This window comes from Thamnophis elegans, chromosome 11 (assembly GCF_009769535.1).
Source record: "Thamnophis elegans isolate rThaEle1 chromosome 11, rThaEle1.pri, whole genome shotgun sequence".
NCBI classification, from domain to species: Eukaryota; Metazoa; Chordata; class Lepidosauria; order Squamata; family Colubridae; genus Thamnophis; species Thamnophis elegans.
The window spans coordinates 24683882-24972239 of NC_045551.1; the positions used below are offsets into that span (position 1 = coordinate 24683882).

A 288358-nucleotide genomic window follows, 5' to 3' on the forward strand; every position below is an offset into this window, starting at 1 on the left:
TTCTAACTGAGTCAATAATTAATTTGTCATGATTCCATGTACCTCCCTTGGCAGGATGAGGACTATTAGATAGATTTAGTTGATATAAATGAGATAATAATGAAGCTGATGAATGAATCAGACTTAATGTCATCCAGAAATCATCCAGAAAGAATAAGTTTAGGAATCAAATTATGCCAGAGAGTAAAAGCAAAGGTGCTATACTTAACAGATATAGGGAAAGGGAAAGTCAAACTCTAGAGTAATGAGCTGAAAAGGAGATCTTGGGAAAGCTGATGGAAGATTAGTTTAAAAATCAAATTAGAAGAACATTGATAAATATGAATTAATTACCCGAGACGTTGGGAAAAACTAATGTATGATATAAAAATGCATAATTATTATGTTGGGCATACCTCAGGTTTTTTAGAATTTTAATTTTGTAAATAGCACTAAACAATCTATAGCTATAATGTATATACAAGGTGCAACTTTTAAGTTTTTTAAAAAATCCCTCAAATTTGAAGAATTAAATAAAACTTTATAGTTATTTCCTCAAATAAATTTGTAATATGCAATCAACTAGGTTTTGATTTTTTAGCAATGACATAGATACCATATTCTCCATGACAACCTACCCCAAAATCAAATAAATATCTAAATCATTCCATCTCTCAGCTTTCTTCCCTTCAGTATAGTAGTACAAAATAGTCAGGAGGGCACTTTTTTTTGTTCTACTATTAAGCAATTGAAGCTTAAAAATTATGGTGATTGACTTTAAAGAACCTACAGCAGATTTTGCAGTAGATGAGGAACATTTCTATCCACTCCTGCCTTTCTTGTTCTTTGAATGTACAGACCTCTGGCTGTTAACATGTCAGTAACACTGAAAATCATAACTGGGATACAGTAACCCAGTCTCAGCACTAAGCATTAATAAGGCAAACAAAACAAAACAAAATGGTCCTATACTTTTATGTATGGTGTGATGTGTGTGTATGTATACATACATATATTATATACACTATATGTGTGTATGCATACAGCTATGGATATGCAGATATAGATATAGAAATCTGAGAGCCAATTTGATCTAGTGGTTAAGGTACCAGGCTACAAAATGGGAGACTGTGTGTTCTAATCCTGCCATAGATAGGTATGGGTGACCTTGGGCGAGTCATTCTCCCTCAGCCCAATCCATCTCACAGGGTTTTGTTGTGGAGTTTTAGAGATGTTTAGGGAAGTGGGAGGTCAAAAAGTGTCAAGATCAGGTGGGCAACTGTGTAATCAAAACTCCTTCCCCTTTTAACATGTGTTATGAATTTCACAAGTAAAAAAAGTGGAATTGTAATCACATAGTTGTACCCACTGTCTTGACTTTATCAACTCCCATTGATGTTCCTGTCATCATCTCTTTTTACAGAATTTTTTATCCACACACATTGTTGTTCAAAATTTGTGGTTTGGAACAAAACTGCATTTTCTGGCATGGGAAGCCATGTATTTTGATGACACCAATATTGGAATAAAGTGCTTCATATTCTATCAGGAAGAATCTCAATAGAACTCACTATTGAACGTCCCATAAGATATATCAGTGGTAATTAGGGATAATTGTGATTATATGGAGATCTCTTGCTTACCTCTTTTCCTCTTGTTTATATCATTCTGCTTCATCTTTTGAGTAGATAAATGACATAAAACAATTATAGTTGAAAGCTTTTAATGACCAGACTGAGGGCTAAATTACTGCATACAGTGTATAATAGGCTTTCCCCACTTCCTAAACAGTAAATCCTAAGAAAATATAATCTACCAGACGAAATATGGTCTAATTGCTCTTTCTATTTCTATTGCTATGTAATAGCACAGCTTGATATAATACTAAGAAGTAAAAAAATTCATTCATTTTATAACTGTAGTTATAATAGTGCTCTAACTAAAAACATATTATTTAATAATTTTTTCTGTGCTTCTATCACTTTGAAGGGATTTTAACAAAATAATTATGCCTGTAGTCATACTAATATTTATTATCCTTGAAAGGAAAACAAGTAATGTTGATAGAAAATTGTTTTAATTTTTCTTTGAAAATTACAAATAATTATAAAGCATTCTGTCTTGTTTTTATCCATAACTTTTACATCCATAAAAGCTGGTCATCAAATATCATAAATGAGGGTCTTCTGTTCTACCTGGAAATGCAACCAAATATCAGTGGAAGCTCCTTGAAAAATATCAGAACTGCGGCACTGATCACATGGATTATAATGGTATGGGCTTTTCTAGCACGTTGGTTACAGGGAAACAGCCAGCATATTTAAGTACATTAATATGTACATATGGATATTTGCAAATAATAAATCAGAAGAATGACTTGGATAACTTTTTAAATCTTTTCTTACAAAGAAATGTATTACACTCATGAAAGATTGCGGGAGAAAAGAAAGAAAAAATGGAAAGATATCAGCATTTTGGATACTATTTAAAGGGAACAAATACAGAGATTTATAAAAACAAATGAAATACAAAGTTGACTTATTTGATCAAGGTTAAAATATATATGTTTTTTCTAGTAATTCTTAATTGGTTTTCTCAACTAGAACTGAATGACAAGGCTTTAAAATAGATAAGCTATGAGAAGAAGCATTTTTGTTGCATTTTCAGAAAAAGTGATAAACTGGTGTTAGAAAGAAAAAAATTAAGAAGTTTTATCTGATTAAGAGTAAAATATAGACATAGTATGTGTTAAATTTGTGAAGGAGTTTCTGAGAGAGAGAAACAGAAAATGAAAACAAATCAACTTGTGAGTTATTTACTTAGAGGGATGTTTCTGATAGCTATTAATGTATTTTCTTGATTAGATCCAAATTATGAGGCATTACAAATTTATTTATAAATTAAAAATATGGGAAGATTTTTTTTTGTATTTTTAGAGAAAAATTTAAGTGTGTTAAAAGTAAAGAAATATAAAATTGGTTAAGGTTAAAAAATGCAAGTTGTTCATTTTTGGTAACTTTTAATGAACTTTTGCTGATTAGGATTGAATGACAATTAGGATTTAATGTCAAAAATGTTATAATTTATTTATCAATGTTAAAAAGATCCTAAAGAGAGAACAATAAAATTGTTACCAGAGGTAGTTCTTGATTTACAACCACAATCCCAAAATTCCTGTTGCTTATCAAGACGGTTGTGAGTTTTGCTCCATTTTACAATCTTTCTTGCCACAATTGTTAAGTGAATCACTGCAGTGGTTAAGTTAGTAACATGGTTATTAAGTGAATCTGGAGAGATACTTCTTATGATGGCATCAATGAGATATGAAACTGAAGATACTGCCACACCAGATCAATTTGTCCAAAATATTTAACTTACGCCACCACACAAAAAATTTTGGAGACACCCTGAAAGATATATATCTACTTTATGTAAATAGCAGGAACATAAAGAAAACAGAATTACTTAAGATACATTTTATTTTTGAATTTTGTTGTCTGCTTTTTTTTAATAGAGGTTGACTGTGTGATTTGAGGTCTGATTCTTAGTCTGAAATAGGAGACAATAATAGCACAGAAAGCTGGGCTACTTTACTGTTTTAAATCCTCACTAAAAGTATGATAATCTGCACTTTGGCCCTCAAATCCCTTCCTCTGTTCTTTCCTTCTAGGGAGTGCTGAACCCCATGCAAGGCTTTCTTTTCACATTGGCTTTTTATGGCTGGACTGGTTGGAATCTGGACTTGCCGTGGCAAAAAAGCCCAATTCCATGGGATTCTCTGTCCACCTCAACTGCTGCTGGAAATGGCTATGCTTTGCCAAGCGGAAACTCGGTGAATTTCCATGACTCAAAGAAAACATCAACAGTGCCCATCCATCAGACAGATGAAACTTTAAGCATACTGTCTGAAGGAAACCTGGGCACCAGTGAGGGATTAATTAAGAATTCCCCTGTCTACCAAGGCTGGTAAACTTCAGAATTCACTCACACGTTCACTGGCAAGATTTGACCTGCCTAAAATACTGTTAGCTTATTTATTCAATTACTAGATCAGTCCTGAGGAACAAATGGATACATGATCCACACCTTGAAAAAATGTTCCACTTAATGTTTACACAAGGTGACTCATCAGTTTTTTAAATGGGACTTTCTAATCATTTATTTAAAAAAGCAAAACAAAAAATAAATGGTTGTTGAGGCAAATATGATACTAATAAATTCTGAGCATGTCAGAAGTATCAGTAAATTCTTTAATGTACTTTTATGTCTTCTGCAGCTTGCATTGCCAGCAAGAAAATTTTAGTTAATAAAAGATATTAGGGAATCTTATAGTTCTAATGATTTACCTTAAAATTGAAAACTAAAAACATTCCACTGTAACCTAGTATATAATTTACAAAGCATTACGGTACATGGCTTACTATTATTGCCCCCTCTTGTTTGTTTGCTTTTCCTCAGTTGAAAGCATCCCACAATCTTACTCATAGCTGCTTCTCTCTATTCTTCTTTCCTTCCTTAACAAGCAGAGATGTGATTGTGCTAGAAGAGGGATAGGGAACAGTGGCCCTTTTATGACTTGTGGACTTCAACTCCCAGAATTCCTGCCAGCCAGCCAGCCATGCTCAGGAATTCTGGGAGTTGAAGTCCACAAGTCACAAAAGGGCGATCGTTCCCCACCCCTGTGCTAGAAGTTCCATCACTCCTCTGATGATGTTGACTCTTACACTGTTGTGAAAGTTAACTTTTGGAGTGGGGGGTGGAGTGCTTTGTATTTAGTAATCATTCCTGTGTCTTTCTAGATACATATTACCATCTTACTTACTGTGACTTTTGAATGATTTTTGTTAAAAGTAATGCATAAAAAAGGCATGTTAATGCAAGATGCAGTGATACAAATTATGCAGATTCATGAAAGATAACTAGTGGTATGCAAATTAGCAATCTCCAGTATCTAGATTTAGCATATGCCTTAAAGATTAATGCATTATTGTTAGCCATACGTTCCTTTGATCTGCTACATGAAACCAACCATAGATTTTGTTCAACAAATAAGTTAAAGGAAATTATAGTTTAGGAAGTTTGTAAACTAACAATTTAGTTTTTGACCTTTATTGTTATTTCTTACATAATACACTTTTTTAAAATAAAGAATCATCTAATTAGCATTTGTCTACACCTTCTGTCAATCTAAATTAGCCTTATATAGTAATGGTGTATTATCAGCTATATAGATAATATAAAATCCTTTTCATTGTTATGATAGGCATCAGTGCCTGTTGTCATAATGCATGCTTTATAACGCCCAGAAAGCATATGCATACTTTAAAATTTCACTCTGTGTTATGACATATTATAGTAGAACAAACAATTCATCTTTACTTTTACAGAAAGGAAAGAATAGGAGTGTCTCGTATTAAGCAAAGGGATACTGAATATCCACTTAAGTGTTAAGATGGTTATACACAAACACAGCAATGTGCCATAACAATTATAGATCTCATTTAGGCCCAAAATTCCATTTATGACTTAGTTAAATTGATCTGATATACTAGGAATATAACAATTAAAAAGGTAGAATCTTGCCCGGGGAGACATATTAGCTATATTCTCCTTCATGTATCATGTATTTTGCTAATTATATTCTTATTGAAAATTTGTTATTTATTATTAACATTTATATCCCTCTATATGTTCAAAGCACTAGGAATCTATTTTGTTACGTCTCCCCAGGATAGCATCCAACTGTTGTTGTTTTTTTACCTCATTGCAGAAATCAATTAAGAACATAGTTATGGAGATAGGAGACAGCCAGTCTGGGGTAGTGGTTAAAGCATCAACCTAGGAACTGCCAGACCATGAGTTCAACCCCAGTTGGGTGACCTTAGGCCAGATACTTTCCCTCAACCCTAGGAAGGAGGCAATGGCAAATCACTTCTGAAAAACCTTGCCAATAAGGTTTTTTTTTTTTGGCATTTGTCTTTAAGAATCTGACATGATTGGAAGAAATGGAGTTAAGAGTCTGGCTTGTAGATGGTGAGGCTAGCTAGGTGAAGAAAAACCTGAGAAAGAACTGTTAGACCCTTCAGCTATTTGGCAACCAACCAAAAAATGAAAGATGTAACATTTAAATAACAAGGGAAACCAACAGTGCCTAGATGGTACATACAGTGAAAACTAATTATCAACTGTTTTCTAGACTTGACATGGGCATAATAGCTGGAATTGATGAAACAGTTAAAGTTGTAACCTTTTGATTCCAATTTTGTTACGTTAAATCTGATCATGCATGCAATATTATAGTGATTTTAAATAAAAAAAGCAACAGCAGAATTTTAGAAATTATGCGTTACCACTATTTAAGCAGTAAAGTTTAATATAGCAACCTTTCCTGACCTTATGGTACTTTCAACCTCTTGGAAAAGTCCAAATCTTAAGAAAGTTACTATCAGACTGGCAAATCTGGTCAAAGAGCTGGAACTTCTAAGCAAAACAAGTACCAAAAATATTTGAAAGCTAGTTTGAAATTTATCAAGGTTGGTTTTTGGAGAATTAGGAAGCAGTAGTGGATAACAGATACAATACACAAGAAAACATTACAGCCCTAGATATATAAAACGTATCTTTATAGTTAAACATCCAGGATTTCATTAGAGTTAAGTTGGAATTTTCAGATTTATCAAGGGCTTCTGCATTATGAACAAAGCAAGCATCAGCTGTGGATATTAATATTGTATTCAAGACCTTTCTCCCACCCCAGAAAATCAATTGAAGTGATATTGTAATATTTGCTTGTTAAACCAAAGCAAATTTCTATCTGTTGTATTATATCTGGATTTAAGATAACCAATAATCACTCTGGGATCAAGAATTGAAAGTTTGTTTCACTGACTTTTTGTCAGAATTTGAAAAAATCATTAAAAAGCTACATGATATAATCTTATCCCATTTCTACTATAAAAGCGGGTCCAATTCAATAGTCATCAACGGGGGCATTCAAAAAGATTGAGAAAATGTGTAGAAGTCAACTTATTAGAATGGCGATAGAAATAACACCTTCACATCTATGTTTGTGATAATTTGTTTCTTTTTAATTAAGGAATATTTTCAGGCCACATTTTTACAAAAATAAAAGAAGCCTGGACTTTCACACAAACTGAAAGCCCAGTTACCTTTCATACCTGGGTAAATTACCAACATTGGGCAAAAGTGGTTTTTCTTTGGTAACTCATTACCCAATTACAACAAGAACATTTAAATAAGGACTTCCTGATCAGCAGTTTTGGGTAATGAAGGAGAAAGTTTGGGAAACACTGCTGAAATCTCATTTATTTGTTGGTGCATTAGAGAGGTTCAAAGAAGGAGGGAAAGAAAAAATAATGCAACATTAACTTTGATGGCTGAAAGTCACATTTCCAATCCCAAATAACATTGTAACAGCATTCAGCTGTTTTCCTGTCAATAGTAGGAAACTTACTTTTTCCACTGTGGTTTTTCCATCTATGCTAGGAGATGGAAAATGAGGCAAAACATCAAAGTTTGGGTTTTCAACATTTCAACTCTTATTGGGACTTTGTAAATTTGTATAATAAAAGTCTTGCTGTTAAGACTTTAAAGTGCATTCTACAATTTTCTCCTTTATAAAAATAACAGTTGTTGGTATTCTATATTTATCTGAACTTAATAAAAGTTCTCTCTCCTTTATTATGCTAGATACTGTTTCTAGTACAACTAAACTCTGCATTTCAAGTATAACCCATTAATTTGTTTTACACTAAATAATGTGCACAAAACATTTAAATTAAGCTGTGGATTATAGGTTTGTTATGGTTCCTCCATAACAACCTATTGCTTATGATTCTTCCTTCAACTTTGAGACAGAAAATATAGATGATGCACACTTTGAAAGTAATAACATTTTGCATTTCATGGAAACACAACATTACTTGGATAATTATTTAAGGCATCCTGACTTTTCTCAGGCTTCTGCACAAACCTGAAACAGAGATGCCACATCGTTAAGGAATCCACTTTTAATGGATTTTTTATAGGCTGAAAAAATGATGTATCTTTTTTTCAGCCTATAAAAAGTCAGGGTGCTTCAATGAACAACAGAGATATTGAAGTAAAACAAAGACTGAAGCATTTTTTCAAATAATTTTCAAAACATATCCAGGACTGGAAACACCTCCCTTACTTTACTCATTTGAATGCATTGATTACCATTTGCTCTTCTTTGCTTTATTTTAATGAGGGATAAACCACCACTACTCCAACTTCACAGAATGTTTCTTTTGGGTTGATGTGCATTCCTTTCTTCCTTTCTTTTTTCCACACTTCCTTGCCGAATAAGGTGCTTAAAAAATTCTAAACACTCCAGCTAAGATCTAATAAAAATAAATAAATAATGCCCAGAAACATAATCCTGTCACATACCAATGTTTTACTTTTTTAGTTTACTTTGTTTATGGGATACTCGAAATATCCCATTTACCTGTTATTTGGAGACTACAAGTACATAACATTTGAAGACTAAAACATTAAAAAAAAATAACCTATCTATATTGGCAGCTATTTCTGAGGAAATTCCACAGGAGCTTTCTTTTTATCATAAACACTACTATTAAAAATTGTAAATTCCATTAAGGAACTTTGAATAATCCAACTGTAATTTTAACTTTAATTTAACTTTAATTTTAAAATTTACCCCCCTTTTTTCCATCTGGGATGAGTTTTTCCTTTGGTCTAATTTTGGCTTTAATTACTAAGAGGGTTGATACAGTAAATAGACTTTTGTACATTAGACTCTTTCTACCATGACTGGCTTTCCGGCTTTTGTTGCTGTTATTGACATTTGGACCTATTCTGCCTTTAACCACCCTCCCCTTCGGACTGTATTGAACTTATTAGAGGGGGTGATCGATATGACGGGTCGCCTGATGAGACCTGGCAGCTTGCTTGCTGCCACTACGACCCGCCTGGATCCCCCCCTCCTTCTGCTCCACCTAACTCGACCCTCCTTAAGGTGTGACCCCCCCCCTCTGTTGGGTAGATTTGGAACTTAGAGGAAAAAGGAGAGGAACGGAACACCCCTCTTGGACTTCATATTTTCTCTTTTTACCATTTGCTATACTGGACTCTCTACTGGTCTTGGCAGAAGATATAGCCTTGTACGGACTTCGCTGCGCAATTTTTTAAATTGGTATGGTGAGTGCATGGGATTGTATGTGATTGAGTGAATGATCCCACTTTTACCATTTTATTACCATTGTATTTTATATGTTTTAACTTCTATGTGGGGACTGCTTGGGTGAGTGAATGAGTATGTCTGATTCGGAGGACCTGCCGGGGAAAGTGGGGGCCATTGGGGTGGTTGGGGGGACTACGCCCACGGGAGAGGGTCGGAGCATTGCGGTCATAACAGGGAGAGACAGATACGGCGGGGACTTTAGGGCTGGCCATTACCGGGGAAGGAGGGCTCGCTACATCACAGAGATCCCTCCTTCCGGCCCTATGAGTCCCACTCCAAGGTCAGATGGCGCGAGTAATCAGGACCCTGGTCTCAGGCTGCTGTCGCTAAATGCCAGGTCTGTTGTTCACAAGGCTCCTCTCGTCCGGGACTTAATTTTAGATGAGAGGGCAGACCTGGCATGTATTACTGAGACATGGCTGGGCACGGAGGGAGGAGTCCCCCTCGTAGAGATGTGCCCAGACGGATTTCAGGTGCTTCATCAGCCGAGAGCCCAGGGAAGGGTGGCGGTGTGGCTATTGTTGTCCGGGAGTCTTTAGCACCTCGTAGGATCCCTGCTCCGGAGCTTGTCGGGTGTGAGTCCCTACTGGTGAAGCTGGACCTCAAGGGTCAAGTGGGTCTGCTGCTAACGTACCTGCCTCCCAACTGCGTTGCAGCAGCCCTCCCCTCGCTCCTCGAGTCGGTAGCCGAGCTAGCAATTGAGTTCCCTAGGCTTATGGTTCTGGGGGACTTCAATTTGCCTTCGCTCGGTGAACACTCTGATGGAGCGCAGGAGTTCATGGCCTCCATGACAGCCATGGGCTTGACCCAGGTAATTTGAGGCCCAACCCACTCAGCGGGTCACACGCTCGACCTCGTATTCCTCTCGGAGCAGTGGATTTGTGATCTTGGTCTGAGGGGTAATGAGATCATACCCCTGTCGTGGTCAGACCACTGCCTACTGAGGCTAGACTTCCGGAGGCCAAACCCCCACCGTAGGGAGGAGGAACCGACCAGATGGTTCCGCCCCAGGCGACTTATGGACCCCCTAAGGTTCCAGACGGAGCTTGGGGATATTCCTGATACTCTCGCCCACAGTTCGGCGGAGACTCTTGTTGCTGCCTGGCACTCGGCAGCATCAGAGTCTCTTGACCGGATTGCGCCACTACGGCCCCTCCGGGTCGGCGGATCCCGGAGGCCTCCTTGGTTCACCGAGGAGCTCCGGGAGATGAAGCGCTGGAGGAGACGCCTAGAGCACGTGTGGAGGTCCGATAGGTCCGAATCGAACCGAGCACTTCTGACAGCATGCACCAAGGAATACATCCAGGCACTAAGGGCAACTAAAAGAACACACATCGCCACCTTGGTTGCGTCCGCCGAGTCCCGCCCAGCCGCCCTGTTTAAGATAACCCGCTCCCTCCTAAATAGGAGGGAGGCAGGGGACCCCTTACAGGGTAAGGCTGAGGATTATGTCCAGTTCTTGGCGGACAAAGTTGCTCGGTTTCGGTCGGACTTGGACTCCACCCCTGCAGATCCAGCCGAGACACAGGGGAATAACTTGGCAGAACATCTCTGGGTTGAGTTTCAGGATGTTGCCTCCGGGGATGTGGACAAGGCTAGGCGAGCTGTGAGCTGGTTGCCAACAGCAGTGAGGTGACACGAGGCTGGATCCAGGCGGTTGTTACCACTTCCCTTCAGGAGGGGCACTTCCCCGCCGCACTTAAAGCGGCGGTGGTGAGACCCCTCCTGAAGAAACCATCCTTGGATCCAGCCGTTCTTAATAACTATCGTCCAGTCTCCAACCTTCCCTTTGTTGGGAAGGTTGTTGAGAAGGTGGTGGCCTTCCAGCTTCAGCGTACCTTGGAGGAAGCTAGCTATCTTGACCCCTTCCAGTCCGGCTTCAGGCCCGGTTACAGCACAGAAACCGCTTTGGTCGCATTGACCGATGATCTCTGGAGAGCCAGAGATGGAGGCCATGCGTCCATCCTAGTTCTCCTTGACCTCTCAGCGGCTTTCGATACCATCGACCATGGTATCCTTCTGCGACGACTGCGGGAGGTGGGAGTGGGAGGCACTGTCTTGCAGTGGTTCTCCTCCTACCTCTCGGACAGGTCGCAGTCGGTGTTGGTGGGGGGGCAGAGATCGTCCCCGAGGCCCCTAACTTATGGGGTGCCGCAGGGCTCGGTCTTATCCCCCCTACTATTCAACATATACATGAAACCGCTGGGCGAGATCATTCGGAGGCACGGGATAAAATACCATCAATATGCGGACGATACACAGTTGTATCTGTCCGCCCCGTGCCAACTCAATGAAGCGGTGGACGTGATGAACCGGGGTCTTGAGGCCGTTAAGGACTGGATGAGAGCTAACAAACTGGTACTCAACCCGGACAAGACCGAGTGGCTGTTGTGCTTCCCTCCCAACAATTTGGCTAATGTTCCATCACTCAGGCTGAGGGGTCAAAATTTATACCCCTCAGACAGGGTCCGCAACTTGGGAGTCCTCCTGGACCCACAGCTGACTTTTGACCACCATTTGTCAGCTGTGACCAGGGGGGCATTTGCCCAGGTTCGCCTGGTACGCCAGTTGCGGCCCTACCTGATTTGGGAGGCCCTCACAACAGTCACTCAAGCCCTTGTGATCTCTAGGCTGGAATACTGCAATGTGCTCTACATGGGGCTGCCCTTGAAGAGCATCCGGCGACTTCAGCTAGTCCAGAATGCGGCCGCGCGAGTGATCGTGGGCGCACCACGGTTCGCCCACATAACACCGATCCTCCGTGAGCTGCGCTGGCTACCTGTTGATCTCCGGGTGCGCTTCAAGGTGCTACTCACCATTCACAAAGCCCTCCATGGTAGTGGATCTGACTATCTGAGAGACCGCCTTCTGCCAATTACCTCCCTTCGTCCCATCAGATCGCATAGAGTAGGCCTCCTCCGAATTCCATCCGCCAGTCAGTGCCGACTGGCGACTACGCGGAGGAGAGCCTTCTCAGTTGCAGCTCCGATGCTTTGGAACGATCTCCCCGTGGAGATTCGTACCCTCACCACCGTCCAGACCTTCCGCACAGCCCTCAAGATCTGGCTATCCCGTCAGGCCTGGGGATAAGACCCGAACCTCGCCCCACCCGAATGCTGAATGAATGTTGTGTTTTATCGGTTTATTTTTTTTTATTCACATTTTTTTTTCTTTCTTGTGTTTTGTCTTACACTCCCTTCCCATTAATTATAAGCCGCCCTGAGTCCCCTCAGGGAAAAGGGCGGCCTATAAATGTCAAATAAATGACTAAAAAAAAATGACTAACTATGCAAAATCTATTCTGTACATTTCTAGTCTTTAATTCTGAAAAGATGAGAAGGTTGATAGTGCCTCATAAAATGTCAGAAGTATTACTGTATATATGTAATGTATACTGTACTTAAAGAATTTGTGACTAAAACATACGTTTCCATATGTAGCACAAACAAAATTATACAATTCTGCAACATGAGTCCTTAGTAATATAAAAGTTTTAAAAACTGAAGACAAAAAGAAAATGCTGATAGTATATAAGGAATAACTCACACAAGATTGTTCTAATATCAAAATATAGCAATTTATTCAAGACACTGAATATGATCTCTTGATTTTCTTCTTGGAACAAATGAATTACAACATACAAGGTGATTTGTTGCAAGAAATTGAGTGTGGTTTTTAGGTATGTGTATGTGTGTGCGTGCATGTAAGAGGGGATGGGTATAGAGAGAAAATGGGCAAGGGGAGGTGTTTCAACTGAATTTATGAAACGCTGAAATGACAAGCAAGCCTGGCTTCAAGTCTGACACAGACAATAAAACTTCAGAAGCCAGAATTTAGACTATCAGTGAATGGCTGAAAATATAATTTGGAAAGGAAGGAAGGAAGGAAGAAAAGAAAAAATAGGGAAACAAGCTATAAAAATGAAAAAAAAAGTGCACATCACCTGGGACCAAGATTATAGTTTTGTTTTAAAATAAAAAATAAAAATGCAATCTCTTATATTAAGAAAAAATCTTTGTGGAATCCTAGGAATATTAGGCATTTTGATTCCCCATACAGGAACCCTTTTTACCATATTAAAGATGTAGTATCCCATTAGTTCACATGTATCTCAATTAAGTCTAAATTCAAATAGAATATCCAGAATTTTATTCCAGAATTGGTTATGGAATAATATTTTATCATTTTAATATTACAATACAGGTAGTCCTCTACTTACAACCATTCATTCAGCAACCATTCAAAGTTACAACAGCACTGAAAAAAGTAACTTACAACCAGTCCGTGCACTTACAACTATCATAGCACCCCCACTTCGGCAACTGGCATGTAGGGTTGCAGTATCCTGGGGTCATGTGATTACCATTTGCAACCTTCTCAGCTGTCTCCTAACAAGCAAAGTCAATGGGGAAAGATAGATGCTTTTAATGGCCATGTGATTCACTTAACAACTACAATATTTCACTTAACTGTGGCAAAATGTTATATTATTGGGCGCAACCTACTTAATCATCTTGCTTCACAATGGAGATTCTAGTCCCAACTGTGATTGTAATTCGAGGACTATCTGTAGTTTATTTATTCTATTAATATGCCTCACTACCCAGTTATTGTTGATTTGAAGCCAGATTTAAAGTATTGTCTTAAGCAGTAATATTATGCATGTCTACTTAGAAGTGAATTTCTTTGAGTGCACTCAAGTCTAATATCTTGGGGTGAAATACTATTTGAAAAATAAAAATGATGAAATCGGTTCTGTCTATCAAACATCTCTACATAATTTGTAAATAGTATTTCATATAGAGTGAAATGTTAAGATTAATTCTTTCATAACTTCAAGTATGTCTATATTTGAAAGCAGAATCATGGTACACCAATGGTAATATTTTTTCCTTTAAAAAGTCATGATTTTTAAGAAAAAATTAATTCAAAGTAAGTTTTGAAGTTTATAATTCTGAAATTATGTTTTAATATTCTGTCAAGTAGCAACATCGGATAATGAATTTATGCCATGGAATATTTTACTATTTGCATGATTAATTTAAACAATCTTTTTAAAAGAAGTATAGGCAAAACTGCCTTTCATGAAGATTAAAAAGATACTGCATCTTTAAATAGGGATTCATTTGAATTGTTCTTTTAAATGATGGAATACAATACAATCCACATATGTTAGATATTTTAAGTTTCTAAAATTGTGTTTTAACATAAAAATACTACGATCTTTATTTCTTATTCAAAAAATACATGGGGCTCTTTCTTTTTTTAAAAAGTAATCTTTCTTCTGTAAAAAGCTTTTCCAGCACCTAAAGCACTTAATACACAATTTTTTGAAAGTGCCCTTCAGATTTCAAGATCTGAAGCATGGAAACATTAAAGAAGTAGCAGAATCAAAGGATAAAGAAAAGAGAAAAGATGGGGGGAGGAGTGAAGAGAAGAAATGGAAAACAGAAGCCGTCACTAATGATGCCCATCTGCCCTTTGCATTAACTAGGCACAAATGGAAAGAACAGAGCAAAAAGTTGGTGAAGAGAAGATAGAAAGAAAAAAAGGGAGAGAGAAAGAAAGAAAGAAAGAAAGAGAAAGAAAGAAAGAAAGAAAGAAAGAAAGAAAACATTCAGTTTGAACCTATGCCTGTTATTGTCAAGGCTGTAACATTCCAGCTGATAAGAAAAAAATCACTGAACAAATAACAGTAGTCTAGAAAATACAAAGTGTTGGGATTACAAATTTGAGTGTATCATCAATACAAACTGGTTTTTGAATGTCCTTTGGGAGAGCAATTATAGTGTCCAAACTAGAAAGAAAAACAATGCAATACCACATGGAGGAGAACTTTTTCCCATTTTGGTTTATCAAAGCATTTTGCTTCGTAGATTTTGTTTTCCTTTTAATTGTTATTGTTTTTGGCACAGCTTTTTGTCTTCTTTTTAGCAGCTGTCAAAATGAGGTCTCAGAGATCTGACCCCAGCAAACAGCAGGTTTAGCTGTTGATGGTCATCTTCTTGCTGCCTCCAAAGGCTGAAAGTTCATAGTGGAAAAATCCCCCCTCCCTAAGTGATTCTGTTTTAAAACCTTGGTGAAGGCTGGTGGACAAAACATTGCAAGCTCCTTTTGCCTGGGAGAAATGCATTATTTGTTTAGTTCTGCTTCTGTTTATTTCCCCCAGTTTTTGCCATTCCAGAGATGTTAAAAGTATGTTTGAAGAGTGCTTCCACCTCCACATTCAATGCTGGTCCATTTGCAGTTTCTTCTAAAATATTTATTTTCGCAGGTCTAGAACACACACCTGGAACACAGAAAAATTGGGCACCAGATAAACTCTTTAAAAAAAACTTTTATTGTTAAAAAAGAAAATGTTGGACATGGTGAAACTGTCTTGGCGGTTTCTCCGCCATACAGCAAATAACACAAATCTTTTCAATACATACAAGCAATGAGAATTCAATACACATTTCTACTTACTGATTACATATGCATACTTAATCTCTTCTACAAGAATGCAATAACAATTATAATTATAATTACATAATATACTACCTGTATTGTCTTATGTCTCAATCTATGCATCTTTGTGCTTATTTGTTCGACTTCCCTTCCTTAAATCCAACCACTGATAAAATCTATCCCAAATCTCATAGTATTCTGTCTCTCCTTTATTTTTCAATTCTAGTGTCGGTCTATCATATTCTGCACAATCAAGTATTTTATTTATTATTTCCCTTTCTTTAGTTTATGTCTCCATTTTTCCATTGTTGGGCATAAACTATTCTCGCAGCTGTTATGATAGGTAATGTTAAATATGTTAACCCTTTGCTTAAATCCTCTTTAATAATTCCTAATAGGAATATTTCTGGTTTGGGTTCCATTCTCTGTCCAGTCATTTCTTCCAACTACCTTCTAATCTTTTGCAAATATTCTTTGGTTTTCTACATGACCACCAAATGTGGTAGTAGGTGCCCGGTGTTTGGTCACATTTCCTCAAATAACCTCATAATAACTTTTGATAATTCAATTGTATACATTTCTATCAGGATAATAAACAAGAGCATACTTGCATTTTCATAAAATGTTCAGACTCACTCAGTTTTAAATCTTGAGTATTCCAAAGATTCAGATGAAAGAAAGACTAGCTAAAGAATAAGGATTGCCTAAAATCAAATTCTTACTCAAATTTTTCAAGTGTGCAAAAACATACACTGAAAGCAAGAAATAGCTTCATTTGAACCTGGCCATTATAGATAGTTTTTGACTTATGACTGGTACCTTAACAACTGTTCAAAATTAAGATGCCCTTGGAACAGTGCTTTACTATCTGTAAAACACTTCCGTTCATCACAAAACACTGCTCACCACAGATTGCCAAGCATCCCACAGGCATGTGCTTGTCATTTGCAATCTTCCCTGACAGTTCCCCCCCCCCCCCAAAAAAAAATGCTTTCCCCTTGGATGTTAGCAGTGAGAATTTTCAGCACTAGAAGTGAGAGATTCGTGCATGGCCTACACTGGGCTTTCCAAGCCTTGGCCAGAGCCACAAGGCATCCATGCCTTATTTTAGTGCTGCCTCCCTGCTATGACACTGAAAAATCCTTCCTGTTAAAATCCAAGCATACTAGGCCTCTAACATTTAACTGCTTAGCAATGATGGGAATTTGCTGGAATAAAGTTCCAAAGGAGCCTCATCTCCCAGCAAAGAAACAGTTTGGGGTAAGTTGCTTTTTCCAAAAGTCAGGCACTGATGCTGCATTGTGCAAAGACACCCCCCCCCCCAATGTGCTCTAGCCTGGTCAGCAGGAAATGCATGGCAGAATAGGAGGGAACCCAAGAGGAAAAGACTCACTCTCACTTTCTATTGGCAAATACCCTCCAGCTGCACACTTCCCAGAAAAGAAAAAAATTATCTGGCCAAAAGAACCCATTTCCCCCTCCCTACCCAGCTAGCCACTCCTGAGAGCAAAGTTTAATGCAAACTTTTCAAAAAGCCTACACAGCCAGGAGCCAAATCTCCAGGATTTAAACCTCAGGCCTTCCCCCCGCCCCCCGTCTTTTCAAGGCAAAGAACTCTTGGCCATCTTGTAATTGTTGGGGGCACCTGTTCCACATTTAACGATTCTATTTAGGCTGAGATTTGTGGTTTTTTGTCTCCTCAGCTTTAGAACTAGATTTTTTTGCCGGATTTTACTCCATCATATCTGAATAAATTTGTCTGAATTATGCCTTTTGGCAGAGAGACCACTAGTGCATCACAAGAAGAAATACTTGCAGTGTTGAAATGCACTCATTTATGTATAACTAAAAACAAAATAAAACCCAAACTGAAGAAACCATACCGATCCATCTGAAGCACTGGCTCCGACTTTGTCTCCTCTAGCATTCCAGCAGACTTCAAATATTCCACCGGTGCCTCTGTAGCTATGTACTAGAGTCCCACTCTATGAATAAATAGAACATCTTTATTCAGGGGACAAATCTATACCATTATGTTTGCAATTTCAATACTGATATCATAACACATACATTTCTATAAATAATACTTGCATTAGTTTTGCCTATAGCTTATGGAGTAAATAACTTGATCATTTGCATTTGCATATCCATGTTCCAAATGGATAACTATATGTTTATATCATTAATCTTTTGAAGAAGATTGGACTGTTTTTTTCCCTTTTTTGTAAAGACAGATGCAAAAAGCAAGTTAAGCAGTTCAGCTTTCTCCCTGTTACTCATCACCTTCTTACCATTTTCTCCCATCAATCATTTCATTGATTTTTTTTCTCATTTTTTACATACTGAAAGAAACAGGGGTTTTTTTTGTCATTTTTTACTTTTGTTGCAAGCCTTAGTTTGTTTTGAGCCTTAGCTTTCCTACTTTCATCTTTGCAAGCTTGGGCTATTTGCTGATATTTTGCCTTAGTTTTGTACCCCTCTTTCCACTTTTTATACTTGTCCTTTTTGTCTTTTAGTTTATCGGAAAGTTCTTTATGCAGCCATGCTGGTTCCTTTTGAGAGCTGTTAGTTTTCTTCTTCACTGAAATTGTGCTAGACTGGGCTGTTATAATCTGACTTTTCAAAATTCCCCAAGCTTCTTGGGTTGTTTTCCCTTTGAGTATTCTCATCCATGGAATCCTTCCCAAGCTCTCTAAATTTATTGAAATTAGCTCTCTTAAAGTCCAAGACTCAAATTTAACTTTGTTCTATTGTTTGCACTTGCATAATGTTGAATTCCAATATTGCATGATCACTCCCCACACAAGATTTCCATAACTTCAACACCTTCTATCATTTCATCTCTGTTAATTAAGTCCAATATGACTGACCTCATAGTTCCCTTCTCTACTTTTTTGGGAGACAAATTTGTCTGCTAGGTTTGTCAGGAAACTGTTTGATCTTCCACTTGGTGTAAAGTTGGTTTCCCATTTGATGTCTGGATAATTTAAGTTCCCCATTACTATTGTGATGTACTTCCTACATACCTTAGTTAACAGACTATAAAAACCATCTATTTCTTCTATTTGGTTGGTTGGCCTATAGTATACATCTATGGTAATGTCATCCCCTCTTTTTATATTGATCCAAATGCATTCAAGATGGTTTTCATCATTATCTTGATAACACAGATATTTGTTAACTATTAACTTACTATACAAAGTATTTGGCCTTTAACTAGGGATACATATTGGGTGAGTAACAAGTAAGGAGTCTACATAAAACTGAAAACTGAATTTAAAAAATAACTAAGAATGAAACTGCGCTTAAAATGTAATTTTGCTTCTAATTTATAAGAATTTGACCCTATAGCAAGTGATCCAAATTATAACTGATAACACTTTCAGCCAGTATAAAAATGTTGAGGCTTGCCAAAAATTTAGCAACATTGGGAGTCACTCCTGTAACAGAATACATTGGTATTTGAGCAATATTTCTGGACTGATATAATTTCTTAATTAAGTTCACTTATCTTGAGTGCAGACTGCTATTCCTAGAAAGGAATACAGCTAATCTCATTAGCCTCAAGGTTGCCTTTGAGAATTTGACTGAGAATCAACGTAAGAACAGACCTTCTGACAGATAAAAAATGCAACAATATTAAATTAGGTTAGTTTTAGGACTAAATTCAAAACCTGAAGTCTACATGGCGAAAAACATACACATTAAACATGAACATTTAAGTGTCTCCATTAAACTTGCTTTAAATTTATTTTCAAACAATCAATCTTGCTACATGTTGCTGGACATTCTGTTATTATACAGTGTATCTAAAGGCAGTTGGAGTCTAAAGTACCTGGAAAGTACTGGGTTATCTACTTTTAATTAAGCTATTTAAAAAACACTGTTGATAACCTCTTTCAATTAATGAAAAGATAAAGCTGAGGAAAAGACTTATTGTTTTTAACGAGTATGATTTAATCAAATTTTATATAGTTTTATTGCTGAAAATCATTTTAGAATAGGAATCCTGGTCATACTTTTACTATTCAACATAAGTAAGATATGTCTACAGTGTACTATATACACACCTGCTCCTAGACACAAAGCTACTAGTGACAGGACTATCCTTTTGTTAAGTCTATTAGATTCATAGGCCTTTGCCACATTTATTTAAGTATATGTATCAATAAATTTATATTATGTAGTAAAAACAAGTTATAAACATATTTACTACAATTTAAAGAGCATGTTTAAACTTATATTAGTGCCATGATTTACCATACCTGGGTGTTCCATATATGAACACATTTGTCGAAAGATCCACTTGCTAAATATTTTCCATCAGGACTAAAAGCTACACTGTAGACAGGTTCTTGATGTTTTGTTAACGTGTGAGTGCAGATACCTCTTTCTACATCCCACAACCGAACAGTAGAATCAAATGAAGCACTGAAGCAAAGAGATAAAAACATTTTTTTCATTGAGAATATTGCTAATGTAAGTGGTTAAAACATTACTATTGAAGTTAAAGAATCTATTGATCTTATGCAATGTTCTCTGCCTTCCTATGAAAATACGTGCTTGGGCTTATCTCCTCATTCCATTGCTGATACTGAGAAGTTCCTTGAATGACTATATCATAAGTCCCAGCCCTATACTAGCTCAGTAGTCATAAATAACCATAAATAGCATGTAGGTGGCCATGAAGCTTAACAGAGATAAATAAGTAGGCTTGGAGGAAAAGGATGAAGTAAGAACTGCATCAAAGGAATTACACAGGCTGTTAGAGGTTTTTGCTCAGCACAAAAATGTAGTACAACCTGTTCCTCCTCTGCCAGTGCTGACAATGCAAGGCAACCTTTCCAAGACATGCTTATGCTTCTAATATTCTATGAAGAATATCAATAACTTTGTAAAAATGTAAACAATTAACTATCTGAGAATACAGGATGCTAAGGGACTGGGAAGAGAAGCTGTGTTTCAAGATCCTTGGTATAAGAATAGAAGACATTGCATTGTTTTGTTTTTACCTTGCCAACATAATGTTGCAGTTTGGGTTGCTGGTACCTGGCCCTGTTGGACTCCATTTGATAGTATAAATCTCTTTGTTATGTGCTTGAAGGTCATGTACACAAGTGTCTTGCTTCATACTCCAAATCTATATAAAGAATCAATTGAATGGAGATAAATAAAATCTGCCTTTAGAAATATTTTGTCCATCTATGATGCAGGGTCACTAGGCGAAAAAAGACTAGTAAGTTCTGTTTTCAGATGGTTTTAAAGGCATTGCAAATCCTTTGAAAACTTTACAAATAATATTTTATAAACTTTAATTCAAGTTCTTGAAAATACTATGCTTGGACCTGAGAGCATACCTTTAACGTCATATCATCTGAGCAGGATGCTAGAAGCATACCAGAAGGATCCCATTTAATTGCATTGACCTCATTCTGAAACAAAGGAGTTATTTTAAAATTAGTCTATATATTCTTTTTACAAACAAGCAAGCTGCTTAAGCTGAATTTATTGGCACATCAAGTAAAAATACTCCATTTTTTAAATATGGAAATTTTTTAGAAGTTTCTCAAACAAGGAAATAGACGGAATGTTACTGAACCATTTTTCAAGCAAAAGTTTATTATTTTGCATTGGAAGATTTATTAAGATATTTTGCATTTGAAGATAATTATTGATTTTGCTGTTATAAGCAGATAAACAATACATTTCTTGTTTCTTTTTTATTACAATTACTCCAGAGTTCATAATTTTGGGTGAGATGCTTATAGAGGTTAAATGTCAATAAATTAACATCTTAAGGCATTATTATTGTTATTATTGTTATTGTTATTATTACTATTATTATTATCGCAACAACAGAATTGTATCACAGCGGCCAGTTGTTTCGCCGGATTTGGCATTGGTTACTAGTCGGGCCCTACCCAGGGGCCTAGGACATCGTAACGTATTTTCGTAATATGCGTACAGATCAAAAGCAGTGCGGCTTTTTGCATTTGACTGATGATGATTTTGTCAATTTTTAACCGTTTTAAATGTAATTCCAGTGCTTTTGGAATAGCACCCAGTGTGCCAATTTCCACTGGAATTACCACTGCTGGTTTGTGCCATAATCGTTGAATTTCGATTTTTAAGTCCTGGTATTTTGCAATTTTTTCATGTTCCTTCTCGGCGACCCTGCTATCACCTGGTATTGCGATGCCTATGATTGTAACCTTATTTTTCTCAACCAGAGTGATGTCTGGTGTATTATGCGCCAGTATTTTGTCCGTTTGTATACGGAAATCCCACAAGATATTATTATTATTATTATTATTATTATTATTATTATTATTATACAATTGTATCACAGCGGCCAGTTGTTTCGCCGGATTTGGAATTGGTTACTAGTCGGGCCCCACCCAGGGGCCTAGGACGTCGTAACGTATTTTCGTAATATGCGTGCAGATCCAAGCAGTGTGGGTTTTTGCATTTGACTGATGGTGATTTTGTCAATTTTTAACTGTTTTAAATGTAATTCCAGTGCTTTTGGTATAGCACCCAGTGTGCCAATTACCACTGGAATTATCACTGCTGGTTTGTGCCATAGTCGTTGAATTTCGATTTTTAAGTCCTGGTATCTTGCGATTTTTTCATGTTCCTTCTCGGCGACCCTGCTATCACCTGGTATTGCGATGTCTATGATTGTGACCTTATTTTTCTCAACCAGTGTGATGTCTGGTGTATTATGCGCCAGTATTTTGTGTGTTTGTATGTGAAAATCCCACAAGATCTTGACCATCTGATTTTCGGTGACTTTTTCAGGCTGATGTTCCCACCAGTTTGTTGCTGTTTTAACATTATAATTTTTGCACAAATTCCAATGGATCATTTGTGCTACTGAATTGTGCCGCAATTTATAATCAGTCTGCGCGATTGTTTTATAGCAGCTGAGTATGTGATCAACAGTTTCATCAGCTTCTTTGCAAAGTCTGCATTTGGCATCATCAGAGGATTTTTCGATTTTGGCCTTAATGGCATTTGTGCGGATAGCTTGTTCTTGCGCAGCCAGGATTAGTGACTCTGTTTCTTTCTTTAATGTACCTGTTGTTAACCATAACCAAGTTTGTTCACTGTCCACTTTATCTTTTATTTTTTTCCAGAAATTGACCATGCAGTGCTTTGTTCTGCCAACTCTCCATTCTTGATTTTATCACATCTTTTCTGTATTCTTGTTTCGTCTGTTGGCCCTTCAGTAGATTTTTGTTCTTTACTTCGATTAATAGATGTTCTTGACTTTCTTTTAAATAATCAGCCAGTGCATGTTTCTCTTCTTCAACTGTTTGCTTCACTTGTAATAATCCTCTGCCACCTGATTTTTGGGGCAGGTATAGTCTATCAGTATCACCACGTGGATGTAAACTGTAGTGCATTGTCATTAGTTTCCTGGTTTTTCGGTCCAAAATGTCCAAATCAGCTTGTGTCCAGTTAACTATACCATTTTCATGATAGGGGCCAAAATTTTCTTAGGCACAGTTTTTAGTGATGGTAAACGTTGCCTTTCCTCATTAAGCAGAAAATGCTCCATGATATTATCCTGCAATTCTTTTTGTTTTTGAGTTAGTTTATCAGTTGGTTCAGTGATAACTGGTTCTAGTGGTGGTGGTGTTATTTCCTACCCGAGAGCTTCTTCTGGGAGTTCTACTATAATGTCTTTAGTTGTGTCTTGAATATCAGTTATTTCTGCTTGTGATATTGTTTTTTTGGTTTTGCAATTTGCCTGAATTTCCTCAAGTTCAACTTCACTAAACACTTTATTCCGTATAATAAATCGCCTTTGATCTGCTAGTCATTGTTCACTAACATTTGAATCTGGATATTGTTCTTTCCATAATTCATACATTCGCTTTAAATAACCTCTTTTTTCTGGCTCTGAGTTGTAGTAACAGGCCATTATGGCACGGTTTTCATCTGCACTATATTTTTGTCGTTTTGTTAGCTGGTCCACTTGTAGTCCACTTGTCGACGGATGTCCAGGGACCCCAACATCCGCCACGGCCCTTGTTAACCCGCGCGGCGACTGATGCGGTATAAAATTTTTATTCGTTTCTTTCACCATATTGTATGGGTTGGCGGGGTTTTTCTTATGGGGCCAGTTGCCAACCTGACCCCAACCCTCCTCCTTTCTCATCCGGGCTTGGGACCAGCAACGGCGGAGTTATGTTGTTGTTGTTATTGTTGTTGTTATTATTATTATTATTGTTGTTGTTATTATTATTGTTGTTATTATTATTGTTGTTGTTATTATTATTATTATACAATTGTATCACAGCGGCCAGTTGTTTCGCCGGATTTGGCATTGGTTACTAGTCGGGCCCCACCCAGGGGCCTAGGACGTTGTAACGTATTTTCGTAATATGCGTGCAGATCCAAACAGTGCAGCTTTTTGCATTTGACTGATGGTGATTTTGTCAATTTTTAACTGTTTTAAATGTAATTCCAGTGCTTTTGGAATAGCACCCAGTGTGCCAATTACCACTGGAATTACCACTGCTGGTTTGTGCCATAGTCGTTGAATTTCGATTTTTAAGTCCTGGTATTTTGCGATTTTTTCATGTTCCTTCTCGGCAACCCTGCTATCACCTGGTATTGCGATGATTATGATTATGATTATGATTATTATTATGTGGTTAATCTTTGGTGAGATTCACCACCTTTGGGGCTGGTTGATAGCTCAACAGCTCGAGTCCTAACCAAGGACCTAGGAACTGTTAAGGTAACGTCGGAGGATATAAGCTGTTCCAAGTAGGGTGGTTTTTTGTAGAATCAGAATGTTCAAGTGTGATAAGTTTAAAATTTCCAGATAGCAAGGTAGCCCTTTAGGTATTGCTCCAAGGGCTCCAATTACAATTGGGACAACACACGATTTATTTTACCACAGTCGCTCAACTTCAATTTCCAAGTACCGGTACTTTGTTATTTTTTCTTCCTGTTTATCTTCAATTCGTGCATCTCCAGGTATTGCAATGTCAATGAACCATATTTTTTCTTTTCAACTATTGTTATGTCAGGTGTTGTGGGCCAAGTGCCTGTCAGTCTGAATTCTGAAGTCCCATAAGATCTTGACTTTCTCATTCTCTAAAACCTTCTGGACCTGATGTTCCCAGTGGTTTTTGCTGTACTTAAATCCAAACTTTTGGCACAATTTCCAGTGAATGATCTTAGCACCATGGTCATGGCGTTGTAGGTAGTCAGTTTGTGAAACTTTGCTGCACACACTGATCAAGTGGTCGACTGTCTCGTCTTTCTCATTACAGAGGCGACATTTGCTGTTGTTGATAACATGTTGAATTTTTGCCTTCATGCAGTTTGTGGCTAAGGCTTGTTCTTGAGCTGCCAAAATAAAGCCTCTGTTTCCTTTTTCAGTGCTCCTGATCTTAACCAGTTCCAAATTAGTTTTTGGTCAGCTTTGCCTTCAGTACTTTTCAAGTATTGGCTATGCGTAGCTTTGTTTTTCCAATTTTCAGCTCGCTTCTCAATTACTTTTTTCTTATATTCAGCTTTTGACTTAGTTGTCTTTATTTACTTCCTTAATCATTGGTTCTTCACTTTTCTGGATGTAATCATTCAAGCTTTGTTTTTCTTCTTCCACAGTATGTTTTACTTGTAGGAATCCTTGACCACCCTCTGCTCTTGGTAGATATAATCGGTCAACATCACTTTTAGGGTGCAAAGCATGATTCATTGTCATAAGCTTCCTTGTTTTTCTGTCCAAATTGTCCAACTCCATCTGGGTCCAGTCAATTATTCCTGCAGAGTATTGAATCACAGATATAGCCCAGGTATTTATGGCTTTTATGATGTTTCCTTCATTCAATTTGGAGTTTAATATCTTGCGAATTTGTTGAATGTACTTGGCTGAAGTTAATTCCTTGACTTTATTATGCATTAAGTCAGAAGCCTCTAAAATCCCCAAGTACTTGTAGCCTTCTTCTGGTTTTACTGCCTTTATCATTTCTTCATTCTCAAGTTCTATTCGATCATCTTCTATGACCTTGCCTGCTTTGGTTGCCATTGTTGCACATTTGTCAATTCCAAACTGCATACCAATGTCTTGACTAAATTCTTTTGTGCTTTCAATTAATAAATTCAGTTCAGCTTTTGTTTTACCAAACAGCTTCAAATCATCCATGTACACCAGGTGCGAAATTTTCAGTCCTTTCTTTGCAAGTTCGTATCCATAGTTCATCTTCTTCAAAATGATTGTCAGTGGTAGAATTGAGAGTATAAAAAGTAGGGGTGAAAGGAAATTGCCCAGGAAAATGCCTCGTTTAATTTCAACTTCACCCAGTACTTCTTCATTAGCTATAAACTTCGTTTTCCAGAGGTTCATTGAAGTTTCCATGAATTTTTGTATGTTGCTGCTGATGCCAAAGGTTTTCAGGCATTTCTTGATCCAGCTATGGGGAACTGAATCAAATGCTTTCTTATAGTCTATCCAAGCCATGAACAGGTTGGTTCGTCTTTTCTTTGAATTCTTTAGGATTAGTTTGTCAATCAGCAGTTGGTCCTTTGTTTCTCTTGAATTTTTGCAGCATCCTTTCTGTTCTACCGGAAGCAAGTTATTTCTTTCCAAGTATCCATAAATTTGGTTTGCAATGATACCAGTAAGGAGCTTGTATGTTGTTGGCAAGCAGGTGATTAGCCTATAGCTTTCTTTATCTTTTTAAATCAAAAATGTCCTTCCAGTTTTTATCCATTCATCATTTCCAGGTGTTTTTAAGATCTGGTTCATTTGGGCTGCCAATCTTTTGTGCATACTTGTAAAGTGCCTTTAACCAGAAGTCATGTAACTCATCTGGTCCAGGTGCAATCCAGTTCTTCAACTTTTCTTGACTGTCTTTGCACCATTTCTTTTGTTATTTTCACATCTTCCATTTTATGCACTTTAATAGAATCCTCAATCTGTTTGATCCATTTTGCATTTCTGTTGTGCTTCTTGTTGTTTTCCCACAAATTCTTCCAGAATTTCAGAGCTTTCCCTTTATCAGGCTTTTCATTTGTTGTTACTCCTTCTCCACTTTCTAAGCTCTTATAAAACTGGTGCTGATTTGCTCTGAACTGCGAGTTTTCCTTGAATTGAGTTACTCGGTTTTCATATCTTTTAATCTTTTCAGCAATGGCAACAACCCTCTGCTCCAGCTCCTCAATTAGTATCACAATCTCTTTATTCTCCAAATCGTATCTTGCTTCAAGGCTGCTTTTGACCACTTGTTCTTTAGCTGACCTTGCCTTAGATTCTTCAAGTTGTTCAAGTCTCCACGAAATTTTTTGATCTTCAATTCCAAACAAATTTTCCATTTAGGCTTCCTCTTCTTGCCTCTTTGGTTCTTTTGCATTTTCAAACCCAATTCTTTGGTGGTTATGAAGGCTACTGCATACATCAGCTGGTTTGTTTCAGCTAATGTAGTGGTTTGAATGGTTTGCACAGCCTCATTGACCTTTTTTAGTACCTTTCTCAATTCTTTCCGGTTCACTTGGTTAAGCTTTGGTAAATGTGTTCTTTCAGCATCTTCCATTTGATGCTTTATTTTGTCAGCTAATTGAGCAATATCTGTTGGTGTTTGTTCTTTATCTTCATCCATTTCAGCATCCTCTTCCTCCCTTTCTTCCTCAGTTTGCTTTTGAGTCTGCAAATCATTCTTGATGTTACTCTTCTTTGTTGGTATATTCAGAGCATTAGTTGCTTTCTCTTCAATTCCTATTAATTCTGCGGTAGTGAAAAATTTGTGGCTTAGAAATACACGTCGTTGGTCCATTAGCCTTTGTTCACTGATATCACAGTCTGTGTGGTTCACCTTCGAAATCTGATACATTCGTTTCTGAAATCCACGTTTTGCTGGCTCAGAGTGATAATAAGCTTTCATAATAGAGATATTTTCTTCCCTAGTCCAGATTTTTCATCATCATCATCGTCATCATCATCATCATTACTACTACTACTACTACCACCACCACTACTACTACTACTACTATTATTATTATTACTACTACTACTACTACTACAACAACAACATCATCATCATTTCAGGGGTGTTTTGCCTGTTTTATACATAAATAGCCATCAGGGATGCATGGAAAATTAGAAATTGGAATTAGATGTTGCCTCATGTAAGAATGCAAAAGCTGTTATATCTGTTGTTGTGTGTAGTGTAATGTAGAGAGACTTTATAATAATTACAATAATGAGCCTAAATATTTTTTAAAAACTCAAAATTATACATGTAATTCATATTATATTATAAAGTACAATGTAAAATTATATTTTTATGGATTTCCTATTTAATTGATAAATTATCTTGCATTCTCCCAATATTACAATTAGCTATCTTTTTTGCAGATCTCTTCATAGGTTAAAAAAATACCCATGGGTTTTAAATAATCTCTGGGGAAAGTGTTGCATACTAATTCAGACCAGTGGTTCACTACCATGAATTCTATTTAATGTTCTAATTAAAATAGCATTTCTATTTTTCTAAAGCAAATCTATAAAAACAAATAAAAATGATTTTACCACTTTCTTATTAACATCAATGAATTTACTGCCAAGAATACAAAGATTAAATTTAAGACTAAAATCCCTAATGTATTATCTAATTTTGAAGCATGGATACTACCTAAAAAGAAGGCAAGATAATAATGGAACTTTCCTTCTTGGCTTCCTGTTACTAGACATGACCACTTTGCCAGCTAATGAGGAGACTCCCATCCCAGAGTAACATGCTTGCAATTTTGCATGAACACCTAAATGTATATTCTCAAAATTCAATATATGCCTGCCAGCTAAATGAATTAGACAGCTATTGATTTAAGAATATAGTATTCCTGAAATATTGATGAAGTCTGTTTTAATTGCAATGTGTTAAGATTATTGCTTAATTTTACCGTGTGGCCTTGAAAGGTTTTGACTGGACGATCACAGCCAAGTCTGCATACATGTATGCACATATCAGTGCTACACGATGCAAAGGTAGTATTGTTCTGCCAATCTACATCCAGGGCTGGGGCTGTGGAAGGAGGACAGAAAAGGATCATTAGGAAATTTAGCCAGGAAGCAAATTTAATTTAATTACATGTATTATCCTAACACTAGACTATTATACTGAAAGAATGACCAACATTATTCTGCTAATATGAGCACTATTTACAATAGAATAAAACCATTATGTACCAGACTTTGATGCCACAGCATGCAGTGGGTCTAATTTCCACTCTAATGACATTATCATACAAATAACATACATTAACGTGTTTTATGACAGTTTTGAGGACAACCAGCATTTACTTCTGGTTTTCAGCAAAACCAACTGCTAGTGAATCATTGATCCATTTAACAACTGCAGTGTTCACTTAGTGACTGTGATATTCATTAACATTGCAAAAATATGTAAAATCGGGACAGTTATGTGGGTGATCCAATTTATGACCATCACAGTCATAGTTAAAGGACTACCTATAGAAAAAAAACACCAAACAAATAAAAAAACACAGCATACTTTCTGAAACCTGTAAAAGCTATCAAAATAAATTAGATAATAATGTAGTTTTTACATACATGCTAGAACAAAGTTTTTGGGAAACCAGAGGATAGACTTTTAGAACACTATCAGTCTGAACTAAAACATGGCCCAGACTCTTTACTGAAATAATACAAGATGAATTCTTGACATAACTTTGCATTTTAAATTTCTGTGATACCAAATATCCAATGCAATTTATATTGCTTGAATAATGTAAGATGAAAATGGAATAATTTATGCAATTTACATTATAATATTGTTGGATACCATTTATATAAATTTATGTCATTGGTATAATAAGTATGTGATTGGGCTAAATCACTACAAAAATACTATCTCTTATGTAAAAGATAACTGAGAATAATGAATGTTTCTCAGTGATTTGGTCTATCAATGCTTTATGATATGGCAACACCCAAAATTTTACTCTCAAATTTGTCTAGCAAAAATTATTTCACTTCTGTTCTTTTTCTCAGACAAATATAATCAAGCAAACTAGGATGCAATAGCCTAAATCTGTTTAATAGTCACTTGTGATACATAATTAATTATGACAGAGTAAACTTTTTTGTCATTTGTTAAATATAGAAAGCATAAATAACAGTTGAACTTTAATTACCTGAGTGGAAAGGAAACTGTTGTTTAGCTTCACCTGTATGAGCATCCCAAATTATTGTTGTCTAGGTAGAGAAGGAAGAGCAATTAGAAGGGAAAAAAACATATGTCAAACAGCATTATTAGTTGTAAAGTCAAAACAATCCACACAAAATAGATAATATGGGGTCTTCAACAGATAACAAATGTGGCCATCAATAAACTGGACAAGAGCTGATCATAACAATATTGTGCATATAGAGAAATGAAGATTATGATGGCACCACCATCTGGTAAATACAAAAATAGCAGCTGTTTCAAGAATTATCTTAAAAAGATAATTAGAATGAGGACCCAGATTGTGGGGGCGATATGCTGACTCTGTAAACCGCTTAGAGAGGGCTGAAAGCCCTATGAAGTGGTATATAAGTCTAACTGCTATTGCTATAGATAATTGATACTTGCAAACTATAGAATTCAACACTTACCTTATCAACGCCAGCACTTAAAATGTAATTTCCCTTTTTATTCCACTTCAGAGCAAAGATGGGCCCTTTATGTTGCCCTAAGGTGCTTGCAAGATTTCCTGTAAATAAAAACAATGTTTTAAATAATTTGAATAGTGAAACAAATTTAGGATCCCCCCCAAAATCTAATTATCTGTAAAAATTATTTCTTCAGTCTTACCATCTTCCGTCCATATTCTTGCAAATCCATCATATGATCCAGTAGCCAGGAGTGTTCCATCACTCTGTAAAATAAGCAAAAAGGAGAGAATTTTTTTAATATGAGGCCAAAATCAGTTATGATTCAACTGTGATCTTCAAGTATAAAAAAGCAAATATTTTCATGACAAGGAGTAAATATCAATACCAGTTTATATCAAAAATTAATGGCTAGTTTGACAACTAGAAACAAGCCTGCTAATGCAGTATATTGTTCTCATAATAGGATAAAGAGCCCTGGATAAACCACCCAGAGAGTGCTGAAAAGTACTATGGAGTAGTATGTAAGTCTATTTGCTATCCTACTGCTAGTGTTATCACAATAATTTAGCTAATATATAATTAGTTTAATGAGGCATTTTAGCTGATCTGAAAGGATTTACATTTTAGCTGATCTGAAAGGATTTACTTTATCTCAACATATTCAGGTTTCCCCTCTCTCTTTCTCCCAATAATATATTCCTAATATGAGTCAGCAGTGTGCAGCAGCTGCCAAAAAGGCCAACACAGTTCTAGGCTGCATAAACAGAAGGACAGAATCAAGATCACGTGTAGTGTTAATACTATTTTATAATGCCTCCGTAAGGCCACACTTGAAATACTGCATCCAATTTTGGTTGCCACAATGTAAAAATGATGTGGAGACTCTAGAAAGAGTGCAAAGAAGAGCCAGAAAGATGATTTGAGGACTGGACGCTAAAGCATATGAAGAATGGTTGTAGGAACTGGGTATGTCTAGTTTAATGAAAAAAAGGACTAGGGGTGACATGGTAGCAGTGTTCCAATATCTCAGGGGCTGCCACAAAGAAGAGGAAGTCAAGCTATTCTCCAAAGCACCTGAGGGCAAAACAAGAAGCAATGGGTGGGAACTAATCAAGGAGAGAAGCAATCTAGAACTAAGGAGAAATTTCCTGACAGTTAGAACAAGTAATCAATGGAACAATTTGCCTCCAGCAGTTGTGAATGCTGCAACACTTTTTAAAGAAGATATTGGATAACCATTTGTTTAAAGTACTGTAGGGTTTCCTGCCTAGGCAGCGGGTTGGACTAGAAGACCTCCAAGGTCCCTTCCAACTCTGTTATTCTGTATTTTGTATAAGAGCTTCATGAATTCCCTTTTCTCAACAAAAGTTGCTAGATAAAAATGCATACAACTATAGGTAATGTGATAATATCCTAAGTAAAAACCAATAATCTGGGGGAAAATCATTTCTACCAATAAAAAGAACCCAATTCATTTGGTGTATACTAGTTGACAAAATAATGCTATTGCCCTGAAAATCTCTGAATACTGGTATACTGCCTATACATATTAAGAGGATAACTGCTAAATTTTCTGCAAGAGCATAAAAACTATGCCCTGATATTTCATACCTATTAGATATGCTATTTTTTTGTATCTTAGTATAATGTAAGCTTTAATACAATGGTACCTCAGTACCCATCCTTAACTGGTTCTGGGAGGCGCAATAAGTACTAAAAACAATGAGTATCAAATAATTCCCCCCCCCCCAAAGGAATAATATTGTGAGTCACGAGGCAGCTGACACCAACAAGTTTTAGCTTGTGAGTTGATACCAAACAAATGATGAGCATCGGGACAAAAAAATCAAAATGTGTTGAGTACCAAATTTGATGAGTTTCATAGAATACCAGGGTACCACTCTACATGATAATAACTGAATCTATGCTTTATCTTTTTATAACTTATAATAGAAGTTATAATCTTTTTATAGATTAATAGGAGTTTCACAAATTTTATGGATGTAATGTACATAATCTTGGGTTACATTTTATTCACTTTAATAACATTCATATGGATGGGTTTTTTTGATATATTTTATTTTTCCATTTGTTACTCATTGACCAAAATGAAAGTATCTCTTTTTTAATGCATTTTCTGATTCATTTTCTAAACTACAAATTCCAATCCTTGTAACTTTGAAAAATACAAAACAAAAGGATAGATTCTCTCTGGATCATTAGAAATATTATTTTATTTAAATATTACATATGTATTTTTTTTAATATATAAGTAAATGGTTTCCATCTACAATATTCTCAAAATAAACTGTTACTGCAGTGTGACATTTTCAGTTTGTTCCATAAGCATACTAGTTCGATTCTGGTATAAGGAGACTATTAGCATACATGTCAGGCCTGCAGTTTTCTTTTGGATCTTTGGCCCGTCACACTTTCTATTATTCTACTACGACTTTTTCTATTGTGGGAAAATGGGAGTGGGGATGTATGGAGTTATTTACTATGTAGCCAAAACCAAATTCTTTCTAGACAGCCAGGGTCATCCTTTGTCTCTGCACCTGACAGGAACTGGATGGGTGGAATTGCCAGCATAGCAGTGGGAGATTGGACCATGTGATGGAATTGTGGGTGTGGGGCAAGATCTTGAACTTTCCACTATTGGGAAAAACCTGGAAGCTTTCAGATTTGAGTTTTCCCAAATGTGCCAACATGGCTCTCTTAATAAATTGGAACTTTGAGCAATACATTGCCTTGGACTCGGATTTATTTTTGGATGCTATTTGGAACTCTGACAATACATTTAAAATAACTGTTGGAGCTGCTGAACTATTATCCAAAACATCTAGAAGGCATCAAATTGCTTACACCTAAATTACTATTATACCTGCAAGGAAAAATTGGAAGAAATATTTATATCTATACTGTATCTATAACTTCCTAAGTGCAGGTTCCACTTTTTCTTTTTGGATCAACCGAGTGTTGATCCTTTGCTAGAAACATGAATTGACCTATTGGCTTGTCACCTGAGCATGACGTTGTGGGTTAAGAGAAACTGGCCGAAGTCACTCTGCCAGCTTTCATACTAGGACTCATGGTCTTCTGGTTTCTAGTCTGGTGCCTTAATCATTACAGTAAGCTGGCTTTCATTCATTCATTCACTCACTTACTCACTGACCAACTTGCGCTTTCTCTCTCTCTCTTCCCCTCCTCTCTCTCACACACATACGGATAATTATATTTTATACACAAGCTGTATTCTATAGACAAGAGTTTATTCGTCAACTTACATTCCAGTCTAGTGATGTTACATCTTTATTGCTGGGAACATCATGCCCTCCTTCTCTTATACAGTGCCTCAAAACTAGTTGCGTGGAACTACCATTGTTGCCTTCATTAAGATTCCATATTCTGGCAGTGGAATCACCAGATCTAAAAAGAATGAATACACATATTACGCAGAAAGAAAAACTTGGGGTTCTGTTTGCTCAAAATTGTTTTGAAATGGTATTATTATATATTAGTAGGAAATCCATTTCTTATGTGCACATGTCTTCCTTCCAAAAATGAACATTATCTGCCAAATTCTATTTACTGTTGTTGCTAGAATTGATACTGCTGGGCAATAATGAAAAATATTAAAAAGTTCACATTTGTTTTAATCCATAATTTACCCTGATGCTAGTAGATCACTGACAGGATTCCAGGCACAGATGAACACCTCTGATTCATGACCCCGAAGAACTGTTGCTTTATTAGAAGGAATTTCAACATCCCCATCGATTTCCATTGATTTTGAGTGATTATCTGCAAAACATACATAAATCTATGTAAACTGATTCAAGGCATAGTGAAAACAGAAACAATGAAAATAAAACAATAGTAACAAAACTAATAGGAAAATTGGAATATGCATAACTATTGATTGGAAATGTTAATTTTTTCCCAAGAGGACAAGATCATTATTGACTGACATCAAGACAGTTTAAGCCTGCTTTCTATTCCCAGCAGATGAAGACTGACGAGAACTTATGGTGCTCAATACAATTTAGAATTTCCGATGCTTATTTGGTAATCGCTTCGTAGTAACCTGAACACAAAAGACAATAGTAAAAAGACATCAACTAATATGTAAGGCTAAAATGAGAGCAATATGTCTGTGGCTTTTGGTCTTTTGAGCATAAAAATCTTATAATGTCTAGAGTTCAAAGATGTCTATACATATATCTAGCTTTGCCACATAAATTTGCATTTAATGTAAACATATCCATTAGAAAACATAGTTTAACTTACTTATTGCATGCGCCCCATTCTCCTCTCCATTCACAGTGGCTTCTCCAGTCTTTGGTGTATTTTGCTGTGGGACAGCAATAGTTGTTGTTGTGACTGTTGTAGTAGTTGTGTCTGCTGTTGCTGTTGTAGCTACAGCTGCTGCTGCACTAGCTTGCTGCTGTGCTAATTTCTCCCTGAAAGCCTGCTGCCGAGTTTGCACTACATCAGGCATTACTGCATCTATCAAAGATAATGACTCTATAGGTCTGCCATCAAACACTGTACCATCCTAGGAATGGAAAGAAAAAAAGAAAGAAAAAGGATTAAACTATGTTTTTCCTGATAAATAAATGAAATATTAGCTAGGCAGAGTACAATTACCACATAATCAAAAATTATAGTCTTCAATTGAATCTATAGTATTTTTACTACTAATTTGCTAGATTACAGGTAATCCTCAATTTGCAACAGTTCATTTAGTGACTGTTCAAAGTTACAATGGCACTGAAAAAAGTGACTTATGACCATTTTTCACACTTATGATCATTGTGTGATTCCCATGGTCACCTGATCAAAATTCAGATGCTTGGCAACTGACTCACATTTATGACGATTGCAGTGTCCTGGAGTCATGTGATCTACTTTTGCAAACTTCTGACAAGCAAAGTCAACGGGGAAACAAGATTCATTTAACAACCGTTTTACTAACTTAACAACTGCACTGATTCACTTAACAAATGTGGCAAGAAAGATTGTAAAATGGGGCAAAACTCACTTAGCAATTTCTCATTTAGCAAAATAAATTTCAGACTCCATTGTGGATGTAATTTGAGGACTACCTGTACTATATGCAACGATGAAAATAATGTGAATGATTAATCAGAAAATAAATTATGGACGTCACATACTGACAATGAAATTGAGAGTCACATACTTAAGAACAAGAAAAAATATTTTGACATCCTCAGAAGACATTGATCAGAGTATAACATAAAATTATACGTAAGGCTTCATTTGAAACCTTTTGATCTGGTTGGATTTTAGGAGATTCAGAAAATTCATTCTATTATTTCTTTTTTTTCCTCCTGAAGATTAAGTAATACCATAATAAAATTTCTTTTTAGATCAACAAAAGTTTTTCTAGTCCAACATTGGATGAATCATATAGCTATACAGTCTATCATAGTATAATGCACCCCTCTTCTACTTTTTCTACTATGCTGATGTGTTCAGCAAGCAAGAAGCGGAGCAACTCCCTCCACACCACTTGTACAACTAGCCACCGACCTTGTTCTGAATGGCAAGCTTCTGGTGAGGGTCAGATTTACACTGCTTCCTAGCCCATTCTCAGTGGAATTGGTCATCAACCCAGTCGTCTGACTCTGCCCACTTAATTGTGCATCCACCCAGTATTCCACTTGTCCTTGCTCATGATGGTGTTAGTGCAGGGACAACTGAAATATGAGATGGTACTCATTGTGGGTTCCCATGTTTGCTGGGAATGTCTACAATATTTAGTGGACTGGAAGGGCTATGGCCCCGAGGACATGTTCTGGGAAGATGCCAATGCTGTGCATGCCCCTCGGCTGATCCTTTGGTTCCACTGCTGGATCTGCAGAAACCTGGCCTGCGAGGCTCTGGGAGAACAGGTCATGCCAGTGGGATAGTGTGATGACTCCCCAAGATGCTTCCCCAGATCTCTCTCTAGATGTCATTTTCCAGGAAGATGAACCAATTCCAGGCACATCTGGAAGCGAGTTGGTTAATGGTTCCAAGCAGCCATCTGAGAGTGATTTGGTTCAAGCACAGCTACAGCAGGACCTGAGGCTTCAGGTGGAGAAAGCATGCAGGTGAAGCCAGTCAGTGATGAGGAAAAGGAACTGCCTTCTGCCTCTGATCCAAGAACACATAGGACAGAGAAAATGCAGGCGCAGAAAAGGTCAGGCAGATTACTCGCGAGGAGAAATCTTGCCTCCTTGATGGGTTGCACCAGAAGCTGGCTATTAGCACAGCAGAGAGATGAAAGTGAGGCTGGGAACAACGTATTCATTTCCTAGCTGTGTGTGTTTTTAGTCATTGTAATTCTTACCTTGCTTTGGATTGACAACGTGCCTTGACTTGGATTGTGTCTTGTGAACCCTCTTGTATTGTGGACTTAATTTTGCCAGATGGGTTTATTTTGATTGGAAAACTTTCAATGCCTTGTGGACTCACGACCATGCTCTGTGGACTAGCATTGGTCTGCTTGTGGTTGGACTTAATTGGGACTGCTCTGGGTTTTTGGTGAAGGGAATTGTGGGAGAATATTAATAAACACACTAAACCACAATTATGAGTTTGTGCTCACACACACACTGTGGTGTGTGTGTATGTGTATGATTGTTTTTATATACAGTCTATATTGTTTTATTGGATTAATGTAGATGAGTTAGATCACATTAGGTGAGATGGATGGTCATATAAACAAGTTAAATAAATTAATAAAATTAAGAACACCAATAGGATCTTAAGGACTGGAAAATTAGGAACAATCAGAATTTATCAAAGAAAAACTTTGAATACTTTGAAGTTCTACCCTACTTCCAACTTTGACCTGACATTATTTTTAATTATCTTATCACATATGATTACGATTAGCAAAGCTAGCAGCATATGCCATACCTAAAATAATGAGATATTTTAATATGTATAAATAAATTGCTGTTTAAATAATTTTTCTATTGACAATTTGCTTATAGTAATTTATGTAACATAGTGCAAGTAAAACCAAGGCAAACAGACATCTACAGAAAATGAATTATCTTCTAAGTGGCATAAAAATAATGGCCTCAAATAAAAGAACCTTAGCAAGAAACATTTCTTAATAATGATTTCTGTTTAGCACAGTTAACATCTGAAGTCAAATGATATCAGAAGTTCATTGTGAGTAATCAGATTATTACATGCAAATATTTGTTTGCAATCTAAATATATATTTGGTAACAAAATTTAATGCTAAATATAGAATCTATGCATTACAAACTTAATTATCTACAAGAAGTGAGTTCTGGGAGGCATAAATCTATTTATAATATTCAATCTATTCAATCGCTATAACTGTAAATCTATAGACTGAACAGAAAAGAAGTAGCATGTCTGTGGCAAAAAAAAAAATCAAAAATAATACCAACTGTGGTCGGTTCCTTGGGTGCCATCCCAAAATATCTAAAGCATCACTTGAACACCAACAGCATTGATAAAATATGCATCAATCAATTGCAAATGGCAGCTTTACTTGAAACAAGTTACATCCAGCAATGATATCTTTAACACCATCAAATAATAATAGCTGCCCATTTCAGCTCCATGGGAAGGACTTGAAAGGTGAATAAAAATGGCAAACTCACTCTAAACATCTGGTGACTATGTGACCAATCATAATTTATTAAATATATATGTCACCCAAATACCATCAACTCTATGGTTAAGTCTGATTTTTTTTAATGTGGCAACAGAATAAGGAAGCAAAAGTTTTTCCGTACATTGACATGGAATGCAATGGCATGTGAATCAGCCAAGATCAGATTTGAATTCAATGTGCAAGGCGATGTTTGTTCAATTCTATTAAAATAAAATTGAAACATTATATTTTAATTAATGTGAAATTCAATCTGATAAAATTTAATGTAGATTAAGTACTAAAATGCACAGTTCTGATTCATTTTTAGGGAGAATGGAATGAAATGAAAAGAAAAGAAATGTTGTATATTTTTCAGCAAAGGTTTCCTATCCCCCCCCCAACGGCAACTTGCTTATTAAAAAATGCTCAGAACCTCTTATAAAAGCTTCCAAATGACCACTGACAAATCCTACCCTACTCACTATACTTCAGTCACTTCTGTGCAAGGTATTAAGGAAGAAAAACAACCTGAGAGAGAGGGGGGGGGGGAGGGAGGGAGGGAAAGAGATCGAGAGAGATCTTTTTCTTATTTGTTTGATGGAATCCATACAAGTCCTGCAGAATCTAGTTTGAAAAATCCTATTTTAGAAGATATTAATTCTGCAAAGTTCTGCTTGAAAGTATCAAGATTTCATTCAGTAGATGTTCAAAATAACACTTATAAGGGAGAGTTAGAGTGAAGAAAGTCTAAGCATTTTTAAAAACTTTTTTAAATTATAGAAACTTTTAACTCCAATTAGATAGTACTAAGTAAAATACAGTCTTCAAAAATTATTTAAAATTGAACAAACAGCCATGCTCTGACAACTTACTTTTCAGGTTTGTTACCAAGTTTTTTCCCAAGATGGTAGCATGAATTGTTTTTTAAACAATTGTATTTAAGAAATCTTAGCAATGTATATTATTGCTACTTCATATGTCAGTATAGTATAAAGAAACATACTTATTCAATACTAGACCAGAGAGAGAGAGACAGATGAGTAACAAAAAGAACAGATTTTGTTCTGTTTGATTATTTTAGGAAGAACATGAAAGGGACCAATGAGGACTATTAATCAGGCAAGTAACTAAGAGATAAGGGAGGATAACAATAAAAAAATTAAACATGGAAAAAATTGGGGGAAAGTTAAAGTACAAAGTAAAAAGTAAACTTAAAAAGAAGTGGTTCTATTGGCTAAGGTATCAGGCTTAGCAGAATAAACAAAGAGACTGTAGAGCTTTCACCAAGGAAAGAAAACAGGCCCATCCGTTTTAATTAAAACCAACATTAACAAATAAATCAGGCCTGGTTTGTGTTCTTGTATCCTTCAAAATTGGCATCAATTCAAGCAAACTGCCAGGTTGATCAAGCACTAATCATTAAGCATTTTCTAGCTAAGGAAGAGGTGATACTTGCCTCATTGATGCTTATCTCTGCTTCAACATATTGTAGGCCTTTCTGAAGTATAGAGATAAGGGCAGCAGGTGGCACTAGTGTTCCATTGATGTTGGATTGGCTAATATGACTCTCTATTCCAAATGTAAAGGCGGAATGGGAGAAACCTGAGAAAAAGGAAGACATGATATGAAATCTAAGCTCTCGGCAATGTGACACATATACTAAATACAACACAGCTGAATCTTGTGCCTTTCCCAACAAGGGAGAAAAATGTCCACTTTAGGTCTGATAGAAAAAACCTATAATGGTCCCCTTCAATTACATTTGCACACTTAATTAGTACCAAGCAAGACAAAAGAAAATGGTATAAACCAGGGGTGTTAACTCTGGGCCCCGGGGGGGGGGGCGGATCCAGCCTGCAGGGTGCTTAGATCTGGCCTGAGGGACTGCCCTGGAAACAATGAAAGACCAGCCCACAGTGCCTCTGCCAGCAAAAACGGACCTCGGGGGAGCCACACACATCTCCCCGAGTTCTGTTTTTGCTGGAAGTGGGTGGCCAAAAATGGAGCTGGGCACGGCGCATGTGGCTCCCTGAGCTCTATTTTCACTGGCAGAGTGCTCGGCCAAGAACCCCTGGCCACGTCTCCACTGGCGATGCCCTCCCAGCCCCCTGAGGTCAAACACAAACCTGATGCTGCCTTAAATGAAACTGAGTTTGATACCTCTGGTACAAATTATTTGAATTATTGTAGGAAATGAAATACTAAAGAAAAAGTCACAGTGGCAGGAATTATACAGGAGGGTGCTGCCCACATATAGAAAAGGAATGTGCATGTTTGGCTCTTGAACACAGTAATCACCAGCTAATCTGACATGCAAGTACATGCAAGTGGTGGCCTCTCAGCTTCGGCGGTCCTTGGATGAAACCGATTATCTGGATTCCTTCCAGTCTGGATTCAGGCCTGGCTACAGCACGGATGGGGGTCATGCCTCCGTCCTGGTGCTCCTTGACCACTCAGCGGCCTTCGATACCATCGACCATGGTATCCTTCTGCGGCGGTTGCGGGAGGTGGGAGTGGGAGGCACCGTTTTTCGGTGGTTCTCCTCTTACCTCTTGGACAGGTCGCAGTCGGTGTTGGTTGGAGGGCAGAGGTCGACCCCTAGGCCCCTTAAGTATGGGGTGCCACAGGGTTCGGTCCTGTCCCCCCTCCTGTTTAACATCTACATGAAGCCACTGGGTGAGATCATTCGGCGGCACAGGATAAAATACCACCAATATGCGGACGATACAGTTGTATCTGTCCGCCCCATGCCAACTCAGTGAAGCGGTTGACATGATGTGTCAGTGCCTGGAGGCTGTCAGGGTCTGGATGGGGGTTAACAAGCTTGCACTCAATCCCGACAAGACCGAGTGGCTTGTGTTTTTCCCTCCCAAAGATTGGACTTGTATTCCATCTCTCAGGCTGGGGGGTGAAATTATACGCCCCTCAGACAGGGTTCGCAATTTGGGAGTCCTCCTGGACCCACAGCTGACTTTAGAACATCATCTGTCGGCTGTGACCAGGGGGCCATTTGCCCAGGTTCGCCTGGTGCACCAATTGCGTCCCTACCTGAACCGGGAGGCCCTTAGAACAGTCACTCACACCCTTGTGACCTCAAGACTGGACTACTGTAATGCACTCTACATGGGGCAGCCCTTGAAGAGCATTCGGGGACTGCAGCTTGTCCAGAATGCAGCCGCGCGAGCGATTGTGGGTGCACCTCGGTACACCCATGTTACACCTATCCTCCGCGAGCTGCACTGGCTGCTTATTGGACTGCAGACACGTTTCAAGGTGCTAGTCGTTACTTTTAAAGCCCTACATGGTATCAGACCTGGGTACTTGAGAGACCGCCTCCTGCCAATTACCTCCCTTCGACCAATCAGATCCCATGGATTAGGCCTCCTCCAGATACCATCAGCTAGCCAATGTCGACTGTTGACGCCCCGGGGGAGGGCCTTTTCTGTGGCTGCTCCGGCCCTCTGGAACGATCTCCCCGTGGAGATTCGGACCCTCACCACCCTTCAGGCTTTCCACGAAGCCGTTAAGATCTGGCTATTCCGGCAGGCCTGGGGCTGATGAGTTCCCAGCCCCACTTGAATTTCTGATTGTTGTGCAGTTTTTAATTTGTCTCTGTATTCTGTTTTGTCTCGTTCGTTTTTGTATTGCCCCCTTCCCCATGTGTTTGTTCGCCACCCTGAGTCCCTCCGGGAATAGGGCGGCATACAAGTATAATAAATACAATACAAATACAAATAATTAATAAAGCAGAACAAAAAATGAAACAAGAAAAATAATATACTGTAATGGGGCATATATTTCCACACATCTGTCACCTTGATGAAGATTTCTACTCTATATTTTTGGTGATTAAAGCACAAAGGTTAAGTGGCACAAATAATAATGAGCTGAGTGTTTCTAGTATCAGAGGGAACATAAAATGAATATTGTTCAACCAATTCTGAAAGAGATTACATGTCACAGAAAGATCTGGTATGCAATCTGAGTTGTTTATTGATTCAGTATCATTACTAAGTCTTAATAGATCTTTCTCTGTGAAGTATCTTATATCCATATTGGGCTGCTTTGCCAACAGTGACCATAACTGAAGACAGTTGAACCAAGTTATCTATGCTCTTGTAAGCTCTATCTAGGCTGTTTCAGTGCATAAATATGTTTTGTTGCAACTATTTTCAATTTTTTTTTACTCTCGTGAACCATATATTACTAGGCTGCTTATAACAGTATAATTGGTTAATAGAGGTGTGCAGCACTTCAGATTTGTTTTTAAAATATTCCAAAATTATTTTATTGGATTCTGAGCAGAATCCAATAAAACAAAATGAGATTTTAAAAATAAAAGAATACAGCTAAAAAGAAAACAAGTGGAGAATTTGGTCAAAGGCACCCACACGTACAACACAGAGCATCTCTCCAAGCTCAGTTCAAGGCCTGGGAAATCAGGCAAGGTTTTTTAAACCTTCTGAAATTCAAGCAGCATGGAAGCCATACAGATCTATCTCCAAGGGAAACTCTTTCCCAAGGACAGGCACAAAAAGACTAGAACAGCCCTCTACATAATGGAACTTGGGCATCCCTATCCTAGTTAAATACAGAGAGAGGGTAATAATATATATAAGGATTTTTCTGGAATGGCAAAGCAGTATCACTAATAGTTTTTGTAAAATACAGAAGCAAATAAGGGTAACAGATAAGTGAAAGAATTAGTGTTTTTTTTCTCATATGATTTCAGTGCTGCCTACAGCCAGATGCCACATGGCGCATTGCACTGGCACCATTCCTTGCAGCAGGATGCCACGTGGCTCGTGCCAGTTCCACCGCTCGTGTACAATGGCTAACGTGCCATGCAGCTTCCTGCCGTGAGCAGAAGCATGGGCATGATGAGTCCCGTGGCAACACTGGTCAATGAGCCATGTGCCATCTGGCCGTGAGTGGCTGTGAAAGAAGTTGGGCAGCAGTGCAACAGGTGTCATGGCATGGGAGGTGTGGCTGCAGTGGGCCTAAGGTAAGCGGGTAAGACATCCTTCAAAAATAAGACCTGGTGCTTATTTGGGGGCCCAAAAGAAAATAAGACTGGGTCTTATTTTGGGGAAAATATGGTACCTTGGTACTCAACTGCTTTGAAACTCATTGAATTTGGTACTCAATGCATTTTGAGGTGAACATTTTGTCCTGGTACTCATTGTTTATTTTGTACTCAATGCACAAACTAGAACTTGTTGATGTTGGCTGCCTCTTGACGCACTACATTATTTGAAAGAAAATATGTTTGGTATTCATTTTTGGTAATTCATTTTGCCCCACCCCAAACCAATTAACAATAAGTACTGAGGGATCACTATTCTACTATTTGATTCTTTGTGATGACAGAAAACTCTACAAAATGTACTATATCAAAATTTCAAAACAAAAGTACTGTAAACTGTTTATTTTAATTAAAAGCTTCCCAGATTGATTTAGTGTGTGGTCATTTCTAATTTAAATTATCATCACCATAATCTTTAATCTATAAAATACAAAATATTTTTGTAATACTTATTTAATATAAGAAATAAGATTCTAAACCTTCATTTTTAAAAGTCATCCTAAGAATTACCTTTGAAAATAATTACAATCACTATAATATTGTTACCAGACAAATTTTAATGTACATAAATCATCATATATATAATAAAAACATACATTTTAATATATAATTTGTATATAATTTCTTTATATTATCTAGAAAAATTCTCTTTTTTTAAGAAATGGTAGGTAGGAGAATCTTTTTTCACATGAAATGAACAATTTCAGTTTATCAGAAGGAGCATAACATCAAAGGGCTCATACCTGCTATAATATTGAAATAACTGTTATATATTACTGGCAACCTCATCTTCATCACATACTTATGAAGCTAATCCCTTTAATTGCAATCAGTGTCATGTGAGGTTCAGAAAAGGAATGACCTAGATTGCACCATGATCCTCAGATGGATACATGGAGATTGACCTCCACCTTCCCTAAATCAAGGCTTTTACATAATACTGTTTAAATACACTAAGAAAATGTATACCAAATTATACCAAGCTTAATTTAGTGCTTCCTGTAGCGGTAAACACATTAATAACTAGTTTTTACGCAGTTGTTTCCCTTCTCAGTTAGCATTCTTTATATTTTGTGACTTTTTTGTACATGTTACTTGCATGGAAATTGATTATCAGTTTCAGAATTTAAAACTATTTTATGAGAACAGATCTGGAGACCCAGGAAGATAATTTTGATCAAGTTCAATGACTGATTTCTATTATATTTGCAACCATCAATTGTTAATAGCAATCACGTTTTCTTGCATTTAATTATGTCTTGATAAAAACAAGAATTTATAGGCTTTTAAAAAGCCTATAAAGCATAAAGAATGCAGCACCAATTTCTATGACGTGGCTTGTTTTCTACACTTAAAATGTTCCCATCTGTCATGCAGATTTCCTCCTGTTCACATTAAAAAAATATTATAGCTATGCATTTTCCCACATGTTAGATAGTGTTAGGATGGCACAATACTTTATTTTTATTTGTTTCAGGTCATTGAGCTCCAGAGTGAAGGAAAGCTAGTTGGTCTGTTTCCAGAGTTGAGGATCTGGCTGCGAATCCTGACTGGTCATCCTTTAACCTGGCATACCAAATAATTCACTTCTGAATGGAATGGCTGCCATTCAGAAGGCACTTCAACCATGCTCTTCATTATGATTGCATCCTGACAACAGTGGTGGGTTGCAAATCCTGTTGCAACCGGTATGGCTGGAACGGGACCAGCGGTGTCCTCATGGATGCGCGCAGCCTGCTCATGCGTCTTAGCGTCTCCGGAATGCTCCCGCTGCTCCACGGAGTGTCGCGCAGGCGCTGTACGTGCCATGTGACTGCGTGGAAGCGCAGAAGCCTTTAAACATTGATAAGGAGCTCGGGCGGGCCCTCCGGAGCACTGTACTGGAACGGTATCCAGTGCTCTGGGCTGGCTCCAGTACATCTGTACCCGGGTGTACCGCCTGCAACCCACCACTGCCTGACAACTTTATATTTATTTTTACTTGGGAAGCACGTTTTGAAACAGTTCAGTTTTAAAAAATATTTGCAAGGCTAAAAATATTCTGGTGTTCTATATATTTTAATATATTAGAATATAATATGCAGGTGTGAAATTAATACATTAGATTTTTTCCCTCTCTTTAAATTTTGTAATTGTGTATATTCTGTTTTGATAATATTGGAGCCAATTTGGTCTAGTGTTGGACTAGGAACAGAAAAACTAAGTTGTACTGTAGATCTGCCTAAGTCATGAAAGTCAGCAATAACTCTTTCTCAACTGTAGTAAGGGAGCAATGTCGATTTGTTGCAGTTTTCTTAATGGCATAATTAAGATGTACATGATAATTTTACAAAAATAGCCATGATAATATAAAGCAAAATATAATTTAAAAAGTAAAATATAAGCGAAATCCAAATAAGGAGAGCATGATTTCACTCTCCAGGCACTGGGAGAGCTGTTTTCAATAATATAAAGGGAGACAGCAGAATGCAGGAAAGTCAGAACTTCAAGGGAAAGCTATTCAAGAGGATGGATACTACTCTGTTCTGACCCCCCTCGTCCCACACCAACACACTCCGAGCCAAAGATAAGTTACGGCATTTAATTAACAGACAGACAGGTCCTTGGCAGCAAACCGGCACAGATAAGCCATGGCAGCAATCCAGCCTACCAAGCTCACAATAATGTTCTCCGACATTAGTTCCTGCGTTGACTTCTGCAAAAGGGCGTGTGCACAAGCATTCTTTTTATAGTCTGGAGAGGAGCCTAATTACCACAGCTGAGTGCAATTACCGCCTGTACTTCCGCAACTGTTCCTGACGCCTATTAGCTCTTCGGTGCCGGGCATCCAGGAACAACTCACTGCTGACGTCAGGAACACACTCCCTTGTCTCCTCCTCACTGGTCCAAGGCTCAGGCGCCTCCTGGTGGCCAACCAGCCTCTTTGCGCCCTGCTTGGAGTCGGAACCCTGTCCCCATCCTCCAGAGCCAACTCATAGGGCCCCTTGCTGTCGGAGTCTGGTGGCAGCCCCAACGGCTCCTGCTGGGCCACAACACTACTCCTAATGAAAAACAGCATTTCCAAGCTTCAGCCCCTTGTACTATGAATTACTAGGAAGCTAACAACAGTTTATTTAGGAAGTTGAATAAATCATATGGCTATTTCTGGTTGGAAGAGGTGATCCTGAAGGTACTTATCAGTTGGCTTAGCTGACAGTTTTGGTTTGTGCCACAATTGCTATATAAGATAATTCCACATACTCCAGGGCAAAGGGAATGTTGATATTCCATATTGTTTGTAATTTCTGTGAGAGGTTTATCCAATGCTGTCTCTGCAATAAACTGCAATGAGCCCCAGCTAGTCATAATGGTTTGGAACTTGGGAGTTGGCAATTGCAGCAGTGCTACTGGAAGAGGACAAGAGGTAAGAGGCATCATCAGTGATCTAGGGCACAATGGGGAAATTGCTTAATCTGCTAAACACAGATTACAGAAGTTTAATTAACTATGCAAAACTATGCAAAATGAATGTTGGAAAACAAAATAAAAATTATCTAATTTCATAGTTGTGCATTTTGAACAAACTTGATTCAAGATAAAAATAAAAACCATCATTTATACTTATGTGTCTCTCTCTGTGTGTATATATATATGTTCTGAAAAATGTTAAGGGACATACTTACATATTCATTCACACATTCATTCAATTTTAGCAGTTACATTCAATTGATTTTGTCAAGTATAACTAATAGTTTGCAACATTAGAAACCTATCAGATAAATTCCAGAATCAAGTTCACACAGAGAACTGGTTGAAGAAATTTCGGAGAGATAAAACCTATTTAATCATTGTTTCAATTACACTTTTTATTCTGTGCATGTGAACAATGTAAAAATCTCATCGGCATCATAATCTTATCTGTAGCCCTGCTATCTTGTCAAGCAGAAAATATCTTCATTTTTAGCTGATTTTACAGACCATAGTATACAGACCAAAAGAGAAAAATCACAAGGTATAAAAAGATTTTATAGGGAATAAAAAGATTTTCACAAAAGCCAAATAAGTTTAATAGTAACAAAATTGTTATATAATTAAGTTAAAATAATTTCATCAAAGTTGGCAATATTTCTGAAGTTTTCTGGGGTTCTGACAGCAAGGGGAACACCTTGATTTTAAAACTGTCTTTGGGGGAAGTGGGGAAGATAGCATAATGAGATCCTTTGAAATAATTTTTTCAAACTTGCATTTCAGCCACTACTCCCCCTCCCCCAGATCTACTGTAACTAGAAATAAATCCTTCTTCATATTACTAGATAAAGGTTCCCCTTGCACATATGTGCTAGTCATTCCCAACTCTAGGGAGCGGGTGTCATCTCCATTTCAAAGCCAAAGAGCTAGTGCTGTCCGAAGATACCTCCGTGCATGTGACCGGCATAACTAAATGCTGAAGGCGCACAGAAGCTGTTACCTTCCCACCAAAAGTGGTCCCTATTTTTCTACTTCATTTTTACATGCTTTCGAACTGCTAGGTTGGCAGAAGCTGGGACAAGTAACGGGAGCTCACTCTGTTATGCGGAGCTAGGGATTTGAACTGCCAAACTGCTGACCTTTCTGATCAACAAGCTCATCGTCTTAGCCACTGAGCCACTACATCCCTTTCACATTACAAGCTAATGTTTTATGAACCAAATTAGGACAGCCACACTTTTTATCTTAAAAAATTATGTTTGTTTTCAAAATATGAGTTAAATAGAAGAGCACATTCATATAAAAAGGCCACTCAGCAAGCCTATTTGTGCAGTTGCTATTTGAAATCAGACACAAAAGAGTGTGTGCATTCCTATTGCCAGTCAAATGTGTACAAAATTTAAGAGAAACACCAGAGTTCAAATCATCACTCAGTACATCATTATTTTGGAGTAATGCCGATTATACTGTATGTTCAACATTATAATGAAACAATGCCCATTACATTTGAACAATCATGTCTAATTGTCTATACCTGCCCCCACCAGATCTGGCGGAAAGGGCATGCTTATTGATTAAAGGGTATCACCTTTTAAGTCCTATGAAGGATATCTACAGTTACAGTACCTGCCCTCTAGAACATGATTCCTTCCAAGACTAGATAGACTTCCACAAAACACTCAGACTTGCCTTCTCATCCAGATATGAGGTCGATCCATGAATTGAATGAATTTGTTGGTTTATTCTTGGTGACCATTTTTCTTTTTAGTATATAATATGCTTTACTTATTGTATTTTATTTTTTGTATTGATGTTTATTGTATTGGTCTCCCAACATCATTTTATGAGAGGAGCAATCATATAAATTGAGTTAAATAAACGAATGTATTTACATTTTTGCTTATAATTACATAATTAAAAAGGAGTACTAATTCAACAGTATTAATAAGCATACACTATGTTACACTATGTTACACTATGTTAATAAAAATATTAATTTTAGAATCGTATGTAAAATACTAATAGAGTAATCTATTATTCATCTACTCCAAAGGAAGTTCCACTGAGATCACAAGGTTCATTCTCAATCATGTAAGCATCAGATTATAGTCTAGTACAAATTTAAGCCCTACTGGGAATTACAAACATTTTCTTTGGACGATTGTTGGATCAATAGGGCTTAATCCTTTCCTCCTTCACTAAATATTTGCTCTTATATATTAATTCTTGGAACTGAGCATCATCAGAAGATTCTGGAGGATCAAGATAACTGCTGAAATTATAATAAGTGTATAATAACACTATATAAATAGTGCTTTCTGCTTGAGCAGGGGGTTGGACTAGAAGACCTCCAAGGTCTCTTTCAACTCTGTTATCTTTTTATTTTGGTTTTGAGTCTATTTGTGGATTGTAATAAGATTTCAAAAAAGGTACTGGAAGGTATTATCAGAAATATGAAAATACCTTTAAATTTACATACTGGAAATAAAGTGAAAATGAATTTTGTATCAAGACTTTTACATTTTAAAGTGACATTTCATAAAGTATGGTCACCCCTCGGGGAGCTGCAAAATCAAAATTATTTGCCAAATATTTGATATACATGCAAACATTTCAAATAATGTCCCTTTTCTCATTATAATAAGAGTAACATACCAGTATATTGATATTTACTTCATTTGTGCTACAACAAAGTACTGAACCTTTTTATTTATATTTTATTTATTATATCTCAAAAAAAACCCTCTCCTTCATAAAATAAAATTATTTGTAGCAAAACCACTACATGTTTTATGGGTCAGCTATGTATGCTGAGTTTCTTGCATTGTCATAACAACAAACCTTTTTTCTTTAAAGCTGTCTCTCTGTGGTGCAAGTAAAGTTACCATAAAAGTTTCCAGAATAGATCATTTCAGGAAATTATCTGCCATTTGACTGCTTTTGTTTTGGACTGTAGATTGAAGGATGGGTTTGGTTGGTCTGAGATAAACTGTAAAGGTATATTTTATAAGCCTAGTCAGTTATTTCTACTTTCTTTGCTCAAAAGAATACTTTTCAATGTTAATTTATACAAGTTATGCGAAGGACAAACATGTTGAAATAACAAAAAGGTTATAAAAATAAAATGATAGGAGCTAAACTTTATTTTTCAGTTTGGATTAACACTATTACTCATTATTTCAGTGATACCTTGGCTTAATGAATATCAGATACAATGAATATTATTATACAGACTTCACCCACTTTCTATGGACTATGATTTGTCTTCTGTATCAAGGTTTTTACTGTATTATGATGATGGTTCTAATATGCAATAGTGGCTAAGGTATTGATTCAAATATGTTCAGAAGTTTAGACAATTTAGAATTATAAAAATTTATGATTACTACACGGTACTTGTGCTGCTTTAAAAAAAAGCTGAGAAATGGAAGAAATAGAAACCACCAATGACAGTTTCAAATGAGATTGATAGAATATATTATTCTTTTATTACTCGAATAAAATTGGCTTTTAAATTATTTCCGAAGCCAGTTCAACATGATAATTGCTTTTACATTGTTGAACAGTATAAACTCATAGTATGTTTCAAAAGATTATTTCATCTCAAGTTCTCTGGAAAGATGCTGCATATCATTTAATCATCAAACAACATATATGGAAAACAGTTATTTGTTCTTATAAACTGTCTAGATTTCAACTCCCAGAATCCTCCAACCAGTATGTTTAGCTGCTAATTTTGGAAGTTGAAGTCCATATATCTTAAAGTTGCCAAGGTTGAGAAAGACTGCAATAGAGCCTTTCCAATCATAGAACCTTCTGATATTATGACTCATAATGATATTGTATTCTTTTACTGTGTAAAATTTTTACTCTGTTCTTATGATTTTGTTACATTTCATTATGAGGTTCCTATAAATCCTATTAGCAGTTTTGCAAATTTCTTTATGCCTATTGGAAGTATAGTGTCTGTATCTTAACAAAGTATGAAAATTAGTTAAGTTATACTGGGGATAAATAATACTGTGAAACAAACCAATTAACATAATATTTATTTTAATCCACTTTATATGATTTTGTGACCTCCAATAACTTTGTGTTTGAGAAATACATTATATTGTTAAAAGAACAGTAATTACCTGACTCCTGGAGGTAACGATAAACCAAGAAATTCACTTCATCGCTGGTTATGCTCATCTTAGCCCCACCTCAATACAATGAGGCTTGCAAGAAGTGTGATCCACGCTCTGTTCAAAGAGGAATAATCAGAAATATATCTTTTGATTGCAATTATTTAATTTTGACTATAATTTAGACTTTTACATTTCTTAATAGTAAATAGGTAGGTATGCTGTTATTCTGAGTTGCAGCTGCATTTAAATGAAATAAACATGAGTTCAAATAATTATTTAATTTATTGAAAGATTTAATTGTTGGGTAAAATAAGTGTAGCAACAGTAAGTTGACAGTTTTGAATGAGATTTTTATCATTTATTTTGAAGCTATTTACAATTTACATGGTTGTCCTTGTAAAAAGAATCTATGTACCAGAAAAGAACCAAATATTGCAACATAACAGCCAATTTAAAATAAGTCATCTAGAAAACATGGCTGGTGATTCCACACCTTATTATTTGTTAAAAAAATTACATTACAAATAAAATATACAGTAATTTTTAACTATGACTATGAATCAAAAGAATATCAAATGGCCTTTAAAATAAAGTACATATTCCAACTGTTCCAATGTCTATGTTGCACTTTGACCACTCTCATCATAAGTTACACAATAATGTTAGAACTGATTCTTTACAAATTCTATACATACATACATACATACATACATACATACATACATACATATGACATGCGGTGAGGTTTATGGCTGGTGGGGCACTGACACAGTGGTGGGTTTCAAATTTTTTTAGACTTGTGGACTTCAACTGCCAGAATTCCACAGCCAGGCATGCTCAGTTCTGATTTAAAGCAACAGCATTTGTTTTTCTCCTTTGCAAAAGAAGTTTCCTTCTTTCTTTTTCTTCTCCCTTCCTCTCCTTCCTCCCTCTCTCCCTCCCTCCCCCCTCTCAAACACACACACACACACACACACACACACAGAAGTTGGATTGGACTATCTCTCCTACCCCCTTCCTTCTCTCACTCAAACTCTCTCTCTCTCAAACACACACACAAACACACACACACACACACAGGTTGGATTGGAGGGAGTCAGGGAGACCACAGGAGGAGGCAGGAAGCCAGTCAAAGAGCCATACTGGAGCACAAACACTTTCCCCCAACCCCGGAAGGATCCAGCCCAACTTCACTGATTACAGGTTTGAAAAGAGAACGTGGCTCTGCCTGCAATCAAACTACACTTGGGGAGGACAAGCCAGCCAGGGTCCTTCCCTCGAGCCTCTGCCGAAAGCCCCGCACCAGGAGGATGAAGTTTGAATTCCTCCCCCTCCCTCCGACCCACACATACCTTTTCCAGCTGTTTCAGAGAGGATTTCAACTCTGCTCTTGCCTGGGTCCTCTGAAGAAGCCCTGCCCAAATGAGCACCCTCTACTATGAGGCAGAAGAACTGCGTGCCTCTCCTACATCAGGAATTTTTAGGCTTTTAACCCTTGCTTAACTCTGCTCGAGTGATCATAAAGCCTAAAGTCAGACTAGATAAGGCATGCAGTTCTCCTGCCTCATAGTAGAAGGCACTTTTTAAAGGCTTTTTTAAACAGTTAAGCAGAGTCATCCATGGTGCGGCAGGTTCAGGCAGCAATTAGCTCAGCCTGACCTCAGCTCTCGCCTTTTTCCTTTTTACATTTTTTTTTCTTTTCATGATTGGAATTGGAATTTATTCAATTTGTAGGCCGCCCTATTCCCCGAGGGGACTCAGGGCAGCTGAACAAAAGCCAAAGGAGGGGAAATTATAAAAAGTAAGACAAAAACAATCAGACAATGCAAATGATTTAAAAGCACAACAGACACAGCAAATTCGAGTGGGGGGGGGAACTCACCCCCAGGCTTGCTGGGACAGCCAGGTCTTCATGGCCGTCCGGAAGGCCCAAAGGGTGGCGAGGGTCCGAATCTCCACGAGGAGCTTGTTCCAAAGGGCCGGAGCAGCCACAGAGAAGGCCCTCCTCCGAGTGGTCGCCAGCCGACATTGGCCGGTAGATGGAATATGGAGGCGGCCTAATCTGTGGGATCGAATGGGTCTGTGGGAGGTATTCGGTAGAAGGCGGTCTCTCAAGCACCCAAGTCCAATACCATGTAGGGCTTTATAAGTAATAACTAGCACTCTGAAGCGTATCCGGAGACCAATAGGTAGCCAGTGCAGCTTGCGGAGGATAGGTACTGTGGGTGTACCGAGGTGCACCCACGATCGCTCGCGCAGCTGTGTTCTGGACCAGCTGGAGTCTCTGAACACTCTTCAAGGGCTGCCCCATGTAGAGCGCATTGCAGTAGTCCAGTCTTGAGGTCACGAGGGCATGAGTGACTGTTGTAAGATCCTCCCGGTTCAGGTAGGGACGCAATTGGTGCACCAGGCGAACCTGGGCAAATGCCCCCCTGGTCACAGCCGACAAATGATGGTCTAAAGTCAGCTGTGTGTCCAGGAGGACTCCCAAATTGCGAACCCTGTCTGAAGGGCGTATAATTTCACCCCCCAGCCTGAGAGATGGAATACTAAGCCAATTTGTGGGAGGAAAAAACACAAGCCACTCGGTCTTGTCAGGATTGAGAGCCAGCCTGTTCACCCCCATCCAGACCCTCACATCCTCCAGGCACTGGAACATCATGTCAACTGCTTCACTGAGCTGGCACGGGGCGGACAGATACAATTGAGTATCGTCCGCGTATTGGTGGTATCCTATCCCGTGCCATTGGATGATCTCTCCCAGCGGCTTCATGTAAATGTTGAACAGGAGGGGGGACAGAACCGACCCCTGCGGCACCCCATACTTAAGGGGCCTAGGGGTCGACCTCTGTCCTCCAACCAACATCGACTGCGACCTGCCCGAGAGGTAGGAGGAGAACCACCGAAGAACGGTGCCTCCCACCCCCACCTCTCGCAACCGCCGCAGCAGGATACCATGATCGATGGTATCAAAGGCCGCTGAGAGGTCCAGGAGAACCAGAACGGAGGCACGGCCCCCATCTCTGGCTCTCCAGAGATCATCGGTCAGTGTGACTAAAGCAGTTTCCGTGCTGTAGCCAGGCCTGAAACCAGATTGGAAGGCGTCTAGATAATTGGTTTCCTCCAAGGACCGACGGAGCTGAGAGGCCACCACTTTCTCAACAACCTTCCCAACAAAGGGGAGGTTGGAGACTGGATGATAGTTATTTAAAACGGCTGGATCCAAGGACAGCCTCTTCAGTAGGGGTCTCATCACTGCCTACTTTAAAGGGGGGGGGGAAAGGACCCTTCCCGAAGAGACGCGGTCACTATTGCCTGGATCCAGCCCCATGTCACCTCCCTGCTGTTCGCGACCAGCCAGGAGGGACACGGGTCCAGTACACAAGTGGAGGCACTCACTGCTCTGATGGCCTTGTCCACTTCCTCAGGGGTAACCGACTGAAAATCAATCCAACGATGTCGCTCAAGACCCTCTCCCAGTACCTCGGCTGGCTCTGCGCAATTGGAGTCCAGGTTTGCCCGAAGCCGAGCCACTTTATCCGCGAGAAATAGACCGAACTCCTCAGCCTTACCTTGCAAGGGAGTGCCCGTATCCCTCCCTTTAAGGAGGGAACGGGCTATCCTAAATAAGGCAGCTGGGCGTGACTCAGCGGAAGCTATCAGAGCGGCAATATGAGTTCTTTTTGATGTCCGGATTGCCCGGAGGTAGGCTCTGATGCAAGATTTTAATGAGGTTCGGTCTGACACGGACTTACTGGCTCTCCAGCGGCGCTCTAGGCATCTCTTTTGGCGCTTCATCTCCTGGAGTTCCCCAGTAAACCAAGGAGCCCTCCTGGATCCACTGCTGCGGATCGGCCGTAAAGGCGCAATCCGGTTAAGGGCCCCTGCCGCTGATGACAGTGGTGAGGCTGTGCCTCCCCGGCCTGCACATCACTGATACATACATACATACATACATACACACAGACACAGACACACATAAATACAACATATCTCCTTTTTTGTACTTAGGAAAACATTTATTCATTCAAACTGTTCAGCAATTCCTTCTGCTTAAAGTGACATCTGCTATTTTAAGTCAGCTATACTAATCTACAGGTTTCCTTGAAGCTGAAGGTCAGACATTAGTCTAGCAGATGTCTGCATTATTTATGTGAGCTTTTCTTTGGAACTATTTGGTGCTTTTATTGTTCTCATATAATCTATCATCCAAACATATTGATTTCTCTCTGCAGTTTTACAATCATGGTAAATTAGAACTCTTCTTCCTAGGTATTAATTATACTTACTGCAGTAATTTGTACTTTACACAATAGAAATAGTAATTTGCTTTTATTTATTTCTATCGTATTTCCTAACATCATCTTATCTGGAGATGATAAAATGATGTAAGATGATAATATGGAAATATATAACTACATTCAGTGGCAAGACTGCTACATTATCTATTTTAAGTGTTCTCAAAATTTAGTCCACAACCATAGGTTTGTTTGTTCTGAATAAACTCTATCAGAATAATATAAAAACATGACTTTTTAGGTATGACAGCAGACATATCAATGACACTAGGAATAATAATTATAACTGTTACAATATAAATATCACACAACTATATCACACCAAAACAGACATTTCATTGGAAAATACTCTCATTACAATAAACCATTTGAAAGTCTAACAAACAATGCCAATTAACATAGCAATTATATCTTCATATTTATTATCTCCATGTCCAAAATTCCCATTTGCTGCTGCTGCTGTTCAACTATTACATACTACTATTACTACTGATGCCAACCAATACAATTGAAGGTAGCAGAAGAAACTCTTAAGATTGACGTTGGTCTATCTTTGGAACAACATTCAGGATCAATGTATGGGAGAGTGAGGCACAAATAGGAACACACAAAATATATACTAGGTCTTGGAAAAATAATTTAGACACAGCTACCTTTCAATGAACGATTTAAACTCTAACTTATCTCAAGATTTTCAGGATTCCTAAAACATCTTTGTTTTTTCTGTGATAGTTTTCTTTCTCTGATTGATTTTCTGAACCATCACCACAGAATCTGTCTGCATTATCCACTGCTCTGTCTATTGCTTTATAATGGTCGCATCAATGTTGCATTGTCACTCCTTGATGCCCCTAATAAGTTCCCAATATCTATCAGTAATCTCTTTCTCTTTAAGATCATTTTTATGATTCTCAAAAAAATAGGGATGAAGAAAGACAGTTGTTTTAAAATTTTACAGAATGTATGTAATCTGTATTGGTTGAAATGGCATAAAATATCTGAAAACTCCATAATCATGTCAGTTCAGACTTCTTAAAACTCTCAAGCAACTCTTGAAGCCGACTTCATTCTCAGTCATCACCGTCCCTCACACATTTTGTCAACCATACCGAATTAAGAGCTTATAGGGTCGTAAAAAGGGAGTTCCTAAAAACTGTATACTGAACTTTAAAACAAGTTTTATAAAATCAAAGTGTTCTTTTATGTGATGTTCTTCAAAGCCAATAAATAGGCTTTAAAAAAAAATCTAAAAATGATTTAAAACACAAGCAACAGATGTCTAACTTATAAAGCATAAGATTCAATCGTGCCAGTAAAATTATTGGCATTTCAAGTCACTGTTTTACAAGTAAATAAGGTAAGCACCAAATACTGTGCAAAGACATTGCTAAAGTCCACAACATTCCTGAGTGCGGCTGAAACCAGATTAAAATGCAGTTGTGTAATAATTAAGAAAATAAAATTAAAATACAACAAAACATAAGATGTTATATATTAAAACTAAATAATAAATTTAGTGACCAGTAACCCAAACTCCAGCTTTGTGATTCTCAAGAACCCCTCTACATGTTCACTTGAAGTAGTAAAACTTTCCTTCCTCCAAAAGAAGTTGCATTCATTTCTCTTCTCCCTCGAAGAGGTTCAAAAAAGTTAAATTCCAGGCTGCAGAAGATCCATGATCATTGTTAACTTTCTAAAAATTTCAGATTTAAAATAATAATTTAAGCTTAAGTAAGTTCAGAATACAATGCATCCAAAGAAGAAAGGAAGGAGGGAGGGAGGAAGGGAGGAATCTAAAGGGTCTTTTGTATAATGCTTCCTTTTTCCTTTTGTTTTTTTTCTTTCATCACATCAAATTCCCATCCTCCCCAAAAAGAAATTAAAAAAAGAAATTAAATTAAATATATTGATTTCATTTATCGATGACTAGTTATAATCTCTAAATATGTATGCATAGAAGCAGCCTGGTGTAATGCCTAAAGTGGCAAACCAGAAATCAAGAGATCATGAATTCTAATTCTGCCTTGAACATAAAGCAAGCTGCGTGACTTCGAATAGTATTTTTTCTTATTCCTTGGAAGAAAGAATTGCCAAGTGACTTCTGAAAATTCTGAAAAAGAGAAGTGTAAAGGACAGTTGCCAGGAATCCAAAATTACTTGAAGAAACAAGTTTCAAGTGAATGTGTGACATATTATTATACTTTCTTATTTCTATAATTAAACTAGGAAATATGTAAATATTTTAACGTTACTAGTATACATATTTGCTAGTATTCATATTCATAAACGTATTCAGAAAAAAACTTTTTGCAAAACTTTTTATTTTATTACACATTTTTACACCAGTGCTTTACAGTCGTGAAATACTGTATGTAACTTTGGATCTTAAATAAAAGCATAAAAAGTATGTTTTTGTCTCATTTGTTTAAGTGGGTTCTTTTTACTTAATTTTCAGACTTGTGTGGAGAACTGATCTTGTTACAGTCATATTTATGCAAAGGGTTAAGAAACTTGAAACTTTAATATATATGAGAGTGGTACAAATAGACTTTGGAGAATGATTAGATTCTCAGAAATATATTTAAAAATATTTCACAAAGAACAAAACCATATAAAAATATTCTAAAATGAAAACTAATCATATCAAGTAGTGTAAAACATTCTCAAATTGTTTTCCATACCACTGTTTCTATGACTAATAGAAAATGAAACATTCTCCAATAAAGTAGAATCTTGAATAAAATAAATACTGTATACAACACAGCCGTGTTGTATAGCCTTCGTTTGGAGTCCTAAGTACTTCTTTGAATGTCAGCTCATTTCTTTTTCATAAAGTATTGCAGAGATCATGAGATTAAAAGTAGACAATTTGAAATTTATTGCTTTCTAAAAACCAGTACTTTCAGATAAGAGATACCAGCAGATGATTTACAGATATGGTTGAAATCAATGGGAAATAAAACTAGGAAGAAAAAAAGTCCAAGAGAAAAAGTAGAAGCTTTATGTAGAGGGTTTACTTCATCCGGTGACCATGTTCTTCACATAGTAGAAAAAATGTAGAAAAATGAAAAATGTTTAAATGGGTTTAGAAGCTAATATGCCAGAAAGCTTAAAAGCAGACAACTGATTCAGAGATGGTTTTTTTTTAATGTCAGCAGCCTCTAGCATTTAAAATCTGAAAGTAGAAATGGATCTTTTCCAATTCCCTCTTGTCCGCAGTGAAAAGGGCTTTTACTTTATTGATCTTTTGTTCTAAGCACAGTAAAAACTCTTAATTAGTGAGATTGTTTTAGATTCTATTTCATCACCTACTTCTGAGATGTAAGAATTTTGTTTAGTCTTTTTGAAAATGAATACTTTGATATTAATATATTAGCCTATGCAATCAAGGAAAGGTGTGAAAAAACCCGGATCACATTATTGAAGTTAAAAGAAGTTAGAAAAGATAGAACAATATATAGTAATATATTTGGTTTTAATTATATTCCAACATTGGAAAAAATAAATAGTCAACTATCCACTTTATGTGACAAACTGTCAAAGTTTTGATATCAGTATTAACGGCTTCCATTAATTTGGCTATGATAATATATAGCAAACAATGGCAGAAACAAAATTATGTTTTGTTGAAGATTAAATCTTCAGGTAGTATTCATCTAAATAGGTAAATATCATTCAATTGAACATTTTTTAAAAAGATACATCTAACTGAAAGCAGTTGACAAAATTTCATTTGGTTGCTCTGAACATCGTTTACTTTTAGGCTAGCATCGATGTTTTCCAGTGCTTCATTGAAAAGTGACTCAGGGTAGATATTAAACAATAATGGAGACAGGATACAGCCCTGTCTGACCCCTCTTCATATTTCTGCATCATTTGAGTATTTTTGACCTAGTCTCACATTTGCTACCTGTTGCTAATGTAGTATCTCAGCTCCTTAGCATTTTGTTTAGTTTTGCTATAGTGGCAGACATCTATTTATTTAATGATAGTGTTTGCTATTCTGATAATTTTTGATTCTAGGAAGAGAAAGTCTATCTCAGTTCAATTTCTTCTGCACTTCTTTGGTTTCTCATTATTGGCTGATATAACTCTTTAAAAAAATCTTATTTCACCTTCAACAAGATTTCTCTCACTTCCTGCAAGTCTGTATTTACTACGCATTTATTTATGTATGTCACATATCAAATTGATTATGCACCTTCAGTTCAGTGTCAACTTTTAGCAACCACAAAGGTAGATTTTCTTCAGGATGATCTGTCTCAATCTCCAACAGTGCACCCATCACAGCTGTAATCAAATCCATCTAGCTTGCTGGTCGTAGTGATTCAACTCTGTTTGTATTATACATAGCTGGATCTTTTTGTAAATATATTCAAAATACAGTAATTTGAACCTGGTTGTTGTGCCTTCAATAAAAATTCTGGATTGATTTGTTCTAGGATTTATTGTTTGTTTTCTTGGCTCAGGGTATTTTTAGAAGACTTCTCCAAGCATGAATGTCTTTTCTATCCTGCTTCTTCAAAGTCCAGGGAAAAACACTACCAGTACAATTCTGATCTTTTTAAATATGTACATGATGTAGCATCTGAATACATTTTCCAAGGCCTTCTTAGTTAGGCTACTAAGTACTACTCCATGCTATACATCCTGATTGCTCATTCTTTACTCTTCTTAGTTGACCCTAAAAGGCAGATATTATGCAATGTATCTTCTTTATCAATTCTAAGGCTAGTTTTCATTAGTTTGGTGTTCACTTTTTCACTGTGTTCCTTGATTTTCATTACTAGAGCTTCTAGATAATTTATAGTTTTAGTTCATTAGTAGTGTTATCAGCATAGCATAGCTTATTGACGTTTCTTCCTTCAGTTTTTAAAGTCATTTTTATTTCCTACTCCAGTGTGCCTCAAATATATATATTCAGCATATAAGTTATCTGTATTAATTTCCCCTTGTCTGTTTTCCCCCTTTTACTAATTTCTTTTGGTAAAATGTATTACAATGAATAAATAAATCACAAGATAAAAGCATATGGGTTGAATAAATAAGGAGAGATATAAAGCTTTGTCTCTCTCTTTTGTGGAATGGGAGCCTGTCGGTTCTATCACATTCTGACCAGATTGTGGTTTCTTGTCTTGTGTATAGGTTTCATTTAGGACAATAAGGTGTTCTGGGATTCACATTTTCCTAAGCACATTCTGCAGCTTAGCATGAATGACACAAACAAAGATCTTTCTATAATAATCAATGAAGCCCATGCTGACTCCTTTTTAGCATTCTTTCCTTTTACAGCAATAATATACTAGATGTTCTTGTAAATAGGGTTGTGTCTTCTAAGGTATTTTAGATTCTGATCACTGATAATGATAATGTATAGAATTTCAGTTCTATCTTTTTTATCTGCTTTGAATCAGTTACTAGTCTATTAGTATCCTTTAGCATAACAATTTGAAGTTGGAACCTTCTTCTCATCACAGAAATGTTTGAAAACTTCTCTTGTTTTTGGTATCTGTTTCCATATTTAATGTTTAGTCTTCAGTTAACAGTAATTGGAACTGGAATTTCTGTTGCTAAGCAATGCAATTATACAGCACAATGTCACATAATCATGCTCATTAGCGATGGCAGTTTTGGAAATCCTCAATTACCATCATTAAGGAAGGAATACATGTGATTGTGACTTCCAATTTCTGCCAGCTTCCCCATTGATTTTGCTGGTGGGATGCTGGCAGAGAAGGTAGCAAATTGTGATCACATAGAAGATAATGTGACAATTAGGATTGGTTGTTTGGCACCTGAATCACAGTCACATGACCATGGGGGCACTGCGCTGGCTGGAACTACTGCGTGTTCAGTGCTGGTCACCGGTTTAACATCACACATTCACAAATAAGTAGACAGATTTGCAAACTTCATTATGAGTTTTTAAGCAAATAAAAAAGGAAATGTATGTGCAAACACACCTATGCACACAGGCAAACACACATAAACCCATACATAAGAAATCAAGTCCCTAAAAGTCCATCAAGCTTGCCTTGAAAAAAAGTCCAAATCCAAAGCAGCAGGCACAAGAGTGATCAGATGAAATCCAAGGTTCAAACATCATAGCAGGGTAAGTCAGCTGATCCAAGCCCAGAAATATACTTACATAATTTCTAGTTGATAGGCAACATACACAGTCTAGGGCACGGATGTCAAACTCGCATCATCACGGCAGCATCATGTGACATATTAGGACTCCCCCTCCTCACTAAACCGGGCACGGGCATGGCATCCGGCCCGGAGGCCTGGAGTTTGACAGTCCTGGTTTAGAGACTCTAGGCCAACAAGCAGTTGTCTCCAACAGAGGAGTCTGAGCGCACTACTCTTCTTAAATAGAAGCAACCCTAACTGTTCTCCAAACTTCATTTAAAAGGGCAAAGTTTGCTTTGCTCTCCTCTTCACATGGTAAGCCCTTGCACTAGGGGAAGGAGGAGGTCAGATCCAGACGGTGCAGCTTCCTGAGACAGCAGTTCGCCCGGCATCTTGGGAATTGGCTATTCATTGTTGGTTCCTTATCAGTTTGAGTTGTCCATGACAGTCACAAGTTCAAATACTCATTGAGCAAGTAATAAATGAGGATCACCTGTACAGGTGTTATTATAATACTGTTCTTTGTCTCTTCTAGTAGTTCTCTGAAATTCTTTATCATATTATTTTTTGATTGATTGTATCATACCTTTATTATTTTTACAAATAACTCAAGGTGATAAACATATCCAACACACCTTCATCCCCCTATTCCCCCACATAATAACTACTTTGTGAAAAGGGTTGGGATGAGAAAGAGTGACTCACCCAAAGTTATCCATCTGGATTTCATGGCTGCTAAGGGAGGACTATAGCTCCTTCTTGAGGTCTTTTTCTCTCCTGGCTTCAGCTTCTCTTTGTGTAAATTTCTATTATTTTTCTGACACCCAGTTTACTTTCTTGGTGATGCAGTGGTCAGAATGTAGAACTGCAGGACTAACTCACTGCTTACTTCAGGAGTTCAACCCAGATTGTTGAGGCAACATGCTGACTCTGTAAACCGCTTACAGAGGGCTGTAAAAGTGCTATTCTGTTTCTTGATCTTTGCAGACCTTTTTCACATTTATATTTAACTACTTTGATTTCATTTCACATTTCCTCTTGTTCCTTATCAACATGCATGAATATGGTGTATACATGTTCAAGACCAAATTGTGGAAAGGATTAAGTTTTCTTCTTTCCCTTTAGCTTGACTTGCAATTAATACATGAGGAGTTCATGATATGTTCCAGTCAACTCCTGGCCACATCTTTACTGCAATAACTAAGGTCTTCAACCTCCTTGTATTAATCATATAGTTAATATGATTTATGTATACTTCAGCTGATGATGTTCATGTTATTTTGGCTGTTTGAAGATTGTGACAGCAATGAAAAATCAAAATCTAAAATCTAATAGGGTATTCTTCTACTTCATTTCATTTCCTAAGCCATACAATCCAACTATATTTTCTTCCTTATTATTTCCAGTTTTGGCATTCTAATGTTCTGCAACTATAATCAGCTTACTTGCATGTTCTGTTGATTTCAGATTTTGTCAGGCTCAAGCCCAGAGATGACACAGTGAAATCCAATTATTTTATTTTCTTATATTTAAGAAAATATTTTCTTATTTTCTTTATTTTCTTATACCTAAAGGACAGAATCTTGTTAAAGTAAAGCTATAACCTTCTAATTTACTAGATATACCTTGAAAGATGCTAAGATGTGGCTACCTTGAATGTCTTCCCTCGCTCTCATTCAGTTCCAGACTGCAGTGTCTTAATTTGAGCTTCTCTATCATGGAGTGTACTCCCTCCTCCCTGGGAAAGCTCTGTGCTGCCAAAACTCCTCTCCTCTATTTCTCCAGGTGCACATTCCATCACAAATTTAACTACAAAACTTGTCAACTGTATTTTCTTCTGCATCGATAGTTGAGCATAAACTTGGATATTCATCATATCAAAGGGGAAGCCTGCAGATTCTAACTGATATTATTTAATCATTGACTGCACTGTATCCAAATGTTGTCTTTGCTGTATTTTTTCTTGACCATGAAAGCAATGTTGTTCATTCTTTGAGGAGGATTTTGTCCTGAATAGTAACGGTATGATTTTCTGATTTAAAGTGTCCAATTCCAGTCTATTTTAATTTTCTAATGCCTAATATGTTGATCTATAGTTCATTCATTTCAGCTTTCCCATGCTCATGATTCCTACATTTCATATCCCCATTCTAATTCTGTCATTGCAGCTACATGGCAATATCAACAACTAGACATCCTAAAAGCTTTAGTCTAACTGAGTCATAAACACCATTACATTCTAAAAGATCTTCAGCAGCATATTGAATGTCTTCCCACCTAAGGGACCAGTATTTGGCATTATGTTGTCTATCCATTTGTACTGTTTATCCATGTGGTTGCCTTAGTAAAATACAGGGGTGATTTACTATTGCCTTCTCCCATGATTTATGAAATAATGCCTTTGCTATATTGCTAAAGTAATTGTCCACCTCCAGTCCTTTCTATATCGCTGCTGGTTGATACAGGTGCTTGCTTGCTATAACTGGGCAGCAAGGATAAACTTGGCATAGACTTTTGGCACTTCACTCCTCTCCCCAAGAAATCACTATGATGAAGCACATTGCAAGACTTGAATGGAGGAAATCAAATTAGCAATTAATAAATAAAATAAAATAAAAATAATAAAAAATAATAAAAAATAATAAAATTGATAAAAGATATTGTCCACTAGCAATGTATACTGCCTCATAGTGCTTTACAGTACTGTCTGGGCAGTTAACAACATCAGCATATTTCCCCAAACAATCTGGGTCCTCATTTCATTGACCTCGAGATAATGGAAGGCTGAGTCAACATTAAACTCCTCAGGATGAACTCCAGGCTGTGGGCAAAGTTTGCCTGAAATACTGCTCTTCTCTAACCACTGCACCATCAGGGCTCCTGCCACTTCATCTACATTTATATTTCATTAGTAATAAAACAAGTTATGTAGATATAATCTTTAAACTATAAATTCAAATATACATCCTGATCAGACACGGATTTATAAATTTTTGAAATGCATTAGGTAAATCAATATATTCTGCTTTCAGATATGAATTTCTATTGAAGAAACAAATACATACAGACTGATACTAATGTTGCATAATAGTTGCAAGTGCAACATTTATTGGAAATGACAATTAAAAATAATTCATTGAAATGATTATATTTTTAATAATCTTTCTTTTCACACACACAGAAAAACCTTGCTGATGGTAGCAGCTTAACAGAGCTGCTCCCGAGTTCCTGGTCGCGTTATCTGTTTAGATGATCATCTATCAGACATCTGACAGGTACCTTATCCTTCAGGCAAGAAGGGAAGGAGAGAGGTCCAGCTGGGCAAAGTGCCCTTTTGATCTTTGTAGTTTTTCTGTCTGCGAAGAGAGGGGGGCCAGCCGAAGCAGAACCATCTCCGTGCTGGAATCTCCAGCTGCCTTTGCAGCTCGAGCTAAGAATCCTCCCACTTAGAACAATATTTGAACTATTTGATTTTAATACAAGCAGAGTTCGTATGTGAGAACTTCATTTGTTTATTTAAATCCTAGCTTCATTTTTACAAAATCTTCCTTCATTAATTTTGCTTTTAAAATGGCGACGATGAATTCTCCGTAATGTTTACCTTTCTAATCTTCTTGTGAAGAACAGCTATAAAACTTCAAAGGAAGGGAGTGAATCATCACTTTGCCTCATAGCCGGCCAGCAGACTTTTACTAATTAGTTTCACCTTATAAGACTGTCTTTTATCAATCTTGCTAATATATATCTCTAATATAGAGAAGCTTAAAATGGCGATGAGTATGCTGAATTGTCTCGTTACGATGCTTATTTACTAAAACTTCTTATAAAGTTATAACGAGCCTCAAAACTCCAAAATAAAGAGGGAGATTCAGTACCTCTTTCATTAGCTGTACAGTGGGCCAGTAGAGTTTTATTAATTGCTTGAAGATAAAACTTGGAATGGCTTCAAAACCAAATCCGAATTTGAACCCCCCCCATCAACTCCCAGGAGTACATCTCCAATACCGAACACAAAGTCGCAGCCTCCGCTCTCCATGCCCCCTGCTGGCGATTTGTTAACGAAAGAATTATTCATGAGGGAAATGAGTGAGGTTATCAACACCCTGACAATTAAAGTGGAAGATAAACTTAAAGTCTTTAAAGAGGAGATAAAACAGGAGATAAAACAGGAGATAAAACAGGAGATAAAACAGGAGATAAAAGAACTTAAAGAGGAGCTGTATGATAAGATTGATGCCAGGGTTGTCAAGATTAAGGATGACATGCTGGGGCTGGTAACTGTACTGACAGAACATGTTTCTGGAATTGAAGATAGTCTAGAGGATCTTAATGAAGCTAATACCAACTTGACTGCGAAAACAGAGGTGGTGCAACAAAAAGTTGAAAATGCTGAGAAAGAAATTATTATGATACAGTACAGGCAAATGGAACTGGCATTAAGAGTAAGGGGGTTGCGTGAAGAGAAATAGGAGAATTTGAAACAGATTCTTTCAGAAGCTTTTGACTGTCTGGTGGGAAGACCGGGGGCTAAGTTTGACTGGCAAATCGACAAAATTTACCGCGTCAATTCGTGGACTACAAAGCAGAAGCAGCTTCCTCCAGACATTGTTATATATTTTACTACAAGAGAGCTCAGAAACACGATATTGCAAGAGTCTTAATTGGGGGTCAAGATCTGACTGTTTTGAAAGAGATACCACCTCAAATGCTAAGAGCCAGGAGAGATTACGCTTTTTTAGTCGAAGAACTTAGAAACCGTCAGATACAGTACAGATGGGACACACCATTTGGTATTATATTTACATTTGATAGGCAAAGATATCGTCTCAACTCAGTATGGAAAGCTCGAGATTTTTACCATAATATTTTGATGGCTGGACATCCTGCATCATCTGGACCTGGAGAAAGACCACAAGAAGGACAGGACAGACAGCAAGCTATACAACTACCAGACAAGATGGAGCATCTTTCTCCCCTAGAAGCGCAAGGTGTTATGGAACAAAGACCTAGCCGTATGATTACTAGACGAATGGAGAAACAAGCTAAAAGGCAACAACTTCAACAATCACCGGCCATCGATCAAGGAGCTACAGCAACAAGTACAGAAGCAGTGGGAGGAGCTAGGCCAAAGGTTAAACAGGCCATGCAGGAGGCTCTAAAAAAGCTTCAGGTAACCAGAGATGACAACTAAGATTTTAACATGGAATGTCAATGGATTGAATTCTCCACAGAAGAGAAAGAAAATATTTCACTATCTTAAACAGTTCAAGAATGACATAATTTGTTTGCAAGAAACTCATATCAAATCAACTGATCAAAAATATCTGATTAACTCAAAACTTGGTCAACATTTTATAGCTTTTGCTATGGAAAAGAAAAATGGTATAGTTGTATACTTAAGAAAAGATATGAAAGCTGAATTAATTGAAGCAGATCCCTTTGGAAGATACATTGCGTTAGATCTAATCCTAGAAGGGAAAAAGACATTACTTTTGGGAATTTATGCTCCTAATCAACAGCAAGATGGATTCTATAGAAATCTTCATGCCAAATTAGTACAGTGGGACTATAGGTCTGGTATACTACTGGGTGACTGGAATGGGGTTATAGACACTAAGAGAGATAAGAAGATTTCTCGCCAAAACACCAAGATGCGAGCAAAGCTACTTAAATCCTTTTTTGATATGATGGATGACTTTGAACTGAGAGATATTTGGTGAGAAAGAAACGCAGAGGAATATGATTTCACTTTATTTTCTGATAGACATCAATCCCTTTCTAGGATTGATTTCATACTAATCACTAATGATTTACTTTCTAGGGTGAAGAAGACAAAGATTGCGGCTAGGGTCCTTTCGGATCATAACCCAGTTTGGATGGAATTGGGAAGGGTGGTACAGGCAAGAAGGTCCTGGAGATTGAATGAAAACTTATTTAGATATGAAAAGTATATCAATGATTGTAAAAAATTGTTATCTGAATACTTCGTTTTTAATATGAATAAGGGAACACCTATGGAATTCGTATGGCATGCAAGCAAAGCGTATATGAGAGGAGTACTGATAAACATAAATAAATCACATAGACATAAACAAGGGGTAAAACAAACAGAATTGGAAGAGGAAATTAAGAGGAAAGAGCTGGAGTTAACAATGAATCCAGGCGATACAAAGGTTAAGGAAGCAATCACCATATTAAAATCTCAATTTGACATGTTGATCTCTGACCAGGTAGCCACTAGCTTGTTATACGCAAAACACAATACTTTTTGTAATGCATATAAACCTGGCAGATGGTTAGCTTATCGGATTAGGAAAAAAAGGAAAACTCGAAATATATCTAAACTGACTTACAGAGGGAAGGAGGTGTTTCAACAGGATGAGATTCAAAAGGTATTTCGGGAATTTTTTACAGAGTTCTATAAGGGGGATAAAATTAATGGTTTAGATATAGACAAATACTTAGACAAAGAGAAAATACCCTTAGTTAAAGAAGAGCACAGGCAAAAATTGAAGCAACCAATAACCTCGGGGGAAATTTTACAGGTAATTAAGCAGTTAAAGTCAGGGAAGGCACCAGGTACAGATGGTTTGACAGCGGCTTACTATAAAAATTTACAGTCAGAAATGGTAGAACCTCTTAGAGAATTATTTAATAAGATTCAAACGGAAGGTAAGGTGCCTCCATCTTGGAAGACAGCGTTTATATCCTTGATACCCAAAGAAGATCAAGATACTACCCAACCAAAAAACTATAGACCTATCTCATTACTTAATGTAGATTATAATTTTTTTACTAAAATACTAGCAAATAGGTTAATGCTGGTTATTCAACAATTGATACACGCTGACCAAACAGGTTTTATACAAGGGAGACAGATGAAAAGTAATGTTAGATTAATTATTAATGCATTAGAATATTTGGGAAAGAACAACCAAATTCCTGCTGCATTCATATTTTTGGATGCTGAGAAAGCCTTTGATCGAGTTAATTGGCAATTTCTGTTGAAGATATTGCAAAAAATGCAGATAGGAGACAGTTTTTTACAGTCAATTAAAGCAATATACCAACAGCAAACAGCTCAAATCATAGTCAATGGAAGCTTAACAGACTCTTTTCAAATTGGAAAAAGTACAAGACAGGGCTGTCCTTTGTCCCCACTATTGTTTATTATAACTTTGGAAGTATTGTTGAATAAAATACGGGGCTTGGATGGTCTAAAAGGAATTAAGATTAGGCAGCAAGAATACAGAGTGCGTGCTTTTGCGGATGATTTGGTCATAATATTGGAACAACCGCAGGAATCCAGTATGGTTTTAATGAATACGATTAATCAATATGGTCAAGTGTCTGGTTTTAAAATAAACTTAGGGAAAACAAAAATATTAGCTATAAATATGAATACTAAACAAAAGGAAGAATTAGGAGGAATGTTAGGATGTGAGGTAGTCAAAAAGGTCAAATATCTTGGAGTTAATATCTTAACCTCAAATGGGAAACTATATAAGTATAATTATGAACCACTCTGGCATAGTTTACAGATAGAGATGAAAAAATGGGAGAAATTGCACTTATCTTTGCTGGGTAGAATAGCGGCAGTGAAAATGAACATCTTACCAAAATTCTTATTTCTTTTCCAAATGTTACCGATACTTAAAAAAGATGCGAATCTTTTAGAATGGCAGAAGGGTATCAATAAATTTGTATGGGCAGGAAAGAAGCCAAGGGTAAAGCTGAAAATAATGCAAGATGCATGCGAGAGAGGAGGCTTGAAACTACCCAATCAAAAACTATATTATGATGCAGTGGTGCTATCTTTAATTAGTGATTGGATTCATTTAACTAATGATAGGATATTGACTATTGAGGGATATGATCTGGTATATGGTTGGCACGCCTACCTGTTATTCAACAAAAAACTGGACAAGAATTTTAAAAGTCATATTTTAAGAAATGCTTTACTAAGGGTCTGGAAAAAATATCAACATAAACTAAACAACAAGATACCCATGTGGGCAATTCCTAGACATGCAATTGAAAATATGAATATAGCACAAAAACAGGATAGAACTACTTATAGACAGCTCCTCATCTTGGAAAGGGGGGCACTACAACTAAAACCCTTAGAGGTATTGAAAGAGGAGAAGGCAGTTCAAACATGGTTCCAATATGGGCAATTACAGGCCAGGTGGAAAACAGATAAAAAAATTGGTTTTATCCAAATGGAGGATAATCTATTTAAACAAATAAGAGACCAAAGTTTAATGCATATAAAGAGGATATATAATGAATTAATACAGATGGATTCGGAAACAGAACTAGTTAAAAATTGTATGGTAAAATGGGCTCAAAATATTGAAGAACCCATAATGTTGGATACATGGGAAATAATTTGGGTAAGAAACGTGAAATTTACACAAGCTCAAAACCTGAGAGAAAATTTTTATAAGATGTTCTATAGATGGCATTTAGATCCTAAAAAGCTGGCTTCTATGTATCCGAATTTACAACCCAAATGTTGGAGATGTGGTTCTCTCGATGCTACATATGTTCATATATGGTGGACTTGCCAAAAGGTTAAGGCATTTTGGATAAAAATATGGTGGATTATGCAAAATATCTTTAAAAGAAGGATAAAGTTTACTCTTCAGTTATTTTTGCTAGGTATAAGTACTGCCTTTACAGCGGTAGAGACTAACTTGATTCTGCACTTAATAACGGCAGCAAGACTGTTGGTGGAGCAATACTGGAAGAAGGAAGACCTGCCTACAACTCAAGAATGGACATTGAAAGTTACAAATTTAGCCGAGATGGCTAAAATATCGGCATATCTTAAAGATCACTCAAATGAGAGATATAAACGAGACTGGAAAAAATGGATTGACTATATACAAAACAAATACGGGACTAAGAAATTCCAGATAGCCTATGCTTAAGATCAGGAATGATTTAAATTGTTCAAAATTAGCTTAGCAAGAAGAAGCTAAGATCAATGTAGAGACGTTATTAACTTTTTTTATTTCTTTTTTTTTCTCAATATATTTTAGGCTGTGTTTGTTAAAAATCTATACCGTGTACGGGCTCTGGGAAGTCGGGGGGGGGAGGAGGTGGGGGGTCAGGGGGTTGGGTGGGGGGAGGGAGGGATATAAATTAGGTTATATTAGGTTAGACACGGTGTGTTAGATCTCAATGTAATGTGACTTCACATTTATACTGTTTTTCTTTAATCTCTCTTTAAAAATAGGATAAGCCAAGTACATTGACATATAGTGGAAATACACCAAGGGCAGGAGGAGTGGGAAAGAAGAAAGATGGGCAGAGAGGGATGGGAGAGAGGGTGGGAGGGAAGGGGAGAAGGAAGGGGGGGAGTGGATTTGGAGAGAGGAGTGGTAGAGGGGGAGGGGAAGTAGAGGGGGAGGGGATGATGGAGGGAGATAGAAAGTTGGAGGGGGTGGAAGAAAGAGGTGTATGGAGAGTGGAAGAAGTATATTGGGTTTCTATTTTCTGGGGTATTGTTGACAAGAGGAATTGATGCAATTATTGTTTAATACTGTATGGTGTTGGCTATGCACAGTATACATGTGAGTGTATGAAAATGAAAATTAAAAAAAAATAAAAAATATTACTCAAAAAAAATAAACAAATGCAAAACAGCTTTTCCCTAAAACATAAAGCTTATGTTGAATAGGATGAAAGCTCTTATTATCTTTTCACCATTAGTGTTTAAGTGCAACATCATTTTATTCTAATCAAACCAAAGACTGCTCCAATCTTTATGATTCATCATATGTCAAAAAAGAATAACATATAGCAATATCATTTGCCAATAATACTATGTAAGCATAGCTTTTAAAATAGTGTACTAACTCAGATATCATTTGAAGCAATTATAAACATTAACCATTGGCAAAATTTATGGTTACTATTCTCCATCTTTTCAAACTGCCATGCAGCCTTGAGGAATCTTGTCTGTCTTTTCATGACAGCTGTGGAAGAAGAGCACTGATGCTTTTAATCTTACACTTTTCATCTGTTAATTATTACAGCAGATGACAAATCTGTCCTGGACAAAAGGAACAATAACTATATAATCAAATACATTGATCTTGGAATCAGTATCCTTTTTACCAAGTACAAAATATGAAGAACTATAAACAGAAAAAAATGTCTGAGCAGGATTCCAAAATCAAAGTCAAACTAAATAAGTAGTAGGATGCAATAGAAGAAATAAACAGCATTCTAAATTGAATATGGTAATTATTTTCAATCAAATATTTCATTAAAAAAATAGATAAAATACTTTGCACTCGACTTCAATCATTTCTGTTTAAATCACAGAGTCACTTAAACAATTCCATATGTATTTATACAAAAAGGAATTCCATTAAATTCAGTGGAGCTTACACTTAGGCACAAGATAGCAGCTAAATTAATTAAAAATTTATTTACATCCTGAAGGGCTTTTCTAAATAATATTTCCTTTTTAAAAGGAGGTTTAGCTAGGTAATGATTGTGCTTACACTCATATAATTCAATTTTTATATTTTATAATATAACTTATATTTAATGAGACAAAGTTGGATATAAAACTTTCTAGATAACTAAGCTACAGCTAAAAATGTTGTAAATCACCGTTATGTGACTGCAAGATGCTGCAAACATAGTTGTGGGTCAGTGGCTGAGCAACCAAAACATGAACATGTGACTGTAGGAGGGGGCACGGCCATTGGAACTATGAATCTGGGTTGTAAATACCTTTTTGGGTCAATTGTAACTTCAAACTGCATAGTCATAAGTTGAGAATTACCTGTAGAAATTTTTTTTGGGCATTTTCTACATCTTTTACCCCCTATGGATCTTGGATTTATGCTGCTAAGTTGCTTGATAATGTTTCTTAAGTAAATGCATACACACACACACACACACACACACACACACACACACACACACACCTCCATAGAGACATGCAAAATGTGTATAATAATAATCCACATCTATTTATCTCAGATCCTTGGGAAGAACTCACTAGGTGGACAAAAATGCCAAATCTAGTCTGTATATCGGCTGGCTCTGCAATTAACCATAATAATAATAACTCCCAGTGAGGCACTACCTTGACATGGTTGTGGACTAGTGTGCTCTGAGGAAGATGACATCTATGCCTGAGGTTCAACCATACTGGACAGGTCTCATCATAGGCTCAGAGTTTCTCTCCCATAAAAAAATATGGGAGATGTAAATTACCATACTATTTTGGTCATCTCGGGTCAACAAGGATTGCTCTAGGTTCCTGGGCATCTGGTGAAAAATGGCAACAGGACTCAGAATTGTTTTCTGAGCACCCAGGACTAGCAGCAACAAAATTATTGGAAAGAAAAGTATTTATCTGCTGCATAATAATATATAGATAGAAAATAAGCAAATAATAATCTGTTATTACAGATTATGTCAAAATGGAACAGGATATTTGAAATAAAAGCACCAGTTCTTGAAAGAAGAACATCCAGAATCAGAAATAACAGAACAGAGGCTAGCAGATCATGCTGATTACAATATGAAATAAAGTATTCACAGAACTGCAAAGGTCTACCCAGGACAAAGAAATCAAATTCTTGCCAGAAGTAACTCTAACTGTAGAGGAAAACCGAGGAGAGATGGCAGTAGAGGAAACAAGCACAGTGATAGAATTGTCTTCATTTGGAAACTAGGCAACCATATCTCTGCCTCAGAAAGAACAAAGCTCTCTAACTAAAAACGTAAAACAATTGAAACAAAACAAAACAAAAATAACTGAGCATCTAAAGCAGCACAAAAACAGAAAAGATTGCCTGCATTGAAGCTTGTTCCAAAGAAACAGTTAACACAAGAATTAAAAAATACCAATATTGTAGTACAAATATAAGCACCAGCACAATGCAAAATAACAACAACCAATTAATGGGCAGCACACCTGCAGATTTCAGGATGATCAGCCCAGCTGGATGCCCCCTCCAACATGCGCACAAGAGGTGGAAAGCACATAGGTACCGACAATATCTGGCAGCAGCTGCAGCCTGCCACTCCCTTGGTCAGCACATTTTAAGGCTGCACAGCCTGTGCGGCGCAGGTAAGTTAATGCAGCTGTCCGAGCAGAAGATGCAGGCAGAGGCCGGGGGGGGGGAGGAGGCAGGTGATCCAGACACCACACGGGCTATGGGAGCTGACCTGCGATAATAGGGCGTGGCAGTGACGTGCAGTGAAGTTTATGGCTGGTGAGGCAAGTGGGCAAAAGCCGCCCTGCCTCTATGTCGGACATAGCGCTGGGGTGTCCAAGGGAGTAGACTCGGGAAGATCACCTGCCTGGCTTCATGCACTTGTACCAAAGATAACATGCTCTGTGACAATGCCCGGGCGATCCCGCACACCGTGCCACCTGACATTACCTCCCTTGTAAGCACTTGGGAGGATGGGGGGACACGCTTATCGCTGGATCGCGCAGAGGGTCTGCGGTGGGCACACCGTCCGTCTGGCGGAAGACCCGCTGGGATTGCAAAGGGAGCCGATGGGATGGAGGACGAGGAAGAGCGGGGAAGGAGTGAAAACTGAAGGAATCAAGATGCCCTTTGAAAATAGCATCAAGAGTCAGGATGAAAATGACCACTACCAATGCCTTGACATGACAATATCAAGCACACTGAAGAAAAAAAGGTTAATAAATACATCAACATAGTGAAGAAGATTGTAAAGTCCAAATTCAGTAGAGGCAGTAGAATCAAGGCAATTGACACCTGGGCAATTCCAGTCATTAGATATACAGCTGGATTATTGGACTGGACTCAAGCAGATAGGAAGACCAGAGAAATAATGACAATGAATTATGTTCTCATCCACGCAGTGATGTTGACAGATTCTATGTAACAAAGAAAATAGGTGACATGGAATGTTGCTTGTACATCAGATGGTTGAAGAAGAAAAAAGGATATTGGAAGAGTATTTTAAGTACAGTGAAGAAGATGCATTGAAGCTACTATACCAGGAAAGTCAATTGAGTACTGGAGAAACCAAACTGTCTTACCTGAAAGACGAAATGAAGAACAGAAAGGAGACATGGGAAAACAAAGCATTACATTGCCAGTTCATTAAAAAAAAAAATAGCAGGGAAAACAGAAAATAACAAGACTTGGCAATAGCTAAGAGCAGGAAAGTTGAAGAAAGAGACAGAGGGGCTAATTCTGGCTGCACAATACCTAGCTTTAAGAACAAATGTATACAAAAACAGAATTGAGAAGACAGCAAAAGATAGCAAGTGCTCTTTCTGCAAAGAAACTGAAGAAACAGTGGCTCACCTGGTTAGCTACTGTAATAAGATCGCATAGATTGACTACAAACAAGAACAAAGTAGCAACAATGGTGCACTGAAAGATCTGCAAGAAGTACTATTTAACTGCAAGCAAGAATTGGTGGGACCATAAACTGGAGAAAGTCATAGAAAATGAAGAAGCTAAAGTGCTCTGAGACTTTAGAATTCAAACCTATATGTGTCACATAACATCCCTTACTTAACAACTGTCAATAAGAAAGACAAAGTTTGGACAGTGGATGTGGCAGCACCTGGAGACAGCAGACTAGAAGAGAAAGAACTGGCAAAGATAACAAAATGCAAAGACCCGCATATAGAAATAGAACAATTGTCGCAAAAAGAAAGAAAGAAAGGTAGTACCAATAGTAAAAGGCACCTTGGATACAATCCCAAAATAACTGGAACACCACTTGAACACTATCAGCACTGACAAATTCACCATCAGTCAGCTGCAAAAGCCAGCTTTCCCTGAAAAGCTTACATATTGCAATGTTATCTGTAACACCATCAAACTTTGGGAAGGGTGGACAAAAATGCCAAATCCAGTCTGAACTACTGGTCAACTGTGCAAAGTACCATAATAAAAAACACTACTGGCAAAAAAATCACCACCACTCAATTGCAAAACACTTTTACCCAGAATAGCTTGCATACTATGATTATACCTTTAAAGTTATCAAACAACATCTCCCTATCCCAATCCTTGGGAAAAATTTGATAGGTGAATAAAGATGCCAAATCCAGCCCAAACATCTGGCTGAACTTTTGAAACAAATTATTGATATCATAAAAGTTTGAAAAGCTGAAAAGGACTAGAATTCTCAACTTTTATTACACTCAACTGACCACAGAACCATAAACATGAATAACATGTTTGTTATCAAAATAAAATCATAGTAGCAAAATGTTCCATAAAACAACCTATTTATAATTCTTCTTGCAAAATTTAATGTTTAAAATAAAAAAGAGAACGTAATAACTTGTATAAAGATTCATTTTAAAAAAAGAAAGCTGTAGTAACTTGTATAAAGAATTGTTCATAAATATTTCCCTTTAAGACATGGGATACGATGAGCCCTATCATTTCCATAATCGCAAAGTTTCAGCAACTTCTTTGTTGTAAAGGAATCAATGGAAACGCAAATTGATATAATTTCTGGATGGAATAGAATGTTAAAATAAGGGGATTCAATCACAGGTATCTGAATTTGTTTAATTGTGAAAATAATAAAGGCAGGATACAAAATAAATAAATAAAAACATTTGCTCATATCATCTTTCTTTTGTAAAAGACCATTGGGCTTACCTGAAGGGTCCTTCTCTATGCACCGCGGGACAGTCCAAGCAATGGGTTATTTCAGGCTGGTTGCCCTGGAAACTAAGGAAGACTTTTCCTTGGCCACGTCTCCAGGCGTGCCTAATCCCCAGAAATTTGAGACATTTTGGCCGTGGAGATGCAGCTGAAGACGACCGTAGAGTAGTACCGTGTTGACCCGATGACTTCATATCCCTGGACAAAACCAGGGTGGGTTGGACTCTCCCGCGGTGCACAAAGAAGGACCCTTCAGGTAAGCCCAATGGTCTTTCTCCTGTGCACCGCTTGGAGAGTCCAAGCAATGGGACATGCCCAAGTTAATGTCCATCTGGGCGGGCAGAAACAGAGCCACGGGATACGACAGAAGAAGTCACTGCCTGCAGCACCCGCCTGCCAAAGGCCGCCTCAGCAGAGGCAAATGTGTCCAGCTTATAGTGTCTAACAAATGGAGACGGTGTAGACCACGCAGCTGCCCTGCAGATTTCCTTGATCGGGGCTTGCGTGGCCCAAGCCGCTGAGGTAGCAGCACTGCACGTTGAATGGGCAGTTATATGTTGAGGCACCGCCCTCGACTGTAGTTCGTACGTAGATGCGATACATGCCCTGAGCCATCTGCCAACAGTAGAAGAAGAGACCTTCTTGCCCAAAGACCCGGGCTGGAAAGAAATGAAGAGGGCCTCGGATCTCCGGAATTCTGAGGTGCGATGGATGTAGATCTTCAGGGCTCGTCGCACATCAAGCTTGTGCCACTTGCGCTCGCTCGTATGGGAAGGACGAGGGCAAAAGTTCGGCAAGACAACCTCTGCGCCCTATGATACCAGGAGTTGACCTTGGTAAGAAAGGTCAGATCAAGACGTAAAATGACCTTGTCGGGGTGGACGAACATAAGTCCTGGCGAATCGACAGTGCTGCCAACTCCGATATCTGACGGGCGGAGGTAATGGCGATAAGGAACGATGTTTTCAAAGAAAGATGCTTGAGAGAAGCTGACTGGAGAGGTTCGAAAGGTGGAGCAGTGAGAGCCTGCAGAACCACTGAAAGCTGCCATGTAGGGTAGCGGTGAACCATGGGGGGCCGGATGTTAGAGGCGCCCTTGAGAAAGCAGCGCACCCTAGGAATCTTGCTGAGCGGAAGGGAAGGGTCGCCTGACCAAACGGTGGACAAGGCCGCCACCTGCCGACGGAGCGTGGCCAGAGCGAGACCCCTCTCAAGGCCCCCTTGTAAAAAGTCCAGCACCCTAGACACTGGAGCAGTGACAGGGTCGAGTCATAAGTCCTCACACCACTGGGTGAAGGTAGCCCAGGTGGAATCGTAGATCCTCGTCGTTGAAGGCCGCCGAGCCGCTTGGATGGTACTGACGACACCTTCTGACAGTCCCTCAGCCCTTAGCAGGCCCCCTTCAAGTGCCAGACGGCCAACTGAAGGCACTGGGGCTCGGGATGGACAATGGCCCCCTGGCTGAGGGAGACGGTGTCCTCCTCGGCCAGTGAAGGGCTACCAGAAGCACCTCCGCCCCCTCCTCCAGAATCTTCCGGATGACATGCGGAATCAGGGAAGAGGAGGGAAGGCGTACAGTCGACCCGGAGGCCAGCAGGATCTTAAAGCGTCTGAGCCCTCCGCCCAGGGACAGTGGAACCGGGTGAAGTACCTGGGAAGGTGGGCGTTGGCTGGCGAGGCGAACAGGTTGACCACCGGGTGGCTGAACCTCTGGGACAGCTGGTAGAACAGTCTCGGGTGCAGCTGCCATTCTGAGTTCTGGATGGTGGTCCTGCTGAGCCAGTCCGCCGTCACGTTGTCTACGCCGGAGATGTGGTCTGCTCGAATTGACGCCAGATGTCTCTCCGCCCAGCAACCCACAGCCTCTGCTTCCGACATCAGGGCCAGGGACCGCGTGCCGCCTTGGTGGTTGATGTAGGCCTTGGCGGCAATGTTGTCCATCAGAATCAGTACATCGCGGCCCCTGACCTGGTCAAGGAAATGGCGCAGGGCAAGTTTCGCGGCCCTGAGCTCTAGCCAGTTGATGTTGTGGGTGAGCTCCGCCTGCGACCACCTGCCCTGGACCACCGAGGTCCCCAGATGAGCACCCCAGCCAAAGAGGCTGGCATCTGTGGTGATGATCAGTCGCTCCGGCTCCCTGAAGTGACTGCCCTTGAGGAGGGCATCCGACTGCCACCACCGGAGGGAGCGGAGGACCTTCGGGGGGACACATATCACCCGTCTGGAGTTGCTGGCCTTCTTCCTCTGAAGGGGGAGCAGGAACCATTGCAGTTCTCGCGTGTGCAACCGCGCCCACGGGACCACCAAGATGCACAATACCAGCTTCCCCATCAGCTGGGAGAGGGAGATGACTGATGTAGACTCGGTCGAGCGGATGCTCCTCACCAGGGTCCCGATACTGTCGACTCGCTCCTGTGTGAGGAAGACTTGACAGGCCTCGGAGTCAATGAGGTGCTGGATCCTGCAGGTCGGGATCAGGTGGCTCTTGGCCAGGTTGACGGAGAACCCGTGAAGCTGCAGGACCTTGATGGTGGTGGTCAGGTCTGCGTGGGCTTGCCCCCTGGACGACGAGTGGATGAGGATGTCATCCAGTTAGCATTCCAATCTCACGGGAAGACCCCCGGAGCCTTGCAGCCACTGCGGCCAGCAACATGGTAAAAGTCCGTGGGGCCGACGAAAGACCGAAGGGGAGGGCCTTGTACTGGTAATGGCGATTGACGAACTGGAACCTCAAGAACTTGTGATGCGCCAGGTGGATTGGAACATGCAGGTACGCTTCTTTCAGGTCGATCGAAGTCAGCAGATCGCCCGGTCTGATGCAGCCCAGGATGGTCTGGAGGGACTGCATTTGGAAGCGCTTGTACGCCAGATGTTTCTTCAGCTGCTTGAGGTCCAGAATCGCCCTCACCCCCCCTGATGACTTGGGGACCAGGAAGAGGATGGAATAGAACCCCCTGCCTTCTTGACCCCTGGGGACCTCCTCTATGGCTGCTATCTCCAAGAGGTGTGCTATCTCCGACCTCATCAGTTGGAGCTTGTGGGCGGACCTGGGAATGGGGCAACGGAGGAAGGTTCTCGGGGGAAAGGAGAGGAACTCCAGGATCAGCCCGTGGCGGACCGTATTCCTGACCCAACTGCCTTCGTGGTTTCCTCCCACTGGGCGGCATAGAGCTAGCGGCGGCCACCTATGGGGGGAGCCCTGTGACGGTCATGTGGATTTCCTGAAGGGCTTGTTGGAATAGCCCCCTCGGAAAGGCTTGCGGAACTCCTGCTGCTTCCTTCTGTCCCTAAACAAAGACCTGTCCTGGGAGCGATCCTGGGGGGCGCTGTAGGTGCGACTGGGGCCGCCTGAGGAAGTGGAGGGCTCGTTATTCCGAAAGTAAGCCTTGTGGAAGGGCTGGCCCTTCCGCTCCTGTTTCTTAGTGACCGGGGGGAGCACCTTGCGCTTGTCCTTGGTCTCAGTTAGGAACGGGTCCAAGGCCGCCCCAAAAAGCTTACCCCCCTTGAAGGGAGCGGAAGCCACCTTCCATTTCGCCTTCATGTCGGCCTGCCAGTGGCGGAGCCACAGCAGGCGCCTCGAGGTGACATTCGAAGCCAAGGCTCTGGAGGAAAATTTTGTGGCTGCAAGGGACGCGTCGGCTGAATACTCAACGGCAGCAATAATTTTAGTGATGTCCTGCCTAGTTCTGGAGTTCCCTGCCAGGAGCCCGACCCGCAGTTTGCGAAGCCAGAAGAGGGCTGCCCTGCCAAAATAAGAGGAGCTGGCAGAAGTGCGCATGGCCCAGGCAGTAGCCTGGTGAGTCTTAAGAGCTGCGGACTCCGCCCTCTTGTCCTCCGCCTTAAGCCCTTACAGCAATTCCACGGGAAGGGAAGAGGGGGAGGTAAGGGACATGATGGGATCGTCCACTTGGGGGAGCTTAAAGAGCTCCTCCAGAGGGGCCTCCATAGTGAACAGTTTCCTGTCCGTCCCACTCAGATTGGCCATTGTCCCCGGCTGAGCCCATTGCCGTTGGATAATGTCTATAAATACTTGAGGGGCTGGAACAAGGTCCAAGGGTGGAGGCACCTCCTTAAAAAGGCCTGCATCGGGATCCTGGGGACCATGGTGACGCCCGTGACTGGGTCAGATGTAGGTTTGGCCTCGGGGGCCGGAAGACCCATTTGGGGCCCCGCTGCCCAGGCCTTGGTAAGAAGGGCCCTAAACATGGTGGGATTAAATAGCCCTGAGCCGGTGGCCTGCTCAGGGGCAGGGTTCTCATCGTCATATAGAACCGGAACCTCTATTTCAGCCTCCTCCAGGTCTGACACCTCACTAAGTCCCATTGGGGGGGGATGGTACCCTAGCTTCTGAAGCGTTAGTGGCCTTGGCCTGGCTGGCAGCTGGTTGGAGTGCCACAGAGGGCAACTTTGCCGCTAACTGAATCATGCCATCAGAAATGCCTTTCAATATGGCACGAGCCACAACCTCCTCCATGGCCCTGGACAAATTAGAATCCTGACCCTGAGGGGGAAGGGGCTCCAATTCTGAGGGAGCTAAGGATTCCTCCTCAGCCCCCGAATCCAAATCTGCCAGGGAATCTAGAGTCATGGAATGGGTAGATGATCCCAAGGATGCCCTATGAGGGTTGGGGGAAAACCCAAAGTCCTCACTGCCTGGGCCTAAGGGGGATTCCCCTCGCTGGGATTCACCTCTGGGAGACCCACCCTCGATCTCAGCTGGGGAGGGCTCCACAGGATCCTTGCGCTGTGCGGCCTGGGCCTTCTGGAACTACTTTTCCAGGGCCTTCTGGCGTCTCACCGCCATTTTCTCCTCAGCCTTGGAAGGCACCCCCGGTTTGGTCTGTCTGCAGGGGTAGGCCTACTGCGCTTTTTAGGAGTAGGCCCCGTCATGGTCTCCTCCTGTCTCTCCCCAGTGCCACCCTGATGGCCTGCCTGCTGTTCCATTGAGGCTGGTTAGAATACAGGCCTGAAGAGGTGATGTAGGCCGGGCTCAGGGCCTCTGATGGCTTTGGGCCTACTGCTCTGGAGAGGAGAGACCAGTTAGGGCGGGCTAGAGAGTCTAGCCGAGAGCCTGCAGATGTGCGCTCGCAGGGCCGCAGCGAGGAGGGATGGTCCCTGCCTGGCCACCCAGAACGAGGTCCCACATTTAGAGTTGCCCTCCGTGGCGATCTGCTGGATGGACAAGGCTGCGCGGTTAAATTAGAGGCTTCTGAGGAGATCCGCGCCAAAATAAACCGTCCAAAATGGTGGGCGGCCGCGCGCGCGCACCAGGAGCAAGTTTGCAGCCTTCGGAGCCGGCGCTCCTTGCAAGGGGAATGTCAGCTGTTAAAACTCACCCTCGCAGCGCGGGCGATGGCCTCGTGCTCCCCGATCCACAGCACAACTCACAGAGGAGGATAGGCTGGGAGGACTCCAGGCAGCCTGTCTGCGCTGCTAGCAATTACCCCCCCCCCCACCAATGCAAAGGAATATAAGGGGGAAAGACTAACCTAAACTACACTATCTAAGCTAAGAAAACCTGGGGAATAACCCAAGGAATAAACGAAAATAAAAATTATGGGAGCTACAATCTCTCACAACCAGGGTCTGAGTCCAGGTTGATGCCCAAGAACTGGAGCTCAGCAAAAGACGTCCTATAGGGCGACTGAGTTTTTTGAAACTGAGCCTCTGCGGCAACCAAGAGGCGGAGCTACAATCAAATTTAAACTCAGTTCCTTGGCAGCAAGCTGAAGTTAACCCGTGCTTGGACACTCCAAGCAGCGCCTAGGAGAATAGTACATTTTGCTTACTGCTGCTGTTTTTCAATGTTATAATTGCTCCTGCTTATTATACACAATGTTTAGAGTTAGATTTTTGAAGATTTTGTATATTATACTTAGGAGAAATGTGCATCTTTGACTTTTATATTTGTAAAACACATCTGTAGACGTACTTTCAGAGGTGGGTTGCTGCCGGTTCGGCCAGGATTGGGTGAACAGGAAGTACCGGAGGTGGAAGGCTCTGCTCACCTCCCCGGATGCTTCTGTGTAGAAGTATTGCACGCACAGGAGCGCATCCAAACTGGTAGTAAAAAAATTAGCAACCCACCTCCACGTACTTTATATACAAAAGTATAATGAAATATCAATCTCATTTATACAGAATACAGTAGGTTAAAAAATGTGTAAATATATTTAAAATGTATACATAGTTTAATAATATTTGCATTAAACAAGTATATATAAAATTGTAAATGTTTATTGTTATGGCATATTTTATTTTTCTTGTATTTCTTCATATTTTTTACTAAAGCACTTTTTACATGCTATTTGAAAATATACATAAAATACTTGTATTATTGTACAATAATACATGTACAATACATTGTATTGTACTATGTGCTGCATTATCAACATGACACAAAATTTAAACAAAAAAATACACCTTGAAAGTGGGTAATTTGAAATATAAAAGTATCCACCTCACATGTACATATGTTTTGGAAAAAAAAGAATATATTTTATAATCTTCAGCAACAAATTTCTCTTATATAATGAAAATAATGAACCCTACAAAATTATATAACTTATGCAGTAAAATAAAAACATGATTTACACAGAGATAGACAGGAAATGCCATAGAATTTCTATAAAACCAGATTATAGTTCCTGACTTTACATGTAGTATAGGACTGGATTGTGATCAATAATCTAGAAAAGTCATTTTTAAAGATATGAGTCAGAATAGAATCATATATAGTCCCATTGCTCACATGAGGAAAAGAAAGTCCTTCACAACATGAAGTACCAGGAAGTATCAGAAAAAAAAATACATGACAAGGCTGCAATTACATATTTTACCATAAGGGACAATATGCATTGTGTGACTTTATGTGAGATGAGAAGTCTTGCCCTAAGTCTCCTGTTCTATAGGCTATCACAGAGAAAAGTTCTGATGATCAGGCTGATTTTGCACTACTTGTCTGTATAAATTATTACCAGAAGCACATTGGTTCTTTGTCAAGACCTCGATTATTTTTCTGAATAATGCTGGCAATTAAGGGAACAATTTTACATATAGGAAATAAGTGTATACATACATACATACATACATACTTGTATGTATGTGTGTATGTATGTATGTATGTATGTATGTATGTATGTATGTATGTATGTATCTCTCTCTCTCTCTCTCTCTCTATCTATCTGTATGTGTATGTGTATATATATGTATATGGGTATATATATATATATATGTGTGTGTGTGTGTGTGTTTGTGTGTGTGTGTATACATATGCATGCATACATACATACATACGTACGTACGTATGTACGTACGTAAACATTATTGGATTGTTTGGAAAAATATGCTGAAAAGAATGTACTAATCCAAAAAGATTATATATAAATCCACTGACCAGGATTCGATTAATATTCACTTACCATTGGACCGATTTATTTTTTTTAAACCCAGCTTCTATCACTTTTTTTCCTTTGGATATTTTTCTATTCAATATTTAATTGTGGCTCATTTTTTTTAAAAAAAGAATAGTTTACTCTGTTGTATAAGGTAAATCAGATTCTATGGTTTTGATAAAATAGATGTGAAAACATCACTTTTTCAAATTGTTGTTCTTACCTGGCCGTAAGACCTTTGAGCTGTTGAAAACTGCTTCTTGCAGGCTCCAAAGAGGCTGGGGGTTTGAGTTACCATGGAGATCTTTACATTCAACAGTGGAGAAATCTGGAATGATACAATGAAATATTTTGTCAGGTGAACCTTAGAATGAAAAAAAAACCCATACTTTATGGCCATCTTCTCCAGTTTATTTGCCACAACTAGCAAAAAAATCTTACTGTGTAATCAAATGAAAACATTAATTTGGACAGTTAAATGCCCATTAAAAAAAAATCCAAATGGATAAGGGTTCTGACCCCCACCCTCCGTCCGGTGATTAACGCCAACACAGGCTTAGAAGTTTGCCACTCTTTATTTACAGCAATTACAATCCTGTTGGCTGAAAGCCCAAACACGACTCACAGACAATAAGTTAACAGCAACCCAGACTCCAACAGATAATGCAGACAAGAGCTTCTCCAGATTGTTACAAACGGTTGTATCCTGCAAAAGGACTCCTCCCAAATCTCTACTTATATACTCTCTTGGGAGGGGCCAAGCCACAACCACCTGGGCTTGATTATCTCTTATGAGTCTGTCTCCGTAACTGCTGCCTCCGTTTCTCTGCCCTACGTTGCCTGGCATCAGGGACAAACTCCCTTTGATCTTCCCCACTGCTCCATGTCTCAGGTGCCTCCTGGTGGCCAACCAGCCTCTCTGGTCCCTGCTCTGAGTCTGATCCCTGCCCAGGATCCTCCACATCTTCCAAAGCCGACTCATAGGGTTCCTCACTATTGGAGTCCATCGGCAGCTCCAACAGATAAGTACTGAAGCTTAGTCCCAAGTTCAGCATCTAGAACCACCAATAAAGCATTAAAAGCCTTTAATGAAAGCCAGACCTGTTTACCAACCAGTCATTTGGTTTACATATCACACTAAGTGCATAACGTCCTTGGTTTTGAGCCTTAGTTTATGGCTCAGCATAACAGGTTACCAAGCCTTTTCAAAAACATAACTGAAACAAGGTATAGGTTAATGCAGTACAGGTTGCCCTTGCTTAACAACTGTCTTGTTTAGCAACTGTTTGAAGTTTATGATTGTGCTGAAAAAGTAAATATGACCGGACCTTGCACTTACAACTGTCATAGCATACCTATGGTCATGTTTAAGATTCAGGTTGCTTCACATCACAATTGGTTTATGTTTATGATGACCATAGCATCCCATGGTCATGTGATTACAATGTGCACACCTCACAGTCGGCTTCCAACAAGCAATATCAATGGAGTAGCTGGCAGTAAAATTGCAACTTGCGGCTACATGATGTCTCACTTAACAGTAATATGGAAATGAAGAAGTAAACCTTATCACGTCATGTGATATTTTCCTTAACAACCACATCATTTAGCCACAGAGTTGCTGGTCCCAATTGTGGTTGTTAAACTAGGACTACCAGTATACAAAATCAACTGGATGATATGTGGCTATATGGATTAAGATTTGATTTGGTGCTAAATAACGAATGCATTACTAGGTTTCTATGAAGCTGCTTGGAAGTAGAGATTCTCAGTATAAGGTATGGTAATTTTATCCCCTTAATAACACTGGATTCCAAGTGACTCCATGAACTCTATATAGACTTCTTGAAACAGTATGGAAGTAGTCTGTTACTGCCTCCTGGGACAATTTGTCCAACCTCCCAGTCTAGCCCTTGGCTGTTCAAACAAATACTAACCAGGACCAAGACTACTTAGTTTGGTCAGGATCCGGTAAGGTCAACAAGGTGTTGCCACTTGCAATGATTTTCATTATACAAGCACTCTAATAAGACGACAAATGGTGTGCTCTTTAATGCAGTATAAAATGGTGAAATGTGCTTACATTATGCCACACCTGAAGTGAGACACTAGAATGCAAAGGGAGAACTCATGCTATGTTACTCCTCCACATCAACTCTCTGATAACAAAAATCAAAGTAGCAATGGGATGGACAGAAAGATCTGCCACTGCGACTCAGGGCTGTTGCTTTTTTATTTTTTTTATGATGCAGTAAGAAACAAGTCACACTATTGGGTTTCATTTGAGAAAGACTGTATCATAAGAATACAGAAGATGCTTTCTGTGTAAAAGTTCAATTCTCAAATTGGGCAACTCAAAAAACTTCATGAATCAGAACTCAGAAAAGCACAAATAACAGATATCTATGCTTCTGGAGAGACTCTTCTCACTCTTAGGAAGTTTCTCCTTAATTCCATGTTGCTTCTGTCCTTGATTAGTTTCCATCCATTGTTTCTTGTCCTGCCCTCTTGTGCTTTGGAAAATAAGTTGACCCCCTCCTCTTTGTGGCAACTTCTCAAATACTGGGATATCTCCCCGAGTCCTTCTTTTCTCTAGAGTAGCCAAACCCAAATCCTGCAACCGTTCATATGTTTCCATTTCCAGGCCTTTAGATGTTTAGATGTTTATTAACATTTGTAGGCCGCCCTTTTCCCTGAGGGGACTCAGGGCGGCTCACATAAAATCAGGGAGGGGGAATACAAACAATAACGTAGACACATATAATAAAAGTAATAAGCAACATACATTCATCATTCGGGAGGGGCGGCTATCCTTGTCCCCAGGCCTGACGGGCTAGCCAGTTCTTAAGGGCTGTGCGGAAGGCCTGGACGGTGGAGAGGGTACGAATCTCCACGGGGAGCTCGTTCCAAAGGGTCGGGGCTACTACTGAGAAGGCCCTCCTCCTTGTAGTTGCCAGCCGGCACTGGCTGGCCGATGGAATACGGAGGAGGCCTAATCTATGAGATCTAATTGGTCGCAGGGAGGTAATTGGCAGAAGGCGGTCTCTCAAGTATCCAGATCCACTACCATGCAGGGCTTTATGGGTGACTAATAGCACCTTGAAGCGCATCCGGAGATTGACAGGTAGCCAGCGCAGCTCACTGAGGATTGGTGTTATGTGGGTGAACCGAGGTGCACCCACAATCGCTCGCGCGGCCGCGTTCTGCACTAGCTGAAGTCGCCGGATGCTCTTCAAGGGCAGCCCCATGTAGAGCACATTGCAGTATTCCAGCCTAGAGGTCACAAGGGCCCGAGTGACTGTTGTGAGAGCCTCCCGATTCAGGTAGGGTCGCAACTGGCGCACCAGGCGAACCTGGGCGAATGCCCCCCTGGTCACAGCCGTCAGGTGGTGGTCAAACGATAGCTGTGGATCCAGGAGGACTCCCAAGTTGCGAACCCTCTCTGAGGGGTATAGAATTTGACCCCCCAGCCTGAGTGATGGAATATTGATCGAATCTTTGGGAGGGAAGCACAACAGCCACTCGGTCTTTTCTGGGTTGAGCACAAGCTTGTTAACCCTCATCCAGTCCATAATGGCCTCAAGGCCTCGGTTCATCACGTCTGCCGCTTCATTGAGTTGGCACGGGGCGGACAGATACAACTGGGTATCGTCCGCATATTGATGGTATCTGATCCCGTGCCTGCGGATGATCTCTCCCAGCGGTTTCATGTAGATGTTGAATAGTAGGGGGGATAAGACCGAGCCCTGAGGCACCCCATATGTTAGGGGCCTAGGGGACGATCTCTGCCCCCCCACTAACACCGACTGCGACCTGTCCGAGAGGTAGGAGGAGAACCACCGCAACACGGTGCCTCCCACTCCCACCTCCCGCAGTCGTCGCAGAAGGATACCATGGTCGATGGTATCGAAAGCCGCTGAGAGGTCAAGGAGGACCAGGATGGAGGAATGTCCTTCATCTCTGGCTCTCCAGAGATCATCAGTCAATGCGACCAAAGCGGTTTCTGTGCTGTAACCGGGTCTGAAGCCTGACTGGAAGGGGTCGAGATAGTTTGCTTCCTCCAAGGACCGTTGGAGCTGGAAGGCCACCACCTTCTCAACAACCTTCCCAAGGAAGGGAAGGTTGGAGACTGGGCGATAGTTATTAAGAACAGCTGGATCCAGAGATGGCTTCTTTAGGAGGGGTCTCACCACCGCCGCTTTCAGTGCGGCGGGGAAGTTCCCCTCCCGAAGAGAGGCGGTAACAACCGCCTGGATCCAGCCTCGTGTCACCTCACTGCTGTTAGTAACCAGCCATGAGGGACACGGGTCCAGTACGCAGGTGGAGGCACTTACAGCCCTCATGGCCTTGTCCACATCCCCGGGGGTAACATCCTGAAACTCAACCCAGAGATGTTCTACTTGATCCTCCTGTGCCTCGGCTGGAACTGCGGGGATGGAGTCCAAGTCCGACCGAAACCGAGCAATTTTGTCCGCTAAGAATTGGGCATAATCCTCAGCTCTGCCCTTTAATCATCTTAGTTGCTCTTCTTTGCATTTTTTCGAAAGTCTCAACATCTTTTTTGTAACGTGGTGACCAAAACTGGATGTAGTATTCCAGGTGTGGCCTTACTAAGATTTTATAAAGCAGTGCCAATATTTCACGTGATTTTAATTCTATACCTCTGTTTATACAACCAAGGATTGTATTAGCTTTTTTGGCGGGTGCCTTACACTGCTCGCTCATATTTAACTGATCATCCACTAGGACACTAAGGTCCCTCTCACATTTACTGTTTTTGAGCCAAAAACAATAACTGTGCCTCTGCCAGATAGCTCTTTTGCTCTCAAGGAGGCTGGCTGAAAAAAGTCTGTTCTAAAACGCATAGTTATATTTCTGCTTAAATTTCTGGACAGACCTTTTTCAGGCAGTCCCCAGGAATCAACAAGGAAGCAGTGGCTTACAAACTTCCCTGCTGGCTTCTCCACTGACTTTCTGGGGAAGCCAGCAGGGAAGATTGCAAATAACAATCACATGATAGCAGGGCACTTGGCAACCCTTCTGCAACCCTTCTTAAGTGTGTACAGGCTGCCAACTGTCCAGATTACCATCATGGGGCTACTGCAATGGCTGTAACTTTGGGCACAGATCATAAGTCCCTTGGTTTAGTACTGCCATAATTTTCAATGGTTGCTAAAAGAATATTCTTTTAGTGTGAAGACTACCTGTATATAAAAACTGGTGGATTGTTTAACTTCTATGAGAATTAAGAGAATTAGAATATTCAATTATTATCATGGCAGCATATTATATATTTTACTTCTTAGGCCACCTTATGCAGTGTTAATTGCAAATCACAAATTATTTTGATTTGGCAGTCTAAAGTGCAGAAATAGAAACAAATGTACATATATAAGCTACTCCTTTTTAAAAGAGGTAGTTAAAAGATATTTTACAATAAATTTAAAACTTATTAAAAATACTCAGTAAGTTGTAATTATAAGAGCTGTAAAAATTTGTGACATTAACCATGATTTATCCAAAGTATGAAACTTTAAAAACTATTTTGCCATACTTTCAAAGAAGAATTAGCCAGGCTTGGCAGTATTTTTACCATACCAGGGAAAGGGAAGTAGAGGCAAGATTCATTTCACTGGAAGTACTTCAGAAGTTTTTGCAATTGCAAAAAGTTTAAATGTTTCCCATTAAGAAGTATGTGGTAACAAAAACCATTAATTGGGGGAAAAAATAGCAGCCAAAGGATAAGGAAAAAACTAGCAAGTCAACCATTGAAAGTTAGAGTTGTTAGTCCTGCTAGAGTTTTCAAGGATGTAAACTGTGCAAAACATGTCAATCTTTCTTCACATATGTCTCTTCCAAGTATAACAAAGAAGATGTGAGAGTGAGACAAAATATATTAATTTAAAATTCAGGAGACATACTCTCAAATTATCTTGAAGGCAAAAGCTACACTAAACAAACTTCAATATTTGTCTGTCTTATTTGGTGATAGTTAAATTACAACTCTACATCCAAGTGGATTCTGAACGTCATACAATAATCCAGTTATTTTTAATCATTGTTTGCTGAGTAACATTGTGGGCTATTCACAAATGATATTAAATCACAATGCTGAGTGTAAATAATAATAACAATAGAGTTATCATTCTAGCCTTGTAAGCCACCCAGAGTTACTGAGTATGAGTTGTGCGGCCATATAAATAATAATAATAATAATAATAATAATAATAATTAATAATATTATTAATTAATTAATTAATATTAATTATTATTAATATTATTAATAATAATAATAAGTGGAAATATCACAAGTGGAAATAACTGATATTCAAGACACAACTAAAGACATTATAGTAGAACTCCCAGAAGAAGCTCTCGGGGAGGAAATAACATCACGACCACTAGAATCAGTTATCACTGAACCAACTGATGAACTAACTCAAAAACAAAAAGAATTGAAGGATAAGATCATGGAGATTTTTCTGCTTAATGAGTGATATTTCAATGCACTTTGGCATGGAAAAATGCGCCACTGTATCCATAAAAAGGGGCAAAATCACTGCATCTGAGGGAATTGAAATGCCCAATGGCCAACTAATTAAATGCAACGAAAATGAAGCCTACAAATACTTAGGCATTCTGCAGTTGGATAACATCAAGCATGGAGAAGTAAAAACTATTGTCAGGCGAGAGTACACCAACAGAGTTGGGAAAATTTTGAAATCTAAATTGAATGGTGGAAATACAATCAAGGCCATAAATACCTGGGCAATACCAGTTATAAGATACACAGCTGGTATAGTTAACTGGACACAAGCTGATTTGGACATTTTGGACCGAAAAACCAGGAAACTAATGACAATGCACTACAGTTTATATCCACGTGGTGATACTGATAGACTATATCTGCCCCGAAAATCAGGTGGCAGAGGATTATTACAAGTGAAGCAAACAGTTGAAGAAGAAAAACATGCACTGGCTGATTATTTAAAATAAAGTCAAGAACATCTATTAATTGAAGTAAAGAACAAAAATATAGTGAAGGCCCAACAGACGAAACAAGAATACAGAAAAGATGTGATAAAATCAAGAATGGAGAGTTGGCAGAACAAAGCACTGCATGGCCAATTTCTGGAAAAAATAAAAGATAAAGTGGACAGTGAACAAACTTGGTTATGGTTAACAACAGGTACATTAAAGAAAGAAACAGAGTCACTAATCCTGGCTGCGCAAGAAAAAGCTATCTGCACAAATGCCATTAAGGCCAAAATCGAAAAATCCTCTGATGATGCCAAATGCAGACTTTGCAAAGAAGCTGATGAAACTATTGATCACATACTCAGCTGCTGTAAAAAAATCGCCCAGACTGATTATAAATTGCGGCACAATTCAGTAGCACAAATGATCCATTGGAATTTGTGCAAAAATTATAATATTAAAACAGCAACAAACTGGTGGGAACATCAGCCTGAAAAAGTCACCGAAAATCAGATGGTCAAGATCTTGTGGGATTTCCGTATACAAACCGACAAAATACTGGCGCATAATACACCAGACATCACACTGGTTGAGAAAAATAAGGTCACAATCATAGACATCGCAATACCAGGTGATAGCAGGGTCGCCGAGAAGGAACATGAAAAAATCGCAAGATACCAGGGCTTAAAAATCGAAATTCGATGACTATGGCACAAACCAGCAGTGGTAATTCCAGTGGTAATTGGCACACTGGGTGCTATACCAAAAGCACTGGAATTACATTTAAAACAGTTAAAAATTGACAAAATCACCATCAGTCAAATGCAAAAAGCCGCACTGCTTGGATCTGCACGCGTATTACTAAAATACGTTACAACGTCCTAGGCCCCTGGGTGGGGCCCGACTAGTAACCAATGCCAAATCCGGTGAAACAACTGGCCGCTGTGATACAATTGTATAATAATAATAATAATAATAATAATAATAACAACAACAACAACAACAACAACAACAACAACTCCGCCGTTGCCGGTCCCAAGCCCGGATGAGAAAGGAGGAAGGTTGGGATCAGGTTGGCATCTGGTCCCGTAAAAAAACCCCCGCCAACCCATACAATATGGTGAAAAAAACGAATAAGAATTCCATACCGCATCGGTCGTCGCGCGGGTTAACAAGGGCCGCGGCGGATGTTGAGGTCCCTGGACATCCGTCGACAAGTGGGCTACAAGTGGACCAGCCAACAAAACGACAAAAATATAGTGCAGATGAAAACCGTGCCATAATGGCCTGTTACTACAACTCAGAGCCAGAAAAAAGAGGATATTTAAAGCGAATGTATGAATTATGGAAACAACAATATCCAGATTCAAATGTTAGTGAACAACGACTAGCAGATCAAAGGCGATTTATTATACGGAATAAAGTGTTTAGTGAAGTTGAACATGAGGAAATTCAGGCAAATTGCAAAACCCAAAAAACAATATCACAAGCGGAAATAACTGATATTCAAGACACAACTAAAGACACTATAGTAGAACTCCCAGAAGAAGCTCTCAGGGAGGAAATAACATCACCACCACTAGAACCAGTTATCACTGAACCAACTGATGAACTAACTCAAAAACAAAAAGAATTGAAGGATAAGATCATGGAGCATTTTCTGCTTAATGAGGAAAGGCAACGTTTACCATCACTAAAAACTGTGCCTAAGAAAATTTTGGCCCCTATCATGAAAATGGTTAATGCAGTGTTTTCAACAATTGAACCGGGATCCATCTTGGAAACAAACCAGTTAATGTACAGCGCAGCTGTAATAGTCACTAACGAACTAGGCATTAAAATTAAAGTACCTAGTCACACAACAGAAAAAGCATCAAAGCCAAAGTGGAAAATCCGTCTAGAACAAAAAATCAAAAAATTAAGGGCAGATGCTAGTAACTTAAAGAACATGCATGAGCAACGGCTTAAAAACAACAAAATCATAGATCGGCTAATCAGAAGATATAGATTGGATACAAGAAACATCAATGAAGCTGTAGAGATTGTAAAACAGCAGATAACAGCAACAGCTAGAAAAATTGAAAGATATGAGGCACGAATCATCCAATATAAACAAAATCAGCAATTTCGATCAGACCAACGGCGTTTTTATCAAAGTCTTAATGTGAATGGTGACACCAAAAGTGAAAAACCAGAAAAGCAGGCCACAGTTGAATTCTGGAAAGAATTGTGGGAAAATGCAAAGGACTACAACAAGGAAGCAAAGTGGATACATGACTTTGAGAAAAGCATTGGCAACAAACAAATGCAAGTATTAGAAATAACAACTGAGATGATCAAAAATCGAGTTAAAAAGGTAAAGAATTGGACATCACCTGGAAAGGACCAATTACATGGTTTCTGGCTCAAATATCTGACCAGTTTACATGCAATATTGGCCAGGCAACTGAATGAAATTTTACAAAAGGGCCAAATTGATGAATGGTTGACAACTGGAAAAACATACTTGATTCAGAAAGATCCAACTAAAGGAACAACACCAGAAAACTATAGACCAATAACATGCTTGCCAACAACCTTCAAATTACTCACAGGCATTATTGCAGATAACATGATGGATTATTTGGAAACAAACAACATCTTGCCAGTAGAGCAAAAAGGCAACAAAAGAAGGAGCAGGGGCACAAAAGATCAGCTTCTAATTGATAAAATGATATTAGAAAATTGTAAGAACAGAAAAACGAACTTGAATATGGTCTGGATTGATTACAAAAAGGCATTTGACTCACTGCCACATAGTTGGATCATAAAATGCTTAGAAACAACTGGCATTAGCAAAAATATTACATCCTTTACTGAAAAGGCAATGAAACAATGGAGAACTGAGTTGGCAGTAGGGAATGAGAGCTACGGAATGGTTAATATCAAGCGAGGAATTTTCCAGGGTGATTCACTTTCACCTCTTCTCTTCATCATCGCAATGATCCCACTATCAGTAATCTTAAAAAAAATGAAATTAGGCTACCAAACAGCCAAAAAAGCTGAAAAAATTTCGCATTTACTATATATGGATGATTTGAAACTCTATGGAAAGTCAGAAATAGAAATCCAATCATTGACAAATACAGTCCGAGTATTCAGCACCGATATTTCAATGCAGTTTGGCATGGAAAAATGCGCCACTGTATCCATAAAAAGGGGCAAAATCACTGCATCTGAGGGAATTGAAATGCCCAATGGCCAACTAATTAAATGCAAAGAAAATGAAGCCTACAAATACTTAGGCATTCTGCAGTTGGATAACATCAAGCATGGAGAAGTAAAAACTATTGTCAGGCGAGAGTACACCAACAGAGTTAGGAAAATTTTAAAATCTAAATTGAATGGTGGAAATACAATCAAGGCCATAAATACCTGGGCAATACCAGTTATAAGATACACAGCTGGCATAGTTAACTGGACACAAGCTGATTTGGACCTTTTGGACCGAAAAACCAGGAAACTAATGACAATACACTACAGTTTACATCCACGTGGTGATACTGATAGACTATATCTGCCCCGAAAATCAGGTGGCAGAGGATTATTACAAGTGAAGCAAACAGTTGAAGAAGAAAAACATGCACTGGCTGATTATTTAAAATAAAGTCAAGAACATCTATTAATTGAAGTAAAGAACAAAAATATAGTGAAGGCCCAACAGACGAAACAAGAATACAGAAAAGATGTGATAAAATCAAGAATGGAGAGTTGGCAGAACAAAGCACTGCATGGCCAATTTCTGGAAAAAATAAAAGATAAAGTGGACAGTGAACAAACTTGGTTATGGTTAAAAACAGGTACATTAAAGAAAGAAACAGAGTCACTAATCCTGGCTGCGCAAGAACAAGCTATCCGCACAAATGCCATTAAGGCCAAAATCGAAAAATCCTCTGATGATGCCAAATGCAGACTTTGCAAAGAAGCTGATGAAACTGTTGATCACATACTCAGCTGCTGTAAAAAAATCACGCAGACTGATTATAAATTGCGGCACAATTCAGTAGCACAAATGATCCATTGGAATTTGTGCAAAAATTATAATATTAAAACAGCAACAAACTGGTGGGAACATCAGCCTGAAAAAGTCACCGAAAATCAGATGGTCAAGATCTTGTGGGATTTCCGTATACAAACCGACAAAATACTGGCGCATAATACACCAGACATCACACTGGTTGAGAAAAATAAGGTCACAATCATAGACATCGCAATACCAGGTGATAGCAGGGTCGCCGAGAAGGAACATGAAAAAATCGCAAGATACCAGGACTTAAAAATCGAAATTCAACGACTATGGCACAAACCAGCAGTGGTAATTCCAGTGGTAATTGGCACACTGGGTGCTATTCCAAAAGCACTGGAATTACATTTAAAACAGTTAAAAATTGACAAAATCACCATCAGTCAAATGCAAAAAGCCGCACTGCTTGGATCTGCACGCATATTACGAAAATACGTTACGACGTCCTAGGCCCCTGGGTGGGGCCCGACTAGTAACCAATGCCAAATCCGGCGAAACAACTGGCCGCTGTGATACAATTGTACAACAACAACAACAACAACAACAACAACAACAATAATAATAATAATAAGCAGCAGCAGCAGCAAAGTCAGATAATGTAAGAAAGGCAGCAATTAAATAATCATGCAAATGTTCTCTTAAGTGTCATTTGGGAATTTGACAATAGCTGGATCCTGTAGCACTCTCCTGTTCTTAATCTGAATTTAGAATGATCAATTCATATTCTTCTTTAGATTTACAGCTGATAACAGAAAAAGATTGGTAGAGATAACAAATCAAGTTAAAATACAATTATCTTTAACTGCAGAAGTAGCAGACAAATCATGCAGACCAATAGTTGCTGATTCAGGAAAGGATTGGAAGTTAAATTAAAATGTCTTTTTTACTATTTATTGCTCTTTTCCATTCCATATCAGGTTCCTAGAATCCATCCAGTGTAAGCCAGAAAAGATAATGAGTTTCTGAACACAAACTCTAATGGGACATGTTGCATGAAAGCTTTCAGCATTTGCTTGGATCCTGCTTCCCAGCAGTACTAAACAACTTAAATATAATTAGCTGAAAGCTCCACAGGCTACATTTCTTCACTAGAATACCTCTTACACTAATCCATTTATCTGGCTGACAGATGACTGAATCATTGGTAATATGAGGTCTATTCCATTAATACTGTTATAGTCAAAATCCCAAGTATTCTTTAATAGCTTTTTGACAATTGCATCATTTATAACAAGTAAGCAAAACAAAAAGACACATAGTATTTTTTCTCCTCTTGATTTTATGTCTGTCCCACAATATAATCATTTTAGAAATGTGGACTAGGAAAGAATTTTGTTTGTAGCATGCTAATTCTGTTTAGTGAAATAAATAACTTTATGATTACCAGTAGTTTTGTTGTGTTGATATTTTAACAACAATCTTCACAAATAGCTTTTTAGGAATTCATTGCCTGTTTAAATTACTCAGTTAAGAAATATGTTTTCATTTCATTCAAATTCCTTACCCTATTCATAAACTCTACTTGCCTCAGAATAGGATGTGGGGATTAGACATTTGCGAGTGCCAAGAAAACTTATTTAAGGAAAATGCATACATATTATACATCTCAGAAGACTTGTGATAAATGCTTTGGACTTTATATGGGCACAGCGTTTCTCTGCTCATTTAAGAAACCAGAACTCCCCCCCCCCTTTTAAAAAAAAAAATCTGCATGAGTCTGAAAAAAACATGTCACTGCCTGAAGAATAGCATTAGCCTTAATAAATAGTTTCCTTACAGCAGTGCCATCTTAAATTCACACAAAACTCGTGAAGAATGTGGCTACTTTAATGAATAGAAAAAGTGTTGATTCAAAACAATTATTTCCAATTATAACTGAAGCCTGCATATTTTAATCTGTAATTACAATTATAGTCATAATTATGCATAATTTTCCAAGCAAGGCACTTTTCATCAATAAAAAGTTCATTTAGATTTTCACTAGGCAATATCAATAAATGAAAATGTCACCAGTATAGAAAGAAAGCAGAACTAGGAATAAACTTCTGTTTATGGAAACATTGCAAGATATTAGTAATTTTCTAGAAATTTGAGAATGTGGAAAACTGCAGTAGTTCTTAGGAGTTCATTAATAGTACCCACTGCTCCAAATATGTTTGTCATCAACTTTAGACATTAGCAAAAATGTTTGGAATATAATGGAGTTTCATAAGCTAGGAAAGGCATTTCAATTTTCCTAAAATTTACCACAGTTTAAGAATTTATCCTTGATTCATTGTCCCTTACTGCTGCTGTTCAGAGGGGAAGCAGGAACTATTATCTAAAGTGGCGTGTTCAATTATAGCAATGAACATACATATTTAGGTTTACATGCTAAAATTTCTGCAAATGCAAGTTTGTAAGCTTTATACTAATATTCCAGATGAAGATTTTTATTCACTTGACATGTGATTCCAAGATTCTCACTTAGTATGAACTATCTGCTACAAAAGGACAGAACAAGTTCTACCAACTGTTTATTAAAAGAGCTAAACCCATTTTGCAAGATTAGCAAATTAAAAAATTGCTTTAAACTATGATTCCTGATTTTATTTAATCAGTCTATAGCCATTACCTTTCTTATTGGTTCTTTGATTTGCATATAGCAAACCCAGAAATCAGGGAAAGTGATTCTAGCAGGAATGACAGTTGATCTTACCTGAACTGTTATTTTAAGGTGTTTGCAGGATGGGCCAGAGATGGGTATTATCACAGCCAATTGGCCTTGAGAGTGGGTTGAAGCTGAAGCCACGCCTCTGGGCTCCTCTCATCTGACTCCAGTTTCAATTCAGTATGCGCTCCCGAGATCCTGAAAACAAGTCACAAAGGAGACACCTCCACCCCGAATACTGTCTGTCTAACCTAGGGTGGGAACTGGCCCATCCTGCAAACACCTCTTAAAATAACAGTTCAGGTAAGACCAACTGTCATTTTCCAGAGTGAGTTTGCAGGATGGTCCAGAGATGGGACATGCCCAAGTTTCGTCCCAAGGGTGGGCCCTCAGTGATCCGACAGAACCTGTTCAGTACCCTGCGGCTGAACGCCACGTCGGAAGATGCGAAGGCATCCAGCCTGCAGTGCTGGATGAAGGGCGACAGGGAGTGGCCACATCGCTGCCCTGCAGATGTCTTCTATAGGGGCCTGGGAGGCCCAGGCCGCCAAGGTGGCCGCACTCCTAGTGGAGTGGGCTGTGATGCCGGCCGGAACTGGCAAGTTCTACGCCTCGTAGGCAAGGGCAATGGCCAGATGGATCCACCCGCTAATGGTGGACAAGGAGACCCTCTTCCCTAGTGACGAGGGTTGGAATGACACAAACAGAGCCTCAGACCTACGAAACTCCGCCATCCGCCTTAGGTAAATCCATAAGGCCCTTCTTACATCTAAATGGTGCCAACTGTGCTCCCGCTCCCTGGTCGGGTCTGGGCAGAAGTCCGGAAGAACCACTCCTGCGCCCGGTGGAAGACGGTTTTACCTTTGGCAGGAAAGCCGGGTCCAGGCGTAGAACTACCCTATTATTGTGAAATGTGCCTAGATCCTCCTTGGAGGAAAGCCCCCAGCTCTGAGTCTCGCTGTGGCAGCTGAGCGTTGGACGGAGTGGCGAACAGGTCCACCACCAGTCTCCCGAACCTCTGGCAGATCCTCTGGAAGAACTCCTTGGACAGACTCCACTCTCTGTTGTCTCCCGGCTCCCGGCTCAACCAGTCCACCTGATGGTTGTTGACGCCGTTGATGTTTTCCACTCGGATGGAGTGCAGGTGTTTCTCCGCCCAGTATCCCAGCAACATCGCCTCGGTGTACAATGCCCTGGATCGTGTGCCGCCCTGTCGATTGATGTGCGCCTTTGCTGCAACGTTGTCTGTTAAGACGAGGACATGATGACCTTCTACTGAGGTTTGGAACTGTCGTAGAGCAAGGTGGACTGCCCAAAGCTCCAGCCAATTTATGTTGTGTTGAAGGTCCTTCTTTGACCACAGGCCCTGTGCCAACTGGGAACCTAGGGTCTCCCCCCCCCAACCGAACAGGCTGGCGTCTGTCAGTATGAGGCGCTCTTGTTCCCTGAATTTGCATCTGTTAAGCAAAGCTGGGGACATCCACCACTTGAGAGACATCAGCACCTGTGGCGTCGCTGGTACCTTGAGTGTCGAGTGCTGGAATCAGCCCTCTGATATAGCAGCAGCCTCCATTGGAGCATCCTGGCATGTAGTCACGCCCACAGGTCCACTTCGATGCATGAGATGAACTTTCCCAGCAAGCTGGAAATAAGGGCTACAGGAACACAACGATCCTTCCGGAGCTGGTTAATTAACTTCAACAAGCTGGACCTGTGGTCCAGGGAAACACTCGACCCAACTGGGAAATCAATCACCGCCCCCAGGTGTAGGATTGGATGTCATCCAGGTAACAGAAAAGCCTGATGGGAATCGCCCTCAGATGGGCGGCCGCTACCGCTAACACCTTGCTAAAGGTTCTGGGGGCCAAATCCAACCCAAACGGTAGAGCCCTGTACTGGTAGTGAAGCCCTAAGAAGGAGAAGCTGAGAAAACGCCTATACTCGGGGAGGATGGGGATGTGCAGGTAGGCCTGTGTGAGATCAATGGATGCCATGTAGTCCCCCTCCCGGATCCCTGCCGGAATGGACTTAAGGGAAGCCATCTTAAAATGTCTATACACTAAGAATTGGTTTAGGAGCTTTAGGTCTAAAATGACTCTCCATCCCCACAATGATTTTGGCACTAGGAACAGGTTTGAATAAAAGCCCTTGCCGCCAGGTCCTCAAGGCCTGCAATGTTGAGCAGGTGCTGGATGGCCTGCCGCATCTGCTGGCGCTTGTCAACGTTCTTGGTTGGGGGGAACACCCGGAAACAATTGGGGGGAAGAGAAAGGAATTCCAGGCAGAGATCATGGGTCACCGTACTGAGGACCCAGGCATCCATGGATATCTCCGCCCAAGCATCTGCGAACAGAGCTAGGCGGCCGCCAATGGGTGGGATCGCAGGCGACCTACTTGCCCCGGTGGAAGGGGTGACCCCCCCTCCTCAAAAAGGGCCGTTTGCCTTGAGGCTGGAAGTGGGGTCTGTCCCTATTGAATCCCGTTGGATGGTCTATCCGCCCTGCCCCTCCCCCCAGGTACCTGCTCTGGTGGGTGTCCTGTTCATGTGGTCGCTGTGCTGACCTGCGATAATAGGGCATGGACCTCTGCTCCGCCTTCTTGGTGGATGTTGGAAGCGCCTTCTTCTTGTTCTTATCCTCCACCATGATAGGGTCAAGGGAAGTCCCAAAGAGGGAACCCCCAGTGTAGGCAGCTGTTGCTAGTTGCCACTTCGCCTTGTTGTCTGCCTGCCAGCCACGCAGTCATAGGAGGTGGCGCGATGCGACGGACGATGCCATAGCTCTGGAAACAAACTTCACAGCGTTTAAGGTAGGGTCAGCTGAGAACTGAGCAACCGCCACTAACTTTTTGATGTCCTGGTGTAGGCTTACGTCCTCCGGTGGAATGCATGCCTGAATCTGCTCCTTCCAAAGGATAGCTGTACAGTTGAAAAACAAGGTGGAGGCCGCCACTTTAGGGGTCTCCCACTGCGCCAAGGTGGCGCAGTGGTTAAATGCAGCACTGCAGGCTACTGCTAGATCAGCAGGTCAGCGGTTCAAATCTCACCGGCTCAGGGTTGACTCAGCCTTCCATCCTTCCGAGGTGGGTAAAATGAGGACCCAGATTGTTGGGGGCAATATGCCGATTCTCTGTAAACCGCTTAGAGAGGCCTGAAAGGCCTATGAAGCGGTATATAAGTCTACTGCTATTGCTATTGCTATCTTAATGACTTCCAGGAATAGGTCAGGAGCAGGAATCTCCTCCTTAACCTGTTTGATTCTCGGAATAGACTGTGCCCTGGGGCTTCCTTGCTGGCTCACCTTCCTTGGCCCCTTCGCCTCCCCCAGCTGAGCAGTGGCATGTGCCTTGCGTAGGAGCGACCAGAATAAGTTAGGAGGGAACAATCCTGTGAAGGCTGGAGGTTCAGGGGACCGTGCTGGGGACCGTGACCTCGCCCTGAGAGGCAGAGCAAGGCCTCTGGTGCTGCAGGCTTGCAGTCACACCAGATGCAATGGCTCTGACTATGGCTGGAGGTGGGTGCCAGGGTTGGCCTGGACGGATCTCTACCTCCCAGCTGAATCTCTAGGGATAGAAACCAATCTGGTTATCTACCTGGTCAAAATCCTCCATGGAAAGGAGAGGGGAACGGGCAACCCCCCCCCACTGCAACCCCTCAAGGAATCTGGTGACCTAGGGGGAGAATAATGCCTGGAAGGGCCCCCTAGGGGTGACCTATACCTGGAGGGGAAGGGACTGATCCTGCCCTGCAGAGCCCTCAACCTCTCTGCACCTGGAGAAAGTTCTCACCAAGGTCATGTGCCTCCTAGCTTTGTCTCTTTGGCTGGCACGGGAAGGGCGAGTGTCAGCCGAGGCTTTAAGCCTCCTGGAAGAGGTAGTGGGAGGCTACCTGATGGAAGTCCCCAGGAGACATGGGGGGGGGGAAGGGGATCTACCTGCCATCATGCAACTACTTCCGATCACTCCTCGTACTTCCTGCGATTCGCTCCTCACCCCCACCTCCGCAGCTAGAATGGCAAGGTTCTCACTCCTTTCATCGCACGCCCTGAATTGTAAAATACTGCCGGGGCGCATTTCGTGGTTGCTGTGGCTTCTCAGGGAGTCTGCTGCTGCTGCCGCGCTGCTTCCCAGCCACCTATGCCGCTCCTGGGGCTTCCGCAGCCTTCGTGCGGCCCACGCACTCTTCTGCACTCTCTTTTAATGCTGCTGCAGCGAGGCACGCTCTCCTTTTAGCCTTCTGGGCTGTTGGGCTGGAAACCAGAGCCCTTTAGCACCCACCAGTGCCGATCTGCCCTCTCAGGGCTCCATGTGGTCACCAGCCAAAATGGCCAGTGACCCAGCCACTGGAGCCTCCAAGCCCTGAGATTCAACCCTCAAGTAGCTGGAAAAACCGCAGCTAATAGCAGGGACTTACTGGGAAGTGAAGGAATGGTCTCCTTGTGAGAAGGAAGCAAGTTGAGTCGAGGATGATCCAGAAAAGTTGAATCAGATCAGGAGTCCAGAATTTACAGCCTCTCTTTGGCCAGACTGGATTGAAACTGGAGTCAGAGGAGAGGAGCCCAGAGGCATGGCTTCAGCTTCAACTCAGTCTCGAGGCCAATTGGCTGTGATAATACCCATCTCTGGACCATCCTGCAAACTCACTCTGGAAAATATCATTGGACACAATACCTAAAGATGGTTAAGCTGTAGAAAGTTTAAGCCCTACTGATCAAACTGTGTTTCAACGAGTGCCTATTTTATTTATACATAGATGCATATATACAATTTAGAAGTTACCTTAGTCCACAAAACTGTAAAATGTATAACTTCAAAAGCAGAAAACAACAATAATAATTTTGAGATGAAAAGTCCTCAGGGCTGTGGGAGGACAAATACCCATGGCTGCTTCGTCTTGTTAAGGTTGAGCCTTAGTCTGTTCTTCCTCATTCGGACCCATTCAGCTTCCAGAGCATGGGCGAAGACATCATAACATCATTTAGATGTCTTAGGGTCAAGATATACAGTTGTGTGTCATTAGAATACTGATGACAGTATGCTGATAATATGCTGATGATACTTTAACTCATACTAACATATGACCTTTCTTGCTGGTTTCATGTTAAATGTTAATCAGGACAATTGAGTGTGGTGAGCTCTGGGGTAGCCGTGAGGGATTGCAAGCTTGATCTTTCCCCCACAAACAATCCTGAGCCCAACCATGAAAAAGGAAAACCACTACAGCATGTTGCTTCCTACTCCTAATTTCAGCAGCTGATCCAGGAAGATAATGGTTGATAGTATTAAAAGTCACCGAGAGATGAAGTACCATACTACATCCCATCCTGGTAAAGGATCCCATCTTGCTAAAGGCCATCAACAAACACAATCAATACTATATTGAAGTATGGAAATCTGGCTGAAATGGGTCCTACATTCATTCCTAGGATTTTCTAAGGCTATTGTGCATCCACTTTATCAACGACCTCTTTGAAAGGGGAAATTTGGAGACTGGATAAAACACCTATCTAGTATCATTGGTCCAGCAAAGGAGGCATGTGTGTGTGTGTGCAGTTAGGCTGGAAGAACTAACCCCTTCTTCAAGAAAACAAACATGGGCTAAACTTTGCAGAAATATCTAATCTTTTATTTATCACCAATGTCAATTTAACTTGCACAAGAAATGATAAAATATTGAAATAGTGTTCATAATCCCCAGGCTTTAATATTATTGAAAATCTTTGGAGAGATCTCAAAATTTCAATCCAAGGAGACCTAAGGTTATTTCTCAGATTTCTGCAAGGAACACTAAAAACATTACATCCAACAACTTTTTTTCTTCTAAACTAGTACAATAAAAGCTTCACTTCTGCCAGAGAATATGTTACAAAGTTTGCTGACACTCTCTAAAGTGTCTAAACTTTTGCACCTATAGTACTGCAGTCATATTATCTTGTGAAAACGACCATTGGTCTTACCTGAAGGGTCCTTCGCTGCACACTGCGGGAGAGTCCAAGCTGTGGGTTATTTCCGTCTGGTTGCCCTGGAACTGAGGAAAAGACTTTTCCTTGGCTACGCCTCCAGGCGTGCCTAATTCCCAGAAATTTGAGACCCTTTGGCCGTGGAGATGCAGCTGAAAACAACCGTAGAATGGACCGTGTTGACACGACGATCCATAACCCCGGACAGACCAGGGTGGGTTGGACTCTCCCGCAGTGTGCAGAGAAGGACCCTTCAGGTAAGACCAATGGTCGTTCTCCTGCACACTGCTTGGAGAGTCCAAGCTGTGGGACATACCCAAGTTAATGTCCATCTGGGCGGGCAGAATCAGAGTCACGGGGAACGACAGAAGAAGTCACTGCATGCAGCACCCGCCTGCCAAAGGCCGCGTCAGCCGAAGCAAACTTGTCTAGCTTATAGTGTCTAATGAACGGAGACGGTGTAGACCACGCGGCTGCCCTGCAGATCTCCTCAATCGGAGCTTGCTTGGCCCAAGCTGCCATAGTCGCTGCACTGCGCATCGAGTGAGCCGTTATTCAGAGGGACACCGCTTTTGCCTGTCGTTCGTACGCAGATGTGATACAGGCTCTGAGAGACTTTCTTTCCCAGCGATCCGGGCTGGAAGGAGATAAATAGAGCCTAGGACTTCCGGAAGTCGGAGGTGCGATGGACGTAGATTTTCAGTGCTTGTCGCACGTCAAGTTTGTGCCACTTGCGCTCGCTCGGATGGGAAGGATGCGGGCAAAAGTTCGGCAAGACAACCTCCTGCACCCTGTGGTACCAGGAGTTGACCTTGGTGAGAAAGGTCAGATCAAGCCGCAAAACGACCCTGTCAGAATGGACGACGCATAAGTCCTGGTGAATAGACAGAGCCACCAGCTCCGAGATCCGACGGGCGGAGGTGATGGCGATAAGAAAGGAAGTCTTTAGTGAAAGGTGCTTGAGAGAAGCCGTTTGGAGAGGCTCAAACAGTGGCCCCGTGAGGGCCTGTAGCACCACCGAAAGTTGCCATGTCGGGTAATGGTGGACTGTAGGAGGCCGGATGTTGGAGGCGCCTTTAAGAAAGCAGCGCACCCTAGGAACCTTGTTGAGATGAAAATAAGGGTCGCCGGCCCACACGGTAGACAAAGCCGCCACCTGGCGATGAAGCATGGCCAGAGCGAGGCCCCTCCCAAGGCCCCCCTGTAGAAGGTCCAGCACCCTTGCCACTGGAGCAGTGACAGGATCGAGTCCTGAGTCCTCACACCACTGGGCAAAGGCAGCCCAAGTGGAGTCGTAGATTCTAGCCGTCGACGGACGTCGAACCTCTTGAATGGTGTGGGCGACGTCGTCTGACAGACCCTCAGCCCTTAGCAGGTCCCCCTCAAGTGCCAAACAGCCAGCTGCAGGCACTGGAGCTCCGGATGGACAATGGCCCCTTGGCTGAGGGAGGCCTGTTCCGGGGGAATCCACCACGGCGGGGACACCGACAGGCTGACTAAGTCGGCGAACCACGACCTCCGGGGCCGATGGGGCGCCACGAGCAGCACTTCCACCCCCTCTTCTATGATCTTGATTAGAAGACAGGGAAGGAGTGGAAGAGGAGGAAACGCATAGAGGAGGCCACGAGGCCAGCTGCAGCGAAGAGCGTCCGTTCCTTCCGCTCCCGGACAGTGGAAGCGGGAGAAAAAGTGTGGAAGGTGCGTGTTGACTTTCGTCGCAAACAGGTCTACCAGCGGAAGACCAAACCTGCGAGACAGATGTTGAAACAGAGCAGGATCCAGCCGCCATTCCGCGGAGTCGAAGACCACCCTGGTGGTTGATGTGCGCCTTCGTGGCGATGTTGTCCATCATCAATAGGACATGACGGTGATGTATGTGACGTTGGAAATGACAGAGGACCAACCTCGCAGCTCGCAGCTCCAGAAGGTTGATGCTGCAACGCGACTCCGCTGGGGACCACCTGCCTTGGACCACGAGATGATCCATGTGCGCTCCCCAACCTGCGAGACTGGCGTCGGTGGTGATGACCAGTCGGTCGGGCTCCTTGAACAGGTGTCCCTTGGTCAGAGCTGGAGAAGTCCACCACCGGAGGGACCTCTTGACTGACGGAGGTACTGGAATCAGTCTTGGTGAGTTGCTCCTGTTGGCCCTCTGATGAGGTAGGAGCAGCCACTGCAGGGCTCTGGAGTGGAGACGTGCCCAAGGGACGATCGACAGACAGGAGATCATCTTCCCCCAACAGCTGTGAGAGGGGGACAATCGGAACCTGCCTTGCTTGTCGTACTGAGAGGGTCATGGACCTGAGGGCCTCTAACCTGTCTTGGGAGAGGAACACCTGCAGGAAATGGTGTCTATCACCGCCCCCAAGTGATTGATCTTGGTGGTGGGGGTAAGGTGATTTTTTTCGAGATTCAGGGAGAACCCGTGATGCCTGAGGGTCCTCATGATTATCTGGAGATCCCGCAAGGCCTGCCGCATGGACGAAGACTGGATGATGATGCCGTCCAGGTAGCAACGAAACCTTATGGGCCTGTGGCAGAGATGGGCCGCCACTACCGCCAGAACCTTGGTGAGGGTCCTGGGAGCCGAGGACAGGCCAAATGGAAGGGCCCTGTACTGGAAGTGGCGGACTGCATAAAAGAAGCGCAGGAACTTCTGATGTCGGGGGTGAATGGGGATGTGTAAGTAGGCCTCCCGCAGATCGATGGAGGTGAGGAGGTCTCCCTGGTGAATTCCCGCCAAGATGGACTGAAGGGACTGCATCTTGAACCTCCGATAGGCGATATGCCTGTTGAGGTTCTTGAGGTCCAAGATGGCCCTCCACACACACCCCCCGAGTTCTTTGGGACCAGGAAGAGAATGGAGTAGGAACCGCTCCCTTCCTGGTCCGGGGGTACCTGCTCGATGGCATTGATCTCCAGGAGGTGGAGAACCTCCTGGTTCATCTGCTCCCTATTGGTGGGACATAAGGGAGTGGGGCACCTGATAAGGTTTCTGGGAGGGGAGGAGAGGAATTCTAGGGATAGACCCTCCCTGACCACCTGTAAGACCCAGGGAACGTGAGCCAACTGGGCCCAGTAGGAGGTGAACAGCTGCAGTCGACCCCCGATTGGAGATGAGCTCGGGTAGTCACTTGGTCTCCCGGAAGGGCCTGTTGGAGGCGCCTCCGGGATTAAATTTACGGAAGCCAAACTGCTGCCTTCCTCAGTCTCGAAAGGAAGACCTGTCCTGAGCCCTCTCCCCCTGCTGCCCAGTTGCTCTGTTAGAGGAGTAGAAGGAGGTAGACGTGGAGGGCTCTGCATAGGGCGTAGACTTGCGGTCCTGTTTTGTTTTTTTGGGACATCGAGGGAAGGACCTTTCTTTTATCCTTTGATTCGAGAAGGAAGGAATCCAAAACCTCACCAAATAATTTGGACCCCTTGAAGGGGGCAGAAGCCAATTTCCATTTGTGCTTCTGGTCCGCTAGCCAATGGCGGAGTCAGAGCAGACGGTGGGAGGTGACATTCGTGGTTAGAGCCCTAGAAGCAAATTTAGTGGCGTTGAGGGCCACGCAGCAGCATATTGCGACGCCACGATGAGCTTGGTCATGTCCTGATGAAGCCGGGCGTCCCCTGCGGGAATCTTATTTAGGATGTCACGTGACCAGATTACAGTAGCCCTACTGAAAAAGGAGGCGAAAGACGAGGCCCTAATGGCCCAGGCCGCCGCCAGGTGAGTCTTGTGATAGACTTTCTCGGCCTTCCTGTCCTCCACCCTGAGGCCTTCAGACAGGTCCGCAGGCAGGGAGGCATTAGAAGCAAGGGCCGTAATGGGAGGATCTACGGCCGGGAGAGCCAAGAGATCTTCCAGGACAGGCTCCATTGTGTAGTTTCTTGTCCACCCCGCTAGGAAAGGACAAGGTGGCTGGCTGAACCCACTGACTCTGGATAAGGTCCAGGAACAACTCCGGAACCGGAACCAACTCTTGCTGGGAAGTTGGGTCGTCAAACATGACTACATTCGGGTTTATTGAAGCCGAATCAGCCTGCGGTTGAGTGGGCTTTGGCTTAATGCCTACCATGATAGTGGCCTTCACCTTGCGAAGGACCAACTTGAACAGGCTGGGCTTGAACAGGCCGGAGAATGAGGCAGCGTCCGGAGATAGGTCTTCATCTTCGGACAGGCCCTGCTCTATAAGGTCCGTTGCCTCCAAGGCCGAGGCCTCGCTAACAAAGGAGGACTCCAAAGAAGGGTGACGCACCCGCTTGGCGGGTGGGGGACCACCCTGAGTCAGGGGAACAGAAGGGACCACCTGCCTATCCCATGCCCGCATGGCATTAGCTATGCCCTTCGTTACGGCACGTTCCACTATTGCCTGTATCCTAGGGGACAGCTCAGGATTTTGGTCCGAGTCACCCTCAGCATCCCTGGGCTCCTCCCCCTGGAAAGGTGGGACCTCTGGGGGAACAGCTTCCTGGGCTGGCTCTTGTTCGAGGAACCAAGCATTAGCTGGGGAAGGAGGTTCAGAAAAGGACCGACCCGGAGACAGGTTTTGAGAGTCAACTTCTTCCGTCAATAGGGCTGTTAAATCCCTTCTGGGAAGTGGCAGAACAAGGAATCCCCGGAGGGAGTCTCCTTAGCCGCCTGGCGACGGGCTTTTTCAAATTGCTTGTCAAGAGCCCGTTGGCGCCGTGCGGTATTCCTGGCCTCAGCAGCAGATGTATTTCTGAGGGGAGGGGTCTGGGAGGGAGCCCTGTCTCCACTAGCCCCCCCCCCCGAAAGATAAAGAAGGAACCTGATCCAGGCCCTGGGAGGGTCCCGGTCTACTGGACAGAGGTCCCGATTCATCCATGACCAGATTGCAAGCAAGCAAGCAAGCGCAGGCCGAAGGAAGAGCTGCAGTGATTGTAGGCTGCTCTGCAATAAAGACAAAGAGAGAGGATTTTAGTAAACAGTTCGCATGCAATGACAATATGATAGAATGCAGAGAGATTCAGTTGGTTGCCTTATCTGGAGGTTTTTATAGGGACATAGCCAGGGACTGGCAGGCCCAGCAGGGTTAGAGGGAGGCCTAGGCCTAGAAGTAGGCTCGGATTAAGGTAGGCCTCCCTAGGCCGGGGCGGAGGCCTTTGAGTAGACCAGAGCCCCAGCGCCGCTTTCAGGAGATCCGTGAAGAAAAATTGTTGGCAAGGGAGAGGCAGATGGCCAGTGGGCACCCCCTTAGGCTGTCCGAGTGCCTCTCAGCGATCCCAGCAGTAGCGTGGCTGTGCGGCCTGCAGCTAGGCCTAAACGGCGCGAAGACTCCTTTAAAATGGCCACCGTGCTGTTAGGGGAACTAGGAGGCCATGTGGCGATCGCCCTAGCCATCGGGCGATCGCGCGCACCTCTGCGGCAGATCCTACAAGCAAGGGTGTTGAAAAAATGAAAAAACTTGCAAGAAAACAATAAACAGGGACCACGAGGGGGACGCTGGCTCCTGGAGCCTTCTGCTGCTTCTCTGTGCCGTTTTAAAGATGCAGCAAAGCCTCCAAGACCGCCCTGAGGAGAACGGAGGAGGCCCTTCCCCCAGCCCACGCTTACCTCCTGCCTCCTGGAAGCTAGTAGAAAAGGAATTTGTTAGATTAGAAGAGAGAAAAGGCAAGGATTGCCTAAGGGGAAAAGATACTCAGTCAGAAAGAATAGCAGCGTCCAAGCAAAAAGTTATTTCAGCTGGAGCTCCCAAAACAGCTTCCAAACGGGCCAAACTGAGGAAAATTTCTGGGGATTAGGCACGCCTGGAGGCGTGGCCAAGGAAAAGTCTTTTCCTCAGTTCCAGGGCAACCAGACTGAAATAACCCACAGCTTGGACTCTCCAAGCAGTGTGCAGGAGAACATGTTTTCTTATTTTGAATTTGTACACACAAATAGTATGTATTCAAATTTGCATTAAAATGTTCTTTTTAAATTTGAAGTGACAGTATGATATAGAAGTTAAAAGGCCCAACAGGAGTGGGGAGCTTTTGTTTTCTCTTAGACATAGAAGCCAGCTAAGGGATTTTGGATATCTTGGTCTTAACAGCATCTGGCTCTGTGGCAACTTGGTTGGTAAACAAAAGCCCTCATCACATCATGCATTGATAACTTCACTGTAAGAGCTAAGTAAGCACATTGCAAAAGCAAGCTGATATGTTATAAATGCCAAGAACAAGGACTGTATTTAGTTTTGTACCATGTAGAGATTATGCCAACTTCTATACTTTTACGGATTTACTAAATGTTTGATTTAGGGATGTATAAACATAATGGTTTGCATGCAATATGAATGGAGGATTTTCCCAGGCATTGTTTTCTTAATACAATGCAAAAAACTGACTGGCAAAACATAATCTTAGATGTAATATTAGATCCCGATTGTACTTAAGCTTTGGAAAAAAAAAAACCTAAAGTATCTTACACTAGAAAAAACTGGTGATTATGGAAGTTAGTTAAGAATCTAACTAATTCACTAATCTAACAGAAAAAATTTCAAAGCAATTGTAGCTATTTTGCTCCCAGAGTAGGCTTTTATTGTGTGATTACCTATCTTCAATCACAGAATTTATAGAAAATTGTGAACTATTTGTAACTAGCCTGCATTTTCTCCACTATTACCTCAACCTTATTTCCAACCACCAATAAATAAAATTTGTTAAGGAAAGAAAGAGGACAGCAGTGAATTTTTTCAGCAAGCTAAAGTATACTGTTTCAAGAAAGTTGATTAAAAATTACAGCTATGTACTTGTTTTCAACAGAATTAAATTGAGTTATTGATTATGTGCCATAAAGTTGGTATCAACTTTAGTAATTACACAGAAAGTTTTTCTCCAGGAAAACATCCCAATCTACCCTTCAGGTATTCCAAAAGTGCACCCACTGCCACTGTAATTGAGTCTAAACACCTTGCTGGTGGTGGTTGTTATTAACTTCTCCTTTTTTCACTTTTCCCATATTTTTAAACTTCTTCAGAGAATTAGGTCATTACAAAATATGTCTGAAGCATGTCCAAATGTGCCTAATTTATGAATATAATATTCATAATGTATCCAAAGTGGCAGAAAAACCTTTATATAAAAAGACCTATGATAGAGGTTCAGCCATGTTGGATAGATCTCATCAGAGGAGCTGGACAAAGAATGCCTCTCCCATAAGCAATATGGTTGGACATAATTTCCACAAACCCATTTTGAATCAATCTTTGCCCAGCTCAACAAGGAGTTCCTAAGTGTTGGAGTTTTTGGACATCAAGTGACAAATGGACTACAGAACTCAGCACTTTTTTATCCATCCCAAACACATGATGACTTAAAACAAAGAAATAATGGCCTGTTATTAAATAAAGCAAAGATGGTGTCAATGAGTAATAGGTACCTTGTGTACAATCTCAAAATTTCTGGAGTTTTTTGGACGCCACTTTGAACACTTAAACACCATTGGCATTGACCATCAATCAATTGCAAATGTCAGTTAAACTTGAAAAAGTTTCTACAATATTTTTACACCATCAAACAAACACAACTGAGAAGCATTTGATAAATGGATAAAAATGCCAAATTCAGTCTAAACAAATGGCTCATTATGTGACAAGCCATAATAATAACAATATTAACAACAACGTATCAAAAAATGGCTTACAATAAGAACATTAAAAAAAGAAACTGAAGTTTCTTTTGGAAACCTGGTTTTGGTTGCATAAGATCAAGCAATTTGAACTAATGCGATAAAGGCCAGAATTGAAAAATCATCAAATGTTTCAACAAGTACCAGTAGGTTTTGCAAAGAAGCAGAAGAAACATACCATATTGTCAGCTTGTGCAAGAAAATAACACAAACTGATTATAAATAACAACATACCGTATATACTCGAGTATAAGCCGACCCGAATATAAGCCGAGGCACCTAATTTTACCCCCAAAAGCTGGAAAAGTTATTGACTCGAGTATAAGCCTAGGGTGGGAAATGCAGCAGCTACGGTAAATTTCAAAAATAAAAAATCAGTGTTATTTGAAACTCAAAGTTATGTTTATTCAAGGGACCCGCTTAATTAAAGTGTTCTATAATATCAGTATGACTTATAATACTGCAAGTCTGCAATATTAAAATACTTGTATAGGGGATCCCCGGGATCCCCCGAAGAGATCAAATCACAACCAGTATGCCACCTTCTTGGTATATTGTTTTTATTTTCACTGAGTTTTTAAAAATGAGCATTATTTCATCCTTTTTTTCTTTATGTTTGATTGGTATCTGCAATTTGTGTTAATTCTGTTCATACATATAATATAAATGAAAAACCCAGCTCTCTTAAAAAATATTTTAAGTTCTTTCTGGTGCTCCCTTTTAGAATTGGCCAACTAATATTTCTGTTCGCCCAACTAATGTCAGGCAGAGTTAACTGAAAAAGTAATTTTTCATGAAAGGACATTTTCCTAGGATTTTAATTGTTCTTACTGTCAGATTTCTCCTTATTTCCAGCTTGAGTCTCCTTCTGACAAGTTTCCATTGCTTCTTGTCCTGTCCTCAGGTGCTATTGCTGCCGCCGCCTCCTCCTCCTCCAACAGCACCAGCACATTTGCTGCCCAGCGCTACGGCTGAGGTGAAGCCGCCAAAACTCCCGCTGGCGCCCCCGCAGCGTTGGGCGGATATCCGGCAGTGCTGTTGGAGGAGGAGGAGGCGAACCAGCCTGCCATCGCGGCCACCGCTAGCCCCGCCGCTCTTCCCACCCCCTTCCAAGCCCCACAGTCCAGCGGATGGAGCAGCGAAGCCCCGGGGGTCTGTAGAGATTGTCAGTCATCCAGGTCACGGTTGTCCTAAAGGTGCTTTTTCAGGCAACAACTGGGCTTTCTTGGGTTTTTTGGGGAAGACGTTTCATCCAAGAAGCTTCTTCAGCTCTGCCACTATCCTACTTCCCCACTATCCTGTCAGAGCTGAATGGTGAGAAACGAAACGTCTCCAAAGAAAAAAACAATAAAGTCCAGTTGCCTCCTGAAAAAGCACCCTTGGGTTGATCAGTGATATTGAGAGACACGCTGCATTTACCTTTAATTTTCTTTCTTCTAGCCTTCTGAAGCGGGCAAACAACTCAAGAGAAACTTTTGCAAATTCATACAAGTCCGAATTTACATCATAAAGCATTGTTCTTCCACGTCGATGAAGTTTAACTCTGGCAATTGCCTTATAATATATTACTTTCTCCGGTCTTATTGTTTTTGCTGGGGGGGGGACGGGGGACGAGTGTTTAACAACGCCACCCGATAATCATTTTTTATTGTGCCCCACCCCTCCCCTACAAAGCGAGTCTGCGCGGCCGGTGGAGACAGCCGACCTCCTTCCTAATCAGGAAAAGTCAGGCGCGTCGAAACTTCGGTAGCTCTCCGCACTTCCTGCCATGCTCCGAGCCGCGGCTCCTCTCTTCGCGGCCTCCGACGCACCGAGAGCGGGAGCCCTCCAGCCGCCCAGGCCCAGCCCCTGAGGCGGTCGCCCGCTGCGATAGCGAACAAGTGCAACCTCTTCCTTCGGCCGTACTGGGCTGAAGCCGCCGCCGCCGTCGCGCGCTGCTGCTCTTCCTGCCTCCGCGCTTGCAGCGGTAACAGGCGGCGGGGTTGGTGGAAAAGGCGGAGGCGGAGGCGAAGGGAGGGAGGCGGGGAGAAAAGAATGGCAGCAGCCGAGGAACCCGGAGCGGCACCAGCAACAGGGAGCAGCAAGGCCGGCGAAGGGGAGCCGGCATCGTCTTTCCAGAGCCGCCTGTGGAGGAGCCTGCAGCTGGGGGGCAAAGGCAAAGGCAGCAGCAAAGCGGGAGCCGAACGCCGCAGTGCGGACACCTCGTCGTCGCTTCCGCGGAGTCGCGCTGCGGAGCAGCCGGCCAAGGCGGACTTGTTAGCAGGGGGCGTCGTCGTCGGTTCCAGGTGGGGCGGCTTGAGGCGTCGAAAACACGTGCTGGACCGCGTCTTCTCATCCTCTCAGCCCAACTTGTGCTGCTCCTCGGCAGAGCCCCTGGAGGGCGTGAGCGCCGAGGCCGGCTCTGCTCTGCGCCGCCTACGCGAGCATCTCCTTCACCACCCTCAGGGCAAAGGGGGACAGCAGCAACAGCAGCACGGCCGGGGGGCTGACGACCCGCCCGCCTCTCCTTCCTCGACCTCTTCGGCGGCTGCCCCCGAAAAGTAACGGGTAGTAGGCGGAGATGGAGCCCTCAAAGCCGAGGCGCGGGAGAAGCCTCCGCAGCCGCCCCGACTCGGAGCTCACCTGTCCCATCAGAAGAGCTCTTCTCTGCCCGGCAACTGGAATCCCCTCTCCAAGGGATCCCCGTGCAGAAAATGCGGGGAGCAGCAGCGAAGCCCCGGGGCTTCGCTGCTCCATCCGCTGGACTGTGGGGCTTGGAAGGGGTCGGGAAGAGCGGCGGGGCTAGCGGTGGCCGGCGATGGCAGGCTGGTTCGCCTCCTCCTCCTCCAACAGGCAACAGCACTGCCGGATCCAGTTGTAGACTCGAGTATAAGCCGAGGCGGCTTTTTTCAGCCCAAAAAGTGGGCTGAAAAACTCGGCTTATACTCGAGTATATACGGTAAGACACTTAGAAGATTAGCACATTGACAAAAATTTCTATCTGTCAATTACAAAAAACCACATTGCTTGAATTCGCACATATACTATGCTGATACATTACAACATCCTCAGTTCTTGGGAAGAACTTGATGTGGATGAAGGCCAATATTAGCTGAAATACTGGCAGCTGTGATTTCACATATCTATTACAATAACATCAACTACTACTACTACTGCACTAGAATAAAGGTACTCTTAAAGAAGAGCCTATTTATTTATATACCTATTTTAAAGAGTGGGTGGCTGAAAGTAATACATAGCTTTCAATGAATAGTTTTATCATATTCGAATGCTTCAAATGCTTGAAATGGGGTAGGGAAGAAAAGGATTTAACAAAATTTTACAATTCTGTTGGGAGCTTGTGCATGAACATGGTTTCAGCTACAGTGCTCTGTATTGTTATAAAGGATACATTACTGTTCTTTCTTGCAGAAAAATACTACGGTATCTCCTGACGCTACATACCGGTACAAGAATATCAAAGCAGAAAAGACAAGCATATAAAATCCTTTTAAACTGGAAGTAGTAAAATATGCTGAGGAACAGGGAAACAGAGCAGCGGAGAAACATTTTGGACTACTTCTAACTGAAAAAATGTTAAGAGAGTGGAGGAAACAGGTGGATCAGCTGCAAAAATAAAAGATAAAAGTAAGAACAACTTTCATGGGCTTGCTGCAAAGTGGCCACAGTTAGAGGTGGACATGGGAGAATGGATCACATGCCACCTGAATAATGGCTTCAGAGTTTCCACAAAAATGGTAATATATGAAGCCAAACGCATTGCTCTACATAAAGGCATTCTGGGTTTTACTGGATCACCATTGTGGTGCTTCAGATTTATGAGACAATATGGCCTTGCTATGCACACCAAAACTAGAATTGCACAAAAATGCCAAAAGAGTATGAATCTAAGATTCTGTCTTTTCATACATTTGTAATACATGGTAGGAATACAATTTTGTATTAATTTAGACTTTGTAATAATTAATGAAATGCCATTAGGTGGTTGTGTTTTTTTAACTATGCATTATTCTAGGCAAAAGGACATTAAAACAATTTCAGTTAAATGAGAACTATGATATGTTGAAAGTAAGACTCATTAAGAACTTTGATATTCGATATGAATGTAAGTAATGACTTTGGAAGAGATGCACGAAAGCTAATTGTAACCAATTGACACACTCTCTACAAGATGTAATGTAAGATGATTATTTTTGAGTGTGCTGTTTGTTTAGTAAAAATAAAAAAATGAAAAAAAAAAGAATTTAATAATTGAGTAGTTTGATGTATGGACAGTTTTGAAATGTTGTCAATCAAATTAGAAGCTCTTATTTATCCAGCCTCTCCAGGTAATCCCTGGGTTACGAGCATTCCCTTAGCAAATGTTAAGTTACATGTGAAGTTACATGACCAGTACCCCCTAGTGTTTCCAAATGAGGCCCGAAACTACAAATCTTGCAGCACAACTATGAATCTTGCAGCACCTCTGTGGGGCTCCCCCAGCCTGTTGCAGGCTGAAATGGAGTTTGGATCTGCCTCCCCCGAAGTCTCCATTTTGGCCTGCAATGGGCTGGTGGAGGCCAACAGAGGGCCAATTGGAACATCAGTGGGGCACACAAGGCTGCTTGCTAAATATTCGCAAGATAAGTGACCCAGCACGGCAGGTTAGGGGGGAAAGCAATTTGGGGGCCATGAGGTATTTCAGTGGGTCTGGGAGGCTTTGGGTGGTCTTAGGCAGATGGCCTGTTCCATCAGTATCCCCTCCCCCCACATGGCCTTTCCCTCTCTGAAATACATCATGTGCACTTAACGGGCCTTGCATTTGATTAGTGAAAGCGTGGGCGAAAGGAGAGAGTGATCTCTTTCAAGATACAAGATTCACTCCCATGAATCCTCGGGTTACAAATGGAATGGACAGGCTCCATTCCATTTGTAATTTGAAGACTACCTGTACTTTCAAAGGAAACACCAGTTGTTTACTCTTTCCACTCAACCATTCTGGATAAGATGTTTTTAAAAAAGGACTTAGAAAAAAACTCACAGAGGGAATAGACATGTAGAGTTCTCTTTTTAGGGCAATATATTTTTCTTCATTTGTTTACTTTTATGCATATGATTACAGCCTTAATTATACTCTGAAGCAACATTTAAATGGCCATTAACTAAATAACCCTTATCAAATGCTCTTTCTATGTGAAAGGTAAGAACATCATACCTGAGAATATGCTACGTTTCTGCATGCATATTTGAATTACTTCTGACTTCTCTATTCCGCTGATTGGCTGAAAGGACATTACATTCTGGCTCTCTAAGGAGCTCTTAGTTTCATTCTTCAGATGAATAAACATTTTCTATTTCATTATTTGTTTCCATGTATCCAAGGTCCACGTTCTGACAGAGACTCTTGGTATGCAACCACTTAGATCACTTAGTTGTAAGATTTTCTAGGAAATAAATGAGTACAAATATTTTATTCTGTACTTCAAAGAATAGAACATTAAAAAGAAGAAAAAATGTGTTACAAAAATTTTAAGTTGCTGGAAGGGAATCTTTTAAAATAAGATTTAAAAAGTCATTGAAATGACAGTTGGTCTTACCTGAACTGTTATTTTAAGAGGTGTTTGCAGGATGGGCCAGAGATGGGTATTATCACAGCCAATTGGCCTCGAGAGTGGGTTGAAGCTGAAGCCACGCCTCTGGGCTCCTCTCTTCTGATTCCAGTTTCAATGCAGTATGTGCTCCCAAGATCCTGAAAACAAGTCACAAAGGAGACACCTCCACCCCCAATACTGTCTATCTAACTTAGGGTGGGAACTGGCCTATCCTGCAAACACCTCTTAAAATAACAGTTCAGGTAAGACCAACTGTCATTTTCCAGAGTGGGTTTGCAGGATGGTCGAGAGATGGGACATACCTAAGTCTCGTCCCAAGGGTGGGCCCTCACTGATCTGACAGGACCTGTTCAGTACCCTGCGGCTGAACGCCATGTCGGAAGATGCAAAGGAATCCAGCCTGTAGTGCCGGATGAAGGGCGACGGGGATGCCCATGTTGCTGCCCTGCAGATGTCTTCTATAGGGGCCTGGGAGGCCCAGGCCGCCGAGGTGGCCGCACTCCTAGTGGAGTGGGCTGTGATGCCGGCCGGAACCGGCAAGCTCTGCACCTCGTAGGCGAGGGCAATAGCCAGACGGATCCACTGGCTAATGGTGGACAGGGAGATCCTCTTCCCTAGCGACAAGGGTGGGAATGACACAAACAGAGCCTCAGACCTACGAAACTCCACCGTCCACCTTAGGTAAATCCATAAGGCCCTTCTTACATCTAAACAGTGCCAACTGTGCTTCCGATCCCTGGTTGGGTCTGGGAAGAAGTCTGGAAGAAACACCTCCTGCGCCCAGTGGAAAACCCTGTTTACCTTTGGTAGGAAAGCTGGGTCCAGGCGTGACACTATCCTGTTATTGTGAAACATGGAAGAGAGAGCCCCCAGCTCCGAGACTCGCTTAGCCGAGGTGATAGCCACCAGGAACACAACTTACAAGTGAGGAGCTTCTGGCTAACTGTCTAGAGTGGTTCAAAAGGCTCGGCCATAAAGGCCTGTAGCACCATGGGAAAGTGCCACGTAGGAAACCTATGGACTTGTGGTGAACGAAGGTGGCCCGTCCCCTTGAGAAATCTCTTAACTAAGGGCAACTTAACTAAAGGCCGTTGTCCAGACCTTCCTGGAGGAAATCCAGTACTTGAGGGACCGTGGCCCTGGATGGGGTTACATGGGTGGCCTGGCACTAGGAGACAAACATCTCCCAAGTGGAATCGTAAATCCTGTTGGTTGACTGTCTGCGGGAGGCCTCAATGGTTTCTGATCACCTTTTGGGACAGGAGGGCGCCTCTCAGGCGCTCCCGCTCAATCTCCACATGGCCAGTTTGAGCCATTGTGGATCTGGATGGATCAACGTCCCCTGTAGCAATCTCACCTCACCCGGGGAATCCTCCACGGTCTCCCTACCGACAGACTCAGCAGGTCCACGAACCAAGCCCTCCTGCGCCAGTAGGGAGCCACTAGGATTACATCGGCCTGCTCTCTGACTACCTTCTGGATGACCCCAGGAATGAGAGGTAGGGGGGGAAAGTGTACAGCAGCCCAACCAGCCACTTGGAGCTAAGGGCATTGACCCCCTCCGTTCCCTGAGCTGGGAACCGAGAGAAGAAATGCGGCAGCTGAGCATTGCATGGAGTGGCGAACAGGTTCACCACCAGTCTCCCGAACCTCTGGCAGATCCTCTGGAAGAGCTCCTTGGACAGACTCCACTCTCCGTTGTCTGTCTCCCGGCTCAGCCAGTCCGCCTAATGGTTGTCGATGCCAGTGATGTGTTCCGCTCGGATGGAGCGGAGGTCTTTCTCCACCCAGTATCTCAGCGACATCGCCTCGGTGCGCAACTCTCTGCATCGTGTGCCTCCGCCGATTGATGTGCGCCTTTGCTGCAACATTGTCTGTTAAGACGAGGACGTGATGACCTTCTACTGAGGTTTGGAACTGTCGTAGAGCAAGGTGGACTGCCCAAAGCTTCAGCCAATTTATATTGTGTTGAAGGTCATTCTTTGACCACAGGCCCTGTGCCAGCTGGGAGCCTAGGTCACCCCCCCCCAACCGAACAGGCTAGCGTCCGTTGTCAGTATGAGGTGCTCTTGTTCCCTGAATTTGCAACTGTTGAGCAAAGCTGGGGACATCCACCACTTGAGAGACATCAGCACCTGTGGTGTCGGTGGTACCTTGAGCGTCGAGTTGCTGGAATTGGCCCTGTGATATGGCAGCAGCCTCCATTGGAGCGTCCTGGCATGTAGTTGCACCCACGGGACCATTTCGATGCATGAGATGAACTTTCCCAGCAAGCTGGAAAGAAGGACTACGGGAACACAACGATCCTTCCAGATCTGGTTAATGAACTTCAACAAGCTGGACCTGCGGTCTGGGGAAAGAAACACTCGACCCAACTGGGAATCAATCACCGCACCCAGGTGTAGGATTTGGGTGGATGGGGAGAGTACTCTTCTCGAAATTAATCGAGAACTCTAAGCCCTGGAGGGTGTCAATGACCTGCTGAAGGTCTGACCTAATCTGAGCAGGAGACGCCCCCTGGACAAGGATGTCATCCAGGTAGCAGAAAAGCCTGAGCCTCAGATGGGCGGCCGCTACTGTTAACACCTTGGTAAAGGTCCTGGGGGCTGAAGCCAACCCAAACGGTAGAGACCTGTACTGGTAGTGAAGCCCTAAGAAGGAGAAATGGAGAAAACGCCTATGCTCGGGGGGGGGGGGGGGATGTGCAGCAGAGGTGGGTTCCTACCAGTTTGCACCTATTCGGTGGAACCGGTTCGTCAAATCTACCGGCCTGGTTAGAAGAGGTTCCACCAGTGGATCCGGAAAGCAGGCCACACCTACAGAAGAGGTTCCAAAATTTTTTGAAACCCACCATTGCTATAGGGTCACATGGGTGGCAAGCCACTCCCACAAAGGAGGCCACACCCACAGAGTAGGTTTAAACAATTTTTGAAACCCACCACTGATGTGCAGGTAGGCCTGTGTAAGATCAATGGATGCCATGTAGTCCCCTGCCCGGATCCCTGCCAGAATGGTCTTAAGGGAAGCCATCTTAAAATGTCTATACACTAAGAATTGGTTTAGGAGCTTTAGGTCTAAAATGGCTCTCCATCCCCCCGATAATTTTGGCACTAGGAATAGGTTTGAATAAAACCCCTTGCCCGCCTGGTCCTCAGGGACTCTCTCTATGGCCGCAATGTTGAGCAGGTGCTGGATGGCCTGCCGCATCTGCTGGTGCTTGTCAATGTTCTTGGCCGGGGGGAACACCCGGAAACAATTGGGGGGGAAGGGAAAGGAATTCCAGGCGGAGACCATGGCTCACTGTACTGAGGACCCAGGCATCTGTGGATATCTCTTCCTAGGTGTCTGTGAACAGAGCTAGGCGGCCGCCAATGGGTGGGGTCGTGGGCGACCTACTTGCCCCAGCAAGAGGGGGCGACCACCCCTTCCTCGAAAGGGCTGTTTGCCATGAGGCTGGAAGCGGGGTCTGTCCCTATTGAATCCCCTGTCGGATGGCCTATCCGCCCTGCCCCCTGGTTACCTGCTCTGGTGGGTGTCCTGTTCCTGTGGTCGCTGCGCTGACCCGCAATAATAGGGCATGGACCTCTGCTCCGCCTTCTTGGTCGATATTGGAAGCGCCTTCTTCTTGTTCTTATCCTCCACCAGGATGGGGTCAAGGAAAGTCCTGAAGAGGGCACCCCCGTGTAGGCAGCTGTTGCTAGTTGCCACTTTGCCTTGTTGTCCACCTGCCAGCCACGGAGCCACAGGAGGCAGCACGATGCAACGGACGATGCCATAGCCCTGGAAGCAAATTTCATGGTGTTTAAGATAGCGTCAGCTGAAAACTGAGCAACCGCCACTAATTGTTGATGTCCTGGTGTAGGCGTACGTCCTCCGATGGAATGCGCGCCTGAATCTGCTCCATCCAAAGAATGTCCGAATGGTTGAAAAACTTGCTCCCCCAGCTGAGCAGTGGCACGCACCTTGTGTAGGAGGGACCGGAACAAGTTAGGAGGGAACAATCCCATGAAGGCTGGAGGTTCAAGCTCCAGTTCCTCCTCGTCCTCAGAGAGATCTGGGTTACGTTGCGCCTTGTCCCCTCACTTGCCAAGGACAGGGACTCAGGGGGGCGGACTGGCTGGGAAGGGCCCCATGGCTGGGCTGATGAAGAGCTGGGGACTGTGACCTTGCCCTGAGAGGGAGAGCGAGGCCTCTGGCGCTGCATGCTTGCAGCCACACCACATGTAATGGCTCTTTCAATGAGGTTCTGAAGACCCACAGGCAGGTTCTCCATATCCAAGGGGTCCCAGCTGGATGCCCCAGGCACCTGACTATGGCTGGGGGTAGGTGCCAGGGTTGGCCTGGACGGATCTCTACCTTCCAGCTGAGTCTCTAGGGATAGAAACTCAGGATGGTTACCTACCTGGTCAACATCCTCCATGGAAAGTGGAGGGAAATGGGCAACCCCCCACTGCACTCCCTCAAGGAATCTGGTGACCTAGGGGGAGAATCCTGCCTGGAAGGGCCCCCTAGGGGTGACCTGGACCTGGAGGGGGAGGGACTGATCCTGTCCTGCAGAGCCCTCAACCTCTCTGCCCTGGAGAAAGTTCTCACCAAGGCCCTGTGCCTCCTAGCTCCGTCTCTTTGGCTGGCACGGGAAGGGCGAGTGTCAGCCGAGGCTTTAAGCCTCCTGGAAGAGGCAGTGGGACGCTGCCTTGTGGAAGTCCTCTCCCCAGGAGACATGGGGGAAAGGGGATCTACCCGCCATCATGCAACTACTTAAGACCACTCCTCGTGCTTCCTGCAATTCGTTCCTCACCCCCACCTCCACAGCTAGAATGGCAAGGTCCTCACTCCTTTCATCGCATGCCCCAAATTTTAAAACACTACCCAGGCCCGTTTCAGGGTCCTGCGGATTCTCAGGGAGTCTGCTGCTGCCGCGCTGCTTCCCAGCCGCCTCTGCCGCTTCTGGGGCTTCCTGCTGCTACTGCAGCGAGGAGCGCTCTCCTTTTAGCCTTCTGGGCTGTCGGGCTGGAAACCAGAGCCCTTTAGTCCCTACCCGCGCCGATCTGCCCTCTCAGGGCTCCACGTGGTCGCTGGCCAAAATGGCCACTGGGACATCGACCCAGCCACCGAAGCCTCCAAGCCCTGAGATTTAATCCTCGAGTAGCTGGAAAAAACGCAGCTAACAGCAGGGACTTACTGGGAAGTGAAGGAAGGGTCTCCTTGTGAGAAGGAAGCAAGTTGAGTCGAGGATGGTCCAGAAAAGTTGAATCAGATCAGGAGTCCAGAATTTACAGCCTCTCTTTGGCCAGACTGGATTGAAACTGGAGTCAGAGGAGAGGAGCCCAGAGGCGTGGCTTCAGCTTCAACTCAGTCTCGAGGCCAATTGGCTTTGATAATACCCATCTCTGGACCATCCTGCAAACTCACTCTGGAAAATATCATTGGACACAATACCTAAAGATGGTAAAGCTGTAGAAAGTTTAAGCCCTACTGATCAAACTGTATGTTTCAATGAGTACCTATTTTATTTATACATAGATGCATACATACATAGAGTCCAAAAGTGGCCACAAATATCTTATTTTCATTGGTAAGTGAATTTATCCTTTGTAATACTAAAATGTGACATAGAATAGGGCCACTTGTACTGATTAAGATCTTTGTGTTCCAAGAAAAAGAAAGATATTTTTTGCTAATTCTGGTAAAGATATACCGATTTTGAACCAATTTTGTTTAAGATTATTTGGTATTTTTGAATGAATACTCAACTATCAAATTAACAGTTGTAACTAAATAAACAAAAAGACAACCAAGAATGGAATGTACTGTGGTATGAACAAATTATACTAGTCATGAAACAGACTATTTATAAATGAGTTGCTCTTGTGATAAACAGTGGAAAGTTTCTTGGCTAAAGCTCCTGTTACAAAGGAATCCTGATTTTGTTCTATCTTTGAAACATTAATAGGGTTTCCAAATTCTATGAAACTGGGGCATAACTGCATTTTCACATTAATGTTGTGATCTGGGAGCAAGCCTCATTTTCACATGATAGATATAATGGGATCACATGATGCTGTCTAAAATGGGAAACATTAACTATATTTCTTCCTTTCGGTTCTGGCCTTAAGAGCATTTGATAATTTCGCTAGTTGTGAGCACCGAGATATATTTAAGTATTTGATTCATTAGCCTTTTCTGCTGAAGTAAATTATTTTTATTTTCAAGAAAGCCACCACAAAGGACACGTGCCCTTAATTATGTCACTGCGTTTCATCCATTACTGATTTACCCAAGAGATGAGCTAAATACTAGACTTTGTTGTGACATCCACATTTAGAATAATCATTTGGAGATTTTCAAATGTTACACCCAGAATATTTTATGTTCTCATATGTAACCACTACCAAAGGGGGAAGAAATTCTAAAGCCCAAGCTTAAATACTACATTATAAGATAGGAATAGCTATAGCACTTAGACATATACTGCTTTACAGTGCTTTACAGCCCTCTCTAAGTAGCTTACAGAGTCAGCATATTTCCCCCAACAATTTGGGTCCTCATTGCACCCACCTCAGAAGGATGGAAGGCTAAGTCAACCCTGAGCCTGGTGAGATTTGAACTACCAAACTGTAGGCAGCTGGCAGTCAGCAGTAGTCTGCAGCACTGCACTCTAACCACTGTGCCACCACAGCTCTCTTGAAAATAACATGCCTAATATCACTAATATGCCTGAAAAGAGCTGCCAATGTCATACGATTTGTCAAATTTACAAAGGAGAAATATGATCCTTTATGAAACTTTAACAAGAAATTACTCTATCCAAGTTCTTGAAGATTAAAGTTGTCTGTATGTTTCTGTATGTGTCTGTATGTGTGTATTTGTGTGCATGCGCACAGGTGTATAATATAGAGAGACAGACAAAGGGAGGAAGAGACAGAAAAAATGAATAAAGTAGACCTATCAATACAAAAATATCTGCAATTCTTAAATTTGGAATTGAAACACACTAACTGAAAGTGTAAGAGATTTTTTTATTCTTTACTGTTTACATTTCAAGATTTTTTTTAAAAAAAGAACCATAAAATTATAGAGCACAGAGGGGATAATTAAGCATCAAGTCCAATCACTTGCCTATTTAAGACTCCAAACTAAAGCATCCTAGAGGTATAGCTATCTAGTCTACACTTATGCAATCTACCATCTCTCTGTTCTAGAGGTAATCCTTGATTAATGACCATTTATTTAATAATAAGGACACAATTCATATACTTGATAACCAGCTTGCATTTACAACTAGTTGCAGTGTCCTACCGTGTTGTGAGTGTTGTTGATTTGTGGCAAAAATAGCGTTCTTGCATTGTGGAAGAGTAGACTGTTGATTAACAATTGCAGTACCTGTGCTGTTGTGCCGCATGCATGGCACAATTGCTTCTAAAAAGCTATAATCCAGAAACAGGTGTGGGAGGAGATATGCATGTTCTAGAACATGGGTATCAAACTCAATCATGTCATGTGACTTATTGTGATGGTTTTTGCCTCTGCGGAGCTGCGGTGGCTGTGGCCTGCCTGTGACAATCTGGCCCACGAGCCACCAGTTGACAGGCCTGTTCTAGAAGTTCTGCAGCAGCAATAAAGAAAACAGCCAAATAGGTAAAGTAAGCAAAATCTTTATTACAGTCAAAGACCAACAATACACATTAGTTTTTACACTATATTAAAAAATACTAACATTAAAATATAATTAAAAAGTAAGTATTGACATTAAAAGTGGATAATAACATAATGGTCCAAAGATTGTTAGAGGTATGTCCAGATAATTGGTACAAGATGGTACTATACTTCTGTAGCCAATTTTTTTCTTATGGACATTGCAGCAGCACAGAACTTTGCCACTGCATACATGGTAACCGGGTTAGTGTCCTGGAGGAGAAAGCCTAGATAAAAATGGTCTGCCCTCCCTGGCAATCTCTCTAATAAGGGGAGAATATGTGCAGACTTACAAGCTCTGAATAGCTCGCAGTGTAATAGAACATGTGAATTATCTTCCACTTCTCCTTTACCACATATACAAACCCATTCTGCTATAAATGTTCTCTTATACCTGCCCTGGAGGAGTACTGAAGGAAGAATGTTAAATCTGGCTCTGAAGAAAGCTATTCTTTGTTTTGGAGAGATCAGGTCATTTAGATATCTTGCCGATTCCCACACACCCTGTTTGATTCTGTCCCTACTGTGGAGAGGCAACCTATTTAGTTCTTCTTGGAACTCTATGTCCCTCATTCTATTAATTACTACTTGCTTTGCTTGCTCAAAGCCTAGGGACATTAAGAATAATGGTGAGAGCCCATAAGAGCCCAGCTTGTGATCAATTGCTTGTTTCCAGGGGGAAGGGAAATTGTCAGTCAACACTAGTGGGGACAGTCCCTCTGGAAAGAAATGCATTTTAAGCCAATAAATGATCATCATCTTCCAGGCTCTTACTTGAATTTGAGGCATGCCTGTCTCAATTCTTAACTGGGCATTTGGAATTCCGTTGGGTGCAGCTAAGATGGCTCGCAGGAATTTTGTTCGTATGGTTTCTAACAAGTCTCTCTTTGCAAGGATTCCTGTTTGTTCCCTGTAAAGAATTTGTGCCAATGTTTTGGCCTCAGAAAGTTTTAAGGCAGCAGGTACTAACTGACCTCCACCTGTATAAAAGAAATGTTTGATTGCATTTGAGGACCTAATGGCTACTTGCAATGTGTGATCCAGGTGTGCCTTCCATGTCCCTAGCAAGTGGAAAACCACACCAAGGTATCTAAATGTTCTAACCTGTTCCAAACTATATCCTTCTAATTTCCATGAGTATTGGCTTGGTCTTTTAGCAAAAACTAAAATTTTTGATTTATCGAAGTTAAGGACCAGCTTGTTTTGCCTGCAATAGCCGAGTGTTACCCTAATTGCTCTCTTCAGTCCTACGGGGATTTGTGAAATGATAGCGGCGTCATCAGCATATAAAAGAATTGGCACTTTGCGTTGTGCTAGGTTAGGAGGATGGAAATCAAGGTTCTGTAAAAGATCAATCAGGGGATTAATATAGAAGTTGAAGAGGGAGGGGGACAGGATGCAACCCTGCCGTACCCCTTTTTGTACCCTTACTGAGTCGGTTAAACTCCCTTGGGGGTTGCACCTCACTTTCAGGGTGGAATTGGCATACAATTTTTCTATGAGGAAGAGGAGGCGTTTATCGATAGTGGTGCATTTTAACTTCTCCCAGAGGGTGATCCTGGATATTGAATCAAAGACCTGTTTAAAATCCAGGAAGTCCACAAAAAGAGAGGATTTTTTTTATATGTGTATTTTTGTACTAAATGGTGGAGTACCAAGATATGATCCACCGTCGATCTTCCTTCTCTAAAACCGGCTTGTTCGCCTTTGATTATCCCCCCTGAAATTAGCCAATCTTGAAGTTTATAATTTAGGTGTTTGGCATACAGTTTACTAATAACGCTTAGAAGACTAATGGGTCTATAGTTGCCTAGGTAATTTCTATTCCCTTTTTTATAAATTGGTATGATAATTGCTACTCCCCAATCTCTAGGCATATGGCCTGTTTTGTCTATAAATGTAAACAGTGATGCTAAAAGTGGAGCCCACCAACTGGCGTTCTTTTTAATTATTTCTGGCAGGACATTATGAACTCCGGGTGCCTTATTAGCCTTTAGAGCTCCAATCAACCGCGATATCTCTTCTGGTGTAATAGGGGGGCAGTAAGGAGTTTGGTCCAAACTAGCTTGGCTCTCCTTGGTTACATAGTCAGGATCTTTATAAAGCTCCCTAAAATACTTTCCCCAGGCATGAATCGGAACCTGATTTGTTGGGGGTAGGGGAGGTTTTCCCAGTCCCCTGGTGATGTACCAAAAAGGGATGTATATTTTGTCCTGACCACCGTAATTAGTCTATGCCAAGACTCCTTCAGAGCTGCACTTTTCTTTTCTTTTAGAAGGTTCTTATATTGTGCTTTCAGCTGCTTTAAGTAGTAAGTGTGCTCCTCGGAGGGGGCACTTTTACTTTTAACAGCCAAATAAAGAGAGCTTTTTCTTCACAGAGACTGAAATGTCTAAAGGAAAAAAAAGAACCAAAGCCAAGCCCAAGCCAAGCCAAGCCAAGCCCAATGTTGGGAAGGTGCCATTGCTTTACATGTTGCCCATTACTAAAAAAGAAAAAAGCAATACAAGAAATCCTAGAGAAAAAGAGAGGATTTAAAGGCAGACCAGGTCTGTAAGAGAAAAATACTGTTGTATACTAGTAGTATACCAAGAGTAGTATAATATCAATACTAGTAGTATGCCAGTAACAAAATATAGTACAGAAGTAATAGTATCAAGCTTAGTATAATAAAAGTTGTAAAATATACAGAGCATTTTATAGTATCAATAGTAATAGAAATATAGATTAAGATAATAGATATAGAAAAAAATTGTACATATGTTTGTAAATTTCATTTTTGTATCTTGGATATTTTTTCAAAATTAAACCAAATGAGTCAATCATACACTCTCTCAGCCTAACACACCTCACAGGTTAATTGTTGTGAAGAATGTAGGAGGAAGGAATATTAGGTATGTTCACCACCTTGAGTTATGTATAATATAGTAATATGTTGCCTCCGGGGATGTGGACAAGGCTATGCGAGCTGTGAGCGCCTCCACCTGTATACTGGACCCGTGTCCCTCCTGGCTGGTTGCCAACAGCAGTGAGGTGACACAAGGCTGGATCCAGGCGGTCATTACCGCCTCTCTTCGGGAGGGGCACTTCCCCGCCGCACTTAAAGCAGCGGTGGTGAGACCCCTCCTGAAGAAACCATCCTTGGATCCAGCCGTTCTTAATAACTACCGTCCAGTCTCCAAACTTCCCTTTGTTGGGAAGGTTGTTGAGAAGGTGGTGGCCTTCCAGCTTCAGCGTACCTTAGAGGAAGCTAGCTATCTTGACCCCTTCCAGTCCGGCTTCAGGCCCGGTTACAGCACAGAAACCGCTTTGGTCGCATTGACCGATGATCTCTGGAGAGCCAGAGATGGAGGCCATGCGTCCATCCTAGTTCTCCTTGACCTCTCAGCGGCTTTCGATACCATCGACCATGGTATCCTTCTGCGACGACTGCGGGAGGTGGGAGTGGGAGGCACTGTTTTGCAGTGGTTCTCCTCCTACCTCTCGGACAGGTCGCAGTCGGTGTTGGTGGGGGGGCAGAGATCGTCCCCGAGGCCCCTAACTTATGGGGTGCTGCAGGGCTCGGTCTTATCCCCCCTACTATTCAACATATACATGAAACCGCTGAGTGAGATTATTCGGAGGCACGGGATAAAATACCATCAATACGCGGATGATACACAGTTGTATCTGTCCGCCCCGTGCCAACTCAATGAAGCGGTGGACGTGATGAACCGGGGTCTTGAGGCCGTTAAGGACTGGATGAGAGCTAACAAACTGGTACTCAACCCAGACAAGACCGAGTGGCTGTTGTGTTTCCCTCCCAACAATTTGGCCAACGTTCCATCACTCAGGCTGGGGGGTCAAAATTTATACCCCTCAGACAGGGTCCGCAACTTGGGAGTCCTCCTGGACCCACAGCTGACTTTTGACCATCATTTGTCAGCTGTGACCAGGGGGGCATTTGCCCAGGTTCGCCTGGTACGCCAGTTGCGGCCCTACCTGAATCGGGAGGCCCTCACAACAGTCACTCGAGCCCTTGTGATCTCCAGGCTGGAATACTGCAATGTGCTCTACATGGGGCTGCCCTTGAAGAGCATCCGATGACTTCAGTTAGTCCAGAATGCGGCTGCGCGAGTGATCGTGGGCGCACCACGGTTCGCCCACATAACACCAATCCTCAGTGAGCTGCGCTGGCTACCTGTTGATCTCCGGGTGCGCTTCAAGGTGCTACTCACCATTCATAAAGCCCTCCATGGTAGTGGATCTGACTATTTGAGAGACCGCCTTCTGCCAATTACCTCCCTTCATCCCATCAGATCGCATAGAGTAGGCCTCCTCCGAATTCCATCCGCCAGTCAGTGCCGACTGGCGACTACGCGGAGGAGAGCCTTCTCAGTTGCAGCTCCGACGCTTTGGAACGATCTCCCCGTGGAGATTCGCACCCTCACCACCGTCCTGACCTTCCGCACAGCCCTCAAGATCTGGCTATCCTGTCAGGCCTGGGGATAAGACCCTAACCTCGCCCCACCCGAATGCTGAATGAATGTTGTGTGTTACTGGTTTATTTTTTTATTCACATTTTTTTTCTTGTGTTTTGTCTTGCACTCCCTTCCTATTAATTGTAAGCCGCCCTGAGTCCCCTCAGGGAAAAGGGCGGCCTATAAATGACAAATAAATGACAAAAAAAAAAGTGTGATAAAAATCCAATAAAACTAATTTCCCCAACCCTTATTGGGAGATAAAAAGAATTAATTGCCTAGGGTCCTGTGCTTTTGATGGATCTGTTGCAGGGGTGAAATGCTACTGGTTTGGGGCTGGTTCGCCCGAACCGGTAGTAAAAAATGCTAAACGTAGGAACTTTAAAAAAAAACTTTTTAAAGCATTTTTAAACTACCAGTTTGGGAGAACCGAAGCGAACTGGTAGCAGATTTCCGAGCACTTCACTTCTGATCTGTTGAGCTTGAGTCTATCCAACTGAATATAGTTTAAAAGGAACTCCAAGACAATATGCCTTCACGTATTAGAAACATAGAACCGTAAGTACCATCTGTTTTTTAAAAAGATTAAGAGACTTTCTTTCATCAACAGAAATCTTCTAATCATCCTTGTTGCCCTTCTGTGAACCTGCTCTAAGTTCTCTGGGTCTTTCTTAAATTATGGTACCCAAAATTGAACAACGAAGATACTTGAAGGAGTATCTGACCGAAGCAGAATAATATAGAATGATTATTTCATGCGAATTGGAACATATTTCTATTGCAACAACTGCATTTTCCTATTTTTTCAGCCACTACACACTACTGACTCTTATTCAGTTTGCAGTGAGTTATTATTATATTTTTAAAATTCTAATATTTAATATTATTATATTTTTAATTAAGTAACCACCAATCCTATACTGTATCTGAAAATTTGATTTTTATTTCCTAACTGAGCAACTTTATACTTGACTTTTGTGTCCTGGTCACTCAATAAGTTTCAAATTTTAACTTAAAAAAAAACTTTGTTCTTGTGTGTCTTTTATATAACATAGGTCTGCAAAAAAATTTTTTTTCGAGAGCTGTTTTGGTTATTCCACATAATCTTTATGTTTTTTGTTGCGCTGAAACTGAAAACTGAAACTGACCTCCATTTTGACATAGGACATCACGTTTCCTGACAATTTAGGTAACTATGTTAATTAAGGCAATACCTCAAAATAAATGGAAATAGACTTATAAAATTAAAGTTTTATTACAATATTTTCATGAAAATCCTTTTTTGAACTGAAATGTGCTCACCTACAAACACTAAACTCGATTCTTCTTCCTTGTGAGGCTCCTCTTGGTTCATTTACGCTTGTGAGTAGCATCTGGAATGTCTCTCTGAAGCATCCAACAGTAGTCTGCCATCATTGTAATGCTCCATTTTCCCTGGTATCTCCTTTCCATCTCTTTAATGTCTTGGTGGAATTGTTCACCTTGTTCCTCACTCACAGCTCCCAAATTTTCAGGAAAGTAGTCAAGGTGGGACTGGAGGAAAAACACTTTCAAACTCATCAGGTAACCTGAAGCTTGAAATGCTTTCAGCATTCTTCCGACAATCTTTTTGTAATGAGGATCTTTGTTATTGCCTAAAAATTTCTGTACAACTTCTTTAAATGCAATCCACCCTTTTTTTTGAGGATCTGTCATGGTATTGACAAACTCTTGATCAACTATAAGCCTTCTAATTCTGGTCCAACAAACACACCTTCCTTCAATTTTGCTTCCGACAGGCATGGAAACTTGGTGACCAAGTATTTGAAGCATTCTCCATCTCTTGGAAGTGATTTTACAAATTGCTTTATCAATCCCAATTTTATGTGGAGAGGTGGTAGAACTTTATGGGAAGGTACCAAAGTTTCTCGGAGGACATTTTTTTTCACCGACTGTTAGCACCCTCGGCTGCAAACTCTTCTTGGTCCAATGATTTTGTCGGTCTCGACTGTCCCATAGACACAGAAAACAAGGGTATTTGGTATACCCAGCTTGTTGCCCGAGCAGCATGCACAAGACAGACCATTGGCTTACCTGAATGGTCGTTCTCTCGGCGCTGCGGAGTGTCCAAGCACAGGTTAACTTCAGTTTGCTGACCAAGGAACTGAGTTTAAATTTTGATTGTAGCTCCGCCTCTTGGTTGCCTCAGAGGCTCAGTTTCAAAAAATGAAGGAGATCAATAGTCTATGACCGAACTAGTCAGAGTCCAAGTCCAAGATATGAAGGTGCTAACAACACACCTCGCGGCCCCACCTTAAGGGTGGGTTTGGACACTCCGCCGTGCCGAGATAACGACCATTCAGTTAAGCCAATGGTCTTTCTCCTAGGCGCTGCTTGGAGTGTCCAAGCACGGGACATGCCAAAGCTATGTCGAAGTCAGGAGGGAAGAAGAAATGTCCGGGGCCGCGGTGCTTGCCACGACCCTCTGTAGAACTCTGCTCCCAAAGGTCGCCTCAGCGGAGGCGAAAGTGTCAAGTCTGTAGTTACGGATGAACGGAGATGGGCCAGACCACGTCGTAGCACGGCAGATTTTTTCAATCGGTGCTTGAGTAGTTCAGGCGGCTGAGGTCGCTGCGCTTCTCGTAGAGTGTGCTGTGATACGCGAAGGAACTGGTCTGGCCTGAGTCTCGTAAGACATCTTGATGCTCGCTCTGAGCCAGTGTCCAATGGTAGAGGACGTGACTTTCTTCCCCATGGAAGCCGGCTGGAAAGACACAAATAAGGCTTCCGACTTACGGAAGGGAGCAGTCCGTTTGATGTAGATGTGCACTGTCCTCCGCACGTCGAGCTTGTGCCATGTCACTTCTCTCTGGTGCCTGGGTTGAGGACAAAAATCTGGAAGTATCACCTCCTGCGCCCTGTGGAAGACGGTGTTAATCTTTGGGATGAAGGCCGGATCCAATCTTAAGATGAGCCTATCTGAGTGGAAAATGCAAAGGTCACCTCTAACAGATAAGGCGGCCAACTCTGATATCCTGCCAGCTGAGGTGATGGCGACCAGAAAGGCAGTCTTTAGAGTCAGGTGGCGTAGGCCCACCGTCCGCAAAGGTTCAAATGGTGGCACGGCAAGTGCCTGCAGAACGACAGTCAAGTCCCAGGTAGGGTACCTATGAATGGGAGGCGGACACAAGTTGGATGCCCCCTTCAGGAACCCCTTTACCTGAGGATGCCGGGAAATCGGTAACTGAGTGTCAGAAGACAGAATGGTGCTCAGAGCCGCCACCTGTCTGCGGAGAGTGTTTGGTGCCAGCTCCTTGTCCAAACCGTCCTGTAGGAAGTCAAGGACTTGTGAAATGGTCGCAGAGGATGCCTCAAGGTGATGGTTGAGGCACCAAGGGGAGAAGGCCGACCAAGTTGCCTCGTAGATTCTGACGGTGGAAGGTCGTCTAGAGGCCTGAATCGTCTGGATGACTCTGTTGGAATAGCGATGAAGCCTCAGGAGGTCCCCTTCAAGTGCCAGACGGCCAGCTGAAGCCACTGGGGCTCCGGATGTTGGACGGCCCCCTGGCTGAGGGAAATTTGCTCCTGAGGTATGCGCCACGGCCGGGACACCAACAGACTGACCAGGTCGGCAAACCAAGTCCTCCTTGGCCAGTGAGGAGCTACCAGAAGCACCTCCGCCCCCTCCTCCAGAATCTTCCGGATGACGTGCGGAATGAGAGGAAGAGGGGGGAAAGCGTACAGTCGACCCGGAGGCCAGCGGGATCTTAGAGCATCCGTGCTCTCCGCCCCGGGGCAATGGAACCGGGTGAAGTACCTGGGAAGTTCGGCATTGGCCGGTGAGGCAAACAGGTCGACCACCGGGTGGCCGAACCTCTGGGACAGCTGATAGAACAATCTTGGGTGCAGCCACCATTCCGAGTTCTGGATGGTGGTCCTGCTGAGCCAGTCTGCCGTCACGTCCATGCCGGAGATGTGGTCTGCTCGAATTGACGCCAGATGTCTCTCCGCCCAGCGACCCAGAGCCTCCGCTTCCGACATCAGGGCCAGGGACTGCGTGCCACCCTGGTGGTTGATGTAGGCCTTGGCGGTGATGTTGTCCGTCAGAATCAGTACATCGTGGCCCCTGACCTGGTCGAGGAAATGGCGCAGGGCAAGTTTCGCGGCCCTGGGCGTCTGTGGTGATGATCAGTCGCTCCGGCTCCCTGAAGTGACTGCCCTTGAGGAGGGCATCCGACTGCCACCACCAGAGGGAGCGTAGGACCTTTTGGGGGACCCGTATCACCCGTCTGGAGTTCCTGGCCTTCTTCCTCTGGAGAGGGAGCAGGAACCATTGCAGTTCTCGCGTGTGCAACCGCGCCCACGGGTCCACCGAGATGCAAGACACCAGCTTCCCTCTCAGTTGCGAGAGAGAGAGGACTGATGCAGATCCGGTCGAACGGATGCTCCTCACCAGGGTCCAGATGCTGTCGACTCGCTCCTGGGTGAGGAAGACTTGACAGGCCTCGGGGTCGATGATGGTCCCGAGGTGCTGGATCCTGCAGGTCGGGGTCAGGTGGCTCTTGGTCACGTTGACGGAGAACATGTGAAGCTGCAGGACTTTGATGGTGGTGGTCAGGTCTGCGTGGGCTTGCCCCCTGGACGATGAGTGGATGAGGATGTCGTCTAGGTAGCATTCCAATCTCACGGGAAGACCCCTGGAGCCATGCAGCCACTGCGGCCAGCAGCTTGGTGAAAGTCTGCGGGGCCGAGGAAAGACCGAAGGGAAGGGCCTTGTACTGGTAATGGCGATTGGCAAACTGGAACCTCAAGAACTTGTGATGTGCCGGGTGGATCGGAACATGCAGGTATGCTTCTTTCAGGTTGATCGAAGTCAGCAATCGCCCGGTCTGACGCAGCCCAGGATGGTCTGGAGGGACTGCATTTTGAAGCCCTTGTACGCCAGATGTTTGTTCAGCTGCTTGAGGTCCAGAATCGCCCTCACCCCCCCCCTGATGACTTGGGGACCAGGAAGAGGATGGAATAGAACCCCCTGCCCTCTTGACCCCTGGGGACCTCCTCTATGGCCGCTATCTCCAGGAGGTGGTCTATCTCCGCCCTCATCAGTTGGAGCTTGTGGGCGGACCTGGGGACGGGGCAACGGAGGAAGGTTCTCGGGGGAAAGGACAGGAACTCCAGGGTCAGCCCATGGCGAACCGTGTTCCTGACCCAACTGTCCGTTGTGGTTTCCTCCCACTGGGTGGCATAGAGCTGGAGGCGGCGGACTATGGGGGGAGCCCTGTGATGGTCACTTGGATTTCCTGAAGGGCTTGTTGGAATAGCCCCCTCGGAGAGGCTTGCGGAACCCCTGCTGCTTCCCTCTGTCCCTAAACGAGGACCTGTCCTGGGAGCGATCCTGGGGGGCGCTGTAGGTGCGACTGGGGCTGCCTGAGGAAGTGGAGGGCTCATTATTCCGAAAGGAAGTCTTGCAGAAGGGCTGGCCCTTCCGCTCCTGTTTCTTAGTGACCGGGGGGGAGCACCTTTCGCTTGTCCTTGGTCTCAGTTAGGTACAGATCCAAGGCCTCCCCAAAAAGCTTACCCCCCTTGAAGGAGCCACAGCAGGTGACATTCAAGGCCAAGGCTCTGGAGGAAAACTTTGTGGCCATAAGGGACACATCGGCTGAATACTCCATGGCAGCAATAATTTTAGTGATGTCCTGCCTAGTTCTGGAGTTCCCTGCCGGGAGCCTGGCCCGCAACTTGCGAAGCCAGAAGAGGGCTGCCCTGCCAAAATAAGAGGAGCTAGCGGAAGTGCGCATGGCCCAGGCGGTAGCCTGGTGAGTCTTAAGAGCTGCGGACTCCGCCCTCTTGTCCTCCGCCTTAAGCCCTTACAGCAATTCCGCGGGAAGGGAAGAGGGGGAGGTAAGGGACATGATGGGATCGTCCACTTGGGGGAGCTTAAAGAGCTCCTCCAGAGGGGCCTCCATAGTGAACAGTTTCCTGTCCGTCCCACTCGGATTGGCCATTGTCCCTGGCTGAGCCCATTGCCGTTGGATAATGTCTATAAATACTTGAGGGGCTGGAACAAGGTCCAAGGGTGGAGGCACCTCCTTAAAAAGGCCTGCACTGGGATCCTGGGGACCTATGGTGACACCCGTGACTGGGTCAGATGTAGGTTTGGCTTTGGGGGCCGGAAGATCCATTTGGGGCCCCGCTGCCCGGGCCTTGGTAAGAAGGGCCCTAAACATGGTGGGATTAAATAGCCCTCTGCACTGACCGGAGATGCTGCTATCTGCCCTGTGTCTCCCTCCCACTGGATTCTTCAGGAAAGATTAACCCCTTCTATCATTAGAAGCACAGACTTAAAACTTGCTTAGCTTATGTATATATTGCTGGCCATCAGATTTAGTGCTTTTTTTTTTTTACATAACTTGGACAAACACTTTAAGGGTTTTTTTTGGCATTTTGTATCTTAAATGCACTTATGTGAATTAATTAATAGTAATTTGGACTTTAAATTTGGTTAAAAACCCATAATATAGAAAAATACCAAAAATAAAAAAATTGATAAATTTGAAGACAATTTTGCATGTTGTGGCAAATCATTTCATTTCATTTCATTTCATTTATTGGATTTCTATGCCGCCCAATCCTGAGGGACTCCGGGCGGCTTACAGAAATGAAAAAAAAAAAAATTTAAATCATAACGTCTAGGAGTTTTTTCAATATTTTATTTGTTTTCAGCACCCCAAAATACATGGAAATTAGATGAAAATAATCAAACAGCTTTTTAGTCGCAGACCTGTGATCAGCCAATGCACGTTTCTCTTCTTTGACAATTTGTTTGACCTGAAATAAACCTCTGCTTCCATTTCTGCAGGGCAAGTATAATCTATCAAAATCACTATGGGAATGTAATAATGGTGCATAGTCATCAGTTTTCAGTCCAAACTGTCTAGTTCAGGTTATGTCCAGTTGATAAATACAGCAGTATATATTATCACATTGGCATTTCAATTCCACTACTCTTTTGCCCCACTTTATTGCTACTGTATGATGTTTCTCTTGGTCAAATTCTCTTGGTCAAATTCTACTACAGGTAGTCCTCGACCTATAACCACAATGGAGCCAAAAAATTGTGTTGCTAAAGGTATTAAATGAATTTTGCTTCATTGTTAAGTAAATCACTGCAGTTATGTTAGTAACACCATTGTTAAGTGAATCTGGTGTCCACATTGACTTTGCTTGTCAAAGGTACAAAACATGATTGCATGACCCTGGGACAGTTCAACAGTCATAATTATGAGTCAGTTGTCAAGTATCTAAATTTTAATCACATGATCATGGGGATGCTGCAACAGTTTTAAGTCACTTTTTTCAGTGCCACTGTAACTTTGAACATTCACTAAACAAGCTATTGTAAGTCAAGGACTACCTGTACTATATCTATGCTAAAAATTCTTAGTGTTTGTCAATTATTCAATTTCCTGATTTTCCCTAAAGAACATATATATAACGTACATATGAGATTATATTAGATTTTTGTTGTTTGGTAGTGAAGATTTTTCTTCAAAATCACTAAAAGCAGTATCATGGCAATGAAAACAGTAAGAATGATAATGAGTCACTCTGGAAGATGCCTCTCCTAATGTTGATAAGCCCATAGTTTCCATTTCCAACTACCAATTCTGTCTTCTGCTGCTTATTTTTTCAACAAACGTTCTAATATTACCAGTTTTTCCATATAGTTGATGATCCAATCATATGGTAATGAGTCAAATCTTAAAATCAATCCAGACTATTGATTTCTTTGGCTTTTACAGTTCTTCTGAAGCTTTTATCAATGATAAATTCATTTTTTATAACTTTGTTCTTACTCTTCTTTCCTTTCTAGTCCATTTTTTTCTCTTTTCCTTCCAAATGATCTTGGAAGTTGTCTGCTATTATTATTAGATACATAACATCAAATCAAAGCTTCTAGTTGTTTAGAGGATGTTGCCTTTCATTCACATTGAGTTCTTCCCAAAACCTCGGAAGTCATAATGTATTGGCCAATTCAAGCAGTGTAGCCTTTTATAACTGATGGATGCATTTTTGTCAATGATCTGTGTTTCTAAGAGTTGTCCAAAATGTTTGGTAGGGCACCCAATAGGTCAAAGACTAGTTGGACCACCATGTCTGGTTTATGCCATAATTTTATTATTATGTTTAATGTTTCAAAATATTTTTAGAAACAAGACTCAAGGCATTGAACATAAGAAAGTGGATGGATAAATCAAATGCGTTACAGGATTAGAAAATGTTAAAAATAAAGTTATCATTGAAGGATTTCTTATCTTTTCAGTTGCTTATGCAAACATAAACACAGAGAGTGCCTAGTTTTATTCTTGTCTTATAAAACAACATGCCTTTGTGAAAAATTAAAAATACAAACATCTGCTACTTTATTAAAACCACCTTCTCAGCCTTGTGACTTCCAAGTCTGCTGGATTTCAAATTCTACAATCTTGCATGGTTAATAAACATCCTGGTCCTTGGAATATGGGAGAAATGCATGCAGAGGATTGGCTATGCAGTATATAAATTACAGATAAGACATGCAATACTATTTTTGAAAACATTTCAGGTTGCTTCCTTGTTTAAATCAGACATACTTTTTACAAGTTTGGCTGGAACCACTGTTTTGATGAACAAACGTCAGTCATGCAGAAACAGATTTTTTTTAAACAAATGATCTTTCATGAAGCATTTAGAGACTCAACTGGCCAGGAAACAATTTCTCATCATCATTTTTTCTTGCTGTGTCAGCTCTGGAAACAACAAGGCAACCATTTTCCCCTCTTACACTGTTATGCTCAGCAAACCAGATTGATGTGACTGATAACAGGGCTGTTCTGTTCCACGCCTACAGCAACTGGAGCGGGAGAGCAACCAAGCAATTGAAAACAGGTAGCAACTATCTCAATTTTCTACTTTCCCTGGTGTGACTCACACAAGTCAGCAACAGACAGGGATGAGGAAACAGGAAGAAAAAGATTATGAGATTATAGCACTTATGTGTCTCAGTGTGCGTACAGATATACAAGGATTGCTTATTTTTTTGTACAGAAATTTTAGAAAATTTAAATTCACACAAGGAATGGAAACTAATTTAAAGTCCCTGATGTAATCATACAATTACAAATCTCACAATTACTACTACTTTTTTTTCATATCAGCAGTGTAATAGGGAAGTTACTTTAAAAAATCCAAGAATATTTTTTTAAGATTTCCAGATGAAAACAGTATTGTCTAAATAAATCCTCCTTTAGTGTATATTAATATGCTGAATATCCTCTTTCTATCATATATGTGACAAGAAGGTTGAGTATGTGCATACTGAGGTCAGATAAATTACATGAGGCTGTAATGAAGAAGTGAGTAGGGTTACAGCAAATTCAGTTCGGTTCAAAAATTTAATTCAAAACATAAGTGTGATTACTTCTCATTTGGTTAAGAATCTTCCTCTCCTATCACATTAAAAATTGCAACTGGAGTCAATATGAGGAGCAGCTTTGGGTGCTTCAAGTCCCAGCATTACTGGAGAGAGTTAGGATTAGTACAATCCAGTGGTGGGTTTCTAACCGATTTAGTACTGGTTCGCTGAGAGAGGACGTTCTGCATACACGCAAACATTTTGTGTGAGACCCCAACATGTTGCTGTGCATGTGCAGTTTACTGAAAGCTGTTCTGTGCATGCGCTGAAACATGCTGGCAACAGGAGAAGAGACCAGGCAACCGGTTTGTGGGCATGGCAGGCCTGCGTCACTGCCGGTTCCAATGACACAGGTCGCCAAAATACTACCGGTAGGAACCCATCACTGGTATAATCCCATATTGAATTACATACTCTAAAACAATAAATTACATTATCAAAGACTTCAAGTTATTGACAAACATTAAATTAATGTTTATACTAATGTTTTAAACATGACAAATAAAAATATAAAAGCTAGTACAATAAAAAATGAAAGAAAAAATGGAATGTGTAGTAAATAAAAAATTGAGAAATAGGAAAGAAAAATATAGTAAAAAGAAAAAATATTTAAACACTAGTATAAACAGTCTGAGTTAATAACATAAAATTTTAAAATTATCCCTTGTTACAAATGTACTGTTACATAAAAATGGTAGATGGCTTTCTCTTTCCTCACACTAAAGCTGCACAATGTTTTCATGAATCACTGAAAACCACTGAAAATTAGCTATATTAACAATGTGCAACTTCAGCTGTTCATGAAAACACTGCATAACTTCAGTGATTCATTGACTTGAAGCACAACGTGATCTGCCATTTTTGAATAATAAACAGCCTGTACACAAGTATGAGTTCCATCTTACATACACATTAAATATAGGATTAGGAACAGCACATGTTCTTTACCCTGGGCACTGCAATCATAAACAATTTTATAAACTTAATCACCTTCTCTTAAAATATAAGAAATGATATATTTTTCCAATAACTCATCTCTTATCTATAAACAAATCCTTAAAACCTTGTAGTTCAATTGTAGTCAACAGGAGAGTCCATTAAGGTTTATCAGAAACAACATATCTATTTTAACCTTGATCAAATAAAACAATCTTATATTCCTTCCTTTTCCTTTTAAAAATCTTGCTCTTTAATCTTGTCAAATTGTCGTAAAACTTTATTTCTTTTTAATTTTTCCCTTTATTCCTTCCCACAAATTTCTTCAAAATTTTAACAAGTTTCTTTTGTATATCCAATATAGGAAAATTATCCAGATCACTCTTTTGCTGAGTTATTAGCATATCTTTTAATTATTAAGATGCCATTCATTTGGTTTCATTGTATACCCAATGTAGCATCTTTTCTTTATTACTCTTGTAGCCTGTCATTTTTAAATCCACTTTCAAATCTTGTATTATAAACAAAATTTGTTCCTCTTCCATTTTTAAATATAGTGTGTCTATAATGGCATAGATTTTTAAAATTAATTTCTGAGCCCACTGTTCAGAGATATCCATCAATATGTCCAAAATTAAATTTCAGATAATCCTCAAGGTATTACACATCATTTAATGACTGTTACAACATACCCCCCCCCCAAAAAAATCTATATATGGCCCTATTTCAAAGAGTCATATCAGGAACATAGTAGTGCAAGAAAACTGTTTTCTACACATGTATCATTCTAAAAGTTAGGCCTTTACAAATGAAAAGTGGTTAACTGCTATATGTGATGTTATGGGCTTGGCTTGAATGAGGTTTCTTGATATACTGAAATTTTATGTAGTATTTTGGATAGGCTACTGCTTGTTGTACCATCTGTCTAACTACAGCAAATTAAAACAAAGAACTGGCTGCTAAAAAGAAAAGGAGATTTAAATGAAAGTCAAGCAAAAATTAGCACGGCATGAGACATCAGAGGTTTTATTTAATTCATTTTTAAAAAGTCACAAACCTACAAACCTCAAAGGTTCTTACTTGTGCTTCAGTTAAATTAAGGAAACAGAACTGTTAGGGGATCTTTTGGATGCCAAATATGACATACTTGATAAATTTGCATGCTGTTGTAAAAAATAATACCATGGGCTAATACTTATTTTAATTGTCCTTCACTAAAGCACATTTCAAAAAACTATTGGGCTTAAATAGTTTAAAGATTAAATAACGATCACTTAAATACTGCAGTCACAACAAAAAAAGAGAACGTATTTGTGATTTAGGGCAGGAATCATGGGCTTTTCTTTCTATTTATTAGAAATATAATATGTTTGGCAAACTGGGCTGCCCAAGATGATAAATGCTGCAACAAATAATTTTCTGGTTCTTTAGAGAAATGGTCAATTCAATTATGTTACATAGAAGCTCTCCTCTCCCTCTTTGCAAAATGTCTGTACTGTATCCTGCTACAAACAACCCATTTATATTCCAGCACTGTAGGACACTTGTTTTATTGACCCACATCTCTGCTTATGTACTGTCAACAGTTTACCATTTCTCTCCTGCACTCAGTGTTCCTTTCTACCTGCACATTTTGATTCTCCCTCTCTGAATATTAAGGTTATAAATATTTCTCATCCCTAAATGTATATACTTAAATAAATAAGTGTCTGAAACCCAGCAGCTGTCAAATGAGACAACAAAACACACTGGCACACCATACTGTGGGGTGATTCTTTTTTTCTTTTGGCAGAAATGGATTCTAATTCAGAGATTTTAACCTTTGCATTAATATTGGAACCTGTGAAACCTAGAACTAAGTATTTTCTCCTGATTGTACTGTTTTGTTTCTTATGTTGTCAGTTACTAAAGACCCTAATTTTGCTAGAAAAAAGCAAGAAAAAAGCAAATGTGAAATGAATACGTTTGGTCTGGACTCATTGAGTTAAAAGCCTTTTAGGGGCTTCTAAATAGAATGCACTTTTAATATAATATGCTTCATCTCGAGTTCTTTTCTAGTATTTAGTCAAGGAACAGAGGATCAAAAATGTATCTGCTCTTCAAAACAAAGATTTTATATTTAGAGCTTTGATTGGAGTCAAGCAAGATTCTCAGATATACAGGCGTAGCATTGTCAAAAAGAATTTGAACATCAACATCAGCTTTTAAAAGAGATAGTTCAGTAGTGCTTACTATCAATTAGTGTAGTTACAACTTTGTTAAGAAGTAGCGTTCATTTATTTAAATAGATGTTTCAACTCTAATGGTTCAGTGAAAAATAATGCTTCAAGGCAAACCAAAGCTTTCTGGATTTAGTATTTTAATCAGCTAAAGTTTAGAATTTGTTAATTTATTTGGGATATCTGTCCATCTGTTTATCTCACTAAATTAAAGACCAAGATTAATTGCTTATTCTAGAACATAAATCTATATCACTAAAGTTAATGTACTCGACTTGATTACATATAAGACAAATGCCTAATTTAAGTTTTCTCTGCAGTAATGTTATGTTTATTCCATGCACAGAACCTATTGAAATCAGCAATGGAAAGCCTATCTGGAATAAATTCAGAAGGCATCTATCCACACTTTCATCAAAAGCACTATGTCATTTTTCCTGTATTCTGTAGTAGTCCAAAAAAGGAAAGTGGGATGCTCCATTGATTTGGGTCTGCAATCCCAACAAACTCTAAAAGAATATAAGACTTAGTGGAAACAAAATATATTGAAATATATTAAAATATATTTTAATATATTTTAAATCTTAAATTACTAAAACATATGACAACATAAGGTAGCTATTTAATGCTTAGAAAACCACAACTTAATATTGTTTCTGCTACAGAGTAATTCTCCAAAATTGGGATAATATGCTTTGTTTTATAAGATAGAACAGCTTCAGTGTATACTGCAATATTTCCCCAATCTAGATCTTCCACGTAGATGGGTATGTTTAGCCTAACTGGTGGAAAGGTATGGTCCAATCTATCTATAAAACCATAATTTAGGAGTATTGTATATATTACAGGAATCTTGTAATTTTATTACAGTCAAATAAAATTGGTATACATAATAATTATTGTTAACAAAAATAAGTTATTTTCTATTAACAAATTAATAATACTGAATGATTATCTTAATGCACTATGAAGTGAATAAAATTTGCATTTCAGTTAATGCATTAAAAGAAAATATATTTATTAAGCTATAGGTTTTTATACAGAGTTTGCAGTGATAGATTAGAAGATTATGCAAACCAGTTTTCCACCGAGATTAAACAAATACCATGTTTCCCAAAAAATAACTTCCCCTGATAATAAGCCCAATCAGGCTCTTTAGCGCTTGGGCTAAAATAAGCCCTCCCCTGAAAATAAGACCTAGTGAAGGGGTGAGCGTGGCCAGCCCAGGAGGCAACCCTTCCTGTCACCAGCAGTAGCACTTTAAAAAAGTAGAACCTCCCCAAAAATAAGCCCGTGCTTATTTTGAAGCCCAAAAGAAAATAAGACCCTGTCTTATTTTCGGGCAAACACAGTACAAGATTTATATTTTAGCTTTATAATTAGTTATGGCCAATAAACACATTTCATGAGATAAAAATAATGAAATGTTCTATCTCATTAAATCTCGTATTCACTCTGTATCTCCCAAAATGTAAGTAAATCTACTTTAACATACTCGCACATGAAACTAATGTGTCCTTTAAAACTGTTTTAAGCTCCACAGGCTTCAACCACAATGCTTGTTAAATGATGTAATAGATATATCACCAGTAATTCATTTACTGTAAAAGAAGGGATAGTTCCAATTCTTAGATTTCTCTAATTTTTAGATCCATTGGCCAACATATAAAAATAGGGATGGGTTTATATAAACCATTCACGGTACTTTAAAGATCATCTGAATAAAATTAACTTCATACTCTCTAAGAATATAATCAAACAGAACAGATACTTAAAAATATATATTTTTTGCTAAATTTAAAGTTTCACATTTCTGCATATTTTTTTGATATTTTTTTTGAAATAGGAAGCAAGCATATCAGGGAACATAGCACAAATATAAAGCAAAACTCTTCTCTGGTAATGTGAGAATGTACATGCAATGAGAAGGAATTTTATTTTTGATTTTCCACTCCATATATAGAAATATAAAACATACATAGTTTCCAAAACACTTGTTTAATTTGTATTCATGAATCTAAGAGGATGAAGAATGGAAAGATGGATGCTACGCTATTTTTTCCCTCATAAACATTTATGACATGTGAACATAGCCCATTGGTTCTTTTATTATTTAAAAGTGTAATATAAAAGGAGCATTGACCTTAGATACAATTTCTGTTCTTATAATATTACAAAGATGCAGATAAATTGTAGACTTTTAAAAAGTCCTTCCTGGTGCAAAACAAATTTTAATAATCTGCTAGACAGACGAAAGAAACTACTTTGTTTTTGAGCCTTGAGACACTTTATATAAGCTCTAGGGAGCTAAACATTTCAGCCATTATTCCAGCCTGGCTCCCAAATTAGACAGTCACATGAGTAAAGAGTCATAACACTTAGAAATTCTAGAACTCTACAGTAATCCTAACATAGGTGGGGAGCACTAGTGAGAAAAGCTTGTGTTATATGTACAGAAGCTATTGGCATATTGTGCTTTTATGATTTTATTGCTCATCTTATTCATAGTAGATTGTGCTTTCTACATTAATAATCTTGTATGTATGTATGTATGTATGTATGTATGTATGTATGTATGTAATCAAGCATAGCTTTGCACATAATCACATGGATAGATGCACAGATTTAATATTATTTGAAAAAGAAAATCAGAAGTCGTCACTGAACTATTTTACATAAACAGCTGCCTTCTCTTGACAAGAACAGGAAACAACTGCTTCTTATAACAATTGTTACTATTTATATTAGAAAAATGTGTTCCTGCCAATTTATACACAGGTAGTCCTTGGTTAATTATGTTAATTGTGAGCAAGTTTCAATCACTAAAAGATGCAGTTGCAAAGTGCAACATCACATGACCCCCATTGCTAAGCAACAGCAATCTGAGGACTCTCCATTACTGTCATTAAGCAAGGCTTTTGGGTGGTTAAACAAGTACCAAGTGACTCACAAGTAAAACATGTACTGTAAGGTAGGATGTGAGCATGATAAACCAGCGCTGGTTGCTGCTTGGTAGGAGACAGAGTTCAGGTAGCCTATTTGAAGAGGCTGGAAAGAGCGCCAGTAACTTATCAGAGTGACTTAAAACCTTTCCTGATTTCCCCTAACTTAACTTGTGGGAAGTGGCAGGGAGTGTCACAAACAGCAATCACATGACCGCGGAATGCTGCAAATGTTGTTAAATGTGAACCAGGCACTCAGGTCCTGACTGCTGTAAGTCGGGAGGAGCAGTACAAGTTCTAAGAGTAGCCACAGTTCAAGGAGTTTGGTTTCAGAGAGAGTTCCCTGGGACTGCAGCACCACCTAGAGTATAACTATGTCACTGCAACCTCGCACATAGCCAGGCCAGCATAGGAAACAAGGCAAACAAGACAAAACACAGCAAAGTATCCAGATGTCAGTAATAGCACGAGACTGGAAAAAGCAATGGTTGTTCCTGACAAATGCACCTCCCAATAGCATCTCTTTAAATCTCATTTCCCAGGCGAGCCTTGTAAAGAGGGTGCGCCCTCCTCCTGAGTCATTGGGTTGCCCTCCGCTGATCCTACCTCCTCTCCATCCTTTGTGCTTGGGGATCGGGGGTGGGGTGGGGAGGTAATTGCTTGTTGCCGGAGTTCTCTGCTCCACTGCCTGCTTTGTCCTCCCCCCTCACCTGGTTTTCCTGTGCCCCCTCTTCCTCGCTGGTGACCCTTCCCAGGCCCAAGGAACCCAGGACTGCCTTGTCCTGCTCCTCCGGTCATTCTTCAGTTGGCCCTAGCTCTGTCTCGTCCTCATCCTCCTCAGACTCAGGCTCCAATGGTGCCATGACATTACTATAAAAACATATTGCAGATAGAATAATGTGATTTATATCCATGTGTTTAAATATTCGTATTTTCTAATTGTATTTTAAATTGAAAATAAACTATATCACACTAGAAACAACTTTCTGCCCTTATTCCATCTCACTAAATTAAATACTTTAATAAGTAATGCTTATTTAATATATTCCAAATCAGAGTAGAAGACATTGTGATAAAATTTATTTTCTACCTCTGCAAGAAATAGACTGATGAAAATTACATCCAGCAAAACCAAAGCTATTTTCACTTTACACTACCAGACTTCTGGTGAATTATTTTTCTCATTTAATTATAGTATTCTGCAATAGCCCTCATCAGCACCTTTGGTGAAGCTGCATTCACAACTTCAAGGCTTGTGCTTTCTGCCTTGATATTTACTAATTTTTCTGGCCAGGCATGTACAGGCATAGAGTATATTTCCTGAAGCACATTTTCAAATTTGCAAATTAGAGCTTTTACGTTTTGCTTGCCTTGTGTGCCTTGCATGTTTGTCAGGACTCAGTTATCTATATTCTTAGGCAGCCTGTTCTTTAGCTATGCTGATTGAGAAGTTTAAAAATTCCAGTCTCAACACATCTGAACATGCCAAGGAAAGCAAGGCAGCTCTAGTTTAACATCAACAGTACAATGGTACCGCATTTTGAACAAAATCCATAACGTAATATACTTCAATGGCATATCCATTCACCCTCACTGTTTCATGAACAGTCAACAGCTCATTTTTCCTAAAGTAGCATTTTGATAAGAAGATATCATCTGAAGGGCAAATGTCCAACCTGCTCTGAACACATCGCATCAAAGCTAAAGAATTTGGAAATATTTAAGACAAATTTACACCTCTAGTTTATCTGATAGCCTGCCATTTTATTCTATGATCATAGGATACTTCTGCTGTTTCTAGAAGCAGTAAATGATCAATGATACTTGCTGAAGTTGCAAATACTCCAGGAATTAGAAATTGAAATAATCGCAGGCACTTCTACAACTGAAGATGACCCTCAAGGACAGGTAACAGCTGGGAAAGGAACTTGATCTCCTGAGATATTTAGAACTGAATGTCAACCTGTACAGTCATAATAGATAAGAAATTTATTATATTATATAACAAAACTGTTGAACTAAGCAACACATAATAGCTGAAGAATCAAAAGATAGTCCAAATTAAAGATAGTTCCCCATTCTTAAATATTTGTTGGCCTAATTTAGATCACCACACCTAATGAGTTGTGAAGATAGAAAGAAGGGCGCCTTGAACTATCTTGGCAGGTACACACTTGCAGTTTAATTGGTTTGGCATGAGAAGTAGCATATCTTTCTTTCTTTGCCAAACTCTGTTAACATAATTCTATTCACATCAGCCTCTTCATAAAAAGTATAACTTGGCAAAGGTGAATATTTTGAATACTAACACGTATGCTTTATGGTTTATATAGTTTTATATAAAGATTCCATGAAAATATTTTAAATTCTGATGGACAAAATATAGCTAACAGTTGTGGCAAGGAAGAACCTTATATAACCCTATCTCACCACCACTAAAATAAGGGAGCCTTATTATTCGTTCAGATCTGAATTTCAAATATACATAAAGGAAATAAGACATTTTACCAGTAGTAGTTGATCTTTAAGCATTTGCTTGAGTTCCCTGCCTGGGCAACCCTGATATGGAACTTTCTCTATGGCAGGGGTGTCAAACTCAATTTCATTGAGGGCCACATCAGGATTGCGTTTGACCTGTGGGGTGGGCATGGCCAGGATGGGCACGGCCAGCTCAATGTTACTCATATCGGGGTGCCTGTGGTGGCCCTAACTCTCTCCTAGCAAAAACGGGTTCCTGAGCTCTGTTTTTGGCTGCCATGATCTCCTGCAACACTCTGCCAGCTCAAGCTCCGTTTTCACTGGCAGACAGTTGCAGGAGGCCGTGGCAGCCAAAAATGGAGCTTGGAGCCCATTTTTGCTGGCAGAAGCATGGTGGGCTGGTCCTCCACTGTTTTTAGGCCAGCCCTGCAAGCCAGATCCAAGTACCCCGTGGGCCAGATCCAGCCCCCAGGCCTTGAGCTTCACACCTCTGCTCTATGGCTTGCAGTCCCAGGGGAAACATTGTAGGAGTTTCCTAATGAATTTTAATGCTAGAGTATGGCAAGGCCACAAATTCTTCCTGAAGTACAACAATTCTCTCTATATCATTTTGTAATGATTGTAGACCGTTTGCACTGATTACCTACATTAAAAACTTCTACAATTAGACAGCTCTATTTTCTTATTTCTGGACTCCAGGGGGTCACAAATTGAAATATTAGCTAGTCATATACATAGATCAAAGGAATCTTAACTACAAGTTGTACTCGTACGTATGATTTCCTCATTATACCTTAATGAATTGAATGAGTATTGTATTTTTAACAAATATATTGCTTTTTATTTATTTATGTTTCATTATATTTGTATGCCTAGATTTGTCCAATTTAGGGGCCATTAAAAATAAACATTTATCATTCGAATAAGATATAGGCTTCCATTCATGTATTTTTCATTTTATGAAATATGGAAGCTATAAATAGAGTAGCATCAGGGAAAAAACCCAAAGAGTAATATAGCTAGCTGTGGTCCACCTAAGTTTATAAAACCTGTCTCCAATATTCACATAAATGAAAGCATCCATGGCAGTCCACTATGAATAAGCATTTTAGTTATGGTACTCTTCTAGACAACTTAGTTCAGCCCAACTCACTTCACAGAATTGTTATTGTGTAGAAAATAGGAGGAAGAATGAGTATTAGATATCTTCATCATTTTGAATTAATTATAAAAATAATAAAGGTGGGTTAAAAAAATCTAAAATAAATTTTAAAAAATAAATATTTTGATTCCTAAAACAAAAAGAGCACAGTATAAAAATATCTCTGTACCCTAGGAATTAAACTATGTAACTGTTTAAACCATAAAAGAAGGAGCCACAATAACTCATGTGGTTAGGATAACTCAGGTTATTTAGAAATTGACAGCTTGGCAATTTGAAACCTGTGAATGAGCTGCATGAAGAAATAGTCCCATCAATTTGACCCAGTTCCTGCCAACCCAGCAGTTTGAAAGCATACAAATGTAAATAGATAAATAGGTATTACTTTGGTGGGAAAATAACAGGGACACGAAAGAAGCCTCCTTGGGCGTCCCATCAGTAACAGTTATGTCACCAGCTAATTCTTTCCTTCTGACACAAATGTAGTAGCAAAATAAAGAAAATAGTCAAATAAAACTTACACTGAAATGTATTCATACATTAAATATACATACAAAGGGACAATTAAACTACAGGTAGTTCTTGCTTAATAATGATAAATGGGAGCAGAATTTCCCTCACTAAGCAATGCAGCCATAAAGTGCAATGTCACATGACCACACTAAATGAACGGTTGAATGTCAAAGACTACCTGTACTACTTTTTCAGTGCTATTGTAACTTCAAACAGTTGCTGAATAACTGTTTGTCTCTGTTCTATCAGGAAGTAACCCTTAATCTAGGTTCTCTGTTGAACAAGGTTTCTGGATTAGCAAGCATTCTCATTCAAATCCGCATACTAAAAACGCTTCATGTTGAACTCTGTGAGCAGTTCTGTTCACATTTCTCTTTTTCCAACACAGGAAACAAATCTAGAATTAAAATTAGACAGAAATGCTCCTGTATGAACTGATGTCCTTGGCTTTTTCTAATGCCTAATGCATTTATGCCAGAAAAAGAAGTGATAGGGATGTAATGTTTCAAAGACTGATTTAGGCACAGAAAAAGGGACTGTGTAAACAAGCAATAAATCATCATATATTCAGCATATCAAATAACATAAAGAGGAAGAAATGAAGAAAGAAAGGTAGATTTTTGTAGTTATCATTCACTATTGTTGAATTATGATGTCTGTTTTATAATTGTAAAACATTTTACAGTGTTTTGAAAAAAATTAAATTATGAAAAAATCCTATTCTGCTAATATCTTCAAACAGTTCTATAAAATTATTGGAATTTGAAAAGTTTAATTCTCAAACTTTTTTTAGAATGAACTCTTTAAAAAATACAGTTGATTAAGCAATGATATAAACAGGTTTCAGAGGAACGTCTTGCCAAAGAACATGTGTCCATATACACAGATTAGAACATTTTAAACTACAAATCAGGGCGATGTTTTCACTTGCCTTATTAAGAGTATGGCATTCCATTTCAGGTTCTTTTCATTTTATGGGAAAATGTATGTGATAGGATAACATTATGGCAGCGATACTACAGAAAAAAATTCATGTATCCTATCTATTATTTTAACACTGGTAAGAATCAATCCCTGTGATTATTATGACATGATGACATCAGCCAAGAAAACAACACTATATTTTCAATACTCAATAAATACTGTAGTCTAACCGAAAATGTATAGATTACATCTTCTTTTCAGAACATACATATCAGCAAAGAATGGATAATAATTGCAATATCATGGAAAAGAAAGGCTTTTAAAAAAACATACATTATTTTATCATGAGCAAGAATGGTTTCCTTTCTTGTATCTGTGAAGAACTTCTAGCCATCTGATAAGCAAATCTGTGATCTAATGTCCAAGATCATAGCAAAAATAAACCTTATATTTATGTACTTCCCAGTGATAATATACAAAAGTATTCAATTTAGCACTAAAAATATATGTCAAGGATCATAACATTTGAATAGTAAGTGAAAACTTTCTGATATGTCATATCATTTCTACAGCAACTTATACTTAACATACCCAAAACTATTTTTCCTATTCTTTTATTATTTATTGCACATGCTATTGTCTAGGCAGTCATATAAAATAAGTGATTATCCTTTACCAAACAAGAGACACTCATGTGAGGCTTCTCACAGATATTTTGCTTCTACTTTTAACAGGAAGTGTAAAAAGGGTTTTAAGCTTTTATGCTTCTCCCAAAAGACCACTATGAAATAAAAGTTGTTATTTCTCAAAAATGTTCCCACCAATTTAATTTTTCCTAGCAACTTCACCATATGAAAATAATCAGAAAAAGTTCAAATGTGTTCAAAACTCCCTATAGCAGATTTATATAAAAGTTAATTCTGCGACTTTGCAGACACCCATATCATAGCAAAACTAGGAACTCACTGTTGATAGATGAAACTTTATTCTACAACAACATATTCACCAATCAGGCATTAATATTTTGGCAGCAATAATGTTAAAAGCCACATAATGCAAAGATGCCTGAATTACACATATTTTTTTTATTTAATTCTAGTTACTAAATATATTAATGAAAGATACCAATGAAGTAATATCATTGGACATTGGCTCACCTTATATAATACAATCATTCATTTCATCATCATATACTACGAATCAGTGAAAAACAAGTTTTAAAAAGTTATTAATGAAACTTGAATAACATATTAGAATATTGATTTTTTTCACCCTGGAGACCAATATCACAGGTGTCAGCCCTGGAAGCCATCTTTTCCATTGGAGCTTCAGGGCTGCCACATTTAGTGCCTGGGAAAACGGGAGGGGGGATTGCAAGGAGTGGTGGAGAATTAGCCATAACAACATTCCTTTCTCTGGGAGTCAAGGGTGTTTAGCCTGCACCTGGATGGGAGTGACTGGGGGTTGCCTCCAGTTGGGAAGGTGAATTGATTGGACCATGTTATGGACGTATGGGAGCAGGGGATGGATCTTTGACTTTCTTTTGGGTGGGGAAAACCCAGAACTTTCAAATTCAGGTTTTCCCAGATGTGCCAATGTGACATGTCTAATAAAATGGAACTTTGAGGAACTTCAAGCCTCGGAATCTTCTTTTGTTGGGGGTGTTACTTGGAATGCTGACAGCAGGTACTCAGAGGCTTGGGGATGATTTCAGTTGTTAATTGGTGCACAAGTACTAAAATGACCATTGGCTTACCTGAAGGGTCCTTTTCTGTGCACTGCGGGAGAGTCCAAGCAATGGGTTAAATTAGTCTGGTTACCCTGGGACTGAGGAATCTTTTTCCTTGGCCATGCCTCCTGGTGCCTCATGACCCCAGTTTTTTGATGATCTCTGGATCCAGTGAAGGTCATAGGTATGCTGATGAGTAGAGAAAAGGCCGATGGCAATTGGTGGTAGCGAATCCCTGGGCGAAATAACCCAGGGCGGGTTGGACTCTCCCGCAGTGCACAGAAAAGGACACTTCAAGAGAGTCTAAGTAATGGGACATGCCCAAGTTACATGTCACTAGGGTGGGAAGAAGGTTTCTCCAGGAATTCGGTCGTGGAAACAACCCCTTAGAGAACTCGCCTGCCGAACAATGCTTCGGTCGATGCAAACATGTCCAGGTTATAGTGTCTGACAAAGGACGACAGAGATGACCACGTAGCCACTCTGCAGATGTTGTCTATGGTAGCCTGGGTGCAATGCATGCTCTCAGCCACCTGCCAATAGTAGCAGAGGACACCTTCTTAGTCATGGACCCTGGCTGGAATGACAGGAAGAGGGACTCCGATCTGCGGAAATCTGCTGTCCATTTTATGTATCTTGGCACAGCCCATCTCACATCCAGCGTGTGCCAGACATGTTCCCTCGGATGCCTGGGATGCGGGCAAAAGTTTGGCAATTTGATCTCTTGCCCCATATGGAACCAGGTGTTGATCTTTGGGATGAAGGCAGGGTCCAGGCACAGGACAACCCTATCCGGATAGATGATACAAAAGTCCTTGCGGACCGATAGGGCTGCCAGCTCATATATGTGCTTCGCAGATGTTATTGCGACAAGGAAAACTGTTTTGAGAGTTAGGTGTCGAAGGGAAGCAGTACTCAGAGGCTCAAAGGGAGCTGAAGTGAGAGCCTGAAGGACCACAGATAGTTGCCAAGTCGGGTATTGGTGGACCACCAGAGGGCATAAATTGGAAGCGCCCTTAAGAAAACACCTAACCCTCGCGATTCTGCTGAGGGGCTGGGCTGAGGTCCCTGACCAAACAGTGGATAAGGCAGCTACCTGGTGACAGAGGGTGTTAGGAGCGAGTCCCTTGTCGAGGCCCTCCTGAAGAAAGTCCAACACACGGGGAACCGGTGCTGTGACTGGATTAATTTGGAGATTGTCGCACCATTTGGCAAAGTTGGAACATGTGGAATCGTAAATTCTGGTTGTCGAAGGGCGTTTAGACACCTGGATGGTATGTATCACCTCCTCTGACAGGCCGTTCCTCCTCAGGAGGTCCCCCTCAAGTGCCAGACGGCCAACTGGAGCCACTGGGGGTCTGGATGAACTATGGCCCCCTGGCTGAGGGAGACCTGACCCTGAGGAATTCACCACGGACTGGACACAGAGAAGCTAACACGGTCAGCGTACCAGAACCTCCGAGGCCAATGAAGTGCAACCAACAGTACCTCCACCCTCTCTGTGATGATTCTGCAGATCACTTGTGGTAACAGAGGTAGAGGCGGAAAAACATATAGTAGCTCCTGGGGCCACTGGCAGTGGACAGCATCCATGCCCTCCGCCCCCATGAGTGGAAACGGGAGAACCACCGCTGGAGTTGCGTGTTCTCACGGGTGGCAAACAGATTGACCATTGGCTTGCCGAATCTGCGAGACAACTGGCGAAACAGGACTGGGTGTAGTTTCCACTCTGCATTGTCTATGGTGGTCCTGCTCAACCAGTCCGCCTGGGTATTGTTCACCCCCGAGATGTGATCGCAGCGGAGAGATTCAATGTGACACTCCACCCACCTGCCCAGGGTCTCTGCCTCTGCCATGAGTTTTCTGGATCTTGTGCCACCCTGGTGATTTATGTGGGCCTTGGCGGCCACATTGTTCATCATCAAGAGAACGTGCTGGTACAGAATGTCCTGTTGAAAATGACGCAGGGTGAGCCGGGCTGCCCCGCAGTTGATGCTGCAAGCCACTTTGGCTGGAGACCACTTCCCCTGAGTCACGCGAGGTCTCATGTGTGCACCCCAGCTGGCAAGGCTGGCATCCATCATGATGACAATCCTCTCCGGTTCCTTGAATAGATGACCTTTTTGAAGAGCAGCTGATTGCCACCATCTGAGGGACCTTCTCACTGCTGGAGGAAGACAGACTTTCATGGTGGAGTTGCTTCTGTTGGATCTATAATGGGGCAGAAGTAACCACTGCAACTCCCGAGAATGCAGACTTGCCCACGGAACTACAGAGATGCATGAAATCATCTTCCCCAGCAATTGTGAGAGAAGCAGCAACGGGACCTGCCTCAACCCCTGAACCTTGCAGGCTAGGGAGACTGTGATATGATTTGGTGTCTATAAGCCCTGCGATTGGTATCCAGTGGCAATGCAGGTTCGCAACCACCTGCCTATAGTGGTGGAAGTTACCTTGTTACCCAGGGATCCTGATTGGAAGGAGACAAACAGAGCTTCGGATTTCCTGTTTGGCCTGGTTCTCCTGAGGTAAATCCTCAGAGCCCTCCTTACGTCCAGAGTGTGCCACTTCATCTCCAACGGGTGAGAAGGGTCTGAACAGAAGTTGGGCAAAATCAGTTCCTGGGCTCAATGGAAGCAGGAGCACACCTTGGGGATGAAGGATGGATCCAGACGTAACACCACCCTGTCTTGGTGGAAGATGCAGAGATCCTCCCTGTTGGACAGCGCTTGCAGTTCGGATATCCACCTGGCGGGGGTGATGGCCACCAGGAACGCCACCTTCAGAGTCAGGAACTTAAGGGAAACTGTTCAAAATGGCTCAAACGGAGCGCCTATTAGAGCGTCCAATACCCTGTGTATGTCCCAGGAAGGGTACCTGTGTACCGTGGGTGGTTTGAGATTGGAAGCCCCCTTAAGGAATTGCCTGACCATGGCGTGGTGTGTCAAACTCTGGTTTCTGCCACACAGGAGAACTGATGAGATGGCTGAAAACTGTCTCCTAATTGTGTTAGGAGCTAACCCTCTATCCAGGCCTGCCTGGAGGAAGTCCAGAACCTATGGCACCATAGCCTGGATAGGATTGTACCCCCGGGAGTTACACCAAGAGTCAAAGGCCCGCCACATGGAGCCATAGATGCGCTCCGTGGAGGGTCTGTGAGCGGCCTGGATAGTCCTTATCACCCTGGGGAAGAAGAGGTCTTTCCTCAGGATGCTCCGCTCAATCGCCAAGCGGTCAACTGGAGCCATTGAGGATCCGGGTGTTCCAGCGACCCCTGGATGAGGGATATTCTCTCCTGGGGGATTCTCCAGGGCCTCTCCACAGACAGAGACTGGAGATCTGCAAACCATGGCCTCCGGGGCCAGTGAGGAGCCAACAGAATCACTTCCGCCCCCTCCTGAAGGGTCTTCCGTATGACCCTGGGGATCGGGGGCAAGGAAAGAAAGACATACAGAAGACCCCTGGGCCATGGACTCCACAGAGCGTCCATCCCCTTCCGCCCCCGTCTGGTACCTGGAGAAGAACCTCGGGAGCTGGGTGTTGAGGGAAGTGGCGAACAGATCGACCTCCGGGTGCCCGAAGCACTCGGCCACCACCTCAAAGATCGCTGGCTGCAGCCTCCACTCTGAGTTGTCCACCTCGGCCCGGCTGAGCCAGTCGGCCTTGGTGTTGTCCACCCCCGCTATGTGTTCTGCCCTCAAAGACCGGAGGTTCCTTTTGGCCCACTGTCCCAGACGTTTGGTCTCCTTCATGAGGGCCCTTGATCTGGTCCCCCCCTGCCTGTTTATGTGGGCCTTGGTGGCGATATTGTCTGTGAGGACTAATATGTGCTGGCCCCTGACCGAGTTCTGGAACTGTATCAGGGCCAGGCGGACCGCCCTGAGCTCCAACCAGTTTATGTTGTGAGTCCCTTCCACCTGAGTCCACTGTCCTTGCACCATCTGAGCCAGCAGATGGGCACCTCATCTGCTCAGACTGGCATCCGTCGTTACCGTCAAGCGGTCTGGTGTCCAGAAAGTTTTACCCTTCGTGATCGCTGGGGACGTCCACCAAGTCAGGGAGCAGGAGACCTCTACCGGGAGAAGTACCTTGGTCTGTGAACAGCTTGTGCGACTTCGCTGGAATGGCAAAAGGAACCATTGGAGATCTCTGGTGTGGAGACGAGCCCACGGGATGATGCCAATGGCAGAGACCATGGTGCCTAGAAGTTTAGACAGAGTGGCTAAGGACACCTTGCGCTTCCTGGCTATCAAGGAGGCTAGCTGTCTAAGCGCTATCTGTCTTGTCAGGCAACAGAAAAACCATGCCCGTCTGGGTGTCTATTCTGGCTCCTAAGTGAATCAGACTAGTAGAGGAGGGGAGATGACTCTTGGCTAGGTTTACCGTAAACCCATGGTCCCTCAGGACTGTCATGGTGACGTCTAGATCTCGTAGGGCACCCCTAAAGGAAGCAGGTCATCCAGGTAACATTGGGTGCGCACTGGGACCTGTCTCAGGTGCGCTGCCAGCACCGCCATTACCTTCGTGAATACCCTCGGGGCCGAAGACAGCCCGAAGGGGAGGACCCGGTACTGATAGTGGTGTCCCATGTAGCAAAACCTGAGATACCTGCGGTGATCCTGGGCAATGGGAACATGCAGGTAGGCCTCTGTGAGGTGATAAAGTCTCCCTTCTTAACCCCCTCCAAGATAGAGTGCAGGGAGTGCCTCTTGAACCTTCTATAACAAATGGAACGGTTCAGGCATTTCAGATCAAGGATCGCTCTCCAGCCACCTGAGGCCTTTGGGATGACAAACAGAATGGAGTAGTGCCCCTGCCCCTGCCCCTGTTGCTCTGGAGGCACCGGCTGGATCGCCCTGATCTCTAACAGGTGTTGGATGGCCTTCTGCATCAGCAACCTCCGGGTCGGGTTCTTTGCCTGATGCCTGATGGTCTTCTGCACCCACCTGTCAGAGGAGGTGAGGTCCCAGCAGTCGGCGAAGTGCGCTAAGCACCCCCAATGGGGAGAACACTGGGCCTAGCTTTAATTTTTGCGCAAGGAGCACCCTCCTCCGCCTCCTCTGCCCCCTCGAAAGGGCCGCTTCTGCTGCCTGCCTCTCTGCTGTCTGTCTGGTACCTCTGCCTAGCAGGGAATCCGGCTTGGTACTGCCTGTTTCCAGAGAACCCTGCCTTTGACCCCCTAAAGGAATCCTGACCCCGAAAGAAGAAACCAGAGTCCTGACCCCGGGAGTAGGAGCGTCTGGGGTATGGAGTCGTCCTGAAGCTGCCTTTCTTCTGGGCAGTGACCAGGACCTTCCTCTTGTCCTTGTTCTCAATCAGGAACCAGTCCAGAACCGAGCCAAAGAGGGAGTCCCCTGTGAAGGGGGCTGAAGCCAGGCATCACTTGTGACGAACCTCCGCCTGCCATTGCCGTAGCCACAGCAGCCTGCGTGATGCCACCGACAACGCGATTGCCCTGGAAGGAAATTTGGCTGCAGCCAAGGTGGCATCCGATGAAAACTGGATGGCTGCCACCAGCTTGTTGATCTCCTGATGTGACTGGACATCTGCTATGGGGGTTCGTTGCTGTAGCTCCTGCAGCCACAAGCAAGGATGATCTGTTGATGAAGGAGGCTGTGGTGGCTGCTTTCACAGCCCAGGCCGTTGCTTGATGACCCCTCTGCAAGGTGAGGTCCGCCTTCTTGTCCTCCGCCTTCAAGGCATCCTCTGGCTGCCCAGGCATGTTGGTGGATATATGAAGAGCCATGACTGGAGCATCTATGGCGGGCTGCGCCAGTAGCTTAGCCAGTTCTTGGTCCACATTGAAGAACACCCTGTCTGAAGAGGAGGGTGAGGGACCAGTTGTAGGAGATGCCCATTGGCACCTTACCAGGTCGAGGAAGGTCTTGGGCATAGGAATGGTGTCTGCCTCGATGGCCTGCTCATCAAAGATGTTCTCTGCTGCGAACGGAGGGGGAGAGTCAGCCAAGGCTGAGTCATTTACTCCGGCCAGAAAATCTCAGCTGTTTTTTTTACAGCACAAGGCTAGAAACCCCCCCCCTTGGACAATTTTTGTAACTATGTTATTGAAATTAATACAGGCAGAGACCGAACTTGAGAACTTTATTTTTTTTCCCTACCAAAAATCCCAGTCTCAATGTGATAAAAAAATCCCTTTGTGTAATTGGTTCTAAGATGGCGATCTTGTAGCTTTCGCATTTGTATATTTTTAGCTTCCTGGCACAGCCGACAGAGAGAAAGATCAAAGGTATTGCCTGATAGCATTCTCTGACTAATTAACATTGTTTCCTTGAAGACCTACCAAGAATTTCTTTTTCTTTTTCTTATCAATTCTTAAAAGCTGTCAAGCCTCCTTGTTAATATAGATATATTTTAAACACAGATGAATATGAACTGTTACACTACAATGCTAATTTTTGGGGACGTGCTTTGTTACAACGCTTTTTTTAAAAATCTTTTGAAAAACCTCTACGAACAAATAAAGGGGGGACTCAACACTTTCTTCTCTTGCAAGTTACATAACGGGCCAGCAGAGTTCGAGTAATTCTTGACTAATTGTTTGAAATAATGGCACCAAAATCAAAGTCGGGGAGACGTCCTTTTAGCAATACACCTCATGCATTTGGCATGAAGTCGCAGCCTTTATCTTCTACGCCCCCTACTGGAGATTTGCTAACGAAAGAATTTCTTTTTGAGACACTTAGAGAATTCAGAGAGGAGATAAAGCAACTTATTACAGACTTTTGTGACAAGTTTGACACTAAGATTGCTAATACAAAGGAAGACATGATAGGACTTGTAACTGTAGTGACAGAGTATGTTGCTGGAATGGAAGATAAGCTAGAGCTTCTGGAGGAAGCCAATACCAATTTGACATCCAAAATCGAAGTGATGCAACAAAAAGTTGAAAAAGCTGGAATGGAAGATAAGTTAGAGCTTCTGGAGGAAGCCAATACCAACTTGACATCCAAAATTGAAGTGATGCAACAAAAAGTTGAAAATACAGAAAAACAAATCGTTATGATAAATTATAAAAAGATGGAGCTTGCATTAAGAATCAGGGGACTGCGTGAAAGAGAACAGGAGAACCTGAAACAGATTTTCTCAGAGGCCTTCAGTCGTCTGGTGGGAAGACCGGGAATCAACTTTGATTGGCAGATTGAAAAAATTTACCGCCATAATTCTTGGACGGCAAAACAGAGACAGCTCCCTCGAGATGTAATCATATATTTTGCTACAAGAGAGTCTAGAAATAGGATACTACAAAAGTCTTATAATACCAACCTACAAATTGGCGGACAGGATTTGACTGTCTTCAAAGAAATACCACCCCAAATGTTAAGAGCCAGGAGAGATTACGCTTTTCTAGTGGAAGAACTCAGAAACCGTCAGATACAGTATAGATGGGATGTGCCATTTGGTATTATAATTACACTTGGTGAGCAAAAATATCGTCTCAACTCTGTATGGGAAACCCGAGATTTCTATCATAAGACCCTGAAGGTGAGAGATTCTGAATCATCTGGATCCGGAGAAAGACAACGAGAAGGACAAGATAAACAACAAATTATACAACCACAAGATAGAAAGTATCATCTTTCCTTCCCGGTAGGGCAAGGGATCAGAGAACAAGGACCTAGCGGTACGACTACCAGACGAATGGGGAAATAAGTCAGACTGCAACAACTTTAACAGTTATTGGCCATTGATTACATGGTCAATACTTTGTGACTTCTGTCATGCAAAAGAAAAATGACAACAAAATGATATTGACTTGATGGATAATTATAAACTTTTATATAAATTACTGATAATTTATTTTCTGGGGCAAAGAGGACGGAGATTGTGGTGGCGGTTCTTTTGGATCATGGCCCAGTTTGGATGGAATTGGGAAGGGTAGTGTAGGTAAGAAGATCTTGGAGGTCGAATGGAAGCTATTATGATATGAAAAGTATATTAATGATTGTAAAAATTGCTATCTGAATATCATGTTCAGAATATGAATAAGGGCATATTTAGGGAATCTCTAGGAGACCCAAGAAAAGCATATATGAGAGGAGTACTAATGAATATAAAAATATATATGTATATATATATATGTACGTATATATATATATATACATATATATTTGTGTGAAGATGTGTATGTATGTATGTATGTGTGTGTGTGTGTGTGTGTATATATATATGTGTGTGTGTATATGTATATGTGTGTGTGTGTATATATATATATATATATATATATATATATATATATATATATATATATATACACACACACACACACACATATACATATACATATACATACATACATACACACAAATAAAGGCAAAAAAAAAAGAGTTGGAAGAGGAAATCGAAAGAAAAATTCGAAATGTATCTAAATTGTGTTATAGAGGAAGGAGGCACAAAGGGAACAAAATTAATGGGTTTGGAAATAGACAGAACAAAGCAAACTGTTTAAATTTGTGTAATGGTGAGAAGCTGAGTGTAATGTATACGAACAATGTAAACTGCTCATTATGGGACTAAGAAACTCCAGATAGTTTATGTTTAATATTAGTAATAACTTAAACTGTTTAAAATTTGGGTAACAGTAAGAAGCTGAGCTCAATGTTGAGATATTTTAGACTGTGATTGTTAAAATGCTATACCGTGTACGGGCTCTGGGAAGTCGGGGGGAGGGAAGGGAGGTGGGGTTCTGGGGGGAGGGGGGAGGGGGGAAATACAATATGTGTTAAATTCTAAAGTACATGATTCCACTTGTATACTGTGGCTTTTTAATGTTAGTGTTAAAACAGAACAAACCGAATATATTGGAAGGTAATAGAAGTATACCGAAGGGAGGAGCTGAGTGAAAGAAGAAGGAGGGTGGAGAGGGTGAGAGAGAGGAGGAGGAGAAGGAAGGGAGGGAATGGATTAAGAGAGGGAGTGATAGGGTTAGGGTTAGATAGAGGGGGAGGGGAAGTAGGTGTAGAGGGGTATGTGAGAAGGAAGAATGAAAGTTGGAGGGGGTTGAAAGAGGGTGTATGGTGGGCCAAGGAGGTATATTGGGTTTGTATTGTAGAGGGCACTTTCTATATAAGTGAGGGCTGTGTTTATTATTCAATGTTATATGCCCCGGTTATGCACAGTAAACATGTGATTGTATAGAATGGAATGGAAATAAAAAATTAAAAAAAAAAAAAAGATGTTCTCTGCTGAGAAGCCCTGGCATTGAGGTGGGGCCTCCGCTGCTCTGCTGCCTAGCTTGACTGTTGCCCTGGCCTTGAAGAGCAGGGACTTAAACAGTGAGAGCTCCAACAACCCGGTGAATGTAAGTTTAGGAGGAGGCATGCCTTCATCCCCCGACAGCTTGTCCTCCCTGATCTCGCCTTCCTCACTTTCCATGTCACTGTTCTCCTGGGGTGAATCTGAGGAGCTGGGGATCTCTTCCTCCTGGGCTTCTGGGAATTCAGGAGCCCTGGGGAGGGTTAGGAGGGGGGGCACTGTGGCTGTGGCTGTTGGAATGCTGCTGCCATGCATTGCTGAAATGCCTGCATCATTATCTCCTGAAAGTTGGGGGGCCCTGTGGGAGGTGTCTGGCTGGGGCCTATGCCCCCCTGAGCAGGGGGAATGCCCAAGAGGGGAAGTCCAGTAGGCAAGGCTGCCCCCACAGCAGGAGTGGTAGGGGATTGCCACCCCTGAGTAGCGCCCCAAAGTCCTGAGGTGTCTATAGGAATCCTTGCTGGCAGGGCTGGATTCTCCACTGTGCCTCCGCTGGGTAAGGGAGTGCCTGGAGTTTTCCCCCCTTTGCCTGGGGTGGACTGATGGCTGGCAGCCTTCTTGCAGAGCCTCTCTAAAGCCTTATGCCTCCTCCTCTCGTACTTAGAGGGCTTGGAAGGCCCTCTGGATCTGCCCTGGGGGGGGGGTGCTTGCTTTTACATTTAGCCTTTCCTCCCACCCCCCCTTGGGCAGTCTCTGGGGAAGCCACTGACCTGGATGCTTGCTCTTCTGCCCCTCCGGTGGGGCTGCAGTCCATGCTTGCAGCTGCCTGGGATTCTTCTTCCTGGTAGCTGCTGGGTGCCGCCATCTTGGACCACGCGGGTCCTCCCAGCTTCAAAATGGCGCCGCCTGGCTTGCAAAAGGGTGCAAAATTTAAAAGTACCTGAAGAGCGGCTTGTGCTCCAGGGAGCTGATGCGTGCCCCCTCAGCCGGATTCTCTTCCTCCTGCCTCTTCTCCGATGCCGTTGTGGCCAGGAAAGGCTTCTTCAGCTTCCTCACGATCCTCTGGCCACGTGGAGGCAGCGCAGGCCCTCCGGGGCATTTGGGAAGCCCCGGTTCGTCGCTCAACCCCTGAGGGGAGCGACAGAGCACTCCAGCGACTTACAATCCTCCACAGCTAGGGCTTGCCTCCAGGCGGCTTGTACCCTATCCTCCTGCTGCCCAGCCAAGGTCCTCACTGAGTGTCTTCAGATTCACTCATTGGCCAGGGCAGCGTGCCACCCCATGGGGTCTAGTGGTAGTCCCGATACTGCAGGAGGAGGCTGTGCACGGTGCAGGGAAGCAAGACTCGACGGGTCCAAATGAATTCTCTTTAAATCCTAGTAAATTGCTGGAGATCAAGAATGGGCAACCTCTCACGATCGGTGTGAGTCAGAAAAACTGGGGAATACCTGGTAGCGTTGCCCAAAGAGCTTATCTAACTCAATCCAATCGCGGAAGGATAAGGTCAACCCATTCTGGATACTCCTCCACCCTCACTATGGAGAATTAGAAAGCTTTTCCCAATTTCCATCTTTAATCAGAATAGAATTGGAAGGGACCTTGGAGGTCTTTGGCTTGAAGCTCTAGAAGGCTCAAAGGAAGCAACTATCTTTTTCAGTCAGGATCCAGACCTTGTTATAACACTGTGATGGCACTGATCTTGTTGATGACTTTTGACAAGTACTGGATGGTGGTATATAACCATCCTGGCTTTCATTTCTAAAAACTTTCCGTACCATTAATCATGCAATTATGGATCAGCTCCATGAGTCTTTTTCTGCCTGTTTTGCTAGTATTAGTATGAAGTGATCAAGTTCAAACCCTTCTTTGTCGGGTTTCTCAGGACCCACACTTCCTGCTCCTATTTAATGCCCACAGACTGCTGGTGAGGGGGATAATCCATCAAATCAGAATACAGTATCATCAATGTACCGATCATGCCCAATTAAATGTCTCTCCCAGGCCACCCAATTGATGCTATCAAGGTTCTTGCCTGGACTTGGAAACTGCAGAAGGCTGTATGAGAAAAGCAGATTTCAGTATAATCCAACAAGTATGTGGATGTTGAGATGTTGGATTATTGTAATGTCTTCTATATGAAAGCATTTGAAAACTGCAGTTAGTTTAGATGCAGCAACATGAGGAATTTTGGATATTCCATGATTTGATCAAAGAAAAACACTGCTCAATGAGTTACACTGACTTTCAGTGGATTTAGGGGTACAGTTCAAGATGCTGGTTAAATCATATATGGCACAGAATAAGGTTATTTGCAGGACCACCTGTCTCTAATTATTTGTGTTTGCTACACCAGAATAAACAGAGTTGGCATGCTTTGAGACCCCTCTACTAGGCAGTGTGATCTTGAGGGATTGAAGAGTGAAGCCTTCCCTGTTATAGTTCTTACCCTGTGGAATAGTCTTACCTCCTAGAAATCAAGATGGTCCTGACCCTGCTGACCTTTTGTTATGGTATGGAGGACCTGGATGCTCTTTCAGGAATATGAGCCACAAGCTCAGTTAGTTTATTTATTTATATCCCATCTTTATTATTTTTACAAATAACTCAAACATATCTAACACACTTTCCTCCTCCTATTTTTCCCACAACAACCTTGTGAGGTGAGTTGGGCAGAGAGAGAATAGCAATAGCAATACACTAGACTTATATACTGCACAGTGACATGTGTCTTACCACCTCTGCGAGCCTCTGCGACGCTCCAGCTGCTCAGCGGAGCGTCGCACAGGTGCTGTATGCATCATGCACATGCACGGAAACCTTAAAAGACAGGTAAGGAGCTCAGGAGGGCCCTTCGGAGTACCATACCAGAATGGTATCCGGTGCTCCGGGCAGGCTCCAGTACACCCATATTGGGGCGTACTGCCTGCAACCCACCACTGATCCTATCCCACTCTATGCGCCAAGTGATGCTATAAAGGTTCATTTCAATGTGGATGGAGAAAGACAGGCTTTGGCTAAACCATGACAACACCAAGTGAATGAACTTTTTAGGCTATCAGAAACCTATCATGTACACATAGTCATTGACTTATGACCATAATTGAGCCCAAAATTTCTGTTGCTAAGTGAGTTTTGCCCCATATGCAGAATATATCTTCAGATTCAGAATCTTAAATGTATCTTAAATATATTCTAATTATAATCTCTGATGTTGCCATATAAAAAGATATCTTAAGATGATAATGGAAATTACATTTTCTTGATAGAAATAAGACTATTTTTAATAGAGAAATTGGCTTTGTAGCATTTACATCTCCATCCTTATCCATAATCATATTTTAAAGATTATGTAAACAAGATGAGACAATGGGCACTATTTAAATATTAACTACAGGTTCAACAATCCTCTGGATGTAACCAATTAAACCAGTGACTTTCTGTGATAATAAAGTCAAAGTCTTTATATACAGGTCACTTTTGTAAGGTATAAGTATTAGATCCTCTCTTATTACTATTAAAGGTAAGTTCTGTCCTGCTTTTGCATCTGTTATCTGTTATTCTTTGAACTTCTTTCTTTTTAAAGTAGAATCCAAGTGATAATTTACAGTCAAAAGTAATTGTCAATTGAAAGAATCATTTTAAGTATTATATATGATCTTTGTGTCCATAGGCACTTGTATGAGATAGGCTTGTTATCTTGCCTGGTTTTTAAGTAATTTTTTAAAAAAAATCTCTACAAATCCAATTCTTGTTAGAAGTATTTTGTCAGAAAAAGTCAATAATAAACAATGATTAAAAAAAAAAAACCATAGCAATTGGGTAGATGGGTGGGTGGTAATACTATCTACCCTTTTTTAAAACAGATGTGCTATGCCTGGCTGTACACACTGTGACAGACATTTTACCGTAAGTGCAATAATATTATACCACTGGCTATGCTTACCAGGATAAATATTTGACTTTAAAAACATAAGAAAGCCATACACATTACCTTCCTTACTCCAGACAAATATATTAGCCAGACTGCCTTAATTGTACTGCCTGACTTGTTGTCCAATCAGATTTGTTAAAAACTAATCCTCACACCCACTCTATCAAACCTTGGCCTTTGCCTGTGGACTTCCTGTAATATTAAGTGATCGTTAAGGGAAACAGCACCTAATATAGTCTAACAGGTTCTCTTTTTTCACTATCTGCTTTTAAACAAAAGTCAACATCTGTTTAAAATTTTGGATCAAATACTCTATTTTCCAGGCCAATTGGATAGTTTTTGCTGGCTGTTAGATATAACTTCGTTGATTAGCCATTACACCAGAAAACAAAATATAAAATACAGAACATTATTAAGACCACAAGTTAGAAAGTAGAAGAAAGGATATAAATAAAAGAAAATGCAACTCATATTTCTGGGTCACCCTTATAATTAACCACAATCAAATCCAAATATGAAGTTCTCATCGCACTGGCTTGTTATTATACACCTCACATTCTTTAGGGCTGGATTGATCAGAACAGTTGAACTCTTTCCATTGTCAAAATAAATTTACTTTAATGTGATGCAATACATTCTGAGTATAGGCAAAACAGAAGGACTAAAGATTTCCATTTCTCCTGCTTAAACCAAATATAAAAAAATACACCCAGATCTATTATTCAAAAATGTGTTTATTTACACATAAATGATATTACCATGAATAAATTAGCAGTACTGCTATTGCTTATATTACCCATCACTTCTAGTCAACAAGCATCACAAAGTCATTGAGAAAAAAGCATACAAAATGAAGATCCAGGTTCAAGGAGTAACAATGTATTTGATGAAGCCCCAAGGAAGATTAAGAGCCAATATCTCAGGCAATCTTATAACATAAAATTCAAGTGAAAGATAAAATAATTTTTTGCATGTCTTTTGTCTTCCAGGTTAAGTCAGTCTACTCGGAATTGCCTTACTGGATTACCAGAGGATCGACATAACCCAATTTAGAAGAATACGGTAGTTATTGAAAATGATGGTAGTTGCAGAGATTGCTAAATTAATTTCACTGATTAGAGAAACCCATTAGAAACCTTTTGTATAAAATGGAACAAAATGTTTTTCATAATTTGTAGTTTTGATTAGAAAAAAATGAATAATAGAAAAAATAACATTTTTGTAATTGAAGTTTGTATTTGTACGTATATTTGCTGCAAAGAAAATCTGAAGTTTCTATTTCTTTTTATTCTTCCTTTCTGCACTTTGTTCCTTGCTTTTTTGAATTTACTTTTTATTAGTTTCTGTTACTTTTCAGGATCATTGTAAAATTTTTAATTAACAAATTTATAAATTAAAAAATGGCCCACTGGTCGGACCACAATTTGTACACCTTTATGAAGAAACCCATCACTCACAACAGTGACTCAAAACTTAGCCTTTATAAGTGCCATCTCACCACTAATTTGGTGGAATATGTACCTATATGTGATTCATTGGTAAATTTATACTATGCAGGGTGGTGGTGTTCTTTCCAACCTACTATGCACACTCTGCCAAGAATGTGCTCACTGAAATTAGGTTAGATAAACTTTGGACATGGCTTGGCATATTGATGTTTGTCTCTCAACTTGGTAGTAGAGAAGTCAAGACCACATGCTAGGAGTCACCAGGAACTACGCACTAGGAATGACTAAGAATCATCCTTAAAGTCAAGTAAAATACATTCTGAAAAAAAGAACAAAACAGCTGCCAAATTGTTTATATAATTAGTCCATATTTACTATTAACAATTAAGGCCATGTTTCTATGCTCAAAAACAAAATCCACTGTTTACATTTAAGCATACTCTATAAAGCTTATTGTTTTTGGCAGACCTTTGTGAATCTGTGTACTGTAGGCTACTTGAATGTAAAAATCAGCATGAATTTATTACAGCACTTTTTCCAAGCATGGTTCTTACATAAGAGTTGTACATGAACTAATAAAAGTATCACAATAGATTCCTTTACTCAGTACTGTCAAAGAAAGAAATGATTCATTTCCCAAACACTAATCTGTAAAAGTTTGGGTTTTTAATGTTAATCTATATTACAGTTCTCTCTACTGTATGCAGAGAATAATTATGTGGGCAAGATTAATGAATTGCTGATAAGGTCACACTGTAAACCAGACTACAAACCAGTAATAAAAATATATTGTGATTTGTTTTCTTCCTCCCAGATCAAAAAACTGCTTAGAACTGTTCATACAGCTGCCAGCCCAAAACACATGCATATTGTACAGAGCTAGTATGACTGGGGTATAACACAGCCTTAACATTACACTTTTCCCCAATAAAATTAATGCTAATCAACATGGGGAAATTAAAATACAATAATCTGTTTATCAAGATCAAGTTTTTTTTAATCAATCAACAAGATTCAGTTTCTTTGGCATCCGTAAATTGATTTTATGGAAATGCTGGCACTCAGGCATAGGTAAAAAAAATGTCCCATTTGAGTAACAGTTACACTACAGTTTGGAAACATATGATGCCTGTATTTTCTTATGGAAAAAAACATGAAATATATCTTGTCACAGAATGCCACTCCCAAATATTCCACCTTTGAAACTTAATGTTCAACCTTTTCTTTCTCCCTGGCTCCCTGGCTCTCTCTCTCTCTCTCGCTCTCTCTCCCTCCCTCCCTCCCTCCCTCCCTCCCTCCCTCCCTCTCTCTCTCTCTCTGACTGTGTGTATGTGTATGTCTGTGTGTGTGAGAGAGAATGAATAATGGTGAAAGGGACAAAAGGTGAGGGATAAAAACTTCCACATGATTCCCAACACTCTGCCCCAGAACCCTTATCTTCATCATCTTCCTCTTCCTAACTGGGAGAAAGGCTTTGGGTAACAATGCATTTATGGGGAAGAGGAAGAGCTATGAAATTTTATTTCTGAGAATTTCCTATACCTACATACAAGATATGTCTACAAAGTTTACAAACAAGTGTGGAGATTCTGGAGGAAAATACTAAGAATAACACTTTTTTTTCTTTCATTCAATCATTCAGTTTTCTTGGCAAGGTTTTTCTGAAGTGGCTTACCATTGCCTCCTTTGTAGGGTTGAGAAAAGATGATTAGCCCAAGGTCACCCAGCCTAAGACATGACTAGAATTCATTCTCTCTCAATTATTACCTGATGCATTAATCACTACATCAAACAGGCTCTCAACACATATATTCTATAAAATAGAACAAGGGCATTTTTAACATATCAATACTCAGTAAATCTATATTCTGGTGAGCAATCAAGAAATTAAGATAACATATCTTGAATGTATGAACTAGACTATTACTTAAGACAATGCTTGTTCTATTGCTGTTTTAATCCTAGTTCAATCAAGTTGTCCAAATAGGCCATTTGTTAGAAACCTATAAATTAGACCCATGGGAACTGAGTTCTTACAGCAAAGAGGCCAGTATTTCCTTTTGAGTAAAAATAGTGAGGTGGGGGAGACACTTAATTTAGCAGTTTAAAAATAGATTTTACAAACTTCAATCTTGCCTAATGATAAAACATTTGGGAAAAATATTAAGCATCTCACAGGAATTTGAGGGAGATTTCAACTCTCCCATATCTCAAATAACACATGAACATAACTAGAGTTTACATTAAAATAGTAATAAAAATTCAAAGTAGCCAATATGAAATGGGATCAAGCATCCAAAAAACCCTAAGCATTTTGTAGGAAAACAATTGTGGCAATAACTAAGGAATATTTTCATTAACAGTCCCATAAGTTTAAAAGAATCTTGGTAGACTTGAACATTGGGTCCTATATCACAAAATACAATTATCTAATGTGGGTTTCTGGTCTTAGGAAATGATATACAATAATAAAATCGACCATACCTTGCTCGGCCGTAGCACTTGTAATATAGGTATAGGCATCCTAACAGATCAAATATTAAGCATGAACCAGCGTTGTGCTATAACTGTCAAAAGACCTAGGGTAATCCTGGGCTGCATCTAAAGAGTTATAGTAAAAAAGATCATGGAAATTATATTCTACACTGTACTGGCCAGACTGTACTTAGAATGCTGTGTCCAGTTCTGGTTGCCCTAGTGCAAGGACAACTGAGAAACTGGAAATAGTGCGAGAAAACTTACAAAAGTTGGTAAGAGACTCAGAGGCTAAATCCTATTTAAAAATGATTAAAGAAAATGGGTACGTTTTGTGTAAATCGAGATTGCATATGGTTTGGTGTATACACCACAGCTGTAAAAGGTAGGACAAAAAATGTATTCTTATTGTGAGAGTTGTTAAGCAGTGAAACAGGCTCAGTCTAGAGTTGTGGGTACACTATCACTGGAAACTTTCAAAGATCAGACCATTTGTCTGAGATGATAGAAGATTCCAACACTGAGCAAGGGGTTGAATTATCTCCAAGGGATTTTCCAAAATAATGATTCTGTGGAATAAAGTGAGGCAGTGTGAAGGTAACAGCCTATGACTCTGGATATACTGAATCTCAGACACTAAATAGAATCATATTTGAGTAGTTTTTGAGTAGGAGATTTGCCTGGAAATACTGGTTGCTGGAGAATTGAGAGCCAAGTATAATGGTTTAAGTACAGTATAGTCGCAAACATAGAAGCTCATTGGGTGTCTCTGAGCAAAACCCTCTCTGTCCCTCAATCTATTTTACAGGACTATTGGACAAAATAGAGGAAGGTATGCATATATCTGATAAATGAATTAGTGGACTAAGCATGTGTTTTACCTGCAGTTATAATTTATTAGACAGCAATTGCCATGCTAGACTAAAAGGATAACATATACCAAACAGCTGAATCTATTTCCCATACTGCGGTTCCTTTGATACATGAATATTATATCCTGTATTTATTATTTTTACTATATTTATTATAATAAATAATTCAAGATGGTGAACATATCCAACACACCTTCCTCCTCCTATTTTACCCACAACAATTCTATGAGGTAAGTTAGCCTGAGAGCAATTGGTATAATACAGGGACGTGCAGTCAGGGGAGGCAGAGCCTCATCACTGTCATCATGAAAAGAAAAGAAAATGTAAAAGGAAAAAGGCTGAGATAGTTGCTGCCAGAGTCACAAAGGATGACTCTGCTTAGTGCTTAACTGTAAAAAAGCCTCTAAAAAAGTGCCCTCTACCGAGGGCAGGAGAACGAGGTGCCTCATTTAGTCTGACTTTATGATCACTCGAGCAGAGCTAAGCAAGGGTTAAAAGCCGAAAAATTCCTTATATAGATGAGGCACGTCGTCCTCCTGCCTCCTGTAGAGGGCGTTTTTAAGAGGCTTTTTAGAGGCTCTAAGAGCAGCTAGCTCAGTCTGACCTCAGAGCTCATGCCTTTTTCCTTTTACATTTTTTTTTCTTTTCATGATGGCAGACAAGAGCAGAGTTGAAATCCTCTCTGAAACAGCTGGAAAAGGTGCGTCTGTGGGGAGGGGGGAGGAATTCAAAAGGTTTGATTGCATGCAGAGCCACAGTGCCTTTTCAAACACACACACAGATACACACACACACACACACACAGACACAGCTGAATAAAAGTATATAAGCCCAGCTTCACTGATTACAAGTTTGAAAAGGCAATGTGGCTCCCCCTGCAATCAAAGGCTCGGATCAGAAGGCAGCAGGGGAATGGGGGGAGATGGCAGAGGAGCTGCTTTCAAGCCATTGGAAAATATATCCAATCCAATTTCTCTGTGTGCGTGTGTCTGTTTGAGAGAGGGGGGAGGCAGGGAGAGAGGGAAGGAGGGGGAAAGAGAAGAAAAAGAATGAAGGAAAACTTATTTCGCAAAGGAGGAAAGGTGTAGGCATGCTGGTGTTGTTGTATTCGGGTCTTTTCCCTATAAGATTGAGATTGACTTGGCAACGTTTCAGCGAAGTCTCACTGAAGATGGCGAGTGAGACCTCGCTGAAACGTTGCCAAAACAATCTCAATCTTACACAGGAAAAGACCCGAATACAACAAGACCAGCATGCATATATATATATATATACATATGTATATGTATATGTATATGTATATGTATATGTATATGAATATATATGAAATGTGTGTTTGTGTGCGTACATACTGTATATACATATACTGTACGTACACACACACACACACACACACACACACATATATATATATATATATACACACATACATACATACACACATGCATGCTGTATGAATATATTCAAATAATGCAAACAAAGATGATAGAATTTCAGGGATATGGATTAGTCCAACAAATAAATGTCTTATAGACAGCAAGAATAGTTTGTTCTAATAGCCATGGAATACAGTTTTTGCCCCCTTCATATTCAAAATAATGATTCCTATGTAAAGAGCAAAGGAGAAAAATACATAATTAAAGAACATTCTGTAGAGCAGGAGTGGATAACTATAGCCCCTTTACGACCTGTGGATTTCAAATTCCAGAATTCCTGAGACAGCACAGCAAGTTGTAAAGGGGCCATCCCTACTCTAGAGATTGGCCAAAACCTGGGAAGTTGGGGGAAAAAAATATTTCCCATATGTCTTGCCAATGAAAATTAAGCATAGTTTCTTCAGAGACTTTTTACTCAGAAGACTAATTTGAATCATACAAATTTGCTTTAAAAATAGAAGTTGGCCGGTAACACTGTTTTATACAGACTGATAACATTTTTTTCAGGTCAGGTCAGGGTATCATTGCCAAATTGATTAATTATTGTTCAAGTACTACTATTCAACTATAATCTATTATTAAATTTAATCATGTAAGGAAGATGAATAATGAAGGCATCCAAGTACAGAATAAGAGTACTGAGATAACATTAGTACTAGATATAAAACAAACTAATCATCTCTTTTTTAATTTAATCATCAGGAAAAATTAATTTGTTAGTCCAAAAGCCAAAATTTTATTCCTCTGTTCCATAATATCAAAAAATTAAGTCTACTGACTTCCCATCAATCCAAAGATGGAATATAAATACATTCAACGAGCTGTCTAAAATAGTTTTATTGTGACTGAAAAGCAGTTTATATGTTACAAATTACAGCACAGAATTTTCTCAGAAGCTAAGTAGGCCAGCTTTCATGTAACATGTCAGGTAAAATCTGTTTTCACTATCTCAATCAGAATGAAGGCAGACTTAAAAGAGTTCAGTTGTAGAATCTGTATGATTTTGTTTATCATATATTTTCTTTATCAAATGCTCTTTTTATATATAAACAAATCTCAGGATTGGCTGTGTGGGACAAGTGCTCCTAGATTTTTTGTTACTTAAAAAGAAGTTCAAGGAAACTGGGAATATTTTCTAACCCTATTCTAAGAGTAATAAATAATGCAATATGAAGAAAAATTGAGAAACACAAATTATGCTTTTGTACACCCAAATCAGCCTTTCTGTATACCATTAATTGCAACAATTTGGATACGGAATGTATTTCCTGGAAGGGCATGTATCAGTTTATTCAAGATGCTCTATCCAGGAATTAGGGAAAACATTTTTATTTTGTATTCATTTTTAATATGTATACCACATTTTTTGTTCAACTCAAGGTGACATATATGATCCTCCTATTTTCTCAATAAAAGCAACCATTTGAGAGGTTGGACTGAGGTATCTGACTTGCCCAGTATCAATCAGTCAGTTTCCATGTCTAAAAGTGGATTAGGACTCTTAATTTCTATAGTATGGTTCTTGTTTTTATTCTGAAGCCCCTGGTGTCATTTTCCATGCCAGTAACAGTGTCCCACAATATTCGGGGCACATTCCTTTTTTTTCTTTTTTTTTTAAGAGACGAACTCTTGCTACTTTTCTTTGCTCCACTACAAGAAAAGATATTCTGGATTGGAAGTCTCTCACAGCTTTAAATATTCTGTTCACAAAAATGAAACCATGTAACCATATAAGCATTTTATTAAATATTCTACATTTAATTTGCAATTTGCTGCATAATTGGCAATTTGTTGCATGTCTATTACAATATTTGCTATTAAATAAATACAAGAATCATATGAATAAAAATGGAACCTAAATGAAGTGCAGATTGCCATACTTCTTTTATAAAAATAACCTTCCGTATTAACATCAGTGTTAAACAGAACAGGTGGCAGTCTAGCTGCCAACACCATGTTCTACCACTTCCCCTATAAAGATGCAACAAAGAATGACTGTCTTGTTTAAATAAAACATAAATGACAGCAATAGTCTTTTTTCCATTTTGATAAAGGCATTTCAGATTTTTGTAATAATATTTCATACACATATATTGTTACTTTCTGAAAATAGACAAGTAGTTTTGAAGATAGAACAGTAATTTATTGTTATGAAAAGTTCCTTCTCCAAATCATTTAAATAAATACTATTTTGTATAAAATTACCACAATACAGTACATAGCCAAAAACTATTCAGCACTGTAAATATTCAATTAAGGCTTACTTCAATCATACAGAATCACTCAGCAACTTATCAGAATTACCACTCAGCAAAAAGTATAAGACACACCAACCAACACACAGTCTAACTTGAGATAATGCATCCAATTCACATACTTGAAATGTTCACTAGAAAACAAATTGACTGGAACTTATTCACTGGTTTAATAATAATCTGTACCGCCTAAAAGACTAAAAATGCATAAGATTATCCATAGGTTTCTCAGACAACAGTCATTTTTCTCAGAAGAAATTTTTGAAAACGTTAAACTATACTTTGTTGCTTTTTAATGGAGACAAAATTCTCTGTTTTTGTTAGAATATTCCTACTACTTTGGACATTCTGTGGGAAGTGATTTATATCCTTTATAAAAGGATATATTTATCTGAATAAGAGTTACGTTGGAAGTTAAGCAACATAATTGTGATACTGTTTAATTTTAAATATTTACTTAATACTGTAGTATTTTCAAAATATTGGAAATTCTTTACCAGCTATAAATTGCTTGCAGCAACCTGTCAGCTCCTTATTCATACAATTTCAAAGTTAAAATGAAGTAAAGTGCTGCTTCTTCAAGGTATTAGCCTATGTAAAGAGTATGATAGTTTGACTAGATGAAGTTTGATCAGTCATCCACATCAAGGAGTAGCAGTGATCCAAAATAATCTGCAAGCAGCTGAGCCTAGAAAGCCATTGGGAATCACCAAACATGTAAACAAACCTGAAGTAGACTTGCTGTTTTGGAAAAAGTAACAAAATAAGCAAACTCTAATTATATTCCTGGACTTCATAAACAAGCTTTATGAATCAGGCCTCATACCATGTGGACTGACAAAAAGTCAGAATTATAAATCAATTCTAAAAAATGTGACACTACATTTATTATTTACATCTGGCCTAAAAAAGAAGTACTGGTACATCTACCTTGCACAGAGATAGCAAGAAAGTTTTATTGCATTAACTTTGTCTTTACTCTGTGAAAAGGTCTTGTTTAAAATCAACTTTTAGGTAATCAAAGTAAAAAGCTATAATATTGAATGGAGTACAGAAAGAGCTCTGACAACCTGTTACTTCTATTATTCCTTTGGGGGGAAACAATCATGAAAAGTATTGAACTAAACCTTCCATACTGGACCTTTCTCACCAGACAGTATTTCATTTCATAAGCCATCTAAAATAAAAAACCCTTCTTTATAAAGTTTATGTACAATTAAGTCTATGCCAATATACCATGCAAATGCAGTTTCTAGATCACACATGTGCACACATGTTAAACTATTTAAGCGCTATCTTCGCAGCTTTAGAGCTATAAGCTCAAGAAAAGCTTGGCAGAAAGTGGAGGATAGGTGATTCTTTTTGTTTCTATGAGTCACCCGTCATGTCAATAAGTAGGCCAAGGGTTCATAGAGACAAGTATAATGCGTACTCCCCCCTACCCAACCTAAATGAAAATAGGCTGACTACAATGACACTGGGACAAAACAAAACATGGGAGGGGGAAACGGAAGAGAAAGAAGACAAAGCCAACGTGCGGAAGTCATTTGCAGGAGTGAACCAATTGAGGTCCCCATAAAGAGGCCTCTCCGTCTTTCTGAACTTTTAGCATGCAACAGGTCTTAATGCTGCCGTCTGAAAAGCAGTCGAGCGCTTTTCTAAAACGTTGCCCTTCAGTAGGAACCCCCCCCCCCGGCTTATTGGCTACACCACCCCCGGAAAACTTCATGAATGGCCTCAGCTACAGGCTTGATTCAGGGGCTCCCTTCCCCCACGCTGGGGTTACACAACCGCGACACCATTTTCCGCGCTCACGTCCCCTCCCCCACCCCTTGTTTCAGTTTAAAAGGCACCCCCGCCTCCCCCGGGTCCAGGTTCAGCAGCCCCCCCCCTTGGCCACAGTCCTCCTCCCTCAGCCTTAGCCAAGGCAAACGGCCAAAAAAATGGACGGAAGCTCCCTTCCCCCACTCTGCAGCGATACTGTTCAAACCAGACGAAACGAAATAAATATCAACCTGAGGTCCCTGTGATCGAATTAGGGGTCCGGGAGGGCAATCGGCAACCCCACCCCACCCCGCAAGGCTCTCCTCTCAATCAACGCAAGGCCCGAAGAGTTGTTCAGGCCCCATTTCAAAGCTTTGATGGGGGAGGGGGGTTGCCACAAGAAACCAGGCCATCCTGCTGGGAAAGTAGGGGGAGCGGGGGAATCCGAGGGCCAACCCAGCTCGAAGGCCACCGAAACGTGAAGCGCAAACGTCCACCTATATAAACAATAGTCAACCGCCCATCCATTACGGCCGGCGAACAGAAGGAAGTTGAAATCGCGCTGGAAAACATGGCCCTCCCGAGGCGTTCCCGGCGCTGCCGATCCGCGTTTGTCAATTTCTCTTAGGGAGTCCCCAAAAGGCCGGCCGGAAAAACTCACCTCCCTCCGCGTGTAGAAAGGCCCAGCTCGCCCTCCAGGAAGCCCCCGAGGAAAGTCTCAACTTCTGCCAAAGCCCCAAGTAAGTCAAGTTCCTTTCACTGGCAGCCCATAGTGGAACTCTTCTTTCCAACCCCGAGGTCCCGAGATCGTGAAGCAGATTGTAAATCTCGAGCAGCCCTCGTTGCTCTTCTCTCCCCCCCTCCCGCCCTTCCTCCTCCTTCTCTACCTCCACCACTACCACCACATCCACTCCGGTGGCGGAGGGGATCAAAAGGAAGTCCGAGAGAGTGGCGGGCAGGAAAACGGAAAGTTTCGGGGTGCAGAATGGCGGTCAGGTGGTGGTGCTGCTGCTGCTCACGCTCATGACATCGTGAGCAAGTTAATGCGCTCGGAGAGCGAAGTGCATGTGGAAGTCCAGGGCCAGCCTCTCCCTGCTGCAATTCTCTACGAGAAAACGAAGCAGCAGGCAAAGGCTGGCAGAACCCGGCTGACTAAGTGGTCTCCGGGGCTGCTGGTGGAAATCAACATATTGATCTTCAAGGAAGAAACTCGGAGAGAGGGGGTGGGGTGGGTTTATCAGCAGTTCTGCTTTTATGATTTGCAACCAATAAAAACATCAACACCTACCCCGACCATCAAATGAATTTCTCTTCCAATTGCAGTGTCCTGAAATAACTCCTTAGTCACTTTTAGGGGTAATTGAAATGTTTTGTTCCGCCAAAAAGGAATTATTGCCCAGCCAGCCAGCCTTCTACTGTTCAAATGAATTCTTAATCCTGTGGAGTCAGAAAAAAATGGATAAAAGGGTAGTAAAATCTATGTTTACACAATCTCCTGTGGACCACTGTTACTTATCAATCTTATTTTCACTCTCCTTGTAATAAGAGAATAATGAAATGCACTATTTGATAATGTGTATGTGTGCAGGTATAACATTAAGTCTGTTTTTAGGCAGCTAAATTTATGTAAAGAATCTTATACTTTTATTTACATCCAGTTTCTAAAAGTCAAGAAGTAATTTTGTGCCAATAAAATGTAACCTACTAACAGACATCAGAATACAATGCTTTTGCAAATTCAGTATTTTATATTTGGAAATTCAGTTAAAAATTGGGAGACAACCAATAATATACTTTATGAAAACCAGTGCTCCATGATGTAATTATAATGTATTTAATATGGACTTACGCTATCTCCATAACTGTTATTTAGCAGAATAGATATTATTACACTTAGCCTTGACATAGATAGATCTTGATGTTCTTTGTCTTGAATTAATCCTCCTTTTCTTATTTTTCCTCTAGGCCAGCAAAGCTTTCTGAATTACAACAGTCATTTTACAGCAAAAGAAAAAGGAAACTGTGCAAAAAGCAGTGCAAATACATGATGCAACATTACCCTGGTTACATGTGCCTTCCATCCCCCAATCTCTTACTGGTGAGAGTGCTGTGTTTTTTCTGCCTGCAGGGTCACATTGTGGTGGATTGGTTCTCCTTTCGCCTTGCTCAGTCATTCAGATTTGGAAAGTAAATAACAAGCTGACATCATTACAGCTCTCTGCATTACTGTGACACATTCCTGTGCTACCAAGCACACTCTATTAGCTGCGCAGATCAGTTTGTGCATACAATTTATGCTTGAATAAATGTGTGTGGTGAAAAGGTAAAAAAAATGTATGGAATACTAGCTTCAAAAATTTTAAAAGCAAATGTTATGTATATAAAATCTTGGAAGCAAATTTCACTGAAATTTCACTAAATTTTAAATATATGTGTACAACTATATATAAAAGTGATTATTTTTATTCAGCAAGCACTAGCTTTGTTTACTTGGAAGTTTATGGAACATATTAAAATTTGCTTCCAAATAAATAAACATTACTATTTTCAGTTTAATTTTCATACAAGTTAAGAAAATATGTCAATGTTAACGTTCCTTTGGCCTGATTAATTAATACTAAAGCCTTTTATATGAAACAGTCCCTGGTTGCAGCTATATTAGTTAATAGGACCACCCAGTTGCACTGATGTATTGGTAAGCAACCTGGTGCCCATATGTTTTGGATTGCAGCCCCTATATTCAATTGTCACCAGTCATGCTGCCTAGAGTAGATAAGCATTAAAATTCAAAACATAGAAAGTTTTGACATTAGAAGATATAATGCAATACTTTGCTTGTCAGAAGCTGACTGGGAAGATTATAAATGATGATCACATGATGCTGGGACAATATAATTGTCATAAATACATGCCAATTGTCAAGTGCTTGAAATTTGATTACATGACATGGGGATTCTGCAACAGTGATAAGCGGGGAAACCAATTATAAGTCACTATTTTCAGTGCTGTTGTAACTTCAAATGGTCACTAAATAAATGGTTGCAAGTCGAAGACTATCTGTACTTTTTGAAGTATAAAGCCTCTGAAGTCCCAGTCAATGCACTGAACTGTCCTTTGTATAATGCCAATATAGTTTGCGACTCTTATAGAATGAGAGATATAAGTAAATATATACCTGTACCTGTACCAAAACAGCTTAGGGGGTATCTTTGGTAGACCAACTGTGTGATACAGTTGTCTTGCTATATATCTATGTACCTTTTTCATTTTAAACATTCTACACATGTTACTTGCAACACACAAACTTTCTACTGAGTCACAGTATTTGGTCCATTTATCTCAGTACTGTTAACTCTAGTTGGCTAAATTATAGTTTGGCTTTATATACAAAACCAGCTTACCATGATTTAACAAAATATAGTATTTTATAATATGTGAAATAAAGCACTGACAACATTTCTCCCAAAGTCAGAAAGTACTGATTCCAGCTCTGCCCTGAAATGGCAGGAAATGAATCTGGGATCTCTTGTATGATAGATATAATACAATATACTGTTCAGATTTATAGACAGATTCTGCATACTAAAAAGTAGTGTGGTAGAATAGACCATTTAGCCCTGGTGACATCATCAGAGTTTAAGAAAGGCCTCATCTCCATGGAACTTACTCCACTTGGAATAATAGGTGGAGTAGGGCAATACAATCTTCAAGAAAAATGTTGTTTTGTATAATCAAACAATAGTTCCCTTACTAATGCAGAATAATTTAAGAAGGCATTTAACTTTTGATGACCCCCAGAATAATCCTCCTACAGCAGTTAAACTGTCACAAAAGTGCTGACCAGTAAGCAGATATAAGAACCAACTTTTTAAACAATGACACAGAGCTCTCTAGGACTTGGTGAAAGGAAAGGATAGAAAAGTGTAAAGAGGAAATCCCTAGTTTAGAGTGTATTTCAGCAATGAATGAACTATAACCAAGTTATAGTTATATCAAAAAGGACATGGCAGGGTTGATAATAGCACAGTGAATCTGATCAAGGGGCTGTAACAATTTTCCTCTTAGGAAAGGTTGCCAGTTTAGGACTTTTTAGCATTCTTTTTTAGAAAACAAAATGAAGTTTTAAAAAGAACATGGTGGGGACATATAAAATTAAGCATCTGAATAAGACAAAGGGATTTTTTAAATGTTTCCTAACATTAGAATCTGGGAACATTCTACAAATCTATATTCAGTAAATAGCTTTTTACAGAAACTATAGTTAAACAATAGAATTAGAGATAAGTAATAATAAAGACAGTTGAATATGACAAATTTGAAAAAAAAAATTAGACAGATTAATACAGTGTAAGGTGTAGATACCTATGAGTAAACTTCAATATCTGAGACATATCCTTCAATACTTGTTATTGTGAAATATAGCATTCATATCTCAAAAACATATACCATATCTATTCTGACAGGTTGTTGATTATAATGGCCTTTGGTCTATCCTATCACAAATCTTATGTTTTAGTAACACTTCACTCTGGAGAATCATGATACCAGTTTGGGACTTTCTCACATTTTCTGGCTTTTCCATGTTGGTTATAGCTCCATTAGTTTGTATAATATATTAAATAAAAATTGGAGTGAAACCTACATTAAAGATAAAAATTAGACCTGGGTTTATTTAACAAAGAATCTATACTCATTGGATTATGTTTGGAATCTAAGTGGTGTAGAATTCCTGAATAGGAGTGACGTTTTTACATAGGCTATCCTTTGCCTATGTTTGATGCATCATCATCAAACACATTAGCTAGTTACAGGGTTGAGGAAGCTTTAGTTTGATTATTATATGCATGAAGAAGCCTATTATTGTTGGAATGACAAGAATGAGAAAAGATTCCAGAAAGATATAGAATTGATCATTCTCGTGGAATTCTTCTGCCTCATATGATTGATATATTCATATTATTTGGTGTTTTATGAAATTGAGGTATAATAAAGTTGATCCCATGATGCACTTTTAGTTTGTAAATTAACCCAAAGTTGGTCTAGGCTTCTAGAATGATTACTTCAAATAATTGCTTCTGGTCATAGCTTTAATTCCTAATCAGAACCTCCAGGGTAAAAATCTGTGATTGTTTTTGACAAATGGTTGGCAGCAATATGAGTTATAACATATGTTGTTAACAGTGGAATTTGTGACACCCTCATTATTTAAAATTAGATCCTTCAAGCCTTAAAAGTTAGTTCTCTATATGTTTAACTAGAAACTTGATCTTAGCTATGTGTACTTGATGTCCACATATGCTTTTAAGAAGTGAATTAATTTATCACTGAAAATACACTTTGTGGTTTATAGGAAATTATAAGCAGAAAAAATGAGTATCACATCTTCAGCATTGCAGACTGCATTTACAAAAGAGAATCAGAAAATGTGAAGAAATGGCAGCTTGTGAACATATCCTAGTAACAAATTCTAATGACATAACACAGAAGCAGCCTTGAGCTCTGAAGCCAAACTTGTCAGGACTCATTTGAAAAATCCACTATCTGAATAGTGAAATGAATAGGCATAATAAAAAGTCTTTTACCAAGAGGGCTGGCAAGGACATTTGTGGGAATAACTTAATTTCTTATTATTATACCTAAGCATATGTTTCTAATATATATATTAGAAGAAAAAATACACCTATACTCTTTTGCCAGACCATAACCAACCTACCACTAGTGGGTTTTTTAAAAAAAAAACTTCCATGCAAGTGTTTCTATACCAATATCTATAGAAACAAAAAAAATGAAACATTTGCTGGATATATGATAAGTACTTCCTTTTTAATCTTTCTTCTATATAAAATGTCACTAGCTGATTAAGATCTAGGAAACCCTTGATTTAAATAGCTGAAAATTGCAGAGGCAGGATAATTTTTGCTGTGATATATTAAATGGAACTCACAATTCCATTATCTTTATATGTAAAAAATATGTCTTATCCAATTGAGTCTACATAAAACCGGAAAATTCAGTCAACTTTCCTGCTGTCTATGCATAGCAATAATAACTACTTATTTGTCACCACGTAGCCTGGTATTCTCGGTGAAAATTAAACTAAATTTAAAACACACACCTATACACATATATAAAATACATATATTGTTTCTCTTTTAAAATACAGAGTAAGAATCAGAAACCAGCCAAATTGGAGCCTCTGCCAAATGAACGTAGAAAGTTCCATTTAGATAAATGCAAATGGGCTGGCAGAAGTCTGATTCTCTGACCTTTCCACTCACCCACAGTATCTATCTTGGGAAATTCCCTTATCTTTGAACTGTAATCTATGCCATTCATCAGTACCCTACGACCTCTTCTCTATCATTCTTTGGGTAAATGGGGTTGCCATGAGGAGGATACAATACAGCTGAAATAATTAAAAAAAGATTTAGTTAGTTATTTAATTTGTTTGCTGCCCATCTCACAACCAGATGACTCTGGATAGCTTACAATGTCAAAATAAAACTATACAAAATATGTATATAATAAGAATAAAATATTACAAAAATACAAATTATTAACTATAACTAAAAGATGGGGAGAGATGGAGTAGGATGAGCTGGAGGATTTATTGAGAGGAAAGATCTGTTGTTAATCTACCAATCACCTCCAGCATGACAGTTCCCCATTGGAGCCTCAGGCCAACTGACAGAGCCAGATCTTCAAACTCCTGCTGAAGGTCAGGAAGGTGGGAGCAATCTCCCTCTGGGGAGTGTGTGTGTAAGATGTTCCAAAGGGCAAGAGTGACAACAGAGTAGGCTCCATTCCTGGATCCCACCAGCCCAAATTCCCTGGGTGATCCAGGGAATTTGATGCATCATGCCTCCTCTGCCAGCACAAGTGGACTAGACCAATCCCATTGGGATGAGACATGGAACCTGTATCCATGCTATGAAGTGCTTTAAAAGTGATAACCAACACCTTGAATTGTACCCGGAAGCAAACCAGCACCTAGTGTAGTTGGAATGGAATGGAGGTGTAATATAGGTAAGTCTGGGGACCCAAAAGCTACCCTTGCCACTGCACTCTGCACCAGCTATAACTTCCGAATGCTCTTCGAGGGTAGCCCGATGTAGAGTGCATTACAATAGTCCAAACATGGGAGGACTAGAGCTTGAACATGGGAGGACTAGGTGCAGGAAAGGCCATAACTGGTGCACAACTTGAAATTTCATACTTTGAGCAAGAGTTGCAAGTCCAGGAGATATCCCAAGTTGTGGACTGGATCTGTCTGGCGTAATGCCACCTAATCCAGTTGTAAGGATATCAAAATCCTGTATCTTGAGATTCCACACACACAAAGCCATTCAGTCTTGCCAGGGTTTAGCCAAAGCCTCTAGCTTCCCTTCACAACAGGTCACCAACAGCATCACTTGTTCACTAAGAGTGGATATATCAGTACGCTGATGATATTCAACTCTATGATACCTCAACTCATGAGGACAGATTATCTCACCCAGCAATTTTATGTACATGTAAAAGAGGAGTAGAGAAAGTACCGAGCCCTGCAGCATGCCACAAGAGAGCGGCTGTGGGATGGATCTCTTACTCCCTATTAACACTGATTGGGACCAGCCTTGGAGAAAGAAGCCAACCAGTGTAAGACTCTGCCACCCGGCCTCAGCCCCCATAGCTGCCCAAAAGGATAGTATGGTTATGGTACTGAAGACCACTGAGAGGTCAGAGTGAGGATGATTGCAGGATCATCTCCATCCTGCTCTAACTAAAGATCAATTGCAACCAATGCTGTTTCTGTCCCATAATTAGGCCTGAATTCTGACTGAAAGGGTCCAGACAGTCCATTTTATCCAGGACCTCTGAAGCTGCCAATCAACCACTTTTCCACCACTTTCCCTAAAAAGGCAAGATGGGAAAAACAGGATGAAACTTGTCCAGGCAGGTGAGACAAGTGATTTTTTTTAAAGATGTGGCAAACCAGGGTCTCCTTAAAAGGCCCTGGAAATGTCCCCACCTGCAATGATGAATTAATCACTGCCTGAACCATCTTGGAGACTTTTAGCATCTAGGAGGAACAAGGATCTAACTGACAGGTGGTAACACTGAAAGCATTGAGAACCCTAACCCTGCCCATTTCCTCAGGTTCAACAAGGTCAAACCATTTCCAGATCACTGAACAAAATCTTTCCCCAGGCATCTGACTCCCCTAGGTACCACACGGAATCTAACTGGGAACAAATCCAAATAACTTTGTCAAGTGTTGAACAAAGTCATTGCATGGCCTGTACATGATCATCTGAGCTTTATACCACTGATTGCCATAAAAAAGTAGTACATGTAGTACTCAACTTTTCATGACCATTCAAAGTTACAATGACACTGAGAAAAGTGACTTATGACCATGACATCCCCAGGTCAGGTGAATAAAATTTGGATGCTTGGCTACTGGATTCTATTTATGATGGTTGCAGTGTCCCAGAGTCATGTTTATTTTTTATTTTGTTTATTTTGTCAAGCAAGTATAAGATAACAGATATTAGTATAAACATGATTATGAATACAGGAAATGGATGCAAATAAGTGGGGACAGTAGGACAGGGATGGTAGGCACATTGGTGCACTTATGCACACCCCTTACAGACTTCTTTGGAATGGGTGATGTCAACAGTAGATAGTTTAAGGTTAAAGTTATGGGGTTTGGGGATGAAACCACAGAGCCAGGTAGTACATTCCAGGCATTGACCACTCTGTTGCTGAAGTTGTATTTTCTGCAATCGAGTTTGGAGCGGTTTATCTTATGTTTGTATCTATTGTGTATTTGTGTATTGTTGCGGTTGAAGCTGAAGCAGTCATTGACAGGCAGGACATTGTAGCAGATAATTTTGTATACTACACTCAGATCAGATCAAAGACGGCATAGTTTTAAGTTGCAAGGAAAGATTGCCAAATCTTTCATAGATTATACATAGAGGTTCTGCTAAGGCAGAGGAAAGTTTTTTTAGGAAGTAGGCATATAATCCATCAGGTCCAATAGATAGAGATGGTTTTAGGCTGTGTAGTCACCTTTGCGATCACCTTTGAAACCTGACAAGCAAAGTCAGTGGGGAAGCCAGATTGATTTAATAACTTGTTATTAACTTAACAACTGCAGTGCTTCACTTAGGACTTGGCAAGAAAGGTCATAAAATGGAGCAAAACTCACTTAACTGTCTTAGCAACAATTTTGGGCTCAATTGTGGTTGTAAGTCGAGGACTACCTGTATTCACAAGAGGTCACTATGTTTATGTTTATATTTCAATAAGGTATGGTTAGCTTAATCATGGTTTAATGAACAAAGCACAACTGGCTGATTTATGTACTTAGCCAATAACTATAGATTGAATTGTTGTACAATTCAGTAAATAAAAAAAACACCCACCCTATATTATAGTATTATATATTGACTCAGCTACAAAGTATGATAATGATGCAGACTTCCCCATCCTGTGTTTTTTGGTAACTTCCAAGTTTCCTGTCATCACTGATAAATATAGATGACGCCAGAAGAAAGTTGATTCAAAGTGTCATAGCCCATGGTTTAATTAACCATGACTTAATGAATTAACTTTATTGGCTGGGTTCATGCAATACAATGAGCTACACACTAGCTGACTACACTTTAGTCTAATATATGCAAACAGAAATAGTTTGATAGGCAAGTTAACTAGCAAGAATTAAAGAATAGGATATCATTGAGAGCCAGACTTTCTGATAAAAAACCTTTTTCCCCTAGATTTTTTCCAGCATCCTAATTTAGAGAAGAAAAGCTTTTTACTATGTATTATTTGATAATTAAGAATCAGGAATTATTTCTAATATATCTTTCTCTTCCCCTCGCTCAAAATATAATACAAGGCCACTATGGAAAATGCATGTCTGTGACAAAAGAGAAATCTAAAATTTCTACAAACTACAAAATCTAAAATTGCTACAAACTATTCAAGTAGAATTACTAAGGTTGTTTTGCTATATAGAAAGCAATCTACAGAACATCAAAGGACCTGCTGAGACAAACCTGATTTTTGGAGTGGATTGATATTCTGAGAGGAAATGTACTCATACTGTTATATGAGACTATGTGTGATCGGAATCGAAAGTGTGGTAATATTCTATTGTTTGTGTATTCAGGAGACAAAATGAATGAGAGTACTGTTTCTCAGTAATATTAGTTCAATTCCAATAAAAACCAGAAGTTCTTGATTTAATCTGTGTCAATGGCTATTGCGGCAGTGTGCATTACAGTCATGATCAAAGGTTGTGAGAAATATTAGCAGTTCTGGGATATAGGAAAAGAGGGTTGGATTGCACTCATATTTTGTAGGCATCCCATATACATTTGGGTCTGTTCTTGTCATTGCATTCTGCATGTGTTTTCTTATGTTGAAATTCCATCCTACCTCCATGTGCCAATCTTATGAAATAAGTTGAGATGACTTTAATGTTAAATGTAATGCTAAGTGGCAATCATAGATCAACCCAATCCAAATCTAGCTGTTCATATATTCCACCCTGCTTTTAAAGATACCCGCATTTTCTCACTGTGATATTATTATTAAAGCAGCAGTTCAACTGGTGCTCAGTTCTCAGAAGCAAAAAGAATGTACAAAGGTAACTTTGAAGCTAAATGGTCGGTGCTATTATTATGAAAGAGAAACAACTACAGAAGCAGAGCGATTAAACTTCTACATAGATCACCCAGCTCATGTCTTGAAAAAAACTAACAAGATAATTGTTATTACTCACAAATGTATAATGTGGGAGGTACATTTTCACAGCTTAGTTTTAAGACACGATATTTCTCCATTTTGCTTTTTAACACTCAGAGTATTTCATTTAAAAATCCAACATTAAGAAAGAGCTGCACTAGGATCTTTTCTTTTTTCATTTAAATTATGAAGAAAAGTTGATAAAACCAAAGTTGGAACCAGCTTAAAACTAATTTAACCTAAAGGTCATTTCTAAAATGTATATGATGCATTCTTTACGCATTCTTGTCACTTTTTAAAAAAAAGAATCACTTCATAATCTCTTAAACTGCTAGTTGATAAAGGGATATCCCTTAACGTTTAATTTTTTTAACCTATTTTTTTCTAAAACTGTAAGTAATTTTTTCTCATTCTAAATGATATTTCTTAATTCTATGAGCTACTAGACAACCCATGAACCATTGGCTCATCCTTTCAGAGATATTTTGTTACAATCACAGAAAAATAGAATGGCCACAAGTAGATTGCTATTGCTTTGGTTTTAAAATTAAAGAAGAAAATATCATTTTATTACAGAAGAAAGATGTATAATATGACAAATAATGATGGTTTTCATTTAACAATGAACTCTTTTGATGACAAAATGTGTGGTTGATTTGCCAATTCTTTAATGTTTTCACTTCTTTTTCCTCAGCATACAGCTGACCATACTGAAATACCAGTTTCTCCAGATAAATCAGCACATTCTCCATGGTTTCTCATTGTGCTTTATGTATACTGGCAGCAAAGCATGACTGCATTGGAAACTGTGTCTGCTGAAGACAGACAACTTCACTTTCTAATAAATTGAATGTAATTGGAATCATAACAATGTCATTTTTGAACACACCATTTTTTTTTTATTTTTTCTACAATAAGATTCTTGTGGAGTTCTTTCATGATCATCATTGCACAATGATGAAAGATCCAAGTTTCTCATTAAAATTAAAGACATCCTACTTTCAATTCCAGTTTATGTGGTGCCAATTCAGAGAATTCAACCAAATCAAGGAATTTTGTTGGAAATTGAGTAGTGTTATCTCCTTCATTGAGAGCACTGAAGGAACAATATTCTTTCATCATTCCAGGGAAGTATCTAATTATGTATAGAATTGATTTTTATTATCATTTCATTGAGAGGAACCAAGATAGGTTTCTTTGAAAACAATTCTGCAGGATTGCCAAATATGGTGTGCATAAAATCTATACATTCTTCTACAATTCTTGCTGATGGAACATATCTTCAGACAATTCTATTTCACCATTTTGAAATTTTCTGTTTTTTTTCCCTTAATATCCAAATAAGAAATCAGAACATCTCTATTCTCCCTCACTCAGCTGCATGTTTTTCTTCAACTGAAACTTGAGAAGCTTTCTCCAAAAATATGACTTTTTGAAGCATGAATTCTTCAAATCAGGATCTATTATTTACCTTGTCAAACATCTATATGTTATAATTTTTGTTGTCGTGACTTTTACTTGGATGAAATGATACATCATAGAGCAATAAGTTTTGAATCAAAGTACCTCAAATGAACTAACTTACAGAATGTGTCCAAATCCAGACCAATGATACTGGAGGGAATGAAATTTTGGGAAGTTATGATCACTACAGTGCTACTGACTGTTGCAGCACTGTGTTTGCAGTCACATGACCTTCATGTTCAACATTTTGTGATAGCTTTGCAATTCTCACTCCCCCCCCCCTGAAATTTACGCATTATGTGACTTTTAAGGAAGCAATAAGTTTAAGGTGCATAAATAAAAATCTGATTTTTATTGCTTTATATGCTCCTTCTCACACACCCAAACATGTATCTACACCCCATCTTTGCTCAGAAACTCAAGACAAATACATATGTATTTGTCTTGAGTTTCTGAGCAAAGATGGGGTGTAGACATGCCTTGGGGATTGTAAAGATATTTTGGTTACTTTAATATAATTTAGATGTGCTTGGTAAGTAATTACATAAATACCATAACTTTTACAAATATTTTGTTTGTTTCATTTGTCCATCATGCTATTTCCAATTAATGCTGTTCAGGTATGCTGCATTGTATTCTCATAATTCTCAGCCAAAATAACCTGCAAAATTGTGGGCCACCACATCTGGTATCCATGTATTCTACCAGTTTACACTTATGATGTTAATTAAAAACAGAAGTATACAAAAGTATTTTTGTGCATTCAAGGAGAGGAAAAAATATTGTAGTTCATTTAGAGTATTAGTATCACTCTGATTCATTCCAAAATAGTGATCCATGTTCTCATAGTTGTGAAATTCACTGTGGGCAATAATAGAACAGAATCTTATTGATTGAAAAATGAAAAAAAAAACACAAAAAAATTGGAAGAAGTATTTGGGAGAGAAAAAGACGATATGATTATGATTTAAACTATGAATCTACCATAGTTATTCACTATGCCTTGTACATAATTGCAATAGCAGCCAGGATGAATATAATTGCAGGCCTGACAGGCGGTCTCTCCTCAGAAGAAAAACGTTTCCTGAAAAGAGAATAACATAAAAGTTAACATAAAAAAAATTAACTACCTACTTTGGCTTATTGGGAAACTTCTCGTGGAATTGTTCTACTAACTTCTCCACTTTTAAGTTCCGGCTTTTCACCCAAGTGGTTTCAGACAAAGGGTAACCCTTCTATTGCACTAAATACTGTAAGCGACCCCTATTCAGCCTAGAGTCTACAATCTTTTCCACCTCATATTGGGTTTCCCTTTCTATCACTATAGATGGTGTTTCCCCTTCTATCACTATAGGAGGAGAGAAAGCTTGGGTGGATGCTCTTATGCTAGACCCAATTACTGGTTTTAACAAGCTACCATGAAATTCTGGGTCAAATTTCCCTAGCCTTTTGGGTAGACTGAGTTGAACTATAACTGAGCTAACTATCTTCACTATTGGGAATGGACTTAGAAATTTTGGACCAAATTTCTGGCCCAAGGGCCCCTCTGCTGGATTGGAGGACTTTCCCATATTGATGGCCCAGGAGGTGCCCACTGATATCTTAACCATCCATACTCTGGGAAGAAAGCCCAATTTAGTGGTGCTTCATCCACTAGCTGCAGCCCAATTTCTGGTGGCTGGCAAGTGATAGATGCTGGCCAAATCCCTTCTTGCTGGCTGGGTTGAAAACCCCATCTTGATAGGGATTCTGTCTTCAACTCAGTTGCAGGGTATTGGCTCATTTCAATTACCCCCATTTGGAAGGAATCGAAATCTCCACTCCAGGGTTTTTTCCAAGCCTTGGCTGGGGGGAAGGAGCGATAGTATGCACTCACATTTAGTTGTCCGGAATGGTCTGGGAAGGCCATCGGAGCTGACTGCGTGAGGGTGGCTAGGATCTCCATTCATCAGATCATCTGGCCATCCTTTAATTGCGTTGAGAATAAGTTTCTTCATTCCCCTTCTTTCCAACCACCACAGGCTGGGATTCTTGCCAGCAGCAATAAATTTTAAAAGAGAAACTCCTTCACCTTTGAAGATTTGAAGAGAAGCATCTCATCTCAGCTTCTTATCTCAAAAGGCTTGCTCCCAATTGTTCGCTGATATTTTACGCTGACTGGGTGGCTCAGCGTTGGGAAAACAGCAACCCTCACCAGCCCCCCCCCATGAGGGAGGGGGTGCTGGTGATTTATTTTGAAGAGAGAATTGGGATAATGTCAGGGTTCCAAGTATCACGTAGAATTAAATCAGAGTCCAAGGCTAAATGATCCTTAAAGTTCCAATTTAATAAAGCACCCAGCGGCTTCCGGTCAGGTGTAAAAGTGCGGAGACAAAAGATGACCTTGGCTTCTAGTAAAGAATGACAACAATACATTCCACAATCCTACTCCTGTCTATTCCCCCCTTCCATCAACTATATTAATGAAACAGCATAATGAAGTAAGAGAAAGTGTGGCAGGCCAAAATTCTAAAAGGAATATAATTGCAGGCCTGACAGTAGGGTTAAGTAGAGGTCATACCCAGCAATCTGATATGGCTGACCCATTTGATGATGATTAAAAATGACTTAGTACATGCAAAAGAACTGAAAACACTGAAATCGAAAGTATGGGACACATTTTTATCACAGAAAATTGCACTAATTTCAAATTAGGAATTAACATGTTTGAAAAATGTTTTAAATTGTAACATTTTTTGGTAAGTTTTCTTAAATCACTCTATTATAACCATTGTTTCAGCAAAGAAAAAAAAATGGCAGCAAACGAGAGAAAAAATATCACAAATGATCACAAATCATTCTCCCTTCTTCTGGAAGTCCTATTGAAAAAATCCTGTATAAAAGAGGCAGTCAATGAAAAGAAAATACTTATTTTCAAAGCATAAGATTAGATATATGGGAAGATGGTGAAAAAAATGAGAACATAGGAATAGAACATTAAAATGGACTTATTCTCAACTGTAATTCAGCCTGAAATAGTGCCAGCTTTCCGATTTATTGAACCAAAAATGCAACAAAGACAGAAAGAGAAAAACAAGATAAACAATCTGAAACTATAGCCTACAGCATCCAGAATTTCTTCCATTTGAATAAAACCAACAAAAACAAACACTAAACAATAATAAACCTAACCCCCCCCCCCCAACATTCTGGAAATAATAAATAGTATTGCTTCCCTCTGTTGTATTGGCTCTTTATCTGCCACAAATTTCTTCTATTACATTAATATGCTACAAACAAAATACAATTATGTGTTTTGGGAAAGCAACCTAGTCAACTGTTGTTTCTACTTTGCATACTCATACTTTGCATGAGTATGAAAGTAATGCAAAATCACACCATTTAGTTATAAAAATATATATGGTGACATTTTCATAGTTCTCCCATGCTGAGAACATTATCAATTCCATGTGTATGTCATCTTCGCACTAATATTTTATCACTACATTGCATCAAACACTTTTCAATATAGTTTCCAGCAATTTTAAGCTTCTTTGTTGTGTCGGTGTAAATTGTCTAGGAAGATAATGTAACTTTTCCTATTTCTATTCTTTCTTCATGTGATCACCATTTGCTGTAGGTTGGACCGTCATGATAGATTTTAAAAAAAAATCAAGTCAATAAGGCTTATAATATGAATTAGCAACACTGATGTCTTCTGAAATAATTTGCAGTTAATAATCAGGGCAACCAAAAGACTATCTTTTCACATAAAATAAGGCAGTAAAACGAAAGCAGGAGACAAAATTGTTGAAAGTATATAGGTAATGTCAAGAGTGATTAGCTCTTTAATCTAATTACTTCTTCACTCTCAGCTTGATAACAATCGGGGGTGGGTGGTTGGAATGTCGAGGTGGAAATGGAATGCCAAAACTCCATCTTCAGATCTTGAAGATCTCACAGCGCAGGTGTTTGAATGATCCAGACTGTTTCCACCACAAAGAAATGGATGCAATTGGACAATGCGATGAACTGAGTGGGATGGCCAAAGGGAGAAAGCAAGTTAATGTGAGTCCGTGTGTAGGAAAACCAGAGCTGGTTTCTCTTCTTCTGGGCCAATGAAGTATATTCAATAAAGTTTAACTTTAGGGAAGCACAATGTCACAGGATAGCTGACAGTTATCAAGTAGTTATCAAGTTAGCCAGCCACTATATTTATGAGTTATAAGTTATAAAATGAGTTAGTTTAAATAAATGCCACATCATAAATTGACTGTCCAGGTGGCAAACTAGGTTACATCAGTTGTTCTCATTCTAAATTTTGGTCACACGATCAACCCATTTTGCAACAATTTAATGGCAGTCATTAGGTGAATACTGCAACGTAAAGCAAATGCAACAGTTGTTAAGAAAACCAATTGTTCGCTATGATATGGTTTTGCACAAAGCATAAGTATGTATTTTATTAGTTGTTATTAAAAGCAGAGATTCTCAACAATCCTTTCCATAGTCTTCATCTTAAATATCTGTTCAGAAATGTCAGTTTTCTTCAGATACCTATTCTTATATTTGTATGAAAAAACAGTTATTTTAAAAGAATTATAGTGTGAAATTCCTAATAACTTCTGTACTCTTTCTCTTTAATATGCCTTTTCTTTCAACATCTTACTTAAACAGAATGTGCTTTTTTATACCAATTAATTTTCAGCCTTTTCATGTGAGTTTTTGTATTTAACTGAAAAGCAAAAAATAATATTCCTCTTCATTGCTGCATATAGTTCTCTCTTGAAAGCATGTTTTTGCAAACTTCTTTTAATATGTATATAGTTGTCCTTTGCATCAGTTGCAACTACTGTAAGGGCTCCAAAAGTAGCCAGTATTCATTCAGACCTGAAGAGTGAACAAAAGTATTTTTCTGACTAGGTATACCTGTGGTTGTGGTAATAATAACAGCTTTGAATAATAACTGTGAAACTACTGCCTGCCTTTTACTGCAATGTAAAATGCATGACCTATTGGAACATGTCACATAATTTGGAATATTATTATTATACTTCTGTTATTCATCTTGTTATTTTATCCCATCACATTTTGAGACTTAAAATAAACTAGTCAAATAGAATTGGTGATGTACAGTAGAGAAGGAAACATTTCAAGCAAAATTTTGATCTTGTATTCTTTAGAATTAGACTCTCATGCTACACAACTAGTTAAAGGAAGTTACAGATAAATCCATTATATATTTAAAGTGAAATAGTGAGATATACAAAAGGAAAATTGGTAAACAAAGGTAGATGTATAAATACATATGGGCCCCATTATACTGTAGATCAAAATGACATTAAACACTAATGGTAAAAAACTGATATAGGCTGGCCTGTAGAGAGAGTTGGGAATTCTGTTTTAGAAATGCATTTGAGTTTTTTTAAAAAAAAACCAAGTGCCAATATTTTCCCTTCTATCTTATCTCATTATGAATTCTGCATGGAATTTAACTCTTTCATGGCCAAATAAAATATAATAAAATGAGATGATGGTGGTGATATGAGGATTCTGTTTTTACTTTATCTTTAAGCTTTTTATAATATCAGCCACAGTATAAACCTGAAGCAACTGTGAGGAGATATGGTGGCTCTTCTTTCTCTGAGACCTGTTCCTTTTGGTGTTGAACAGAGATGAGAGATGAAATACAAATGTCCACTGTGATGTGGCATAGGACTGAACATTGTCACCCACTTGCTTAGCATGTTCAAGACTCCATGAATCACAAGATCATTTTTTGATTCAGACTCAGATATCATCAATACATTGTGCTTGTGCATATTAACATACCAACCAAATAGTGTAGTTGAGGTCTTGTCCCTGTGCCTGAAGTCTTTGGGGGTGGTGGTAGTGACTGATTTGGGAGGAATAGGCTTCAGTTCAATCTTCGAAAATGATTGAGCAGTTATGGGTTCTTCTACCACCCAGTTTGAAAGATCTTCCAGCTCTGATTAAGACTGAGCTTGTACTACTCTATTTGGGAGTAGTACACAATCTGGAGGTCTTTCTGGATTCTCAGTTTCTGCTCAATGAGGCTTTTGCCCAGTTTCAGCTTGAAGATCAATTGCACCTATTTCTCAACTGGGAGGCTAATCATCACCCTATTCCCCTTTTCAAACACCTATGCCTTGGTCATTTCATATGTAGTCTATTGCAATGTGCTCTACATGAGACTGCCCTTGAAAAGCTACAGTTAGCCCAAAATGCAATAGTACAATGATGGGCAAACTGTGATGTTCCCCTATAACACCCCTACTCCATGAGCTGCAGTAGTTACCAGAAAGCTTCCAAATATAATTTAAAGTGTTGGTGATTACAAGACATAGGATCTGAGGGATCATCTATCTCTAAGGTGACCAGACGTCCCGCTTTTGGCAGGACAGTCACAATTTATAACAATTTGTCCTGTGTCCCGGGGTGTTTTTAAAAAGTCCCTATTTTCTGGCTTCATGTTGAAAGCCCGGTGGATTTGCTTAAGAAATCCTAACCCGGGCAAGACAAAAGACACTCTGTCTAAACCCTCTCTCTGTCTCAGTACTTTCATTGAAGATATTAAAACGTTAAAGCAAGAAAACGGACCCCCCGCGCCCCTTTTACCTCATTTTATAAGAAAAGATGACCCAGTACCATAGAGCTGCAGGAAATACTTGGCTAGAGAAGTCACGAGTGTTCCTTCCTGGATTTTCTGGAGGGGAGGGGCACAGAGGTTGGAGGTCGGCTCGTGTGGAAAAAATGGTGGCAAAGTTTCTTTGAAAAATATTTCCCTGACTAATTTCACCATTTTAATTTGCTCATTTCTTTGTATTAACATCTATATCATTCTGGATTGACTTGGAGTGCTCACTTGTGCCTGCTGGTAAGTGAGCTGGGTTTTTTTCTTTTATTTTTAAATGTATTTTAAAATAATATTTTATTTATTGTGCATAGGATTTTTTAAAATAGTTTTATTCTATGTGGATTCTTTTTTTAAATTGTCTTAGACTATTTAAAAAATGATTCTATCCAAAATAAATTGAAGTGAAACCATTTTTAAAAATTCTATGCACAATACTTTGAAATATATTGTGCATAGAATTTTTAAAAATAGTTTTACTTCAATTTATTCTGTGTGGAATAGTTTGAAATGTTTTACTTCAATTTATTCTGTGTGGATTCTTTTTTTAAATTGTCTTAGACTATTTAAAAAAAGATTCTATCCAAAATACAAAATACCAGCTGCAGTTATTCACTTAAGAACTGTGGCAAGAAAGGTGGTATAGTGACCAAAGTTACAATGGCATTGAAAAAAGTGACTGATGACCATTTTTCACACTTAGCGACCATTTTCACACTTAGCGACCGTTGCAGCATCCTCATGGTCACGTGATTAAAATTTTGATGTTTGGCAACAGTTACAATTTATATTTGTAAATTGTAGTTATGTTGAAATAAAAAAAATATTACAATACTATTTTTGCGTTGTATGAAAATTTTTGTTGCTCCGTATAAAATTTTTAATCAAGCCCCCCCCCCCCCGGTCAAAGGTGTCCCTCTTTACCAATCTGAAAATCTGGTCACCTTATCTATCTCCCATAGTGTTCTTCTCATCTATAAAAGTGGACAGAATCAGTTTGCTTCAGGTCCTCTCAAATGCATAATGTCATGTATCAGAAATAAAAAAGCAAGCCTTCTTTGTTATTGCATTTATCTTTGGAATAGCAGTGAATTAGAGATTCATATGCCTTCCCACCCTGCTCATCTTTAAACAAGCCTTGAAAATCTGGCTATTCCCCCTAGGCCTTGCATGTGAAACCCTTTAAATTGAGGGTGGAGGTGAGGTGGAACAAATGTTATTTTTGCTCTGTCCATGCAACTGTTCTTTTCTGTATGATATTGTTTCTTACTTATTTTAATTGTGAATCTGCTGAGAATTTATATTTGGGCAGTTTAGAAATCTGATGATTAAATAAATGTATTACAATATAGCCACACCTCTTGGAGTGGAAATATATGAGATGTATGGTCATGATAATTGTAAATCTGTTTACAGTTTATAGTGGAATGTGCAATTACTGAACAGGACAAGAAGCCAGATGTGCTGAAAGACTCATATAGTGTTTATAATTCCACAACTATTCATCAGTTCAGAAGCCCTGTGTAATTAAAGAAAATAAAAGTTAGAAAACATATGTAGTAGTTAATCTGTAGCACAATTTTCATTTGGTGAAGATTTTTTTCAGATTGTTTTGAGCTGTTTTTCAGGCTTTCATATGGAGAAAGATTTATGAGTATTTAAAGTGCTTTATAAATCTGACTTGCAATAAAGAAGAACTATGTGGAAAGATTTGAATTTCCAGTTTCATTTTAGTACAGGTAGTCCTCGACTTACAACAGTTCATTTGGTGACCGTTCAAAGTTACAAAGAAACTGAAAATAGTCAATTATGACTATTTTTCATACTTATGACCATTGCAGCATTCCAGTAGTCATATGATTTACATTCAGATGCTTGACAACCAACTCATATTTATGATGATTGCAATGTTCAGGATCATTTGACGGCCTTCTGACAAGCAAAGTCAATGGAAAAACCAGATTCATTTCACAATCATGTTAACGAATTTAACAACTGCAGTGATTCACTTAACAAATGTGGCAAGAAAAATCATAAAATGGGAAAAAATTTCACTTAACAATATACATTTTAGGCTCAATTGTGGTCATAAGTTGAAGACTACCTGTAGTCCAGGTGCATTAAAATTTGAACATTTAACAGATACTTAGAAGTGGGAGAAAAAGAACTTCAGTATCATATGTTGCCAAAAAGAGGATTGCCACATGGTGATTAGTCGACAAAGCAAGAAAATTCATTGAATTAAACTTGATTGAGTGAGGGTTTTTAAGATATATAGTTGTTTCATTTATTTCTTTCACCTTTAGTCTAATTTAATACTCTGTATGAATGATCACAAATTACCTCAGTAACCTAGCTTTCTCATCAGAAAATCATTAACAGTGAACAAGTAGCATGGCTAGATTTTCAATCTCTCTCTCCCTCCAAAACCACATAGACAAAACAATTTATTAATTTATTTCAACCCAATAGTCCATCTTTTAGATCAGTATTATTTTCACATTAATTATTAAGTGTTGGGGATGAGATTATGACAATGTTGTGTGTCTAAAAACAGAGATTCCATTTAATAGGACATGACTGTGGGGTTAGGATTATGGACATGTCTTAGATGAGGACGACTTGCCTCAATATATCTTATTATTTTTGAGGTGCAGGAGGAGGTGAGTGTGGTACCTCATGGCTGCTGCTCTGTTGGAATATTTTTGGGGAGGACTTATTTTCAGGGGATGGCTTATTTTAGTGCAGGCACTCAAAAGTCTGATTGGGCTTATTATCCAGGGAGGTCTTATTTTTGGGAAAACAGGGTAAAATAATTAAAGGGTGGGAGTAATGATTTGAGAAATGGAAATGACATCTTAAAAGTTATAGCACATCTAGTGCAGACAAGTACAGGCAAAGAAAAAAACTATTAGATCATATTAGATTTCTAGGATGTCATCTTTTCAAAAGAAAAGAATATAGATTTGGGGGGAACAAAATGATTTGTAACAGTTTGACTCTGCCTTCTCTCGATATACATATAATGGGGATAGAGAGCAGTTTATCTCATGAGTGAAGGTGAATATTCATGTCCCATAATGTTACAGGATCCAATATGGGTCTGTAACCAGTACAACAGTGCTTTCTGACTCGTGCTGGAGCCCATCTTTAGGGAAAGTCTCTCTATCTAAAGACAACCCAGATTGGATCCAGCAGTATATCTCTTTATGTTGCACTACATATACAATTGGATTGATAAAATAAGAGAAAGTTAGAATTTTATCATTTCAAAAATTAATCATAGATTGACAAGATGAACCAGCCTATTAATCTATATAATTATTGACTTTTATGTTCGGTATTTGATTTGAAAGCACAGACATATTGTAGCTATTCCTGATGTCAGAGGAGGAGAAAAATATCAGGCTTCATAGCAGGTAAGGTAGACTTTTATCAATATCAGCTACAGAACTTTTGATTAATGATTAACTTTCACCTATCCTGTGCTGCCTTTTCTTTACAACATTTAACAAATCATAGATATCAATAATATTCCTTTAACGCCTTGCAGAAACAATTGCACTCTGTTCTCAAAAAAGTAAAGAGGAAGGGAAGGAAGTTATATTCTCAGATATTTTCCATTTGTGTTGCTCTGAGGAAGATTGGATAGATTAATGATGAAATCCTTCAATGAATTTAAAGTACATCAGGGATGAGTTTATTAACTGATAGGACATTGAATCTAGAGGAACCTGTTTTTTTTTGTTATTAAGCACACTAGGATGCTAAGCTACTGGACCCTGAGAATGAGATTAGTTTTAGATTAAAAGCCTCTATCTGTGACATTAGGAATGAGTATGATCTAGGAAGAGTAAAAATTGTACTTCTTTCTAAAAGAAATTCAGGTTTGCAGACCTGCCTAGAAGCATACTGATTGTCTAGTCTTTGTGTGAAGTCTGGCTGAGATTGCTCAATGGCAAGTGGATTATATGTAACCCATCCCATTTTCTTTTCTATTATTTCATTTTCAAATGCATTAAAAAGATAGAAAAGGATAATGCCAGGTATTAGTTAATATGCTCAATAGAAGATACTGAAAGAACTTTAATACAAATTGACTCATTTTGATTGCAGCTAATATTTACAAACTACCGTATTTTCACGACTATAAGCCGCACTGAAAATCCTAAAATTTGATCAAAAACCGTCAGTGCGGCTTATAACCCAGTGCGCTTTATATGTGAAAAAAGATCGAAAATCTCTCCCTCCCGACGCTCAAACTTGAAGCTCGCAAGCATGCACACGTCCCTCGGGTCTCTCCCTTCAACCTCGCTACTTTCTCAGTCGGAGACCGGGGGGCGAGCAGAGAGCCACCCAGCTCCCAGCCCCTATAGACTGGGCTGTTCCGTCACCCCCGCCGCCGCAAGAAGGGACGGCAGACTGGCGCAGCCCTTCAGGATTTGCCGGCGCCGAGCACCCCATCTGCCCCGGCAGTCGCCCTGCCTAACTCCGCTGCGCGCCCCAGCCGGCTCTGCGCTGCCGGTCAAGGGCGCGCAGGTGGCCGGTGCGGCGCCGGTCTTCCCAGCACACCACGCCGGCCGGGCAAGAGCCGGGAGAGCAGCGGAGCCCGAAGCCTCCCGCGCCAGAAACGTCCCGCTAGCCGACGCCTGCCACGTGCGCCCACCCGCCCGCCTCGGGGACCGCAACCCGGGCGCCCTGCCCGCCCCCGTCCCCCCTCGCCTGGCTCACCGATGCGGATGACATGGGGCATGCCGCGGCAGGCGTGCAGCCAGAGGACTCCGAGCAGGGCGGCGGCGGCGGCAGCGGAGGCGCAGGAGCGGGCCAGCAGCGGGCGCGGGGCATGGCAGTAGGTCAGCATCCTGGGCGGGCGGGCGGCAGGCAAGGCGCGGGAGGCGGAGAGGACAGAGCGACCGGAGCGCCGCCGCCGCCCGGTTCGGCTTCCCTGGCCGTGGCGCCCCAGGCCCCCACGCTGGCGATCTCCCGGGGTGGCGAGGCTGCGCGGGGCCGCTCAGCGGAGGAAGGCGGCCACCTGGCGGGAGAGGCTCGGCCGAAAGGTGCCGGGGCTGGAGCCGCAGAGCCAGGCATGCCTTCCGCCCGGGAAGTCCTGCCCCTTCATCCCCGAAGGCCGGCGCGCCGTGAGGGGGGCCGGCGTGGGGGCGAAAGTACTTTGCACAGGTCGCCGCGCTCTCTGTCCCAGCCTTCGCCGAAGCCGGCGGGCTGCCTCCCGAAGAAGCCGCCAGAGCGTCCCAAGCCAGAAAATGCCCCAACTCGGGCAGACGGAGTTCCAGTTGCAACCTGCGCACGTGATTCGATGAGGAACCAAGGGGAGCCGGGTCTCTGAGCGCGGCTTATAACCTGGTGCGCTTTATATGTGGAAAAAGTTTAAAAAATTAACGTTAATTGATACTGCGGCTTTTAATCCGGTGCGGCTTTTGGTCGTGAAAATACGGTATTTGTATTTTATGGAACGTAAGATTCCAGAGGGGGTAAAACATGACACCTCAAATCATCCCCATGCAAAAAACTATAAAATTGAAATTTTCATTAAGCTTAACAGAATAAATTCAAAATTATCTTTTGTTTTTCTTCTTACAGCAGACTCAAGGATATCTTGTTTTCTTTCCTGTTATTTGGAAAAGTCTGAGAGTCTGCCTTGCACTTATCAAGTTGCAGAGATACTGCTGATAAAAAAGAACCTAATCGTGGCTTTATGCAGAAATCACTGAAGCTATTGGATCAGCTAAAATCTTTCTAGTGAGAACAAATATGCCAGTCAGCTGAGCTTGCAGATTGAACATATTCTGGTATATCCACTTACTGACAGAAACCATAAACAAAAACAAAACACCAATGCAACCAATAATGAAGGGCACATATCCAAGTGAATTGTAGTAATAATGTTAAGTGATTAAAATAACCAGACAACCAGCATAGAATAAAGATCATTGTTCCAATTCTTGTAGTGGCAGTAGGAACAGAGGAAAACTTTACTATATTCCTGAAAATTGTTACTGAAAAGCGCACAAGTTGAAAGTAAACAACTTTCAGTTTTGATAAACTGTGCAGTAGGTGAGACATGGGGTACACTGTAAACTCTAAATGTCATGTATAATAAAGTAGACAGTAAAATAAAATGTGTGGCTACTTCCTCTTAGCAAATACATGGTTGGCATAAAGGTACTATTAAATCTTTCATACATCAACATTAAAAGTAGGTCATTGGCCTCACTAACCTAATGTTATTCTGTCTTTGGCAGAAGTTATTCTAAAGATTTTTAGAAGTCTCCAAAGAGTTATAAATGGAGTTTTTAAAACAATGTTGAATCTATTGTACTGTATATCCAGATAAAGGACAGCTTGTTTAATGTCTTGCATAACTATACCAAGGCAACCAATATGAAAAATGGGGCAGGGGACCCCCATACACACATTAAAAAGTCATTAATTATGATTTTCCACCCAAGACCAAGAAAAATTGAAAATTTTTCAATGAGCCAGCAACTTGCTCCAAAACATTTGTCTCAATCAAAATTTCCAGGTGAAAATTTTCAATCTCTTCAGCCAAAGAAGAATGTTCTAAATAGAGCAAAGAAATCACAATCAATTTCTAATTTTGAGTGAATAGTTTTCTAGTACACTGATTTAGAGTAAGCATGAAACTGAGTGCCAAGAGGCAGAAAACGTAGGACTTTAATATTAAACAGTTTAATAGCACCATAAACCAAAGTGTTCCCATTGCATCTGGCCAATCTTATAATTGTATTGGAAGCATTTTGAACCCAGACTGTAACTTATTGCATTTATATGAAGAATTGAACTTTAAAGGATAAATATATAAATGTTACCTGCACTATTGAGAAGTCATTAATTTTATATTTATACTAGCAGCATCCTTTCTGGAGAAGCCAAATCTTCATTTTCAAATAGTGTATTTCCATGTTCTCAGGTAATGGTCAGAGACTATGAAGAAGGATAACTTGAATTAACAAAAAATAACAGTGTCATTTTAGGGAAAAGAAAAGTGAAAAAAGAAGGTTAATTTGATTTAGCAAGACAGGATGAAATTCATGCTTAGACAAAGCTTGCCCAATTCCTTTAATGTAATATTTGAACCAAGTGGGAAGAAATAGACATTCTTGCTTCCCATGTTGCATGGGAATGTAATTTGGAAGTGTCCTTGGTATCACTTTCAACCGTTGAAGAAGCCTCATGAAGCTTTATAACAATCACAGTAATGGGTAGGTGATAGAATAAGTTTCCAGATTCTGCCATAACTATTCATGGCAGTTCTAATAAAAAGTCAGTTTCCAGGTAATAAAACTGATATAAAGGATCCCATAGAAACAGCTTGAATATTTCTTATCCAAAAATTGAAAGATGATACCTTGAACAAAAGTTAAGAAACCTGGCCTAAAGCCTACTTTCAATGTTCTCTAGTTCAATGGCTTGTTTGGCTTCTTGCAGCAATCTTTTCCAATCTACTTTCTGAATTAGCAGTTTTTTCTTTCATCAGATACCCCTGCATTCTGCTTTCAAGATGTGAAAGACCTCATATAAACAGTGGTTATGTTGTGTTTGGTAGTCCTAAATGCATCCACAAAGTTAGTCTTAACTAGAATGAAGTGAACCTGGCTGAGATCTACTTCAGGGTTGACAAATGCTTTGTTTATGGCTTATGAGTACTTCCTCTTTAATTACCTTACAAAAAGGCAGACCTAAACTTAAATTAATCTTGCAAAAACTTCAACAGGACCATTCAAATTATGTTACTTAACTTGAGAATTATATACCTGCATTCAGTGAGCCCACATTTTAGAGTGATGACATCAAATACCCTAGTAATGGAAAATAATCACTGTTACAGCAAAATACCACTCCAAGGTCAGAACTGCCAATGGGAATTGTATGAAATACTAACATAGAACTGATACAGATGTTTCTGAGTTTCTAGAAGATGAATTTATCTTCTGAGTTGCCAGGAGTTCTGCCACTATAATTTTATTAAGTCACATTTAATAGAAGAATCTAGCCTCCCACATTAATGCATTTATCTTTAACATGGCCAATATTTGGCTTTATGCAGAAATTGATTTTTGGGTCAGTTGAATTTTTTTTTTTTTTTTCAATTTTAGAACAGAACTTTTTTATTTTTCTTTAAAAAAAAACACAAATATGTCATCATTTGTCAATCATTAAGACATTGAAGTACAATTTTTTTTATTGTGTGTACCCCTCCCTCCCTCCACCACCCCACCCCCCCCTCCTCCTCCCCCCCCCCGACTTCCCAGAACCCGTACACGGTATGGATTTTTAACTAACACAGTCTAAAATCTATTGAGAAAAAAGAAATAAAGAAATTAATGACATTCTAGATTGACCTTAGCTTCTTCTTACTGAACTGACTTTTAACAGTTTAAATCATTTCTGATCTTAAGCATAGGCTAACTGGAATTTCTTAGTCCCGTATTTATTTTGTATATAGTCAATCCATTTTTTCCAGTCTCGTTTATATATCTCATTTGAATGATCTTTGAGATATGCCGATATTTTAGCCATCTCGGCTAAGTTTGTTACTTTCAATGTCCATTCTTGGATTGTAGGCAAGTCTTCCTTCTTCCAATATTGCGCCACCAACAGTCTTGCTGCAGTTATCAGGTGCAGAATCAAATTGGTCTCTACCACTGTAAAGTCAGTACATATACCTAGTAAAAATAACTGAGGAATAAACTTTATCCTTCTTTTAAAAACATTTTGCATGACCCATCATATTTTTATCCAAAATGCCTTAACCTTTTGGCAGGTCCACCATATATGATAATATGTAGCATCGAGAGAACCACACCTCCAACATTTAGGCTGTACATTCGGATACATAGAAGCCAACTTTTTAGGATCTAAATGCCATCTATAGAACATCTTGTAAAAATTTTCTCTCAGATTTTGAGCTTGTGTAAATTTCACATTTCTTACCCAGATTCTTTCCCATGTATCCAACATTATTGGTTCCTCAATATTTTGAGCCCATTTTATCATACAATCTTTAACTAATTCTGTTTCCGAATCCATCTGTATTAATACATTATATATCCTCTTTATATGCATTAAGCTTTGATCTCTTATTTGTTTAAACAGATTATCCTCAACTTGGATAAAACCAATTTTTTGATCTATTTTCCACCTAGCCTGTAATTGCCCATACTGAAACCATGTTTGAACTACCTTCTCCTCTTTTAATACCTCTAAAGATTTTAATTGTAATACCCCCCTTTCCGAGGTAAGAAGCTGTCTGTAAGTAATTCTGTCCTGTTTTTGTGCTGTATTCATATTTTCAATTGCGTGTCTAGGAATTGCCCACATGGGTATCTTGTCATTTAATTTATATTGGTATTTCTTCCAAACCCGCAATAAAGCATTTCTTAAAATATGACTTTTAAAATTCTTATCCAATTTTTTGTTGAATAACAGGTAAGCATGCCAACCAAATACCAGATCGTGTCCCTCAATATTCAATATTCTATCATTGGTTAAATGAGTCCAATCACTAATTACAGATAATGCCACTGCATCATAATATAGTTTTAAATTAGGTAGTTTCAATCCTCCTCTCTCACGTACATCTTGCATTATTTTCATCTTTACCCTCGGCTTCTTTCCTGCCCACACAAATTTGTTGATACCCTTCTGCCATTCTAAAAGGTTCGCATCTTTTTTAAGTATAGGTAACATTTGGAAAAGAAATAAAAATTTTGGTAAAATGTTCATTTTCACTGCCGCTATCCTACCCAGCAAAGATAAGTGCAATTTCTCCCATTTTTTCATCTCTGTCTGTATGCTATGCCAAAGTGGTTCATAATTATGCTTATATAATTTCCCATTTGAAGTTAAAATGTTAACTCCAAGATATTTGACTTTTTTAACTACCTCACATCCTAGCATCACTCCTAATTCTTCCTTTTGTTTAATATTCATATTTATAGCTAATATTTTGGTTTTTCCTGTTTATTTTAAAACCCGACACTTGACCATATTGATTAATCGTATTCATTAAAACCATACTGGATTCCTGCGGTTGTTCCAATATTATGACCAAATCATCCGCAAAAGCGCGGACTCTATATTCTTGCTGCCTAATCTTGATCCCTTTTAAACCATCCAAGCCCCGTATTTTATTCAACAATACTTCCAAAGTTATAATAAACAATAATGGGGACAAAGGACAGCCCTGTCTTGTACCTTTTCCAATTTGAAAAGAGTCTGTTAAATTTCCATTGACTATAATTTGTGCTGTTTGCTGTTGGTATATTGCTTTAATTGACTGTAAAAAATTATCTCCTATCTGCATTTTTTGCAGTATCTTCAGCAGAAATTGCCAGTTAACTCGATCAAAGGCCTTCTCAGCATCCAAAAATATAAACGCAGCAGGGATCTGGTTGTTCTTTCCCAAATATTCTAATGCATTAATAATTAATCTAACATTACTTTTCATCTGTCTCCCTTGTATAAAACCTGTTTGGTCCATATGTATCAATTGTTGAATGACCAACATTAACCTATTTGCTAATATTTTAGTAAAAATTTTATAATCTACATTCAGTAATGAAATAGGTCTATAATTTTTGGGTTGAGTAGTATCTTGATCTTCTTTGGGTATCAAAGATATAAACGCTGTCTTCCAAGATGGAGGGACTTTACCTTCCGTTTGAATCATATTAAATAATTCTCTAAGAGGTTCTACCATTTCTAACTGTAAGTTTTTATAGTAAACCGCTGTCAAGCCATCTGTACCTGGTGCTTTCCCTGACTTTAATTGCTTAATTACCTGCAGGATTTCCCCCGAGGTTATTGGTTGATTCAATTTTTGCCTGTGTTCTTCTCTAACTGAAGGTATTTTCTCTTTGTCTAAATATTTGTCTATGTCTAAACCATTAATTTTATCCCCTTTATACAGTTCTGTAAAAAATTCCCAGAAAGCCTTTTGAATCTCTTCCTGTTGAAACACCTCCTTCCCTCTGTAAATCAGTTTAGATATATTTCGAGTTTTCCTTTTTTTCCTAATCTGATAAGCTAACCATCTGCCAGGTTTGTTTGCATTACAAAAAGTATTGTGTTTTGCATATAATAAATTAGTAGCTACCTGGTCAGAGATCAACATGTCAAATTGAGATTTTAATATGTTAATAGCTTCCTTAACCTTTGTATCGTCTGGGTTCATTGTTAACTCCAGCTCTTTTCTCTTAATTTCCTCTTCCAGTTCTGTTCGTTTTAACCCTTGCTTATTTCTATGTGTTTTATTTATATTCATCAAAACTCCTCTCATATACGCTTTGCTTGCGTCCCATACAAATTCCATAGATGTACCCTTATTCATATTCAAAACAAAATATTCAGATAGTAATTTTTTACAATCATTAATATACTTTTCATATCTAAATAAGTTTTCATTCAATCTCCAAGACCTTCTTGCCTGCACTACCCTTCCCAACTCCATCCAAACTGGGTTGTGGTCCGAAAGGACCCTAGCTGCAATCTTTGTTTTCTTGACCCTAGAAAGCAAATCATTAGTGGTTAGGATAAAATCAATCCTTGAAAGGGATTGATGCCTGTCCGAGAAGAAAGTGAAGTCATATTCCTCTGCATTTCTTTCTCGCCAAATATCTCTCAATTCAAAATCATCCATAATGTCAAAGAAAGATTTGGGTAACTTTGCTCGCATCTTGGTATTTAGGCAGGAAATCTTCTTATCTCTCTTAGTATCTATCACTCCATTCCAGTCACCCAATAGTATACAGGAACTATAGTCCCACTGTACTAATTTAGCATGAAGATTTCTATAGAATCTATCTTGCTGTTGATTGGGAGCATAAATTCCCAAAAGTAATGTCTTTTTCCCTTCTAAGATTAAGTCTAAAGCAATATATCTTCCGAAGGGGTCTGCTTCTATTAATTCAGCTTTCATATCTTTTCTTAAGTATACAACTATACCATTCTTCTTTTCCATAGCAGAAGCTGCAAAATGTTGACCAAGTTTTGAGTTGATCAAATATTTTTGATCAGTTGACTTGATATGAGTTTCTTGCAAACAAATTACATCGTTCTTAAACTGTTTGAGATAATGAAATATTTTCTTCCTCTTCTGTGGAGAATTCAGTCCGTTGACATTCCATGTTAAAATCTTAGTTGTCATCTTTGGTTGGTTGAAGCATTTTTAGAGCTTCCTGCACGGCCTGTTTAACCTTAGGTCTAGCTCCTCCCACTGCTTCCAGATTTGTTATTGTAGTTCCTTGATCGATGGCCGATGATTGTTGATGCTGTTGCTTTTTAGCTTGTTTCTCCATACGTCTAGTAGTCATGCGGCTAGGTCTTAGTTCCATAGCACCTTGCACTTCTAGAGAAGAGAGATGCTCCATCTTGTCTGGTGGTTGTGTAGTTTGCTGTCTATCCTGTCCTTCTTGTGGTCTTTCTCTGGGTCCAGATGGTGCAGGGTGTCCGGCCTTCAATATATTATAATAAAAATCTCGGGCTTTCCATACAGAGTTGAGGCGGTACCTTTGCTTATCAAATGTAAATATGATGCCAAATGGCGCATCCCATCTATACTGTATCTGACGATTTCTGAGTTCTTCGACCAAAAAAGCGTAGTCTCTCCTGGCTCTTAACATTTGAGGTGGTATCTCTTTCAAAACAGCCAGGTCTTGACCGCCAATTTGAAGCTTAGTGTTATAAGACGCTTGCAGTACCATATTTCTAAGCTCTCTTGTAGTAAAATATATAACGATGTCTCGAGGAAGCTGCTTCTGCTTTGCCAGCCAGGAGTTAACGCGGTAAGCTTTGTCAATTTGCCAGTCTTGGTTGGTCCCTGGTCTTCCCATCAGGCGATCAAAAGCTTCCGATAGGATCTGTTTCAGGTTCTCCTGTTTCTCCTCACGCAGCCCCCTTACTCTTAATGCGAACTCCATTTGTCGGTACTGTATCATAATAATTTCTTTTTCAGCATTTTCCACTTTTTGTTCCACCACCTCTGTTTTCAATGTCAAGTTAGCATTGGCATCATTAAGAACCTCTAGAGTATCTTCCATTCCAGAAATATGTTCTGTTAATACAGTTACAAGACTCAGCATGTCGTCTCTAATTTTATCAACCTTAGCGTCAAATTTCTCATACAGCTCCTGTTTAAGTCCTTTTATTTCACTTTTAATTTCTTCTTTCATTTCTTTTATTTCCTCTTTTCTCTCCTCTCTATTATCTCTAAACTTATCTTCCATTTTAATTGTCTGTGCATTAAGAGCCTCGCTTAGATTACTCAGGAAAAATTCTTTCGTTAACACATCCCCAGCAGGGGGCGTAGGAAGCGGAGGCTGCAGCTTTGTGCCAGGCACTGAAGATGTGCCCCTGGAAGTAGAGGGTGACGACTTCAAGTTAATATTTGGTTTTGAGGCCATTTCAAAATTTATCTGCCTGCAGTTAGTAGAACTCTATTGCCTGAATATGCAGCTTTAAGTAAAGAGGCTTTTATTTTGAAGTTTAAGGCTTGGCAAAACTTTCAGTGAGTAAACATTGTATCAAAACCGTTCAGCAGATTCATCACCATTTAACTTCCAAATAAGCAAAGTTAATGAAGGAGTAAAATTCTTCTATTGTGAAACCAAAACATATGATAAGCAATCTCTTTTGTTTTGAATTCTTGTGAGGATTAGCAAAAAGTGTTCGTTATTACCGGAGAAACCAGCCTGCTCGGCGCCATTTTAAAAGCCTCTAAGTAAATAATTTTTCGGAGGAGAAAAAGAAAAGAAGCTAAAATGTTGATAAACAATTATTGTCCACGCAGTAAACGGATTCAGCTCGTGATAAGATTAAATCAAACAAAACTTTGAGCAGAGTGGGGGAGACTTACTTTGTCCCTGCACAAGGCAGTTTGAAGTTCCCAGCACGGACAGCCGTTCTGCCTTGGGCTAGCCCTCCTTTCCTTGCAAGCACAAAAGCTGCAAAAATCGAAGAGCATTTGCCAGCAAAACAGTTTCTTCTTTCCTTCTTGCCTGAAGGATAAGAAAACCTGATAAGACGTCAGATGGAAGATCCTCTAAACAGGTACGTAGCCAGGAATTCGGAGGCAGCTGATTTTTTGCTGCCTCCACCAGCAAGCTCCTCCCAGGAAGCCTCCGGTCAGTTGAATTTTTATGGTGGAAGAAATATGCTGATCTGCTGGTCTTATAAATTCAATATATTCTAGTGGTTTTATTTTATTTCAAGATTTTAACAAAGGTCATATGGTCATTAAATTCACATGTAATAATAAAAAAGTGTATAAAACTTGTGTGCAGTCTAATTCACCCAGCATTATCTCTAGATAAGATGGTGGCACATAAAAATCAATTAATCAAACAAACAAACAAACAAACCACTATATAATAATTACGTTCCTTTAACCTTAAAAATTACCTTTCCTCTTAGTGGTTCAATAAAGAACTTTATATACAGAAATCATGCAGACCTATCTTGTAATTATTTTAAAATACAATTTGAGAGTGAGTTTCAGACTTATAGTCTCTAGAGTAAACATGAAGGCATTGCCGTTGATCAGTGACGTGCGGTGATTTTATAGCTGGTGAGGCACTGACACAGGGGTTTCAAATTTTTTAGACTTGTGGACTTCAACTCCCATAATTCCACAGCCAGGTATGCTCAGTTCTGATTTAAAGCGACAGCATTTTTTCTCCTTTGCGAAATAAGTTTTCCTTCATTCTTTTTCTTCTCTCTCCCACTCCTTCCTCCCTCTCTCCCTCCCTCCCCCCTCTCTCAAACAGACACATGCACACAGAGAAGTTGGATCCCTCTCTCACTCACTCACTCTCAAACAAACACAAACACAGAAGTTGGATTGGATATATTTTCCAATGGCTTGAAAGCAGCTCCTCTGCCATCCCCCCCCCCATTCCCCTGCTGCCTTCCGATCCGAGCCTTTGATTGCAGGGGGAGCCACATTGCCTTTTCAAACTTGTAATCAGTGAAGCTGGGCTTATATACTTTTATTCAGCTGTGTGTGTGTGTCTGTGTGTGTGTGTGTCTGTGTTTGAAAAGGCACTGTGGCTCTGCATGCAATCAAACTTTTTGAATTCCTCCCCCCTCCCCACACACACACCTTTTCCAGCTGTTTCAGAGAGAATTTCAACTCTGCTCTTGTCTGCCATCATGAAAGAAAAAAAAATGTAAAAGGAAAAAGGCATGAGCTCTGAGGTCAGACTGAGCTAGCTGCTCTTAGAGCCTCTAAAAAGCCTCTAAAAAACGCCCTCTACAGGAGGCAGGAGGACGATGTCAGACTAAAGTCAGACTAAATAAGGCACCTTGTTCTCCTGCCGCCCCCTGCAGAGGGCACTTTTTTGAGGCTTTTTTACATAGTTAAGCACTAAGCAGAGTCATCCACTGTGACTCTGGCAGCAACTAGCTCAGCCTTTTTCCTTTTACATTTTTTTTGTTTTCATGATGACAGTGGTGAGGCCCTGCCTCCCCTGCCTCCCCTGACTGCACGTCCCTGCTGTTGATATAGATTACTTGAACTTCAGTAAGGCATTTGATAAAGTAGACCATAACCTACTACTAAATAAAGTAGAAAATGTGGGTTAGACAGCATCACCACCAGATGGATTCATAACTGGCTGACCAACCACACTCAACGTGTAGTCCTCAATGGAACTGCATCTACATGGAGGGAAGTATGCAGTGAAGTACCCCAAGGCTCTGTTTTAGGCCCAATACTCTTCAACCATCAATGATTTGGATGAGGGAATAAATTGGGAACTCATCAAATTTGCAGATGACACCAAGCTGGCAGGAATAGCCAACACTCCAGAAGATAGGCTCAAGATACAGAAGGTTCTTGACAAACTTGAACATTGGGCACTATCTAATAAAATGAAATTCAATGATGAAAAGAATAAGGTTCTACATTTAAGCAACACAAATGAAATGCACAGGTACAGTATAGATGGTACCTTGCTCAGTAGTACTAACTGTGGAAGGGATCTTGGAGTCATAGTGGACAACCATTTAAATATGAGCCAGCAGTGTGCAGCAGCTGCCAAAAAAGCCAACACAGTTCTAGGCTGCATAAATAGAAGGATAGAATCAAGATCACGTGAAGTGTTAATAGCACTTTATAATGCCTCGGTAAGACCACACTTGGAATACTGCATTCAGTTCTGGTCGCCACAATGTAGAAAAGATATGGAGACTCTGGAAAGAGTGCAGAGAAGAGCAACAAAGATAATTAGGGGACTGGAGACTAAAACATATGAAGAACGGTTGCAGGAACTGATATGTCTAGTTTAAGAGAAAGAAGGACTAGGGGAGACATGATAGCAGTGTTCCAATATCTCAGGGGTTGCCACAAAGAAGAGGGAGTCAAACTATTATCCAAGGGACCAGAGGGTAGAACAAGAAGCAATGGATGGAAACTAATCAAGGAGAGAAGCAACTCCATAAAAAAGCAATTAAGTATTTTTTTGAGTCACTTAATTATCATGGATGCTATCGTGAATAAAGGAATCAAAGCCTTGTGACTCTAAAAAGGAAATTTACTATAGTTAGCATATTGAAAGCCCTTATCAACCTTTTAATTAATTTTTAACATTCCTTGCCTCTTTTAAATGTGATATACTGTTTTTATGCTTTCAATATTTTATTGTATGCTGCCCATTGTCCCTCTGTGAGGGATATGTGTGATTCTTAAATATGATAAATAAATAACAACAACAGGTTTCTTGTTATTCGATTCTTCATAGCAATAATAAAAAGATTCCTTTAAAACAAGCTAGCATCTTTAGAGTAATGGCAAAAAATATTAGGTTAAATATGAAAGCTAATAATTCTCTTTTCTCTACATTAAATACTGGCTTTTTTAAAAGGCAGATATCTATAGTTCTAATACACTATAGTTTTTGTGTAGTTTACCGTAGTTCTTTTATCAGATTTTCTGAAGATCTATTTTGTATATATCCATCATTGACAAAAGTGGAAATGAACAAAAATACTAAAATAATCTGAGAAAGAAATGAAACATATGAGATTGTTAGTGCATCTAGAGATTACCATGATCTACAAACTAGTTATTGTGTGGGACATAAGCACTTTAGAGGGTCTAAAAAAGTAAGATTCAGTGTAAAAATGTCAACACCATAGCCACTAACTGTTTTATTAAAAGCTACTACTATTTATTACTAAATATAATTTTAACCACCTACATTTATTATTCCTTTGGTCCTTTGATATTTTCCTTTCTGTCCCCTTCAAGATAACATTCCATGTGTTTAACAGAACTTATAAAGACATACTATATAATATTAATTTGTTGGTCTTGATAATAGCAAGGATTTTTTCTTGTTTTATTGAAGTAATCTAGTGTATCTATCCATCTGGAAAACTTTATAGCTTTTAAATACATTTTCATGAATTACCATTTTGTGAAAGACCAACTGGAGGAACCCCTAGCTCTATAAAAGAAATATCATTACAATCTTTTCAGTACTAGCTATGGTGTTATGCACAATTCTGAAGAAGGTTAAAAACTAAACAAACTGATGTTCTAAATTCCTAAATTCAAGCTTATTATCAGAAAATCTATTTAAAAAATCTATCATTTTTTCTCTTTCTAAACTCAGAACCTAACATAACAGTTTCTAGTTTATCATATCCTCTTTCTCTTCTTCTCCTTACAACTTCAAGATTTCAATATACAATAAAAGCAGAAAAGGGCAGATAAGTTAATCAGAGTGGTCAAAACCAAATATTTATGTTTGCCATGAAGAAGCAATACTCAAGAGTGGGCTACTATGGATTTGTCCAGGTTCAGGAGAACCCATAGCTAATGTTATGGCTTGTTCAGAGAACCTCCAAATCCCACCCCTGGCTGGCTCTCCCCTCCCCCAGGAGTCTCTCAGTGGTCCGTTTTAGATGCAAGGTAAGTGTAAGGCCCACATGGAGGCTCAGGGAGGGGGGAAAATGAGCCTACTGGAAGTTTGGGAAGGCTGGAAACAGGCCCATTTCTAGTCTCCAGAGGGTCTCCGGAGCCTGGGGGAGCCAATTTTCATCCTCCGGGAGGCTTGAGGAAAGCCTCCAGAGTCTGGGGAAGGTGAAAATGCCCCTCACCATGGTGCAGGAGGCCAACTAGGCCAGGCCCACCATGGCCATGCCCACCCAGCAACCGGGCAGAGAACCAATGATTGGGAAAAATACAGAAAAAGAAGTGCAGTCTACAATGTTGCAATGTCACAGAATTTTCATACTATTTAGGAACAGTTTTACTCAGTTCCATTTTTAGCTGGAGAATCCAGAACTTTCTTCCCAGATTATAGTATTGCAGAAAGTCAGCACCTACCCACCCCCCCAATAAATATTTTGAGGAATATTAAAAAGGCAGAATATTATATTTCCCTAAATGAGAAATGGAGAAACATGGTTTTTTAGAGGCAGGAAGCAGCCCATCTCCCTGCTCCCAAGCAGAAACTGAGGAGGCAGCTTTTAGAAATGCAGATTTGGTAATCCATTCAAAACAGGATATTTTGAAACTCCCTCCAGCAAAGTCTGAACAAAGGCAGAATGGTAAGATTAGCCCCTCACTCAAGATCCAAAACAGGACAAAGGCCATTAAGCCACAATAGGAGCTACACAACACCCATTCATAACACAAGCTTCTTCATTGCGCCATCCCAAAGCAGTCCAAATTTTACCTGGGAGCTCAGATAAACAGTAAACCAGGGGCTGACCAGAGTAGCTCAGGCAAGCAGCTAGGATTTGCATTTCCTGTTTTGTCTATAAAGCCAGCTATGACCCCTACATAACACCTACAAGATCCCATAGGAATCTGACAACAGCCAATAGAATACATGTTCTTGCAGAGGACAAGGTAGCTGAAATACAAAGCTGAAAGAAGGTATAAAAGCCACACACTCTCAACTCCACTTTGTCAGCTGCCCAGGATCATATATGGTTCTGCTTCGTCAATAAACCATCTTTCCAATCAGCCTCCATGTTTTCAGTGTCTTTCTCCCAGCTTGGAACTAAACCAGATGGATATTCTCTATTTTTATACTCCATTGGCAGCCCACATTTTGAAATAATGAGACTGTTTTGAAGGCTTTGTATCCTCTTTCTAATGTAATAGGAACTCAACTATTGTAGTTAAAAACTTCTAGTATGTTATTTTGGAACAGATAGATGCATTTGCCCAGGAAACAGTAGCTTTCCTGTAAGGTTCTATCTCATGTAGTAAACATTATTTGTGAGGAAAGGAATTACATCTGTTACAAAGCTAATGCTGTTATCTTTTTTCACATCTCTCTTAATATTACTCAATTATCCTAATGGACATTCAACAAAGTTTAACTAAGTACTATCTATAATATTACATGTGGCATATTGCAGGCATTGTAGCTCTCTATGATTGCCAATCTATACAGAGGTAATATCAATAATGATATATAGCAGAGACCAGGGGTGGGTTTCGACCAGTTCGCACCGGTCCCTGCGATCCGGTTGGTCGCCGAACCCGGAAGTAAGTAACTTCCGGGAACGGCGAAGCCCCCCCCCGCGCCCGCGCGCCTGCACAACCGCGCCCGCTCCTTACCCAGTTTTTACAAATTCTGCGCTTCCACGCATGCGCAGAACGCATACAGCGCCTGCGTGATCCTCCAGGAGCAGCTGGAGCATCGCGCAGATGCTAGTATGCATGCGCACGCCACGCGCGTGCACGCACGCACTGCGTGCATGCGCGAGGACGCCGCGTGTGTGCGCGAGGACGCCGCCGGCCTCGTTCCAACCGAACCGGTTGGAACGGGGCGAGAAACCCACCCCTGGCAGAGACTATCAATTTTTGGAGGGCCTCATGAAACAGTTCTCTACTACCAAGAAAGTCACTCAAATCCAATACGATTTTGGTGAGATCCTGTCAAATTTAAGTCCACTTTTTGAGTAAGATACATTAGAATTCAGGTATGAATGATACCCAGCTAATAGTTTGAAAGCATGTAAATACAAGTAGATAAATAGGTACCACTTTGGTGGGAAGGTAACAGCATTCTGGATGCCTTGGCGTACAGTTGTGCTGGCCACATGACCACAGAAATGTGTCTGGACAATGCTGGCTCTCTCAGCTAAGAAATGAAGATGAGCACTGCCCCCTAGAGTTGGTCACACCTAGGCAGAGGAAATTTTTATCTTTATGAATGATAAAATAATAATTAAAAATAAACTTGTTTATAGATACATTTTCAGATTATAATGGGCAAATAATTGCTTTGGCTGGATCAGGATACTTGGTTTACCACTAGTAATGCCTATTTGTGCCAGACATTTACTACAGGGAAAAAAATGTCTAGAAAGCATATAGGTAGTTCTTGATTTATGACCACAATTGAGCCCAAAATTAAGTGAGAAATTTGTTAAGTGAGTTTTGCCTAAGGTGACCAGACGTCCCGCTTTTGGCGGGACACCCCCGCTTTTCAATGCATTTTCCCGCGTCCCGCCCACCTTTTTAAAAGGCACGCTTTTTTTTGGTGCTCGCAGCTCCCGCCCATCAGCTGCTAGCTTGCTGGGCTGGCTCATCGTTTTGTTCTCTATCCTACCGATGAGCCAGCCCAGCAAGCTAGCAGCTGATGGGCGGGAGCTGCGAGCGCCAAAAAAAGTGTGCTTTTACCTACCTACAAATTTAAGCCAGCCCAGCCTGCCCGCTCACTGATTGGATTGGCCTGGACTCCACCCAATCAGTGAGCTGGCTGGGATTGGAAATTTTCAGCACGTCTGCGCGAGTCTCCATTTCCTTTCACCAAAAGACGAAAGAGGTTGCAGCTGCGCTGACTGGTGAGTATTAAGAGCCGCGAGCGGATGGTGTGAGATCGCCGCCCGGTAGCCGCCAGAAGCCGCTCCCGGCCGCGGGCCCCTGCCCTGCCGCGTCCAGCGTGTCTTCAACAGCAAGCGGGTTGCCCGCCCGCCTAGCTGCGTTGCCCACATGCACGTGGATTCAAGAAATCCGGCTGGATACTTTGAATCCCCGCGCGTGTGGGCAATGCAGTTTGCGGGGGAGGGGAGCTTCGCTTGAGATGACCATGCTATGCCCTCCATAGCCTGGTCCTCCCAAGCAGAGCCTGCCTAGCTGCGTTGCCCACACACGCGGGGATTCAAGAAATCTGGCTGGATACTTTGAATCCCCGCGCGTGTGGGCAATGCAGTTTGCGGGGGAGGGGAGCTTCGCTTGAGATGACCATGCTATGCCCTCCATAGCCTGGTCCTCCCAAGCAGAGCCTGCCTAGCTGCGTTGCCCACACACGCGGGGGATTCAAGAAATCCGGCTGGATACTTTGAATCCCCGCGCGTGTGGGCAATGCAGTTTGCGGGGGAGGGGAGCTTCGCTTGAGATGACCATGCTATGCCCTCCATAGCCTGGTCCTCCCAAGCAGAGCCTGCCTAGCTGCGTTGCGCACACACGCGGGGATTCAAGAAATCCGGCTGGATACTTTGAATCCCCGCGCGTGTGGGCAATGCAGTTTGCGGGGGAGGGGAGCTTCGCTTGAGATGACCATGCTATGCCCTCCATAGCCTGGTCCTCCCAAGCAGAGCCTGCCTAGCTGCGTTGCCCACACACGCGGGGGATTCAAGAAATCCGGCTGGATACTTTGAATCCCCGCGCGTGTGGGCAATGCAGTTTGCGGGGGAGGGGAGCTTCGCTTGAGATGACCATGCTATGCCCTCCATAGCCTGGTCCTCCCAAGCAGAGCCTGCCTAGCTGCGTTGCGCACACACGCGGGGATTCAAGAAATCCGGCTGGATACTTTGAATCCCCGCGCGTGTGGGCAATGCAGTTTGCGGGGGAGGGGAGCTTCGCTTGAGATGACCATGCTATGCCCTCCATAGCCTGGTCCTCCCAAGCAGAGCCTGCCTAGCTGCGTTGCCCACACACGCGGGGGATTCAAGAAATCCGGCTGGATACTAGTCTCCGTGGAGAGCTTGGCAGGCAGCTGGCTGGACTTCTAAGAGGTGGGGGGGAGGAGCGGCAGCTCCTTGAAATGGAAAAAGGCTTGCTTCCTCCCCCTCCCCCAAATGAGACCGGGCTCCCAGCAGCGATTTGCCATTTGAGAGAGAGAGAGAGAGAGAGAGGGAGGGAGGGGGAGAACGCGAGTGTGTGTATCCCTCCTTCCTTCAGCCCAACACTCTAGCTCGGCTTGGCTCCCGCTTGTCTCTCCTGCCTCTTCGCTTCTCTGTTTGATTGTTGAAAGTGGGAGCCAAACCGGGTCATTCCTTCCAAGAGGCAAGTTTCCCATTGATTGAATGGCTCGCTGCCCTAGACCCTCTGCAGTCCCTCTCGTCTGGCCAGAATGCCAGCAAGAGTGTTGGGCTGAAGGAAGGAGGGATACACACACTCATGTTCTCCCCCTCCCTCCCTCCCTCCCCAGCCAGTCCCATGCCTTCTCCCAACCCCCGCCCCGTTCTCTTAGCTGCCCCGTTCTCTTAGCTACGTTCTGCCTTGTGATTGCTGTCTCCAGGCTCTCCTCTCCTATTATCGTGGAAGGTATCTCATTTGGGGGAGGGGGGGGGCAGGCCTTTCTCCATTCAACAGATCCAATATACAGAGTTTTATTTTTTGGCCCTAAAAATATTGTCACTGAGGATGAGAGAAATTTCTTCATCATTGCTATTGGCCTCAAGTAGCAAATAATTAAACATGGTTTTTAGTGTACTTAGTTAGTGATCTGCTTTTAACATTACATGGTATCAGTTTCAAGAATGCATGCAATCCTGAAAATTTGTAACAAACTTGTTGAAGGGCCTATGAAATATTTTCTAGTTTAGTGTAGAATAAGTATTCTTAATAAAAGAAAAAGTCATTTTTATTTAATCAATTGCATTCCTGTTTATAATGGCATTAATTAACTAAACTGGAAATAAATATATGTTTTGCTAGAGTTTTAAAATTAAAAAACCTTACATTTTGTTGCTATTATTTTAATCAGAGTTTTGCCAAGTGAAATTATATAATGGTTCCTCATGTCTCTGTAATTTTCTAAATCTCATCCAGAAGTACCACAGAATCTGGCATTTTCAGCAGAATGATGCTGATGCTAATAAAACATCCTGATTTTTGGTGAAAGGATGGAAAGAGGAAGGAAGGAGGAAGAGAGATCTAAAGTGCAGAAAGACAGAAGGCAGATAGGCAACAGGAAGGAAGGAAGGAGAAAGAATGGAAAGGAAGGAAGGCTAGAAGGAAGAAAGAGGGAGGGAGGGAGGGAAGGAAGGTGAAAGGAGGAAGGAAGGAAGGGTACGTCCACTTGTAGGCCTGGGACTGAATGCAGGAGGAGTCTCTCCATAGGATCAGCTGCTCCTCTGATCATGGTCTATGAAAATGTTACTGCCTGCCTGATGCAAATTTAGACAGATGGTGCTTTGGGCTGCCCCTCAAATCCCCCCTTTACTCCTCCCCCTGTAGAATTCAGCCCCCTGAGTTTTGCCTTTGAGGGGCATGTGTGGTTATGGCGGATGGCAGAGTCAGCTGGAGGTTGAGAGGGGATTGGGGCTTTTGTCCGCCTGTGGAGTTCTCCCCATGGACAGGATGGGATGTTGGCATGAAAGGGATCCGGGCACAATCTCACCTGTTCCAAGTAAAGTTGCCTTTTGCAATTGGCTACCGGTAATCCTCGACTTACGACCAGGATTGATCCCCCAATTTCTGTTGCTAAGGGAGACGTTTGTTAAATGATTTTTGCCTCATTTTGCGACCTTTTATTGCCACGTTAAGTGAATCATGGTGGTTGTTAAGTCAGGAACATGGCTGTTTAGTGACCAAAATTACAATGGCATTGAAAAAAGTGACTGATGACCATTTTTCACACTTAGCGACCATTTTCACACTTAGCGACCGTTGTGGCATCCTCATGGTTACGCGATCAAAATGTTGATGTTTGGCAACAGATTCGTATTTCTGATGATAGTTTGAAATGGTGACAGTATAAATTATTGCTGGTGTAATACTTAACAATGGTTTTTAAGGATTTCTTTTATTTATAGAATACCTTTTTTATTATTTTGGGGGGATTTTTACTTTTAAATTGTTTATAAAATGTATTTACTACAAGAAATGTTCCTTTTTGCAAATGTGATCTTTGCAAATCTTTGTGATGCAATATGTTCAGACCAGGTTTATGTGTCTCAAAGTGGCTGCTATTCTATGGGCAGGCCAGGTTGGTGCAAGGCAGCTTTGCCAGATTTGGTGTGTTTCACCCTCATTGAATTTTATATCGTATAAAGAATGGAAGGAGGAAGGAAGAGAAAAAAGGAGGAAGGGAGTGAGTGAGGAAAGAAGAGGATGGAAGGAGGGAGGAAGGAAGGAAGAGAGGGAAAGAGCAGAAGACAGATAAGGTGAAGGTAGATAAGCAAGAGGAATGAAGGAAGAAGTGAGGAGTCTCGAGGAGGGGGAAAACATTTAGTGACCAAAGTTACAATGGCATTGAAAAAAGTGACTGATGACCATTTTTCACACTTAGCGACCGTTGCGACCATTTTTCACACTTAGCGACCGTTGCAACCATTTTTCACACTTAGCGACCGTTGCAGCATCCTCATGATCACGTGATCAAAATTTTGTTTGGCAACAGATTCGTATTTATGCTGGTTTCAGTGTCCTGGGGTGACCTTTTGACAAAAAAAAATTTTTTAATCAACCCCCCCCCCCCCCGGTCAAGGGTGTCCCTCTTTTCCAATCTGAAAATCTGGTCACCTTAGTTTTGCCCCATTTTACAACTTTTGTTGTCATAGTTGTTAAGTGAATCACTGCAGTTGTTGAGTTAGTAAAAGGGTTGCTAAGTGAATCTGACTTCCCCCTTGACTTTGCTTGTCAGAAGGTTGCAAAAGGAGATCACAAGACCCCAGGTCACTGCAACAATCATAAATAAGAACCACGTCAAACATCCAAATATAAGTCATGTGATCTTGGAGATGTTGCAACGGTCATAAGTGTGAAAAATGGTAATAAGTCACTTTTTTCAGTGGTGTTGTAACTTTGAATAGTTACTAAATGAACTGTTGTAACTCAAGGGTTATCTGTAATTAATTAGAAATAAAACATAAATTACAAATGTGTTGTTCTTGAAATATATTTTCACTTTGTCAAAATTCAGAACCAAAAAATTATCCTGCAAAATAGAAATTCAGAAGAAAAAGAGAAGAAACGATTGCCAAATGTGAGGTAGCTATACGTGGAAAGGGAAAGAAGGAGAGAGAGGAAATGGTGTGTTTGTGTGTGTGTGTGTGTATGGCCTGTGTTAGGTATATATGCCAAAGGTGAATATGGGACAGGAAACCTGTTAGCCTTGTTCTGCTACATAGTTTATACCTGCTATTTAGATGTAGCAATAGCCTGTCATGCCATTTATGCATACTAGAAACATTTGTACGGAAGCAGCTCCAAACAAATCAGGCAAGTCATTTTATATAGGATTAGAAAAAAAAGGATATAAAGAAAAGTTTAGTGGAATGCAATGGATTAGCTATTGCATTATTGGAAATCCAAAAGAACATAGCATTATAGAAAGGAGAAAATGTTAAGTATGTCTTTGCCCTAAAATGTGATCCATCACATTGGACCTTCTGTTGAAGAAGTACACAGGCAGTACACCTGCAGCAGAAACATTATTATTTTACAAATGAAGGCGAATATATGTGTCCCAGGATAATGTTGCAGAATCCAGTCTGGGTTGGTCACTGGGACCAGAGTCACATCATTCACACAATTTTTGACAACCCAGTGACTGACCCAGATTGGATCCTGCATTATTATTTTAAATACAAGAGAAAAAAAAATCAACATACAGGTCTTATTACTTGTGGGAATCTTAAAGAAATAGACACCATTTAAGAAGAAAACTGGATTTTATCAACAGCTTATAATCAGGCATCTAAAAATGCAGGTTAATGAACTTTAAAAAAAATTATCAGATTGCATCAACTATATACTAGTTGAGAAAAGACAATTTCGAATTTCAACAAAGCTGGAATCATTGCCTTTGTCCTAAATGCTTTGCAGAAATTTTATATTACTGATTCACTTGAATGAATTTTGCCCCAAGCATTAGTCTTGGAAAATGCTTCATGTGTTATTTTCCCTATGCTTTCTATGCTGCTACAAGCAACACCAATTATTTCATTGGGACACAGTGCAGTGATCAACAATAATCCTTTTCCCAGATTGAACTTTATTTTGCTGTTTGTATGGCAATTTTCTATTGGAAGTTGGATAGCTTTTATAATTCAAGTTTATAATTTTCTTAGACAACATAAACAGGAAACAAATGCTGCTAGCAATAGTACATCCTCATCCAATTATTCTTGGTTCTGGGTTTCAGGAAAGTATTTATCGTTATTACCTTAGTAAAGGGAAATTCCATCCTAGTATTGTACTGCATAACTTCATTTTACTTCTTCAAAAGCATTGTTTCAAAATGGCCAGTCTACTTCAACATGTTGGGGAGAATATCTAGACCTGTAACTCAATTTAAATAAATAAAGGAAATCAAATCCATTTTAAATAATCCTAACTATCCCATCCTATGAATTTTCATAATAACAACAATGCTACTGCACCTTCTGTATCATTATACCAAAAGAATATCATTTACAGCTGCCAGATCTAGTTTGCAAAAATCTGGATGAATATTAGATGGCAGCAAAGAGAAAAAAACATAGTTCTCTGTTACCATCTACTGCTCACACTTTTTTTTATAGTTCAGATGTGATGAAGTGATGATGCTGATGCAAACAACGTTATTATACCGTATTTTCCCTAGTAGCTTTCTGCCATGAAAATAATAGAGTCTTATCAAATTCTGATTTATTCTTAACAGAACATTGGTTAAAATGCTATTCACAGGTTAAGCTACTTTTATAGCTAAGCCATCAGCCATCCTATTCCATATATTCGATAGATAGATATAGATATAGATATAGATATAGATATAGATATAGATATAGATATAGATATAGATATAGATATAGATATAGATATAGATATAGATATAGATATAGATATAGATATAGATATAGATATAGATATAGATATAGATATAGATATAGATATAGATATAGATATAGATATATAGATATATAGATATATAGATATATAGATATATAGATATATAGATTTTAGTGTCACAACCCCTGGTAAGCCCCAATTATGGGAGGAAGCTAACAGCTTCCATTATCTGTCAATCGGCTTGTCACAAGAGTCCATCACGACAGAAACCCAATATTTTTACTGTTGCCTTTGTTACACATTTTGTGTTATATTTTTATTTATCAGCACAAATATAACACAATATATATATACACACACATACACACACACAGACACACACTGTATGTATGTGTGTGTGTGTGTATATGTATGTATGTATGTATGTATGTATGTGTGTGTGTATATATATATATATATATATATATATATATATATATATATATATATATATATATATATTGTATGTATATATATTGTATGTATGTGTGTATATGTGTGTGTGTGTGTGTGGATTCTAAGCAATTTTTTAAAACAGGAGATGAGGCAAAGGTAGAGTGATTATCAGTGTCAGATTCACCCTCTTTGGGGCAATGAGCAGAGTTGGAGGAGCTATAGGAGGAAGAAGAGATGAGCAGGGGACATGGCCAGGCTGACTGGATGATGGAGCAAGCCATAAAATTCATATGTGGGCCTTTTGAAAAACTCAAAGTGTACAAAGACCTTGTCTGAGTGGCGCAATGGAATGACCAGCAGTTTCCAGGCTTAGTGGTCAATGGGGCATCCTCTTCTGGAGGAGGTTGGGTCTCCTCCAGATTCCATCTGCCAGCCAATGTCGGCTGGCGACTCCCCGGGGGAGAGCCTTCTCTGTTGCAGCTCCGGCCCTCTGGAACGAGCTCCCTGTTGAGATCCGGATCCTTACTACCCTCCCGGCCTTCCGCAAAGCCACCAAGTCCTGGCTGTTCCAGCAGGCTGGGGGGAGCTGAGAAGCATCTACCTCCACAGAAATTGTGAATGTTGGTTTTGTTTTTAATATGTTGTCTTTGTCTCGTTCCCCCTTTTCCCTTGTCTTTTGTGAGCCGCCCCGAGTCCTCCGGGAGTGGGCGGCATACAAGACAAATAAATAATAATAATAATAATAATAATAATAATAATAATAACTCCGCCATTGCCGGTCCCAAGCCCGGATGAGAAAGGAGGAAGGTTGGGATCAGGTTGGCATCTGGTCCCGTAAAAAACTCCCCGCCAACCCATACAATATGGTGAAAAAAACGAATAAGAATTTCATACCGCATCGGTCGTCGCGCGGGTTAACAAGGGCCGCGGCGGATGTTGGGGTCCCTGGACATCCGTCGACAAGTGGGCTACAAGTGGACCAGCCAACAAAACGACAAAAATATAGTGCAGATGAAAACCGTGCCATAATGGCCTGTTACTACAACTCAGAGCCAGAAAAAAGAGGCTATTTAAAGCGAATGTATGAATTATGGAAACAACAATATCCAGATTCAAATGTTAGTGAACAACGACTAGCAGATCAAAGGCGATTTATTATACGGAATAAAGTGTTTAGTGAAGTTGAACATGAGGAAATTCAGGCAAATTGCAAAACCAAAAAAACAATATCACAAGCGGAAATAACTGATATTCAAGACACAACTAAAGACATTATAGTAGAACTCCCAGAAGAAGCTCTTGGGGAGGAAATAACACCACCACCACTAGAACCAGTTATCACTGAACCAACTGATGAACTAACTCAAAAACAAAAAGAATTGAAGGATAAGATCATGGAGCATTTTCTGCTTAATGAGGAAAGGCAACGTTTACCATCACTAAAAACTGTGCCTAAGAAAATTTTGGCCCCTATCATGAAAATGGTTAATGCAGTGTTTTCAACAATTGAACCGGGATCCATCTTGGAAACAAACCAGTTAATGTACAGCGCAGCTGTAATAGTCACTAATGAACTAGGCATTAAAATTAAAGTACCTAGTCATACAACAGAAAAAGCATCAAAGCCAAAGTGGAAAATCCGTTTAGAACAAAAAATAAAAAAATTAAGGGCAGATGCTAGTAACTTAAAGAACATGCATGAGCAACGGCTTAAAAACAACAAAATCATAGATCGGCTAATCAGGAGATATAGATTGGATACAAGAAACATCAATGAAGCTGTAGAGATTGTAAAACAGCAGATAACAGCAACAGCTAGAAAAATTGAAAGATATGAGGCACGAATCATCCAATATAAACAAAATCAGCAATTTCGATCAGATCAACGGCGTTTTTATCAAAGTCTTAATGTAAATGGTGACACCAAAAGTGAAAAACCAGAAAAACAGGCCACAGTTGAATTCTGGAAAGAATTGTGGGAAAATGCAAAGGACTACAACAAGGAAGCAAAGTGGATACATGACTTTGAGAAAAGCATTGGCAACAAACAAATGCAAGTATTAGAAATAACAACTGAGATGGTCAAAAATCGAGTTAAAAAGGTAAAGAATTGGACATCACCTGGAAGTGACCAATTACATGGTTTCTGGCTCAAATATCTGACCAGTTTACATGCAATATTGGCCAGGCAACTGAATGAAATTTTACAAAAGGGCCAAATTGATGAATGGTTGACAACTGGAAAAACATACTTGATTCAGAAAGATCCAACTAAAGGAACAACACCAGAAAACTATAGACCAATAACATGCTTGCCAACAACCTTCAAATTACTCACAGGCATTATTGCAGATAACATGATGGATTATTTGGAAACAAACAACATCTTGCCAGTAGAGCAAAAAGGCAACAAAAGAAGGAGCAGGGGCACAAAAGATCAGCTTCTAATTGATAAAATGATATTAGAAAATTGTAAGAACAGAAAAACGAACTTGAATATGGTCTGGATTGATTACAAAAAGGCATTTGACTCACTGCCACATAGTTGGATCATAAAATGCTTAGAAACAACTGGCATTAGCAAAAATATTACATCCTTTACTGAAAAGGCAATGAAACAATGGAGAACTGAGTTGGCAGTAGGGAATGAGAGCTACGGAATGGTTAATATCAAGCGAGGAATTTTCCAGGGTGATTCACTTTCACCTCTTCTCTTCATCATCAGTCAAATGCAAAAAGCCGCACTGCTTGGATCTGCACGCATATTACGAAAATACATTACGACGTCCTAGGCCCCTGGGTGGGGCCCGACTAGTAACCAATGCCAAATCCGGCGAAACAACTGGCCGCTGTGATACAATTGTACAACAACAACAATAATAATAATAATAATATAATCGCAATGATCCCACTATCAGTAATCTTAAAAAAAATGAAATTAGGCTACCAAACAGCCAAAGAAGCTGAAAAAATTTCACATTTACTATATATGGATGATTTGAAACTCTATGGAAAGTCGGAAATAGAAATCCAATCATTGACAAACACAGTCCGAGTATTCAGCACCGATATTTCAATGCAGTTTGGCATGGGAAAATGCGCCACTGTATCCATAAAAAGGGGCAAAATCACTGCATGTGAGGGAATTGAAATGCCCAATGGCCAATTAATTAAATGCAAAGAAAATGAAGCCTACATATACTTAGGCATTCTGCAGTTGGATAACATCAAGCATGGAGAAGTAAAAACTATTGTCAGGCGAGAGTACACCAACAGAGTTAGGAAAATTTTAAAATCTAAATTGAATGGTGGAAATACAATCAAGGCCATAAATACCTGGGCAATACCAGTTATAAGATACACAGCTGGTATAGTTAACTGGACACAAGCTGATTTGGACCTTTTGGACCGAAAAACCAGGAAACTAATGACAATGCACTACAGTTTACATCCACGTGGTGATACTGATAGACTATATCTGCCCCGAAAATCAGGTGGCAGAGGATTATTACAAGTGAAGCAAACAGTTGAAGAAGAAAAACATGCACTGGCTGATTATTTAAAAGAAAGTCAAGAACATCTATTAATCGAAGTAAAGAACAAAAATCTACTGAAGGGCCAACAGACGAAACAAGAATACAGAAAAGATGTGATAAAATCAAGAATGGAGAGTTGGCAGAACAAAGCACTGCATGGTCAATTTCTGGAAAAAATAAAAGATAAAGTGGACAGTGAACAAACTTGGTTATGGTTAACAACAGGTACATTAAAGAAAGAAACAGAGTCACTAATCCTGGCTGCGCAAGAAAAAGCTATCTGCACAAATGCCATTAAGGCCAAAATCGAAAAATCCTCTGATGATGCCAAATGCAGACTTTGCAAAGAAGCTGATGAAACTGTTGATCACATACTCAGCTGCTGTAAAAAAATCGCGCAGACTGATTATAAATTGCGGCACAATTCAGTAGCACAAATGATCCATTGGAATTTGTGCAAAAATTATAATATTAAAACAGCAACAAACTGGTGGGAACATCAGCCTGAAAAAGTCACCGAAAATCAGATGGTCAAGATCTTGTGGGATTTCCGTATACAAACCGACAAAATACTGGCGCATAATACACCAGACATCACACTGGTTGAGAAAAATAAGGTCACAATCATAGACATCGCAATACCAGGTGATAGCAGGGTCGCCGAGAAGGAACATGAAAAAATCGCAAGATACCAGGACTTAAAAATCGAAATTCAACGACTATGGCACAAACCAGCAGTGATAATTCCAGTGGTAATTGGCACACTGGGTGCTATTCCAAAAGCACTGGAATTACATTTAAAACAGTTAAAAATTGACAAAATCACCATCAGTCAAATGCAAAAAGCCGCACTGCTTGGATCTGCACGCATATTACAAAAATACTTTACGACGTCCTAGGCCCCTGGGTGGGGCCCGACTAGTAACCAATGCCAAATCCGGCGAAACAACTGGCCGCTGTGATACAATTGTATAATAATAATATACAAGTGTATGTTGGTTTACTTGGTGACATATTGATTTATACTGAAACCATGGCAAAGCACGTGAAATTGGTAAGGGCAGTACTCAAAAAGCTTCGAGCTACTGAGTTATACACTAAGCTCTCCAAATGTGAGTTCCATCAGAGTAATATTGACTACCATGGCTACCACATCTCTCATGAAGGGATAGAGATGGATCATGGGAAGGTCCAAGCCACATTATACTGGGCTCCACCTTACACCCAAAAGCAACTGCAAAGCTTCCTGGGGTTCGGCAACTTTTATCACCAATTTATACATTCATTTGCCCAAATCTCTCTCCCCATTACCAACTTGCTAAAAATGAAAAGGGGTGGTGGTGTAAACCGAAGCTCATCTAGCTGCTGAAATGGAGAATGGAATGCCAAACAGCATTAGAAAAAGTTAAATGCCTATTTGAGGCTGAGCCAGTGTTGAAACACCAAGACCCAAATGTCCCATTCATCATTCAAGCAGGTACCAATGATGTAGATGTAGGGGCAGTAGTCTTACAGAAAAATAAACAGGGAATCCTACAACCATGAGCATACAGTTCAGGGCTGGGTTCCTGCCAGTTCTAACCTCTTCTGTAGAAGAGGTTCCACAAATCTACCATGCCATTTAGAATCAGTTCCAGATCCCTCCCCCTGCCCATCCACCCATCATCAAGATGAAGAGCGAGAGGAGGAATTCTGGGAGTTGAAGTCCATAAGTCTTAAAGCTGTCAAGTTTGAACATCCCTGTGGTTTTTTTTCTAAAGGGTTACGGGTGCAAGGGTCTTGTAACTTGACAGCTTTAAGACTTGCACACTTCAATGCCAGAGTTCCTGAGCCAACATGACTGGAGGAGGAATTCTGGGAGGTAAAGTCCACAAGTCTTAAAGCTGTCAAGTTTGAACACCCCTGGGTTTTTTTCCCCTAAAGGATTAGGGGTGCAAGGGTCTTGTAACTTGACAGCTTTAAGACTTGCGTGTTTCAAATGACAGAGTTTCTGAGCCAACATTTTGGTTGCTAAGCAAGAGCGTTGTTAAGTGAGTTTCACCACATTTTACAAGTTGGCCACACCCACCCAGTCACATGGCTGGCAAGCCACTCCCACCCGGTCACATGGTCGGCAAGCTACTCCCACAAAGCAGGCCATACCTACAGAAGACGTTCTAAAAAATTTTGAAACCCACCACTGATACCCTTTCAGAAAACTCACCGAAACTGAGCAATCGTAGGCAGTCTGGGAAAAAGAGGCATGCTGAGTTCAGCTCAGTATGCTGAGCACTCCTAACTTGGTGGCACATTCTGGGGTGGGGGGAAAGTACTTTTTGAGGTGCGAACTGATAACAAAAACCTAGAAGTTCTAAAATCCTGTAGGAGGTTGTTTCACAAACAAGTACGCTGGGCTCTGTTGAAAGAAATATCCTTCTGGGTTCAGCTCCAAGTGGGGAAGAAGACACTGGAGACATGGAGGCTGCTTGGAAAGATGGTTTATTGTTGGACAGGGCCACATGGCTTGAGCCCTGAACAGAAAAGGTGATCACATGCTTCAATGTTGGTGGAGAAGAAGAGAAGGGCTCAAGGAGGGGCTTGCTAGGCTTTTTATACCCTGTTTAGTCCCACCTCTCTGTTTCCTGTTCTTGTGTAAGAAATGTATTCTGATTGGTTGTCAGACTCCCATGGAGCCATGCAGGGGCTACTCTCTAGGCTGTGTTTTGAATCCAGGTATGGATGAATTCCCAGATGCCATGTGGAGAGTTGAGTAAAGTTCCAACATTATCATGCCTTTACTCCCATCCCCCCTGGGGCTGCAGTGGAGAAGTCTTTATTATGTAAAGTGGACTAGCCTGGCCCATTAACAGTGGGGATGGGCAGGAAGCTACAGGCAACTATTCTGTCTTTTAAAACATGTTTCTTTCTTTTCACATCCAGAGAAATATTCTGCCTTTTCAATATTTACTAGGATATTTCATTTTTCTGGGAGAAGGTTGGATGATAACTTCCCACAGCTCAATACTTTAATCAGTTTAATTTTACTTTGCAGTACATTCCAGGAGAAAAAAATTATTGGCAGATGCCCTGTCCAAGATGCCACAATGCAAAAGCACCAAGACAAAGGTGATCTGGCCAGTCATTTCATCCCGCCAACTTGCTGCATCAGTACAATGCATAAGAAAAAATGAAGTCTCAATTAGGAGATAGAAACAATCCTAAAGGTGCCACTAGAGAATGACAAGTGGTTTCAAGCCCATAGAAATGAATGCACGATGTTAGATGATTTAGCCTGGGTAGGGGCTAAATTGTACATCTCTTCAAGCCAATGATTACTGGCACTAGAAAAGAGTCATGACTCTAAAACTGCCAGGCATTTCGGGTTGGTGAAAACTTTACACCTGATCAAAAAACAGTTTTGGTGGCCATCACTTAAAAAAGAACATGGAATGCTATGTAGCCAGCTGCCCAGTTTGTTCCTTGGTAAAACAACATCAAGGGAAAACCACAGGTCTCCTCCAACCAGTAGCAGAGCCAAATGCTCCATGGGAGGAGATATCCAGGGACCTTATAGTAGAACTCCAGGCAGCATCACATTGGCTGGGTTTGGATTGGTCATGGGGTGGGGGGGAGGGGGGAAGGATGAGACCAAAGGGAATAGTGTTTGTCTCTGCCCAGGAATTTAGATTCCGCCTGACTTTATTGCAACCAGCATCTCTTACTGAAAGTACCTTTACTTCAAGCAAATGGAGTTGAGGGGTTTTTTTTCTCCTAAGGGATCAGACTAGGACTAGATCTGACAATTAATGGAATCCTGTTAATATTACTTTATTGTTATTATTACGCATAGAAGTTGTCCACCTAAATTCTTTCCTGTGTAAACTCAATATTTCATTTATTAGTTTGAGCTTGATCCTGGCAACATTGCATCCCTAAGCATGACAAAATATTGACTGAGTTGTGTTGCTTTCCTGTCATTTCAGTTGTAGATTTCCTTGGGATTAAAACTGTGTTGTGCCTAAGAAGGACACAGAGCTACATAAGGCTTCATCGGCATTCACAGCTGGAGGAGGAAGAGAAGGAGGCTGCGCAGCTATTCTAAATCTGTTGGTAATTCCTACTCCAGGAGCTGGTATTGACCTCTTAACAAAGAACAGGTTCAATCTGCTTCCCTTCCTCCACCCCAGGAGACTGATGAGGGTCACATGACCTTTCTAGACAGCACAGAATTTGGATGGTAATCTACAGTTGGGGGAAGGGAGGAGCATGCGTGTCTCTCTCTCTCTCTCTCTCTCTCTCTCTCACACACACACACACACACACACACACACACACACACACACACACACACAAAGCTGCAGCTCTCTTTTGAAACCTTAGTCGGGAAAGCAGTGGGGGAAGGAACAACTCAGTCTAGTTTCGTTCAACAGTCTTATTAAGATCCAAATGCCAAATATTTTTACCAGACTGTATAAAATTTACAGTTTCCTTTCCAGTTCGGGCAGACGTTAACACACATTATGTTTTTTTGAACTGCAGATGAAATGTGGGCGGTGGTTACTGAGGCCTCATTAAGGGCTTATGTAAAAAAAAAAGTAAAAGGAAGAAGAAAATGTGTGTATAGAATATAAAAACCTCTCAGCCCCCTCTTCAAGATTCATTTTTTCCATGAGTGGAATTTTGTAGTTTTGTAGATATGTAACAGAAACAGCAGTTAATTATTGTAATTTTTGACAGCCTACTAGCCTTAATCAATATGCCTGTCCATCAACTGTGGAATTCTATTGATTTTATATATGTGTATTGGTATGGCTGCATAATTAATTTATTAATTTTATTAATTTTATTGTCAATAAAATATTAGCAGATTAAATAAAATTACATGAAATAACAAGCTAAAGAAATGCAATCTATAAATTGGTTTGTATTTTTATTTATTTTAAATTTCAAAATGCTATTAGGGGTCTTATTCTCTCACTAGGTGACAACCTATATTCTCTCACTAGGCTCTGCTTCTAGACATATTTTCTTTGTGGATTTTCATAAAAACCATGGAAGAAGTATAGAAATTGTGGGGCAGATAATCTCCTCTGGCCATCTTGCTGATTCTTGGGAAAAGGAAGCAAGGAGGAAAGTATTTGAAAGAGCAGCCATGCAGAATAATTAGACTGAAATAAAGGCTTAATTCCCTCTAGATTCCTAATTCAATTTGTGATAGAAATATAGGAATACATTGTAGAATAGATTATGGAATACATTTCATTCCAATTTAGATAACTGTGGAATTAAAAATTTGGGAATGAAAAAAAACTGGCAGTCAAAAATACAAATATAGAACCAAGCTCAGTTTAAAATTTCTTTTTATTTTAATAATAACTTTATTTCAATAATACTTTCCATAAACCATAATGAACACTATGAATTCTTTATTTTAGTTAACCACATGAAACTCTCTAATCTGCATAGTAACATTTTATTCAATAATTAATACACTTGATTCAAATTTTTCAATTCACATTTTCATTACAACTTTGGGGGAAAATATTAACCCTGTTATATAAAAGCAAAAAGATGTGGTGACTCAGTGGATAAGATGCTGAGTTTGTTGATCAGAAGGTTGGCAGTTCAGCAGTTTGAATCCCTAATGCCGTGTAATGGGTGAGCTCCCGTTACCCAACCTAGCAGTTTAAAAGTCCCTAAAAATGCAAGTAAAAAAATAGGGACCACTTTGGGGGGAAGGTAACAGCGCTCCGTGCGCCTTTGGCATTCAGTTATGCCGGCGACATGACCATGGAGACGTCTTCGGTTAGCTCTGGCTCTTCGGCTTTGAAACTGAGATGAGCACCGCCCCCTAGAATTGGGAACAATTAGCACATATGTGCAAGGGGAACCTTTACCTTTAGGAATTTAGAACATCAGTTTGTTTGAGTTTTTAACTTTCTTCAGAAAGTTAACACACTAGTGTTAGTTAGTAACACGCTAGTACTGAACACGCTAGTAACACGCTAGTGATGAAAAGTTTGTAATATAATTTCTCTTGGAGAGCTTAGAAATGGAGATGAGCACCGCTCCTAGAGTCGGAAACTACTAGCACGTATATGTGGGGGAACCTTTACCTTTTATAAAAGCAAACTTCTAATTTAATTGGCAAAGTGTGAAACACTTAGATTACATCTAAATGGAAAAACTCCTAAAGTTTTTTGAGAAGACATCCAAAAATTCTTGTTATGGTTCAAGCACCATTAATATTCTTAATTAAAACTGATACAATAAAGTATAAATGTAGAATTTTAAAAATTGTTTATATAACCAAAATGAGAGCAATTTATCCTTTTCACATCATGTAAGTTTAGTAAGTTAGTTTAGGAAGTACTATGTGCAGCAGACCTCTTGGTGACTTACAAAGAACATGAATTTGAATTCTGTTGGTACCTGTTTAGAAAATATTTGTGTTATTATACACTCTCATTGTGAAGTGCATTATTTGCTGTGTTGTTTTGAACAGAAGTATAAACATAATCTTCTGGTTGATACATTGACATACCATGAAATACAAGTAGTCCTTGTTTTACAACAGTTCATTTAATGACCTTTCAAAACTACTATGGCACTGAAAATAGTTCTCAATGAACGTTTTTCACATTTATGACTGTTGCAGCATCCCCATGGCTAAGTGATCAAAATTCAGATGCTTTGCAATAGGTTCACATTCATGGTGGTTGCAGTGTCTTGGGGTCATGTGATCACTTATTGCAACCTTCTGACAAGCAAAGTCAATGGGGAAGGCAGATACACAACAACCATGTTACTAACTTAACAATTACAGTGATCCACTTAATAAATGTGGCAAGAAAGATTGTAAAATGGGGCAAAACTCACTTAACAACAGAAATTTTGCTTAACAACAGAAATTTTGAACTCAATTTTATTATGGTCGTAAGTCGAGAATTACCCGTATTCCTATAATGTACAATTGATGTTGCAATTGTACATTTTATATTTTCTGTATACAAAACATAGCATGAGCATGACTGGAATGATTATGCTTCCCTGCTTTCCTTCTAATACATTTTTAAAATATAAGAATAGGGTAATGGTGGGAAATCAAAGCTATATAATTTACAACAAATTGGTTTTGGCCTGGACTAAGATAAGCCTTTGAAAATTTTTATGACCCCTGAAAAGTGTAAACAGAAATAAATGAGTGATCTGATCAAAGTAACTTTTGTAAGGCTGATTTTTTACTGTTGTTAATTTATCTGACAATTTATATCCCATTTTTGCCTATGTTAGATCTAACAACCCTTGGCCCATTTTGAAAAATGTGAAAGAAAATTTTAGTAAATGTCAGATTCACAGAAAAAACTGGGTTTTGTCTATAATTTCTCTCAAGTGTATAGAAGAATCCCCCCCCCCAATTAAATTTGACATTGTATCAGAGTTACTGTAAGTATGTATTGGAGTTGATTTTCACGAGCAATTTTTAATGTACTATCGGGCTTTAGTAATAAGTACACTCTGCTGCTGAAATTCTGATAACAAACTTTTTTAAAAAAAATTGATTTCTAATAGTTGAGTAGAAGGGTTAGGTAAGTTGATGGGCTCCATTTCTAGTGTAAAATGTATGTGTAAAGGAAAGCAAGAAAAAAAGACACTGTTATTGATGGGTAAGGTTAAGGCAAGCATATAGAGGGACTGTAAAAATAATTTAGAGTAAGTTTTGGAAAGGTTTTTTTATAAAAAACTTGTGACATGAATAAGCACATTTACCAACTGAGTGGTTGGCTTTGATACATTAATTATTGTATGGTTGCAATTCCCTCTGTCATTGGGTAAAAACCACTTGACTGCTTCTTTTATTGGAAGGCACTTACGCATATTCTGTGGGAATAAATTCTTGAGAGTGGGATAGACAAAGAACAGTCATACGCATTAGTTAAGGAATCAAAATAGTTTTTGCAATCATTTCTGTGACTGTCATCATATATTCAATAATTTTTTATATATGAAAACTTACTTTCAAAAACAGTCCTCTGACAATAAATAAGTACTGGTCCTCCATAAGATAAGTGCAGAAAAATCCAGAAAAGCATCTACTATATTTGTCTAAAATACAAACATTATCCTCTTTATTGGGACATATACATATACATATACACACATACACACAAATGAATGCTTTATACACACACACACACACACACACACATATATACACATACATACACATACACATACATACATACATACATACTACATGTATATATATGTCTTGTTGTATTCGGGTCTTTTCCCATGTAAGATTGAGATTCCACTCTTGGAAACACACATGCGCAAGGAAGATGGCTGCCTGAGCTCTGCTGCTCAGGTTTCGTGAGGGAAAAACGGCCAAAATAAACAGAGCCGATGTTCGGGAATTGAAGTGAGGTGAAGATTATGCAAGAGCAACATAAGGGGGGGTCTGGAGAAGCAGTCAACGGAAGGAACACTGCTCTCGGGAAGTGCTGCTCTCGGAAGACGCTGCCTACCCCGCCTATTCCGGCCACCGCAACCTCGGCCCTGTGCCTGTGCCGGTGTGCCTGTGCTGGTACCGCTGTGCCTGCCCCTCTGCCTCACAGAGCCTGTGAGTCTGTGCCAATGTGCTTCAAGACTGGGCGGCCGGCCTCCTCTGCCGCCGCCGCTGCTGTCTCCGGTGCGGCTCCCCCCCTCTTCTTCTTCTTCCACCGTGGCTCTTGGACATCGCCGCCACTGGGCTTCTCAGACGTCATAGGGCCCGTCGTTCTGGCTGTTGCGGCCTCAGTTCTTCAGACCATGTGGCCAACGTCCTCCACCGTCACCGCTGCAGTCCGCTGCTGTCCCGGGTGCGGTTTTTTCCGGACAACGCTGCCCTCTCCGAGAGCCGGTGTGCCGCCATTTCAGGGAGCCGGTGTGCCCTAAGATTGTGTGGCCGGCTTTTCTCCGCCATCGCCGCTGTTGTCCTTGATGCGGCCTCTTCTTCTCCTCCATTTTGGCTTCTCAGACAACGCTTTGCCGCAGACTAACCAAGCATGCCAGGCCATGGGGAACTTTTGCCACGCCAAGTACCTTACGTGCTGCTTAGTGACACATGGTCCCCGCAGAGAGAGAGGACAATGACGAGGAGAATGGGGAGCCTGCCCTCCCCAACTAGCACCAACTCCCCCAGCCGCCTCAGACTTTTTGCACCACTTCCAGACCCCGCGGGAGAAAAGAACGAGGAACCCCTCCCTCCCAAACTATTACCGTCCCAGCCGCCTCAGACTTGCGCTGACTGCCTTCTTCGCAGATTTAAGAACTGTGTTTTTAACTAGTTTGTTGAGTGTATGACTGTATGAATGTGAGAGAGAATGCCCCCACTTTTTAACTTAATTAACTTTGTATTATTGTATTGTATTTTAACGATTATTGTGGGGGGGTGTCAGAGGAGAGTGTTTGTTTAGTGAATATGATAGGACTGGGAGTGCGACCTGGAGCCCCCTCCACTGAGTGCAGAAGCAGAAGTGGATGGGGGCCCAGACCTGCCTCCTGTCCTAGAGTGAATAGTGCCTGTGGCCTGCTGGGAAGAATGGGGGCCATGGGAGAGGGAGGAAGGTCTACGGGGATGGGGGAGGATTGGAGCATTTTGGTTACGACCGGGAGGGGCAGATATGACGGGAGCTGTAGGGCTAGCCATTACCGGGGAAGAAGGACTCACTACATTACAGCGATTCCTTGTTCCGGCCCCTCAGGCTCAACTCAAGGACCTGGTGGCGGAGGAGATCAGGGCCCTGGTCTCAGGTTGTTGCTGCTAAATGCCAGGTCTGTTGTGAACAAAGCTCCCCTCATCCGGGACTTAATATTAGACGAGGAGGCAGACCTGGCATGTATAACTGAAACCTGGCTGGGCCAAGAGGGAGGAGCCCCCCTCTCAGAAATGTGCCCAGATGGGTTCCAGGTGCTCCACCAACCACGACACCAGAGAAAGGGGTGGGGGAGTAGCAGTTATCGTCCGAAAGTTGTTAGTTCCTCGCAGGATCCCTGCCCAGAGATTGTGGGGTGTGAGTCTCTCCTCTTTAAGTTGGATCTAGGGGTTCAATTGGGCTTGTTCTTGATGTACCTACCTCCCAGCTGTGTCATAACAGCCCTGCCTGTGCTGCTAGAGGCAGTAGCCGGGTTGGCGGTGGAGTTCCCCAGACTAATGGTACTGGGGGACTTTAATCTGCCGTCTCTTATGCGGATTGCGCCTTTGCAGCCTCTCCACGGCAGTGGATCCAGGAGAGCACCTTGGTTTACTGAGGAACTCCGGGAGATGAAGCGCCAAAAGAGACGCCTAGAGCGACGCTGGAGGGCTAGTAACTCTGAATCTGATCGAACACTATTAAGAGCCTTTATTAGGACTTACTTAGTGGCGATACGGGCGGCAAAATGTACACATTTTTCCGCTCTTATTGCGTCCATGGAATCTCACCCAGCCACCCTGTTTAGGGTGACCCGCTCCCTCCTGAAAGGGGGGGAACCCCTACAGGGAAGAGCTGAGGAGTTTGTTCAGTTTCTGTCGGATAAAATCACTCAGTTTTGGACAGACCTTGACTCCGCTTGGGCAATACCAGCTGAGATGCCGAGGGTGAGTCTTAATTGGATTTCTTGGGATGAGTTCGAATTTGTCACCCCTGAGGAAGTGGACAAGGCCATGGGAGCGATGAGTGCCTCCACCTGTTTACTGGACCCGTGCCCCTCCTGGCTGGTCTCGACCAGCTGGCTCCAGGCGATTACTAATGCATCTTTGCAGGAGGGGTCTTTCCCGCAACCATTGAAGGAAGCAGTGGTAAGACCCCTCCTCAAGAAGCCTTCCCTGGACCCAGCTATCCTGAAAAACTATCGTCCTGTCTCCAACCTTCCTTTTCTGGGGAAGGTTGTTGAGAAGGTAGTGGCACTTCAACTCCGACGGACCTTGAATGAAGCGGATTATCTAGACTCCTTTCAGTCTGGTTTCAGGCCTGGGTACAGCATGGAAACCGCTTTGGTCATACTGATCGATCATCTCTGGCGGGCTAGGGATAGAGGACACTCCTCTATCCTGGTGCTTCTTGACCTCTCAGCGGCCTTCGATACCATCGACTATGGTATCCTTCTGCGACGCCTGGAGGAGATGGGAGTGAGAGGCACCATTTTCTCCTCTTACCTCTCTGACAGGTCGCAGTCGGTGTTGGTCGGGGGGCAAAGGTTGACCTCTAGGCCCCTCAAATGTGGTGTGCCACAGGGTTCAGTCTTGTCCCCCCTCCTATTTAACATCTACATGAAGCCGCTGGGTGAGATCATACGACAGCACAGGATAAAGTACCATCAATTTGCAGATGATACACAACTGTATCTATCTGTCCCGTGCCAGCTCAGTGTAGTGGCGGACGTGATGTGCCAATGCCTGGAAGCTGTCACGATCTGGATGGGGATGAACAAACTTGTGCTCAATCCTGATAAGACTGAGTGGCTTTGGATGCTGCCCCCGAAGGACAGCCTAGACAGTCCGTCCTTAATCCTGGGGGGCGAAAATTTACACTCCTCAGAGAGGGCCCGCAATTTGGGGGTCCTCCTGGATTCGCAGCTGACACTGGAACACCATCTGTCGGCTGTGACCAGGGGGGCCTTCACCCAGGTTCGCCTGGTGCATCAATTGCGGCCCTATTTGGATCGGGAGGCACTCCAAACGGTTACTCACGCCCTTGTCACCTCAAGGCTGGATTATTGCAATGCGCTGTACATGGGGCTACCCTTGAAAAGCGTTCAGAGACTACAGCTAGTCCAGAATGCGAGCGATATTGGGTGTACCAAGGTACACCCAGGTTACACATGTCCTCCGCGAGCTGCACTGGCTACCAATTGGTCTCTGGATGCAATTCAAGGTGTTGGTTATTACCTTTAAAGCCCTACATGGCTTAGGGCCAGCGTACCTGCGAGACCGCCTACTGTCACATACCTCCCAATGGCCGGTAAGATCCCACAGATTGAGCCTCCTTCAGATGCCATCAGCCAGACAGTGTCGGCTGGCGGGCCCTCGGAGGAGAGCCTTCTCTGCTCCGACCCTTTGGAATTAGCTACCCCCAGAGATCCGTACCTTACCCACTCTCATGGCCTTCAGGAAAGCTGTTAAAACCTGGCTGTTCCTGCAGGCCTGGGGCTGTTGACCTCATTGCTAAGGTCCAGCCCCGTTTAGAACGAATGCGTGTCCTGTGAATTTTAAACTATCCTTTTCTTATTCCCTTTTCTTTTTTCTTCTTTCTTTTTGTAAGCCGCCCGAAGTCCTTCGGGATTGGGCGGCATATAAAATTTAATAATAAATAAATAATAAATAATAAGTCTTGGCAACATTTCAGCAAGGTCTCACTCACCATCTTCAGACTGGGTTTTAGTCTCTCTCTCTCTCTCTCTCTCTCTCCCTCCCTCCCTCCCTCCCTCCATATATATATATATATATATATATATATATATATATATATATATATATATATATATATATATATATATATATATATATATACATACACACACACACACACACACTTAAAGTCACAACCCCTGGTATGCCCAAGTATGGGAGGAAGGTCACACTTCCACTCTATATTCCACTATATATATATATATATATATATATATATATATATATATGTGTGTGTGTGTGTGTGTGTGTGTGTGTGTGTGTGTGTGTGTGTGCTGATAAATAAATAAAGGGAGACTAGTATAGATCTATTTCAAGCTATTTAGCTCTCATCAGCTAGCCACACCCTTACTGGGATTTGAACCTGGGCTATATGGCATACTAGGCACACTAGGCAGAGATCTTAGCCATTAGGCCACAGGCTCTTATCCGTTTATCAGTGAAGCCAGGGTGAAAGGTATCTATTAGATTTTTACAACCCCTGGTAAGCCCCAATTATGGGAGGAAGCTAACTGCTTCCATCATCTGTCCTTCGGCTCGTCACAAGAGTCCATCACGACAGAAACCCAATATTTTTACTGTTGCCTTTGTTATATTTGTGTTTTTATTTGTGCTGATAAATAAATCTAAATAAATCTAAATACATATATTTACATATATTTATAGATATATATATATTTAGATTTATAACCCCCGGTATGCCCAAATATGGGAGGAAGATCACTACTTCCATTCTCTGTCCTTCGGCTCATCACAAGAGACCATCCAGACAGAAACCCAATATTTTTACTGTTGCCTTTTTGTTACATTTGTTGTATTTGTGCTGATAAATAAATAAAGGGAGACTAGTATAGATCTATTTCAAGCTATTTATCTCTCATCAGCTTCGATTCCCAGTAAGGGTATGGCTAGCTGATGAGAGCTAAATAGCTTGAAATAGATCTATACTAGTCTCCCTTTATTTATTTATCAGCACAAATACAACAGCCCTGGTGAGTGGGGCAGGGTCGAATTGTGGCTCCACATCATAATGGGCTCCAGGAGGAGGAGGAGACCTGGTCTCCACCATTGTGAAGTGCACTAAATTTCACTCTGCTGCACAAGGCACTGCGAAAGCCATGAGTAGGGCACTTCAGCCATAAGGTGGCAACAGCAGCAGTGGTGGCAACAGCAGTGGTGGTGGCAACAGCAGCGGTGGTGGCAGTGGGAGGGGTGAGAGGTGGGGCCAGCTAGTGGTGGGATCAGCCACTTCGCCAAACTGCACAAAAAGTTAACAACTGTTTTGGCTGAACCTGTGTGAACCTGCGGACTAGTACCTGAGAGTTTTGGATCCTAATCAAATGTTTTAATCACTAGTCCATCAAGCCTCTTACAGAAAGCACTTGTTATTTATGGAAAAGCAATGTTCTGCCACAGGAAATGTTATATGTGTTTTCATCCAAAGCAAAATAAAAGGAACAAAACTTCAAAACTGGAAAATGTACACGTGTTACTAACTTGGAACATACCCACAAGGTTTCATGTTTTAAACAAGCTAGGTTTGAGAATAAATTAAGTGGCGATCTGATAAGGGAAAATATAATTCTAAGTTGTTTCTTTATTTCACAGAAAACAACAGTTTGTCATTTCTTGTTTAATTACAGCTGAATTTCAGCTTACTGCAAAATGCTTAGGACTTGAGCATAAAAATTATCCACTCAGATTTCCCTTCAGGGTAATTTAATACAGAACACATTTTACAGACCTTAATAATTTTCATCCTCCCCCCTCCCTCCCTCCCTCCCCCCTCTCCCTCTCCCTCCCCCCTCTCCCTCTCCCTCCCTCCCTCCCTCTCCCCCTCTCTCTCTTCTGTCCATATTTGGCTACCTGAAGAAGGCACACATAAAAGGAGGATTATAGAATCACACACAGTTCCACAATATAAAAAACTGGAAATATAGTTATAAAGAAAATGTAGTAATAACAAAGAGTTTCTTTTTTTAAAATGATCAGAGGAAAGATCACAATGATACTCAGCAGCTGCCAGGATCCAGCAAATACCATATTTGCACATTGGCACTTTTATATTTACTCCTGTTTGAATGATAACAAACTGAAAAATATGGCAAACATGTTGTAGAACACAGGATCTATTCAAAATCATTTGAGTCCTGCTCTGGCCCTGGACATACCTTGCATCTTGTACTACTTGTACTACTTTCATTCATATTGGAAATATTCAATAACTCTTCATGTGAAAAAGGAACATATCTGCAGTTATTGGGTAACCATGACATCTTCCTCTATTGCTTCTGGGGTAAATAAACAATAATAACAAAAAATAGAGTGCATTCACATGGTGTGCTATAGTCACATATAGCAATGTCTCCCTTTCCCATGTCTCCTTACAAATGTCTGAGCTCAACTAACATTAAGCTAGGTAGAAACATGCCAACCATTGTGCTTTATCTACTGAGACTGATTTTCTTGATGTTCTTATTAGTGAATGTAGGCAGTGTTCCTAATCTCTCAGCAAATATTTCTGTTTTGTCAGATACAAATATAGTTTTAATGTCTGCCTGTGATTATGTCTTCTTTTGTTTACAAAAAGAAAAAAAAAAGCATCTGGTGGTTAGGTCAAAGAAATTCTCATTCTCCACCTGTGCTTGAAATCCCTCTGGAATTTATCCAGTACATATTGTAAATCTTTCCTGTCATGGCTCTTTCTGGCAAGCTGATTTTGTGGGAGGCTCATTTTTTTACTGCTGTTTATTACCATACATGGTCAAAAGAGGGGATTCCCTCTTCACATGATTGAAGCTTCTCTGGATGCAGTTCTTTATTGTCCACATTTTAATCTACACTGAAATCCATACTTAATCCATATTTTAGCAGCAATCTTTTTTTTAAGGTTTTACAAAAGAACATAGGACTTACTTTAAAGTCCTTATTTATGTTAATTCCTCAGTCCAAAAAAATGAAATAAAATGCTTTGCTTTAAATCTCATTCAGAAAAATTTATTTATTTTTATTTATTTTATTTATTTTGGTGGTCTGGTCAGACCACTGCCTACTGAGGCTTGACTTCTGGAGGCCAAACCCCCACTGTAGGGAGGAGGAACCGACCAGGTGGTTCCGCCCCAGGCGACTTATGGTCCCCTTGAGGTTCCAGACGGAGCTTGGGGTTATTCCTGATACTCTCGCCCACAGTTTGGCGGAGACTCTGGTCGCTCCCTGGTACTCGGCGGCATTGGAGTCTCTCGACCGGATTGCGCCACTACGGCCCCTCCGGGTCGGCGGATCCCGGAGGCCTCCTTGGTTCACCGAGGAGCTCCGGGAGAAGAAGCGCCGGAGGAGACGCCTAGAGCACTTGTGGAGGTCCGATAAGTCCGAATCGAACCGAGCACTTTTGACAACATGCACCAAGGAATACATCAGGGCATTGAGGGCAGCTAAAAGAACACATATTGCCACCTTGGTTGCGTCCGCTGAGTCCCGCCCAGCCGCCCTGTTTAGGATTACCCGCTCCCTCCTAAATAGGAGGGATGTGGGGGACCCCCTACAGGGTAAGGCTGAGGAGTATGCCCAGTTCTTAGCGGACAAAGTTGCTCGGTTTCGGTCGGACTTGGACTCCACCTCTGCAGATCCAGCCGAGTCACAGGGGGATTACTTGGCAAACCATCTCTGGGATGAGTTTCAGGATGTTACCTCTGGGGATATGGACAAGGCCATACGAGCTGTGAGTGCCTCCACCTGTATACTGGACCCGTGTCCCTCCTGGCTGGTTGCCAACAGCAGTGAGGTGACACGCGGCTGGATCCAGGCGGTCGTGACCGCCTCCCTTCGGGAGGTGCACTTCCCCGCCGCGCTTAAAACGGCGGTGGTGAGACCCCTCGTGAAGAAACCATCCTTGGATCCAGCCGTTTTTAACAACTACCGTCCAGTCTCCAACCTCCCCTTTGTTGGGAAGGTTGTCGAGAAGGTGGTGGCCTTCCAGCTTCAACGGTCCTTGGAGGAAGCTAGTTACCTTGACCCCTTCCAGTCCGGCTTCAGACCTGGTTACAGCACAGAAACCGCTTTGGTCGCATTGACCGATGATCTCTGGAGAGCCAGAGATGGAGGCCATGCGTCCATCCTAGTTCTCCTTGACCTCTCGGCGGCTTTCGATACCATCGACCATGGTATCCTTCTGCGACGACTGCGGGAGGTGGGGGTGGGAGGCACTGTTTTGCAGTGGTTCTCCTCCTACCTCTCGGACAGGTCGCAGTCGGTGTTGGTTGGGGGGCAGAGATCGTCCCTGAGGCCCCTAACATATGGGGTGCCGCAGGGTTCGGTCTTATCCCCCCTACTATTTAACATATACATGAAACCGCTGGGCGAGATCATTCAGAGGCACGGGATAAAATACCATCAATACGCGGACGATACTCAATTGTATCTGTCCGCCCCGTGCCAACTCAATGAAGCGGTGGACGTGATGAACCGGGGCCTTGAGGCCGTTAGGAACTGGATGAGTGTTAACAAACTGGTACTCAACCCAAACAAGACCGAGTGGCTGTTGTGTTTCCCTCCCAACAATTTGGCCAGTGTTCCATCGCTCAGGCTGGGGGGTCAACCTCAGATAGGGTTCGCAACTTGGGAGTCCTCCTGGACCCACAGCTGACTTTCGACCACCATTTGTCGGCTGTGACCAGGGGGGCATTTGCCCAGGTTCGCCTGGTCCACCAGTTGTGACCCTACCTGAACCGGGAGGCCCTCGCAACAGTCACTCGAGCCCTTGTGATCTCTAGGCTGGAATACTGCAATGTGCTCTACATGGGGCTACCCTTGAAGTGCATTCGGCGACTGCAGTTAGTCCAGAATGCAGCCGCGCGAGTGATAGTGGGCGCACCGCGGTTCGCCCACATAACACCTATCCTCCGCGAGCTGCACTGGCTACCTGTCGATCTCCGGGTGCGCTTCAGGGTATTACTTACCACCTTTAAAGCCCTCCATGGTAGTGGATCTGAGTACTTGAGAGACCGCCTCCTGCCGATTACCTCCCTCCGACCAATTAGATCGCACAGATTGGGCCTCCTCCGAATTCCATCCGCCAGTCAATGCCGACTGGTGACTACGCGGAGGAGAGCCTTTTCAGTAGCAGCTCCGACTCTGTGGAACGACCTCCCCGTCGAGATTCGCACCCTCACCACCGTCCAGACCTTCCGCACAGCCCTTAAGACCTGGCTATCCCGTCAGGCCTGGGGATAAGTTTCTAATTCACCCCGCCCGAGTGTTGAGTGTTGAATGAAAGTTGTGTTTTTACTGTTTATTTTATGCACATATTGTTTATGTCTTTATATTGCACCCCCCCTTTTCCTATGAATGTAAGTCGCCCTGAGTCCCCTCAGGGAAAAGGGCGGCCTATAAATCCCAAATAAAATTAAAAATAAATAAATAAAGTATAGATCAGGTTCGAATACCAGTAAGGTTCGAATACCAGTAAGGGTATGGCTAGCTGATGAGAGCTAAATAGCTTGAAATAGATCTATACTAGTCTCCCTTTATTTATTTATCAGCACAAATACAACAAAATGTAACAAAAAGGCAACAGTAAAAAAAAATATTGGGTTTCTGCCTGGATGGTCTCTTGTGACGAGCCGAAGGACAGAGAATGGAATTAGTGATCTTCCTGCCATATTTGGGCATACCAGGGGTTGTAAAAATCTAATAGATACCTTTCACCCTGGCTTCGTTGATAACGGATAAGAGCCTGTGGCCTAATGGCTAAGATGTCTGCCTAGTATGTAATATAGCCCAGGTTCAAATCCCAGTAAGGGTATGGCTAGCTGATGAGAGCTAAATAGCTTGAAATAGATCTATACTAGTCTCCCTTTATTTATTTATCAGCACAAATACAACAAAATGTAACAAAAAGGCAACAGTAAAAAAAAATTGGGTTTCTGCCTGCATGGTCTCTTGTGACGAGCCGAAGGACAGAGAATGGAATTAGTGATCTTTCTCCCATATTTGAGCATACCGGGGGTTGTAAAAATCATATAAATCATATATACATACCGGGGGTTGTAAAAATCATACACACACACACACACACACACACACACATACATACATACATACATACTTTCCTTGACACTGTTCTGTTACTATTGAATCTGTGCGATTATTTTGAAGGAGTTTTATTTATATGAACTGAAATAAATGTTTCCCCTTTGCAACCATTGAACTATTGCACTCATACCATTTTTACCGGTATTGACAGATATGCCATATAATATTTTATTACACAGTATCTTGAAAATATGCAAAAACTATAATGCATAAGGTATAACAATAATTACACCGTACCTATATCATTATACTTCAAGATTTCTATAGTAAGGCAATGTGTATTCAGGATTTGAAACTATTATTATATTAAATATAGGTTTCCTTAAATTATTATTTAAACAGTTGCTGCCGCCATATTTGTTAAATACTGTATATGTGTATGTATGCTATCCGGATTCAAAAACATCCACATTCTTAAGCTTTTTACAACAGCATATAATCTAAAGAAATGATACCAGACTACTAACAGATTAGCAGAAATAAGACTATTTTATAAACCTTTGTACCAATTATTGAATGGAACTATTTTTCTTAAACAATAGTACTTTAATAATTTTGTCATCTATCCATTTAAAACTGATAACTAATATTACTTTCAGGTAATGGAGAAATGATGACTCACTTTGTATACTGTTTGGTAGTTTTGTTATTATTAAAAACCTAAACACTCAAATGTATCCATTAGTCCAGAAGTCCCCAACTCCCAATCTGTGGCCTGGTTGGGAATCCAGCTGTGCAAGCGAAGCTCCATTTGCGCATGTGAAACCACCCCTCCCCCATCATCGCTACCTGCTGCTGCTGCCTCGGCTGCCATCCATGGACCCAGAAAACTTGGGCCTCAAGAGTTTTTTTTTTTCCAATATACAATTAGGGTAATTACGCCTAAAATGTAACTAATTCTTCAACATTTTGATAACTGTTTCTTAGGCTGTAATGAATCCCTCTTATGTTTAATTGCATCAGAAGCGTCAATAGGAAACCTTCCAACATTAGAACACCAACCTTTTTAATTCAGACTGTGGGGGATTGTAAGAAATTTGACTTTTGAAGGTGGTGAAATTATAGCTATTGTTGTCCTGTTATTTGGACAACTTGACATGTGTCTAAACCCACAGCCTAAAGTCTGGGTTTCCAATTTCCATGTAATGGTTAGAAATAGTCCATCTGTTCTAAGAATACCTCCACTCAGCCCAAAAAAGATAATGAATTCCTACCCAAAGCAGTTTATATTTGGTAGAGTCTGGCATAAACAAATCCATGTTTTCAAAGCTTTAGATAATATAACAGAGTTATGGATTAATAAAGCCTCTTCAATTGCCACATTAGAAAAAAATGTACAGATAAAATTTAAGTAGTGAGATTTCAGAAGCCAAACCATAATTTCTTCAAATTTGATTGGATTTTATGATTTATCTTAATAGCAATAGATTATAATTATGCGTACGCCTTATATGATGAATTTTGACATGTATAGTACCTGACATTTTATTTACATGATAGCACATTAGTTTTGGTATTTTGGTATTTTATTTCTTTTTATATATATCTAGGAATTATGATATCATTTTTAAAGAGGATTTCTTTATTCTTTATTTTTCCTTTTATAATATCAGGTATCTGCATTAACATAATCCAAGATAGCTAGGATCATATCAGAATAATAAGTGGATTACAAAAATAAAAGGATCACAAAAGGTTGCAGGGATGGGGGAAAGGAAGTATGATCAATGCCAAAATTTAAATGTCCAGAAAATTAAATGTTTTAAAAAACTTCATCTTAGCATTTTTAATTTTGGCGGCAAATTGCATTCTGAAGTGTAACACCAACTCAGCAGCCCATTACATCATCAAAAGAGAACACAGTATAAATGAAATGAATCTCATGTAGTAAGTCTCATAAAAATCATATCATCTCGATATTTAATATTCAGCTAAGCAGCAGTAATTTAAATCAGTACAAGATTATTGCGGTTTTTCTAAAAAAATAAAAATAAATTATACATGCAGATGTATTTCTCTCAGGTTCACTACCACAAGTCAGTTTAATAGAGAAGGATGGTATTTTTTTCATTTTGGAACTAGCCAAATATCAGTTATATACCATAATAGTATTTAAATGATTTTTATTATTTATTATATTTCACTGCCAGCTACACTAATAGAGAAACACATGCTATTTTTTTCTGGATCCCCTAGGGGAAAAAAATGAGGGTTTTGCCAATTGTGTGCTGTTGTTTTGTCACTAATTATTTTTGCTGCAATTTTAATTCTGCTTTTTCCAAAAAGGCATTTCATGTAACCATAGTGTTTACTTTTTTATTATTCTGGAGGAGATGCCGTATTATATGTCTACTCCCACACCTTTGTGTCTTCTTTGTGATATATTTCTGTGCATTCTGGCCAGATATATTTGTAGGCAGCACTGATATTTCTTTGCACTACTGGATTATGGAGTGCATTTCTTATTGATTATCCTCTCTTCTTTCACCCCACAATATTCTCCATTATCCTGACTGATAGACGCTAGCACAGAGTAAGGGTTCTCTGAATCCACAGAGAAACTGACTACTGCCTCATTCCATACTTTTCTTCTCTGCCTTCAACTGTCAGCTGAATTATTTATGAAAATAGGTCTAGTACTCTTTTAAACAGGTCTGTGGCCTGTTATTTGGACAACTTGACATGTGTCTAAACCCACAGCCTAAAGTCTGGGTTTCCAATCTCCCAGCTCTGCCCCAACATGTCAAAGAGGATGATTGGTAGTTGACTTTTTGCAAGGAGTGGATTCAAGATGAAATGAAGCTGCAATAAACTATCAACTGCTTTTCTTAACTTTTTTTGGCACTAAAACTAAGGGTAGCACCATTCACTGGCTCTATTACTGTGGCAGAAGGTGATTTGGTTATGTGGCAGTATATTTTGCTGCCAACTAAATTATTTTAATGTACTCATAGTCATTTGCCCTAAGCAGTATATTGTTTATAAAACCTTTCTAATGAATTAAAAAAAAAACCACCCAGAATGCTTGGAAGCTTTCTTTTTCATAACTGTTAGTATTCATAAAAATCCAGGTGTTATATTTTTATATCTTACAATATCAGCTACTCAAGATTTCCCTTCGGAATTATAATTTAGTAAGTACCTGAATGTCCTTAACACTCCATGAACAAATTGCTATTAGGCTGAGGGAAGATTTATTGTATATGAATAGGACCTTCAAGGAGTTATTAATAAATCCCTCTCAAAGACCTTTTCCCATTATGAAAAAGATAAAGTAGAGATGTGCATACACCAGCTTAGATACAGAATAAATATGTGCATCATGAAAATCGTCAGTGATTGATTATTTTGATATTGTATTAAAAAAGTCCTGGAAAGTTTTTGATAGTTATACAATAACATTTATTCTATTTTGAGTGTTTCATTAGTTGTTCCTTCAACCTTCCAGGCTGATTCCCATCTCCTGTCATATGTACATTCAGAATGATAACAGTTTTGCACAACTTGCTCATTTTTTCTTTGTTTTAGATATTCTAAAAATACAATATTATATTAACACATAATAGCATGGTCCTCATAATAATATATCTAATTATGGACTTGAAAAGTAAAATTATTTATGTTTAAATATCAATCTATACCATGGGTGTCAAACTCAATTTCATTGAGGGCCACTTCAGCATTATGGTTGCCTTCAAAGGACCATGTAAGACTCTGACGACTCACAGCAGCCAGGTGGGCATGGCTAGGTAGACGTGGCTGCTACTAGGGTGTGGTGTGGTGGTGTGGCTGGATGGGCATGGCCATTAACTGGGCGCAGCTGACTTGGAACTGCAGGGTCAAAATGGAACAAGTCTCATTGGCTAATTCTAACTCAATGTGAGTACAATTTGGTGCACCACAAGCTCCTCATCTCCCCAAACTGCTGGTAGCACGCACGTACACACATACTGCAATGCAACTTTGGGGAGATTTATCCACAGAAGAAGGAGAGGTCCTTCTTCCCAAGCCCATGATTGGCAGTTTGTAAGCTCAGATGTGGATAAAAGTCTCCAAGTCTGGAATGGTGTGTGTGTGTGTGTGTGTGCATGCGCATGTGTGTGTGTATGTGTGCACGCAGGCTTCCTGGGCTGGAGGAGAGTGGTGGAGCCTTCCTCCACAGAGCTGAACAAAGGAGCCATCAGGAGAGGAAAGGCAAGACGGGAGGAAAGAAGAAGGAAGAAAAAGAAGAGGAAAATAAGGAAAGGAAGGAAGGAAAAAAAGAAGGAAGGAGGGAGGGAGGGACAGAAGAAGCCTAGCCAGCCCCCTGTACAGGCCATTTTATTTTGCAATATAAACATAGAAAGTGCTTAAGAATACCTATACGCAAAAGCCAGATTTGCTGTTCAGGGATGAGGATGGTGGAGAAATCCAAAGTCCAACAGACCACATCTGGCGGGGGCCAGCCTGGGACAGAATGGCAGATGGGGGTGGCTGGAGAATGAAGGCTGAAGTGTGGTCTGCAAAGCACAAACATGCCCTGCTTACTCTCCCTGTTAACATGACACCTCTGCTGCTATGAATTGATGGCAGGATGTTGATGAGGCTTGGAGCCAAACATGGCAGAACTTACCAAGTCTTAAAACTCACACTTTAAATGTTACTTTTTGTAATACAAAAACTTTTAAAATGGCAGAACTGACATACTGCCCCCCTTGTCTGGCATGAACTGGTTCAAAGCATCCCTGGTCTTCCACAATTGTCATCCCCGCCCCGCCCACTCCCAGTTTCCCAGCATTCTGCTAATACATGTTTATTGCCCATTTGGTCCCTTGCTTCATCCCCCTCCCCCATAACTATTGATGTCAGGATGCCACTGAGGCTTGGAGTCAAAGATGGCAGAACTGACAGGCGTTTCTTGTTAGTACTAGCAATGTATCTAAACATATTTTGATTGTTTTAATAGATTAAAATAGATTTTGTAAAAAGGGTTTGCAACTCAGTTCAAGGTCTTAAAATCCACAATTTAAATGTTACTCTTTGTACTGTAAAAATGTGCTACTCATATGAAACTAAGATAAAAATAATTTTGCCTATTTACATAAAAAGTGCAATAATTAGATCTAGTTTTTATAATTAAATCTTTTATTCTGTAAACTGCCTTGAGTCGCCATGGGCGAATAGGCAGCAATATGAATCAAAGAAAGAAAGAAAGAAAGAAAGAAAGAAAGAAAGAAAGAAAGAAAGAAAGAAAGAAAACAAAATATAAAAATAATCTAGGACATTGACTTTAGTAAAAATTCTTCAGATTTTTCCACTCCGGGTTTGCATACATGTTACTGTAGTCTGTATTAAACCTTTACTGTCTACTAGTTCTAGTAATTGTTTTTCATAGTAACCCAATTGAATATTTATTGCTATAATTAATCTCCAACTCATACCAGAATTATTTAAAACTTGCATATATACAGTAGATGGAAAGTAGGATGGAAAGTATCATGCCTTATTATGTTTCCTCAGAAGAAAGTTCAAGCAAGATGTTCAGTTGAAGAAGTAGACCAGGTGCCCTATAAGTAAACTTTCTTTTGCATCTATCTTAATATACATACATACATACATACATACATACATACATACATACATACATACATACATGTTGGTTTTGTTGTATTTGGGTCTATTCCCATGTAAGATTGGCTGGTTTCCAGATGTCTGGTAGGCAGGAGGTACTGTCACATTTACTGCGGGGGTGTTTTTCTATTTCGATGGCTTTCATAATTTTTCTCTTGTTGAAGTGTTCAGTTTTGGAGATTAATTTGGTTCCTTCAAAATCAATTTCATGTCCTGTTGCTTTAAGGTGCTGGAAAAGGGAGGAAGTTTTTCCTTTTTTTCTGACTGCGTTCTTGTGTTCTGCGATGTGTGCATTTATTCAACTATTAGTGTGTCCAGATTTTGCATGGTATTTTGTAGACTCCTTGGTTTTCTAGCTGGATCTTGTCATTGGGGTTTCTTAAGATGTTGGCTATTTGTTGGTCAGTGCTGAAGGCTGTCTTGATATTGTGCTTGTGGAGAATTTTGCTGATTTTATCTGTGGTGCCTTTGATGTAAGGGAGGAGGGCAATGCCGTTGTCCTGTTCTGTGTTTCGGTTCTTGGGGGGGTGTCTCCTTTTGGATTAGGTTGGTAATTGTTTTTCTTTGGAATCCGTTGGAGATTAATACGTTTGTGGGAGTATATAATTCAGTTTTCAGGTGGTCTTTGTTGGCTAGGCGTTTGGTTCTGGAGATGAGGGTCTTGGCTACAGAGTTGATCTGTGCAGGGTGGTGATGAGATTGTGCGTTTAAGTAGCGGTTGGTGTGTGTGTTTTTCTGGTAGATGGTGTGTCCTAGGGAGCCATTGGGTTTTTTGTAGATTAGGACATCCAGAAAGGGAAGTTGGTTGTTTGCTTCTATTTCTATAGTGAATTGTATTTTGGGGTGTAGGGTGTTGAGATGTGTGAGAAGTTTTCCAGTTTTTCTTTCCCGTGTGGTCAGATTACGAAAGTGTCATCTACACATCTAAGCCAGAGTTTGGGTTTGTGTTCAGATTTATCTAAGACGTTAGTTTCAAAATGTTCCATGTATAAGTTTGTGATGATGGGTGAGAGGGGTGAGCCCATGGATACTCCTTCTATCTGTTTGTATCTTTTATGGCTGAAGTATGTGTTGGTTAGGCAGTGGTTGGTCAGGTCCAAGATATGCTTAGGAGGGGTGTATTTGTTCTGGATAGCTGTCAAGGCTTCTTTTATAGGCACTTGGGTGAAGAGGGATATGACATTGAAGCTCACAAGTAGGTCGCTGGATTGTAGGTTTTGTTTCTTTATTGTTTCTATGAAGTGATGTGTGAGGTGATGGATTCTGTGTAGGGTTGAAGTTGTTTGGCAAGGAATTTGGCAAGATTCAGTAGAGGTGAGCCTATGGAGCTGACTATGGGTCTGAGTGGTGTTCCTTTTTTGTGTATCTTGGGGAGGCCATAGAGGTTGGGGCATCTGGGTGATTTCTCTCTGGGGATGATTCTTTGCTGGATCTCTTCACTGATGGGAAAGGCTTTTATTTTGGATTTGGTGGTTTTTTTCCAGGTAGCTGGTGGGGGTCTGTGTTTAGAGGTTTGTAAGCAGGGTCTTGGAGTAGGTTGGATAGTTTGGCTTGGTAGTCAGACATGTTCATCACCACTGTGCATTACCTTTGTATGCTGGGAGAATGATTATGTTGTTGTCTTTCCTCAAGTTGGTTAGTGCTTTTTGTTCTTCTTTCTGAAAGTTGCTTCTGGGTGGATTGCTGGAGCAGAGGACATTGGTGACTTCAAGTCTGATTTTATTGACTTCATCTGGGTTGATGTTGGTTAGGGTAGCTTCAACTCCGCATATGATGTTTTCAGTGGGGATCCGTTTAGGGGCGACTGCAAAGTTGAATCCTCTGGAAAGGACATTGGTTTCTGCTGTGGTGAGGGTCCTGTCTGATATGTTGTGTACTGTTTGTTTCATGAGTTGCTATGGAGGGGGGTTGGGCTTCTGTTGTTTTTCTAGTCTGTGGAGTGTTGGCCATACCCACCCCCATTTTAGCAAAGGGGAAAAAGTCACAATAACTCACGTGATGACATCACAAGTTTGACACTCCTGGTCTATAGGCAGGGCTCATTTGCTGGTTTCACATCTAAGTACAAACTTGGCTTCCAAGCCTGGAGAACTTCTATCAGGTGCTGCTCCTTTCTGATGCTCATACTTTAATCAAGATGGAATATGGATTCAGAATATAATGTTATGGATGTTTAGTAAGAAATTGTCTCATTCTGTGCTACTGGGATTACCTTTGGGTAACTTGACTTCAGTTTGCAGTCTAGGAATCGGAAATTCTGACTGAAATTAGAAATCAGATAAATAACATGGATTCCACTGATGCCTTAGTGCCTGGAAGTACTTTATTTTAGGTTTTACGTATTTTATTGTGTTTTTAACAGGTGGGATTGTTTTAGCATTTGGAGATTGCGGATTCTATTCTATTCACAAATCTATATAAGATTCACCAAAAAAAGATGCAAAAGATTAGGTTGCACAGAAGGAATAGTTTACTTTTGGCTAGTCCCCATTGCTTATCTCAGGCAGATTCTTATTTCTTTACATCTCCACACCCAGCTCTGAACAGAAAACAGAAACTTAATGGTTAGGCATTTCCCACAGAATTCACACATATACACACGCACGCATGCACCCACGGACGTACGCACACATCCTGAAAGCTGATTTACTGTTTATGTGTGAACAAATAAAACTCTCAGAAATCTGTTGTTTCAAGCCAAGTGCTCACAGCTTGTTCTTGCAGCTGTGTGGTATGCACATGAGGTCATCTGTATTACAGAATGAGCAGTGTCTGTGAACCTCCAGCCTAAAGCTTCCAGGCAACATGAAACAGGAAAAGAAAGAATGTGTGGGCATCCATGTCAATCATATTTTGCTTATGACTGAATTCTGATTATTGTGAACCAAAGATTTGAATACTATATTTTCTCCACAATCTATGTAGGAATATATCAAACAAATTAAATATGAAGATGAAAACTAGCTTCTTTTTAGCTTTGCATGGAATTATTTTAAAAGAAAAGTTAGTTATTGTGCCAAATATATATTTAATGTGTGTTTCTGAATATGTACAAAAATAAGATCTTAAGTAGCTACAGTTAGAGGGGTATGGAGACTTGATATGGAAGGTGGGAAGGCCCATTCTTTTGTGGTGACTCTGTGACTATTTGAACTGTTTCCTCTGTCTTCCCTATCCAGGCAAGTGGATAGTGTGATGACAGCAGGAATAGAAAATTAGTGGATAAGTGATCCACTTACGTCTTGTTCACTTCTCCTTCAACTTACAGCTACAGTATGTCACTTATTAATCTGTGAAATTTGCTAGTATATAATATATGAAATGATGTACAGCATAAGGCAATATACTAGCCAGGTTAATACTTTTTTAAAAAAATATTATTTATTTATTTTTATCATAAAAAGTAAAATACAAAACAGAAAAACAAGCAAGCAAAAATGAAACAAAACCAAAGTATAAATTTCACCCTAACAAAAAAGAAAAAAAAATAGAGTACAAAAAAGAGGAAAAAGTGATCAAATACTGAATGTTTCAGAGTATAAGATGCATTGTTTTCCCTCAAAAAAGAGGCTGAAAATCTGGGTGCGTCTTATGCACTGAATGCAGCTTTTTTTGCCTCCCAAAACCTCACCCCCTTCACCAAAATAACCATGCATTGCCTTTAGGAGGCTTCCAGAGTGCTCCTGGAGGCTGGGGAGGGCAGAAAGGAGCGAAAAACAGGATGTCCCCTCCAGCCCTAGGATCACTCTAAAAGCCTCCTAAAGGCTATGCATGCCCTTTTAAAAACAAAAATGGGCCCATTTTCACGAAAACAGGCCATTTTTGCTTGTTTTTGTCCCCACTCCCAGAAGCACTCTACAAGCCTCTTAAAGGCTATTCACACCCTTTATTTGGGGGGAAAAACAGACCCATTTTCACGAAAAATGGGCCATTCTTGGGAGGTCTGCAGAGTGCAAAACCTTTTTTTAAGAATTTGCCTCTGCAAAATCTTGGTGCATCTTATACTGCGATGCGTCTTATACTCTGAAAAATACGGTAAATTGAACATTTAACATGTAGGATCTACCCTGTCTGGGTACTGGAAAAAAAAGAAAAAGCAGTAAATTCTCCTCCCCCTTTAGATATAAGAAGAAAGAACAAAAAGCAACCAACAGGTTAAGCTAAATATTACACTAATCTTCAAATCCCTCTGTTAACCATCTATTATTATATTTGGTGCTTATCGATATGCCATCCATTTATATTCGAAAATCATCTCTGTTCCATGTAGTCCTTCATGAGGTGATAGCCAAAGTAGCACTTTATCAGCTAATTTTCTTTCATACTTCCACCAGAGATGTGCATTCATGCAATCAATTGCCTAATAACATGAATCTTAAAACTAGGGTTAACTTTTCTTTATCATACCACAGAATAGGCATGCTGACTAAATCTCAAATCAAAACAGTCAAGGTTTAACAGTCTTGAATGTTTTAAAGTTATCCAAACTTGTAACCATACCAGAAACAAGTATCATAATATAATCTAAGAGCCAGCAAAACCAGACCTCTATCTTTAGAATCTTATATTTAATTCTTGATTTTTTATTTTGCCAAATAAATTTAGATATATCTTTCTTTTTTTCAAAGTGGAATCTCTAATCAATATCTGAAATAAATATAACATTCTACGTAGTACATTCATTTTAATTACTGAAATTCTTCCCATTAATGACAAATCTAATTTTTGCTGTTTATTTAAATCCAGTTTTATATCCTTCCATATTTTACTGAAATTATTTTTGTAAAACTTAGAATTTTCCTCAGTAAGAGTCACTCCCAAGAACTGTACCTTTTTCACAACTTTAAAACCAGTTTTAAATTCCAATTTCTTCTGATGTAATAATGGGCTTTGGTGAGCAAAGTGCCAGGAATGGTCCTCGACTTACGACTATAGATGAATCCAAAATTTATGTTCCTAACTGAGAAATTTGTTAAGTGAGTTTTGCTCCATTTGATGACTTTTTACATTTGTTAAGTGAATCACTACAATTGTTAAATTAATAACAGTTGTTAACTGAATTTGGCTTTCCCATTGACTTTGCTTGCCAGAAATTCTCAAAAGGAGATCACATTACCCCAGGATACTGCAACCATCATAAATATGAACCCGTTGTCAAGCATCTGAGGGTAAATCACATGACCATGGGGATGCTGCAATGGTCATAAGTGTGAAAAATGATCATATCACTTTTTTCAGTACCATTGTAACTTTGAATAGTCACTAAGTGAACTGCTGAGGAAGTCAACTACAGGAGGATATTCAAGGACTACCTGTACCAGTCTAGATCAACTTTAAGGGAATATATGTCCCTTGCATTCTCCAAAGCGTTTCTTTGCAACAGAACTTTAAGTGTTGCCAAGCACTTTTAATTATACCTTAGAAAAATTGTATTTCTATATATTTGTTTCTGGAGATAGGATATGAATTAGAGATAGCAGTAAAATAGATGTCTTTATTTATACACAACTATATGCTTGGGTGTCTCTTTTTCTCTATCACAGTCCTATCAGCCTTTCTCTGTTGCTTTAGGGAACTAGCTTGAAAATACAAGGCCTATGCTTATAGACTTATTATGTGAAAAGTGAAAGTATACCCCAAAAATTCTAGCAAGCACTCTATTTTGAACACAACACCTTTGCGTAGGCAATTTAGTCTGGAAACATTCTTGTGTTTCCTCCTGCCCTAACTGCATAAAATTAAACATGCTTCCCTTTTACAATGAAATAATAATCTCTGTATGCTCAGTATTTTAATAAATGCCATTCCTATCAGAGTGAGATGTAATTCTGACACACACAGAGATAGAAAAAAATGTGTGTGATTGTGTGAGTAAAACCTTCATTTGACAGAGATATGGTATGTTGAATTTGTTGAATCATGGGTGTTAATTCTGAATTAATGTCATTTATATGTATGTCATTTGAATTATTACCTCATCGGTGTAAATGGAATCATTTGCAGTAAAACTTCAGTTCAATGAATAATGGGAGTGGAATTTGAATGAAAACTTTGTCTGAAGTCTGCTAAGATTTGTTGCATATCCAATTTCTCAATTGTTTATAATGTTTTGCATATTTCTTTTATTCTAAAAATGCTCTCCGAAGGTAGTTGCTATGGCTTATGATAATTAAAATGTGCTTCACAATTGCATCTATGCTAAGGAATTATTTGCAAATACTTTTTTCATAAATATATTTATCAACTTTATATATTGTAAGGAATTATTTTATTTTATTTATATACCTGCCCAATCAACATGAAGCTCAGGTAGCTAAAATATAAAAATAACCATAACTTCAAAAAATTGAAAAATAAGTAAAATATATTGCCCAGAAAGCAACATCATTCATTCCTAAAAAAAATCAAAATTATTGATTGACCCTCCTGATATAAGGCATGGATAATCCAGCCTTCTGAAAGGTAGGTTGGGAAAAGGTCATTCAAATATTGAGGTGAAAGTTGTTTCATAGGGCAGATGTGGCACCAGAGAATGCAAATGTTCCTATACTATTTAACTGATGGGACATGGTGCACACCCATCGAAACTGTCATATTTTATTGGATGAACAGAAATTGGATGATAAAGAGAGACAGATGGTTGTACAAATGTTAGGAAGAACTTTACAATCACAACCACAATCACCATCTTGAATGGAACACAGAATATTAGTAGCCAGTGCCATTGGTGATGTTACACGGATACATTGAGATAATGCCATAACTACTCAGGGTTCTAAATTCTTGGCTAATTGCAGCTTTCTAGTGATCTTCAAGAAATTTAGATACCTGTAATGTATTCCAGCTGAAAGTTGGCTAAGGCCTGAATGACTACAAACAGGGCTCATGATTCAGAAATGGACACAATTGTCTATTGAAGATCTTGGGATTTTCATTGGGATAGTGGAAAATCATTTAATTATGAGCTAGGGGTATCCTGCAGCTGCCAAAAAAGCCAACAGTTCTAGGATGCTTTAATAGAGGGATAGAATCAAGATCACATGAAATGTTACTATCATTTTAAATGCCTTGGTAAGACCATACTTGGAACATTGTATCTCGTTTTGGTCTTATAAAAAAAGTTGTGACAATCAAATCTTGAGATTCTGGAAAGAATACAGAGAAGAGAAACAAAGACGATTAGGGGACTGGAGGCTAAAACACCCGAAGAATGTTTGCAGGTGTGTATGTCTAGTTGAAAAAAAGGACTAGGGATGACAGCAGTGTTCCAATATCTAGGAGGCTGCCACAGGGAGGTCAACCTATTCTGAAGGCAGAACAAGAAGGAATGGATGCAAACTAATCAACTAGAGAACCAACTTCGAACTAAGGAAACAATTTCTGGCCATTAGAACGTTTAATCATTGGAATCACTCACCTCCAGAAGTGTGGTGTTTCAACACTGGAGGTTTTAAAGAAGAGATTGCACAACCATTTTTTCTGAAATGATACAGGGTTTAGTGCTTGAGCAGGGGGTTGGAACAGAAGACTTCCAAGGTCCCTTCAAATTCTGTTATTCTGTCATAGACAATTGATTTGTGCAAAGGGTCTAGGAACTTTAACTTTGTTGCTTGTATCCTTATGATTTATATTGATATTGATTGTTTCCTGATTGCTTATTTGTACCCTATTACTATCGGTACTATGCTGTACCTTATGTACCTTATGATTGTTGACAAACGTATCTTGTCTTTTTATGTACACTGAGAGCACATGCACCAAAGACAAATTCCTTGTGTGTCCAATCACACTTGGCCAATAAAGAATTCTCTTCTCTTCTAACTGGCTGCTATCATCTCTTCAAAGAGGAGCCATGAGTGCAAGAAGAATTGCATAGTGGTTCTATCTGGTGTGCACAACTCCATCTAGAATCAAAGGTAAAATTCCCTGCATGCAAAGCCATCATAATTCAGTCTAGTAAGGTTGAATCTAAGCTCCTGTCTCCCATCTTCATCAACACAATATCCTGATATTAAGACAGAACTTCAATTGCTTTGCCTAGGATGCAAGGATTAAAATGTACATCTGGATATGATCAGCATACACAATGATACCTAATTCAAAACTGGCAGATGACTTCATCCAGTGACATTAATTAAGTAATCAAGACATTAAATCATATTAGCAGAAAAGGAAATATAGCTTGCACTGTATATTACTTTTAGTATATACAAATTTTGCATTGTTGTCTGTTGTTTACACACAAAGAAAGGGAAAAGAAGGAGAATTTAAGAATAGTGGCATTGTCAGCAGTGGCATGACATGGGGTGCCTGCTACTGATGAACTTTTCCTCATAGCTCATTTTTTTCCTTGCATGGCTGCTAGGGTAGGAGAAAAAAGAACAAAAAGGAGGAAAATAATAAAATGAACGTGAAAAAGAAAGAGGAGAAGAAACTTAACAAAGACCTATCCAATCTGGAATTAAGTAGAAATTTCCTGTCAGTGAGAACAATTAATCAGTGGAAAGGCTTGCCTCCGGAAGTTGTACTGCTCCACTACTGGTGGTTTTTAACAGCCAGTTTGTATGGTATAGGGTCTCCTGTAAGCAGGTGGTTGGGCTAGAAGACCACCAAGGTCATTTCCAACTCCATTATTCACTATTCTGTATTACATTTTTCAGTTTAGTTTAGTTTAGTTTAGTTTATTAAACTTGTATGCCGCCCTATTCCCAGGGGGATTCAGGACGGCTAACAAACCAATAGGAAAGGGGGGGGGGCAAATACAAAGAAAACAAACAAGACAGGACAAAATACAAAAAACAGATTAAAAAACTCCTCAACAGCCGCAACAATTCGAGTGGGGCTGGGAACTCATCAGCCCTAGGCCTGCCGGAACAGCCAGGTCTTGACGGCTTTGTGGAAAGCCTGAAAGGTGGTGAGGGTCTGAATCTCCATGGGGAGATCGTTCCAGAGGGCTGGAGCAGCCACAGAGAAGGCCCTCCCCCGGGGGGTCAACAGTCGACATTGGCTAGCAGATGGAATCCGGAGGAGGCCTAATCTGTGGGATCTAATTGGTCGTAGGGAGGTAATTGGCAGGAGGCGGTCTCTCAAGTATCCAGGTCCGATACCATGTAGGGCTTTAAAAGTAACGACTAGCACCTTGAAGCGCGTCTGGAGTCCAATAGGCAGCCAGTGCAGCTCGCGGAGGATAGGTGTAACGTGGGTGTATCGGGGTGCACCCACAATTGCTCGCGCGGCTGCATTCTGGACAAGCTGAAGTCTCCAAATGCTCTTCAAGGGCTGCCCCATGTAGAGCGCATTACAGTAGTCCAGTCTTGAGGTCACAAGGGCGTGAGTGACTGTTCTGAGAGCCTCCCGGTTCAGATCGGGACGCAATTGGCGCACCAGGCGAACCTGGGCAAATGTCCCCCTGGTCACAGCCGACAAATGGTGTTCTAAAGTCAGCTGTGGATCCAGGAGGACTCCCAAATTGGGAACCCTGTCTGAGGGGCATATAATTTCACCCCCAGCCTGAGAGTTGGAATACAAGGCCAATTATTGGGAGGGAAAAACACAAGCCACTCGGTCTTGTCGGGATTGAGTTCAAGCTTGTTCACACCCATCCAGACCCTAACAGCCTGCAGGCACTGACACATCACGTCAACCGCTTCACTGAGTTGGCATGGGGCGGACAGGTACAACTGTGTATCATCTGCGTATTGGTGGTATTTTATCCCGTGCTGCTGAATGATCTCACCCAGTGGCTTCATGTAGATGTTAAACAGGAGGGGGGACAGGACCGAACCCTGCGGTACCCCATACCTATGGGGCCTAGGGGTCGACCTCTGCCCTCCAACCAACACCGACTGCAACCTGTCCGAGAGGTAGGAGGAGAACCACCGAAGAACGGTGCCTCCTACTCCCACCTCCCGCAACCACTGCAGAAGGATACCATGGTTGATGGTATCGAAGACCGCTGAGAGGTCAAGGAGCACCAGGACGGAGGCATGACCCCCGTCTCTGGCTCTCCAGAGATCATCGATCAGTGCGACCAAAGCAGTTTCCGTGCTGTAGCCAGGCCTGAATCCAGACTGAAAGGAATCTAGATAATCGGTTTCATTCAAGGACCGCCGGAGCTGAGAGGCCACCACCTTCTCAACAACCTTCCCAACGAAGGGAAGGTTGGAGACTGGACGGTAGTTACTTAGAATGGCTGGATCCAAAGACGGCTTCTTCAGTAGGGGTCTCACCACCGCCACCTTTAGGAGGGGCGGGAAGGACCCCTCCGGAAGAGCGGCGGTGATTATTGTTTGGATCTAGCCCCGTGTCACCTTCCTGCTGTTTGCGACCAGCCAGGAGGGGCACGGGTCCAGCATGCAAGTGGAGGCACTCACTGCTCCCATGGCCTTGTCCACTTCCTCAGGTGTGACAAGTTGAAAATAAATCCATAAATTCTGCTCAAGACTCTCCCCCAGTACCTCGGCTGGCTCTGAGCAATTGGAGTCCAGGTCTGTCCGAAGCCAAGCAACTTTATCCGCGAGAAATTGGACAAATTCCTCAGCTCTACCTTGTAAAGGGTTACCCGCATCCCTCCCTTTCAAGAGGGAGCAGGTTATTCTGAACAAGGCGGCTGGGCGCAACTCAGCAGATGCAATCAGAGCGGCAAAATATGTGCCTTTTGATGTCCGAATTGCCAGGAGATAGGCTCTGATGCAGGCTCTCAGCAGTGCTCGGTCTGACTCGGACTTACTGGCCCTCCAGCGGCGCTCTAGGCATCTCTTTTGGCGTTTCATCTCCCGGAGTTCCTCAGTGAACCAAGGAGCCTTCCTGCATCCGCTATCTCGGAGAGGCCATAAAGGCGCTATCCAGTTAAGAGCCTCCGCCGCTGCTGAGTTCCAAGCAGCGACCAAGGCCTCCACCGGACTGTGGACGAGAGTATCAGGTATAACACCAAGTGCCGTCTGAAAGCCTGGAGGGTCCATAAGGCGCCTGGGATGGAACCACCTAATCGGTTCCTCCTCCCTACAGTGGGGGATTGGCCTCCGAAAGTCAAGCCTCAATAGGAAGTGGTCCAACCATGACAGGGGCAAGATCTCAATACCCCTCAAACCAAGATCACAACTCCACTGCTTTGAGAGAAATACGAGGTCGAGCGTGTGACCCGCTGAGTGAGTCGGGCCCCAAATTACTTGGGTCAAGCCCATGGCTGTCATGGAAGCCGTGAACTCCTGCGCTCCATCAGAGTGCTCGCTGAGCGAAGGCAAATTGAAATCCCCCAGCACCATAAGCCTGGGGAACTCAACTGCCAGCTCGGCTACTGACTCGAGGAGCGAGGGGAGAGCTGTTGTAACACTGTTGGGAGGCAGGTACGTTAACAACAAGCCCACTTGACCCTCAAGGTCCAACTTTACCAGTAAGGACTCACACCCAACAAGCTCCGGAGCAGGGATCCTACGAGGAACTAGAGACCCTCGGATAACAATGGGCACTCCCCCACCCCTTTCCTGGGGTCGCAGCTGATGAAGCACCTGAAAACCCTCTGGGCACATCTCAGTGAGGGGGACTCCTCCCTCCGGGCCCAGCCAGGTTTCAGTAATACATGCCAGGTCTGCCCTCTCGTCTAAAATTAGGTCCCGGACCAGGGGAGCCTTGTGAACCACAGACCTGGCATTTAGCAACAGCAGCCTGAGACCAGGGCCCTGACTATTCACGCCTGGAGTGAGTGGCCTTGGAATGGAACTAATAGGGCCGGAAGGAGGGATCTCTGTGACGTAGCGAACCCTCCTTCCCCGGTAATGGCTAGCCCTAAAGTCCCCACCATATCTGCCCCTCCCTGTTATGACCATAATGTTCCGGCCTACTCCAGCATCCATGGTCCCTCCACCCTCCCCCATGGCCACCGCGTTCCCTGGCAGGCCCTTCGAATCAGACATCCTAAGGATGGGATTAGGCCTAGGCCCCCCTGACACTTCTGCAGAGCACTCAGTGCAGGAGGTACCCGGCTGTGGTCCCAGCCTTCTCACACATACACAACCATACTATCAGACGATCCCCACAAACGATTTAAAACAAAATAACAACAATATAATTAATAAAAGTGGGTACATTCAATCAACCACAGTCATACCACATCACTCACCATACAGATTAAAAATTTAAAAAACTACGCAGTGGTGCCAAATGGAATCTGTTCAGAATTGTCCTGATATGGAAGAGGAAGTTAATGTCCCAATTGTCTCCCACAAGGGGCACAGGGTCCAAAAGTCTGAGAAAAACAGTATATTAACAACAGCTGGAGGGGGAAGCACACTCCCCAACCACGTCCTCTTTGTCCATTGCCCTCTTTCTCTGAGGGGATGGAGATGTAGGATGATCGGCAGAAGCATAAACGGGGGACCCAAAAGGGCCAGTGACAGAATCCTAAGTCTCATTTCACTCGCCGATGATGATCCGGAGGACAAAGACAAGGGGAGGAATAGCTGGAAGGCTAGCAGGCTGTAGGTGGCGGATATAAGAGCGAGAGTCATAGAGCCAGCCATGGGCGACACAACCACGATGAAGGAGGGGAGGGGGGAAATCCCCACTCTCAACTGAGCCACGACGCTCACAAGCGGCGACAGCAAACCGGTAGGGCATCAGGCTAGCAACCCCACCCCCCATCCCTCACCCTAACCCTGGCCCTAACCCTAAACCTAACCAGCCCTACCCTTAGCCCTAAGCTTAACCCTAACCCTGACCCTAATCCTGACCCTAACCCTAATCAAATCTAACCCTAGCCATACTCCTAACCCTAACCCTGATCCTAAGCTAGCCCTAACCCTAACTAATTCTAACCCTAGCCCTAACCCTGTCCCTAGTCTGACCCTACAGCAGCACACCAGCGGTTGAAGGAGTCAGGCAGTCGAAGGGGTCGGGCCCCCCCAAGACGGGCCTCCAGTAGCTGCCCCCACAGTGACCAATGGCGGTCCCAGTGGATCGAATCCCCTCAGCCAGCTCTTCTAGGCTCTGGCTGTCGGGTGGCTCTAGCCGATCTCAGGCCAATCTCCCCCCGCAGCAGTCCGAAGTGGCCTCAACGACTTCCGCTTTCAGCTCGTAAATTAACCCCAGCGCTCTCAGAGACTGTAGCAAGGCCGTACAGTTCTCTAAGGCCACTCTCAGTCGTTGGTGTTCCTGGGGAGGGGGGGCGTCCCCCCCGCAAGGTGCTCGGCACCGCTCGCCCACGCCGTGGGGCTGTTCGAGGTGCAAGAATTATTCAAGGTGGTAGTGGCGATTCACAGCAGCAACGACAGTGGGAGTGGCAGTCCAGAGCAGCCCGTGCCGTCTCCAGCTCGTCCCCCGCTGGGTGTGGCGGATCAGAATGGCAGTGGCAGCGGCAGTGGCAGACCGAAGCAGCCCCAGCACTCTTCAAGGCACACCCCAAGCACTCTCCACAATCGAAAGCAAGTAATGGCCCGAACTCAGCTCGTTTCCCACTGAGAGCCGCCATCTGTGCGAGGGGGGGGTTGCCGCCCAAAAAGCCGAAGGCTGCTTGCGAGTGTCCAAAAATGCTGAAGCCCGTCCCTGAGCCTCCAGGGCAACGTTTCCCGGAATAATCACCTCTCCAGGTTCAGCTCAGGTTCTTCTCCTGTAATCCCTCACTATAAAGAGCCGAGGTGGTGCAGTGGTTAAATGCAGCCCTGCAGGCTACTTCAGCTGACTGCAGTTCTGCAGTTTGGCTGTTCAAATCTCACCGGCTCAGGGTTGACTCAGCCTTCCATCCTTCCGAGGTGGGTAAAATGAGGACCCGGATTGTTGTTGGGGGCAATATGCTGACTCTGTAAACCGCTTAGAGAGGGATGAAAGCCCTATGAAGCAGTATATAAGTCTAACTGCTATTGCTATTAAGGTCTAGCATACAGCGGGGGATTCACTTCAGAACAATTCCAGCACTCTTCTCAGCCAGAGCGAAAAGCTCAGGCAACCATCTTCCCTGTGCAGGATCTTCTGTATGCCAATCAACCACAACTTTAATTTTCGTCCTCTTCTATTCAGTCCATTAACCTTTTTTCATATATTCATGTCAACAATATGACACTATCTGTATGTAAAAGTATATGTAATATTAACAGCCAGAACCAACATATCATTCAAATGCTAACATCACCAAAAGCATTATACATTTATGCATAATCATATTAAACAATTTATGGATGAGGGGAGGAGCCAACATCACGACGATATGGACATGCAGTCTTGATGCTCTGAGACCACAGCCAATACTTTTGCCACTGGGTGGTCCAATCGGACCTAAACCATCCCGCAGAGACGGTGATCAGGAAGAATACGTCTTGCTGACCTCAGGGACATCACAAAGTCCCTGAAAGAAGCAAGAGAAGTTCTTCAAGCTGGTGACAAAAAATCTAGCCAAGGCTGACAAAGACTTGCCAGCCTGGAATAGAATTTTTGTGTGGTAATCTTTCCGTACAAGTTTTTTTTAAAGTCAAATAAGGAATTTATTTGGATGGTATATAACATTATGAGAATATTGTTATCCATTATCAATTTTTCAAGGAGACATGGTGATCAGGACATATCAAGATTATGGTTAAAATACAAAGACTGTTTATACTGTGGGTTTTAGAAGAAAAAAATTATAGTGTTATACTTGGCAGATAACAGATGCATGTAGAATTGAGAAATATTTGTGGTATAAGAAAATATTAGAAAACAGAAAGAAAGAGAAAAAACATGCTATAATAATAACAAAAGGAGATAATTATCTCTGAAAATGCTGCATCTGATTGCCCATTTATCAATTATCACTGGTGAGTTAGGGACTCTTCAACTCACTGATAAAGAAAATGAAATTGTGGAAATGTAAAACAAATAATAACCAATAGTTACATGCATTCAATTACAGTTGAATAACGTTGAGTTTTACTTTATTTAGATTCCTCTTTTCACAATTTCTTTTTAGGATTTTTAAAGGTTAAATTACTCTTTAGGCTTCTGCAATTATGTATTAGATTTGTTTAGATATTCCCCTGGAACAAAAATATTGTGGTTTTTTTAAAAAAAATAGTTTACTAAGAAAGATTTTTTTTCATCTAATGCCGCTATTCTGAAATATATTTATTGTGTTTTCTGAACAACTTGAAATTAAAATCTTTGACCAGGTTATAGCTTGTTGATACCCATGTAACTGAATGAAAATAAGGCTCTAAATATAATAGCTGAAATAAAAGTCAGGATTTAAATGAAAGTTACAAAGAATCACTTTAGAAAAGTCATGATGAATAGCAGATAGGAAATATGGTCTTTCAGATATTACAAGACTCTTCATTGTTCTGATTTCAACAGACTCACAGAACCATCCCTCTGGGGAAAAAAGCATGATTCAATAATTAATCTGAAAAACATTTCAAGACTATAAAAAAACTTCTTTTTTATTGCTGTTTAAAAATCAAAGTATTAAATGTTTGGAATGGAAACTTTTATCTGGTAACAACATGGAGCTACTTGATAGAGATGAGAAATGCAGTATTACTTTCCAGCTTTCCTAGGAATAGCAATCTTGATTAAAAGATTGTCAGACAAAATGGTTTAGACGTTTTAGTCATACAAAATACTTACAAATTTCTCACAGAATGATAATTACAATTTCAATTTCCCCAAAAACATTAATTGATAATGTTGATAAGAAGTGACAGTCATCAATTTAGTAGATAAAAAGAATATCAAGGATTAAGTAGAACTGCCTACACTCACAGTAAGGCAGTTTCGCAATTTTCTATTCACTCCTAGAATAGGGACATCCTATTCACTGCCAGACCAGGGCAGTTTTATAAAATAAAGCAATTGATGCAAAAAATCTCACTTCCATGGTTGAAGGGAAATATACTGACAATTGGTTAAATGAAGGACAGTTAATTGATTAGAAAATAGAACTGGTTGCTGTGGTTTATGGGAAAAATAGAAAATGTTTGATGAACCCTATCATCCGAATTTTGCTATAACTTGGCTGCAAAAAAACCAACAAGAGATGTCATTCTTCAGTTCCTCACAATTTTTTTGCCCATACACAATGGATGCTAGCAATAGCTCTTAACAGTGCTTTACAGCCCTCTCTAAGAAGTATACAGAGTGATCATATTTTCCCCAACAATCTGGGCTCTCATTTTACCGACCTCAGAAAGATGGAAAGCAGAGTCAACCTTGAGCCAGTCAGCAGGGACGTACAGTCAGGGGAGGCAGGGGAGGCAGAGCCTCACCACTGTCACCATGAAAAGAAAAAAAAATGTAAAAGGAAAAAGGCAAGAGCTGAGGTCAGGCTGAGCTAATTGCTGCCAGAGTCACCGTGGATGACTCTGCTTAACTGTTTAAAAAAGCCTCTAAAAAGCGCCCTCTACAGGAGGAGGCAGGAAAATGATGTGCCTCTTCTAATCTGACTTTAGGCATTTTATGATCACTCAAGCAGAGTTAAGCAAGGGTTAAAAGTCTAAAAATTCCTGACGTAGGTGAAGCACGTTCTCCTGAGGTAGTGTATCTGGCCCATTTTGGCTTGTAAGCTAAGCAGAATCTGATTAAGATGGGTGGCTGCTAGGAAGTACAGGTTTTTTCAGCAAAACAAGAAGTTGAAAACATCCTGTGAAGATGGCAAGAGCAAACCACTTCTGTACGGTTGTTAAGGAAATGATGAGATTGTGTCCATAAAGCCACCAAGACTCAAGCTTGAGTCCTTATTGTACCTTCTAAATCTGGGCATATAAAGAATAGTAACGTAGTTATGGGATGGAGATTGAAGGGATCTTTAAAGTTTGATAAAAGAAGAAAAAAAGAGAAAAGGATAATTTCATGAAAATCATACACACACCAATAGCAAATTGGCACATGCTAAGAACCATGGCACCATCACCTCTTAATTGTCTCATCTCACTGTCTGAAAATAGAAAACTTGAAGTTATGAATATTGAAGATGGAATTCCTGCATTAATTCACGGTATCTTTTATTCTATGAACCACTAGAGGTATAATTATATTAAACAAAGAATACTCATTTGGTTTTTGTTCATCTTTTCTGTTGTTAAAGATTGGCTCTGATGTTTTAGACTGTTTCCTTCAGATAGTTCCTAGATTTCTTCCTTTTCCTTTTTTCCACCTAAAGATCAGATGAAGGTCTTTCATTGTCTAATTGCCTAATTTCCTTGCTAACTTTATTAAAATGCATCTGTCTCTTGATTTTAATCACACAAAGTACGTTCTGCTAAATACATCCAAAATGCATGAATGGGTGCTGACCAAAATCACCTCAATTTTTTCTGCAATAGATTAGTTCCAATCCAAGAAACAGCAGGTGGAATAGAATTTAGAGAACAGAAACATGCTCCATAAATATGCAAAACTTGCATATGCAAAAGAGCCAAGGTGGCGCAGTGGTTAAATGCAGCACTGCAGGCTACTGCTAGATCAGCAGGTCAGCGGTTCAAATCTCACCGGCTCAGGGTTGACTCAGCCTTCCATCCTTCCGAGGTGGGTAAAATGAGGACCCAGATTGTTGGGGGCAATATGCTGACCCTCTGTAAACCGCTTAGAGAGGCCTGAAAGGCCTATGAAGCGGTATATAAGTCTACTGCTATTGCTATTGCTATTGTATCTTCAGTACTACTGTTAATAAAGGTAACAAAAATAAATAGCAAAGGCACAATTTGAATTTTTTTCCCCCTTGTATCCGAAATGTTTTCTCCTTTCTCCAATTTTATCTTTCCTTTGTAAAATTGAAACATACAGATAGAATTGGCTACAGATATCACTTTCTTGTAGAGTGAGAATAGAGAAACATAAATGGCTTTGCATATATGGACACCATTTCCCAGACAACTTTCGTTTCATTTTCCTTTCATTCTACATTGCAATGAGGGAGGAAGAATATTTATAATTGTCAACTTCTGTCTTAATCTTATATTTGAAGGGTTAAGTCCTTAGGGCTACGATGCCCATTGAAAGTCATTGCTGGCCCCTGATTGGCTAAGCCGTGAGCAGCCAGCTGGTGGGAGAATGCAGATGTCCTATTGGTTCAGCGTCTGACAGCTCCACTATAAAAGAGCTGTCAGCTGTCAAATGTTGCTGTTTGCTGGTTCGTGGTTTGCCTTGCATGTCACCTTGTTAACAGTTATTAAAGGTTGTTGTTAGCTTCAACCTGCATTGCCTCAGTTCCTGCCTGCCTCGTTCTCCCTACAGAACACTGGGAATGAAGGTGGAATCAGAACTGAGGCAAAGGAGAATTGAAGTCACTGATAAGAGCTGCCTCAAGTCATAGGGGATGAGACGCTCCAAGGCTAAGTCCTCAGTTTCTGTCCTAAGGATGACTAATCTACCAACATTCACGGCATTCAGCCCGGCCACTGAAACATGGGACGCCTACCTCAAGTGGTTCAAGTGTTTCTTGGAGGCAAACAATTTCACTGGTTTGTCCAGTTGCCGTAAAAGAGGATATTTCCTCAGCGCGTGTGGCCACAAGATGTTTGGGACAGCTAGGGCTCTAGCCACCCCTCAATCTGTTCATTCGATGCCTTGGGAGAGTCTTTTGGAGAAACTTAAAAATTATTACTCTCCAACTCTCTTGTGTATAGCCAGATGTTATGTGTTTAGGCAGAGAACCCAGAGAGAAGGGGAATCTGTGAGCAACTTACATGGCTTCCCTCAGAACAGTGGCCCTGCACTGTGATTTTCCTGTACTGGACGATGTCCTGTTAGAACAGCTGGTTTGTGGTGTCAAAGATGTCAGACTCCAGTGATGCTTGCTGGCATGAAAAGAGCTGAGCCTTCAGGCAGCCGTGGATGAAACCATGGCATATGAAATGTCAGACAAATCAACCGCAGAAATTCAGAGATTTCTGCCACCGGCCACCCATGCCAGCAAGAGCCATGCCGTTCATTATGAAGAAGACGACGATGAAGACTTCTCTAACAAGGAAGAGGAGATTAGCCACCTCAAACTGGCCACCAGAAAAAAACGGACTCAGGCTGATTTTTTACCTCAGGCAGGCTGCCTGAGTTGCGGCAGGAACCATGCAAGGTCAGTTTGCAGGTTCAAGCAGCAATATACCATTGTTGTGACAGGAAAGGACATTTAGCCAAGATCTGCAGAGCTGCCATGCCAATCTCTGAACCACCTCCGGAGTGCGCCTTGTCAAAACAATTCACAAAAAGACTTCCCAAATGCCCCGAAGACTGTTTACCATCTCAGGTGACCAGCAACAGCCTGAATTGGCTATCAGCCATGCTTCCCTGACCAAGCTTACCCATAAGATCTACCTGACTGTGTACATAGAGGGAGAGCTCTGCAAGATGGAAGTTGACACTGGCTCCTCCAAATCTCTGGTCTCTTGGGCTCCTATCAAATGGATAGTGCCCAGCCTGACCAAAGCTTAACTCAGACAGTGCCCACTTCACCTCAGAGACTATCAGGGATAGCCAATACCCATTGTGGGTTGTGGCACATTCACCATAGCAAGCAAGAACTTCCAGGAGCCTCTTCTCTTCATCATTGTAGATGGCCATCTGCCCAGCCTCCTGGGGCTTGACTGGTTCTCCGCATTGGAGCTCAATGTCTCCGGCATCCACTCCACTGTTCCAGATACCTTTGCCACACTGGCCAGAGAGTTCATGGACATGTTTGACAACAAGCTTGGTAAATATAAGGGGACCCCCATTTCCTTTAATTTGGACCCCCAGGTGGCGCCAATTCATATAAGACCCAGGAGAGTGCCATTTGCTTTTCACCCCAAGGTAGATTTAGAGCTAGATAAATTAATAGTACAAGGAATGCTTGAAGTAGTAGACCACTATCCCTGGGAGACCCCCATAGTGATACCAATTAAGCAGGATGGCAGTATTAGAATTTGCACGGACTATAAATGCACAATTAATAAAGGATTTCAAGCCAACCCTTACCCAGTGCCAGTTGTGCAACATCTGCTCCACTCATTGGGCCAGGAAATGTTTTTGCCAAACTGGATTTGGCACAAGCATACCAGCAGCTCCAGGTAGATGAAGCCACTGCCATGGCTCAAACCATCGTAATGCACCAGGGAGCTTTCAAATGTAAACGCCTACAATTTGGGGTTAGTGTAGCCCCGGGCATATTCCAGAGCCTAATGGAGTGGATGCTCCAGGGGCTGCCAAGGGTGGTTCCCTACTTCGACGACATGCTTATCTCCGCCTTAGATCAAGCAGAGCTCATCAACAAATTAAGGGCAGTCCTGACCTGTTTCCACCATGCGGGGCTGAAACTCAAGCAAGAGAAATGCAAGATAGGGGTTCCCAATACAGAATTTTTAGGGTATCTAGTTGATTCCAAAGGTCTCCACCCTATGCCACCCAAGGTAGAGGCAATTAAGAAAGCCCCCATGCTCTCTACCAAGGCAGAGCTCCAAGCCTTTCTGGGGCTGCTTAATTTTTATTCCATTTTTTAACCTCATAAGGTGTCTTTGGCAGAGCCTTTCCATACTGGACTCCAAAACACCCTGGCATTGGGGGTATCAGAGCCAAGGTGGCGCAGTGGTTAGAGTGCTGTACTGCAGCCACTTCAGCTGACTGTTATCTGCAGTTCGGCTGTTCAAATCTCACCGGCTCAGGGTTGACTCAGCCTTCCATCCTTCCGAGGTGGGTAAAATGAGGACCCAGACTGTGGGGGCGATATGCTGACTCTGTAAACCGCTTAGAGAGGGCTAAAAGCCATATGAAGCGGTATTTAAGTCTAACTGCTATTGCTATTGCTATTGCTATTGCTATAGGGAAGCTCAAGCCTTTAGGACAGTTAAGGATATCCTTATCTCCAAGGCTTTGTTAGTGCAGTGCAGTGACCAACCTACCATTAACATTGGCATGCGATGCATTGCCTTATGGCATTGGGGCCGTTCTGAGTCACATTCTGCCCAATAGATCAGAGGCCCCAATTGCCTATTATTCGTGCATACACTCAGCTGCTGAAAGAAATTACTGTCAGCTAGATAAAGAGGCCTTAGCTGCTGTAGCAGGGATAAAGTGGTTTCATGACTACGTTTATAGCTATTTTTTCACTTAGTGATCGACCATAAACTGCTTTTGGTCGGGGGATCACCAGACCCCCCAGATATTGTCTCTGAGGATGTCCAGATGGACAGTCTTTCTCGCTGCCTATAACTATCAGTTGCAATATAGACCAGGAAAAGACTTAGGGCACGATGATGCTCTCATTTGCTGCCCTCTGCCAGCACCAGCCTTGAACCCTGCTCCTGCAGCTTCAGTCCTCTTAATTGAGGATTTGCCCATGCCAATATCGACCTGGGATATTGCCAGGCTCTCTGCCTCAGACCCATACTTGTCCAGGTCTTGGACTGGGTGCGCAGTCTACTATATACGGCAGCATGACCTGTCTGTCCTTAATGGGTGCCTGTTATGGGGCAATAGGGTGGTAGCCCCCCCCTCAAAGCTTAGGTCCCCAATCTTAAGCTGCCTGCACACTGCTCATCCAGGCATTGTGTGCATGGAGGCTTTGGGCCGAAGCTACATATGGTGGCCAAAGATTGACCAGGAAATAGAAAGCTGGGTAGCTACTTGCCAGCAGTGCCAGCAATCTAGGCTGGCTCCCCTCTCTGTCCCCATCAGGGAATGGGACATACCCTGGGCTCCATTGGCACGAGTCCATTTGGACTTCGCCGGCCTGTTCTTGGGGCAGATCTTCCTAGTCCTCATAGATGCCTATTCAAAGTGGGTGGAGCTGGCACTTATGCTCTCCACCACTTCAGAGGCCGTAATTAGGGTGCTGGGGAGGCTATTTGTGACCTATGGATTGCCCGATATGGTTGTATCCGACAATGGACCCCAGTTCACAATGGCACTCTTCCAAATGTTCTTGGGCCAGCATGGCATACGACATGTCCCGACGGCCCCGTTTCACTCAGCTGGAAATGGCCTGACAGAACAGACTGTCTGGTCAGTTAAAGAGGCATTGGGCTGCCTGGGGCCAGGGAATTGGCACGACAAGCTGTCCCAATACTTCCTGGCACAGCAAAAAAAACCTTGTCCAGTCACCAAGCAAAGTCCCGCAGAACGGCTTATGGATCATGGGCTCTGGACAACCCTGGACCGACTACACCCTAGCTATGCAGCAGAACAAATTCCCATTGCAGGCGACTCCACACGGGCCTTTAATGTGGGACACCCAGTCTATGCCCAAAACTATGGGGCCAATCCAAGGTGGTGCCTGGCCAAATCACTCAACTAACTGGACCTTATTCTTATAGGGTCCAGCTCAGCGATGGGCGGCTGTGGCGCCAGCACATCAATCAACTTAGGTGGCAAGCCACTATCCCAGCAGACCAGTGCCCAGGGCAGGCACCATCCTTCCCCGGGGAACTAACACCCCCAGAGGCTGTCCAGAGCAACCAGAGACACATGCAACACCCTCTACCGATGCATTCTCGTCGCCAGGCTTGCCTGATCATCCATCCAGTCCTGTGGCGATTGAGCTTCCTGCCAGCTCAGCTGCACAGTCTCCTGAAGTTCCAGCCACCAGCTCCTCCTCCTTTGGCCTCCGCCCCTGAACTAAGACGAGTGGGGTGGAGCCGACGCCGGCTGGCATACTTGGCTAACTACGCATGTGCTAACTGGGAGGAGAAGGGTGTTAAGTCCTCAGGGCTACGATGCCCATTGAAAGTCATTGCCAGCCCCTGATTGGCTAAGATGCAAGCAGCCAGCTGGTGGGAGAATTCAGACATCCTATTGGTTCAGCATTCACTATAAAGGAGCTGTCAGCTGTCAAATGCTGCTGTTTGCCGGTTCGTGGTTTGCCTTGCATTTTGCCTTGTTAACAGTTAATAAAGGTTGTGTCAGCACTCCTTCATTGGATAATCAGGAAAGAAAACCACAAAACTCCATTGATAGAAATCAAGTGTACTTTTACTAATTATAAATGAATAGAAGCATAGCAAAGCGAAGACTGATTATTTAGGCACGAAAGCAAATGATATAACCCATTCCCCACCCCTTGGCATCCCAGTTACAGTCCAATCATAATTCTCCCAAGTGTCAGGTGCAAGATAACTTCGAAAGGCATCACCAATATGGAATGTCGGTGCCGTTGGCCTTGGCGGGAAACCTCCTCCGCATGCACAGTAAGACAGGCAGCAGAAACTCCAGAATCTTCCTCCAGCACAATTAGTAGTCCCCTCCCAAATACCATGCCCCCCTCCCCATTTCAATGGCAGCCAAAGCAGCAGCAAAGCAGAGGCTGACATCTGGCCCTCCTCCGGAAAAAGGCGGTCAGGCCTGGAAAACGACAAAACACAAACAACCAGACGAACAACAAAAAACAGAAAAAGAAAAATAGGGGGGAGGGGAGAGAAAGTCAGGAAGGAGAGGCAACTAGGGCTTGTCAGGATAAGCAGAATAGAACTGGCGGAGCAGTTGGGGGGCCCGGAGATGGGACTTGTCCACCCACTTGGCAGGAGACTGGGGAAAATGCTTCCAAGCCACCAGGTACTGAATCCGATTCCGCCCTTTTCGAGAGTCCAATATTTCTCGAATTTCAAAATGTTGTTCACCATCAATCAATAGGGGGGCAGGTGGCGGATCCACAGGCGGACGTAAAGATGAAAAACGAACAGGTTTAATGAGATTAATGTGGAAAACAGGATATACACGGTTGAGGTGCTTGGGTAGCTGTAAGCGAACCGAAACAGGATTGATGACTTTGATTATGGGAAACGGGCCCACATACTTAGGGCCCAACTTCTTTGATTTCTGCGTAGTTTGAAGGAACTTTGTGGATAGATAAACTTGATCACCCACCTTGTACTGATAAGGTTGAGCACGTTTCTTATCAGCCTTTTTCTTATGCGCGTGATGCGCAGCATCCAAAGTACGAAGTGCCAAAGGCCAAATATGCCGCAACCGCTCACTCCACTCAGAGACGGATGAAACCTGCGGCTGCTCAAGAGGAACTTCGGGAATAGGAACAAAGTCCTGGCCAAACACAACTCAGAAAGGGGTGAATCCAGTGCTACTATGTACAGAATTATTATAAGCCACTTCCGCGTGCGGCAACAAGTCCATCCAATCATCTTGCTGGTAATTGATGAAACAACGTAAATATTGTTCTAGAACAGAATTAGTCCTCTCGCAAGCCCTATTAGTCTGAGGGTGGTGGGCGGAGCTTAGACCTTGGGTGGAGTCAATGCGCTTAAGAAATTCTTTCCAGTCCTCTGGTTTTTTCTTTTGTCTCCTTCTGGTAACTCCTGCATCCAAATTCTCAGAATCCTCTTTTTGCCCCACTCCCAAAGTCCATCGGGGCCGAACCGCAGGCTCCTCTACCCTTAGGCCAGTTAGCCTTTCAGGTAAAGATGGTTCTGCAGTTTCTCTTTCAGTCTCCTCTTCATCGCTCGCTCGCAATGACATTTTCTCCGTTCCTTCTTGTGAGTACACCCCCTACGGTAGGTTGCAAACTCCTGGTGGGGTGTGAGTGAGTCTTCGCTTATTGTCAGCACTCCTTCATTGGATAATCAGGAAAGAAAACCACAAGACTCCATTGATAGAAATCAAGTGTATTTTTACTAATTATAAATGAATAGAAGCGTAGCAAAGCGAAGACTGATTATTTAGGCACGAAAGCAAATGATATATAGAATAACCCATTCCCCACCCCTTGGCATCCCAGTTACAGTCCAATCATAATTCTCCCAAGTGTCAGGTGCGAGATAACTTTGAAAGGCATCACCAAGATGGAATGTTGGTGCCGTTGGCCTTGGCGGGAAACCTCCTCCGCATGCGCAGTAAGACAGGCAGCAGAAACTCCAGAATCTTCCTCCAGCACAATTAGTAGTCCCCTCCCAAATACCATGCCCCCTCCCCGTTTCAATGGCAGCCAAAGCAGCAGCAAAGCAGAGGCTGACAGGTTGTTGTTAGCTTCAACCTGCCTTGCCTCAGTTCCTGCCTGCCTCGTTCTCCCTACAGAACACTGGGAACGAAGGTGGAATCAGGACTGAGGTAAAGGAGAATCAAAGTCACTGATAAGAGCTGCCTCAAGTTGTTCTCCCTACAGAACATAACTGAATATTGTAACTGGAGAAATCTGAATTCTGTTCTCTGCACCATTGCTTATCATGGATTTCCCCCATTTCGTTTGATTTTTGTAAATATTGCCATTTATAAATGTTGTGTAGGGTTATTACAATGCATCATCTGGATGGGTCTTGGAACTATGGTTACACGTGATTGCAAACTTCAGCAATTCTTTGCTTGTCAGCAATTCTTTGCTTGCAGTGTTTCTCAGGTATGAACAAGGACACAGGGTGAAACAATGTATAACCTGTAACATTTGCTGCTTGAACGTATAACATTTGATTCTTTCATTGTGTGAGAAAACATGTATATTCTCCTGAACACCAATGAGGTAATTACTAACCAATTACTGTACCTTAGAGATTTGTTAACCAATAATGGAATAACATGTAAAGTAGGTGAGAACTGAGAAACTGAAAAGCTATATAAATCCTGTCTGATGCTCAATAACGTTGCTGTTGATTCTAAGCAATTATCAATAAAGTGCTGTTGATTCTGCTATCCATGGAAGGTTTCCTTTCATTCATCTTCAGCCTCCAGTTGATGAGCTAAACATTGTATTTAAGCACTGATCTTCCCTTCAGTATATACATTTACATATTCATATACATATATATCCTATCCTGTATGGGAATTCAGAATAACAGTTTAATTACAAAAATGGTTAATTATGATCAGAGAGATGGGTTGAAGGATAGCCTTACAGAAATATGCTGTTTTCTAATGTAATCTTTATACTCTTGGCTATAGCTAGTTTCTTTTATTCATGGCAACTTTAGTTTCAAGACCCCTCAAACAAGCCTCAAAATAGCCAGGTAAGATATGGTCTTTCTGAGTTTTGAAAACTAGTTTGAATCAACGAAGTTTCTGAAGAAGGCATAAATCAGCTGAATATAAAATGCATCACTCTAATCAGACCTGGAAGTTAACAGCATATTCAATATTATTTAAAACTTATTGACAATGGTTATGAAAGCTAATGATATGTGCTCAACATATTATGGGAAAAGATGCAACCTATAGTGGAAAGTCTGCTACTCCTTTTTGAGTAGTACCCATTTTAATGCAAAAGGATTACCTGTACACAACAGTTGCAAAAGGACAGCCAGTTGTTAAAAAAAATGCATTACATATGGATAACCAACTATATGTAAGTCAATGTCTTCTTCTAAAGCTATGTGTAAAAGTAAAAACTAAACAAGCAGCAAACCTTCTTATCATAATTGGGAGGAGGGTAGGGAATTTAGCCACATATTTGAGGTTTAAGTAATACATTTTGAAAATTGGTACTTTTCAGGTTTCGGTATTATTATTTTTTTAAGAAAGAAAGAAAACAGTTTCACAATATCATTGTTAATGAATCTGGCAACACTTTCCTGTACTAAAATCACTATAGCAGAAATTTTAGTTTTACTTTATACAGCTGTTCTCTTACACGCAAAGTAAACCAAGAAGAATTAAATCCAGTGTTCTCTCTGTTGGAAAAAGTAATTCCAAAGTCCAAGCCTCCCTTTAAATCAAGCTTGGCAGTTGAAAATAGAGTCCAAACATTTTTTAGTTTCAACACTTCCTTGCCATATGAACTGCTAGAAATTTCAAACAAATTTTATTTTTATCCCATACTCAACACATTTGGATTCCGGCTTAATGATGAGTTTGTTCATTGGATTAAATTGGATTTAAATTTATTGGATTAAATTGTCTACTTTATTACTTTCTGCATCATAACCAGATGAGCAAACACCCATGACAAATGTTGTTAACACTTTTTGTGAAAATAGGTGTTAAGTAGCAATAGCAATAGCAGTTAGACTTATATACCGCTTCATAGGGCTTTCAGCCCTCTCTAAACGGTTTACAGAGTCAGCATATCGCCTCCACAGTCTGGGTCCTCATTTCACCCATCTCGGAAGGATGGAAGGCTGAGTCAACCTTGAGCCGGTGAGATTAGAACCGCTGAACTGCAGATAACAGTCAGCTGAAGTGGCCTGCAGTACTGCACCCTAACCACTGCGCCACCTCAGCTCTCTGTTGACATTGCAGAACTGTTAGATTTCTTGGGACATACCGTGTTTCCCCGAAAATACGTCAGGGTCTTATTTTCTTTTTACTTACAAAATATGGCCTTGGGCTTATTATAAGGGGGGGGGCTTATTGTTTTGGGGTTGCCGGGCGGCTGCTCCCTTGCGAACTGTTTACCTTGAATCATGAATAATATATCTAGGCATACTTATCCACAGGATACAATTAAAAATATGAGAAATATCAATGAAAATGTCTTAGTAGAATGATCATAATTGATAAATGCAATATATTTATTAAATATTCAACATTAGTATTGTGGGAATAATTGCAGTGAAATGCTCCCACAGGATGTGCCATAGTGTACACGAAACAATGAAAGTGCATGGGAATGTGGAAAACAGGATAAATGACTCATAAAAGTAACTGGCCACAGGCAAGCTCTGGCCCTAAGTGATAACATTGTATGCTAATGAGTGTAATAAGAATAAAAGGAGGTTTCAGAGTCTGTTCTGAGCTCTCATTCCGAGACATCTTGCCTGCGTGTCTTATTCCTCATGAGAGACCACCACATGTGGTGACCCAGACATGATCCTGTGCCGACGGATATGTACCTGCTAACCCTCTGCTTACCGCCTGGAATAGGCTCGGTGCACCCGACGACGCCACTGGCGACTGACTCTAATTCGTAAGTATGGGGGGTGCAATGTCTGCAGCTCAGAAAGTGCATGTTGAAGAGCTTAGGCAATTAGGCAAGAAAAAATATTTAAGCACCCAAGACCGAAAAACTACCAAGCCTCTCTCTAAATCAGAGGCTGTCAAATTGCTTGCTTACGTTTGGGCTAACTGTCCATCTTATCCGGAACATGGCTCCTTAAAAGCTGACACATGGAGGAAAATTGGCACAGTCCTCCACCAAGTTCCGAGGACTCCCCCAGATGTTCTTTGTCTGTGGAAAATTGCCTATACATTTATTCAGACACATGCTGAATTCCCTCTTCAGCCGTTGTTGGATCCACCTCCTTATCAAACAACGTCTGTTATGTTAACAACTCCTGCTCCAGACATACGGGTTTGCCAACCCACGGCTCCTGAGGGTATTTCCCAACCCACGTGCTGTCAGACTACTGCTGACAGCCCATCTGGCCAAGCCCAACAGCCAGGTATTATTAGAGGAGCTTATCAAAAAGCAATAAAAGAAGGAGGTCTAGATGCCTCTGATCTGCAGGACATTGAGCTATTTCCAGCCATATACCGGACTACACCAGCAGGCATTGTTTTTGAATGGGAACCCGTGCGTCTGGTAATGATTAAAGAATTAAAAAATGCGGTAAAGGGTTATGGAATTACCAGCCACTACTCCAGAAGACTTCTTAATTCTCTAGCGGGTGCCTATCAACTGCTACCGCAGGATTGGAAAGCCTTGGCTCGGATGTTGCCTAATGGAACCCAGTATGTGGTGTTTGAGTCTGAATACAAAAGGGAAGCCATGAATAGGGCGACACGGCCGGGGGCCCAGTGGACCATGGAACAATTACTTGGGAGGGTGCCTTTGCCACACTCCTCACCCAGGCACAGGTCTTAACACCCGTTGCTTTTCCGCTTGTCAACGAATGTGTATTGGCTGCTCTGTCTCGTGTAGATGAATCTGGTACCCCGATTCAATCCTTTTCTGCCATAAGACAAACTGCAATGGAATCCGATTTGATTAACCGCTTACAAAAGGCAGTGGAGAGACAAATTTCTAACAAGGAAGCAGCTGCTGAAATTCTTATGAAATTGGCATTTGAACATGCGAACGCGGACTGCCAGTCTGTCCTTAAACCTTTGGCATCCGGCCTGGCGCCAACCCTTGCTGATTATCTCAAGGCTTGTCATATCGTTGAAACTAACGCCTTCCAAATGGATACATTGGCAGCCGCGCTGCAAAAGGGAAATCAACCCCAGGGCACCTGCTTTAACTGCGGGAAGCCCAGACATTTTAAAAAGCAGTGTCGAGCCCCCGGAGGGGGGGCTGCGCATCCCACGAAAAACACAGGGACGAAACCAAATACAGTTTGCCCAAAAGGTAAGAAGGGCTATCATTGGGCAAATCAATGCCGATCAAACCAATCCAATCAGGGAAACTAGATAGGGGGTGTGCGGCTAACCCCCTCCCCAAGGCTGCTTCCTCTCCACCAGAACAACGAATGCCCATTAGGGGCCAGTCCCGAATTGATTTACAATTTGTAAATGCAGTTTCAGTAGATTTTCCTAATTTGCTCACAATGGCTGAAACCCATATTCATGGCCCCCTGCTCCCTGGCATGGTGGGAATAATACTCCCTCATTGTTTGGCTCAGAAAAAGGGGACATCGGTCATCCCTACTATGGTCGATTCGGACCCTACTGCCCCTGTTCAAATTCAATTTTATACAAATGTCCCAATTGAGTTTCAAAAGGGGGGTTCCATTGCCCAACTTGTGTTAATCCCCTGTGCAGAAGCGCCACTATCTTGTGGCGATCCCTTCCTGTCCCTTTTTGAAGGCTCCCCTGAATTATTGGCTTTGACGCAAAAAATCACACCCAATAAGCCTATGATGCCATAATTAATTAATGGCACCCTATTTTCTGGTCTTGTAGACTCCGGTGCTGATGTTTCTGTCATAAGGACTGCCGAATGGCCTTCCTCATGGCCGTTGGAAGCCTCACTGGCAGTTAGGGGAATAGGAGGGACCCGACCTGCAAGAGTTAGTCGAGATTGGCTTACGGCACAACGTGTTACGAAAGGCATCTCGGCGAAATTCAAACCAGTGGTTTTGCCGCTTCATACTAACTTGTGGGGTAGGGATCTACTTTTTCAATTTGATGCTAAATTAATATTGGAGGATTAATAATGCCGCACTTGCTGAAATTGACTCTTTTGTCTTCAACCCCTGTTTGGGTTGATCAATGGCCTTTGACAAAAGAAAAATTACAGGCTTTAGATAATTTGGTAAAAGAACAATTGGCATTGGATCATGTGGAACCCACCACTAGCCCATATAATACTCCTGTTTTTGTGGTAAAGAAAAAATCAGGAAAGTGGAGATTGATTCATGACTTCCGAGTGTGAATAATGTTATTAAACCTATGGGCCCCCTCCAATGTGGGATGCCAAATCCAAATTTAATTCCTTGTAATTATGATCTTGTAATTGATCCTAAGGATTGTTTTTTTACCATTAGGGGAATGGTATAGCGAGGATAAACAACTTTTTGCATTTTCTTTGCCCCAGCTTAATATGTCCCAACCCACTCCTCGCTAACAGTGGACAGTTCTTCCACAGGGAATGCTTAATAGCCCTACTATGTGTCAGGCTTTTGTGGATTTCGCATTACAACCTTTCCGTAAATCTCATCCTACTTTTTTGGTTTACCATTATATGGATGACATTTTGGTTGCGGCTCCTGGCCCAAAGGGTACAGTACAACTTGTGCTATCGGAGCTTGTTACATTATTGGCTACATTTGGTCTTCAAGTAGCCCCAGATAGGATTCAGACCCATGAACCTTTTTCCTACTTAGGCCATAAGGTTTTGGCCTCGTACTCATCTCCGGTAGTACCCTCCATCAAAATACCCTCGCCTTTGACTTTGGTTGCCTTGCAGCAAATTTTAGGCACCATAAATTTTGTAAGACCCTTTTTGGCTCTTACCACCTCGCAATTAGCCCCATTATTTATGGCATTAAAAGGACCTTTAGGCCCCTCTTCTATTGTAATTCTTACTCCGGCCCAGGAGCAAGTATTTAGTTTAATAAATGAGGCAATGACCACCCGTTGGGTGGATCGAGCTCTACCAGACCGCCCACTCTCATTGGCAATCTTTGCTACTCCTCCATTACCCACTGGGGCGCTTATACAATGCCATGACAAAAAAGTTTACATTGTAGAATGGTTACACCTCCCTCATACCCCACGTAAGTCCATCAGTTCCCAGCCTCATTTAATGGCTCTTTTAATAAATAAGGCTCGCTTTCGAGCTAAATGCCTTATTGGTTTTGATCTTGCTGGTTTGTATGTCCCCATTTCTCTTACTATTTGGGAACCCCTCTTGGCCACATCTGATGTCTTACAACTTTCCTTGGCCGATTGGTTGGGTTTTGTGTCTTGTCATTTACCTTCTGATCCCCGTTTTCAACTTTTCCTCAATGTTCCCCTTTCCCTGTCTACTTCCTTGGTAACCTCCCCTCTCTCGGATACGTTGACGCTTTTTGTGGATGGGGGTAAAACATATGGTTCTTGTGTGTGGCAACAGGATTGATCCTGGCACACAAAAATCACCCCGCCTCAATCCTCTGCTCAACGTGCTGAACTTGCCGCTACGATTTTGGCTTTTCAGACTTTTCCCCATTTACCCTTTAATTTGATTTTGGATAGCCTTTATGTGTATCGTGTTCTTATTTCTTTGCCTAATTCCTATGTTTCTCCCTCTTTGGATGACTCTCTCCTAAGTCTTTTTCTTACCCTTCAACTCCTTTTGCAATGTCGTGTTTGTCCCTTCTTCCCCGCCCATATTCGTAGCCACTTGCCTTTTCCAGGCATGCTTCAATAGGGCAATGCCCAGGCGGATGGAGCTGCTTCTGCAGCCTCCTCCATTTTAGTCCTTTCCCTGATTACTCCATGGGATAGTCATGCATATTTTCATCAGAATAAAAAAGCTCTTATGAAACAATTTTCTCTTTCAGCTCAGGAGGCTTCAGCCATTATTCAACAATGCCCTACCTGTAGCCTTCAAGCACATGCAGTTCCCCAAGGTGTCAACCCTTGGGGGATGCAAAGTTGTCAATTGTGGCAAATGGACGTGACTCAATATTTGCCATTTGCCCCTTGGAAATATTTACATGTTTCCATTGACACTCATTCAGGCTTTATTATGGCCACCCCGCAATGGGGTGAGGCCACCAAACATGTTATTAATCATTGTATTTGGACTTTCTGTACTTTGGGTAACCCAACAGAGTTGAAAACTGATAATGGCCCGGCTTACACTAGTTCCGCCTTTGCGGCGTTCTGCCATCGCTGGTCCATTATCCATAAATTTGGTATTCCTTGGTCAAGCCATTATGGAATGAGCTAATCAAACTTTGAAAACTGTTCTTGCTGCACACTCCAAAAATAAAGGGGAAAAGAACCCCGGCTTACCTGGGATACAAAATGTTTTAAATCTTACTCTTTACACTCTCAACTTTCTTAATGTTACCGGCACCCCAGCTCTCACAGCCGCCAGCAGGCATTTTTCTGCTTCTCCCGCACTCTCCACGTCCACAAGTGTACTACTGACGTCTGCTGGACCCGTCCTGGAAAGGCCCTGCGACCCTCATTACTTGGGGCCGTGGTTATGCCGCAGTTGAAGACCATGGTGAAATTATCTGGACACCTGCTCACTGTGTTCGGCCTTACATGGTGCCTGCTGACGTTCCCTCGGTGTAGTACACATGACTTGGGGGCTTGGGGTCCCAATTCTTATTTACAGGACTTGAAGAAGGTTTCACACCTTTTTAATTTAATTAATTGTTGGATTTGCTTACATATCCCGGCTGATAGCAAAGGTGGCATGGTGTTACACGCTATTCCCTTTAATGAAACAGGATGGAAACAAGCTACCTGGCCTAGAACACAAAGTTTGCTCGACATCACATATGCTGTAGCCACCCGTGTGCAGGAACCTGTTCATTACTGTTTTTCCAGCACAGGCCGATGGAGGAATGCAACATATCTTGGCACCTACACTAATTGTGAGACTCTGATTCCATGGAATGGATTAGCTACTTGTTGTGATGCCATTAATACAACAGCGCCAGATGGAGTCAATAAATACTGGGCTTGCAGTCAAATGCAGATCATGGTACAGTTTGCCAACTCCTCGAAAAAAGGAACTTATGACATACCTAATATGTGGCTCATATGTGGTAGAAGGGCTTACCGACAGACTCCAAGAAATTGGCAAGGCGTATGTATGTTGGGATTGTTGGCCCCGGTTATATATGCTATGAAAGAATGACCTAGTGGAAGAATTCGAAATAAACGAGACACCTTCTCCGAATCCCCCCTGACATTGGGAGGATCATCCTGGACTCAATTTTATAGAGGTGTTCTCCCTCCACTAGGTGTTGCTATGAATTATAGAGATTTGCATAAGTTAAATAATTGGACTGTTGTTATGTTTAATGAAACTGTTACTGCTCTAAAATTAGTTAATCAGGAACTGGGGGAAATACGTAGTATAACATTGCAGAATCGTTTTGCTTTGGATATTATTTTGGCTGCAAAAGGTGGTGTTTGTGCTTTGATTCATTCACATTGTTGCATGTACATTCATGATAATCAACCTAATATTTCTGCCACAGTGGAAAAAATGGAATCCTTGGTATGTAACAACCCCCTGCATAGTGATAGCTCTGGTACCATCGACTTATGGGGGGGCTACCTGATGGCTCCTGGCTGAGATCTATGATCCCTGTGGTAATAACCATCATTGTATTGCTGGTGTTACTTTGTTGTTGTATCCAATGCATCCCATCCCTGCTACAAATGTGCAAAACCCTCCTTCCCTCTAATAGGGCGGACGCTCTGGCCATGGAAACCGTGGTCCATCTGAACTTAGAGGAAGTCTCCGTTGATAATATAAAAAAGGAGGAGATGTGGAAATAATTGCAGAGAAATGCTCCCACAGGATGTGCCATAGTGTACACGAAACAATGAAAGCGCATGGGAATGTGGAAAACAGGATAAATGACTCATAAAAGTAACTGGCCACAGGCAAGCTCTGGCCCTAAGTGATAACATTGTATGCTAATGATTGTAATAAGAATAAAAGGGGGTTTCAGAGTCTGTTCTGAGCTCTCATCCTGAGACATCTTGCCTGCGTGTCTTATTCCTCATGAGAGACCACCACAAGTATTAAAAAGTGTCTTCCTGAAACATTTATTTCTTAATCCATTACGTATTTCAATGGCTTATTAATTATACTTAATAGCTACTAGCAAGTTTTTTTATTTTTATTTTTATTTTTTATTACACAGACAACAATGGGAAAGGGAGAAGATGGAAAAAAAAGGGGGGGGAACCCATCTTCACATACAATATGTCGTTTGATCACAGGTGCATCCCTACTAAGTTTATACATCCCATATCTCTCTGTTGTATATTTAATAAACACCACAATAAGCTAGGGTTTAAAAAACAAAACAAAAAAAACAAAATAAAACAAGAAAAAAAAAGGGTGGGGGGAGGGGGGGAGGCCATAAAGGACAAAAAAAGGTCCAAAAAGGAAAAAAAAGGGAAAAAAAACCATCATCACATGCAGCATGTCGTTTGGTTACGGTTGTTTTAACATCTACATCTTCAAATAATATTTACCATCTCAGATATTTCCTCTAATGTAACTAAAGGCCTCATTTTCCTTCTACAATATATATTCAGTTAACATTAGCATTATTTTCCCCCAGAAAGTATACTTCTATTCATTGTTAACCTTGCATTTCATACCTTCAAACAGAGATCTTATTCCTTCATTGTTCAACAAGGCATCGCTGCCTATATATACCAGTTTTCATTTGTTCCCCTATTAGAATTGCCTTATCAGCAGCGAAATATCATTATAGTAAGTTCTTAACCTTATACATTATATCACCAGACCTTATATTAATACTTCCTTATATCATTGTTGAATTATTTCACAGCATAATTATATCATCATTTATTTTTTCCAACTAAGGCATAAGTGTATCATTTTTCATTTCCAAAGTTTTTTTTCCCCTTAGCCATTGATAAAACAAGTCCCATATCTTATAAAATTGTTCATCCTCTTGCTCTCTAATTTCAAATGTCAATTTACTCATTTCGGCACAGTCCATTATTTTTCGAATAACTTCTTCCTCTTTTGGTATTGTTTCATTTTTCCAGTTTTTTGCAAATACAATTCTGGCTGCTGTTAACACATTTACAATCAAATATTTTAAGTCTTTGTTGTAGGTTTCTGGTAAGATTCCCAATAAAAAGACCTCTGGTTTAAAGTCTATTTGTTTGTGTATCATTTTCTCCAGCCACATGTGGATTTTAGTCCAGTATCTTTTGGCTTCAGTGCAAGTCCACCACATGTGGTAGTATGAGCCAGGTATCTGGTGACATTTCCAACACTTTTCTGATTTATTCTTGAACATTCTTGCGATTCTGGTCGGGGGGTAGATGCCACCTGTAAAACATCTTATACAAGTTTTCTCTATATGCAGTGGACATTGTCATTTTGTAATTTTGAGACCACAATTTCTGCCAGTTCTCTAAATCAATCCCATACTTAAAAATTTTTCCCCAAACAATCATAGTTTCTTTAACTTGTTCTTCATGCAATTTAAACTCCAATAAATATCCATATAGTTTTTTAATTACTTTTTCATCAGTACCTGTTAGAATTTTGTCTAGCTCAGTCATTTTGTTATAGAGACCTTTAGTTTTTCTATCTTCATTATATCTAGATTGTATCTGTACATATGAATACCAGTTCATTTCCATCCCTTCTTGCTTCAACTCTTGACTAGATTTGAGCTCACCCTCTGTATTCAATAATTCTGTATATCTAACTGTTTGTTCCTTTTTATGTATTATCGGATACGAAAATGCTTCAATTGTTGATGTCCAGACTGGAATTTTTAAATAATGTAATCTTTTAATCTTTTCCCAATTTAACAACAATGCCTCCCTTATATAATGTCTTCTAAAATAACCATGTGGTTTAGTTCCCTTATACCATAAGAAAGCATGCCATCCCAACAGCAAATCGTGACCTTCTACGTTCAATAATCTAGAGTTTTTTAATGATATCCACTCCTTAATCCACATCAGGTTTGCTGCCTGATAGTATAGCTCCCAATCGGGTAACCCAAAACCTCCTCTTGATCTAACATCTTGTAGTAATTTAAGTTTTATTCTAGCTTTTTTCCCTTGCCAAATAAATTTCAAAACTATTTTATTTAAATCTAGAAAAAAATCCTTACCCAGTCTGATTGGGATTGTCTGAAACAGATATAGAATTCTAGGTAAAATGTTCATTTTAATTGTAGAGATTCTTCCCATCATTGATAAATGCAAGTTTTCCCATTTCTCCAAATTGATTGCTATTTGTCGTTTTAATCTGGTATAATTATCCTCTTTAAGAGTGCTACATCTAGGTGATAAATGTATCCCCAAATATTTAATCTTACTTGTGTTTTGAATCTGCAACATTTCTGACAACTCTTCCTTTTGTGTAGCTGGGATATTCTTTGTCATGATCTTTGTTTTATCTTTGTTTATTTTCAAGCTTGCTACTTCTCCATATTCCTCTATTCTTTCTAACAATTTGAGTGCGGTTTCTAATGGATCTTCAAGAATAAAAACTAAGTCGTCTGCGAACGCTTGCAATTTATACTCTTCTCTCTTAATTTTCATTCCTCTTATTTCTTCTTCTTCTCTGATCTTTCTATTTAAGACCTCTAGTGTTAGGACAAAGAGTAGCGGTGATAGTGGGCAGCCTTGTCTTGTACCTCTCTTTATTTCAATCGGTTCTGTTAGTTCTCCATTTACCATTATCTTTGCTTAGCAGTGAGAAGGCGGGGCTTAGCAGTGAGAAGACGGACTTTCAGGCAGTTCCTGAATGACCATCTATACCGGGGTCTTTTTTGGACGATTCGTTTGAATCTAAGCTGTCCCGTAGAGACAGTGACGTGGGGGGAACTCCAGTGGTCCCAGAGATGTTCGCAAAATCTCTGGGAACCTAAGGAAAGCCTTCCTAATCCAGTGACTTCCGGATCAGCTCGATGCTGACTACAACTGCAAAAGCCCAGAGAGAGCGATGGATATGAACATGTCGTTTGGTGTGAGTTTTAAATCCTTTTTTCTTGTTGGAAAGAGAACACTCTAAATTTGGAAACTTAGTTTAAAATAAGGCTGATAAGTGAGAAAAGTGGCAGCGATAAATGTTTGCCATTTGGAAGTTTATTTTTCTGTTCCTTTTTTTTTAATCTTTGGAAGCCGGGCTGGACTTTCCTGTAATTTAAATCGGCTTTTTGTGTTCCTTCTTTTTGTTGTCGATACCTTTAACTTCGAATCTAATGGGGCACTAAATTTTAAACTTAAAGTGCTTTGAAGATCTGGTTTTTTTTTTGTTTGTTTTTCTTCGTTGCCTTTTAGCCCTTTTGATGTTTTTTTTTTAACAATTAGTAATTAACAAACGCCACGGAACGGACTAAAACAAGCTGTAAACTACAAATTACAAGCCAACACTGCCATCTTGTGGACTTGAACTTTGTCATTAAAATCCCCCCTGTAATGCATTTGATTTACGTATTTACGCAGCTGGGAACCTGCTAGATAAAACAGCAAAGCTGAGAGTGACCTTGGAGAGACTCTTATCTTAGGGGGGGAAAAAAGAGTCCGAAAAAATCATTTGTTTTAGCTTGTTGGCATCCTTTCATCTCCCAACACCATTTTCACATTATCTGTTGTGGAGACATCGACATTGAGTTTTTCTTTTTTGATCATCACCTTTTGATCTTTTACATTTTTTTTCTTTTCTGTTTTGATTATTCTTTTTAACCTTTGGATCACCCCTTGACTATTTACATTTTTTCTGCTTTTTCTTTTTCCCACTTGTAGCTGAAGCACCTCTTCTTCCCTTTTTGGAGGGGGGGTGTCTTCTTTTTCTTTTTTACTATTTTATATTCTCTTATTTATATATATATCTTCTATTGTATTCTTACTGCATTCCTTTCATCTTTGAAACAAAAAAAGTTCCTTTTTCTTTCCTTCCTTTTCTCTCCCTTCTCCCTTTTCCTTCCCTTTCTTTTTTCCCCCCTTTTCTTATCTCTCCCCCCGCTCCTCTGTGTACTTTACGTACTTAATCCACCATACTTATAACCCTCCATCCTCTAATACAAATTGGCTATGAGTAGAAAAGCAGCTGCCTCTGGCTTTACATCAACCCCTGCCCCCTCACCTGCGGGAGGCCAGAGGACAACACAGACAATGTCCCATCAGGAAAAAGAGAAAATGCAAGCAGGAAACGATACCCTTGTAAAAAAAATGGAGGCAATGGAACAACAAAACCAAAGCATAGTGCAAAAAGTTGATAATATGGAAGGAAAAGTAGAAAGTATACACAACTGGATGCTGAAATACGAAAATAGGATTCAAAAAATTGAAAATAAGATTCAAGAAGGAGAGAAGAAAACTGAAAAGCTAGAGATCAGACTAAGTGATGTAGAAAGAGAGAGCAGTGGAATATTAAGATGGGAGATGGACAGGTCTGAATTTTTCTTAAGATTTCAAAACATAGAAGAAGAAAAAGGAGAGGACTTAGTTCAGATAATTTCAAATATTTTGATAGATGTTCTGGGGATGTCCCAGGACCAAATAATAGAAACAATTGATGAGACTTTTAGAGTATACACAAGATATGCAATGAGAAATGCTCTTCCAAGGGAAGTGCATGTAAGATTTACTAAGAAAACAATTAAATCACAAATCTTATAGAAATTGAGAGATAGAAAATTAGAATATAAAGGTAAGGAGATTGTAGTACTCAAACAAATTCCAAGAGAGGTGAGAGAGAGGAGAAGAGAATATCAATTTCTGACTAAAATATTGATAAAAAAAGGTGTTAACTACAGATGGCTCATACCGGAAGGTTTACTATGTACTTGGCAAGGACAAAGACACAGGATAGATACAACTGAGAAGGCAGAAGCTTTCTACGAAGAATATTTTAGAGAAATGGCGGAGAAAGCTGGGAAAGACGATTCAGTGGTACAAATACTGGAACCACCTGCAACCGCGACCGAAAAAATAGAAGGAGCAGTAGGTGGAAGTGAGAAAGAAGGGGAGACAGGGAATGGGAGTCGCAAAGAAAAACGAGAACCTAGATCTACTAGAGCGATAAATCCTGTATATAAAGTATAAACATGGAAGAAAGAAAAATGATTACAATTAACATTAATGGACTTAATTCAGCAACTAAAAGGAAGAAAGTATTCCATAAATTAGAGAAATTACAACTTGACATAATCTGTCTGCAAGAAGTACATATTCAAAAGAAATATGAACATTTACTAACTTAACCAAAGCTTGGGAAAATGTTTTCATCATTGGCAAATTGCAAGAAAAGAGGAGTGGTCTTTTATATTAAAGGCAACATCCCAACAAAAGTAGTCTATGCAGAGGAAGAGGGAAGAATTTTGATGGTGGAAATTATGGATACCAAAAAGACACTCCTAATTGGAATCTACGCCCCCAATGAAAAACAAGATGAATTTTACAAAAAACTACACAAAAAAGTTTTGGAACTAGACTATGCTGATATTTGTATGATGGGAGACTTTAATGGCATTGTGAATCAAAATATGGACTATAAAACACATAAAACAAAAAAATTAAATAGGAAGCTTCTGCCGAAATCTTTTTTTAGGATGACAGATGAACTAAATCTAAAAGATATATGGAGAGAAAGAAATGCTAAAAAAGAACAATATACCTTCTACTCAAATAGACATTCTTCATTCTCTAGAATAGATATGATATGGGCCTCAGCGGAGTTGAGCTCCAACATAAAAGAAATTGAGATTGAAGCAAGTACCTGGGCGGACCACAATCCAATTTTAACTAAATGGAAAGGCCAAAGGGCAAGATCTAGATGGACACTAAATAACACTATATTGAAAGAAAAAGAGTTTGTACAAAAAATGGAAAAAGAGCTAGTCCTTTTCCTTAAAGAAAATAGGAAAGAAGATACGTCGTTGCAGAATCTCTGGGATACAATGAAGGCTGTTATCAGAGGTTTGACAATAGATTACACAAGGAAGAGAAACTTGAAGAAAAGACAAATGCATAAAGCTCTAGACAATGACTATAAAATACTTGAAAGAGATCTACAGAGAGCATCACAAAAAAAAGATGTTAAAATAAAAATGGACATAATTAAACACAAAATGGACCTATTAGAAAAGGAAGAACTGGCACAAAAAATTAGAGGTGCCAAACAGAACTATTTTGAAAATGCGAACAAACCAGGCAGGTGGTTGGCATATAAGATGAAAAAAGAGAGAGAAACAAAGAAAATACTTCAACTAAGAGATAAACAAGGAGAAATTCAGTATGGAAATACCGAAAAAAAAAATTATACACGACTACTATGTTAAACTCTATAAACAAGAGAAGGGGGAGGAGGGACGAGTCAAAAAATATCTACAAGATGCCAATCTCCCCCAGGTACCAGACGAAACTAGAACAATGTTAGAAAGTAAAATAACAATGATGGAGCTAACAGAGGCACTTAAAAAACAAAATAATGGGAAAGCCCCAGGACCAGATGGCCTACCCGTGGAATTCTACAGAACATTTGAAGAAATATTGACCCTCCCACTCCTACAAGTCATGAATGAAGTGATGACTGAGAGCCAAATACCGAAGTCATGGTCAGAAGCGTATATCACACTACTACCCAAGGAAGAGACTGATTTAACAC

At 40.8% G+C, this 288358-nt stretch overlaps 2 protein-coding genes and 1 long non-coding RNA gene across 13 annotated transcripts in view; 2 read left to right on the plus strand and 1 right to left on the minus strand.

Moving 5' to 3' along the window:
• Window positions 1-4537, plus strand: part of GPR143 (G protein-coupled receptor 143) — a 14742-nt gene extending 10205 nt beyond the window's left edge. Inside the window, exons 7-8 of the mRNA XM_032226129.1 lie at window positions 2135-2252; window positions 3650-4537. Coding sequence (XP_032082020.1) covers window positions 2135-2252; window positions 3650-3949 — 418 coding nt within the window. The 3' untranslated portion in view covers window positions 3950-4537. The remainder of the gene's footprint in view (window positions 1-2134; window positions 2253-3649) is intronic.
• Window positions 4538-13154: 8617 nt separating this feature from the next.
• On the minus strand, window positions 13155-175763 carry TBL1X (transducin beta like 1 X-linked). 11 transcript variants are annotated; one of them, XM_032226168.1, is made up of 18 exons: window positions 175683-175763; window positions 175122-175270; window positions 83321-83425; window positions 50629-50736; window positions 39416-39561; window positions 34602-34869; window positions 33983-34115; window positions 33599-33740; window positions 30511-30574; window positions 30312-30409; window positions 29849-29909; window positions 28595-28716; window positions 21031-21105; window positions 20686-20813; window positions 19939-20104; window positions 19285-19287; window positions 17557-17658; window positions 16104-16359 (listed from the first exon to the last, which is right to left on the minus strand). In XM_032226168.1, the coding sequence occupies exons 4-18, from the start codon at window positions 50684-50686 to the stop codon at window positions 16306-16308; spliced, it is 1620 nt and encodes a 539-aa protein (XP_032082059.1). In that variant the 5' UTR covers window positions 50687-50736; window positions 83321-83425; window positions 175122-175270; window positions 175683-175763; the 3' UTR covers window positions 16104-16305. The 11 variants fall into 11 exon arrangements, with proteins under 11 accessions (XP_032082062.1, XP_032082063.1, XP_032082059.1 ...); XM_032226167.1 differs by lacking the exons at window positions 175122-175270; window positions 175683-175763 and adding exons at window positions 115555-115783; window positions 174495-174568; XM_032226171.1 differs by lacking the exons at window positions 16104-16359; window positions 175122-175270; window positions 175683-175763 and adding exons at window positions 13155-15515; window positions 174495-174575.
• Window positions 174377-185438, plus strand: LOC116514577. Its single transcript, XR_004256145.1, has 3 exons — window positions 174377-174573; window positions 175799-175931; window positions 185271-185438. It is a non-coding gene; the product is annotated as an uncharacterized LOC116514577 (long non-coding RNA).
• The last annotated feature ends 102920 nt before the right edge of the window (window positions 185439-288358 follow it).

Coding starts and splice junctions, on each gene's coding strand:
- TBL1X (XM_032226168.1), bottom strand. CDS start 50,686: ATGAGCATAACCAGCGATGAAGTGAATTTCTTGGTTTATCGTTACCTC. Junction 28,717..29,848: donor ACAGTTTCCTTTCCACTCAG/GTAATTAAAGTT, acceptor CTCCTTCCACAG/CCCCAGCCCTGGATGTAGAT. Junction 16,360..17,556: donor CCAGTGCTTCAGATGGATCG/GTATGGTTTCTT, acceptor CTTATTCTTTAG/CTAGTCTTTCTTTCATCTGA.